The following is a 250493-nucleotide window of genomic DNA, read 5'->3' as shown; positions in this document are numbered from 1 at the left end:
AGACTTAAATCTTATAAATAATGTATTTAATCTTTACTAATTTAATTATCCATTGACCTAACTTTCAAAGTTAGCTTAGGTTAATATGATCACAAATTTTAAACCGTTAAAATAAATAGGGAAGTGGGGTGCAAAGCTATGATGGGCAAAGAGCAAGATGAAAGGGAAAATATTGATCTCGATCATCTTGCGTATTATTTTGAGTGCTAATATTTATCAAACATTAAAAAACAAAATTCACAAGTTATATAAAGATTAAAATAAAAATTAATTAAATGTTTGATCCAATAAAAATATTGTTAGGAACTAATTAAATAACATGCATTCAATTGATATTCACTCGATAAATAAAAATTTGTGAGCTGCTTAAAACATCAACAATAATATATTGAATTACATGTAAATAATGAAAATAAATGTATATTAGTGTAGCTATGGGTCGATCGTGTGGGATATAATTGCATTATAGCATAATTATATTCAATATTATTTTAAAAAATTAAATATTGTTAGATTTTAGAAAATTTATTATATTCAATAGCCTTTTCTACATATAAAATTTCATTGGACATTAAGTTATATATAATGTGAAGTTTTTTTTTTTATAAACTTACGAAATATATTTAATTTTTTTAAATTTAATTCTTATGTTATCGAATTTTTATATGTGTACAAATTTATGAAAATTGTTATGGATGTCAAATCTTTCTTTTGAAGTGGACGAACATGATTGGATGAAGTCGAAATTGTTAAATAGCAAATTTAAAATTAATTAATAATAATAAAAAAATCAAACTTGGATATAAATTTATAAAAAATTAAAATATTTATTAAATATAAAATAATACTATCTTAACACGAATGAAGGGAGGAATGAAAGTTGCAAACGTAACAATAAGACCACAAATTGCAATTAGAGAACATCACATCAGCAGTTATTTGTCGATCACGAGATTCACGACGCTGGAAAATTGGGGGAAATAAACGTACTATTTTGGACAAGGGGGCAGCTGGCCTTGTCACATAAATGGATTGAAATTATTTTAAATGTGTTGATTTGATTTATAAATATTTATATTATTAAATAAATATATTTAATTTAAATTATATTAAATATTAATTATATTTATTTATAATTAATTGAATTCATAGATACTATAAATTTATTAATAATTAAAGTAATAAATAATTAGATTCAATTTATATTTTATTCATAATTATTTAATAATAGATATGAATTTATATTTAAAATTTAAATGACACAAAACATGAAATATATTCATCAACAATTAATCGGGCTTATTAACATTGAACATATTTAGTCATAATTAATTAAATTTATAAATAAATAAAATAAAAAAATATTTTAGGATCTCATGGGTCATCAATACAAAATCTGCCGATGAAAATAGTATTCCCTCATAATCTAATCAATTGCAACTTCAATAATAAGACTTTCGCCTTGGCGGTCCAATATTCCATTGGAAACATCCAAGCAAATTTATCATCCATTATCATGCATTCAAGCATTATGAATTAACATTTTTGGTTAATTATTAGTCGAATTAAGAGTTAATTCATTACCAACGCATGAAAATATCGGCACCGGAAAGAGTGTTTAAGTTTAATTAGATATCTAATCGATGATTTAATTAAAAAAATAAATATTTAAGAATTTAATTTAATAAAAATATATATTTAAAATTTTAATTAATTTAAAATAAAATATTCAAAATTTAATTAATTATAATAAATATAAAAATGTAAATGATAATTAAATTTTTATTTGAGCACCCTTTTACCTTATATATATTATTATGATAGGAAAGAAGGAAAGTGTAGTTAGAAAAATGCCATAATTTGAGAGACAGAAAAAGAGAAAAAATGTTTCTTGGCTAAAGTAAGAATGGCGCAACCAATTAACATTATAAAGATCCTAAAAGAAAATTGCAGGTCCCTTGCTTTTAATTTTGACAAAATTAATGTTATTTTAGTAGTTTAAGTTATAAATGAAGGGTTTTTTTTTTTTTTTTTTTTTTTGCAAGTAATGGCTGGTGTAGTTCACTAACTTGCATTAAGACACTGGGCCTAGCCCGTAATGATTTGAGGGTTTAGTCGAGTCATTCTATATATTATATATAAAAATTATATTTATATTTAGCATCACATTTATGAATAATAAAATTTTAAAATTTTATTATCAGAGTTAATAAAATTAAAAATATATATATTAAGATATAGTAAAAAAATAAAAAAATTACTTATGTTAAATGGAGTTTGATGCTAATTAAAGATCATATATAAGCTAACGACACATTATATGTTACATTACGTGTAAATTTCTTTTAATTATATGTTATTTTGTTAAATTTTTTAATAAACTAAGATTTTTATTGTCCAAAAGAAGTAGGGATAACCTGCTATAAAGGGCATAAATTTTGTTGATTGTTTGTTTGGCTTCATTTATATATATATATATATATATATATATATATATATCTATAAAAAATCATTTGATTATAATTGTAATTTTTATCGGTACACATAATTATACTAAAAACAAAATGAAAGATCGAGACGTGACATTAAAGAATAAGGAATTAATTAATTTTGAAAATTTAATTTTTCAATAAACCAATTTCTAATCAAAGTCGTGTTTGGGTTATTTAGAGATGTTAATAAAAAGGGTATAAACAAAATAGAGCATTTTTCATCATTATTTTCAAAATTTTATATTATATATATCATTATATTCATATCCAATAGGTTTAAATCTATTTTTATCCCTATCCTCATTAATATTTAATGTGTATGAGAATTCTTATAACTTAAAAAAAAAAAAACTAAGAAGTAAATTTTTTTTTAGTTTTTTTTTATCTCGTATATTTAGATAATTTTTTTATAAATATATATTAATATATATTTTCAATAAAAATATATTAATTTTAATTAATTTAAAATAATAATTTATATTATTTAATATAAAAATATATATACTAAATATATATAAATATATATGCAAGATATGAATATAGATACGAGTATGGGACGAGTGCTATGTTATCTTTTTTCATCTCCGTAGCCATTGAAATTTAAAATTATACTTATTTTCATCTTCATACTTTTAATTGTAATATTTATTCACATTCTTATTTAGATAAAAAATTAAATTTCTCATTTAATATGAGTAAAATTGTCATCGCTAGGGTTATTTGATTTCTTGAAAAAGATAAAAAAAATTTTTTGAAATATTTGTTAACCAAAATATGAGTCGGTTGAGATCATTAGTGCATTTTAGACTTTTAGTAGTATTCTTCTCGAACAAACTGATAAAAGAAAAAACCAAAACAAAAGAGTACATACACTATATTCTGAATAGCATATGCATCTATATCTAATCTTGGTGGCTGTTGGCTGTTGGCTGTTGCTCGTTGCCGTCGTTTAATAAGGTTAGGTGGAAATGTACTGAAACTGAATCTGGATGATATATATAGCATGTGATAAGAAGACTGACTTAATTTATCGGATTAAGTAATTTAAAATATGATATAATGATATGAGATAAATATAATAAGATAAAAATATAAAGATGATATATGTTAAAGTTTTAATAATAATTATATATAAATTTAACAAAATAAAAAAATTTTATATTTTTATATCAATACGAATTGTGACATATAATTTTTATATAAAATATAATATGAATATTTAAATTTTAATATTTTACATAATATGAATATATAAATCGTCAAATTTATTCAAAATTTAACTTAATTTGTGTTGATTATAAAAAATACCACTGATATTAATTTATAATTTAGTTCAATTACTTCATTCATGACATTTAGTAAATTTATGATTCAAATCTCGCATATTTAATTTTTTTTTTATTCTTAAGTTGCATTCTTTTATAAAAAGTGCCATGAACTTGAAACAAGCATAATTTAAAATGATCAAAATTAAAGTTAATAAAGTGTAAATTTGAAAAACTTATTCAATCTAATCAAAACCCAATGTACATGGTCTGTCTCCAATTGAACATATCAATGGTTAAAACTTGAAGTTTAAATATTAAGTTGGAATTTTAAAATAAAGAAAATGAAATTTATGGAATATAAAATGAATACCTATTAATTGTTGACTTACAATAGTTGCATATTTTCTTTACTTGGGCAGATGAAATTGAAAGTGATAAGGACATTAATTTTGTTGGTCTAAACTCAAAAGTAAGAGATTACCAATATATTCCACCATTTCCACTCTTTGCTTGATCTAAACTGTAAAGTAACATATCATATATATTTAATTTGTATTTAAAAAAAGATATAAGATTATAAAAAAATTAATTATCTTCTAAGTATAGGATATTTTAATATTTTCAAAGTAAAAAAAAATTATTTTAATTCACCATATTGAATTTATATATTCTATTTTATTTTTAAAAAATATATTAATAATTTAAATTATATAAACTTAAAAAAAATATAATTTTGATCAATAAATAAATTAATTTATCATAATTTTTACACATATCAAATATAAAATAAAATGATATTATTTAATCTAATTTTATTTTTAATATTATATCATCTTATTATAATTTTATATACTAAATGCATTCTTAATAATATTCTTAACAACTGAGAAAAGAAAAAACAAAACAAAAGAGTACACATGACTAGCTATAGCATATGCATGCATATATATATATATATATATATATAATCTTGGTGGCTGTTGGCTGTTGCTCGTTGCCGCCGTTTAATAAGGTTAGGTGGAAATGTCTTGAAACTGGACCTGGATGGTGTATAGCATTTGAATTAACAGATGATAAAAAGACTGACTTAATTCGTACAATTCATCAAAAATATATTTGATAATTTAAAATATATAATATGAAGATATAATATAATTATGATATGACAAAAAATATAAAAGCGATATGCATTAAAATTTTAATAATATTAAGAAAATTAAAAATATATATTTTATATTTTTAAATTAATACGAATTATAACACGTAACTTTTATATAAAATATGATAAAAATAAATAAATTTTAATATTTTATATAATATGAATATATGAATCATTAAGTCTATTCATAATTCAACCCAACTTACATTAATTATTAAAAATATCATTGGTATCAAATCATAACTTAGTTTAGCTATTGCATTTATGTAATTATTCTTAAAAGATAATATTTAATAGATTTATAATTCAAATTTCTTATTTTTAATTTTTTATCCTAAAGTTACAATTTTTTTTATAAAAAAATGCCATTAATATAAACTTGAACAAGCACAATTTAGAATGATCAAAATCAAAGTTAAAAAAGTGTAAATTTGAAAAACTTATTCAATCTAATCAAAACACAATGTACATGGTCTGTCTCCAATTGAACATTTCAATGGTTAAAACTTGAAATTTTAATATTAAGTTGGAATTAAAAAAAAAAATGAAATTTATGGAATATAAAATAAACTATGACTTATAATAGTTGGCTTATTTTCTTTACTTGGGCAGCTGAAATTGAAAGTGATAAGGACATTAATTTTATTGGTCTGAACTCTAAAGTAAAAGATTACCAATATATTCCACCATTTCCACTCAATTTATTCAGTAGTTGCCCCTCTTTTGGTTTAAGTCTTGGCCCTCACTGCTGACCAGTGGAAAACAATGTGGAGCTTCAGCGGTTGCGTATATAACTGTTTAAAATTTTTAATTTACTTTTAAAAATAAATTACACATAAACTTTGTTCAATTCATAATTTTTAAGTATTAATTTCAATAATATAATATATTAATTGATCCAAAAGATAGTAGTTGCGTATATAACATTTCTTAGCTTAATTTAGAAACTGAAGAAACAATATAATATATATAAACAAATAAATTGCAGCACACGTCATTCTTTGTTTCTTTAATGCTTTATAATAAACCAGAAAATCAATGTTTAAATTATTTAAACAAAACAAGAAAGAGTTTGGTGAAGACAGACTAAACAAGATGAAAAAAAACAAATCAGGTAAACTCTTTGCTTTAATTCGTCATGAATTTTTTTAAAGTGTAAGAAAACTTTAAGAATGAATGAAATCACACTGTGATGGTCGTGAAAAAAATTTGATCAAGTTGATTAATTAATAAAAATTATTTTTTTAATTAAAAAATTTTAGATTTGAGTACAGTTGATGATTTTTTATTAAAATTATTTTAAATGTATGATTTATAGTTATTATTTTCAAATTATTGAGTATAATATATTTTATTTTGATATGAAGGATTTAATAATTTATTTATCTCAATTTTTTTTTTAAATTTGACTTTAACAAAAATATTAATATGAAACTTAAGATAATTTGTAAAATATTGCAATATATAGGTTTTAAGTCAGGGGTTGACTCTGAATCCAGCACAGCCAGCCGAATAATTTAATTATCCCAAATTTTTCTTAAAAAAAAATTGACTTGAACAGAATTCTTAATATGAAACTTACGATAATTTGTTGGTCAATACAATATGTGGGGGTTAAGTCAGGAGTTGACTTGACTCCAACACAGCCAGCCCAACCTTGTGAATGTTTGGCGTCGAGCACTATCATGATCTGAATCAACAGAATTCGACTTTTGGCGAAATGAATAATAGAGTGTTTAAGATTAAATTTGTTACTATATTATTCGTCAATATTAAAATTTGATATTATATTATTGGTTAATATTTCTATTGCTATGGCTTAGTATTAAATTTGACAATTCATATATTATAAAATATTAAAATTTTTGTATTTTATTTTATTTTATATGATAATTATGTATTATAAATTATATCAATATAAAATATAAAATATATATTTTTTGATTTTATTAAATTAATATATAATAATAATTATTAAAATTTTAAATTATATTTTATTAATATTTTATATTATATTTTAAATTATTAAATTTAATTCAAACCTACTATATACCAATATAGTAAAATTTTTGTTTCTGGATCTTTTAGATTTTGTGACTCTGGCTGGCTGAAACTTAAAACGTAATCTTTAACAGCACAGGAAAGATGATTGCCCTACACTTGTTCAATTATTGTTTTTGGTTTTGATCACGTATATGCAATGGTTCACATAGCCATACATGCACGGGCCTAGCCCAATACTATCTATTCTTCATTGATAGTCCATTTGAGAGTCCGATGAAAACGTCAACTACAAACAACATGTGACTATGCGCCTAAACGGCAATGGGTCTCTCTTGGGACGCTAAAGTCAATCTTTTCTGGGAAACCAGTAAGTCCATGTGACTAAGTGAGAGATATTTTCCGGAGGATTATCACAAATGCTAAATAAGAGTGATTAATATGCTGAAGATACTTGGAAACTTTCTTAACGTGGGTAAAAAAAAATATATCTTTAAGTTTATTTAGATGGATGAAAAGATTAGTTTTTGTGAAATTAAAAATAATGATAAAAATAAAATTAATTATTATAATAATAAAATTAAAATTAATAATGAAAAAATATATTTAAATGTAAATATAAAAATAACGATGAGATAAAAAAATAATCATTAAAGATATTAAATTTAAATGTAAATTTAGTAAAAATTTTAAATTATTTAACATTTATAAAATTTATTATTCATTTAACTTTTATAAAATTTAATAAATGTGAATTTATTAGCTGTTATATAATAATAAAATTTATTATTTATTAATTTATTCTATAATAGATATTATATTAAATAAAATAATAATAAAATTGTTTTACAATTTTTAAATACTAAAATCAAAACAAAGAAATGAAAAAAAACAAAGTTCTCAACTCAGTTTTTTAGGCCAAATAGAAAGGAGCTGAGATTTTTTTTTTCCAGATTTTGATGTAAATTGCTTTGGATCCAAGGGTAAAAGAGGAAGCCATTGGAGGGTTCTCCTTTCGATGAGCAATTAGTGCTTCGGATGACAAAATTGTTCATACCGCACCGAAATAAGGTAACCAAACGGAAGATCAGTCCAGTTAATTTTTCATTTAAAGGTTAAATCTCATCGCACCACAATGATATCCAAATGCACCCTTAATAAGTTTGCTTCACAATTCCCATAGGTTTGATGATTTTCATTTTCCTCCTTCATTTCTGAAAGTTAACTGTTTTGCAAGAAAAGTTCTTTGAGAAGGTTAAATTCATAATTAAGATAATTTTTATTCGTGAAATACATATTAAATTACATTTAGGGAAAAAATTATTACTATTTGGAGCTAATTTAAGGAAAGAAAAATCCAGGAAAAAGGAAAAAAAAAAAAAAAAAACAGCAGGAGCTTCGTTGAACTCCTTTTTCAGCTTCTCTTCCAAGTTCTAACCCTAAACTTGAATTTACCTTGACAACTTAAAACGACAGCAAGGGCAGCGTTTCTTCTTGTTCAGCCAATTCACAAGGCAAAGTTCATGAAAAACATGCGAGCAAGGCGTGCATGCCGCTTCACAACCCACCACCAACTCTTCCAAACATATTGGACAATCCTTTCCCGACCCTTCAACCACCACCTTCCCCACTTTCTCCACCACCTCTTCCACCGTCGTCACCGTTCCTTCATCATCATCATCCGTGTCATCATCATTCCCAAAGTCTGGCACGTTATCGACAATCGCCTCAATCTTCACCTGCATTCTCAAAACCTTGCTATCTTTATCTCTAACAGCAGCCGCCAAGCAAACCGCGGTGGCCGCTATTTCTTCCACCATGGGCGGTTGAACCGGGACGCGCATGGAGTTGAGCATGTCCAAAATGGCACCTTTGCCATCATTAATCAAATCTTCCAAAGGGAACTCGTGGATCACCTGTGACATAATCCTCCCCGCCTCCATTAACATTTCATTTCCAATGCCAGCATTTCTCTTGACAATGATAAACGTTGCGTTAACCTCAATTTCGAACATAGAAGAGGACAATGATGTGTTTTGTTGATCTTCCATGTCCGTGTTCGAAACATGAGAGAAACAACTGTTCTCGCCTGCCTTTATATATTGAGAAGAGAGTAACAAAGAAGATAATTTGTTACAAAGAGAGGGAAGGAAAAACTAGATTTGATAACAGAAAAATGACGCGAAGAGAACACTGAGAAACTTGGGAAGATGGAAATTTGGAAGTGAAAGAAGATGACTGGTGAGTCGGTTTTAAATGAGCGACTGGTTTGATTTTCTTTACGCGGTTTCTTTGCTCCTTGTTGTCGGCCATTTGGACGGCAAAGCCCATTCACATTGCATTTAGGCTCAACTAGCCTAACCCAGGTAGTTAGTAAAATGTAAACTAACCCAGAGGAGCATGGGTGGCCTGCTCCATCTAACGGGCTTTCTCAACGAGTTGGTGTTCTTTCACACAATTTTTGTAAGTAATAAATGAATGATTATAATTTTATACCATTTAACATTTCACAAGTAAGAGTTAAATGATAGTCATATCTAAGGGTGAAAACGTTTTTAGATTTGATTTGATTTTTTTGAATAATGTATAAAATTATAAATTTTTAAAATTTTAATCAAATTTTTATATAATTCGATTTAATCTAATTTAAATAAAAATTTTTTATATGGTTTATCGATTTTTTAATTTAAAATTTTTATATATTATTTTAATATAATTTTTAATATATTTAAATAGATTTAGTTACAAAATAATTATTTTTGTTTTATAAAAAATTGAAAAATATATAAAAACTAATAAATATATATAATTTATTTTATTTTTTTTTATTTTTTAATTTAAAATTTGATCCTAATTTAATATATACATTTTATATTTAAATTTAATTCAAATCAAATAAAAAAAATTAATTCTTACATAATTGAATATTAAGATTTTAAATCGGTTTCGATTTTATCAAAAATTTTTTCTCACCCCTAGTTATATCTCCACTTAACAATTAATCAAGTTTCATAATTACTCTGTTAGAGCATCCATAACACATTTGCTACTTGGCTTCTAGATTTTTTTTTCTTTTACCTCCAGCTAGAGTGTAAACAAGGGAGGCTTAGAATCATAGTTACCTTAAAGCTAGCACCACATATAAGCTTGACCCAGTTACACTGTTGGAGAGATTGGTGTGGGGAACATGATTTTGAAGGAATCCCAATTGATTTGACAATGTTTTTCACGAGATCTTTTGCTTCCAAATGTCAAATTCACTACAGCAAGAGAGAACAGACTATATATGGAAGTGAGAAACCACAGAAAAAGAAACAAAGGAGTTTCTCTTCCAACTGTAAAAAGAAAGGGCAAAAGAGAAGAGAAGAGAAGAGAAGAAAAGAACAGACCCTGATGTTGAGGAGGAATTGGAGAATTGCAGGAGAAGCAGCTCAAAACCATGGCTGCGGAGCGACCAACGGTTAGATGGATAACTTTTTTAACAAAATTCAGCGGTAGGGGGCTACATGATTTTTTTAGTTTTTGGGTCAATTGGCCTAATCCTTAGCTCATTAGGCAAACTCAAAACTCTGAAACTAGGCAATATTCAGGTCCATTTCACCACACAAATATCATTTCCAGCAGAAAAATAACAACCCGTTTTCGGGTCTTCAGGCAATATTTCAATGATCCAAATCTGTACAAAAAAAATGACTAAAGAAAAAGTTCAGAACATGGCAATTGGCAAGAGGGTGGGTTTTTTTTTTCTTTTTTGTTGGTACATCTCAACAGGGCTTAACAGTTACAAATTTAATGGTAGAATAAAGATTTTTTACATAGAAAAAGTAAAAAATAAACATTTTATTTAGTAATGCTTGACAGTTACATTAAGCTTGATAACACCTTAACAAATCATATGTCAGATGGTAAAAAAAAAAAAAGAGTAAAAAACCAACTTTTAAAGTCAAGTAAATGAAAATTACTGCAAATAATACCAATTGCTTAAAACTGTATAATTGAATATACATTCATTGCGCATTACCATTACAGTTAACTATAATGTAGCCACTAGCCGGTAGCCCTGCCCTATATGAAGAAGGAAAAGAAAATGCACTTTGAATGTGGTAGAGTTCAAATTGTGTTTATCAGCATTCATTCAACACTATTACAAGTATTATCATAGACACAAACATTTATATTATTAACTTTCATGCAAGAAAGGGTATACTATTAGCATTAGAATAGTTTTTTACCTATCGTGATTGATAGAATGTTAAATTTTTAATTTTAATGATTAAGATTTAAAATATTTGGCATTCTCGAATTGTTATGAAAAAGTTATATGAAAAAATCAAAATCGATTAATGTAAAAGCTAGGCAGTTTTAGACATGGTAAAGATTTGGAAATTCAAAGCCTAAGCTCAAGAAAAGCCAACTGCCCATCTATAAAAACGCATTCAAGCATGAAGTGCAAATTTGCCGTTTCTCTATTTACGTTATACTCTAATCACCACTCCTGTTTTAACGTCCCCTAGATCCTTGAAACGCAAATAACAGTAAGAAATTGCTCCTTCTTCTTCACTTCCTTGATTCCAACCTGAAAATTGCAACTAAATTCATGAAATACTACTAAGTTCTTTTTTATTGAATCCTCCACGTTCATTTTTGATAATTGTACAGGAAAATCTCTCATTTCTTTGCTCCCTTGTTTTCTTGTACTGTGTTTTTTGTTCTGTATATTCCTTTATCTCTATCATTTCTTGCACTTTCTCTAAAATAATTCACAATCCAAACATGAAATCCACAATCCAAATCGTATTTTTTGTTCTTTACTTTTCTTTTACTATGAACTCAATTCATGTTCTTAGTGGAAGCTCTAAATCAAAATCTTTCTCCTATATCCTTTCTTGTGGTGCATCAGGAAGTGATGGTACAGATGCAGATGGGCGAAAATGGAGCCCTGACATAAAGTTTCTAGCCTCTTCTGGTAATTCAGAAACAGCTACAGCTCAATTCCAGGACCCTTCCTTGCCATCTACAGTGCCATACATGAATGCAAGAATTTTCACATCAACATCATCATACAAGTTCTCTGTTTCTCCTAAGACCCGCCTTTGGCTCAGGCTCCATTTTTACCCGTCTAATTATAACAATCTTGATCCATCCATGGCTTACTTTTCCGTTATCGCGAATGGCTTCACTCTTCTGAAAAATTTCAGTGCCTCCATAACAGCAAAAGCTCTTACACTGGCCTATATTGCTAGAGAATTCTCTCTAACACCTGTCGAATCCGGTGATCTCAATGTTACTATCACTCCTTCTACTGAACAAAGTGGATCATACGCTTTTATCAATGGCATTGAAGTGATTCCTATGCCTGATATATTCAAACAGCCTGCTGTTTTGGTTGGATATAGTGATCAATTTGTTGATGTTCAAAGCTCTTCTTTGCAAACAATGTTTAGGATAAATATAGGTGGACAGTCCATTGCTCCAAACAATGACTCTGGGCTTACACGAACATGGTACGATGATTCACCATATCTGTTTGGTGCTGCAATTGGTGTCACCTCCGAGGTTGGTAAAAATGTTAGAATTGAATATTCAAAAGATGTAACAGAAGATATTGCACCTTTGAATGTGTACAGTACTGCACGAACAATGGGGCCAGATCCAAAAGTTAACAAAAATTATAATCTCACTTGGGTATTTCAGGTTGATGCAAATTTCACATATGTTGTTAGGTTACATTTTTGTGAGTATCAGGTTACCAAAATTAACCAAAGAGTGTTTGATGTTTTTGTTAACAATCAAACAGCGGAGAGCGGGGCCGATGTCATTGGCTGGGCAGGATCTCAAGGAATACCAGTTTATAAGGATTACGCAACCTATGTTACCGATCAATCCGTAGATGATGAGATATGGGTGGCATTGCATCCTACTGTATCGATGAAGCCTGAATACTATGATGCAATTCTTAATGGACTGGAGGTTTTCAAAGCGAATGACACAGATGCAACTTTGGCTGGCCCTAATCCTGTGCCATCAGAAATGCTTGTTAATGCAGAAGCAGCAGAAAAAGAATTCTCTCCATCAGCGTCTAGAGTTGGCCCTTTGCTTGGTGGAGTTGCTGGAGGGCTTACTGGCTGTGTTTTAGTGGTTGCTGTATTCGTTTTTGTTAATAAGAAGAACAATGTTGGTAAGGACTGTAAAATGGGCAATTGGTTGCCGCTTTATGGCAATTCCCACACATCAACAAGCAAATCAACAATATCGGGAAAAAGCAATACCGATAGCCATCTTTCAAGTCTTGCAGCTGGTCTCTGCAGGCATTTCTCCTTATGGGAGATTAAACATGGCACCAAAAACTTTGATGAATCTCAGGTTATTGGTCTTGGAGGATTTGGCAAGGTTTATAGGGGTACTATAGATGGAGGAACAAACGTTGCTATTAAACGATCAAACCCTTCCTCAGAACAAGGAGTTTATGATTTCAGACTGAAATCGAGATGCTCTCAAAGCTGAGACACCGGCATTTGGTCTCCTTGATAGGGTTTTGTGAAGAAGATGGAGAGATGATTCTGGTATATGATTACATGGCTAATGGGACTTTAAGGGAGCACCTTTATAAGAGCAATAAACATCCCTTGTCATGGAAGCAAAGATTGGAAATATGCATTGGAGCTGCAAGAGGACTTCACTATCTTCACACCGGCGCCAGGTACACAATCATTCATAGAGATGTTAAAACTACAAACATTTTATTGGACGAGAATTGGGTGGCAAAAGTTTCAGATTTTGGACTGTCAAAAACAGGTCCAAACCTTAACCAAGGTCATGTTAGTACAATGGTGAAAGGTAGTTTTGGTTACTTGGACCCTGAATACTTCCGTAGGCAACAATTGACTGAAAAATCCGATGCTTACTCTTTTGGGGTAGTCCTTTTTGAAGTGTTGTGTGCAAGACCGGCATTGAATGCAAACTTGCCAAAGGAACAAGCTAGTTTGGCTGATTGGGCTGGACACTGCCAAAAGAAGGGAACTCTCCATGAAATCATTGATCCACATCTTAGAGGAAAGATTAATCCTGAGTGCCTTAAGAAATTCGCAGACACAGCTGAAAAGTGTGTATCCAATCATGGGATTGATCGCCCTTCAATGGGTGATGTGCTGTGGAATCTTGAGTTTTCCCTTCAATTGGAGGAAAATGCAGGCATGGTGGTGGTAGCTGAAAATAAGGCCAATAAGGCTTAAGTTACACATACAGCAATGCTTAGCAGTGATGAGGAGATAGCAAACAAAGAAGTTACGACTTGAACCCAAGTGTTGTTTTCTCACAGTCAGTGAATCAGAAAGGAAGATAATACATAATAATAGTTTTGATTCTTCTTTCTTGTGCTTTTTCTAATTTCTTCTCTCCTCTGGAGCTGCTGCAGACTAGTTATTTGAACCTCCAAAGTTTCTCAGATTCTTGTATAAAAAAATCCATTGATATAACTCTGCCATCCATTGATATAACTCTGCCGGGCTCTCAGATTCAGTTATTGAATTTTCCCCTTAGACAAGAATGTTCCCTTTCACACGGAAATTGAGGAGTAGAAGAACCAAACCAGAATATACTTTTTGTTCTGTCCTAGTTGTCTTCTACTCAATCTTCCTGAATCCTGATGGACTTTTTTAATTGCTAGTTTGAATCTGACGTCTTCTGATGTTTCACAATCTAAACTAAACTTCTATCTGAGACATGAAGCATTTATTAAGCAATACAAAGACCTGCAAAGTTCATTGCATATTTTTCTAGTTAATGATGTTTTATTCCAGGGCTGTCCAGGAACAAATGGAAAATGATCATTGATGTGATTATTTTTCATATTATAATTTTTTTTTCCTTTTTCCTGCTAGTCCGAATCCAAATGTAACCAAATCAGTATTTGAATGTAACTGAAGAAAGATTTGCAAGTGCAACAAATGCATCGTATAGGGCTTTAACCCCATTATCAGCATTTTGTCCTAAGATTTTGACTTCACATACAACTCATATACGAACATTAGCCATGTTTTTTTTCGTTGTTCTTGTCAACACATGTATTTGAACATGATTGAAAATCCATTTATATTTTGTTTATCCTACCATTTCTCACAATTTTTATTATGGTTGGGGGCATTTAAACGTCAAAAGGGTATAGTGTTTTTTTTTTTTATGTTAGAAGCATTCAGTAGATAACCAGAGGTAATTTCGACATTTATGCCAACCTGATATATTAGGTTAGTTTAACATATTCAAACTCAATGCCACATTAGCTCGGCATTGTCCATATTGTCTTCAAATGATTCTCTATTGCTTATCTATAAATATGAAGGTCTAGGGACTATTAAGGCAAGTTACTTCTACTGCTAATTTTCCTTATCACTCTCATTATGACCTCACCTATTTTGACTTGTGCATCGGAGTATAAACGTAAGGAACACTCCCTGTCTTTGACTCTAACCGTCTTTCTCTTTTGTCTTTCTAGGAGTATTCTGAGATCGGAGTTCGGCACAAACATTTGACACGCTAGGTAAAGGCCTCCTTTTCCACTCACTAGTTGAGTACAAAATAATGTCATCAAGTAAGAGAACTTTAGAAGAAGGGGAGATTGCCATCCTGGCTGGAATAGAAACGCATAGTAGTAAATACTTAGAACAACCTTCCCCACCACAGATTGGCCCAACCATGAAACAATTCTAGGCCTTAACCGAGCAGATTCAGGCCCCTAAATAGATGTTGCAAACCATAATCCCATCGCAAGTTTTGAAAGTGTCTAACCTAATTATTGTTGGCCAAGGAGCCGCAATAAGATAGCCAAGTTACAAAGAAATGGAAACCTCCTCGGTCTCCAGAGAAGAGGATTATAAAACACTCGTTTGCCATTACCTCAGCCACAATTCAACACACGTCACAACCTAAAAATTCAAACAAGCAAATCCTGAATCCCAACCAAACAAGGACTTGGAAGCTTGGATGCAAGCCATGGAGAAAGAGTTGAAAACAAAAAGAGTGGCATTCGAAGATGAGTTTAAGTTCCTGGAGAGCTCGCCCTTCACTGATGAAATTGGTAGAGCCATGCTTCCCAAAAGGTTTTGTAGACACCAAATTTTATTCGGGTCTACTAGATTAATTTTTGTTTTCAAGTTTTGTTTATTAATATTTTTGGTATTATTATAGAAATATAATAATTAAAATAATTAAAAAAATAAAAACAGCAAAAAAATAGAAATAGCAAAAAATAGAAGACTGGGGTGGTAGTGGTGCCTTGCATGGCACCGTTGGCTACCCATCCCACTGGCCACCCACCTCACTGCCAACATCATACCTTTGTCCCAACCATACCCTGAACTGCCAGAACTCTCACTAACGACCATCTACTCCATCCATCTCCTAGTCACCCTGCCCTTTTAAACCTCAGCACTCTCCCCAACACCAGATCTCTACCACTAGTCAGCTTGCCCAAAGTTCCTTGCATACCCCCAACCCTCAATCCCCCGAAGCTTCTGCGTTCTACCCCCTAGCACCGATCACCCTCTTCCTTTCATTCGTACAAAAAAAAAAAAAAAACAACTTCGATTACCCAGAAACCCAACTCTTAAACCTCCTTAAAACCCCAAATCTCTCATACCCCAAAAAATCACAACCTTAGCCTCTTCATCTTTCCTCTATCAGAAAACCAAAAAACCTAAAACAAATCCATAAAAAAAAAACATAATCCTCCCTGTAGGGAGGAACCTAGCGCCAAGCCACCTACAAAAAAAAAAAAAAATTTTGTCAGTTTTGTTTTTTTTTAAAAAAGAAGATCGAAAGCTTCAAGCTTCGATCTACGTCGATCGAGGCTGTTTCTGGCAAAACGGACATAAGATCTGAAAAGATCACGTCGAGGTAAACGTTTGAAAGTTTTTTATGTTTTTTGACCGCCGCCGACTGTCCATTGGTGACGGTAGGTGCGACGACCGGTGCCATGGCACCGATGTCGACGACCGAATGTCGGCAGAGCCCTCAGAGCTCTTCTGGAGCTTTGACTCTTTTTTTTTTTTGGCTAAAGGGTGAGAATGAAATAAAAAAATGATTTTATATAGAAGAGTAAAACCCAAAACGATGTCATTTTGGACTAAGGGGATCCGCGCGTCAACCCGGATCTGACCAAGGATTCATGTAACCCGACCCCTGACCTATTTTAGTCAGCCTTGAATTGGTCCAGATGAACTGCCAGTGAACCGATCGAACTAGTTTGAACCACTGGATCGCTCGAACCGCTGAACCGGTCAGATCGATCCACACCAATGCTGATCGAATGTTGATCGGTTAGGTTCAAGTATTTTTTATTATTTTATTATATTTTTTTTTAATTTTAAAATTTTTTTATGTTATTATTTTTATATTTTGAGTTTTATTTTTAATATTTATGTATGATAATTTTTTAAATTTATTAGAATAATTATTTGATTATTTTTATTGATAATAAAATAAAATAAAATAGGATAATAACTAAAAAAAATAAAAATGCCAAAACAATAATAATAATAAAAATTAACAATAATAATAATAAAATTTCATAAACGAAATGTATATGATTTTTTTTAATTAATGTTTAAAAATTATGAAAATCGAACTTACTCTGAAATCTACCTAGATATTGAAGATTTTTAGAGATGTTCGCGTTTTCTTTAAACCAGAAAATCAAACCCTAAATTTCAAAACCCAAACCTCTAAACTCTAAAATTAAAACCCTAAATCTCCAAACCCTGAAATGAAACCCTAAACCCTCAAAACCCTAAAATCAAAACCTTAAATCTACAAAGTTTAAAATTAAGCCATAAATCCTAAAATCAAAATCCTAAACCTTCCAAACCTTAAAATTAAACCCCAAACCTTCAAACCTCAAAATGAAACCCTAAGCCCTCTAAGCCCTAAAATTGAAACATTAAACCTTCTAAGCGTTAAAACTAAAATCTTAAATCCTTCAAATCCTAAAATTGAAAACCTTAAAGTTTTCAAATCTTAAAATCAAATTTAAACCCTCCAAATCCCAAAATTGAAACCTTAAATCTTTCAAACTTTGAAATAAAAACCCCAAACTTCAAACCCTAAATAAAAAACCTAAACCCTAAAATCTGAAACTCAAAACCCTATTCCCAAAATCCAAAATCCTAAACCTTAAAATCCAAAACCTTAAAATCTAAAATTCTAAAAACTAAAATTTGGTACGCATTCTCGAATCATCATCCGAAAGTCACCAAATCTTTAAAACCTCGACCTAAACCTATACTCAAAATCATTTCAAAACTTTAAGGATATATGCGAAAATCTCAAGTATAGTAATTTATTCTTGAATGTCGCCTAGATGATGGGGTATTTAAAGAAGTCTTATTCCATTAAGTTTTTCTCATGAGTCCTTAATTCGCTTTAACAATGAGGTTAATAACTGATTAATAAAAAATACTAATAATAAAATAGGATCTTAAATATGAATAGTCGCACCTAAGCTCTGCCTAAATGTTGGAGAGTCAAGGTGATCTCATTATATTTAAGAATCCAATTTTAAATTTGTATTTCATTATACATAACACCTATTAGCTTAAATGCGTTTATTGTTATTGTTTGCACTCATTTCGTATAGTTGTTTGCTACTTGATAATATCATCATTTACTTTTTTTTGCATAAAATATTTTTTACTTACTTTTAAAATTGTGATATTGTAAAATAAAATAAAAATAATATTCTGAAAAAAATAATTCTTGGTACTCTGCCTAGATGTTGGAGAGTCACCAACAATTATCATCTACAAAGAGTGTTATTTTTATTTTAAAGAGTATTCTATTAAATCTTAAGCGAAAAAAGTTATCTTAAATTCTGCCTAAATGTTAAAAAATTTTAAGATAATTCTTTAATTTAAAGATTTTCTCAATATTTCTAAATAAAAAATTTTAGCAAAAAAAATATTTTTTTAAACGAAAAGAATTAGTATTAAATTTTAAGTCAAAACCATTTTATCTAACACTGAAAATTGCACATGATTAAATGGTACCAATTTATGAGTGTTATAAGGGTGCTAATTCTTCCTCACACGCAATCGACTCCTGAACTCAACCTGATTTTCATAGACTAAAATTTATCTTTTTGATAAACTTTAAACCCGCTTTTAGAGTTTTATTAAAAAGATAAACTTTTGGGTGATCAATCACACCCTAAAAAGATTAGCGACGACTTTTTTTTTTATTTTAAAATATTTTTTGTCTAGCGATCCCAAAACCTTTACAAGATGTTTAAATGCTGACTTTAGAAACATACAACAGTATGTTTGCCCTTTCGATCATTTGAAACTTTATAGGACTAACATGATGATATAGGGTATAGACAAAGCTCTGATGTTTAAGGGCCTTGCTACCACTCTAAATGTCGTAGCTCGATCGTGGTACAGTTGCTTGGAATCGAGGTCAATTACGACATTTAAAGAGTTCAACCATTTTTTCCTATCTTAATTTGTAAGTAGTAAAAAAACTAAACGGACAACTTTAAGTCTGATATTAATCCACCAAGGTCACAATGAATCATTGAAGAGCTATGTCACATGTTTAATGTGTAAGCTTTACAGGTTAAAGACTTGGGGCAAAGACCAAATGATCACTATAATTATCTTGACAAGTGGACTCAATAACAAAGAGTACCACCTGAAGTTAACTTTATCGCTAAAATCACCTAAAACTCTGGCTGATATCCTACTGATAGTTAAAAAATATATAAATGATGAAGCTACAATGAGAAACAACAAATGTGAGAAAAGCTCATTCCTTCTTTTTAATCGTAAGAAAGACAAAGATTTTTACAATTCTTCTTTAAGAAAGAGATAACATAAGGCTAGAAATTTCAACAGAAAAAGGAACTACACTACACTAAATACTTGTCAAAAAAAGATTCTGATGTAAATTAAAAAAAATCCTGACCTCAGAGGGCCAAAGCCACTGAGACAAAATATAAGGAGAAATCCAACCAAAAAATGTGTCTTTCATAGAGAATAAGCCATAATATTGAAGATTGCATTGACCTAAAAAAATGAGATCGAGGCTTTGATATAAAAAAGTCAGTTGAAGAGGTTTATAGAATAGCAAAAACAAGGCCAACCCAGAATGGACTATAAATAAAACCAAAAAATGCCCACCTAAGATGGAAAAGAAAGACTAAAAAATAAAAGGAGAGAGGTCTCAGAAGATGAGTCAAGGTAAGAAAAAGTCTAAATTGATAACAACAGACTGATCGTTAGGGTGATTAATGTGATCACTGAAGATAGCTTAATCTCAGTCAAAAGAAAGTTTAACCCAGGCATGATCATGGCTATGGGTATTTTGATAAAAAAAAGACTAGAAAAATAAACTAATCTCTTTCAACCAGAAAGACTTTGGAAGCAATCCAACACTTACATGATGATACTATAGTGATCACAACCATAATATATAATTATATAATCAAGAGAATCCTATTTGATAATGGGAGCTCGACCAACATTATGTATTATGACACTATAAAAAAAATGAAAATTGGTGATGATTAGTTGTAGTTGATCACTATAACACTAGTGAGATTTGGGAATGAATAGGTATTGATGAAAAGAACCATCAAGCTATTGATTTTTTTAAAGACAAAACTTAAGATTATCATCTTGGTCATAGAATTTATGGTTGTGAACGTCCTATCAGCCTATAATATGATATTGGACCAACTTAGCCAATCTATTATGTGGTTTATAAGTTCAACTCCCTATCTGAAAGTAAAATTCCTAACACCTAATAGGATTTGAGAGGTTAGAGGAGACTAGCCCATGATATAACAATGTTATATCATAATAATGTAAGGGAAGAATGGGAAGCAGATTGACAATTCGATTGAAATAGAAAGAACTAAGGAATGGCAAACCTCGAAAATAAAAAAGAAGTAGAAAACCATGGGCAAAAACATATAACATAAGATCCACTTGACAAAAGCATACTCTTAAGCCACTTTGAGCTCTTAAGCTCAAATAAAAAAATTTATTCTATTTATTTAATTTTTTAAAGTAACTCTAAAGACGATCGAGCTCTTAAATCTATGTAAATAATTACATGTCATTTGGACTAAGCTAATATGCCAACTAAAATATAACTTGAAATGAAAAATACATACCAAATTTACTATATACATATTCAGCAAGTTATAAATAACATATTGATTATCATGTCGAGATCTGTTTTCACAGAAAATGAACTTCACTTAACCGAACAAAAAGAGATAATTGACCAAAAATCAAACTCGAATGAAAATTGACTTGAACTGATTAAGGATATCGTAACCATACCATTTTGGAATGGTGTTTCTAAAAAACACATGCAAATCAAAACTAAACTTCAGCACAAGGATCAATTGATTCAACTATTGAGAAATAATGTTAAGTTGTTTGCCTAGACACCATCTAATATGCCTGAAATTGATATTGAGGTGATGGTTCATAGGTTGCACACTAAACCCGAGGTAAAACTAGTCTAACAAAAGAAAAGAACCTTTACCCCAGAAATACAAAAGGCTATTGAAGAAAAGATTGACAAATGACTGTAATTAGGCTTATTAGGGAGGTCTATTACCTTGAATGGATAGCTAATGTGATCATGATAAAAAAGCATAGCAAGAAATGGAAGATGTGTGTTGACTTCATTGACTTGAACAAAGCATGCACAAAAGATAGTTTTTCTTTCCCTAGCATAGATCGACTGATGGATGATAGTGTCGAGTATGACATTCTCAGCTTTATGAATGGTTATAATCAAATAAAAATGCTAAAGGACTATGAGGAAAAGATGACTTTTATTGCTAAGAAAAACATTTATTGTTACAAGGTAATGCATTTTATATTAAAAAAATGTAGAAGTAACCTACTAAAGGCTGGTAAATAAAGTGTTTAAAAAACAAATCGATTACAACATGAAAGTATATATGGATGACATGATAGTCAAAAGCAAAAGCTTGACTGAGCATCTAAAAGACCTCAAAGAGACCTTAAACACCATGAAAAAAATATGAGACTTAACCCGAACAAATATACCTTCAGAGTCACATCGAGTAAGTTTTTCAGTTACATGATTAATAAAAAAAGGGATAAAAGTGAACCTGAAAATAGTTTGGGCAATCCTAAACATGAAAGTACCGACCTCGATAAGAAAAGTACAAAGGTTAATTGAAAGAATAGCCTTCTTAATTTGATTACTGTCCAGGTCAATATAATGATATCTATTATTTTTCAAAATTTTTAAAAATATTTTTGATTTCAGGTGGATCCCTCAGTGTTAAAAAGCTTTTGAAAAGCTCAAAGAGTTCTCATCTTCTCTATCTATTTTGTCTAAGCCAAGACCCAATAAAATCTTATACTTATACATAGCCACCATAAACCAGGCCAATAGCTTGGTTTTGGTTAGAGAATAAGAGAAGAAGCAAAGGTCGATCTATTTTGTGAGTAAAGTATTGACAGGGCTAGAAATTAACTACAACAGTATAGAAAAATTAGCTTATACAATTGTCACTTTGGTTAGAAAACTTAGGCTTTATTTTCAAGCTTATATGATCCACATAATGATTAATCAACTACTGAGACAAGTCTTATGGAAGCTAAAAATGTTAGGGAGGTTAATTAAATGGGTAATGGCTAAGCAAGTTCAACCTGCACATACTACCTAGGTTGGCTTTGAAATCTTAAATGTTAGCGAACTTCATTGTTGAGCTCACCTTGGTACATATTGAAAGACAACTTGAGGAAAAAAAAGAAATCTCGAACAAAGAAAGTTGAAAATTTTTTGTTGATGGATTAGCCACAAACCATAGCAGAAGAGCCAACCTTATTCTAATCAGCTTGAAAGACTGTAATATCTTTATACCTTGAGATTTAAGTTCAAGGCATCTAATAATAAAGTGAAATATAAAGCATTGATAGTTGGTTTAAGGTTAGAAACTAAGCTGAATGTTAAATATATAATCGTGTATAGTGACTCTTTATTAGTGGTTGGCCAAATTAGTGAAGAGTTCAGAGCTTAAGAAGAAAAAATTTAAAAATATCTAAATAAAATGCTAGCCTTGGTGGTCAGTTTCAAAAAAGTCGAGGTAAAAAAAATATCAAGGTAAAAAAACTCACTAATGAATTCCTTATCTAAGCTGGCTTCAGGAGTAATAAGAGAAAATTTAAACTAAGTCTTGGTAGAAAAATTGGCACACAAAAATACCAAAAAAAGCTTGTAGCATAGATAAAAAAAGAAACTGAATGATACCGATCAAAACATATATGACCACGAAAACTCTTTTGAAGATAAGATTTGAGTTAAAACATTTATGAGTAAGGCTCTTCAGTACATGATGATTAAGGAAAAATTATATAAAAGATCATTTAGCCTACCTTATCTAAGATACATTGACAAGAAAGAAGTAGACTACGTCATATGAGAAATCTATAAAAAAAATTGTGAAAACCACCTCGGACTTTGGCCATTAGCCTAAAAGTGTTCAGGCAGGGCTATTATTGGTCTACCATTGGAAAGGATATGATTGAACTAGTCAAGATATGCGATAAATGTTTAAGGTTTATTCACATGTAGCATTTTTCTTCGACTGAGCTTACTCCATCATCAGCCTGTGACCCATTTATGTAGTGGAAAATAAATGTCCTCGGACCATTTACCTTGACCACGGGTCAGAAAAAATTTATCTTAGTAGTGGTAGACTATTTCATGAAATAGCTCAAAGCTGAGGCCTTGGCCACTACGACAAAGGCCCAAATAGAGAAATTTATTTGGAAGAATATAGTTTACATATTCAGTCTACCTCAGTCCATAATAACGAATAATGGCAAATAATTTACAAACCAAAAGTTTAGGGAATGGTGTTTAAACTTTTACATTGACCTAAGATTTTCGTCGATCACTCACCTTCAGTCCAATGGATAGGACGAAGCGGCGAACAAGACCATACTAGAAGCCCTGAAGAAGAGATTGGATGCAGTGAAGGGGAAATGGGCCAACGAATTACCAAAAGTGCTATAGGCCCTGAAGACGACTACTAAGGTGCCAATAGGCGAAACCTCGTTCCATCTAGCATTTGGAACAAAGGTTGTAGTACTTGTTGAGATCGACTTTCCAAGTTTAAAGGGCAAATTAGGGTTAGAGAAAAAAATGAAAAAGTACTTAGGGTCGATCTAGACCTTGTCAAATAACAGAAAAACATAGCCCTAACATGGATAGTGTTTTATTAGCAAAAAAGTGTCAAGCTATTATAACAAAAGGGTCGACGTAAGCACATCGAAAAAAGTGACCTGGTGCTTAAAAAAGTTAAAGCCTTAAGAGTATATGATGAAGGTGACAAATTAACTTTAACCTGAAAAAAGCCATATATAGTTAAAAAGATCGTCCATGACACAACTTATAAATTACAATATATGAATGGCAACATCATCCTAAGGATGTGAAATGCGAATAACTTAAAGGTTTATTATTAATAGCTTGAACTAAACTAAGGTCACACTTGTATTTTGTACTTGAGTATATAAATCTAATTATACTCATCCAATGACACATAGGCTCACACTAAGATCATACCTTAACCTATATAACAAAATCTAACTTAGCTCTTAGATAGATTCTAAAGTTGACTTAATTCAAGTGATTAGGCAAACTTTTAGCCGACTTAACCGGGCTTGATCGAATTAACCTTTGTTAAATCAAACACCGAGCTTAGACTTGTGCAAATAAAAAAAATCATCATGATTGTTGTTATTAACCGATCTTAAACTTGTGCGAATAAACAAAAAACTATAATAGAAGAACTGAACTAAAGTTTAAATTGAACTAAACAAAAATTTATATATAATTTTCTATCGGTACACAAGTTGTTAGTAAATGATTCGTCAATAGATCATTCCTATCCAAGTATAGGATGATTTAATATTTTCAAAATAAAAAAAAAATTATTTTAATCCACAAAATGAACTTATATATTCTATTATATGTTTAAAAATTATATTAATAATTTAAATTATATAAACTTTAAATATAGATAATTTTGATCAATAAATAAATTAATTTATTATAATTTTTCACATATCAAATACAAAATAAAATGACATTATTTAATCTAATTTTATTCATAATATTATATCATCTTATCATAATTTTGTATACTAAATATATTCTTAATAATATTCTTCTTAAACAAGTGAGAAAAGAAAAAACAAAACAAAAGAGCACACACACTCTATTCTGACTAGTTATAGCATATGCATATATATCTAATCTTGGTGGCTGTTGGCTGTTGCTCGTTGCCGCCGTTTAATAAGGTTGGGTGGAAATGTCATGAAACTGGACCTCGATGGTATATAGCATTTGAATTAACAGGTGATAAAAAGACTGACTTAATTCATACAATTCATCCAAAAATAGATTTGATAATTTAAAATATATAATATGAAAACATAATATAAATATGATATAAAAAAATATATAAAAGTGATATGCATTAAAATTTTAATAATATTAATAAAATTAAAAATATATATTTTATATTTTCATATCAATACGAATTATAATACATAATTTTTACATAAAATATTATAAAAATAAATAAATTTTAATATTTTTATAATATAAATATATGAATCATTAAGTTTATTTATAATTCAACCCGACTTGCATTAATTATTAAAAATACCATCGGTATCAAATCATAACTAAGTTTAGTTATTGCATTTATGCAATTATTTTTAATAAATGATATTTAATAGATTTATAATTCAAATATTTTATTTTTAATTTTTTTTATCCTAAAGTTACAACTTTTTTATAAAAAAATGCCATTAATATAGACTTGAACAAGCACAATTTAAAATGATCAAAATCAAAGTTAATAAAGTGTAAATTTGAAAAACTTATTCAATCTAATAAAACACAATGTACATGGTCTGTCTTCAATTGAACATTTCAATGGTTAAAACTTGAAATTTTAATATTAAATAAAATGAAATTTATGGAATATAAAATAAACTATGACTTATAATAGTTGGCTTATTTTCTTTACTTGGGCAGCTGAAATTGAAAGTGATAAGGACATTAATTTTATTGGTCTGAACTCTAAAGTAAGAGATTACCAATATATTCCACCATTTCCACTCAATTTATTCAGTCATTGCCCCTCTTTTGGTTTAAGTCTTAGCCCCCACTGTTGACCAGTGGAAAACAATGTGGAGCTTCAGCGGTTGCGTATATAATTTTTAAAAATTTTTAATTTACTTTTAAAAATAAATTACACATAAACTTTTTTTAATTCATAATTTTTAAGTATAATTTCAATAATATAATATATTAATTGATCCAAAAGATAGTAGTTGCGTATATAACATTTCTTAGCTTAATTTAGAAACTGAAGAAACAATATAATATATATAAACAAATAAATTGCAGCACACGTCATTCTTTGTTTCTTTAATGCTTTATAATAAACCAGAAAATCAATGTTTAAATTATTTAAACAAAGCAAGAAAGAGTTTGGTGAAGACAGACTGAACAAGATGAAAAAAAACAATCAGGTAAACTCTTTGCTTTAATTCGTCATGAATTTTTTTAAAGTGTAAGAAAACTTTAAGAATGAATGAAATCACACTGTGATGGTCGTGAAAAAAATTTTAATATTAAGTTGGAATTAAAAAAAAAAATGAAATTTATGGAATATAAAATAAACTATGACTTATAATAGTTGGCTTATTTTCTTTACTTGGGCAGCTGAAATTGAAAGTGATAAGGACATTAATTTTATTGGTCTGAACTCTAAAGTAAAAGATTACCAATATATTCCACCATTTCCACTCAATTTATTCAGTAGTTGCCCCTCTTTTGGTTTAAGTCTTGGCCCTCACTGCTGACCAGTGGAAAACAATGTGGAGCTTCAGCGGTTGCGTATATAACTGTTTAAAATTTTTAATTTACTTTTAAAAATAAATTACACATAAACTTTGTTCAATTCATAATTTTTAAGTATTAATTTCAATAATATAATATATTAATTGATCCAAAAGATAGTAGTTGCGTATATAACATTTCTTAGCTTAATTTAGAAACTGAAGAAACAATATAATATATATAAACAAATAAATTGCAGCACACGTCATTCTTTGTTTCTTTAATGCTTTATAATAAACCAGAAAATCAATGTTTAAATTATTTAAACAAAACAAGAAAGAGTTTGGTGAAGACAGACTAAACAAGATGAAAAAAAACAAATCAGGTAAACTCTTTGCTTTAATTCGTCATGAATTTTTTTAAAGTGTAAGAAAACTTTAAGAATGAATGAAATCACACTGTGATGGTCGTGAAAAAAATTTGATCAAGTTGATTAATTAATAAAAATTATTTTTTTAATTAAAAAATTTTAGATTTGAGTACAGTTGATGATTTTTTATTAAAATTATTTTAAATGTATGATTTATAGTTATTATTTTCAAATTATTGAGTATAATATATTTTATTTTGATATGAAGGATTTAATAATTTATTTATCTCAATTTTTTTTTTAAATTTGACTTTAACAAAAATATTAATATGAAACTTAAGATAATTTGTAAAATATTGCAATATATAGGTTTTAAGTCAGGGGTTGACTCTGAATCCAGCACAGCCAGCCGAATAATTTAATTATCCCAAATTTTTCTTAAAAAAAAATTGACTTGAACAGAATTCTTAATATGAAACTTACGATAATTTGTTGGTCAATACAATATGTGGGGGTTAAGTCAGGAGTTGACTTGACTCCAACACAGCCAGCCCAACCTTGTGAATGTTTGGCGTCGAGCACTATCATGATCTGAATCAACAGAATTCGACTTTTGGCGAAATGAATAATAGAGTGTTTAAGATTAAATTTGTTACTATATTATTCGTCAATATTAAAATTTGATATTATATTATTGGTTAATATTTCTATTGCTATGGCTTAGTATTAAATTTGACAATTCATATATTATAAAATATTAAAATTTTTGTATTTTATTTTATTTTATATGATAATTATGTATTATAAATTATATCAATATAAAATATAAAATATATATTTTTTGATTTTATTAAATTAATATATAATAATAATTATTAAAATTTTAAATTATATTTTATTAATATTTTATATTATATTTTAAATTATTAAATTTAATTCAAACCTACTATATACCAATATAGTAAAATTTTTGTTTCTGGATCTTTTAGATTTTGTGACTCTGGCTGGCTGAAACTTAAAACGTAATCTTTAACAGCACAGGAAAGATGATTGCCCTACACTTGTTCAATTATTGTTTTTGGTTTTGATCACGTATATGCAATGGTTCACATAGCCATACATGCACGGGCCTAGCCCAATACTATCTATTCTTCATTGATAGTCCATTTGAGAGTCCGATGAAAACGTCAACTACAAACAACATGTGACTATGCGCCTAAACGGCAATGGGTCTCTCTTGGGACGCTAAAGTCAATCTTTTCTGGGAAACCAGTAAGTCCATGTGACTAAGTGAGAGATATTTTCCGGAGGATTATCACAAATGCTAAATAAGAGTGATTAATATGCTGAAGATACTTGGAAACTTTCTTAACGTGGGTAAAAAAAAATATATCTTTAAGTTTATTTAGATGGATGAAAAGATTAGTTTTTGTGAAATTAAAAATAATGATAAAAATAAAATTAATTATTATAATAATAAAATTAAAATTAATAATGAAAAAATATATTTAAATGTAAATATAAAAATAACGATGAGATAAAAAAATAATCATTAAAGATATTAAATTTAAATGTAAATTTAGTAAAAATTTTAAATTATTTAACATTTATAAAATTTATTATTCATTTAACTTTTATAAAATTTAATAAATGTGAATTTATTAGCTGTTATATAATAATAAAATTTATTATTTATTAATTTATTCTATAATAGATATTATATTAAATAAAATAATAATAAAATTGTTTTACAATTTTTAAATACTAAAATCAAAACAAAGAAATGAAAAAAAACAAAGTTCTCAACTCAGTTTTTTAGGCCAAATAGAAAGGAGCTGAGATTTTTTTTTTCCAGATTTTGATGTAAATTGCTTTGGATCCAAGGGTAAAAGAGGAAGCCATTGGAGGGTTCTCCTTTCGATGAGCAATTAGTGCTTCGGATGACAAAATTGTTCATACCGCACCGAAATAAGGTAACCAAACGGAAGATCAGTCCAGTTAATTTTTCATTTAAAGGTTAAATCTCATCGCACCACAATGATATCCAAATGCACCCTTAATAAGTTTGCTTCACAATTCCCATAGGTTTGATGATTTTCATTTTCCTCCTTCATTTCTGAAAGTTAACTGTTTTGCAAGAAAAGTTCTTTGAGAAGGTTAAATTCATAATTAAGATAATTTTTATTCGTGAAATACATATTAAATTACATTTAGGGAAAAAATTATTACTATTTGGAGCTAATTTAAGGAAAGAAAAATCCAGGAAAAAGGAAAAAAAAAAAAAAAAAACAGCAGGAGCTTCGTTGAACTCCTTTTTCAGCTTCTCTTCCAAGTTCTAACCCTAAACTTGAATTTACCTTGACAACTTAAAACGACAGCAAGGGCAGCGTTTCTTCTTGTTCAGCCAATTCACAAGGCAAAGTTCATGAAAAACATGCGAGCAAGGCGTGCATGCCGCTTCACAACCCACCACCAACTCTTCCAAACATATTGGACAATCCTTTCCCGACCCTTCAACCACCACCTTCCCCACTTTCTCCACCACCTCTTCCACCGTCGTCACCGTTCCTTCATCATCATCATCCGTGTCATCATCATTCCCAAAGTCTGGCACGTTATCGACAATCGCCTCAATCTTCACCTGCATTCTCAAAACCTTGCTATCTTTATCTCTAACAGCAGCCGCCAAGCAAACCGCGGTGGCCGCTATTTCTTCCACCATGGGCGGTTGAACCGGGACGCGCATGGAGTTGAGCATGTCCAAAATGGCACCTTTGCCATCATTAATCAAATCTTCCAAAGGGAACTCGTGGATCACCTGTGACATAATCCTCCCCGCCTCCATTAACATTTCATTTCCAATGCCAGCATTTCTCTTGACAATGATAAACGTTGCGTTAACCTCAATTTCGAACATAGAAGAGGACAATGATGTGTTTTGTTGATCTTCCATGTCCGTGTTCGAAACATGAGAGAAACAACCGTTCTCGCCTGCCTTTATATATTGAGAAGAGAGTAACAAAGAAGATAATTTGTTACAAAGAAAGGGAAGGAAAAACTAGATTTGATAACAGAAAAATGACGCGAAGAGAACACTGAGAAACTTGGGAAGATGGAAATTTGGAAGTGAAAGAAGATGACTGGTGAGTCGGTTTTAAATGAGCGACTGGTTTGATTTTCTTTACGCGGTTTCTTTGCTCCTTGTTGTCGGCCATTTGGACGGCAAAGCCCATTCAGATTGCATTTAGGCTCAACTAGGCTAACCCAGGTAGTTAGTAAAATGTAAACTAACCCAGAGGAGCATGGGTCAGACCACTCGGCCCATTTCTGGCCTGCTCGATCTAACGGGCTTTCTCAACGAGTTGGTGTTCTTTCACACAATTTTTGTAAGTAATAAATGAATGATTATAATTTTATACCATTTAACATTTCACAAGTAAGAGTTAAATGATAGTCATATCTAAGGGTGAAAACGTTTTTAGATTTGATTTGATTTTTTTGAATAATGTATAAAATTATAAATTTTTAAAATTTTAATCAAATTTTTATATAATTCGATTTAATCTAATTTAAATAAAAAATTTTTATTTGGTTTATCGATTTTTTAATTTAAAATTTTTATATATTATTTTAATATAATTTTTAATATATTTAAATAGATTTAGTTACAAAATAATTATTTTTGTTTTATAAAAAATTGAAAAATATATAAAAACTAATAAATATATATAATTTAATTTAAAATTTGATCCTAATTTAATATATACATTTTATATTTAAATTTAATTCAAATCAAATAAAAAAAATTAATTCTTACATAATTGAATATTAAGATTTTAAATCGGTTTCGATTTTATCAAAAATTTTTTCTCACCCCTAGTTATATCTCCACTTAACAATTAATCAAGTTTCATAATTACTCTGTTAGAGCATCCATAACACATTTGCTACTTGGCTTCTAGATTTTTTTTTCTTTTACCTCCAGCTAGAGTGTAAACAAGGGAGGCTTAGAATCATAGTTACCTTAAAGCTAGCACCACATATAAGCTTGACCCAGTTACACTGTTGGAGAGATTGGTGTGGGGAACATGATTTTGAAGGAATCCCAATTGATTTGACAATGTTTTTCACGAGATCTTTTGCTTCCAAATGTCAAATTCACTACAGCAAGAGAGAACAGACTATATATGGAAGTGAGAAACCACAGAAAAAGAAACAAAGGAGTTTCTCTTCCAACTGTAAAAAGAAAGGGCAAAAGAGAAGAGAAGAGAAGAGAAGAAAAGAACAGACCCTGATGTTGAGGAGGAATTGGAGAATTGCAGGAGAAGCAGCTCAAAACCATGGCTGCGGAGCGACCAACGGTTAGATGGATAACTTTTTTAACAAAATTCAGCGGTAGGGGGCTACATGATTTTTTTTAGTTTTTGGGTCAATTGGCCTAATCCTTAGCTCATTAGGCAAACTCAAAACTCTGAAACTAGGCAATATTCAGGTCCATTTCACCACACAAATATCATTTCCAGCAGAAAAATAACAGCCCGTTTTCGGGTCTTCAGGCAATATTTCAATGATCCAAATCTGTACAAAAAAAATGACTAAAGAAAAAGGTCAGAACATGGCAATTGGCAAGAGGGTGGGTTTTTTTTTTTTTGTTGGTACATTTCAACAAGGCTTAACAGTTACAAATTTAATGGTAGAATAAAGATTTTTTACATAGAAAAAGTAAAAAATAAACATTTTATTTAGTAATGCTTGACAGTTACATTAAGCTTGATAACACCTTAACAAATCATATGTCAGATGGTAAAAAAAAAAAAAAAGTAAAAAACCAACTTTTAAAGTCAAGTAAATGAAAATTACCGCTAATAATACCAATTGCTTAAAACTGTATAATTGAATATACATTCATTGCGCATTACCATTACAGTTAACTATAATGTAGCCACTAGCCGGTAGCCCTGCCCTATATGAAGAAGGAAAAGAAAATGCACTTTGAATGTGGTAGAGTTCAAATTGTGTCTATCAGCATTCATTCAACACTTTTACAAGTATTATCATACAGAATTATCATAGACACGAACGAACGTTTATATTATTAACTTTCATGCAAGGAAGGGTACACTATTAGCATTAGAATAAGTTTTTTTCTATCGTGATTAATAAAATGTTAAAATTTTAATTTTAATGATTAAGATTCAAAATGTTTGGCATTTTCGAATTGTTATGAGAAAGATATATGAAACAATCAAAATGGATTGATGTAAAAGCTAGGCAGTTTTAGACATGGTAAAGATTTGGAAATTCAAAGCCTAAGCTCAAGAAAAGCCAACTGCCCATCTATAAGAACGCATTCAAGCATGAAGTGTAAATTTGCCGTTTCTCTATTTCCGTTATACTCTAATCACCACTCCTGTTTTAACGTCCCCTAGATCCTTGAAACGCAAATAACAGTAAGAAATTGCTCCTTCGTCTTCACCTCCTTGATTCCAACCTGAAAATTGCAACTAAATTTATGAAATACTAACAAGTTCTTTTTTATTGAATCCTCCACGTTCATTTTTGATAATTGTAAAGGAAAATCTCTCATTTCTTTGCTCCCTTGTTTTCTTGTACTGTGTTTTTTGTTCTGTATATTCCTTTATCTCTATCATTTCTCGCACTTTCTCTAAAATAATTCACAATCCAAACATGAAATCCACAATCCAAATCGTATTTTTTGTTCTTTACTTTTCTTTTACTATGAACTCAATTCATGTTCTTAGTGGAAGCTCTAAATCAAAATCTTTCTCCTATATCCTTTCTTGTGGTGCATCAGGAAGTGATGGTACAGATGCAGATGGGCGAAAATGGAGCCCTGACATAAAGTTTCTAGCCTCTTCTGGTAATTCAGAAACAGCTACAGCTCAATTCCAGGACCCTTCCTTGCCATCTACAGTGCCATACATGAATGTAAGAATTTTCAGATCAACATCATCATACAAGTTCTCTGTTTCTCCTAAGACCCGCCTTTGGCTCAGGCTCCATTTTTACCCGTCTAATTATAACAATCTTGATCCATCCATGGCTTACTTTTCCGTTATCGCGAATGGCTTCACTCTTCTGAAAAATTTCAGTGCCTCCATCACAGCAAAAGCTCTTACACTGGCCTATATTGCTAGAGAATTCTCTCTAACACCTGTCGAATCCGGTGATCTCAATGTTACTATCACTCCTTCTACTGAACAAAGTGGATCATACGCTTTTATCAATGGCATTGAAGTGATTCCTATGCCTGATATATTCAAAAAGCCTGCTGTTTTGGTTGAATATAGTGATCAATTTGTTGATGTTCAAAGCTCTTCTTTGCAAACAATGTTTAGGATAAATATAGGTGGACAGTCCATTGCTCCAAACAATGACTCTGGGCTTACACGAACATGGTACGATGATTCACCATATCTGTTTGGTGCTGCAATTGGTGTCACCTCCGAGGTAGGTAAAAATGTTAGAATTCAATATTCAAAAGATGTAACAGAAGATATTGCACCTTTGAATGTGTACAGTACTGCACGAACAATGGGGCCAGATCCAAAAGTTAACAAAAATTATAATCTCACTTGGGTATTTCAGGTTGATGCAAATTTCACATATGTTGTTAGGTTACATTTTTGTGAGTATCAGGTTACCAAAATTAACCAAAGAGTGTTTGATGTTTTTGTTAACAATCAAACAGCGGAGAGCGGGGCCGATGTCATTGGCTGGGCAGGATCTCAGGGAATACCAGTTTATAAGGATTACGCAGCCTATGTTACCGATCAATCCGGAGATGATGAGATATGGGTGGCATTGCATCCTACTGTATCGATGAAGCCTGAATACTATGATGCAATTCTTAATGGACTGGAGGTTTTCAAAGTGAATGACACAGATGCAAATTTGGCTGGCCCTAATCCTGTGCCATCAGAAATGCTTGTTAATGCAGAAGCAGCAGAAAAAGAATTCTCTCCATCAGCGTCTAGAGTTGGCCCTTTGCTTGGTGGAGTTGCTGGAGGGCTTACTGGCTGTGTTTTAGTGGTTGCTGTATTTGTTTTTGTTAATAAAAAGAACAATGTTGGTAAGGACTGTAAAATGGGCAATTGGTTGCCGCTTTATGGCAATTCCCACACATCAACAAGCAAATCAACAATATCGGGAAAAAGCAATACCGATAGCCATCTTTCAAGTCTTGCAGCTGGTCTCTGCAGGCATTTCTCCTTATGGGAGATTAAACATGGCACCAAAAACTTTGATGAATCTCAGGTTATTGGTCTTGGAGGATTTGGCAAGGTTTATAGGGGTACTATAGATGGAGGAACAAACGTTGCTATTAAACGATCAAACCCTTCCTCAGAACAAGGAGTTTATGAATTTCAGACTGAAATCGAGATGCTCTCAAAGCTGAGACACCGGCATTTGGTCTCCTTGATAGGGTTTTGTGAAGAAGATGGAGAGATGATTCTGGTATATTATTACATGGCTAATGGGACTTTAAGGGAGCACCTTTATAAGAGCAATAAACATCCCTTGTCATGGAAGCAAAGATTGGAAATATGCATTGGAGCTGCAAGAGGACTTCACTATCTTCACACTGGTGCCAGGTACACAATCATTCATAGAGATGTTAAAACTACAAACATTTTATTGGACGAGAATTGGGTGGCAAAAGTTTCAGATTTTGGACTGTCAAAAACAGGTCCAAATCTTAACCAAGGTCATGTTAGTACAATGGTGAAAGGTAGTTTTGGTTACTTGGACCCTGAATACTTCCGTAGGCAACAATTGACTGAAAAATCCGATGTTTACTCTTTTGGGGTAGTCCTTTTTGAAGTGTTGTGTGCAAGACCGGCATTGAATGCAAACTTGCCAAAGGAACAAGCTAGTTTGGCTGATTGGGCTGGACACTGCCAAAGGAAGGGAACTCTCCATGAAATCATTGATCCACATCTTAGGGGAAAGATTAATCCTGAGAACCTTAAGAATTTCGCAGACACAGCTGAAAAGTGTGTATCCAATCATGGGATTGATCGCCCTTCAATGGGTGATGTGCTGTGGAATCTTGAGTTTTCCCTTCAATTGGAGAAAAATCCAGGCATGGTGGTGGCAGCTGAAAAAAAGGCCAATAAGGCTTAAGCTACACATACAGAAATGCTTAACATTGATGAGGAGTGAGCAAACAAAGAAGTTATGACTTAAACCCAAGTGTTGTTTTCTCACAGTCAGTGAATCAGAAAGGAAGATAATACATAATAATAGTTTTGATTCTTCTTTCTTGTGCTTTTTCTAATTTCTTCTCTCCTCTGGAGCTGCTGCAGACTAGTTATTTGAACCTCCAAAGTTTCTCAGATTCTTGTATAAAAAAATCCATTGATATAACTCTGCCATCCATTGATATAACTCTGCCGGGCTCTCAGATTCAGTTATTGAATTTTCCCCTTAGGCAAGCATGTTCCCTTTCACACGGAAATTGAAGAGTAAAAGAACCAAACCAGAATATACTTTTTGTTCTATCCTAGTTGTCTTCTACTCAATCTTCCTGAATCCTGATGGACTTTTTTAATTGCTATTATGAATCTGACGTCTTCTGATGTTTCACAATCTAAACTAAACTTCTATCTTAGACATGAAGCATTTATTAAGCAGTACAAAGACCTGCAAAGTTCATTGCATATTTTTCTAGTTAATGATGTTCATTCCAGGGCTGTCCAGGAACAAATGGAAAATGATCATTTGATGTGATTATTTTTCATATTATAATTTTTTTTCCTTTTTCCTGCTAGTCCGAATCCAAATGTAACCAAATCAGTATCTGAATGTAACTGAATAAAGATTTGCAAGTGCAACAGATGCATCGTCTAGGGCTTTAACCCCATTATCAGCATTTTGTCCTAAGATTTCGACTTCATAAACAACTTATGTACGAACATTATCCATGTTTTTTTTTTCCTTGTTCTTGTCAACGCATGTATTTGAACATGATTGAAAATCCATTTATATTTTGTTTGTCCTACCATTTCTCACAATTTTTATTATGATGTAATTGTTGGGGGTATTTAACCGTAAGAAAAATATAGTGATCTTTTTTCATGTTAGAAGCATTCAATAGATAACCAAAGATAATTTCGACATTTGTGCCAACCTGATATGTCAGGTTTGTTTAACATACTCAAACTCAATGCCACATTAGCTCGACATTGTCCTTATTATCCTCAAATGATCCTTTGTCACTTATCTTTAAATATGAAAGTCCAAGCACTATTAAGGTAAGTTACTTCTACTCCTAATTCTCCTTATCACTCTCATTCCTACCTCACCTATTTTGACTTACGCATCTGAGTATAAACGTAAGGAACACTCCCTATCTTTAACTCTAACCGTCTTTTTCTTTTGTCTTTCTAGGAGTATTTTGAGATCGGAGTTCGGCACAAATATTTGACACACTAGGTAGGGGCCTCCTTTTCCACTCACTAGTTGAGTACAAAATAATGCCATCAAGTAAGAGAACTTTAGAAAAATGAGAGATGGCCATCCTGGCAGGAATAGAAATGCATAATAGTCAATACTTAGAACAACCTCCCCCACCACATACTGGCCCAACCATGAAACAATTTTAGGCCTTGATCAAGCAAATTTAGGCCCCTAAACAAATGTTGTAGATCATAACCCCGCCGCAAGTTTTGAAAGTGTCTAACCTAATTATCGCTGGCTGAGGAGCCATAGTAAGATAGCTAAGTTACAAAGAAATGGAAATCTCCTCGGCCTCCAGAGAAAAGGATTATAACACATTCGTTTGCCATTACCTCAGCCATAACTCGACACACGTCACAACCCAAAAATTCAAACAAGCAAATCCTGAACCCCAACCAAACAAGAACTTGAAAGCTCAGATGCAAGCCATGAAGAAAGAGTTGAAAACAAAAATAGTGGCATTTGAAGATGAGTTTAAGTTCTTGGAAAGCTCGCCCTTCACTGATGAAATTGACAGAGCCATGCCTCTCAAAAGGTTTAAAATGTCGACCTTAGAAACATACAACGGTACGTCTGACCCTTTCGATCATTTGAAACTTTATAGGACTAACATGATGATGTAGGGTGTAGACGAAACTCTGATGTTTAAGGGCCTTGCTACCACTTTAAAGGTCGTAGCTCGATCGTGGTATAGTCGCTTGGAAAAGGTCAATTACGACTGTAGACACCCTATTTAGTCCGGACCTAAGCCCATAGGGCCTGGTCCAATAAGATTTAGGTCTAAGCCTATTGGACTCGGTTTAGGATCCAATTAGTTGGCCCCAATAGACTTTTATTTTTATTTTTATTATTTAATATATATTTTTCTATCCATTAATATTTTTATTATTTATCTATTTCTTTTATTTATCTAATTATTTTTTTTTGTTATTATCTATTAATATATTTATCTTTTTATTTTGATTAATTTTCGGTTAAGATTAAGATAAAAATTTAAAATGAATTTGGCTATGATTTGGGAATTGACAGAGTTGGGATTGGATTCAAAGATTGAATCCAAATCTCAGAAAGAGTTGAGATTGATCAGAAACTCTTTTTATCAATCCCTATAAATAGGTGCTGGTAGAACAGAAGTAAACACACAGAAAAAGACAGACATAAAGAAGAAAGGGAAGCTAAAAAAAGGTTTTTGTGGGTTAGAATAGTACTAGGAATCGGTGAAAATTTTTTGAAGAATTTTTTACGAATTTTTTTTTTTGAAAATTTTTGAAAATTTTTCAAATTTTGGTTGAATTTTTCGGTGACTTTTTCGGCTAAGTTTGAACTTTTCGGCCAACTACCTAGTTTTCGACAAGAATTTTCAGAAATCGATCAACTTTTCGACGAACTTCCAGCGAAAAACTCAGATTTCGACGAAAATTTTCAGAATAGCTGTTCCCATGTTTTTTTTTTTCGTTTATTTATTTATTTATTTATTTATTTATTTATTATTATTATTATTATTATTATTATTATTAGATTAGAATTGTTTAATATTCTTTTATTTTTATTTTTATTTTACTTTTCCTTATTTTTATTTTATTTTATTTTATTATTTTACTTTCTTTAAATAAAATTCAAAAAAAATATTTTTTGAGGAAAAGTTGAAAATATCAATTTTTTTCGAAATTCAAGTTTCCAAAAAATATTTTTGGAAAAAAGTTGAAAGTATCAATTTTTCTTAAAAATAAATTAAAAAAAATTTTTTTTTTGAGAAAAAGTTGAAAGTATCAATTTTCCTCCAAATTAAAGTTTCCAAAAAATATATATTTTTGGGAAAAAATTGAAAGTATCAATTTTTCTTAAAAATAAATTTTCAAAAAAAGTTTTTTTGAAGAAAAGTTGAAAGTATCAATTTTTCTCGAAATTAAAGTTTTCAAAAAATATTTTTGAGAAAAAGTTGAAAGTATCAATTTTCCTTAAAAATAAGTTTTCAGAAAATGGATGTTTGAGAAAAAGTTGAAAGTATTAATTTTCCTTGAAATTAAAGTTTCTAAAAAATATTTTGGGGAGAAGTTGAAAGTATCAATTTTTTCTGCACAAAAGCAATCATTTTTTCTTTTCTTTTTATTTTCTTGAATTTTTTTTAATGTTAAATAATCCGACGATGAAGCCTCTGCAAGTGAAACAATAATTTTCTTGCATACTCTTGAGGTGAGGGAATTTTTTCAATTTTTTGCTAAAAGTATTAGAGTCAATTGAGAATAATTTTTAATAATTAATTATTTGGTAAATTTTTAAGGCTTATTGGATAACATAAAATTAAGCTGGTATCATCTTTCGATGAGCGTTGTGAGGGTGCTATAATCTTTCTCACACTTAACCGAACTCCCGAACCCTGTTCTGGTTAGTAGACCTGAACCTATTCTTTTAGGGACCCTTAAACTTAAGTGTTTCCTGAAAGGATAAATTCCTTAGGTGGCTAATCACACATAGATAAAAAAGATTACTAACGACTCCTTTAAGTCAATATCTAACGATAGATCCCCGAATCTAGACGTTATGACAACGACATTTAAAAAGCTCAACCATTTTTTCTATCTTAATTTGTAAGTAGTCAAAAAAGTAAAAAGACAACTTTAAGTCTGATGTTAATCCACTAAGGTCACAATGAATCACTGGAGAGCTATGTCACGTGTTTTAATGTGTAAGTTTTGCAGGTTAAAGACTTGGGGCAAAGAGAAAATGATCACTGTAACTGCCTTGACAAGTGGACTCAATCATAAAGAATACCACCTGAAGTTAACCTTGTAGCTAAAACCACCTAAAACTTTGGCTGATGTCCTACTGATAGCTAAAAAATATATAAATGCTAAAGTTACAATGAGAAACAACCAAGGTGAGAAAAGCTCATTCCTTCTCTTTGATTATAAAAAAGGTAAAGATTTCTACAATTCTTTTCTAAAAATGAGATAACATAAGGCTAAAAGCCCCAGCAGAGAAAGGAACTACACTGCACCGAATACTTGTTGAAAGAGGATTCTGATGTAAATTGAAAAAAATCCTGACCTCAGATGGTCGAAGCCACTGAGACAGAATATAAAGAGAAATCCAACCAAAAGATGTGTCTTTTACAGAGACATAAGCCATAATATTAAAGATTACATCAACCTAAAAAATAACATCGAGCCTTTGATATAGAAAGGTTAGTTGAGAAGGTTTATAGAATAGCGAAGACAAAGCCAACCCAAAATAGACTAAAAACAAAACAAAAAAAAACCCATCTGAGATGGAGAAGAAAAACCAAAAAATAGAATGAGAGAGGTCTGAGAAGATGAGTTAAGGTAAGAAGAGTCTGAATTGATAACAATAGATTGATTGTTAGGGTAATTAATGTGATCACTGAAGGTAGCTCAATCTCAGTCAAAAGAAAGTTTAACCCAGGCTTGATCATGGTCGTGGGCACTTCGATAAAAAGAATACTAGAAAAATAAATCGATCTCTTTTAACTAGGAAGACTTTGGAAGCAATCCAACACATACATGATGATACTATAGTGATCACAGCCATAATGTATAATTATGTAATCAAAAGAATCATGTTTGATAATGGGAGCTTGACCAACATTATGTACTATGACATTATGAAGAAAATGAAAGTTAGGGATGATCAATTGTAGTTGATCACTGTAACACTAGTGGGATTTGGGAATGAACAGGTACCGATGAAAAGAACCATCAAGCTATTGATTTCTTTAAAGATAGAACCCAAAATTATCATCTTGGTCATATAATTTATGGTTGTGAACGTCTCATCAGCCTATAATATGATATTGGATCGATCTAGCCAATCTGTTATATGGTTCATATGCTCAGCTTCCTATTTAAAAGTAAAATTTCTAACACCTAACAGGATTTGAGAGGTTAGGGGAGACCAGCCCATGACATAACAATGTTATATCACAACAATAAAAAGGAAAAATGGGAAGCAGATTGACAATTCGATTGAAACGAAAAGAACTAAGGAAAGGCAAACTTCAAAAATAGCAAAGAAGTAGAAAACCATGAGCAAAAACATGTAACGTAAGATCTACTTGACAAAAGCATACTTTTAAGCCATTTTGAGCTTTTAAGCTCGAACAAAAAAAATTTATTCTATTTTTTTAATTTTTTAAAGTAACTCTAAAGATGATCGAGCTTTTAAATCTATGTAAATAATTACATGTCATTTGGACTGAGCTAATATGCCAGCTAAAATATAACTTGAAATTAAAAATACATACCAATTTTACAATACATATATTCAGCAAGTTATAAATAACATACTGATTATCATGTCGGGATCTGTTTTCATAGAAAATGAACTTGACTTAATCAAACAAAAAGAGATAATTGACAAAAAATTAGACTCAAACAAAAATTGACTTGAACTGATTTAGGATCTCGTAGCCATACCACTTTGGAATGGTATCCCTAAAAAACACATACAGATCGAAACTAAACTTCAGCACAATGATTAGTTGATTCAACTATTGATAAATAATGTTGAGTTGTTTGCCTAGACACCATCTGATATGCTTGAAATTGATATCGAGGTGATGATCCATAGGCTGCACACTACACCCGAGGTAAAACTAGTCTAACAAAAGAAAAAAACTTTTACCCTAAAAAGACAAAGGGCTATCAGGGAGGTCTATTACCCTAAATGGATAGCTAATGTGATCATGGTTAAAAAGCACAGCAAAAAATGAAAGATGTATGTTAACTTCACTGACTTGAACAAAGCATGCACAAAAGATAGATTTTTTCTCTCTTGCATAGATCGACTAATGGATGATAGTATTGTCACGCCCCGAGACCAAGACGCAACACGGCCATATTACCTTGAAAAAAATCTCAAAGTAATACGAAGCCTTCTTTCTCAAACATTCTAAAATTCTTTAATAAAATAATCTATCAAGTAAAATCCATATGTTTAATCCATATGATAATACATCTTTATATATCCAAATACAAATCATATAAAATACAAAACTATCTCTTAAGATCTCATTGGCCAACATATTCTTCGACGACTAAGTGATCTTTTCCATTTCATCTTCTAGCTTCACACAAGACTAACCAAACTTATCACTTAGTCATCTGTAAAGAAAAAGTAAAAGAGAAATGAGCAAACCACAGCTCAGTAAGTATAGGCTCACACACCTTATCAGATCAAGCATCGTTTTCTTACACATCATATAGATCATTCAAAACATTCATCAAATCATAATATCAAAACATTTCAAGATCATCGTTTTGTCAAATATTTTATAAATTCATAAATCAATGTCAAAATATGTCACTTCATAAATCATTGTAAAATATGCTATCATTCAAATATCATAATCAAACCAAATCATGGATCAATCATTAAAAATCATCATAAATCATTATTATCATTCAAATCGTTAGCTATGATCACTGCTATAATTTGTGACATTGGTCATATCGATAATTTTATTCTCATGATCATTGCTAACTATTGTAACCCATTAGCCAGGATTTACGCTAACTACTATTACCCATTAGCCAGGGTCGTATGAGCATGTCTTTGCTAACTACTATTACCCATTAGCCAGGGTCATAGATCTAGTTCTGGTGTCGATGATCCCACTTTCCAGGGATATAAAAACGTAGCTATCATAAAATTATTCTTTAAATATAAATCATTTTCTCATTTCATTTATAAGCATGATCCATCGTTTATATAAAAAAACACAAAATAATCATATGCTTGATCCTATTTTCATACATCGAAAATAAAGAAATAAAATATTCATTCATTTAGAAACATATATATATATACATAGATTCGAAAACAAGCAAAGTGTGTGAGATTCTACTTACCTCCATTCGATTCCACCACTTAGTTTTTCCCTCAAAATAATTAATGGCCTATCCAAGATCATTTCAACAGATCAAAATTTAATCAACCCTTTTTGAGACCATTTATACAAAAATCAACTAAGTTACACAAAGGGTTAACTTAACTAATTAATACTGATAGCCTGACCTCTTTTCATTAAAACAGTCATATCTCAATATATCCAAATCAGAATTATGATCTCTTTAATGCGTTAGAAACTAGACTTAATAAGCTTTCTAGCCATATATGGCACACCTCGTAATTCCTTGTAGATTAATTATAACAATTTTTGAAATCCACGTCATATACTGCTGCCAAATAGCCTGTATACCTTCTAATAAAAACTATATATTTATTCACAGGAAACTCCAAATTCAATTCCGCTTGTTTCATTGGAAAGTAGACTCAATAAGCTTTTCAAACATATATGGCTTAATCTGCAAATCCTTGTATACAAATTAAGAAGAATTTCGTAATTTAACCCTGATGATGTTGTCTTACAGCCTGCATATCCTTAAGTTAAAATTAGACAACTCTTCATAGGAAACTCGGATTTAACTTTCGTTTGTTTTATTAGAAACTAGATTCAACATGCTTTCCAATGATATATAATAATCACAGCAATAATCTATCCATTAATGCAAAATTTTATTTTAATTTATTATTACAGATCACAACATCTCATCCAAAAATAGAATTTCTCCTTCAATTTTTAAAAAATTCAAATCCTTACTTTCAGCCTTCAAACTCCATTCAATAATCATCAATAAATCTTAAAAACATGAAATAAAAAAAATCCCGTAATTTACCCAAATAGAACATCAAGATTAATGAAGGATTTCATGATTTTTCTCTCACAACTTCAACTCCAAATAATAGCAATCAACTTGATATTTCTTTCAAATAAAAAGAGGGCATGTACTCACCTTTAAGGGATTAACTGATTGTAGCCTCTGATTGTGAATCTCCAACTTGATTTTTCATATTCTCTAACCCTAAAGAAGAAGAAGAAAAAGAAGAAGAACTCTATTTCTTTTCTGTTTCACGATAGGTAGTTTTCTTTCATCTAATACTTCGTCCCTTTTTTTTTTTACTAAATAATGTCTTAATAAACTCATGGTCTTTAGTATTAGTCTAGCCCAATTATTATTTGGGCTGGGGTATTACAAGTATTGAGTATGACCTTCTCAGCTTTATGAATGTCTATTCTGGTTATAATCAAATAGAAATGCTAAAGGACTATGAGGAAAAAATGACTTTTATTGCTAAGAAAGACATTACTGTTACAAGGTAATACATTTTAGATTAAAAAAATATAGAAGTGACCTACTAAAAGTTGGTAAACAAAGTGTTTAAAAACCAAATCGATTGCAACATGAAAGTATATATGGACGACATAATAGTCAAAAGCAAGAGCTTGACTGAGCATCTAAAAGACCTTAAAAAGACCTTAAACACCATGAAAAAAATATGAGACTTAACCCGAGCAAATATACCTTCAGGGTCACATCGAGTAAGTTTCTTGGTTACATGATTAATAAAAAGGGGATAGAGGTGAACCTAAAAATAGTTTGGGTAATCTTAAACATGAAGTACCAACCTCAATAAAAGAAGTACAAAGGTTAACTAAAAGAATGGCTTTCTTAAACCAATTACTGTTCAGGTCAACAGAATGATGTCTATCATTTTTAAAAATTTTTAAAAATATTTTTGACTTCGGGTGGATCCCTCAGTGTCAAAAAGCTTTTGAGGAGCTTAAAGAGTTCTCATCCTCTCTATCTATCATATCTAAGCCAAGACCCGATAAAATTTTATACTTATACATAACCACCACAAATCAGGCAATAGCTTGGTTTTAGTTCAAGAATAAGAGGAAAAGTAAAGGTTGATTTATTTTATGAGTAAAATATTGACATGGCTAAAAATTAACTATAGCGGTATAGAAAAATTAGTTTATACGGTTGTCACTTTAGTTAGAAAACTTAGGCTTTATTTTCAAGCTTATATGATCCACGTATTGATCAATCAACTACTGAGACAAGTCTTATGAAAGCTAAAAATGTTAGGGAGGTTAATTAAATGGGTAATGGAGCGAGTAAGTTCAACCTACACATACTACCCAGGTTGGCCTTAAAATCTCAGTTACTAGCGAGCTTCATTGTTGAGCTCACCTTGGTATATATTGAAAGACAACTTGAGGAAAAAAATATCTCAAACAAGGAAAGTTGAAAGTTTTTTGCTGATAGATCAGCCACGAACCACAGCAGAAGAGCCAACCTTATTCTAATTAGCTTGAAAGATTGTAATATCTTTATAACTTAAGATTTAAGTTTAAGGCATCTAGCAATGAGGTGAAATATGAAGCATTGATAGTTGGTTTAAGGTTAAAAACTGAGCTGAATGTTAAATATATAATCGTGTATAGTGACTCTCAATCAATGGTCGGCCAAATTAGTAAGGAGTTCAGAGCTCAGGAAGAAGAAATTTGAAAACATATAGATAAAACAATAGCCTTCATGGTCAGTTTCAAGAAAGTCAAGGTAAAAAAAATACCAAGGTAAAAAAACTCATTGATGAATTCCTTATCTAAGCTGTTTCAAAAGTAATAATAGAAATTTTAGACCAAGTCTTAGTAGAAAAATTGGCACACAAAAATACCAAAAAAAAACTAGTAAAATAGATCATAAATAAAAAAATTGAATGACACCAATCAAAACATATCTGACCATAAAAACTCTATTTGAAGATAAGATTTGAGATAAAGCATTGATGAGTAAGGCTCTTTAGTACATGATGATTAAGAGAAAATTATATAAAAGATCATTTAGCCTGCCTTATCTAAGATACGTTGACAAGAAAAAAGTAGATTATGTCTATGAGAAATTCATAAAAAAATATGTGAAAACCACTTCGAACCTTAGCCATTAGCCTAAAAGTGCTCAGACAGGGCTATTATTGACCTACCATTAGAAAATATATGATTGAACTAGTTAAGAGATACGATAAGTGTTTAAGGTTTGCTCACATGCAGCATCTTTCTTCGACTAAACTCACTCCATCATCAGCCTGTAACCCTTTTATGTAGTGAGAAATGAATGTCCTCAGACTATTTACCTTGGCCACGGGTCATAGAAAATTTATCTTAGTAATGGTAGACTATTTCACGAAATAGCTCAAAGCTGAAACGTTGGCCACTACAACAAATGCCCAAATAGAGAAATTTATTTGGAAAAATATAGTTTATATATTCAGTCTACCTCAATCTATAGTAACGAATAATGGCAAACAATTTAAAAATCAAAAGTTTAGGGAATGGTGTTTAAACTTTTACATTGACTTAAGATTTTTGTCAATCACCCATCTTCGGTCCAATAGATAGGCCGAAGTGACAAACAAGACTATACTAGAAACCCTGAAGAAGAGATTAGATGCAGTGAATGGGAAGTGGGCCAATGAATTACCAAAGGTGCTATGGGCCCTGAAGACGACTACTAAAATGCCAACAGGCAAAACCTTGTTCCACTTAGCATTTGAAACAAAGGTTGTGGTACCTGTTGGGATCGACTTTTCAAGTTTAAATGTCAAATTAGGGTAAAAAAAAGGAAATGAAGAAGCACTTAAGGTCGATCTAGACCTTATCAAATAACAGAAAGACATAGCCTTAACATGGATGGTGGTTTATTAGCAAAAAAATGTCAAGCTATTATAACAAAAGGGTCGACGTAAACACATTGAAAAAAGTGACCTGGTGTTTAAAAAAGTTAAAGCCTCAAGAGTAGATGATAAAGGTGACAAATTAACTCTAACCTGAAAAAGACCATATATGGTTAAAGAGATCGTCCATCACGTAACTTATAAATTACAATATATGAATGGCAACATCATCTTAAAGATGTGAAATGCGAATAACTTAAAGGTTTATTATTAATAGCTTGAACTAAACTAAGCTCACACTTGTACTTTGTACTTGAATATCTAAATCAAATTATACTTATCCAATGACACTTAGGCTCACACCAAGTTCATACCCTAACCTATGTAACAAAATCTGACTTAACTCTTAGATAGATTCTAAAGTTAACTTAATTCAAATGATTAGGCAAACTTTTAGCCCACTCAGGCTTGATCGAATTAACCTTTACTAAATCAAACACCGAGCTTAGACTTGTGCAAATAAAAAAAAATCATCATGATTATTGTTATTAATCGATCTTAAACTTAGGCAAATAAATAAAAAATTATAATAGAAGAACTGAACTAAAGCTTAAATTAAACTAAACAAAAATTTATATCTAGTTTTCTATTGGTACACAAGTTGTTAGTAAATGATTTGTTAATAGATCATTCCTATCCAAGGTCATCATAAAAACTAACCTTATACATCAATAATTCTAAAATAAAAAATTTATAAAAGTTAAAAAAAAAATTGTGTCAGCAATAGTGGCAGTAGTAACATCTTCATCAGCAGGAGCAATAACAACAATTTCAGCCTCTCCAACCTCATCCAGCTCATGCTCAGACCCTAAAACTGCCTTAAGCTCGATGTTCATTGCCTCATCATATCATCATCCTTATCTTTTTTTTTCTTTTTGAGCTAATTTGGAAGAAGCCTCGATATGATATAATTGATATCAATATCAGAGAGATCAAGGTTAAAGTAAAAAAAATTTAAACTTCACCTCATCTTTGGCCAGATTAAAGGCACCGAGCATGTTGACTTAGGAGAACTTCACTTTTAGCAGAAGGAATTCACTAGAAGTCCTGAAAGTTCTCAACAACTATTTTTTTAGATCTTCTTTTTCTCTTTTTTTAGCTTTTAACTTAGACCTTATCCTTATTATCTCATTTTAAGCATCATTAAGTATGAGTTTAACCTCTTTCATAGAGTCAATTGAGGTTTTCTCAATCATGACGGCCTTCAACTCTGTTGTTAGCTCATCATTTTTCTTTTTTTGCTTAGCCTCTTTCTTATGGGACGTGTTGAGGTTGTACCTAAAATTGCCCAATGCGTCTAAACTATTCTTATACTTCTCAATTAGGTAACCACATCCTTCTTGACCTTGAGCAAGTAGGCTATAGCGAGGTAGGTATGATGAAGGGACTAGCTGATATTTTTGAAGGTTGAGGTCAGAGCTTTTGTTAAACTGCATGGGATGAACTCAGACTTTAAGAAAAATGAAAATAATACAAAAATTAAGCTAAAATCAAATAGCACTTACTAAGAGAATGGACCGCGACCTTGTAAAACCTTCTTGCCATATCGAGGTTCTCAATAGGCTTATCGGTGGGAGTATAATCCAACCTAGTGAAAATCTTTTTCGAGTTAGGCCTTAACACCCTCGCTTTAGGATTTTTTAAGGTGAAAGTGGAGACCTCAACCCTTGGTTTTTTGGCAGAAGGTGCTGAGAGAGCTTTTGACAAGCTAAAGACTTTTGTCTTTTGAACTACTAGGGAACGTTAGACTGAGGGGTTCGTAACCTTGTTCCCTTATAAGATAGGTTTTTGAGCTAAATCATCTTTTGGGCTTACGGGCATGCTAGTACAGAAAAAAGTCAAAGCTTTTATCGGTAGATATTTTTGCAAAATTGAGCTAACAGTTAGATAAAAATCAAGTTAAAATAAAATTTTACGAGGTTACCTCACTCCTACCCTAGTACTTCATCTCATTTATAACTTCAGAGGGGGTCAGCTATAGGCTTCAATGATGAGCTCTCCCTACGGGTATACTTTATTATTTTGTTTTGATCTGTTAGATCTATGACGAAAAAAGCTATTGGTGCATCTACAAAAACGTTGAGACCATTTGTTATCTCCTATGCCTCAACCTCGGTGACCTCGATCTCACTTTGTTTATTTATTTTTTATTTTTAAAAGGTAAAAAAAGAGCAACTTTTAATTCTTTATTAAGCTCGAGCAATCGACAAACAATTTTTTATTGGGCTGAGCTGTTACATAATACCACTTCTCATCATTATGATACTTTTTAATGGAAAAAAATTTCCTAAATAGAGGGAGAGTGGGAAGAATGTGCAAATGTTGACAAAGAATAATAAAGCATACTATGTATCGCATAATAAGAATTAAAAATTGAAATAAACAAAAAATGATATGAAAACCTTAGACCGGCCATGAATGAATCCTAATATACATATAGCCAATGTGGTTGCAGTCTATCAATGACTCGATTTGAGGAGTTCGACATTAATATGCTATACCTCTCTTTGAGAAATAGAAAGGTTATCTCTAAAGCACGAACATAATGAACTGAACATATGTTAGATAGTTTTTAGGATTAACCTTACCCTTTAGTTCCCTTATTACGTACTTAGGGATCATACTGAAGTTATAAAAAATATATATAAGAACCCAGTCAATTTATCATGCTCTATAAGATCCGTTTCCTCACCTTTACTTTTTTCAGCTATAGTGCTTCCTTCCCCTTGTTCCTAATTAAAACCCTTATAATCATCAAACTCTTTACCACAAAAAACTCTAACTCTTGAGTAGGAGTAAGATTTTGAGGTTGAACTGTGGCTAAAAGCAATACGACTTCAGGGAAAGAAAGATGAGGTAGAGACATTTTAGAAAAAAAAGTAATCACAACAAGAATTGATCAATGTGGAATAGAAATGATAACAAGAGTATCAATTGGTAGAAGAGTAAAAGTAAAAGAAAATTGATGAGATCAAAGATAAAAGGGGGAATAGCTGAAGATGAATAAATGTTAGCCATAAAAAATGGACTGACATGAGAGATAAGGAAAAAAGGTAGATTTTGTAGGTCAAAATCTATCTTAGCACATAGTTTCTTTATGCTCAAGACCCGTTCTCCTCTTGTTCGTGCATTATCCTTGTTTTGCTACTATCTTTTTTTAGACATCAGGTTGAACCAAAAGGCTATCTTTTGACAATCATGACATTCAATGACTGGTAGAATCAGGTTATCGTCGTCTTGTTTGAGTTGACCTCCTCTAAGTTCTACCCTGAAACTTTTTACCATCGTAGAACTTAAACTAGAAAACATAGTTGAAAGTACATAAAAAAAAAAAACAAAGAAAAATAGGCGATCAAAAGAATAACTTTAATGTCAAAAAGCTTTTAAGATCAAAAAATTCAAATCGAACTGAGAGCAAAAAAAACAAAAAAGTGAAAAACAAAAGCCCTACCAACCTTTTATATAGTTGTACTGTAGATCAGATAAATGACACAGATCACGTCATATGTTAGAGTGAAGATAGGAAGATAGCTTTTCGTCTTTCTTCTTTAAATTTTTTTACTCAAAATACCTCTCTCCTCATTTAATACAGTCAAACCGATCAAAATGGAAGAATCGTAAGTTAGATTAGCCAGATCAAACAATTTTTTGGGACATACTAGATGCCCGATCCATCATCGGAGTTCAAAATAAAGACTCAAATCCTCCCTCAAGTAATAAAACACAATTCCCACATCGATCAAATGAACTTCAGCACTAATCCTGGATCATCTCGAGCAATTAACACATCAGTAATCTTCAAGTTAGCTATGCGCCCAACCTAAGACATATGCGCAAGATCAGACTCCCATCAAGTTAGACCACCACTTAATGCTACTTGTCTCTCGATGCCGATCTTCTATGACGTTGGCTACGAGGAATCTAATTTCACGTCATTTATTTTTACCTATCTGCCTTACATGGCATGTGTCGATCGCATAATCAATAGTCTGATACTTAGACTGCTTGATGGGGAGACAAAATGTTGTGAGCATTTAGTGGTAAAAAAAGTATAGTGATCTTTTTTCATGTTAGAAGTCTTTAGCAGATAACTAGAGATAATTATGACATTTGTATCAACTTGATATATCAGGTTGATTTAACATACTCAGTGCCACATCAACTCGACACTATCCTTATTATCCCTTAATGGTCCCCTATCGTTTATCTATAAATATGAAGATACAGGCACCATTAAAGTAAATTCATTCTACTCCTAATTCTCTTTATTACTCTCTTTCTGACCTCACCTATTCTGACTTACACGTCAAAGTGTAAACATAGTTCCCTGCCTTTGTCTCTAAACGTTCTTCTCTTCTATCTTTCCAAAATTACTCTAAAATCAGAGCTCAACACAATCAGTAATCAAATCAAACAAAACCAAACCTAAACATAACTTGCAACATACTTTGATGAAGTTGCTAGTAAGCCACTTAGGTGTTCCTCTTATTACAAAAATGCTCTATGATAAGGAATGTACTCCTCTTCTTGAGAAAATCACGCAGAGAATCAATAGTTGGACAGCCAAGCACCTTTCATATGCGGGAAGAGTGGAACTAATTCAATCTGTACTATTTAGCATGCAAAATTTCTGGTGCAGCCATTTTATTCTTACACATAAGGTGATAAAAAGAGTGGCACTGCTTTGTGCATCCTTTTTTTGGAAAGGAACAGATTGCTCAGCTCAACGAGCTAGTGTTCATTGGAATTTTATCTGTTATCCAAAGTCTGAAGAAGGTCTTGGCTTGAAAGGCTTGAAAGTTGAAGGAATGGAATCAAGCTTGTATTCTTAAGCACATCTGGCAGACTTAAAAAATTCCATCCAGGAGCTATTTGGCAGGCTATAAGGGACAAGCAGATAAAAAATTGATTGGCAAGAACTTATTTGGTTCCCTTCTCACATACCTCGGCACTCTATCATCTCTTGGTGGCTATCCTTGATAGACTTCCTGCCACGAATAGGTTGCAAAGCTGGGGTATTTAAGTGACAAATAGAGCTTGTTTGTTATGTAATGCAGATGTGGAGTCGAGGAATAATCTTCTTTTTACTTGTACCTTTTCTAAAAAGGTCTGGCAAAGAATTCTTCAAAAATCTGGTATAGGCAGGCAGGTGGGTGACTGGTTTTCAGAGTTTCTGTGGGCAAAAAAGCAGTGCCACTCCTTTTATCTCCTTAATGTAAGAATAAAATGGCTGCACCAGAAATTTTGCAAGATGAACGAATGCAACTATCTATTATACTTGGAGAGAGAGAAGACCAAGTCAATGTTGAGCTTTGTCATAACTGGCTCATTCCTCAGAATATCTTTTCCATTTTTTAACTTGTAATTACCTGCAATTTCTTTTGTAATTCTTTCATTTGTTTCTGTTCTTAAAACAGAAAGCACTGTACATCTTGTAGCAGTATTCCTGCTTCTTTGCATAAATGAAAGGTTTGAATCGGGTCGAGTTTCTTGTAAAGTGGAAAAATATAGGCTTGAGTTTAGCTTATGACAAACAAATTCGAAGCATGCACTAATATGTGGCTGCACTAGGCAAGCGATTCAATTGATTTATATGTGATTTGCCAAAGTTCAGGATTCAAAGTCAAGCTTACGATATTTCTTGATTTTTCTATTTCTTTTGTCTTGTACAAACTACAGCAACTAAGAAAACAAGATTGGAATTGTACTAATCCATCTATGGTCCATCGAGGGTTGATCGGTTCGCATTCAAACAAGCAGGAAAAGAGGATCACTACTCACTACTCAGTAGTTTCTTCGCATAGTCAATTGGAAAATGAATGGTAATATGTTAACAAAAGTGACAAGGCTCACTGCTCGAGAATAGGAAATTGTAGCTGTTGAAATCACGAGTCACAAGGAGGGAGTGAAAAGCCATCTTAACAGCTTTTGCTTCTTTTCTCAGTTGAAACTTTCACTAACTCTCTGTGTATGGTTCCCATCGATCTTCAAAAGGAGACCCGACAACTGCAGCTCTAGTCTAGATATGAAAAAGTGAACAATAAATCCAAAACTTCGTCTCCTAGTGAAAGAATGCAAAAAGAAGCACTGAGTTCTAGACACTTTCTTTGCCCCCTGCAACCAGAGAGAAACCGTAGCTTTTGACTCGAAGTATTTTGATTCCAGAACAATGAAATTCACAACTTTTTGGGGATGATGAAACATTACTCAGTACATTGTCCACAGCTACAAAAGTTTAAAGTAAAGTAGGAACTCTTGATAGAGAACTGTATGTTCAATGGGCTAATATTAAACTGTAGAAAAAATGAGCCCGTGCTTTTCTTCGTCCTAGCTTTTCCTGGATATGGCTCCGGGTCTAGTTGGTATCTCAGTCTACAATTCTACATAACTTCTTTGTAGAGAATTTCTTCACGGTAGAGCTGAACAAAACTTAGCAGACTTAAATGCAAGAGGGTACATGAAGGAGTTGGAGTAAGTGAATCTTATAGCTTGGCTGGTCATCAAAGCTTTCCCTCCATTAACCAAGCAATCATCATAGGAGACCCTTTTGAAGGTTGTTGGGTTTACTATTCTTGCAGAGGCAAACCAACCACAGTGGAGATGGATGTCTGAAGGAGGACAACCAGAAACACAGGTGTTGATAATCTGCACTATGAATTGTGGGATCCCAGACGTGGAATCCTTGCTTTGTGATATGCTTATGTCTCTGTTTGTGCAATTACCTGTTGAAGAAAGGTAAGCAAAGCAAAAAAAAAGATTGGCATTGTACCATCAGAGGAGCATGAAATAGAGAAATAGAATATTTACCATGTACCAAAAGCTTTCTATGACTTGAATGTGCCTGCTGTGTTGTCATATTAACTCTTGTTAACTGGCAGTTATCACCACAAGTTGAATGCAGAAGTTTCTTGGATGATTCTGCCAGAAATGGTAATAAGAACTCCAAGATTTTGATAACACAGATAAAATAACAAAGTTCAACACCAAAATAGAAGAATCAAAGATTAAGAGTGGAAAATTTAATACTACCTGCATGCATTTCAAGATCACAGAATATAATTATGAGCATCAGCAAGTGGAAAATCCAGTAAATATGAGTAGAGCTCATGATTTTTTTTTTTTTTTTGGTGAGATGCAAATCAAGATGAAATGAAACAGTTCAGCAGTTGGCCTGCGTCTATGCCTCGTGGTTAAATGTGACAATTGTGAGAGAGAATGAGAGATTTGTGGAGTTTATAAGGCCTTTGAGCATTGAATGGTGACCCTTAGCTACTTGACCGGTGTAATTGGGTACTTTACAAGTGAAGTACGGTTTATTATATCAAGGAGACAAGAGAGGACCACCCATCCCATCACTTTCTTTCTAACAGCCATTTGGAATACGGGCCCAATGCCATTTTAAAAAGTTCCCTTAATAAGGATTCAATTCAATAGCAAAGGTGATTTCCTATTAGCATAACATGATACACCATGTATATTAGGCTTCATTTTTTGTTATGGCAACAAGAGGTTGATACAAGAAATGAAACATCATATAACCCATTGTAGTGATGTACCGTCCTGTTGATCTTTTGCTAACATTTGTTGGTCAAAAAGCAAATTTCCTCTTTCTATTACACCTTAGCAGGTGCCACCTGTGTAATTTCAAATTCCACTCCCCACTCTCTCTCTCTAAGCTGTTTCTACTTTCTTGTTTCGTTTCTGCAATATTACAGGCAGAGGAAGAAGCAGCAGCTTCAGTAAAGACAAAAGTTGAGTCCTGACTCAGGCTCCTGAGCTCTTCAAGAAAGTTGCAGGGTGGAATTGGACAACCTGCTTAATTAAAAGAAGAACTTGTAAGAATAGCTAGCCACATATGATCCCATCTGAAACGAATCTGTAAAGAATAAATATATTATTTTATTTCATTTAAAGTTATATTATGTATATTTATATTATGAGAGATTATAAGTATATTTATACGTAACTAAATGTACAATTATTGATAACATATTTCAATATAACCTTTAAGTGATTAGAGAGAACTGTACAAGAGCTTGTTATTAAATTAATGAAAATTTGAGAACTTGAAGAAAGTGCTTGCAAACAAGGTCTCAAACAAAGTGATAAGAGGTCTTTATATGTTTTCTACGAGCATGAAAGATTAGATTGGCAGCAAGTTAAGTAACATTCATATTGTTAGAATATACAAACAAGGTAGTGCAAGAGAATATATAACTTCGTTTAATATATAAGAAATCCAAATTATCTCGAGAAGCTATAAAAAAAGCCATATACTTTGCTTTAGTATTAGATTGAGCAATAGAAACTTGCTTTTTAATACACCAAGAAATGAGATTAGAACCTAAGAAAACATAGTAACCCATTATAGAACGTCTAGTGTTTGGATAACTAGCTCTATTAGCATCAACATAGTATACCAGATTCGGTATAGTGCAAGAAAGTAATCGAATATCACAATTGGTAGTTCCTTTAAGATATTTCAAGATTCGTTTCATAGCTTGAAAGTGAATATCACGAGGCACATGCATAAATTGACAAACTTGTTGCACAACATAGGTAATGTCAAATCTAGTAAAGTTAAAATATTGCAAAGCTCCAACAATGGTGTGATATTGTGATAGGTCTGCAAAAAAAATCCCATCATATAGAGAAAGCTTCTTACCAGCAGTTACTAGAATAGAAGTAAGTTTGTAGTTTTCCATACCCAAACACAAAAATAGAGACAACATATATTTGGTTTGTGTAAACAACAAATGTTTTGTTGTACAATATGCTTCTATTCCAAGAAAATAATGAAAATTATTGGGATATTTCATTGAAAATTATGAAGAAAGCTACGAAATGAATGAATGACTAACACTTAATGAAAAGCCAATGAGAATAATATTATCCACATAAAGTAAAAGCAACATCATGTCAGATGAGGAATGCCATATGAACATTAAAGGATCTGCTTGACTGCTTTTGAAACCAAAGGCATGAAGAGCAGAACTAAATCTTTGAAACTAAGCTCATGGAGCTTGGCAAAGATCATAAAGAGAGTGATGTAATTTACAAACATGATGAGGATGATTAGGGTCTACAAACCTTGGTGGTTGTGCCATATAAACTTTTTCATGCAACTTGTCGTGTAAAAATGCAATTTTGACATCTAATTGCCTAATGGACCATCTTCTACTAACAACAATAGAGAGAACAATTCGAATAGTGATGCCTTAACAAAAAAGCTAAAGGTGGAATCAAAGTCAATACCTTCTAGTTGTGTGAAACCTTTAGCCATTAATCTTGCTTTATACCTCTCAATAGCACCTTCAGCTTGCTCTTTGATTTTATAGATCCTACGACAACTAACAACATTCATGGATGAATTACGAAGCACTAAAAACCAAGTATTATTTTACATCAAATCAAAATATTCATCATTTATAATTGAAATCCATTTTTCATCTTGACATGCTTCGTTGAAGAATTTTGGCTCAAAAGATGGATAATTTATAACACATAAAGAGTATGGTACTTTGGGCCTTCAAGTACCATCTCGACTTTGTGTAACCATGGATGTATAGTTTTAGAACTAGAAGAAGTGGAGAGCTTAGATGATGGTTGAGCAAAGGGTGCAACATAGTTGTATCAAGTTTAGAAATAGTTGTATTTAGGATTGAAACACTTGGTAATGGTTCTAACATAATTGTAGTAAGAGGTATGGGAAAAGATACCTCAGAACTAACCTCAAGAGATGTAGAAAAGTCAATAGGATGAGAAAGAATCCTAGGAGCTGTAGAACCAAAATGTTTTGCAAAAAAAAAAGTAATTTTCATCAAAGACAAAATGTCGTGAGATATAAACCCGACCATTAGAGGGGTCTAAACAACGATATCCTTAATGGACTGAACTATACCCCAAAAAGACATAACAAGTGGATTTTGGGAAAAGCTTATCTTTTCGATAAGAAACTAAATGAGGATAACAAGCATATCCAAAAACTTTCAAATGATTGTAATATGGTACAGAGTTAAATAACACCTCAAAAGAAAAATGATTACCCAAAACTGATGTAAGAAGTCGATTGATAAGATAAACAACTGTTAAAAATGCCTCAAGCCAAAGAGATCATGGTAAGGAAACTTGAAACAATAGAGTCAGGCCCATTTCCTCAATATGTTTATTTTTTTCATTCTACTAAACCATTTTGTTCATGAATATGTAAACAAGAAATTTGAAGAGAAATACCATGGTGATCAATAAGATTTTTAAAATCACCCTTAATAAGCTTATTAGCTCCATCACATTGAAAAAATTCGATCTTGTTGCCAAATTGATTTCCAGCAATAGTCTTAAAAATTTTAAAACAAGTAATACTATTAGAATGACGTTTTAATGGATAAAACGAAGTATAATGACTGAAATCATCCACAAAAATAATATAATAGCGAAAACCAATAACAGTAGTAGTAGGTGATTGCCCCCAAAGATCACGATGAATTAATTCAAGAACATTAGAAATTATCCTAGTAGATAAACCAAAAGGCAAAAACGTCAACTTTTTTTTGCTTGACAAGCTGCATAAGTTAAGTTACAAAGGGAAGAATCCTTAGGATAGATAAACTTATTAGATTTTAACTATGCTATAATTTTGCTAATTAGATGTCCAAGTTGTTGATGCCAAATTATTCCAGAAACTGAAGAAAAACTGTCATTAAACAAAGCTTGTTGGTCGCATTACCTCACACCAACAAATCATTCCACATCTCTTATAGGAATCCTATAAAGGTTGCCTTTAACTAGTCCATCTAAAAGTACCTTTCCCATGCAAAGATCCTTAATAAAAAAACCTCAAGTAAGACAATATAAATCACAGTTATTGTCTTTGGTTAGCTTAGCAATAGATAATAAATTTTCCTTTAATGTTGAACAAATAGAATATTTTTCAATGCTAATTTTGTAGAACAAAGACATATAGAAGAATCACTAATTCAAGTGATGTTTAGAGAATTACCATCACCAATAAAAATACATTCATTGCCAGCATAAAGAATGGACTAATGTACCAATGATGGATTGAAAGTCATGTGACTAGTAACACCTGGATTTACCAACTAGTAGGCATCATTGTCATTGTCTATTGGAGTATTAAATGGAGTATCATTTGAAATAACAGTAGAAAGATAAAGACCAACAAAAAAATTGCTTAGACTATAATTAGATTTATTATAGCGATATTGATATGTTACAGTAGTATAGTTGAATTAGTGACAAATTTGGCACTTTATGACACAAGTTGCATGTTGAGAACGTGGAAAGTTCCTGTTATCTTGGTTATTTGTTTGAAAGTCTCGTTGATATATATGATTTGTGCAAGGAAAAGACAGAGAATCACAATGATCATACATTTGATTAATCTGTCCAGTGCACCTAAAATCACGATGAGGATTATTGAAGTGCTGACCTCGACTAGTTGAGTGAGTTACTATAGCGGTTTTATGAGAACTAACAATGGAATTCATAGGTTGTGATAACAATATCTAAATTTTTTTAAGCGCTGCTCATAAACTAATAACTGTACTTTTAAATCATTAAAGGAAATGAGATTCTCTCTATTTTCAATAGCAAAGATAACCGGTTGATATTCAATTGTATTTGGCAGTCCATTCAATGTATGAGTGACCAATTCTGAATTAGAGATAGGATGATTTATGGCTACTAAATTATCAAAAATAGATTTTATCTTGGCAAGATATTCTTTAATAGACAATTCTTTTACTCAAACTCAACAACTCATCACAAAACAGATCTAACTTTGTTTGACATTATTGATGAAAAATAGTTTCTAAAGTTATCCAAATCTAGTGAGAAGATGACAAACCCAGGACTTGTGCTTGTGCACTTTACGACAATGTTGTCTTCAGATAAGAAAAAACAAATTGATCCTTCTTCACCCACTCTGTATATGCAGAATTGGATGTAGTTTCATTATCTTTGGTTATTGTTTTAGGAGGAGGTGGAATGATGCCATCAACATGTTCCATTAAATCGCTGCATAATAAAAAATATGTTATCTGATCACGCCAAAGTAAATAATTTTTTGAGTTCAATTTAATAGAGATAACGCTAGAAATAGTGGAGAAGGAAAAAGATGATATGAAAGAGGATTGGTTGTTGAAAGCCATTAAAAAGTTTAAAAAATAATATATTATAAAAAAATTGTTAGAGTAGAATAATAGAAAGTAATTATTTTTAGATTTGAGAAAAAAATAAAATATTTGGATCATAATTGAAGATAAAAAAAGAGGGAAGGCCACCACTCTAACACCATGAAGCGAATCTATAAAAAATAAATGTTATGACTTATTCCTTAAAGTTATAGCATAATATTTATATCATGAGAGAATATAAATATATTTATACCTAACTAAATATACTATTTACAACATATTCTAATACAGTCCCATCAAAACAGTAAAACTTTTCCATTTTTTTCCAAGCCTATGCCAGGACTTATACCAAATTCATAATTTTTTCTTATTGTAAAAACAAAACAACATAAAGGAATGAATCATTCATCATGAACACAGAAAGCAAACTTCTTAGCTACACCATTTGCACGTGCATCTCCATACCTATCATCAAACATGGCAACAGTCCAATCTTAGATGTGCATTCCTTGTCCTCTCGCAGAGTTTGAGTGCTATGGGTATTTTTGTTCTCAATAGTTAACATTACGATGGAGCCCGAACGCTGAGAAGGCCAATGTGAAGACACCTCGATCTCCTCTGGTTTTAAGCCAAATGTAAAATGTGAAAGGAAAACTACCTTCAAGTTTCACCGAGATGGTGTGAAACTGTGAAGAATCAGAATCTTATAAACAGTGAAAGCTGCTCAAAGTTCATTTTTTTCCTCTTAAAACAAATATAGTAAATAAAATGATGTTTCCCTAATCTGACATTTCTCTTAAATGCAAAATTTCAGCAGACTCTCAGACCGCACCAAAGGGTAGGTTCACATTCTGTTTGGTATATTCTCAGTTTCTTATTTTGTGTTAAAATTGAAACAACATTTATATTAAAGTCAACCAGGGATTGAAGATAAATGGAGAGATTATCTGTTCTTTTTCCTTCAGCTGTTTATGGAGCCATGTGAGAAGGCCGTTTAAGTTCTGCAGATACTTAAAAGTCATGGCTGCTGAACAAGAAAGATGACTAAACCTACCCAAGCTTAATTACAAAGATAGAGCATTGACTGGTAAGAATACTTCTAACAGGGAGAATTGTATCAGGTTTTCTTTATTAGTAATTTGCTAGTTATCAAGGTCACGTGAATTGCTTCAGGTTTAAGTCAGATTCAGGCTTAAAATACATGCATTCTGTCTATATCCTGAACCTAAGCCGCCCTAAACTCGATGCTACTTCTTAGATATTCTCCCATCAAATACTATCAAGATAGCCAAAAAAAAACAGTACCCAAAAAATGGCAACCATAGAGTAGAAACCACTGTAATTGTGACAATTTTTTGTGGTCGAAACAGTAAGTGTGATTGTTGATCATTGAAGTTTTTTTTAAAACCAAACCTTCATTGTTGATTGTCCACTCCAGCAACTGTGGAGAAAAATCCTGTCTCCCTTTTGGACCTCCATGCCATGTCACGTGTTGGAGCTGCAGTATGCGCAGCCTAGTCCAGTTTCTATGCGTATGCAGCAAATACAGGTGCTAAGGCCATTACCAACCATTGAACCAAACACAAGCCTGCTTTCATGGTACGACATACCGACCACTAACGCGCGTTTGACATGACAATAATGTGTCCATATAGACACAAGATTTCAATGTCTGGCTTTGCTCGAAAATTGATGGTTGACTAATAGAAATTCAAGGAAAACATATGAGGATGCACGGTTTTCCTTGGACATGTCAAGTCGATGGAACAACTCAAGGTTGGTTTGTTTCACAAGGAGTTTCGCTGGTTCTTGAACCAAAATTGGAAACGAGAGATGGCAGTGTGGGGGCTTACTCGTCCTTGTCCTTGGTTTGTGGAAATTGGGCTCGCAAAGAGCCGACAAAACTGCCTAACTGGGATAGTTTGTACGGTCCATTCTTCTTCTCAGCTAGTCTTCAATTACTTTTTCACTTAGGCTTATTTCATATATGGATTATTATTTCATGGTTCTTGAAATTTTTAAATTTTATGCACAAAGAGGTAGACACGAGTGATTAAGATTTAAAATTTAAAAATAAAGTATTTAAATTTGAATTTTCATTATATTTGTTGATAGATGATTTATAAGTTTAATAAATTTTAAAAGATTTATAAATTTTTTAAGTGTAAACGATTTATCATAACTTTGGAAATGAGATAACCCTCTTGTTTTTAACTTTGATTCTATCAAAAAAAAGAAAATTTTAAATTTTATAAATGAAATCAAAACATTATCATAAGCTTTTTATTATATATTATTTTTTAACTTTTAATAATAATAGTGAATTATTTCTTTGTCTATCGATCTATTGCATTTTTCATTTTTCTTTCTGGTTTCAAAATCTTGTTTTATTTTCCGTCTCTGGTTATTACCATTGCTGTAGATTTGGAAAATTTTGTTAGTAAATGAAATGTGTGTAATTTCATTGACTGTTAGTAACTTAAAAAGCCAGGGATAAGAGTTTTAAATCTTGAGCTATAAATTAATTCTAAGTTTGTTTACGCTGATATATCAATAATTAATAGCCAATATACTTTTTTTTTAAAGAAAAATTATTGTTGATTGATATTTTAATTATTTCATTATCATGTAGTACTTATATATTGTATCTTCCTACTGACTTCATTGACATCAATTTTGGACCATCTTCATATTTTAAGAACCTTACCAAATACAAAATATAATATGATACAGGAATCAATAGAAGAAATTGGACCTCCCAGCCGATGCTCAACTGCCATTGACAGCATTTTCCTGCAAATTCATGGCTTCTCCAGGCAGCTTCCTCTTCTCTCTTCACTTGATTAGCCTTTTTCATACATTTATCAATGCCAATTCTTTGCAAAAATCAAATACCTTATGCCTTTCATTTGACTGTGGCAATGGCTTCACTATTGGCTACCCCTTTTGGCATCAAAACCAGCAGTCGTCGATGCAATATTGTGGATATCCAGGCTTTAATGTTTCCTGCATTGATCAAAACCCAATGCTCTATCTCTCTAACAATATCTACAGCATTAGAACAATAAATTACTCCAACAATTCTCTCGTTGTTGATCATTTTGGATCAAAAGATGTAGCATGTCCTAGGTTGTATCAAGATTTTATGTTGCCTACTTTGTCTTTGTTTAACTATAGTATTTTACACAACAGGATGTTACGTTTCTTTTATAATTGTACGTTGTTTCCTCCTTCACTTCCTTCTATAGCATGCCTGCAATACAATGCCAAGAACTCATATGTGTTCACTGAGGGAGCAATCCCAGAGTTCGATTGGAATACCTATTGCGAATCAACAGTCACTTTCCCGGTGATTGAAAAGGCAGTCAATGGAGTTTTAAGCAATGGTTTGGCAGGAGCTTTGAAAGAAGGATTCGAGTTAAAGTGGGAGCAGACAGATGTTGCTTGTCAATCATGTGAAGCTACTGGAGGCTTTTGTGGATACAGTAATGATCAGCTGCAAAAGAATTTCTTCTGCCATTGCCCTGATGGAAAGCATTCAATCAGTTGTTTTCACAATGGTATATATGCTGTAGCTTTCCTTAATTTGCTAAATAAATATCATAATTGGCAATCATCCATTAGAACAAAGATTAGTTTTCACTTTCCAGCTTCTTATATTTCACCTAGTTTATGTTGTGTTAATCACAGGTGAAAGTTTAATCAAGTTTGGACCAAATTACCCAGCTATAGGTGAGCATTTCTCATTGCAAATGCTATGACCAATCAAGTTTTGAAGTATTTTTCATATTTGGAGGGTTCCACCCATAATATTCATATCTTCGGAATATGTGTTTAGCACAAATATTTTAAGAAAAATGAAGAGTGAAAGCAATATATATAGGCTATAACCCAACGACTCCAATGGCTAACAACGTTACTAATCTTATTGATTCCCTTTGGCAGGTGCACTGGGTTTTGGCAGTTTGATTATGGCAGCAACAGTGTTCTATTTCATTCAGAAGAAGAGAGTTGCTTTGTACAAACCAGTTTCTCAATAGAATATCAGACAGAGGAAACAAAAAACTGCTTTTATTCATAGAATTGCAACTTTTTATTGCTGCGTGTATCCAAAGGACTATTCAATTGGTAATTATTTTTTTCAGGCACCCATCTCTTCACCAGATGCCATTTGAGGCTTTGAGCCACAGCTCAATTAGTAAAATTTTAAGTTCATTTTTAGCTCAAAAATTGACCAACAACCTTCATAATTCAATCCAACTCTTCAATTTTTGTTTTTCAATTTGGCAGTGGAAAATGATTCTCTACAAGATTTTCTTGGGTCTCTCCTTTTAGCAATCAACGATGTATATTCCCAAGCTGATTGGGCCGAAGAACGGGCAAAAAGTAAGCCATTGAAAAATCCAAACAGGTTAACAATGGCAGTTTAAAAAGGGCCAAAAGTAGCCCAAATTGATGCCAGGGCCACCGATTAACACTGATTGACGAAATTGGCCCATAGTAGAGTCACCAACAGTCTCTAGAGTTGCCTTAAGGCCCAAATTCAATACCTTTTAAATCCTGGTAATGGCTTCTGTAGCGTTTTATATCCTAAAAGAGTTTTTCAGCTTCTTTATATTGCATTTACCTGCATTTTTTGCTTGTCCCATTCTCAGAAATGAGTCTAACGTAAAAAAGAGAGAAAAAAAAAAAGGATTCCATGGATGATGATTTTGGTGATTTATACAACGAAGTTGAAGTCCAAGCTAGCTCAGCTATGGGCGCATTGTACATTGAACCAGAAGACAACAGACCCAGCAATGGCTCCAAAAGCACCAAAGCTGACGAGAAATTCGTCACCGGTTCAGTTATGGAAGATAGTGACAGCAAGGACGATTTGAACATTGTCTTTTGTCCATTACATTATATATTTTTGAATTAGACTGCAATAATGCAATGAACTCTCAAGACCAAGAATGGAGCATTACATTATGCCAATGACTCTATCAAGCTTTTCAATTTAGGCTCTGCTCTCTGAAGCTTTACGATCAAGTAGTGTGAGCTCGATGTCCTTAAAGCCATTGTGTTCAATTACGTTTGTTTAATCATAGGTCATCAATGTAAAAGTGATACAGCTTGATAAGATAAAGCTTGTTGAGTCATAACGTACAATCAATCATTTAAACAAGTAAAAATGAAATATGGTAAGATTTGAATCCATACTCTCAATGATCGACCAAATGGAACGAGTCACACATGAAAGAGAGAATCAGTTAGCCAAAAAAATATTGTATATACCAATCCACCATATTAAAGAAGCTTAGAACTCTCAAACAATATCAGCATTAATTAGTTTGAGAAATCAATACCATGGCTATGATTAAAAAAAAAAAATTACATTAAGAAGATTGCATTAACCCAATAACCATGTTGGCCTGTATGACTAATGCAAGGTACCATCATATTAACTTGATAAGAAATAAAATCTAAAGATAAACTCTTCAGAAAATGTCTTTTATTGAACCATTCATTTTGCAGGCCATGACCCTAAATATTTTGAAGTCTCAGATCCAAGTGGCAGTGCGGCACCTCTGACTCTATCTTCGGTAGAAGTTGGCAGATTACTGGTGGGATTAACATAAATTCCAATGGCGCTGAGAGATACTGTACCATCATTCCTTCTTAAAAAGTGTCCATAAAATCCACCAAACAAACGTAAATTACCAAGTCGAAAGTCAAATCCAGCAACTTTCGTTTGGCTGCCGAAGGGTCCATATGTTGTTATATTCGTAGTAATTGTAAGTGCACTGATGATATAGGAATTAACATTGCCTGCTATCCCAGTAATATACTCTGATGGATGGTTGAGATGTACCTGTTTTGTAGTACAAACATAAGATATAAAGGATTTAAAAAGAAAAAAAAACTATAGCCTTTTTGAAGGAAAAAGCTTAAAGAGACTTACAACATTGAAGAATCGACCCCCAGACTCTCCGTGTTGCTCGGACAACACTAGGGTTCTATTTTCAACATACTGAAATTGTAAAGAATTAATAGTATCATCCCCATGGGAAATATATATTTCAGTGATTTCAGAAAGACCCATCTCATCCCATGGTTCTCCTGCACGAGATCCAGCAGGCCCTACTTTGATCATTTCTGACTCTGAGGGATTCATTTCTTGACTCAACCCGAAACAGAAGGGATGCATAGTCTGCCCTAGCTAGCTACTCTCTCAAATCCAATGGGATTGCAATTTTAAGGTTGGTATATATATATATATATATATATATATATATATATATATATATATATATATATATATATATATATATATATATATATATGAATTTCCAAGTGTTTGTTATTCCTAACGTAAAAAGTTTTTTGAGGAACGAATGTTGTCCTTTGCTTATGGAGAGGATTGTTGCAATAAATCAACAAGCATCGATTCTCTAGTTGCTTGCAGGCTCTGCAATCCACTGAAATGAGAATAAATCAAAAGGCTAGCTGGTTGAAAATTAATTCTTCCATGGCTAATTATATCACATTTTTACAAATGCAATAGTACGGATCTCTTCTTAATTTCTTTTTCTAAGAGGGTCTTCCAAACAAGCCAGCACAGCCCTACTGAGCCAACCGGTGTTTGTTTGTTCTCATCCACATCCTGCTCTCATTTTAGTGCCAAAATAATAATAATAATATTAATAATATGCAGTTGGATTGCGATGGTTAATTTAATTCAAATATTTCAATCACATCTAATATATCTAATTTAATATATACATATATATATATATTATATTATAACATATAAAGGTAAATATTAAAAATTATTTATGTAGACTTTTAGGTGGATGATTTCTTTTTTTGACAAGTAAAAAAATTCTTAAAATTTTATTATAATAATATGTAAGATATTTCTTAATTTTAAGTTATTTATCATTATCATAACGTCTAGATCTGGGGATCTATCGCTAGACATTGACTTAAGGGAGTCGCCACCAATTTTTTTGATCTAGGTGCGATTGGCCACCTAAAGAATCTGTCCTTTCAGGGAACACCTAAGGTTAAGGGTCCTTAAAAGAATAGGTTCAGGTCTACTAATCAGAACAAAGTTCGAGAGTTCGATTACGTATGAGGAAGGTTATAGCACCCTCACAATGCCCATCAAAAGATGGTATCAACTTAAATTTGTGTTATCTAATGAGCATTAAAATTTTATCAAGTAATTAATTATTGAAAATTATTCTCAATTGACTTTAATACTTTTAGCAAAAAATTGAAAAAATTTTCTCACCTCAGGAGTATGCAAGAAAACTTCTGTTTCACTTACAGAGGCTCCATCGTCGGATTATTTAACATTAAAAAAAATAAAAGAAAAAAATGATTGTTTTTGTGCAGGAAAAATTTATACTTTCAACTTTTTTAAAAAAAATATTTTTTTGAAACTTTAATTTCGAGAAAAATTGATACTTTTAACTTTTTCTCAAAAATTTATTTTTTGAAAATTTATTTTTAAGAAAAATTGATACTTTCAATTTTTTTCCAAAAATATTTTTTTGAAAACTTTTATTTTCAAGAAAAATTGATACTCTCAACTTTTCCTCAAAAACCTTTTTTTTTTAAATTTATTTTTAAGGAAAATTGATACTTTCAACTTTTCCCCAAAAATATTCTTTAGAAACTTTGATTTTCAAGAAAAATTGATACTTTCAACTTTTCCCAAAAAAATTTTTTTATTTTTATTTAAAGAAAATAGAATAATAAAACAAAATAAAAGTGAAAATAAATAAAAATAAAATAAAAAAATAAAAAAAAGTAAAACAAAAATAAAAATAAAATAAAGATAAAAAGAATATTAAATAAACCTAATCTAATAAATAAAAAAAATAAATAAACAAATAAATAAATAAATTCAAAAAAAAAAAACCTGGAGCGGCTCGGAGTATAGCTCGGCTCAAGGAAGAGAAACGGCTCGGAGAAGCAGCTTGGGACCTCGGCTAGGCTCGACTATCGGCTCGAAGGGGGGAAGACACGTGCCGGTCAGGAAGCGGGTCGACACTCGAGTCGGGTTGGATCTCGGCAAAACGCGCGGATCCTCTAGGTCACTTAAGGCAAAAACGACGTCGTTTTGGGAGGGTATATAAGGCTCTTCCCTCTATTTTTCGATAGAAACCTTCTCCCCTCTCTCTCTCTTCCTTTTTTTTCTCTCGCTTCTCTCTAAAACGGTCGAAGAACTTCGGTTGAATGTTCACCAGATTATGAAAAATTTCATCGGAATCTGAGTTTTTCGTCGGAAGTTCACCAAAAAGTTGGTCGATTTCTGGGATCCTTCGTCGGAAACTGGGCAGCTCGTCGAAAACTTCAAAGTTGGCCGGAATCTTCGCCAAAAAATGTAACTTTTATCGAAAAATTTCAATCGAAATATGGAATTTTTTAGAAATTCTCAAAAAAAAATCTCCAAAAAATTTCTGCTAATTCTCAGAACACTTCTAAATCTTTTCTTAGCCTTTAAAAATTTTTTACACGCCCCTTTTCTCTCAAATTAGTAGCTTTTGCTTACTGTTTTTTCTCTCTTTTGCTTCTGTGTTCTACACCTATTTATAGGGATTGATCAGAAGAGTTTCTGATCAATCCCTACTCCTTTTTGGATAAGGATTCAATCTTTGAATCAAATCTAGACTCTAATTGAATCCCCATTCTCGGTAGGATTCTTCAACAGAATTCAATCTCAGCCCCAAAAAAAAGAAAAAAAAATCTGATAAACGAAAAAAAATCAGATAAACGAAAAAAAATAGATAATTAAAAATAATAATAAGATAAATAAAAAATACTACAAGATAAGTAAAAAAAATAATAAATAAATTATAATAATAAATATATAACTAGATAAATAAAATACATATATAGATATTAACAGAAAAGAAAAATAAATAAATAAAGATATATATATATATTAATATATAGTAATAATAAATAAATAATACATAAAATACAAAAGAAAAAAAATAAAAATAAAAATAAAAATACAAAATAAAAACCAAATTGGGCTTACCCATTTAGACCAGGCCCAACTGATCCGGACCTGGACCAAATTGGGTGTCTACAGCTGCCCCTCTTTGCACATTTTCTGTGAAACAAAAATTACGCAAAGACGTAGACACCCAATCAGAACTCAACTCGACCTTTTTACTTTTTTTGTTTTTTTGTTTTTGATCAAAGCTCCTCTAGGCAGAGGCTCAATGACTTTGAGAAACATAAATGGCTCCTCTAATCAGAGGCTCAACAACTTTAAAAAAATAAATTGCTCCTCTAAACAGAGGCACCACGATTTTTGGAAAGTAAATTGCTCCTCTAAACAGAGGCACCACGACTTTGGAAAGTAAATTGCTCCTCTAAACAGAGGTACTAAACAGAGGCACCACGACTTTGGAAATTAAATTGCTCCTCTAAACAGAGGCACCACGACTTTGAAAAGTAAATTGCTTTTCTAAACAGAGGCACCATGACTTTGAGAAAGTAAATTGGTAAATTGCTCCTTTAAACAGAGGCACCACGACTTTGAAAAATAAATTGCTCCTCTAAACAGAGGCACCACGACTTTGGAAAATAAAATGCTCCTTGACAATCATGTCCAAAGGAGTTGAAGATCATGATTGAAGAAATTTTGTAATGGGAACTCAAAGATTCACAACTTGAATTCAATATTCATAGGTTCAGATTCATAAGAACCTTCCAACTTCGTAAGAATTTACTGAAATTTGATTCTCAAGATTTCAGTTTCGTTCAAATTTGCAAGATCTCAAGATTTGCATTTGCAACTTGTAAGACTCGCATCAAAGATCCTCATTGGAATTTTGGAGACTCACATCCAAAAGTTCAAGGCTTTTCAAAGGTTCTCATTTGGCAAACTAGGAATTCATATCCAAAAATCTAAAGCTTTTCATTTGAATTTTGGAGATTCACATCCAAAAATTCAAAGCTTCTCATTTGAGTTCAAAGGCTCACATGCAATAAACTTAGAATTTCACATCTAAGTTCAAAGGTTCTCATTTAAAACATTAGAAATTCATATCCAAAAGGTTGAAGCTTTGTATTTTGGAGATTCACATCTAAAAGTTTAAAACTTTTCATTTGTTCGAAGATTCACATTCGATGAACTTTAGGGTTTCACTCCTCAAAGATTTTTATTTTGAAACTCAAATATTCTCATTTGAGTTCTCAAAAATTCTCATCAAAATATTCGCAATTTCTTTTTCAAGTGACTTAACAATTTGTATGAATGAATGTTATGACCAAAGATGTAAATACCTTCTTAATGATGCAAATGCGGTAACTTATATCCTCATAGTGTCATGCATGTCCAAACAAAGTTTAATTCATCAAATTATGTGCATGTACTATTCAAGCAATGATGCCACCATGATGCATGTAATGCCAATGTTAATAATGTCATGAAATCCTAAATAATTATGGAATATAATCCTCAAGACCCTACCATCTCACATTCTCCCTTGTTCAGTTTCTCAATACTTTGGAATAAGTTTCATCAATCGATCATCACTTGACCATCATTCAATGGACTTCTCAGCATTAACAAATATCAAAACAAGTTTCATCCACCATCACTAGTCATTACTCATAGGTGTCTCAGCATTAACCATTTCAAAATAAACTTTATCCACTGATTGTTTTCAATCATTCAATCAAAACTTGCAAGCCATATCGATCAATTCATCCTTGTACTCATCACTTGGTTATACCACTTTTCAAGATTTACCCCATCATATTCTCCATTTGATCACATCATATATCTTTTCAAATCATCTCTTTTAGGTTTCTACCATTTCTTCATTTTGTTACCACCATCATCTTAGATTTCTTTTCAAATGAATGCAAGACTCTTTTAAGCACATATTCATTCATTTATTATCATTTCAATTCTTGACAAATACAATGCAATCAAGCATTTTCTCAATTTATTCTAGGAGTGAAACAATAAGAGAACACAAGGTGAATTATGGTAAAGATAATCAATGAAGATCTGTTTTGGTACAAAGTAAATGGGAAAGAAAATAAATTGGATACATGTCATTGGGATGGATGGTATGTCCAAATGATGAATATTCAAACAATTCTCAACATTAATCTAGGATTCTTTTTCAAAAACTCATTCCATTTACTGTTGAAGTCATCTTGAGCTTGGCGAACTTTACCCCAGTCTTTGAGGGATCTTCATATGTCTTTGATCTTCCATTCATGTGAGCCATTTGACCTAGATCTTTTTTTTTTTACCAAAATCACCCTTTCAAGTTTTCAATTTGAATCTCTTTTTTTCATTTTCTCATTTTTTCCTTTTTTTTTCTTTTTTTTTCATCATCTTTTTTTTTTGCTCATTTTTCATCCATTATTGATATCTTCCATACATCCAACTTTAGAGCAGTGTAGCATGATTTCATTATTTCATCATGAGCATACATTCGTTCAACATATGATCATTCAAGTTAAGCATTTACACTTGATCCAAATGAACTTTTTAAGGTTGTAATGTAGGTCAAGGTGAGGGGTCATAAAAGAAATGGATATAATAGGCTCAAAACATATATTAAAAAGGTTCAAGACCGGAAGATCATTTGATGCAGCTTGGCATTTTGCCCCCACATCATTTCACTATTTTTTTCTTTTCTCACACAAAATATTCTCATTACTTTGCCCCAAGTCATGTGTGGTATTTATTTTTCTTTTTTTTTCTTTTTTTTTCATTTTTGAGACCTTTTGTGAAATTTTTTTAAAAATTACCCCCCAATGTAGATGGTGATCATTGGTTAGGGTTCTTCAGAAAACGAAATCATAATAGGCTCAAAGGGGTAACAATAAATGGTTTTTCGAATGGCAAAAAAAATATGGTCATTTTTCATCTCAATTGTGAATGCCTTTCTTGAACATCATCTATCGAACAAAACTCATGAACCTGTATAAAAGATTACACATCTTCAAGATATATCTATTTCACCTCTAGTAACTGCTTACTTTTTTGCTCAAATGATATCATCATATTAATATGGATGAATTCTCAAAATTAAATCTCAAAATTATTGTTATCATTGTCTAAATATTCATCATCTGAAATTTGAGAATGAGAATATAAAGTTATGAAAAGTAACAGGCCATGGAATAATGGTCGAGTGAAAGAAAAAATGTAATGAAATGCATTAACTTGCCCTTATTAAAATGATAACAAGTGAAATCATATTGCAGAAAAGAAATCCTAACATTACTTTAAAAGAACTCTTAGAATGATAAGTAGCATTCAACCAGTTTTAACATCCTCTTTAGAATCATGCCCCTAGGCAATCAGGTGAAAGATTTTTATCTCGCCCCATTGATTCATTACGACTCTTCATGTTTTTGATCCTCAAATAAAATGATTGGGCTTTTCCTGCCGAGTTCTAAAGATACAAGCTTGACCATTTGAGTGGCTGCTTTCATTATCATGTTCCCTATTGTAGTGCTTCTGGTAAAGGCAATCTTGTCAACATTGAGATGAGATGCCAAAAAAATTATAACTTTCAGGCTCGATCCAGTTAAAATGTTCAAGACACCTTGAGGAAAATCAACCGTCCTACACACATCAGCCAGCTCCAAATAGGTGACAGATACCAACTCGAAAGGTTTCAGTATTATAGCATAATCTATAGCCAAAGCAAGAGCTAATTTTCAGGCGGCCATCAACAGTGGATAATTTCATAGAGTAATCAATCCAACAACCCCAAGTGGTTCCCTAAGCACATAACTCTTAAATGTCTTAATAGAAAGAGAGATAACAACTTTTTGCTCTGCATCTAAATCTTCAGCAAGGTACGTATAGTACTTAAAACATCCAGTAACATCATCAATGTCTCAAATTGCTTCATCAAGTAGTTTCTCGTAATCAATTGCTCAAGCTTTGCTAATTCAAATTTTTTCTCTATTATCTTGGAAATGATGGCCCGTAAATACTTGGCACGAACAGTGTCAGAAGCTAAAGCTCATTCCATCATTGATTAAATGTTGCACCTCATGCTTTAGAGTAGAGTAATTTTAAGTGCAATGGCCAACAATTTTATAGTGGTAGTCATAATGAGCTGTAAGATCATACCACTTAGGATGAGATGGTTTAAGTGGGTCCACATGGCTTGGGGGTAATCAGGTGTCTATTATAGAGCTCTCAGTATAACTTCATATAAGTCATGAGGATTGGATCAAATACAAGTTTCTCGAATAGTCCATTGCTCTCGTGAACCACTTTTCAGGCTAATAGGATGAATTTAGGGTTTTACAGGAGTTTGACTGTTAAAGTTATATATGGGAACTTGAGGGATAAAAATGGGCTAGTATATGGATGAATTAGGTGGTTGTGGGGGCCAGTTAGTATGGATAAGATGAAGCATTATTCACAGTAGGATAGTATAAAGAGTAATCTGAGGGTAGATAAGGTTGATATCCCCTGAATTATCTGTCAAAACCTACAGCTTGAGCTTAATCTCTTTCTTCTTGGGTATCTTTTTGGTTTATTCTCCTTTCAGCTTGCCATTCTCAATGATTTTACCTGAGATCACCATGTCAGCGAAATTCTTTATGGCATTTACTATCATCTCTTCATAATAAAGAGATTTTAAAATACTGACAAATAATATGATGGTCTCTTTTTCAGTCAAAAGAGGTTGTACTTGAGAAGCAATATCCCTCCACCATTGGGCATATTTTTTGAATGATTCAGTTACTTTCTTATTTATTTTCTATAAAGAAAGATGATCAAAGGCCAAGTCTATTATATGCTGGTATCGACTAATGAAAGTATAAGCCATATCGCTCCAAGAACCAATACGATTCCTGTCTAATTAGACATACCACCTAAAAGTAGAGCCAGTGAGGCTGTCTTAGAATGCATGCATTAAGAGCTTTCATTATTGGAATAGGTAGTCATATTTCGACAATACATAGTAATGTGAATTTTTGGACACTTTGTACCATCGTATTTCTCGAACTTCAGCACCTTGAATTTTGGAAGAATAATCATATCAAGAACTAAACATGGCCCAGTAGCATCAACTGAGTTATAAAAACTAACTCCCTCCACTGCTCGTAGCATTTTCTCTAACATGTTCATCTTCTATTCAGCTTTTGAGGCTTCTAAAGTCTCATTCTCCTTAGGTCTCAATTTTTCTTCTAAATCATCCAAATTAGAGACTGATATTGGTTCTACTATCTTTTCAGTAAAGATAAGAATTGTCATTGATTTAAAGCTGATGGCATTCTGAGACATGTGTACCCTACAGGATAGGTGAACCGCTATGGTAGTAAACCTTGTGCAGATTAGGCTTGATGTGGCTCGAAACCAGAAGGGCACAATGGGTCATCCTCTTCTTATTGGCTAGCATTCTCCTCTATTGCCTTCCTATTGGTTAGCTTGTTCAAAGCTTCTAATATCTTATTCAACTCTTCTTCTAACTTCTCTTGAGCTTTCTCTAATCTCTCAAAATGATTAGAATTTTCTTGTTTCATTTACCTGGCTCGAACTCTTGTGTTGTATTGGTGAGTGGAGTTGCTTGGTGGAGCTATCCTTGCACCTCTAGCACCATAAATATGATTAAAAATGCTATGCTATGCTTTATGTATGATACGTTGATGCATGAATGAAATGTATATTTTCTTGAATGAAATCTAATATGAAATGGATGCAAATGATTATGTTAAAATATGATCATGAAAATAATGCAGATGCATACAATTAGACAAACAACATAGTTAGTTCTATGGATGAAATAAAAATGATGCTGATGCATAATGTTACATATGATAATGAAAATGATGCACAAAGTTAAACAATCAAAATGACTAGATAAACTCTCTTTTTATGTCTTAATTTTAGGGTATATCTATCATTGGGTAGAAAGGGCTTTATCTTAGGGTTAGGCACTTCTAAGGTTCACTATATGTGGTTCAAGGTCAAAGTCTAAAGGTCCTCAAATTGCTCCTTACATCCTTGTCCATCACAGACTAGTAAGGCACCCTAATCTTCACCCATTATAGGCTACAAGCGAAAAAGGTTCAATTTGAGTGGGAGTATTTCGCTAGCCACTGCGGATGCATTAAACCTCACGAAAGTAATAGGTACTTTACTTCCTCTTAGAGGGACGGAGTTCGGGTATAGAGCTCATGTTATGCACATGCACATGAATGACATAATTAACAAAGTAAATAAACATGAATGAATAATAACACATATATACAAACAGGTTCAATTTTATTAGGCTTTTGGATAACACAAATTATTTGCTGGCTTAACTCTTAAATTCTCCAGCGGAGTCACCAAGCTATCATAATGTCTAGATCCGGGGATCTATCGCTAGACATTGACTTAAGGGAGTCGCCATCAATCTTTTTTATCTAAGTGCGATTGGTCACCTAAAGAATCTGTCCTTTCAGGGAACACCTAAGTTTAAGGGTCCCTAAAAGAATAGGTTCAGGTCTACTAACCAGAACAGAGTTCGGGAGTTCGGTTACGTGTGAGAAAGGTTGTAGCACCCTCACAACGTCCTTCAAAAGATGGTACCACCTTAAATTTGTGTTATCCAATGAGCCTTAAAATTTTACCAAGTAATTAATTATTAAAAATTATTCTTAATTGACTCTAATACTTTTAGCAAAAAATTGAGAAAATTCCCTCACCTCAGGAGTATGCAAGAAAACTATTGTTTCACTTACAGAGGCTCCATCGTCGGATTATTTAACATTAAAAAAAATAAAAGAAAAATATGATTGTTTTTGTGCAGGAAAAATTGATACTTTCAATTTTTCCAAAAAAAAAAAATTCTTTTGAAACTTTAATTTCGAGGAAAATTGATACTTTCAACTTTTCCTCAAAAATTTATTTTTTGAAAATTTATTTTTAAGAAATATTGATACTTTCAACTTTTCCCCAAAAATATTTTTTTAGAAACTTTTATTTTCAAGAAAAATTGATACTTTCAACTTTTCCTCAAAAATATTTTTTTTGAAATTTTATTTTTAAGAAAAATTGATACTTTCAACTTTTCCTCAAAAACGCTTTTTTTAAAAATTTATTTTTAAGGAAAATTGATACTTTCAACTTTTCTCCAAAAATATTCTTTGGAAACTTTGATTTTCAAGGAAAATTGTTACTTTCAACTTTTCTCAAAAAATATTTTTTTTTATTTTTATTTAAAGAAAATAGAATAATAAAACAAAATAAAAGTGAAAATAAATAAAATTAAAATTAAAAAAATAAAGAAAAGTAAAACAAAAATAAAATAAAGATAAAAAAATATTAAATAAACCTAATCTAATAAATAAAAATAAATAAATAAATTCAAAAAAAAAAACCTAGAGCGGCTCAGAGTATGGTTCGGCTCGGCTTAAGGAAGAGAAACGGCTCGAAAAAATGGCTTGGGACCTCGGCTCGGCTTGACTATCGGCTCGGAGGGGGGAAGACACGCTCGGGTTAGGAAGCGGGTCGACGCTCGGGTCGGGTCGAATCTCGACAAAACGCGCGAATCCTCTGGGTTACTTAAGGCAAAAACAACGTCATTTTGGGATGGTATATAAGGCTCTTCCCTCTGTTTTTTGACAGAAACCTTCTCCCCTCTCTCTCTTCCTCTTTTTTCTCTCGCTTCTCTCTAAAACGGTCGAAGAACTCCGATTGAATGTTCACCAGATTCTGAAAAATTTCACCGGAATCTGGGTTTTTCGTCGGAAGTTCATTGAAAAGTTGGTCGGTTTCTGGGATCCTTCGTCGAAAACTGGACAGCTCTCCGAAAACTTCAAAGTTGGCCGGAATCGTCGTCGAAAAATGCAACTTTTGTCAGAAAATTCAACCGAAATATGAAATTTTCGAAAAATTTCCAGAAAAAAAATCTTCAAAAAATTTTTGCTAATTTTCAGAACACTTCTAAACATTTTCTTAGCCTTCAAAAATTTTCTACACGCCCATTTTCTCTCAAATCAGTAGCTTTTGCTTACTATTTTTTTCTCTCTCTTTTGCTTCTGTGTTCTGCATCTATTTATAGGGATTGATCAGAAGAGTTTCTGATCAATCCCTACTCTTTTTTGGATGGGGATTCAATCTTTGAATCTAATCTGGACTCTAATTGAATCCCCATTCTCGGTAGGATTCTTCAACAGAATTCAATCTCAGCCCAAAAAAAGAAAAAAAGAAATCTGATAAATGAAAAAAAAAATCAGATAAACGAAAAAAGAAAAAGAAAAAAAAATATAACAGATAATTAAAAATAATAATAAGATAAATAAAAAATACTACAAGATAAGTAAAAAAAATAATAAATAAATTATAATAATAAATATATAACTAGATAAATAAAATACATATATAGATATTAACAGAAAAGAAAAATAAATAAATAAAGATATACATATATTAATATATAGTAATAATAAATAAATAATAAATACATAAAATACAAAGAAAAAAAATAAAAATAAAAATAAAATTACAAAATAAAAACCAAATTGGGCTTACCCATTCGGACCAGGCCCAATTGATCCGGGCCTGGACCAAATTGGGTGTCTACAATCATAAATATATATTTAAAATTTTATTTAATTATCCAAAACTTTCAAATTTTAAATAAATGACCACTTCTTATATTTTTTTAATTGTTAGTGACAAAATCTAATTTAGATATATTATTTTTTAGGATTTTCTAATAATCTAAATATATTTATATCTTTTTAAATTTAAAAATCTCATAGATATATTATCTTCTAAAATTTATTTATAAAATAATTACATTTAATAAATTATTTAAATTTAGATCGAAAATCTATGAAAATTTGAAAATTTTGTACAAATTTTGAATTCAAAAATATCAAACTTAGAATTTATCTTTCTTTTTTAAATTTAGCCAAATTTTAAGAATATATATAAATATATATATATATATATGTGTGTATCATAAATTTTAAATACACATCTCCATTAAAATTGATTAGATTTATCTTTTATTATTCTGAATTTGAAAGACAAATTTTATTTTTTTTAATTTCCTTATCATTAAATTATTTTAAAAATTCAATCCCAGTCACAATTATCCATCATTTTATCGTTATCATTTCTTACTTTGCATTTGAAATAGCAATAGATGCCATCAATGAAATAAATATATTTGTATACTTTCCATTGAAATATTATATAATACTAACATTTTTTGTTATATAGAAAAAATAAATTTATGCATAATTAATGAATCTTTCATCTATTTTTTTATCTTATGATAATTTTCTATTGGTACTTCAATTGTTTGTTTGTAATTGTATGTTCTACCAAGCTTAATTTTTTTATTAAAAAATTTTTATTATACATAAGTTTTTATTGTATAAAAAATATTAAAAGACAATTTTAAAAATTAAAATAAAATAAATTTCTAACCTTGATAGTTGTCACATTTTCTTTTTAAGAAAATTTCATTTCTTATAATAACAAACTTGTTATATATCATCTATACATTTATAATGATTTCGTTTTCAGTATTATCAATATAAATTTTTTTGAATTAATTAAAAATTGGTTCAAATGAATTTTGTCACGCCTTAAAAGAATTCAACAAAAATAATTAATCTTACTTCATTTAATATTTCTTAATTTAGAATAATTCACGTTATATTATCCAATCACCTAGATGACCTAAAAAAGTTAATAATTTAATATAATTGAAAATATTAAATCATTTTAATATAGATATTAAAGAAAATATACAATTCTTATGACAATTTGGTCCTGATCTACTGTTAACTCTACCACTCCTAAATCATCTAATTCTATGTTAGCATGTCCAATTGAAGTATTCAAGGTGTTTAATAAACTACATAATGCTAATTGTTGGTGAAGAATGTGCAATTTATTGACATTTGATTTTATATTATTTTTTTTCATAAAAATAATAATTATAAAATTTTAGAAAAAAATATAAAAGAAAAATTAATTATAGAGGTAGATTAAACTATAAAAATAATATATATTAAAAAATAATTTTAAGGAATTAAAACAAGTTAATTATGCTATCAATGTTCAAGTCATAAATATACGAATAATAAAATCATTAACGTACATATATCGTTAGCAAATCAATTAAAACAAAAAATTAAAAGACAAAAAAAAAAACCATAGACATAAAATAAAAAATATTTATTTATTGTACACAATTAAAAGCATATAAAAAAATAATTAACACTCAAACTCTCACACAATATCACTATTTATAATCATACTAACTTTAGACGAACTCTTGAGAAAAATATCTTTTATTGAACCATTCATTTTCCAGGCAATGACCCTAATATTTTTTTGTTTTACAACCACAGGTCTGCCATTATCTTCGGTGTAAGTTGGCAGATTTTTGGTGGGCTTAACATTAATGCCAAGGGCGCTGAGACATACTGTACCATTATTCCTTTTTAAAAAGTGTCCATAAAATCCACCAAACAAACGTGAATTACCAAGTCGAAAGTGAAATCCATTAGCCTTCGTTTGGCAACCGAAGGGTCCATATGTTGTTATATTCGTAACAATGGCAAGTGAACTGATATACGAATTAGCATTGCCTGCTATCCCAGTAATATACTCTGATGGATAGTTGAGATGTGCTTGTTTTGTAGAGTACACAACATTTTCGACGTTAAAACTTAGTACAAACAGAAAACACAAAGAATTTTAAAGAAAAAACTATACATATAGGGAGTGCGAGGGCGAGCCTTTTTGTAGGAAAATGCTTAAAGACTTACAACATGGAAGAATCGACCCCCAGGCTCTCCATGTAGCTCGGAAAAAATACTGAAATTGTATAGAATTAATAGTGACATATATATTTCATTGATTTCAGAATGACCCTTCTCATCCCATGGTTCTCCTGTACGAGATCCAGCAGGCCCTACTTTTATCATATCTGACTCTGAGGGATTCATTTCTTGACCCAACCAGAATCAGAAGGGATCGTACTCTTCCCTAGCTACTCTCTCAAGTCCAATGGGATTGCAATTTTAAGGCCGGTATATATATTTGAAGGAAACCAGATAGAGAATCAAGTTGCAGATCCTATCTCATCTGAAGATCAAATCTAGTTAATCTGGATAAGGTTTATGTTCAAAATTCAAATATATGTATTTTTCCTTTGTATTTTGTAACCTGGTATGTATTTTAAAACTTGTATACTAATCACTAGAAAATATATCAGTTCAATAGAATTAGGCTGTGAGCATTGCATTTCCAAAATCTTTGTGTTCTCATTTTCTTTAGGTATGTTCATTGATAACTTTGTTGATATACGAGGCAGTAGGGTTACCAACTCAGGAATCAAATTTTGACTGACTTTTGAGCTCTAGAAATTAATTTGGTACTTGAAAATTTCATTAAGCATACAAATGAGAAAGCAATTGGAGAAAGCAATTGGAGTCTTAAATATTGATATAACAAGGTAAAAATACAAAAGCTTTTAAGTTTTTTTTTTTTCTTTTCCAGGTAACCCCATAAGAAACATCAGTTTACATTTAGTGAAGAACTCTAGAAATCTCTCGGATCAACAACCACATTTCCAAGTTCTCCCGTCATTCCTAGGTCGTCCTCATCATTGATGGATCCGTTCACTTTCTTCAAGTACCAGAGATCATCGATTCGTGACATAGATGACTCATGGGGAACATGTTCCATGAGAGGATCAGAGACACCTAACTCAGTTATGATCACCTTGCAGTCCTTTACATTTTCTGCCAATCTTGATGCAAAGCTCCATGCAGATTTCATGAGCTCCCCAAGCCTCTCTCCCTCTCCATGAAGTCCATAAAGAAATAGGAAACCAAATGGTTTTTCAACTGAATCACATATTGGAATCTTAAGGCAAGGGAAGATCTTGTCTCTTGCGTGGCTTAAAGTTTCAAGAAAAAACTTCAATGGATGAGACTTTTTGATATGAATCTTGTAAGCTTCACAAGAATTCCATATGCTAAACATGGCCCAAGAGCCTGGACTTGTACTAATAATATCTTCATTATTCTTCTCTTTACTGTGCAAACCTATCCATTCATCTTGTTTGAAATAAGATACCCATGTGCCAAGACTCAGCTCTTCCTTCAGGATTGCGTCAATGTCAGTCAGATATATATCTTTGCCTCTGAGCTTGTTATCATACAAAGAAATTGCTTGGTCTATAGTCAACTTCTCTACTTTAATATCTTGAGAGAGGCCACCCTTCATTGCAAAACTGATTGGTTGAACAAATATGACTAATGAGCTTAAATTTCTGTAATTGCATTTGGCAGTGAAGAGGTTTGTAGAGGCAACATTGTTCCTTTCTGTTGCTAGGAAAGTGTAGTGTGCTCCATTATTTATCAACCATTCTTCCATTGCTCTCACAAGTTTTAATCCGATCCCCATTCGCCTACATTTGTTTATAATGGAAATTATATACATTATGTTACTTGCCAAAAGAATACATAATTAGTTATCAATATGATTAATTTTAGGATACATTTAAGGGGAAAATGAACACATCCAAGCAGCTTGCAATCAACTCAATGGTAGTTAGGTGTGAAAGCAAAATGTCGTACTTTATAGCATAATCATTATATATCATCCTAAATGCTATACTATTAATTTACTCCTAAATGTTTAATTCCTCAAGAATAGCATTAACTGGAAGTACTGGAACAAATTTCTCTATGATTAAAATTGATAATCTACACTTCCAAAGTTTGTATTTGATGTCAAAATCTGTTCAAACATATTCAAAAAAAGAAAGGAATAAGAAGAAAAAGGAACTTTTTTATGCATTAAGCAGAAGATTATTTGGAAGATCATGCTGTTTTAATTATCTTCACGTGATCTTGTCATACTCACCATTAATAAAATCCATTGATTTGTACTATTCATAAATGTAAATAGTGTTGTGCTCTAGACATGTGATTGTAAAAAGATAACAGTGACTTCACATTGACGTTGTGCAGGAAGAGAGGCTGAGAGAGAATATACCGATGTCTAGGAGATACTCTAAGGCCTAGAATGCAACCCAACTTCACATGTGCTCCTCCAAATTTAGTCCCCACATACTTGATGCAGCCTCTAATTACTCCGACAAGCTCCCCATTTTGACGCAGCTCAGCTACCTGTAGGCCATTTTGAAGCACACCAGCCGTCATACGCCATTCATCAGTTATATCTACATCAACAATGATCTCAATGGGGACAATGGGTTTCCTTAAAGAAAGTAAACCATGTATTATAAGGAAACATTGACAAATCATTAGAAATGTTTATTCCATATGAGAGATAAAGTGTAAGAAACTGTAAAAAAAAATGATATCTAGGTTCTATGTTTGAAGTTGACATCACTCACCAGCATAAGATGAAGTGGATAGAACCTAATTCTACACAAAGGGTCACCCATCATATTTGTAAAAATGGAGGTCCCCTTATTATTAGACCCTATCTCACACTTTTTCTCAAGCTTCCCCACCATTTCAATATCTCTGCCATCATCAAATTCCCTAACCAGAACCTTATCTCCTATGCTGTCAACCATTTCTCTTGGCTTAAAAGAAACAAGTTGGGTTTCAGCCTAAGTTGGGAAATAAAAGTTTTCAATCACTGAATCTTTCTTGAATAGGCTAACTGCCACAATCAACTCACTTTCAATCTTATATATACCAGAGAAATTGTTTTAGATTTTATTACCCCTTTATCCTTCGAGTTCTATGAGCTCCATCTCATCAAGTTGCACGAAAAATTGATGCCTCTTTTGTGGATACAACCTCTTGTTTTTTCTGTGAGCAAATTTGCAAGGTAGTTTTAAAATTTACTGATGCGTGAAAGAAAAGCAGCAGCTGGCAGTGTTTCAGAGAGAGTCGTTTTCTTATTTAACAAGGACGATAAGTGGTAAACGCTCTACATGGCCTGCACCACAAAAATGGAACAACGGTGTCATCAAGTGATTCGCTGAATCATTGTAATCATTCACATGTTTTTGTATATGTTTCCATGTCAGTTCCCTTAATTTCTTCTGTTCAAACCTTGAAGGACAGCTCAATAAATAGTTATGTACATACGCCAATTGTCACTATATCATCTAGAGAGATAGAGAAGCTTATTAATTACTTTATCGTCTTGATACATATTCTGGCCTCGGTTGACCTATATATATCATCGTTCAAACCCTGCTGCAATCCATTGATTATGTTAGTTTTTGGTTCAGAAATAGTAAATGGTGTCTTTCTGGCCAGCAGCTAGCCGAACATACTTTAGGCTAACATAAAGAGGAGTTTAGAACACTTATTTGCAATCTGATACAGAACATGCTAAGTTATATATGCAAATTAATGTTATCTAGACTCTTCCTAAGTTTGGCTCTCAATCAGATAAGGTTCAAGGTGAAAGAATTGCCAAAACTTATCACCCCTCCAATCTGCCACGCATTAAAGGTGACTGCATAAATCAACTAAGCTAAACTTCAGTTATTACATATGTATTGATGTATGAATTCAAGACATAAGGTGATATTGCAACTTTCTACATATATATATATATACACACATACATATACATACATATCTTCCAAGTCTACATCAATGTACAATATAAGCAATTACAGGCTAAGCTATGTATAGGATTATGATATATCTTTCTCTGCTGCAGGCTGCAACAGCTTTTTCTTAACAGAAAATGAAATGTTAAATCTTTTTTTTTTTTCTGCCCTTATCTGTTCTTGAAGGTTCCAAGAGAGATTGATGGCTAAGCTTGGTGCCACAGTGCTAAAATCCGAGTCATTCAAATGTTGTTATTCAGTTTGTTGTTTCTGCAGTTAATATATTCTCTGTTATATATACCGCTATTTGAAATGGCAATGGCAGAAGTCTATATGAGTATCCCATGTGAAAAGGGTTGGCCAGGCTAGCTAGGAAAATGTCTATATGAATCATCATCATCATCATCAATCATTCTGTGTGTTTCTTTTTTGTGATTTGCCAGTTTCAATTCAAATCACATCCCAAAGCTGTTCGTCAAAAGTAGTCTTGGAGTTTATAATTGCCCCTTTTTTGTCCATTACAAAATCCCAACATTTTGCAGCAGCTTTTGATGTGGTAGAATCTCCATCGACAAAACATGGATTTTCCATGCAACATGGAAGGAAATAATAACATCATAGTATCACATATTTTTGAAAACTCAGCTTTTCTTTTATATATATATATATATATGTGAACTGCCCTTCAAAACTAAAACTTTTCTTTTGTGATTCAATTCTAACTAAACCAGAGCAAGCAACAGTGATCATTTCATGATAAAATTGAACCTGGTAATGAGTAGAGTGACAATTTTTTCAACGGATCTGGCAGTTTTTCCACAATCTCAAAACAGAAATTTTTTATACAAGCCAGTCGCCACAGTTCAAAGACCTAACAAAACAGCAAGTTAAAAGGGAAAATAAATGAAACTAGTTACAAGTGATATGTCTTACTTTTCTGTGAAGATGATGTCAACAAGTAATTATGGATTTGAAGGACTAAATCCAATGACAAATTCCGTACATTAATCATGTGATCTATAGATAAAATGTTGACGTTTTAATTTTAATAATCAAGATTCAGAATTGAATCCTCATCTACCGTAATTACCAAAAAGGAAAAGTTCAGGCATTAATCAATGTTCAAGGATATTTGACTATATATATATATGTATAAATACCAATTATTCAACATTGTTGTCCTCAAGTTGTTCAGCAACAACCTTTCATTGGCATTGCTTCTTCAATTTCTTTTGTAGTTCTGAAACTTTTATTGCTCATCAGCTAGGTAGGCAGTTTCAATTGTAACATAATCATCTTCATTTTTATTTATAGCACAATATCAGCCCCTTTGCAAGATATACATTTACTTGCCTTCTAGCCTTCCAATTTTTTTTTTACTACTCAAATTAATTAAAAAGAATCAATCAAATTCTTCATGCCAAAATACCCTTTGCAAATTATATCTCCTAACAATTTATAACATGTGAGAAGCATGGTTAAATTTCTTTTTACTAACAACAAAATATACTAATTGTTCAAAATCATTAACAATTTTAATATGTACGAAATCACGAAATCTTGTATAAATAATTCTCACATATTGTCGATAAGATCTTAATCTAGTAATAAGAGGAAGCAGGAAAATCCTAAAATTTTAGGTTCAAATCCTATTAGTTTGATTCAACTTTATATTAAATTTGTTTAATTATGTTTTAATTTATTAATCATTTAATTCATTTGATTATTAGTATTTTTTATATATAAATGCAATGTTTAACTGTAATTATAATTCATAATTTCATAAAAATAGTTACATGATAAGCCTATCATTAAAATTTTATATTCTACTTGTTAATTTTAATTTATATTTGATAGTGAATTTTTTTACCATTAAGCAAAGGAAAATTTATGCCACTACTTATGTAGTTAATTCGTTGAGTAAAAAGTATAAGTATGAGTAAAAATTGTGAAAAATTAACCTCCCATAAAGTGAAAAAACAAATGATGATTACAATCAGCATCAGGTACAGTCTTCCAAAAAAGCCAAAAACGATCCGTCTAATGACAACTAGACACGTGGATTAAACCATCCAGTCAAAACTGCCAACTGTACGTATCAACGTACAACGAAGATGACTCGGGCTGAATCAGACCATCATCGTGATCACGTGCCACGCCGGACTCAACGCCGTTCACAACCCCAACGGTATCGTTATGTTGTTCAACGTCGCCACGATACGCGGCGCTCATCCTCTTCCTCCTCCCCGATCTCTGCCTTTTACGGGTGATGGTGAACGATGATATGGCGCTGCCTCTACAGACGCCATCAGAGCCGTTATATATAGGTGGATTATCTTTCACTGTAGGAGCATGAACGACTTGGATTGATTGTACGGGACACTCCGCCACAGCAGAGTTTCAAGGTCTTGCTTGACTTTTTCTAGCGTGAGTGCAGAACCATCATCGTACGGTGGAAAATCGTCCTTGAGCCTTGAGTGCTGTGGCTTCATCAGATCAATGGTGCTCAACGCTTCGTACAGGTCAGCCTGAGAGAAAAAAAAAAAGTTAAACGAAAACAGATTTATCGCGAAAATTTACCCTGCTGCGCTTGTGAATCTTTTTGAATCCGTGCATATAGATGATCTTTTGTTATGGAACCAAACAGAAAATGGAAGAGGAAAGAATAATTAGAGATTTGTTTGTCAGTCTTATGGTTTTCTTTTGCTGGCAACCAAACAGACGAGAAAACAAAAAGAAAAGAAAATTGGAAATGAAAGAGAATAGAAACCTGATTAAGCTGCTGGTAACTCAAAGCTATATCGTACGGATTCTCAAGGAAATGCGCATAATCTTCGAGCTTGATCTCTGTTTTCGTCACTCTCTCTTTCATTTTTCCCTATCTTTTCCTTCTCCTTCCCTGTCTATAACCCCTCTGATACCGAATGATATTTTAGTGTGCCTTTTTCTTTCTTTTTTTTTCTATACCGTTTATTGAAATCATTTCAAATGCTTAAGTTTCGGTCACCATCTTACACACTAGATACGATAATTTTTACCTTAGAGATTGAAAATTTTATTTACTTTAATTTTACAAAAAGAAAAGTACGTGAGATTATAAAATAGTTACAAGAATAAAAAAAAAAAATGTTACATGTGAAGCTCAAATTCTAAAAAATCTATATGAGATTATGAGCCTTGTGCTTAGAGCAGAAAACATGTGAAGTTTTTACCTTACATAAAAATATAAAAAATTTTGACGCGATCATATTTATAAAATCTTAACTTATAATAAATAGGTAAATTTTATATTAAGTATTTTAATTTAATGATTAAATTACATCCAAATTTTGTAATAATTTATTCGAAACTAAGTTCATGAGACCAATTTAACAATACGAACATTTCAAATTTATGAGAATATTTTAATTTAAATTCAATTTCATATGTTGTGTAATTACTAAGCTTATAATAATAATAATACAATTCTAATCTGTTCCCAAACAAAGCTGATATTTATTAATAGAGTATTTGATTCTTAATATATTTTAATAATTGATATTCAAATCTTGCCACCTCAAATATAAAAAATAAATCTAAATTAGTAACTACTATTATTATCCTTTGAATATAAAAACAAAATTCAACTAAGAGCGTAAATAAATAAAATTTTTGATAAACTGCTCGTAAATATATTTAAATTTTATTTATTTATTAAATTTAACAAATAATTTTAAATAATATTTTTATGTTTATTAATTTATTAAATAAATTGAACATAAACAAAAGTCTATTTGATTCAATTTATGTTCTTAAACAATCTTATTTAAAATTTATTTAAAATTCGTTTATTTATTATTCATTTGTTATTCGTTTATAATAATAATAATAAAATTATATTTTTATCATTTATCTTTTATCTTAATCCTATTTTAATGTTCATTTATATTTGTGTTGGTTCATTTATATTTGTTTATAATTTATTTATTTAAATTTGTTTGATTATAATTTATTTATTATTTATGAATATACTTATTTATATATGTTCGTAAACACATTTATTTAATATTAAAAAATTGGCTCGTTTAACTTCATTAAATGAATACGAATCGAACACTAATAATTTATTATTTCAACGAATGAATAGAGTAATTTTCTTAACCAATATAAACATCTATAAAAATAAATAAATAAACTACAAACATACATTCGTTTATTTGTATTCGGTTTATTTATAAATTTAAATTCAATATTCAAATTCTTGTTTCCACTAATCTTATCTAATCCTACCCAAAACATAAATACAAAATGTAATATATTCATATCTATACAAATTAAATTATATAATTAATTTATATTAGTGATTAAAAAAGCTTAAAAAGATATGTAAAGTAAAAGTTCGAACTCCATCATTTTCATTTTTCATTTTATAATATTAAATATATATTATGTTACTAATAATGTTAGAAAAAATTGTTGCGAAAAGCCCAAATTTCTATAGTAATTATAACATTTTAAAGAGTATATTAGACAAAATTTTGAATTTGCAACCTCATTCCTTTGAAAATATAATAAATTTATTGGAACACTATAAATTATTTAATTATTCTATCACAAAGGATGCACGTCATTTTTCTATTTTGTCAGACTCACAAAAATTAAAGGTATAAATAAGAAAAACTATTCCATGTTACTCAAAATTCGCTCAATAAATATTGGAATTCAACTTATTTATTATATTGAGTTGGGTTTAAATCAATTTTATTAATTTTATTTCAATATTGATGGTATCGATTGGTATATTTTAATTATATAAATAGAGGTATACTTAAAAATGATATTTTGTATTGGATTTGGAATTGAGTAAAACTGATTATTTTTTGTATATTAATTTGTTTCAGATACGTAAATATGAAATATATTTTATAATTTATAATTTATTTTTTTGTTATTTAATTATTTTCAATATAATAAAAATAAAACTAATAAACAAAATAATACTTAAAAGTTAAGTTTATATATTTTTTTACTGTAATTTGTTTTCTTTAACACTTTATTTCTTCAAATCAAAATTTATAAGTATTTCAGTCACTTTTAAAAAAAAATATTTATACTCTCTATTTAAAGTTTAACACTCTTGAAACCAAAATTTTTTTTTGTTCATATTTTTGTTTTTATCTTAATAAATTTTTACATAAAAAAATACGTGTTTAAAATCATATAATTAAATTAATTGTTTAAAAATATAATGATAAGTTGATAATATTATTTCTTATACTTTTAAATTTATTTATTTAGTTTTTAAATATATTATTTTATATTTATTTTGTAAATTATTAATAATATTATTACATATAAGTTCATTTATATTTATAAATATATTTATATTAAATCAAAAATTAAAATAACATATAAAAATAATTAGTACCAACATATATTATTTTTTTAAAATAATCAAAACGTTATTAACCATCATTCAACTTTTAAACTCTAATAACAATTATATTAAAATTGAGTAATGTTTTTTTATTTTAAACTATAATATATTTACAAATTATTTAATGTACTAATAATTTATAAAATTGATTTAAAAATAAACTGAAAATAAATAAGAAATAATAAAATTAATTAAACCAAAACTAAATAAGTACGAATAAATCTAATATCTACAATCTTATCCAATGCTTAATGCAGTGCAAGTACTTGGATTTGGTCCCACGAAAAATCAAGAAACTGCAACCGTTCGATCAATCTCATAACCGACCATAAGGAATCATCGTCCAGCGAAGCAAGGTTCAAATTCTTCCGAAACGCGTTTTGCACAAATTCAGAACAAGGAGAGAGAGAGAGAGAGAGAGAGAGAGAGAGAGAGATCCAACGTGTAAAGCAGGGAACAACAGGCAAAGTCCGGTTGTCCATCACCTCCAACATCAGCCCTCCTGATGCGATCACAACCGTCGCCTTAGACACGCATATCCACATCCGGAACCACTCTACGGTGGTGGCCCACCAACTCCAGACCCGAAAAAAATCCAGCCCATCACCTAATCTCAGATTAAAAACGATCAAAAGCAAACCTCCAACAACTCTGTCGAATCACTCCTTCGAATTTCAAAGGTAACTTTTCAACTTTTTCATTCAACGGATCGAATTATATCAAAATTTTTTATTTCTTTTAATCAGTTTATTCGAAATTTCCAAGCCGGAGTTTGAACTGTGAAGTTAGTTTTCAAGAAATAGTAATGGATCTGCTCTGCTGTGATTATATTTAAAATTATTATTGAAATTTCACAGTTGAAGCTAAGCTTAGATGGCAAGGATAAAGCCTCAGGCACTGTTAATTCAAAGCAAAAAGAAGAAAGGGCCAACTCGGATCAATGTTACTACAATTCTCTTCTGCAATTTAATTGTTCTATTGATTTTATTGTCTTTAATTGCTACTTACAGGCATTGGTTTCAAAGGTTTGGTATCCCAATCTTATCCACGGTTGCTTCTTTCTTTTTCATCTTTATTTATTCATCTGAAAATTAATTTGCTTGTAAATTGGTTTCCATTGTTAATTGCAGCAGGTCAAGGGAACAAACAGGAATTGGGTTGTCAAAATTTGAGGTATTTTTTCCCTTCCCCTTGTTTTTCTTCCTTCCTACAAAACATGGTGTTAGATGGTATTTTGTTGAAGCCCTAAATAATTTTAGGGCTGTAAACAAATCAAACATGAACGAATGAATGTACCTGGTTTCTTCATTTATTTTTAGAGGTGTTTAGGTTCGGTTTGTATTTAGTAATAAAATTACTCTGTTCGTTTGAGCTCGGTCCGTTTAAATGGTAGGATGTTCGCTTTCGATTTGTGTTTGAATCAATTAAGTTAAACAAACATGTTCACAAACATCTATAAACGAACATGTTTATGAATAATAAGCAAACCATAACCAAATCAATTTAAACAAATAAACCCTAAATAGCATAAATGAATCAAAACAAACATAAACAAACTTTAAAATCAGATTAGGATAAAGGATAAAAATTTAATTTTGTTAGTATTATTATAAAGAAACATCAAACGAACAATAAATGAACGAATTTTAAATGAACTTTAAATGAGCTTGTTCACAAACATGAATAAACCAAACAGACCTCTATTTGTGTTCAGTTCATTTAATAAATGAATATAAAAATGTTGTTTAAAATTGTTTGTTATGTTTAATAAACAAACATAAATGAATAGAAATAAAATATTTTCACGAATGGTTCGTCGAAAGCTCTGTTCATTGACTCCCTTAAATATTTTTGTTTTTTGATTCAGCATGTTGATGAAATTGTGGATTCAAAGAAGTATGATCTTCCTGGATATGCTGTAAGTTTCTCCAATGGAGTAATTGCATAAATACTGTTTATTTGATTTCCCTGTACCTTTTTTATTTAGTTAAACCATTTCCTTTTTGTAGGTTCTAAATACATCAAAAGGGTATATAACTATAGAACTCTTCAAAGATGGTTCTCCTGAGACTGTAGACAAATTTCTTGACTTGTGGTAAGTTTACCAAGTATATTTATACATTTTTTTATTACTATTGATTAGCGTAAATATGATTTATATTGTTTAACAGTCTAGAGTAAGAAAAGGCTGTATGAATCGAATGCCTTGTCTGATGACCAAATAATTTTATGTTTTCAATGCTTTAATTGTACATTTCTTATCTTTCTATTGCCCCATTTCACCACTTTTAGAGAGATAATTAGAGTTTCCTTTAATTTGTCCTTCATTGCTCAAAGAACTTACATTTGTGGCCATATGTCTTCATTTGAGAATTGTTACAGTAGCAAACATTTTTATATGGTTATCTAAATAAGAGGTAAATGTACATAGGCATACTTACTTCTATTTAATAGCATGATATATTTTTTTCTTCTTTGGTTAGTATGCAAGCATTGCACCAAAAATATTACTTATTTTAATCCCGGTTACTTTAATTTATACAGATTACCAACAGTAAAGCTGTTGGTAATAGCATGATATTTTTTTTTCTTCTTTGGTTAGTATGCAAGTATTACACCAAAGATGTTACTTATTTTAATCCTGGTTACTTTAATTTATTCAGATTACCAACAGTAAAGCTGCTGTTGTTCTAATACGGGTCTTAGAATTTTCCTTGTTGATTATCTGATGCATATGACCCGAAAATGAAAATATGGGATATAGATGTAATTATTCACCACTTTCTGGAAAAAATTCCTCTAACTTGAACATTCTGATCTCATGATTATTGTGACAATTAAGATTACTGTGGTGGGAAAGAAGAGACTTAAATGCTTCTTGATGCACTGGTTAATATAAATCAATATTTGTTATACTCTTCAAAGATCCTAAGACTGACCGATTTTGCAGTCAAAAGGGGCATTTCAAGGGGATGCCTTTCCACCATGTGATAAAAAACTATGTCATTCTGGGAGGACATTCACAAGGTCTTGGAGGCATTGAAGACTGGACATCAAAAGGGAAGCTTCGCGGTAGACTGACCACAAGGTCATCTGGAATGTACTTTTTCTTTGCGTATAGAGTGTCCTTTGTTTTTTTTTTTTTTTTTTGTCAGTTAGAAAACTTAAATCTTTTCTCGTAACTAACCAGTCCAAAACATGAAGCTTTTATGCTTGGAACTACAAAAGTTAAAGAAGATAGCAAGGCATTTCAGCTATTTATCACAACTGCGCCAATACCAGATTTAAATGATAAACTATTTGTATTTGGACGTGTCATCAAGGGTGAAGATGTGGTTCAGGTAACAACATTTTCTTTTGTAGGTAATCTGGATTTGTGTTGTTAGATTGTGTATTATTTGGCTAATGCTAACATTGAACTCTTTATATCCCAACGTCGCATTTAGGAAATTGAAGAGGTTGATACCGACGAACATTATCAGCCCAAATCTCCCGTGTTGATCATCGATGTGATGCTGCAACAGGAAATTTGAAGTTTTTCTTTTCATTACTGTAAAGGTTTGTCTACATTATTATTGCCCTCGAAGAGATGTTATTGAGATTTCCTTCACTAACCCTGTAATGAGACTGCATGTTTTTTGCACTTAATTTTGGTTTCACTTAGCCTGTGCATGTTCTTCTTATATCGCCATTCTGTTTATATACTTCGATGTATTTTGAGATGACATTTTGTATACTTTTCTCTTTGGTTGGTTACAGAGGTTTGATAGCATTGGCCTTTTGATTTAGTATTAATGCAAGTTTTGTAATTTAGATGGTCAAATTGAGTTTTCTTCAAGCATTATTTATGACAATTAGATGGTTGGTAAGGTGATGTTTCTCCTTACGTAATACCAACCGAAAGTTATAGTATGGTTCTCGTAGGCACAATATTTTAATCTTATCTTAATTGTTAAGATTTCATTTGGTTGATGTTTTTATTATTTGTTTTCAAGTATTTGATTTTTTTTCTCTTTATTTTTACTAGCTTTTTAATTCTTAAAAAAATGGCAAAAAAATCTAGCGAACAAAGTCTAAGACGATATTAGGGGTGTTCAAAATTTAATTTTAAAAGAATTAATCGATTAAATTGATTTAATTTGATTAATCAGTTTATTATTGAATTAATTTTATTCAAATATCAAAAGTAATTTTAAAAAATTTTTAATTTTTGTTAATTTGATTCAAAAATTGAATTAATTGAAATATAATAACTTTTATATATAATTAAAATTTTTAATTGAATATTTTGGTATTTGAATTTTTTTTAAATTTTTTTATTTAATTTGTTGTAAATATAAAAATTAAAAATATAATATAATTTAATATATTTTATTATTCAATGAATCGAGAAAATTAAATGAATTAATAGAGTTAATTTTAGTCGATTAATTTTTAAAATAAAAAAATTCAGTTTAATTAATAAAAATAAAATTATTTAATTTAAAATTAATCGAATTGATCAATATAATACTCGAAATGTTACCGATGAAATTTTTAAATTTCAAAAGACTACCAAATATCACAAACAAAACAGCAAGAGTGTTAGCAAGCCTAGCCAGTTAATTATAAAAAGCCTTTAACTATCATAGGGCTTCATGTCATCCAAGCCCATTTCGTGTTTTTCGTCGCTCACGAAACGCAACGTATGATTGAGTTTGCCTAATAATTTCTCGACCTGTTTAGGCTGGCTACTCCCTACTCATTAAACCGCGCCAAAATACAATTTCCTTTCTCAAAATTCCCTCCCAAAACAAATATAACAAAATCCACCGCCGTGTAGACTCTAGCTTCTGAAGAAATTCTCCGACGACTCTCTCAGAGGGAGCATCGGTAATGGAAATTGATGACGATCAAAAGCGAGAAGAAGACGATCCGTTTCTCGCATTTATCGAGTACGCTAGGTCCTTCATGTCTCCTGACCAAGACGACGATCCGAACGGAAATGAAGCGGGTAATAGTGGGCCCGGGTGGAGCTGGGTCGCATCTCGGATCCTTAAAACGTGTATTTCTTACTCAAGTGGAGTCACTGCTGCTATTTTGCTCTCCGATCTCTCTCAGGTACTGTACTCACTGTACGGTTTTTCTCGGTTTTGCTAATTTGCTCCGTTATAACGAAGTAACGATTTTGTAGTCTCGTTCTCTTTTGCTTCATTTTGAGTTTTCTTGTACCCAATTGGGTGTCTACATTATCGATTTACTTTGAGCAATTTTTACTCATTTTAGTTTATTATTACATTAACAGAAGGAATCGAAATTCATAGAAGTTTAAATTTGTGATCGCGGTTTCTTATCGTAGCTTAATATAGCTATTGGTCAAATATTCGTTTGATTTATTTGAATTTTCTGTTTTTTTTTTTTTATAATTAAATCTTTGATCTGTTAATTGTTTCCAAGGCGTGGAGTGAGCAAAATAGGATAGGTGCTCCAAAGAAAAGGCCGGAGATTATAAATCAGATGAAAAGGAAACATAGGAGAACGAAGCTTCCGAACACAGTTACAATTGATACTATATATGAGAAGAATTTCTTGTCCTTAAGTAGCGTTTTGGAAGTTGTGATTGTGGATGCTTTTGTTCTTCCAGGTAGCTACACAATTAAGGTTTCATGTTCATCGATTCCAATCACAATCCATGCCTTTTTTTTTTTTTTTTTTGTTTTACAAAAGTGTCAAAAAAGCCCGTGAATTAAAATTCAATAATCGTCCAACCCCTTGTTTTTTTGCAATCAATTAAACCCTCAAACAACTTTTTTTTATCAATTAAGCCCTTATTAGAGAAAAAATGATTAACTGTTTCCATCCAATTGAGGGCTTAATTGAGTGAAAATAGATGTTTAAGGGTTCAATTGATCTGAAGTAAAAGATTCAGGACTTGATTGATTGCAATAAAATGTCAAGGGGCTTAAATGATTATTGAATTTTTATTTGAAGCCTTTTTACCCTTATGCCTTTAGTTTAATGGCTAACTATATCTTTTGTTTTAGGTACGAATATCTACATGCTTACGTTGGGGGATTATTGGAGTTCCAATACCATTAATCTTTATCTTCACCGAAGGTAAATGTATAAAGTTGCTCGTGTCCATATGCATCCTTACCCATGTAAAGCTGTTTTATTGCCCATGCTGGATGCCATATATCAGTTTAGAGTGATGGAAAGTCTGTAGTTGTTTTCTGTTTGTGCTGCCAATAAGTTTGTGAGATTATCTCTTTGTAGATACTATGACTTGGTGGATCCTCCCAATGGGATTTTGAAGAAAGCGAGGGAGGTTTTCCTTACAGGGTGCTATCTTCGAACTGCCAAAGAAGGATCCGGTAGCCCACGGTTATTGCCAACGGAATATCTTGTAATATTATTGGATGAGGTGACTTGCTAAGTTTAATCTATGATTTTCAATGCAAATATAAGGTCAAAGCAAGCCAAATTCCTCAATGATTCGTTATTTTGAGGGAAACCTTGCTTTCAACATTTCTTTTTCTCCATTTGCAAGAGGGTAAGAAGTTTATTTTCCTTTTTTTTGTTTGTTTTGCAGGATCTGGATGATGATGCGATCCTGATAGGAGCACAATTTTGCTCAGATTCTTTCTCTTCCATTTCTCTTGATGCAGTGAAGAATGGTGTTTCGTATTCATTGTATTCTAGGTTGAATATGAAAATTTTTATTTTTCTTTTATCTCATTAAACTTTTATTCAAATGTGTCTTAGGTTTAGTTTTATAAATAGGTTTGACCTAATTCCCATCTGATTTCAGTTTTTGTTTTTTTGTTTTTTAAAAGCAATCTGTAACAAATGAAGTGTGATTGCATCATGCTCATTGCTCTAATATTTCATGACTGGATTTTAAGTTATAGCTATTGTTTCTGTGGTTTATCCATCACATTATCTTCTTCTTGACAGGATTGAGTCTATTGGATCACTGGAAATTCTGGGACAATGTGGTAGTTTACAGAGGAAGCAAATCACTCTTGTTGATAATGATGGTGTAAAACTAAGATTTCTCTTGTGGAATGAGCAAGTAATCCTATCCAATCTTTTCAGGTAATTTTTGCACTGGAAATTACATTGATATTGTTTTTTTTTCTTGCATTTAAGTCTACGACACAATTCCTTGCAGTGTTGGAAGCATGCTCGCATTGGATAGACCATATATTGCTAGTTCTGCAGAGAGTTCCATTGAAACAAGTGATGAGTTTTGTCTAGAATATGGAACTGCAACACAATTATACTTGGTACCTTTTGTTCAACATGAGGAACAAGTGAGTTATCTATTATCATGTGAACGGTTTAATTGCCATTTAGAATAGAGAGTTAACTTCTGTTTCCCTTAGGTCTGTCTGTCATCAACGCAAAATCGCTTTCAAGGATCAAGGCTGCATGCTGCAGTTGATCCTACTCAAGGTCTCAGAGTTTCTCAAGTGATCTTGCCCTGTGATTCCCAAGGCTCCATTGACTTCAGAAATTATCCTTTTCAGGTGAGTTCATTTATAATCCTAATTCATTCTAGTTCTGTTTCAGAAACCTCAAAAGCTGGCCTTATTATTACTCAATCATTTGAACTCCTTTTCCTACAACTTCTCAAATCATGATATATTTAGTTATGTGCTGGTTTTGCAGTTAATTAATTTAATATTAGTTTCTCACATTTTTTTCAAAGTTTTGTAGTCATTTGTAGTTGACCTCCGTGACAAGATGACTGGCATCAGCCTTTATGGCATGGTTACGGACATATATCGAGAAAGAAATACTGCAGAAGTTATTTTCTTGTTGAAAATTGAGGATGTGACTGGATCAATTTGGGCAAAGCTACATTTCTCTCAATCTTGGTACCGTAAGTTTGCTTAAATTTATGGAATTGTAGCAGTCATTCTATTCCCTGCCCTTCTTATTTTTGCTTGATAATACATTTCTCAGGTCATTGGGAAGAGTAAGCCTTGGTCACATGGCATATATTTCTGGTTTGAAGTGCTCTAAGACAAAACAAAATGGGTAAGCATACATGAGAATTCATAAATATATCTTAATAGTTTCTATTCAGTTAAGACTAGCTTGACATTTGTACATGTATGGTTCTCTTTCACCTGATCTGAGGTTTATGGTAAATTTACCACTTGCACGAAGTTTAGGAGCATTTTGTGAACATCTGATGACGTGGCTGCTTGTTTTGCTTCACAGCTTTCAACTGTCATGGTTTGAGAAGGATGTTGGAGCTTCTCTCATCAACCTCAGTTGCTTGCCAGCATTATTAAACTCATCTTGCCTTCACAAGCTATCACGCCTTTCTGATCTCTCAAGCAGGAGTAGCTCTATGCATGTAAGGATCGCTGATGATGTTGGTTTCTTGTTCATGAATTCCGTTTCAACTTTCAAATGCTTCCTAAGCAATTGCCTACCAATGCTGATCTACCAAACTTTTTGCTTCTATCATGACAAAATGGAATTGATCCATTTCAATCATGAGCACATCTCATATGTGCATGAATTAATTGTCAAACCCTAACTTTTCATTTGCTAATTCTTTTTCTTTTCCTGTCTCAAACATATTCAGATATGTCGAGTATGGCTTGACCAAGTTGATCATGTTACTACAAGATTTTCACATGCTCCTTGTGGCCATTTTGTCAAAGAGATGCCAAGTGGTGCAGTTGAATGCAGTTTCTGTCACAGTGTTTGTGATGGTGAAGTTGTGCGTGCTTTCTACCTGAAACTCACCCTTGCAGACGAGAACACCAAAACTTTTGCATGGTGTACTGGTCAAACTGCTACAGAGTTGCTGCAGATATCACCAGATGAATTCTATGAGTTGCCTGAGGTAATGCCATGAATCACTAATGTAACCACATCTTCTCAAGTGTAAATTAAATACTTCTCATTTTGCGGATATAAACGAGATTAGCATCAAACTTCTAATTTGATAAAGGAGTTCATTTAATGACATAAAAGAATAGGGAATTCATGGAAGCAAGGGGAGGGATATACTTTAAATTGTCTAATACTTCATATTCATAGGTACCGAAATATCTTGCTATTGTGAATTAATTATACTCGCTAACCTATTATTTTATTAGAGAAATTGTCACTGATAATGAAATTTTGAGACTCCACAAATGATATTAGCAGAGTGACACATACCCGGTATATTAAAAAAAAGTGTTATATTTGTTCGTCTCTTAATCTCTTTCGTGAAGTTAAAAAATTTCGCTGATAATGTATCAAATAAATTTCCAAGTTATTATTGCTATAGGTTTTGGTTTTACATATATTATTTTTGCTTTCAAAGACAGGTTTGTGTTAAAGGATGAATGTCAGTGCATTTACCATCTTAGGACAAGGATTTTGTATTCTTGTTTTCAAATTGCCTCTCACGGTTTTAAATTTATAATTTGGGATCAATTAATTCCAGGATGAGCAAGTTATGTATCCTTCCTCACTAGAGAATGAAAGGTTCATGGTTGCATTGGTGAATTGCAAGCGGCAACCAGAGGCCGATGCAGTTTCATGGGAGATCACTCGTGCGCTCAAGCGTGAATAGGGCATTGTATCAGGTTTCTATAAAAGTAGGCGGATTGGAAGGTGAGGTTCTTCTTTTGATTCCTACATGCCTCGATAAACATGCAGTGTGATATATCTGCAATTTTGATGATAACTACATTGACGGAGGCTTGTTCTTACCCACAGTTTCTTTCTAGGAATCTTTGTTCAATATTACGGGAAGGTCAGGCTTTGCTTTATGCATGCAAGGACTCTGTTTTTGCTTCATAGTTAAAATTAAAATTAAAATAAAAAGCATTTTTGTTAATAAAATAAATCTTTGGTTGAGTCTGGGCTTGAAAAATTGTCTACTTGAGCAAGACACCTAACTCGTGGACATGTCTAATTGCTTTAACTTTCTTCGTTAAGAGAAAAAAAAAAGTTGAATTTATGGAATTTTGAGAATCATTACAATCCTCAATATAATGATTAAAAATACTGTCTCATTTTTTTTTGTCACCCTTTTTTTAAGATGTCTCAAAATTGTCTTTTTTCTTTTTTTAATCATCTAAAGCTCCTTTTTTATATTTTAAAATTATTTTTATGATTTTTTTAAGACATTAAAAATAAAAAAAATTATTTTTATAAAAAAATTTATTTTTAATATTAAAATATTAAAATTAAATTTTTTTTTTAATTCCGTAAAAGTCAGGCCAACCATTTTAGGACAGAGGGAGTAAAATATAATGCTAACAACTCAGTCACTTCTCTTGCTATTGGCAACAGAATTTTGCTCGGAAATGATCTTTAGAACATTGACCAGTGCTCGTAGACGGTCCCAAATGTTCAAGCCATAAAGTGCCTCCACAAGTGATTCTTGAAACTCAAACCCATCTTCAGCAACAGGATACTATAGTTGGCAGAGCAAAAAAGCAAAAAAAAAAAAAATCAGTCAGCATATAAAAGAATAATCAAATCAAGTATTTTACCGATGCAAGGCGGACCTGAATAGGCTTTGGTATCTTGGTCTTGATATAAGGCCACCATCTATCCTCAACAACCGACTTTACCAGACAGCAAGCTCTCAATCCTTCAACACCGGCGAATCGCCCGAATCCGCTGTCTTTTACACCACCAAATGGCAGGGACTGGAATACAAATAGGCATCTTTAGTTCAGCAGGGTTAAACACAGATAATATGAGTTGACAAAGGAATCCTTCCACAGACGGTTTTAATAGGGATTAAACTCAAGCTGAGGGCGAAAAAGGCCATCCCATATACAGAACTAGGAGGAAAAGAGAAGTACCTGACACATATAAGTTGAGGCAAAATCATTAACTGCAGCAACTCCACACTGTATTTGGGAAGCTATATCCTTGGCACGCCGTTGACTGCCAGAAAAAACAGCACAGCCAAGCCCATATCTTGAGTCATTTGCAAGCTTGATAACCTCTTCATCTGTGCTAAATTTCATTATTGGCATGATCGGTCCAAAAGTCTGCATGGCACTCGAATTTTATATCAAATTAGCAAAATAAAAATATGGCACTGAAAGATCAAATAAGCTGAAATGATTTCTTTCCTAGTGATTGGCTACAAATGCAGCATGCTATGCATGCTTCAATGGACGGTCAAAATGAAACAAATGTCAAATGCTATGTTTAACAGAATAGTACAAGTTTTCTTACCTCTTCTTGCATCAACTTCATTGTATGGTTCACATTCACGAGCACGGTAGGGGGGAAAAATTGATCAACTGCACCTTCAGCTAAATGGCCAAAACTTCCACGAGCAACAATTTCTGCTCCTTTGTCTATCTACAAGGCTTTGAAGCTTGTCAGAATGCTCCAGCAAGCATATGGCGCCCATATCATATCTTCCAGCCAGTGGTGGGCCCTATAAAAAATAACCAAACATCAGAGATCTAATTTCACTCCAGGGAATGCTGATTTAGTTCGTAAGTAATTGCAGCCCTGACAATTCAAAAAATCGCTACTACAATTACATTCCAAAGTACGCACACAAGTTATAGACCAGATCAAAAGCAAAGCTGCAACGGCTTGTTATAGCCTATCAGTCACATAATGACACAATATTAATTTAACATTGTTGAGAAGGGACATCTTACAGCGGAAACAGACTTCACAATCTTAGTCACTTGATTGGCAAATGAAGTATAAATATCCCTGTGAACATAAAATCTCTCAGCCCCAGCACAATTCTGCCCACTTGATTGAAGAGCAGCCCTGACAGCAACTTGAGCAACCTATATAATGGAAAACAGTCTCACAAATGGCACTCACCAATGCAACTTCAGATCCCAATGAATATACAAATCACCAGATTATGTCCAATCATGTTAGTTATCACATACATGAGGAATATCAACATCTTCACACACAATAAATGCATCTTTCCCACCAAGCTCAAGAGTAATTGGCATAAGGATCTCAGCAGCATTTCTCATTATCTGCAATGAAAGCAAACATGTCAATACAATTGCAATTAAAACAAGAAAAGAAGTCTCATCAAGACACTCATTTATTACGGAATTCAAAACTAACATAGGAATTAGGGGGAAATAAAAATGAAAAATGAAAGGTGGTGTATTTTCTTTTATTGATAGTTAAGAACAGTACTTAATATATGCTTCATGAAACATCATGACATACTTAAAGACTGTGCAATCAATTACAATAAAATCAGAACCGAATAATAGGCAGGTGAATTCAGTATACTGGAAAACAACTAAATGGTACAGCACAGCCATTCATGAGATCATACCATCTTTCCCACACCTGGTGATCCAACAAATATGGTTTTATCAACAGAAGACACCAGTGCTTCTCCTGTTTCAGCAAAGCTATGACAGAGAAGTCTAATTAATATAAGCTGCATAAAAACAAAGAGCTTAGTACGTCCAAATAGTTGGAATAAATACATACCCTGTAATTACCTCAACCAGATTTAGAGGAGCTCCAACAGCAGCAAGAGCTTCTTGGATTATCCGAAAGTAGAAACACCCAGACCAGCTTGCATTTTCAGAAACCTACACTTACAATCAAATAGTTTTCTGTCAACTTGGTGACAAATATCAAAATACATCCCTGTAAATGCAACTTGTTTACAGGGACAAGGATGTTGGGCATTAGGTTACAGCCTCTGAGATTAGACACAAAATTACAACTAAGAAGCATTCTGAAACTGATAAAGACAAAGAATAACAGGATAAAACGGACTAAAAAATTACTATGATCCATCATTAAGTACCTTAATCACCACACTATTTCCTGAAAAGACTGCTGCAAGCATTGGATTAAAAATATTATGAAATGGGTAATTCCATGAAACAATAGCCCCAATTACACCAAGCGGGTGAAATTCCACTTTGGATATCTTGTGAAGCATTGATCTTCCAGAAGATCTGCACAAGTTGAAATGACTATTTATATATAAATTAAGACTTTACTGATATCAAAGACTGGTAATTGATTCCAAAATACTAGTAAGCCACCTAAAAGCCAAAAATTTTCAGAAGAATTGATATGATGCTGCTGTAGACTATTGAAAGGCATTCATCTTCAATGATTCCAACACAAAGCTTGCAGACAAAATGTTGATGATGAAGCAAAGTTAATACATCAAACACCAATTGCATGGTTTGCCATGAGCAAATAAAGGTCAGCAGAGTGCAACCACAAACTCAGTGATAAAATGTAAGATGCATGCAGTGATGGATGATCTCTCTCCCAGAACAGCCAAGAGTATCTAAAAGGACAAATAATATTCAAAAGCTGGAAGGCAGTACCGGTATTCAGGCTTGAGCCACCTTTCGCCCTCTGAAAGAAGCCAAGTGATCTTCTCACATGTAGTCATTATTTCTCCTAAAGAGGCATCAACCATTGTTTTCCCCGTATCACGTGAAGAGACTCTTAAGTAAGACAATGAAACAATAGGTCACACAAAGGTATTCAATTAATGTTGATATCATGAAATCAGAAGAAATGCAACTTTTAACTTTTCTGATACACAGAAATAAAAAAGAGAGGAAATATAAAGGAACTTCAGAAAGTCTTAAATGTGAGGAAAAGGAAAAAAAAAGAATGATATAAAAAGTAAAACACTCTCTATCTATAGAAGAACAGAATCGTTACTCGCATATAAGCTCTTGGTGTTCAAGAATATATTTTAAAAGAATCCGCAAAAACTGTCGCCTTTGCTTGAAACTACTTTTTGCCCAAATTTTCTGTGCTTTTCTTGCCTGTGATACACGCTCCTCAACCTATGCATACGCATTGAGACAGTTGGAATGATGAGCAGTAGAAACATGATACATCCATACAAAAAAACATGCAAGCCCACAAAGTGTTCTATAGTCTATAAATACGTACATGTGCTCATAAGGTTCGGCAAATATACCAGCAATGAACATATAAATACTCTTTAACTGGTGAATTCTAGTAAACGTAATCCTGAACATCGCTAACCTCAGCAGGTGTCAATGCTGGGAAATGGCCCAAGTATTTCATGGTAGCAGGCTCATAGCATTGAACTTTTCTATCTGACTGTTGTGTCATTCCCCTCGGCGGTACCTGCACAGCATTTCCACATTAGATTCAAATAACCAAGAACTAGACTCTATTACTTGTCAGCTTCTTTCCCAAGAATAAAAAAGCAAGCAGTTAAAATAACAAAATCAAAACATAATCTTAGATTCATAAAGCTCAACTGCAAGATTAGCAAATAACAAAACAAACTCCATTAATGAATCAGCTTCAATTGGATTTACCTTAGATTCATTCCAATAAAAATAATTATTTTTTTTAACAAAAAATTCAGATTTAATATTTAACCGAATAAAAAAATTGAATCTGAATTACAATATAATAATTCATTAAACTATTCCTATAAAGCAGTAATTTCATTTAAATAAAAAGAAAAACAATTCGAATAATAATTAAAAAAATCAAATAAGCAACTGAGAAGCACACTCACGTAAATGAAGCCGTTTTCTTGAGTTTGGTTCCCCAACACTGTGTTAAGAAAATTCAAAGAAAAAAATTATCAGCTTCGGTAAGTATAGAAATACGTATAAGCAAAGTACAGTTTTTTATACGTATTTTCCGTATCCGTATACGTACCATCGGAGGCGTCGACGTCAATGGAAGGAACATTTGGAGGAATGAGCATCAGTAAGAAACGACAGATCGCATAGGCAAAGGCCAGAACGATAATCGGCCACCAAAACGCCATCGTTTTGGAATCTCCAGAGAGAGAGAGAGAGAGAGAGAGAGAGAAGGGGAGAGGCCCTTTGATCTTGAAGAAGACAGAGTTCTCTCACATGAGAGTGAGCATTTTTATTTTTTTGGTTTTTATGATTTTTGTTTTGTTTGGGATTTGGAATTTTAAAAAGGACGGTTATTTACTTATTTATTAAAGAAATAGGAAAAAATATTTTAAAATATAAATATAAAAAAAAGAGAGGAAATTCTACTTTGGAAATCGCCTACCTTATTCAGTGTTTGGAATCGCTACGATGAAATTTGTCGTAATTTAAGCTTATGTGATGGTATAAGTGTCATGAGTCAAGAAAATTGCTAGTGTGAATCAAGAAAGCGAACAGGGATTTGATCCCTTACAAAAATGCCGGGCCAACGAAGGAGAGAAGGAGCCGGAATAGAAGTGCGATGCCAAATCTTAATAATGGAATGAACCGCAAGGTAGAAAACAAAGCCAAAAATGGTAAAGTCCGAAGGCTAAACAAATTTGAAGGAAAAGTTCGAAATCCCTACTCAACACATGTTCTCATTTCTTCTCCTTATATTTTAAGGACCACTTGCCAAGTTGCCATGTCCAGAGCATCAATTTATGGGAGTCGGTGACCAAAAGAGGAGAGGAATCACTGCATGTTGCCAACAGAGTAGCGATAAAGATGCTGTGCCCATTTTGTTTTAGTTAACACTATTGTTTCAAGTACTGTCCTGTCTCCTAAAGGCCTACGGCTCTACGTTTAATTCTTCAACCAAACATAAAAAGTAGAAAATTTCATCTCTCAAATTCTAAAATGGAATGGCTGCAGCCAAGTGGCTATGAGGGCGACTAAACCATGCAAAAGAAGGCACTTCCTTTAGCAATTGGGAGTGTAGATTGGTTATTTTTTTGGCCGAAAAATTTAAAAAATAGATAAATTACTCAAATTTTAAATTAAAATAAAATATATCGTATATGATAATTTAAAAATAATAATCATAAATTATACATAAAAAATTACCATAATAAAAAATTATTGATTAAATTCAAATTCAAAATTTAGAGATTAAAATGATTATTATCAATTAAATCAATTTTTAATTACAATAAATAATTATATTACAAATTTTATATTAAAAATGATATCAATAAAAAATCATTAATTATATTCGAATTTAAAATTTATAAATCAAAATAATTATTGTCAATTAGATCAATTTTTTATAAATGTTTATTATAGATAAGTATTATAGGGTATCAATTTGATACAGAAGAAGCTTTCTATATTCTAATTTTTAATCTATAATTATTCTGAGTTTCTTTTTCTTGATTATTCTATCAATACCATGTGCTCTCCTCTTATAAAAATCCATAAGAATTCATATGCACCAGACCGTAGCTTTTATCCCAGTTTGCAAAGATTCATAAGACATAAAATATCTACCTGGGGCCACGAGCAGACAGAAAGAAAAAATCCAACAGTTCTCAACCAACCTCTAACCTGCACAATCACCGTTTGATCTTCACTGAAATTCTTTAAATTTCTATCAAACGGCTCAAGAACGTGAAAAATCATACAACCCTACTTACAACTTTTCTGGTCCTGTCCTGTCGCTTTCTCTATAATTGCGGTCTTTTTCGTTTTGGATTGGCTCTTTTCATATAAACACATTTCAGATTTCTACAGAAGAACACAGATCAATCCAGAAACCAAAGAAAAACAAAGGGTTTAAAGGGCTTAACGTATATATAAGTATAAGCATACCTATATCTACGGTGAACAGAGAGAAAAAGAGAGGGATATGGAGGGTGATAGGAGAGTTGGGGTGGCTGTGGATTTCTCTCCAAGCAGCAAGAATGCGTTGAAATGGGCTGTGGATAACGTTATCCGGAAAGGGGATCATCTTATCCTTGTTAATGTACGACCTGAAGGATATTATGAGGAGGGCGAGATGCAACTTTGGGAAGTCACCGGTTCACGTATATACTATTCCTTTTTTTTTTTTCTCTTTTTTTACTTTTGCTTTCTGTTTGCTTCTCGAGAAAAACCAGACCAGACATATTATAATTACAGACATATGGGTCAAAGAAATGCCTGCTTTCTTTAGGAGGTAAAATTAAAGGAATATATATAATGGAAGCGTCTGCTTAATTCAAGTATCATCCCCTTAAATGTTTCAAGCTTAATAAATAGGAACTTAGCTGATTAGTATCAGAGGAAAATTTTCTTCCCATGAAAGTTTCTTTGCCTTAAATATGTTTTTGTTCATTTAATATTTTGTAGCTTTTATCCCTTTAAGTGAGTTCTCTGATCCTGTTGTCATGAAGAAGTATGGGGTAAAGCCTGACCCTGAAACTTTGGACATTGTCAGCACTGTTGCTAGGCAAAAAGAAGTAATTTCTTCTCCAAATCCATGAAATTGAATTTAATTTAATTTAATTTCAGTTGTAGCAATTCTTAGTTAATTGATATTGTGTCTGTACACTCAGGTTGAGGTGCTCATGAAGATTTTCTGGGGTGATCCACGTGAGCAGTTATGTGAGGCCATTGATCATATCCCTCTGAGCTGCATAATTGTAGGAAATCGAGGGCTTGGCAAGCTTAAGAGGTGAAATTTCATCAATAAATCTCTTGTTTCAAAGTGTTGAATCATTACTGATGGCTTTGATGAGTTTGGGATATTCTTTCTTTCTTTCTTTCTTTCTTTTTTCCCTTAAAAGTACTGTTTGTTCACATGGGAATCATACATTTGTTACCAGATTAGACTCTTTTTGGTCTTACAGTAGTTATTTATTTCATATTTCTAGTTTCTAATTATTGCGTGAAGAAAAAGGTTTTTAATACATTGGATCAAATCAAAGTATTCTTTAACATTACATTCAAGCAAGTACACTAAATGCAGTACCAAGTGCTGCATTATGACTAAAAGCCTGAAATAGATAAATGATTGAGTTCCTTACTGGTTGATCATTATCATGTTTCAGAATTTTATTTGTGTTTGATGTTCTTTAATTTTCTTTATTCTTTTTTTCTTCAGGGCTATAATGGGCAGTGTAAGCAACCATGTGGTGAATAATGGTTCCTGCCCTGTTACTGTGGTGAAGCACCATGACTAAGTGCTACGCTTGCTCTATGCCTTATTTCACTGGCGTCTGGCCTGGCTTATGTTTTGCATGGGATGTTGAATTATTTTGTATGAAATAAACCTGTAGATTTAAACCTGTTGCTGTATATTTGTGTATGAAATAAATTGTGTCTGCAGTTCTAGGAACTTTTGCTTAGCGTTTGTATTGCACAATTGAACTAAATTGCCTTTCTGGTTTTAAGATTTTGGATGCAACAATTTAAGCAGCATCTGCTTTTGAAAGTAAAAGTGAACTTATTGGAAACTTATAGCTGACTTACTGATATCCAAAGATAATTACAGTCTAACCTTCCTCGTCACGCCAGCAGATGACAGATTTTTCAACTGGCTTTATGTTTATTGCTGCATTTTCTGCTGTAGTTGGTGTTTCCCTTACTGCCTCATCTTGCAACTGAGGTTCAGAGGGGATTGTTGGAATTGCTATGGGGTTTGATATGTTAAGTTAGTGAGAACTGAGAAGTCAGGGAGCCACTTGATCGGTCCTAACCTCTGATTTACAATTGTATTTTGTAGCATTGCTCTCTCCAACAGGAAATTTGGTGCTCCAACAGTCAGAGTCTGTGTCAAGTAAATTTTTTTTTCATAATTCAACCAGGCATTCAAGCAATATGAGAGGATTTGAATCGAAAACTTTGCCTTAGAACAAGAATAATTTTACTTTTACATAACAAAATGGAGATTCTGATGTTACTGATGTATGAAATAGCCTTCCTAAAATGGATTTACAATTGGACCAGTACATTATTCTGCAATAAATTTATTACAGCACCAGAGCTATTTCTTAATTTTGAAGGGTCAAGAAACCTTTTAATCAACAAATAAATGCTATTTCTTGATTAGGATTAATCATATCAAGGAAGGTCAAATGGAAAATTTTCTCTCAGGTTCCCTCAATGCTCAACTATTGTTGCTGAAAACTTCATTCATCTAATTTTAGACAAGCTAAAGCTACTAGCTTGACTTGAATTGCCCAGATTAGAAAATGTTACTCCCTGTGTTTATAGTCATGATTGGCAAGAATTTCTGAACAGGACAAATCTTCCTTTTTTAGTAGGCCTGTTGCACTGTTAAAATAAATTTATAGGACAGGAAGAGCCTGGAAGGCGTGGCCTGACAAAGAAATTAAGGCCTTACCCCACTCCGGAAAACAATGCCAAAACAGTAAATGTTCATGTTGACTACTTTTTTCCAATGGTCATCCTATTTTTCCTGGATAACTACCTATGAATGAAGTAACCACCCAAAAAATCCTCACAATTTATATGTTCATCTTTCAATCGACCATTTTTCTTTGTTCTTTTCACCTTCAATCTCTGCAAAAAAAAACCAAGAAAACATGGAACCTAAAAGCAACAAAACACTGCTTGTATTCCTGGTATGGTGCATCATTCTCTTCAACCCTGCGCAAGCCATTTGCGTGCCCCGCAATCGAAGTGACGCAGTGCCTTCATCTTTTGCCTCGTCCCTTAAATTACAGCCACCACCTTCTCATGTCTACACTCCTATATCACAACCACCGCCTTCTCCTCCTGCTCCAAGGACTACCTCAGCCCCAGTTCCCCCTACTCCACCTAAATCACAGTCGTCGGCTTCTTCTCCTCGTGCAAGTAAGGCCTCAACCTCGCTTCCTTCTACAAGTAGTGCCTCAGCCCCGGTTCCCCCCATGCCACCACAGGAAACCCCTGATTCATCTCCAGATCTATCATCTCTAAAGTCAAAACTTCCCACAATTCAAATTTCGCTACCAATAGTTTCCTTAAACAGTGGAGCAGGCTCAAAAATAGTATCTGACCCTGAGATCAAAAGCCTATGTGGCAAAACTGATCAACCTGCTCTTTGCTTAGCCACCATTTCACCTTTCTTCAATGGAAAAACAGACCTCGCATCCGTAATTGGAATGTTGATCAAGGCTGGCATTGAGCAAACAAAACAGGCTATTGCCACTGCTGCAAAAATGGCTACTGACCCTAAATACTCCAACCCGAAGACATTGTCAAAACTTAACGACTGCAAGGAAATTTATGATGATGCCTTGGACAATATGCAAGAAGCCATTGAAGCAATTCCACTTAAAGATGTTGGTACCATTGAAACCATGATTAGTGCAGCCATTTCAGATTATGGAACATGTGATGATGGTTTTACAGGGCAGCCAAATCCGATTCCTGAGGGAGTTTCTCCAATGGCTAAAATTAATGAGAATCTTATGAATATTGCTGGAGTTATTCTTGCCCTTACTAAAATGATGCCCTGAACTCGCTAAAGGACGTCCTTTAAACCTTGGCGACAAGAGCTTGCTTCATCAATTCACTTTTATTTTTATTCGTTGTCTTAAGTTTTTTTTTTTTTTTTTTGGTTCATTACTTGGAATTTAATCCCTTAATTCTTTAATAATAATAATAGAAAAGAAAACTATATTTGGACCAAGGCCTAATATGAATCGTGCTGCCAATGGGCTTGGTCTTTTGACTGTCTCTTTCTCAAGATCCTGCTCAATTTCATATGTAGGAAAAATTGAATAATAAAGAAATATGGTGCTTAATGGTTAGTTTAGGAGCCAAAAGAAATTGAAAAGAATGGAGCAGATAAAAAAAAGTTCCATTCACAGTACCCTTTACCAAAGCCATTCCTGGAAGGCCAAAACACTCCAGTCTTTCTCAACCCAAATTTTATTCAAAACAAGGCAGAAGAAAATTTCACAAAACCCTTTCTCAGTAAAGGGTCAAGCTTTGTTTTTCAGTTGTATTTGGGTAAATATTTGATATTGTTCTTGATTTCTTTTCTTATTTTGTTGTTGGGTTTTGTCCTTTGTTTAAAAGGAAAATGTTGTAGTAAGGCTTTGATTTTTTTTGAACGTTGAAATGTATAGACTTATTAGCTAGTTGTTGGGGGATGATATATTTTGTTAAGTTCCAAGGTGTAGTTTTTAGGGTGAAAAATGCAGCCCTGTCTATGAATCTTTTTAGGTTGCTTCAGCTTTGGGAATTTTATGCTTCAAGCTGATTATTCTTTTTTAGTTTTTGTCTTTAATACTTTCTCTTAATAGATAACCAGGAAATGAAAAACACCCAGGAAGTTTTTTACCTGGGTTTGGTTGGTTTGAAAATTTTGCTACTTAAAGGGACCAAAGTTGACTAAATAAGTGTGAGATTCAAAATCTGCTAATTTTTTGTTCTTTTTCTTTATGGGGATTTCTTTCCAGTCAATTGGAGGACATTCTTCTTCATTTATTGCACATATGATTGTTCAATTTCCTTTGTGGTTTTTTTGCTTTCTTAGCTTTTACTTGTCTATTTTGAGCTTACTCTTGTCATTTGCTGTCAAAGAGTTGGATTCCCTGGGACCCTGGCCATTATGGAAAGCTTTGGCGGCTCAGAGTTAGCTGTCATTGGCTATGCCATGAAGAAGAAGAGGAGTAGTGTATCGCGCCGTCCACGCGTTACTCAACAGACATTTACACAGAATTACATTTTAATGTCATCACCAACACCAGCCATAGGTAACAGTAGCAATGAAGAAAATTTTAAGAATGGTTCTAATGGATTTGGAAGTGAGAATAAGCTGAAACTTAAGCTCAAGCTTGGTGGGTTTACCTCTACAATCCATCCTAAGTCCGCTTCAGATGATGCCTTTGGTGGTGTGCCTGTTCCTAGCTTAACTAAGTCTTCTCAATTTTCTGATGCCCCTCAAACTCGAGAGAAGTCCTTTTTCCTGGTATTTTCATCTAATTCTCACAAAGCACTGGATTGCTAATGGGTATCAGCTTATTCTGTTTGTAAAGAATTGTTTGTTGTGACCAAAAATCTGATGTCAAGTTTTATCTTTCTTTTCTCTGAGATATGTCTTCTATTTATCATTGCAATGCGAAGAGGTTCTTCAGATGGCATTTCTCCTCTGACATTTTTTTTTGTAGGTTTACTGCCTCTAAGTTTTGGAAAAGCAAGTGTTGATCGGGTCTCATTGTCATTTTTAACTTATATTTTTGCCATAAATTAGTTTACTTAACCATGTGTCATTCGTTCTTATAATATTCTGTTACAATCCATTAATTTGTTTCCAACCTGATAGTTTTTGCATGAACAATCACTGCAATTGGCCAAAAAAAAAAAATCACTGCAGGACACCAAAGGCTCCTATCTTTCCAATAAGGGAAAAGGCTATGGAGTTCAATTGAAGGATTTCTCCAGAAGTGGCTCTGGTTTTGAGAAGGGGTATTATTCTAGGGGAAAGGCTCCTGGAGTAAGTTTAGCTGTGAATGAAACTGGTAGGAATGGGCCAACTCGTAAGAGCAAGCAGGTTCCTAAAAGATGTGTCTTGGATGTGGGTATAAATAATGATGATGAGGATGAAGATGAGGAAATCCGTTATCTAGGGAGACTGAATGCTTCAAATGGTCTCTCAAATTACAAAGATGGAGAGGATGAGAGAAATGGGAGAGATAGTGCTATTTTTGAGGATAGAGATTATGTGGAAGAAGACGAACCTATATCAGATGATGAGCCTGGATCTAAAAGGAAGAAGCTGGGGAGGGGATCAGTTGATTTGTTTGTGGAAGGAAGAATTGAATCAACTCCCACTACACGTAATCGAGCTCTTCAGTCTGGGAAAGATCTGTTATCTGGTCTTGGTGCCAGTCCTGTTGAGTTCCCTGATGGTTTACCTGGTGCCCCACCTAAAAGTTAGCAATTCCCTCACATACTACTTCATTTACTTCCCTTTTTCTTCCCTTAGTATGATCCTATCACTTTACTCCTTTTAATAACTTGAATCGGTAATAATGATACAGCTGCAATGGGTTTTAAGTATCTTTGAGCTTTCAATGCTAAACGCTGAAAATTGTTTTATTTTAATATTGGTTGGTGATGATAGAACAAAAGGATAAACTTTCTGAAGTTGAGCAACAGTTGAAGAAGGCTGAGGCTGCACAGAGACGTAGAATGCAGTCAGAGAAAGCAGCCAGGGAAGCTGAGGTTTTACCCGTTATTTCTTTTGCGCTTTTGATTAATTTTATTATTGCTCCATAATCATTTGAGAAACAGTCTTAGTAGCGTCTTTGATTTGTCTCAGGCTGAGGCAATCCGAAAAATACTAGGTCAAGATTCTGGAAGAAAGAAGAGGGAGGAAAAAATGAAGAAGCAGCGGGATGAATTGGCTCTGGTCCTTGACTCTCCTTTCATCATGCATTCTTCTTTGTGCTTTCTAGCACTATTCTCATGCATTTTGATCTTATAACTAATGCAGGGAAAGGCTGCTAAATCCGAAATTCTTGCATCAAACACGGTGAGATGGTTTATAGGTCCTGCTGGAACAACACTTATATTTTCTGAAGATATTGGTCTACCACAGCTATTCAATTCAGTGCCATGCAGGTATGCAGGTACCTTTACAAATCTATCTGTCTTGTGCTTTTCATGACTTATATGCTTTTCTGGTAGTTTCTTAGTGGGATATATGGATTTCTTTTCCCTCTAGTTACCCCCCACCCCGAGAAAAATGTGCTGGTCCAAATTGTACAAATACATACAAGTATCAAGATTCGAAGTCAAAGCTTCCCCTGTGCAGTCTTGATTGCTGCAAGGCAATTCAAGCAAAGGCTCAACATTTGATTGCATGCTGAGATGAAGTTCCTTGATTTCCCAGGTGGATATAAAAAATTCGTTTTGGTATATTTTTGTGAGATGATAATTGAGGTTGACCATAGATGTCATTTTGCTTCTGATGTTGGAGCTCCTCTATAGAGACCTAAGCTCACTCTTGCTTTTGTACTCCTTGATGGCTTCTTAATCGTGCATGGACAATGATTTCATGCACCTAACCACTGTAAAGAAAACTCTACCATCTTTCTTTTCCATCCTGTATGCGGCTATGCTAACGAGAGAAATGCAGTGTACTTTTTCCTTGGTAAATAGACAATGCCAAAAGCTCATAAATTCAGTGTTCATTGCCGTCTTCTTATGAACTTCAAGAACACTATTTAATGCTTTTAACTCCAGTGAAGACAGTTTCTGCAAACTACTGAAATCATTGTGTTTACTTTAGATAGCTGGAACAGAACATCTAAAGAGTTTCACCATGCAATGAATTATCAAACTTACAAGTGTATTAATCATGCCTGCATATGATAAGTGATAGCTGACATCTACCATAATTACACTAGCTGGAATTTATCAAGAGGGTATTTTATAAATTACAGATTGATCCACTCTAGATGTTAATAAATATCTTGATAGGTTTCTTGTTGAACTAAATTTGTCAAAACGAGTACAGGTCATCGTAGATCCTCGCTGGAACTATGAACCATCCATGAAAACAGCTCCATGTCCGCTAGATTTCATAAACTTCTTGAACAAAAGAACCAAAATTGCAATGGTAAGTCCAACAGCCGCCCATGTAAACAAGCGGTCATCAGCAGATCTTTGAACCCTCATTTCTGGTCTTTGCAGTGGCTGAATACTTGGTCCGCAGGCAGGAATCTCTCTCACAAGCCTCATGTCAACAGGAACGGGGTTAGCATTGGCAGGAGCCACAGGCTCCTCTTCAACAACCCTTTCATCTACTGTTTGATTTGGGAGCCCATTACCAGCAATCACGGTAGCAGGATCTTGCTGATTGGCCTGTGCTTCTCCATCCTTGTCAGTAGGTTGATCTTCCGAGGCCTGTGATGGACTGAGTTGAGGAACAGCAGGTGCCTTGCTTAACATATATTCATGAATCTGAACCACCAAAAACTTGATTAACAGAGGACCAAAATCACATTATTAGGGTGTAATCTAAGCAAAACATACCTCATCAATAAGTTTTTGGCGTTCAGGATTCCCAAATTTAGGCGGTGCTTCACGAGATTTAATGGCAAGTCCATGTCGCTCTTCCTTCTTATAATCTAGAGAACCCAAGGCACCATTTGGGCTGGTGGGCATGAAAGCTATCAGTGCCACCAGAGCAGTCCTCACTATCAACACCAACAGCCAGATTAGCCATGTTTTATCTAGATTTCTCCCAACTTCAAATTTCACTAATTAAAGTTTCTAATTCAACCATGTATCGGCTCTTAAAACAAAAACCAATAACAAAACCTTTTCACTTCAATCCAAAGCACAGGTGGATGAAATGAGAAAAGCCAGATTAAGTACATGCCAGAATGAATGCTTACTAATGTTAGTATATCAATTCACTAATTGCAACTATCATTTTTGTGAATGCTTTTCTCATCAAATAGAAGGTGGAATCGACATTACAACATACAAACAGTTCTTCATCACACTCAATATCCCGATTTGGGATACAATTTACATCAAAATTCGCATTGCATTTGCAATCAAGAGAAATGACACCCACCACTCCAAGATGGCTGCCAGTGCTCCGGGTGGTGATTCGATATACTTAAGCAAATCTTGGTCTGGGTTTCGAAACGCCCATTTGGCTGAAAAATGGACAAAACAAACAAACTTCTCTTCACATCAAGCTAGATAATTACCAAAAAAATGAAAAAAAAAAAAAAAAAGGCAAGTCCTTACAGTCAGCAACATAAATGAAGGGGGCTTAAATGGATACTCGGCAGGCAATTGGATCCTTCCATGATAAATCCCTCCTTCAAATTCCGAATCCCTTGGACCCCTAATTGCAAATTGCCATTCAAATATATTCTCCTAAAAAACCCCAGTTTTATTATGAGAGTCCTCAATATAATCCCTAAACAAAATCAGTAAACAATTTGCCTCTTAATTGCACAACAAATCAAACATTTCTTAAAATTTTCAAATTAGTCCCTGTTCCATCCAGAACCCTAAAGCCTTAAGATTTTGAGATTTGGGACAGACCTCGAGAGGGAGGCTCATGAAATCATCAGAAGGATTGGATTGCATCTCCTTAACCTCTTGTAAGATCCTCTTCACCGCTGGATTCTTGAGGTTGTACTTGTCTTCAGCCATTGGATCACGATCTGATCGAATCTCGAACCACCACTACCTCCGTCCCACCAGCTGAGGAAACCAGCCCGTATATAAATACGTATTTTCGAGCTTATACGAAATTGATAAGAAATGAACAAGGGAGAGAGATTATTTATTTATTTAACGACAAGACAGAGAAAGAAAGGAAACAAGAAAAGAAGGTTCAGTTGTTCACTTGACACGTCATATGCTGCAGATTTGATTACGTGGCGATGTTTTATTGGATGAAGGAAAAATCTTTGTGTTCCTACCAACTGCTTTGGTGACTCCTATTTTCAACAATTTTAAAATAAAAAATTTTGAATTCATATTTAAGTTGGACCGAAAGGGACTGTCGAGGCCCATTAATATCTTCAGTTGGGCTAAGAAGACCTTAATTTGGGCTTAAGTGATCTCAAAAGAATGGCTGAAGAGCAAAAGAATCTTAAATTAAAATTAAATAATTATATGAATTTTTTCAGTTTTATTGTAATTAATTAAAATTTTAAATATTTATCTCCATTCAATTACATATTTATTGGATGAAAATTGATTAATAGTCATCATCGATTTTCATCAAATCGATAATTTAATTGAGTGAAAATAAATATTTAAAAATTTAATTGAATGAAATTAAAGTCATAAGAATCGAATTAATTATAATAAAATCATACAGAGTTTGGATGATTATTTAATTTTCGTTCATGGGTCTTTTTTTATATTTAAGTCTAAAAGTTTTTCTTAAATGGATTTGTTGATGGAATTGGGTTGGATCAAAATAATTAAAATTATCTTTTAAATTGCATTTTGATTCTTGGGAATTGAAAATAGAGCCATTATTAGAGAAAGCAAATAAAAAGATGCTTTCTATTCCTTGATGGTTTTCACTCTCAAGAAATACAAGTTTTAGGAAACATAAATAAGTTGTCTTTTAACGAGTGTCTTTTTAATGGTAGCACTCGAACATTTGGCTTAGTGATTAATGTATGATTCTTGCTCAAAGAACAAATTTTGTCCATACAGGTTATAAGTTTAGATTGTGTCAAATTTTCATTCACCAATATATATATATTTTTCACTTTTATGACATCAAACTATTACATTTAAAATGTCAAACAGTGCCAAAAACAAGATTTTTAAGATCTTTGTAATTGTAAAATTTGATGAATTTAAAACAGGTTATGACCAGGCCAACATTATTGAAGAAAACCAAGTTTGATGACTCAGCTGATAAGTTGATTTTGCTCCAATAATATACAGACGAAAAGGGAATGGAAATAGATACCAAGGACAAAACGTATGTCAATTACTTGGCTGTCAATCTCAAAGCTCTCTAGGATTTTCAGTCGTTGCTGCAGGCTGCATTGTAAGATTTCCTTTTCACGTCTCAATCAAGGTTTAATTTTCTGATTATTATATGTTCTTTTTGTTGTCAGTTATATAATGTTTGTTTCTTGTGTACTCACCTTTCTATGTTCTTTTAGTATTTGTAACCGTGCTTGGCTGATCGATTAATTCCTCAACAATGACATCAGCTTGATTGTGGCATCTGAATGCATTGTTCCTGTTTCCAACCGTTGTTTGAGTCACAAAATCTATTAAAAATTTGTATAAAAATTGGTTTTGTCTATTTTTTCCAATTGGCATTCATGTAAACATGGTTGAGTTCCAGCCCTGGTGAAGGCCACCTTGGAAATATCAATATTATATGAGGTTGCCATACTATATGCCAGATTGTTTCAAAGTACAATACTATAATATTCCTTGTTACCGAGAAAAAGAAAAAATTTCTTGTTAAAAGCATGGAAATTGCGAATATTTAATCTGTTAGTTTCCTTGCTGTCTACCATGGCGAATGCTGTATTCTCTTTAGATGATCTGAATATTCATGAAGTTTCAGATATGCTTAGTTCTTCTAACAAAGATTTTCAGAGTTTTGAGTTATGTAATAGAGGGAAGCAAAGTAATTTTTATAGAGAAGAGTACTGGGGAGAGACTGGAGGCATTGATTCCTTGTCTTCTGATTATGGATCCTACCGAGATGACTTACTGCAGGAAGAAGGATTCAGTTTCTCCAAGTATCGGCCACAAGAGCAGCAAAAACAACCATTTACAATGACAGATTATGGTCTTTTAGATGGAGTAAGTTTCAATGCTGCATCTCCACCACTTCAGACATGTCTGGAGGAAATTGCAAAGCTTGGTCAGATGCCTTCTGGAATTCAAAATGTTGCTGAGACAAAGGAGGAAAAGCAGTACCCTTTTTCCTTATCCTCACTTGGGCTGCTGAACAACTATGGTAGTGGATTCAAACGATTGAATGGGGAAAGAAGAATTGAGGAAGTCGATGACATAACTGTGTTTACAAAGAAGGAAGACAGAAAATTGTCAACTGAAGAAGTTATGAGGATTGCTGGAGAAATGTTTATCCTGTCCTCTTGCCAAACTATTGATAGTATCTCCATGCTTGACCATCCTTCTAATCTTTCTTTCTCGGGACTTTCTGATCAGGAGACAAGAGATGTGGAGCTTGCTGGGCTACTTCTAGCTGCTGCAGAGAAAATAGGCCATCAACAATATGACCGTGCTAGCAGATTGCTGAAACAATGTGACTACATGTCATCCAAAACTGGAAATACAGTTCAGCGAGTGGTCTATTATTTCTCTGAAGCTCTTCGAGAGAAGATTGAAAGAGAGACAGGAAGACCTTCACCTAAGGGTTTGAGAAGGAAACCGCTGTTTAATTTTGATGAGGCAATGATGAAGCCAAACCCCACTACAATGGCATGTCATGGAGAATTGCCTTTTTCGCAGATTACACAATTTTCTGGGATACAGGCCATTGTGGAAAATGTTTCTGAGGCAAAGAGGATTCACATAATTGATTTTGCAATCAGAAATGGGGTGCAATGGACAGTCTTAATGCAAGCTCTTGCATCTCGACATGAGTGCCCTCTCGAGCTCCTGAAAATAACTGCTGTTGCAACTAATGCAAACGATATAATCGAGGGCACTGGTAAGTGGCTGTCAAGTTTTGCCCAGAGCGTAGGCTTACCTTTTGCTTATAAGATTGTTATGGTCCCAGACATGTTAGATCTCAAAGAAGATCACTTTGAACTTGATGCTGAAGAAACGATTGCTGTCTATGCTGCGTTTGCCTTTAGGAGCATGCTTGCAATGCCAAACCGGCTTGAAAATATAATGAGAGTTCTCAGAGTCATGAATCCTCGTTTAATGGTGGTAGTTGAAATTGAAGCCAACCATAACTCACCAACCTTTGTGAACCGTTTCATTGAAGTTCTTTTCTTCTTCAGCGCATACTTCGATTGTGTTGCAACTTGCATGAAACAGAATTGTAAAAATAGAGAGATCATAGAATCAGTGTTCTTTGCTGATGGAATTAGAAACATGGTAGCTGCTGAAGGTGAGGAAAGGAAGGTACGACATGTGAAGTTTGACGTTTGGAGGGCATTCTTTGCTCGGTATGGAATGGGGGAGGCTGAATTAAGCATGTCATCCCTGTATCAAGCAGACCTTGTTCTCAATACTTTTGCTTGTGGGAATTCGTGTACACTTGATATGAATGGGAAATGCCTACTTGTTGGATGGAAGGGAACACCGATGCATTCTCTTTCTGTTTGGAAGTTTCTTTAAATTGTGGCTTTAATCCCTTAACATTGCCACGCTCTAGGCTTGGTGGCTTCCATTCAACTGTTCAATGGCGGAAGTCCATGGGGATGATCACAGCAGTGAATGTGATGGTAGTTTTTTTCCTGGTCAATTGTGGCTTTTTCTTTTTTTTCTTCTTGTGAAAATAAAGATTATAGATTGCTTTGAGTTGTGATTTGTTTTTGTATGAAAGTTTGCAGTATTTTACATAGGTGTAAACACAAGCTCTATGCTTGTGCTGTTTCAAATTTCACAGTGGTTATAGTAATAGCAATCATTGTCCATCTGAGCACAGTCATCAAATTAATGGAGTGTAAATGCATATCAGGTCTTGAAATGAACAGCAATTGCCAATCCTATGGCAACAGGCTTTTATGCGTTAACCCATAAAGGTTAAATCTGAGATATAAGCCAGGGGGTACGTTTCTTTGACAATATATGAGCCTATATGGGGAATGATTTGACTTAGGTGAAACGTATCCTATTGCTATTTGCTATAGAAAGAGAACTGTAGTCCTATGAACATCACCATTGAAAGCTTTAATTTGGAAGCCATGTCTATTCATATCATTTCCGGCCTTGCCTAATTGCTGAGGTTCTGTTTCTTCTTGGGAAACTTTCTTTTTCGGTGTTTCTTAAGATCCACCTCTGCTTAGTATGATAAAAGCTTCCTGAAACCTCCATCCCTGTCTGATGATGGTCTCTGAAGCACTCTCTTTCGATAGTGCTCTATTTTTATTGAATCAGTATGTAATATAAAAGCATGATCAGAGATAACAAAACAATATAAATTCTGAATTTCTCTTATAATTGCTCTAAAAAAAAAATTGATGATAAACCCTAAACTAAAATAAAATAATCATATGAATTTTTATTTTTTATTGTAATTAATTGAATGTTTAAATATTTATTTTCATCCAATTAATTTTTATTGGACGAAAATTAGTTAGCATCCATCACCAGTTTTCACCAAAATCATGTTTAATAAAGTGAAAATAAATATTTAAAATTCAATTGAATGAAATTAAATGTTTATTAGTTTGATTAATTAAAAAAAATACAGGTTTACATGATTATTTAATTTTGATTTATGGATTTTTTATATGCAAGCCTAAAGTTTTTTATTAAATGAACTTATTGATGGAATTGGGTTGGGTCAAAATAATTAAAATTATCTTTTAAATTAGATTTTGATTCATGGAAACTGAAAACAGTGCCTTGATTAGAGAAAGCAAATAAAAAGATACTTTCTATTTCTTGATGGTTTTCACTTTCCAGGCATAGAAGTTTTAGAAAAAAATCATAAATAAGTTGGTTCTTAATGGTAGCACAAGTTTATATTGTGTCAATTTTTCATCCACCAATATATTTTTTTTTCACTTTTAAGACCTCAAACCATTACATTTAAAAATGTTAAACACTGCCAAAAACAAGACTTTTAAGAGCTTTGTAATTGTAAAATTTGATGAACTTAAAACAGGTTAGGACCTAGCCAACATCATTGAAGAAACCCAGGTTGATGCCTCAGCTGACAAGTTGATTTTGCCCCAATAAAGGACAACATGTATGTCAATTACTTGGCTGTCAATCTCAAAGCTGTCTATAGGGCAGAGATCAGTTCTCTTAATTTGGTTGTAAAAATTGAATAACTGATTTAGTCTATTACAAAACTGAACTGATCAATGTAAAGAAAAACCAAAAAAAATGGAACTAAATTAAGCTCTTCAGCTTCGGCCGATTTTCTTGAGTTAGTTGATTCTTGCAAAGAGTTTCAACTGAATGTTTTGAGCATTCATATTGTTTCATAGTGGCACCTTTGAGAGTATCCACTAATTGCCTTACTAAAACTGGTATGCGCAGCTAAATGGGATTTTTTTTAAAGAAAAAAACTAAATATAAAGGCAAATTGTGATAAAACAATTGCAGCCAACTCTAGGGTAGACACAACTATAATATGAAAATGCATTTATCCACAGACACGGAGATATGTTTTCAATTCCAACTGGTTCTTTTATCCTTTGGAGATGAATTTTCATAATCTAAGCAGGGTTGAATTCCACCGCAATTATATAATGTTTAATTTTCTTTTCATTGTAAGATTTCTTTTCATGTAAGATTTCTTTTCATGTCTTAACCAAGGTTTAATTTTCTGATTATTATATGTACTTTTCCTTGTCAGTTATATCATGTTTGTTTCTTGTGTTCTCACTTTTCTATGTTCTTTTAGTATTTGTAACCATGCTTGGCTGATTGATATCAGCTTGATTCTGGCATCTGAATGCATTGTTTCTGTTTCCAACTGTTGTTTGAGTTGCAAAGTTCAGTAAAAATCTGTATAAAAATTGGTTTTATCCACAATTTTATCCAATTGGCATTCATGTAAACATGGTTCAGTTCCAGGCTCCAGCCTGCTGCAGGCCACCTTGGAAATATCAATATATATAAGGTTGCCATACTTTATGCAAGACTGTTTCAAAGTAAAATACTAAAATATTCCTTGTTACCAAGAAAAAGAAAAATCTTCTTGTCCACATCATAGAAATTGCTGAAAATTGGTTAATCACTGTTTTAGTTTCCTTGAGGAAGCATATATTGATCTGTTAGTTTCCTTGCTGTCTACCATGACGACTTTAGATGACCTGAACATTGATGAAGTTCCAGAAATGCTTAGTTCTTCTAATAAAGGTTTTGAGAGTTTTGAGGGAGGTAATAGAGGGAAGCAAAGTAGTTTTTATGGAGCAGAGTATTGGGGAGAGACTGGACTCTGGAGGCATTGATTCCTTGTCTTCTGATTATGGATCATACCGAGATGACTTACTGCAGGAAGAAGGATTCAGTTTCTCCAAGTATCGGCCACAAGAGCAGCAAAAACAACCATTTACAATTACAGATTATGGTCTTTTAGATGGAGTAAGTTTCAATGCTGCATCCCCACCACTTCAAACATGTCTGGGGGAAATTGCAAAGCTTGGTCAGATGCCTACTGGAATTCAAGATGTTGCTGAGACAAAGAAGGAAAAGCAGTACACTTTTTCTTTATCCTCACTTGGGCTGCTAAACAACTATGGTAGCGGATTCAAACGATTGAATGGGGAAAGAAAAAATGAGGAAGTGAATGACATAACTGTGTTTGCAAAGAAGGAAGACAGAAAATTGTCAACTGCAGAAGTCATGAGGATTGCTGGAGAGATGTTTATCCAGTCCTCTTGCCAAACTATTGATAGTATTTCCATGCTTGACCATCCTTTTAATCTTTCTTTTTCTGGGCTTTCTGATCAGAAGACAAGCGATGTGGAGGTTACTTTGCTACTTCTAGCTGCCGCAGAGAAAGAAGGCTATCAACAATATGACCGTGCTAGCAGATTGCTGAAATAATGTGACTACATGTCATCCAAAACTGGAAGTCCTGTTCACTGAGTGGTCTATTATTTCTCTGAAGCTCTTCGAGAGAAGATTGAAAGAGAGAAAGGAAGGCCTGCACCTAAGGGTTTGAGAAGGAAACCATTGTTTAATTTTGATGAGGCAACCATGAGGCTGAACCCCACTACAATGGCATGTCAAGGAGAATTGCCTTTTTCTCAGATTACACAATTTTCTGGCATGCAGGCCGTTGTGGAAAATGTTTCTGAGGCAAAGAGGATTCACATAATTGATTTTACAATCAGAAATGGGGTGCAATGGACAGCCCTCATGCAATCTCTTGCACCTCGACATGAATGCTCTCTTGAGCTCCTGAAAATGACTGCTGTTGCAACTGATGCAAAGGATATAATTGAGGGCACAGGTAAGAGGCTGTCAAGTTTTGCCCAGAGCTTCGCCTTACCCTTTGCTTATAAGATTGCTTTGGTCTCAGTAAATTGTGGCTTTAGAGATCATAGAATCAGTGTTCTTTGGTGATAGTATTATAGGAAATAAAACTACCATTAGCAGAATCAGTGTTATGGTAGTTTTATTTCCTAGTCAATTGTTGCTTTTTTCTTTTTTCTTCTTGTGAAAATAAGGATTATAGGTTCTCTGAGTTGTGATTTGTTTTTGTTTGAAAGTTTGCAGTATTTTACATAGGTGGAAACACAAGCTCTATGCTTATGCTCTTTCAAATTTCATAGTGCTTATAGTAATAGCAATCACTGTCCATCTGAACATAGTCATCAAATTAATGGAGTATAAATATATATCAGGTCTTGAAGTGAACAGCAATTGCCAATCCTATGGCAGCAAGCTTTTATCTGTTAATATGAATGCCCCTCGAATTCCTAGGATGAGTTTCGATGAGGAATTTTAAGAAGAGATTTCATTTGTAAAGAGACTTCTAAAATTTTAAAATGAAATTAACTTGTTTGGCAAAATATATACCTTTGAGTTAAATGATGGTGAAGCCATCGTCTTTGAGTTTGGCAAAATATAAAGCCTGAATCAGCTACCGGATTCAGCTGAGACATACTTTAACACAACCTGATTGCTAGTAATCTATACTAAGAGTGCTTAAGAACCTCAATCCATGCATTGTAGTCATCACAGAGTTTGAGGCAAATCACACAACCACGATTTTCGTGGAATGCTTTTCTGAAGCATTATCTTTCTACACTGCAATTTTTGATTGCCTTGAATATTGTATGGATAGTGTAACCAAAACAGGGGGATTTTGGCAGCTGCATGCTTGGACCAAGAGATCTGAAATATTGTTGCAGCATAGGATGAGGATAGGATTTTCCAGGATATGAAGACTGAAGCTTGAAGAAGCAGTTTTACAAACTTTGTGCTGGCTGGTGGAAGCTTTGTATCAAGCAGATTTGGTGGCCAAACAGTTTGATCCTGGAAATTCGTGCACATGTTATAGGAATGGAAAATTCCTAGTCGTCAACTGGAAAGGAACACCAATTCTATCAATCTCTTTCTACTTGGGAAATAATGTGAAAAAAAGAAAACAAAGTAGGAATTGCAATGTAAGCTCTAAGTAAGCCCCGCCCCGTAACAAAATCTCCAAATGTTTTGATGTTGTCTTGACACAAAACCATATGTCTACTACAATCCTGTCTTGATTCACAGTTCCCTCTTCCTTTAAAACTTTCATTGCTTTTGGTATGATATAATTTATTGATCAAAAACAAAAGAAGTGAGATATTTCCTTCTAGGAAGGAATTGTGTTTTTTCGGAGTTCACTGCTTTGCTTGTTATACAAGTAAGTTAGTATAAAAGTAAGCTTCCATTTTCCTCCTAGAAGGCCATAACTAGGAGGATAATATGTGCATTCATTAGTTGACAATAATCAGATATCATAAATTTTCAACCAAAAAGAACAAACAGAGATTATATTTTCCTTGGCTATGGCCATGGGGAACAATTGATTAGGACATCACAAAGGACAAACATTTTATTGTGAAAGTATTCAATTTGGAATCATTGAGGATAAAAATGAAAAAAAAGGAGAGTTCGAGGAACCCATTTTCACGTAGGTTTTGTTGAAGAGCATGGACAGGAAGACGGTTCACAACAGTTGCTCATCAATGGTTAACTCTTCCATTATGTTTCCATGGTTTATAGGATTGAAGCATTGAATTTCAGAGCATTTGCTAGGTAAGGTGGTAGAGTCCAATTCTTGATTCCATGAAAGAATAGGATTCAGTTGTTTGCGAGCAATGATTACTGAATTTATGACCTCATCAGTTGGATGAAACACTGAAAGAACTTCAAAGCCTTGAAGGTCATAACAAGGATCAATGACAGGATATAAGAATGCTCGAGCTCCATGGGCACTCCTTAGCAACAGAAAAGCGCCAGGAGCCATGTGCTCAGCCAAGTGGCGTATTACTCGAATCTTCTCCTCCTTGTCCATGCCTACTAGAGCCGCCAAGAAAATGACTTCATACTCCTTTAAGCCACTTGACACATTCATAATATCTGCAGTGTGGAAAAACATTCGTTTCGATAAGTCAGGGTCCGAGGAAACCAACTGAAAGGCTTTGACATTTGCATATGGGTCAATATCATAGTTATAGAAGGAGGTAGTCATCAAATATTTAGTAGCCAAAATGATGGAAGTGAGAGGGAGGGGACCAGAGCCTATGAAAGCCACTCGATTAGGAAGTATGGTGCAATGTTTTTTCAGCATGGAGAATTCCAGATGAGTCAGTTTGAGGTAATTGGAATAGTAAGGGAAGATACTGGTATGGTCAAGTGGATTTGCATGAGATCCTATGAGATTAGAGAAATGTCCCTCTAAGATTCCCTCAGCTTCCCCACAAAGTTTAATCAGCCTGCATCTCATTTCTAGAACTCTTTCACTCAACCTAGTGACATCAATGTCAGTTGGTGACAGACATGTAAGTACAAGTTTGGTGAAGAGGGTATTGACATGATTGGAGGGACTGAGGTCTTCTAGCCTTGAAATTTTCTCATAGAGATCAGTGATATGAGCTACCAATAGCTCCTGATGAGATTCCATAATCTCACTATAAGATTTTAGAGAGTATCCAAGAAGAAGCAATACACTCCTGCTAAGCCAATGATCAATCTCCTTCGAGGACTTATATATGCGCATGGGAGGCTGTATCCTCTCCCATTAGGTGATTTATCTCCACTGCATTACTGGCCAATCATAAGGCTGCACATTCTGATGATAAAAAAACCAGTACTCATACAAGACTGTAGCATAAGGGGAATCACAATGGCTGCCACTAAAATGACACAAGAATGATAAAAGAAACCAGATTCTGTCGCAGAAAAGTTGGATTTAAAATATGCTTGGAACTTAAAATACTTTATAGAGGTTATCAGTGAAAGTTTTTTGTTTTTTAGCTAGGATACCAGAAGCAAGATTTGTTCAAGAGTGCAGCAGAGGACACGATAGCAAGTTTTTTCATCAAGAGGAGCTGAGTAGAAATCCAAAGTCATTGTAAAGTGATGATTACTGTCATCAGTCACTATGAGAATTGAGGCATGACTCTAAATTCATTTTTTTGGGGGTTTGAATCTGACTCCTCTTACCACTAATTACAATGTACCTGTCAATCATAGATTAATAGAAATCCTACCATTTAGCCATTTCTGCACTAAAGTTTTAAACATTCCATATAATACCTGTTATAGCCATGTCCTCATCTATTTGATAATTAGTTACAGTATAGAACTTCTGCAGAACAGATTACCGATGCGAAATAGCGAGTAAATTTCAAGCTGACAATGCAGCAGCAGCTAAACGATAAGGCAATCATACCGATAATCTGATAATAGCATTACTTTTCCACTAATCAACATAAAAAGGCCACCGAATCTGTCAACCTTATGAGTACATAATGTCGACATTCCATGTTGTCACAGAAACTAGACCTCTCAATTTGCTATCCATGTGTTCTTAATGTTGTTTCTGCTTTTCCTTATAATTTTATATTCTAATTTGGATGGATGCAAATCTATTCATAGTTGTATTGAGTTGTCTGCTCCTCGTATGATGCTTTTCTCTTCCATTTGGCTTTACCTATCATTAGAATATATATACTGGAATAGTTTTCTGAGCGCCTGGTGGCATAGTAACATATTTTCATTAGGCTCAAAGACTATGTATAGGCTCAACAATAATTTATAGTCTCTGCTTGCTCAAAACACATGAATCCTTGAATCTGATGTTGACAAAACCAACGTATAATAGCTCCACATCAATTTAGATAAAGAGTTGAAACTTGAAAAAATTTACTCTGACAACAACTTGAATCTGTTAAGAAACTAAATGTTTCTAGCTACCGAAATTGTAGAAAGATAAAAGTATGAATTCAATTCCTTATTGATTTGAAAATCAACACATCAAAGAACTCCCATTTTTCTGAAATACGTGGACGATTGAGTCCGTATTCTACATTTTGTTTTGTCAAACTCAACTCTATGAACCGGCTGAATTTAACCCAAATCATTAGCCACACCAACCCCCTCATCCATCTACGAATTTTTCCTAAGTTAAGGGCCTGGCTATAGAGCCCAATAAACTAGGCTTTGCCTGGACAGGTCATCGAATCACCAAAAGCACATGTGTGTGCAATCCACAGGACCGCAACCCCAGGAGGCCAGCACGGCCCAGACTGGATCCAGGATGTTTACACGTGCAGATCAGGGTTGACATATGCACAGCCTTTGACTTGCATGTTTGACACTTGTGGGAACAGATAAGCGAGCGACAGTGAAAGACAGTTCAAGGAGAAACATCATTTTAGTACTGAGAAACTGGAAACTAATTTCCGGAACTCCAAAGTCTCAAAGAGAAGTTTGAGTGGCAAAAAATGGAGGAGAAGATCACCATGACTGAGAGATGGCTGAGAAAGCACAGTTTGTTGTATGTTGGAGCTACTAGACACCCTTTTATCCGCAGCATTCGAGATGGGAACATTGATCTTTCCTCTTTTAAAACATGGCTGGTATTTTCTGATTCTTAATTCTTGCTATTTCCATCTTCAAATATGATCTTTTTGGACCAATATCTTACCACTTAGGTGTAAATTAGATGCTAGCTGTGGAAAAGATTGCTTTTTTAGATGAAAATTTGATTGCTTTTAATTCAAATTTTGTTGCTTGATGTTATGAACTGACATGGTGTCAAAAGTCAAAAACTTTCTGAAGAAAAATTTATATAATTGTAATTCAGGGGCAGGATTACATATTTGTTAGAGCTTTTGTGCCGTTTGTATCAAGTGTGTTGACTAACGCTTGGAAAGGATCAGATGATAGTAGTAATGATATGGAAGTGATATTAGGAGGTATGGCTGCTTTAAATGATGAGATTGCATGGTTCAAGAAAGAAGCCTCCAAGTGGGATGTTCACCTCTCAAATATTGTTTCTCAGAAAGCAAATCAAGAATATTGCCGGTAACCTCTCTAGTTATGCTATTTACTAAGAGTTTTTGCTTTTGATTATTCTTGTTGTTTTGATTGCTTTGAACCTCTTTTTTTTTTTTTTTTTTTTAATTTTAGTGCCTGTAGAGCCCATGGAAATATGTATATGTGACGATCTTATGCCTTTCTTTGAGATGCTAAAGTAAAAATTCCAATGGATACGAGGTCTAAATTACAATTTAGCCTGGGTTTAATGGCATTTTTTCATGAATATCGGTGATTAGGAGACCTCATTGTTAGGTCTCAACTTCTTATCCTTTATAGCCTTGTATAGACTCCTAGGGATCATCAATCAAATGGACATCTTTTTTTATTGTTCATCTTTGGTGTCGTGCCTAGGTAGAAATGGTTTCTTGATTGAACCCAATACTTTTTTCCTACCTCAAACTGATGGTCACCATTACAGAACTATCTATTCAGAACTTTGAAGATACATTCAGGTTTAATATGATTGATTTGGAGGATTTATGCCATGAAAATTATCTTTGGCAGAAGTTAATTTTTGTGGAAAAATTAAGAAATAAAACTGTGTGAAAAACTAAGAGTAAAATTGAATGTATATTGCAAAAACTGTTTATAAAAGAAATAAAATTGTGTGAAAAACTAAGAGTAAAACTGAATGTATATTGAAAAAACTACTCATAAAGAATTATACAAGCACCTTAGGTTTATATATAACTAACTAATGGGTAAACTAGAAAATTAAATCTTTCTAAAACTGACCCTATAATTGAGGGATTGTCTATCTTAATTTTCTGTTCTTAATTCTAGAGATACAGATATAAACATACAGATTACAATATTACAATCGACTATAAAAAAGTGTTTTCCTACACTCCTCTTCAAGCTAGTGAATAGGTGTTTTTCATTCCCAGCTTGAAAATAATTTCTTGAAATGTTGCACTATTGAGACCTTTAGTCAACACATCTACAAGTTGATCCTTGGTTAATACATACGGTGTACAAATCAACCTACTATCTAGTTTCTCCTTTATGAAATGCCGATCTACTTCAATGTGTTTTGTTCTGTCATGTTGCACAGGATTGTGTGTAATGTTTATTGTAGATTTGTTATCACAGTAGAGTCTTATTGGTTCATTCCACTTGATCTTCAAGTCTTTTAGGATAATCTTTAACTTTAGTAGTTTATTTCTTGAGTCATTGCTCTAAACTCTGCTTTAGCACTTGATCTTGCCACCACATTCTGCATTTTACTCCACCAAGTCACAAGATTACCACCTAAGAAAGTGCAATAGCTTGAGGTGAATCTTCTATCAGTTTCTGAACCTACATAATTCACATCTGTGTATGCCTCTAAAACCAACCCTGAATTTCTTTTAAACAAAATACCTCTCCCAGGATTGGCCTTCAAATAGTGCAATAAATGGTAGACATCTTATAGGTGCACTTCTTTAGGACTATGCATAAATTAACTTATCACCCTCATAGTATATCCTATATCAGGTCTAGTATGTGATAGATAAATGAGTCTTCCAACTAATCTTTGGTATATCTTTCTGTCTACAGCAACATCTTCATTAGTTTCTCTAAGTTTATGATTAGGATTTATAGGGATATTTGTAGGTTTACATGCAAGCTTCTCAGTTTCCTTCAAAAGATCCATCACATGTTTTTGTTGTGAGATGAAAATACCATACCGTGAGTGAGCTACTTCAATTCCTAGGAAGTATTTCAATCTCCCTAGCTCTTTTATCTCAAATTCTCTAGCCAAATACTGTTTTAGAGATTCTCTCTTTTTCATCATCTCTGGTTACAATTATATCATCAATAAACACTAATAGAACTATGACTCTACCTGAATCAGAGTGCTTGATAAACAATGTGTGATCTCCTTGACTCTGCTTATATCACATTGCTAGCATTACTTTGGCAAATATCTCGAACCAAGCCCTAGGAGACTATTTAAGGCCATATAAAGCCTTTTTCAGCTTGCATACTTTGTTTGCTTCTAGATGACCTTCAAATCTCAGTGGAACCTTCATATATATTTCTTCTTCCAAATCACCATGTAGAAAAGCATTCTTTACATCAAATTGTTGAAGTTGCCAATTGTAATTTGCAGCGAATGATAACTAAATCCTAACTGTATTCATCTTAGTAACTAGAGCAAAAGTTTCATGATAATCCACTCCATAAGTTTGAGTGTAGCCCTTAGCCACCAATCTGGCTTTGTACCTTTCAACAGTACCATCCGTCTTGTATTTTACAATGAAAACCCATTTACACCTAAAATTGGATTTTTTTCTTTAAGCAACTCTACCAATTCCCATGTCTTATTTTTCTCTAAGGCCTCCATTTCTATTTTCATGGCTTGTTTCCATTTCTCATTGGATAATGCCTCGAATAATGTAGTTGGAATAAAAATAGTGTTTAGGCTCACAAGGAAATTTTTGTGGGATAGTGAAAATTTTTCAAATGACACAAAGTTAGAGATTGGGTATAGTGGATGCTCAGTAAATTCTTTAGTTCCTTTCTTAAATAGTTACCTCATTTCCAGAGTTAGAATTAGGTTCTTAGACTTGCATTGGTTCAGGATCTAGAACTTTCCTTCTTGACTACACCCGTAATTCCTTCATAGAATCAAGAAAAATATTATCCTTTGTCACATCTTTTGTGTTTGGAATGGGTTCAGGCTCAAATTCAGTGTTTGACTTGGACTCAAAAGAAACAAGTTTAGACTAAGAAGAATTAATGGGTGAAAATGTTGAAGAGGAGGACAAATCAAGTAAAAAGAAGTCTTTATCCTTATTTTTCATGAATGAAGTCTCCCTTGAAGATAAGGTTGAGTAGAAAATGGTTTACTTTCTTCAAAAGTGACATCTACAGACACATAGAATTTTTTAGTAAGAGTATGATAGCACTTATACCCTTTCTGAGTTAATAAATACCCCACAAAAAAGCTATTAATTGCTCTAGGATCCAACTTTCTCCTATTATGATTGTGAACATGAACAAATGATGTACAACCAAATATCCTAGGTGTGAGGTTGTTTGTGGTATTAAAGTTGGGATAGAATTGTGAGAGTAGTTTCATAGAAGTTTTAAATCCCAAAACCCTTGAAGGTAACCTATTTATAATATGTGTGACAGTGAGAACAGCTTTACCCCAGTAGGATTTGGGTACATTTGCTTGAAAAAGTTAAGCTCAGGTTGTGGCTAATAAATGACTATTTTTTCTCTCTACCACTCCATTCTGCTATGGTGTATTAACACAAGATATCTCATGGATAATCCCTTCCTTTTGGAAATAGGTAGATAAATTTTGATTGAAAGTTTCTTGCATTATCATACCTAAATCTCTTGATTTTCACTCCAAATTGATTTTGGATTATGTTTTGAAAGCTTAAAAACATACTATTCACATCTAATTTGGATTTAAGTAAAAATATCCGAGAGACATCATTTATGAAAGAAACAAACCACCTTGCATTAGAAATATTAGGAATTGTAGAGGGACGTTATATGTCACTATGAATCAAGTAAAAAGGAGTAGAACTTCTTTTATTGCTAACTGAAAAAGAAACGTCTATGTTTTGCAAGTTCACAACAATGAAAATTTTCAACATTTAATCCTTTGAACAAAGAAGGAAACATGTTTTTCAAAGTTCCAAAAGAAGGATGTCCAAGACGAAAATGATAAAGCCAAATTTTGTTTTTATTGGGAGATTTTTCAGAAAGATATGAAAAAGGTAGACTATTCTTGATATTACTTGTGTTGTTTAATATCTTAAGATAGTATGTTCCATCTTTCTCCTTAGCAAGTCCAATTTTCTTCCCCGAACTTTGGTCATGAAATTCAGAATAGGAGGGATAAAAGGTCACTTTGCAATTCAAGTCTCTGGTGAGTTTTTGTATAGATATCAAATTAGTAGACAATTCAGGAACATGAAGAACATTTTTAAGAGCAAATGAGGGATTAATTTGAATATTTCCTAATCCTGCCACTATAGTCAGTGGACTTTCTGCAACAACAATTTTTTTATTACTAGAACATAGGGTATATGTATTAAACTTCTATGAGGAATGTGTCATATGGTTTTTGGCTCTTATGTCAATGACCCAAGAACTTGTAATAGGCTTAACCGAGATATTTAATCCATGAGAACCAGAAGCTTTACTTGAACTAGAGACCTTACCCATAGAACATACTTCAGTAGGCTTTTCAAGAGTTTCAATAGGTTTCTTAATTTCTCAATCTCTTCTTTATCCAACTTTCTTTGTTTTCGAGACTTCTGTAATACTCTAGTAGTTTTACCAGTTGTCACTTCCTCAAATCAGGTAATAATGGCAGATTCTGCAGTCTCTAGCATGGTTATCTTTCTCAGAACTGAAACGAATCGTATAGTAAAAGTTTAATCAGAGATGATTTTAGGCAATGAAGGCCAAAGAAGGAAAAAATAAAAATGAAAGATTTAACAAAATTTGACTATAAAGGCCTGAAATAGAATTAGGCAATGAAGGTTGAAAAAAAAAAATTTCCCAAGAAGAGCCTAAAGCTTTGATATCATGTGAAAAAATTAAGAAATAAAACTGTATGGAAAACTAAGAGTAAAATTGAATGTATATTGAAAAAACTGCTCATAAAGAATTATACAAGCACCTTAGGTTTATATACAACTAACTAGTGGATAAACTAAGAAACTAAATCTTTCTAAAACTAATCCTATAATTGAGAGATTGTCTATCCTAATTTTCTGTCCTTAATTCTAAGGATACAGATACTTAATTCTAGAGATATAAATATAAATATACAGATTACAATATTACAACTAGGTGTAAATTAATGTTTTCTCACACTTTTAGTCCCTTGAAAGCATTCAGATACATAATTTTGAGTTACATATTTAAGCTTTAAAACTACTTAGATTCAAAACTTATTTTATGGGAAATTTTCTTATAGTATTCTTCTTAATTTCCAACTGCTTATTCAACTAGTTTCAAAGTCAACAAGAAGTTGACACTTGGTAATAAGGTATCCTAATCTCCAACATAAGCCTGTAGTAAGTCTAGCTCAGCCAAACTCCGTTTTTTGAGCTTGGCTTGATTAATCTGAAAGAAGGGTTGAACTTCACATGAGACTGATTCAAGCTTGGTTGATGTATCCTAAAGAAGCTTGAGCTTTATATTGACATGAGCTTGACATACTAGTCAGGCCTGATAAAATTCAAACTCAAGCTCAAACGAGCATTCATTGAATATGTCAAGTTTGTGTAACTCAAATCTGTCAAGTCAGTGTCATTTTAAGCTCAAGTTCGGATCGATAGAATATGTGTCTAGGTGTAGCTTGATTATGGAACATTCCTCACTATAAGCTAGGCTTGTTTGGTTATCAAAAATGCTCAGGCCAAGCCTTGTATTATAGCTCTACTCTTATATTTACAAAATAGTAACTCAAAGCCTACCAGACATTAGATTTGAACTTAGTGAATCAAGAACTCAACATTTCTAAATGAGGCATCTCACATTGTCACACTTTAGATGTTATACTAAATAAGGGGTTGTCACAGCAGTTGTTTTGAGACATACTGGATTAAGTTCTGGTAATTTTATTAGTTCTGTCTGTGTCTGAAACTGAAACACAATTCGAAGTTGGGAGGAGAGAACCTCATCTTCTTTAGTGATTTAATCGCTGTTATTTAGCCCATGTTAAAGTTGTAGGTGTCCATTGAGCTCTGCATATATGTTCATTCTGTTTAGGTCTTAGCTTTAATTGGGGTGCTGAATGTTTCTGGTTCATTTAGACCAATCAGATAGAATTATTATAGGGTTTGAAAAAAGAATGATTTAGTTAAAGTTCCAATCTAAATTTTTTGTTTCTTCCTTTTCATGCATGAGGACATCTTGAATAGGCTCTTGGAAATTATCTTCTTGATCATTACACATGGTCCCATTGCCTTGAGCCTAAATATGTTCATGATTAAATTCTTAAAGCAAAAATGTTATTTACATGCTATTTCAGATTTCTGGAGAGCTTGATGAACCCAGAAGTCAAATATACTGTTGCAATCGTAGCTTTTTGGGCAATTGGAGCTGTATATCAGGAGAGTTTTGCACACTGCTTGGAAGATGGTTGTAAAACCCCAGCGGAGCTTCAGGAAACTTGCCAAAGATGGGGCAATGAAGGTTCTGGTCTATACTGTAATTCTCTCAGAAAAATTGCTGATCGACAGCTACAGAAGGCTTCTGATGATGTGAAAACAAAAGCTGAAGTGGCATTCTTGCGTGTTCTTGAACATGAAGTTGATTTCTGGAATATGAGCTATGGAGGAACCTGAACTCTGAAAAACCTGATAAGAGTTGAGTAGGTAGCTCTCCTTCCTCATCTAAATTGAAGCTGCCAATTATTACTTGAGGAGTGTTGAATAGAAAAGAATATCTGTAAGAGTTGGCTGCATGCTTGCACAATATCATAAGCATTATAGCATTGGTCAAGGTCTGAATAGTTTTATGCTATATCTACAATCTGTTGATCAATCTATAGTTTGCTATATATGTATATCATGGTTTCAAGATTCTGATCATGGGTGAGAAATCTTTCTCACCTTGAACAGCATCATACTTTTGACTTGACATCCAAGAGTTTTCCATTAAAAAAGATTATTCTGAAAAACAGCAAAAGCTTGTCTGATTTTAATGGTTGTGGACTTGTCGAAGCTGAAGATTTCAGATATGTCTGCAAGTTTTACAAATCCAACTTTCCTTCATTGGCAAGAAAGGGAGAATCTCTCAACTAGACTTTTTGAAGTTGAATAATTGTTTCTTTGATTGACCCTGCACAAATGTTAAGCTTGCAGCTTGATGTACTATATATATACCAGCAACATTTTTTTGATGCCATTGAAGCTATCAAGCGAAAATCTGACTTATGTTTTGGAGATGAGACCCTGGTCACACTTGAGTCAGGGAGACCATTCCTAGCAGAGGAAACTACAAAGAATCCTGTTTGATTTTGAATTGGAACATTTCAATGATTGAAGAGCGCCTCCCAGAATCAGGCTTGCTTCAGGACTAGTACATGGTGAATATTGGATTTCCCCAATGGTAAATATAATCCAAACATTTCAAGGAAATTTAAACACTAACCAATTATTTATTACATGTATTTACAAAAGAGAACCAATTTCAATCTATTCATTTTGTGCAATGACAAATCTAAATCTTGGAACAAAATTTAATAGTTGAACATTCCAGCAGAAGCCATGATGGCAGGTTGCGTTGAACCATGGCATTGCCAAGACCCGACATGGGGTTCCTTGATGTCAAGGATTTGATCAGCAAAGCCACCAGGCTGCATCAAGTTCATTTGCAATAGTTCCATTTGATTTTGCATCAGTTCCAGATTCCTTAAATATTGAGCCAATTCCATCTGTTCAGCCTTCAAAAGACTGTTATCTGACTCTAAAATAAGAGTCTTTTGCATCAAAACTTCATATTCGTTGGTGTTATTCCGAATTTCTACCTTCAAAGAAGCAACCTCACTAACCAAATCCTCCAAAAGCTTTTGCTTCTTCATTCGTGATCGTCTCGCAGATTCTCGGTTGGATAGCATCCTCTTTCTCTTCTTTTCATCCATGATCATGACTCGACCATCTACCTCGGACCCTGAGATCATCTGTGGCTGAGTATTCGACATTTTCTCGGATAGGAGCCTTAGAATTTGGGTTTAAAACTCAGTAAAATCTAATAAGAACAAGGTCAGGACAACCTAAATTTGCTTGATAATGAAAAAATCTCTTAAGAAAAGAAAATCAACCCAAGATCAATGAGAAGACATAAAACCAATGAAGAATGACAACTGACACTGAATGAAAGAAAAGAACTAGTGAGAATGATGAAAGGCAGTTCATATCATAAACCTGATGAAGAAATTTTTATTGCTAATAAGAAGGCAGAATCATAGTTCAAACAGGAACAGAAATCTTGGCGGAGAAACAAAGAAAACAAAGAGAAGAAAGCTGCTGAAGAGTTGGAAAGTGGAGAGCTTGGGGATTGGCATAGGGGCATATATAAACAAAACAAAGGCTTATCTTGAAAAAAAAAAAAATCAAAAGAAAAAAAGGATGGTTTATCCTTTATCAATCTATTCAAGGATTAGTAAAATGAGAGCAATCTATTGAAGGTTCGGTGAGTGGTTGGGAAACGTGTGTGAACCCTATCGCAGTTGTTGGTTTTGGTCAAATGAAATGTTTGCCGCAAACTGTTTGTCACAGCTGGTTCTGACTGTCCTTTTTTTCCTTGATTTAGGAGATTAATTTTTCTACATTAAGGATATCAGTTGGAGGTAAGAAGTTGTAGCGCAAGAAAAAAATAACTGATGTCATCTCATGCTTTCCCTGCTTTCTGGGATGACAACAATTCTTAATGCCTACATGATACACGAAATGGTACTCGTACCAAGATAGGAGTTCCATCTCATCTTAGTGGGCGTTTGGATGCAATTACATTTGAAAGTGCAATTAAGTTTAAATCATCATCAATTAAATTTAAATATCAATTTTAATAACATTCATTCAACATAAATTTTTATTAAATTTTTTTAATCATAATTATAATAATAATTATTATTATTATTATTTTAATATCATCAAAATCAAGTTTTTAACTATTCAAATGTACCCTTATCATCTAATGAACTCTTATAAATCACGAATTTAACATTAGTTTAGGCAGAATCACGTTTAGAGCTTCTTTTAGGCCTAAAATTACCCTTGTTTTACTGACTTTATTGGTTAGAAGAGCTAAAAGCAGGAAAAGTGCATGATTAATCAGATAGCATGTTCATCTACAGATACATGTTTTCAATGAAAAATGTTTCTCTTCCAAATATATACTGCTGATTTTAGTTATGGTGTACAAAGTGAAGTTTTCCCTTTCATTTCCATTAAAACTGTATAGAGTTTGCAATTTAATTCGAGTTTCAATCCGATTAGGTCATATAAAATCAATTATTTTTTTAAATCAAATTTTGGGTAAAAATATTTTTTAAAAAAATTGCAATCAGGTTTTATGTAAAAGCATTTTGATCTAACCTAATATATATTATTTTTATTATTTATATAATTTTATATTTATATTTAAAAAATTAGTATTTAATTAGTTTTATATCTATAAATTTAAATATATATAAATCAAAATAAATTTAAATATAAAAATAATATTTTAATATCAAATCAAATGATTCCAATATTAAATTTATAAAATTGAATTAAATTTGAAATGAGTAAAAATTTACCTCCATCCAATCTATTAGCATCCGTAAAACTGTTTTCCAAACAAGGGAAATGAACAATGATACATCTGTCCCTCCCAATGCCGCTCCTTACTGCGAAAAGAAAAACACTAAAACAAGGAATACCAAAAAAAATTAAATAAAATAACCCCAGCAATCTCAATACAACATCAACTTTATTTTGGGGGCACTCATAGGAATTATCATTACTTTTTTTGTTTTTTAAAGTTTCTTTATCATTATCCACTCAATTTCTAGTATTTTCTTTCCCTTGTCTTTATTTCTGACCTAATTAGCAGCTTTTGTAGACAAAGGCAAAGCTTGTGTGGCCCATTTTCAGCTAAGCTTGTCTGAAAACTTCACTGAAAATAGAATTACTTTTAAATTTGATCATTTAAAATGTAATACAATATAAATATAATATAAATAAAAAATATAAAAATAATAATATTTAAAATTTTAGATATAATTATATATAAATTCAATAAAATTAAAAATTATATTTTATATTTTTTTATCGATATAAATTTAATATATAATTTTTATAAATAATATAATATAAATATATAAATTTAATATTTTTATATAATATAAATATAAGAATGACCAAATTAAATTATTTTAACATAAAGGTCACTTCTTTTGCAGATATTATTAAAAAGTTTATCTTCATGGCCCAACATGTTTTATGAAAGATAATTTATGGGTTTACGTCTCTGCTTTTGGCTGCGTCATCCGAACACCTTGAAGCTTCTTTTTCGTCCCACTTTTTATTACATATATTTATACTAATCTTATCTTAAATGAATTAATTAAATTAAATTTAAAATTTATTATTTAATATATTTTTTTTTTTAAAAATTTAAAGTAAATAAATTATTTAATTTTTTTAAATTAAAATAAAATATATCATATCTGATAATTTAAAATAAAAAATTATAAATTATACATTTAAAATAATTTCAATAAGTGACTATTAATAAGATTCAAATTTTAAATTTTTTTATCGAAACAAATAAATTTTAATCAATTGAATCAATCATTTATCGATATTATATAATATTTTTATGATATTTATGATATGATGTTTTATTATGATCAATACGGTTTCAATTCTTTCTCCCACGTATCTTCGAATAATTCCAACTTAAGTTGTGAAGTAGAGTGTAAAATAAGTATTATGGTATTTGAAATCATTAAAAACTTTATGAATTGATATATAATTGGCCTTTTGTTTAACAAGGAAAACAAAAATAGAAAGCTCTGTTATAAATATAATCTGGGTATTTGTTTCCATTTTAGCTAGAGCTTACAGTTCTTCTGATACCTCAATTTTATATAAAAAATTTTTAAAAATATATTACGATATATAAAATAAAAATTTAAATTCAAAATTTTTAAAATATTTTTTATAAAATTAAAATTATTAAAATTTTAAATTAAAATAAATAATATTTTATAAATTAAATGTGAATCTTTACAATTCTCTTACTCACATAAATTAGATGAAATATGCAGTTGGTGGGCGGTTTTTGCATTAAATTTCTCATCTTGCTGTTGATGATGTAATTTAGCATGTACTCCTCCAAAAAAGTCAGCTGTTAATATAATAGCTATAGCTGTATATGTTTGGTCAGATAATCTCAAAGGGAAATTTTATCCAACAGTTCTGATTGATAAGCCAGATATCTTTTAGAGCTACGACACAGTGAACTCCGAGAAAAGAGGCGTAAAACCACAATTCAGTGATGCTTGCTCGCTAAAATTTGTCCATTGCGTATGCGGTAATGCCTCGATCTCGCATCAGATAATTTGAAGCTATATTATGACATATATATATATATATAAATTTATATTTATATTTGTGAAATATTTTTTAGGAAATAAAATTATAAGATTTTTAGATCAAAATAAATAATATTTTATAAATTTAATGTATTTTTTTATAAAGAGAATCAGAACAGATAGTAATCAAACAAAAATTAAGTATTATGTAGTGAGAATTAATTTTAAAATTTTACGAAAATTAAATATTACACGATGAGACTCATTTTTAGAGTCTCAACGTCTGGTGTGATCTTATTATTTATATGTATTTTGTATTAGATTTATATAATATTTGATGTTATTCGATAAATTTATGTGCATTTTATGAGATTTACTTAATATTTGATGTTATTTGATAAATTTGTATGTTTTATGTTAGATTTAATAAAAATATCAAGTTTTAATTAAAGAAATTTGTAACATTTCAATCTCATATCAAAATAATTTGAAGTTTTATTATGATATATATATAAATTTAAACTCAAACTAATAAAATATTTTTTATTAAATAAAATTATAAAATTTTTAAATTAAAATAAATAATATTTTACGGGTTAAGTGAAAGATCAAACACCACCGAAGTTGCAAATTCTAACAGCATAAGATTCTTAGTTTTCATGATCACGTTTCAATATCTACTAACTTCAAATATATATAAAAGAAAAAAAGATGAAAATTTTGAATACATCGTTATGCGGGCCAGTATCATTAATGTCCATATTCTTAACATTTTACATCTTTTGGTTACCAAGTGACCATTTTGTACAGTGACAGGGAGAGGGGAACCCAGGAATTGGATGTCCTGGATAGTTCTGAGACTGCAGCAGTAGATCAGGTGGAGAGGCAGCTGCCAGCTACATAATCGGTGGAATTCGATGGGGTGCTGGTGCATCAGTTAATAGCACGGTGTCTTTCACTACTTGAGCCAACTGAGCACCACTGGAGCAACTCCATTTACAGCACCATTAAAAGCAGCAATAATGAATGTATCTGCTTCAATGCGCATAGCTTCTGTGTTAATACGCAGTGGGGATAGGGATATTCCTTCATTATGTCCGCTGTCAGCATCTTTTTTGTCACGTGCTAGCTTTCCATACAAATTAACAATAGATAAGGATTTCTGCAAAGGGAATGCACTAGTATTGAATGCACTTTTTTATATCCTTTTCTCATTGCAAAACATGAATTCTACTTTGGCAGATTCTTGCAATATATGTTATATGTTACTCTGAAACCTGCGTAAATGAGAAGCATGCAGCAGAATTTATACCCATTAAAGAGGATAAGATTTGAGTCTTTGATGCTAATTTTGCTGTCTTTTGATTTGATGGGAGAAAATTCTGTTTATTTTGAGTTGCTAAAAGCTTCCACACTATGGAAAATGTAAGATAAAAGCAGCATCCATAAGATGAACAATTTGCCTCGGGTGGCTGCCGAGATTCGGCACCCTGGTCCATTCCAGTGCATCAGTTTACTCTGGCTAATTGCTGATGTAAAACACCTGACGAAATATTGTCAAATTCCCCAATTTGTTGTAATTAACAGAAAGACTTGTCGTTTAAGCAGACTCGCATGATTTCATCTTTCTATATCTATATAAAGCCATGCCATCTTCACCATGTGTATCAGGCAGGTGGACAGGCCCCCAAAGAAAAAAAAAAAGAGCTGGTTGTAGCCTTTTTTGGCTTCTCATTGCAACTATGAGTAAACGTAGCAATACTGGTGGCAAGAATGAGGTGAGAGGCAACATTGTTGGAGAGGGTATCAGGGGATTTACACGAGGAGTTCTCGACTGGTGCACTGATAGAGATCCTGGAGACCGAGATAAGGAAAAGTGCCCGCCGTGCCCGCCGTGCCCGCCTTGCCCTGTTGAACGCTCGCCGCCACCTGCACCAAATCCCGGTTCTGGCCGTCACCCTCCACCCCCATAGGCACAGCCCTATCCACATGTATACAATTATTGCTATCCTCCTCCTCCTCCTCCTCCTCCTCCTCCTCCTCCACCACCACCACCACCACCACCACCACCACCATCATGATCATGTCTACCTATACCATATCCTTATAATTATTGCCGCCCTGGGCAATACTGATAACCAAAAGATTCGGATGTTAAAGATTCGGACCGTAAATAAGACCAACCACAGTAATGGCACAATTAAAGTTAGTAACTTTGGTAGTACATGGACATCAGCTTAGTATCTGAAAATCAAAGTATTGAAACCAGAGGTCAAGGATTGATCTCCGCTTATGTAAGAAAATAATATATATCAATGGCTTTTAGTAAGAGGTGATGGTTTGAACTTCCAATAAATTTGTTTTACAATATTATCAAGTCCAACATCCAACTGGTTCGAGTTACTTTTGAGATATTATTTGGACAATCTCAGTAGTAAAACGATTATCTGTCCAACAACGAAGTAGAAACAAAGAAAAGTTCAATTGATTAATCCCTTACTAATCTTTGACAGAAGAGAAACAAAAACACAAACATGCCACTGCTAAAGAATTTTCCCCTAACTAATCTTTGAAACTTTATATCGCTGAAGTACCAAAAGAATTAAATGCAAATTCTTTTTGAAAAGAAAAATAAATCGGTTTCCAATTGAACTTTCAAATCTAGGCCAAGCCAGATTTTATCTAATCATTAATGAAAGATTTTTTACACCATCAAGGCTTCAAGCAGAAGATCAAAGAAATGTAGTAGGGAATTTAGCAAATGGTAGCCCTTAATTTACTGACAAAGTTAGATGATGATGAATGATGATGTAGTCAGGATTCCGGAATAATTACTCTACACCGTTTGTAAGTTCCTGATAAGTGATATGGAATATATAGCTTTGATTTCAATCACAAACTTTATTCCTCTTCCTCTATTTATTTAATTGTGAAGAACGTTAAGTTCCTCTTTACAAGTGTGAAGGTCGTGGACAAGCCTCCAAAAGCAAAGAGAAAGAAGAAACAACGAGGCCATGAAGAGGAATCAAGTCAGGGATCATGTGAGTGACTCTGTAGAATATGGATTTGATAAGCTTCACCGGGCAGCTGATCGTTACATGGTCTATCCTTTGGCTGTCGTCGAAGGTGCTATCCAGGGAGTTGCTCGAGGGGTTCACAACATGGTCACACATAAACATCATCATTTAGACCAAGCCACAACCGACCCTGGCAGGTGCAAGTGCAGGAGAAAGCCTCCTGGCTCTGCATATGGACAGCCTGTTGGACCATATCTGTGTTACGGTTGTCCTCCCACTCCCACTCCCACCCCTCCTCCATCTCTACCGCCACCCACACCTCCACCACCAGCACAATTTCAGTACCATCCGGCATTTCCAATTCCTTGCCGTCCTCCTTGTTAGTCTAAGAGCAACTTTGCAGTCAAGTATAAGAACAATAAGACAGAAGAAAATCCTACATCATCACCTTTGTCGATTGAGTACTCTCACTCAACATCTTATTATCTGTATCAACTTGAACTACAAATTTTATAGGAAATAATTTAATCTTATAAATTGTTGTTGTACTTTATTGTAGCTTTACCAATCAACACATTGCATGAATTACTACTAGTCAGAAGCTTCTCTTCTTGCAATTGTCATCGCATTTTATTTTAGTTTATTTGATAAAAATAAAATTGAAAACTGATTATGTTAATAAGTTGAATATATATATATATATATATATATGAGATATCCTTTCCTCTTTGGAAAATGGTACAGTACCTGTACTACAGTGTTTTCTGACCCAGAGGCCACAGTTTGACCCCTAGTGTTGGATATCACTTCTCCCACTGCAAGTCATTCTTTAGAAAAGACAAGTCCATGGCAGCCCATATCTGTGAAGCAAAGGCAGCAAAACTTGCCGCAATCAGGTAGTGAAAGATCAGATTGGAACCATGAACCTGCACCTCAACATGACGCAACAAGATAGCGAGAAAGTGTTGCGTGGTTCGCATTAGTAGCAACAATTAATATTTGATAATGTTCCCCGATTGTCATGACGTGGCTGTAGTTTAGTGGTAAGAATTCCACGTTGTGGCCGTGGAGACCTGGGCTGGAATCCCAGTTACTGTCTTTTTTCAATTGCGCCAGAAAACTCAAGCTCATTCAACTTCTAGCGATGTTGATAGGACCGGCTACCCCATATTAAGCCCAGTCAATGGAGGCTAGGCCTACTCTTGTCAAAATCCAACCCATAAATTAACGAGTAGCAACGGTAAAGAGTAAAGAAAAAAAGCCCTAGGTGCTTTAAACCCCTCTAACCAAAGTGTCATCGATTGCTGCTTTCCCTGCAACTGAACTGAAGCTCTTTCAATCATCTTCCCCTTTTTATTTGGTTTCTTGAAGCTAAACAAATCTCCTGGCTGGTGTCTGCTCAAACACTCAGGTGACTAATTCTCTACATTATTGATTTTTCTTGAATATCCGGTTATCTTCTTTCAGTTTGTTTCTTTTGCACTGTATGATTTTATCTATGGGACTGAAATTGGAACCTGTTTCTTTTCATTTATACTATGATTTTAGTATAATCTTTTGAAGTTTTAAAATTATAACTTCACTTTCATACCCGTTCTTTTCAAAATAAAATCTGATCGTTGCTTTTCTAAATTTGGTGAGGTCCAGGATTCTTTGCATATATGTTTCTGGGTGCAGCTTTTACCATTATTTTGTTGGATTAGTAACTTAATATGGTATAAAGAAGTATTTTTTATCACCAACTAAGAGTAAATGGAGGTTGGTCTGAAGGAGAAAAGGGAAAAAGGCTATCTTTTTGACATGATTAATCAATTTTGTCTTGCATTATCTCCAGGATATACAGAGAAATTTGACATTAGTGAAAAAGAATTGAATTTACCGTTTTTGAGCTCTTGTTATATTTTCGGCATTGTGGATTGTAAAGTTTGTTGAATATTTTGTATATGTACAGAGTGGGAGGTAAAAGGATGTTGTATATATTATTTTTTACTATTTATATAAATTTATATTTATGTTTATATATATAATTTTATATTTATATTTAAAAAATAATATTTTATATTTAATTAATTTTAGATTTACAAATTTAAATATATATAAATTAAAATGAATTTAAATATAAAAATAATATTTTAATATCAAATTCAAATATTAAATTTATAAAATTGAATTAAATTTGAAATGAGTAAAAATTTACCTCCATCCAATCTATTAGCATCCGTAAAACTGTTTTCTAAACAAGGGAAATGAACAATGATACATCTCTCCCTCCCTCCCAATGCCGCTCCTTACTGCGAAAAGAAAAACACTAAAACAAGTGATACCAAAACAAATTAAATAAAATAACCCCAGCAATCTCAGTACAACATCAACTTTATTTTGGGGGCACTCATAGGGATTATCATTACTTTATTTGTTTTTTTACCTAAAGTTTCTTTATCATTATCCACTCAATTTCTAGTATTTTCTTTCCCTTGTCTTTATTTCTGACCTAATTAGCTGCTGTTGCAGACCAAAGGCAAAGCTTGTGTGGCCCATTTTCAGCTAAGCTTGTCTGAAAACTTTACTCCAATCGCAATCTGAAAATAAAATTACTTGTAAATTTGATCATTTAAAATATAATACAATATAAATATAATATAAATAAAAAATATTAAATATTACACGATGAGACTCATTTTTAGAGTCTCAACGTCTGGTGTGATCTTATTATTTATATGTATTTTGTATTAGATTTATATAATGTTTGATGTGATTCGATAGATTTATGTGCATTTTATGAGATTTACTTAATATTTGATGTTATTTGATAAATTTGTGTGTTTTATGTTAGACTTAATAAGGATATCAAGTTTTAATTGAAGAAATTTGTAACGTTTTAATTTCATATCAAAATAATATGAAGTTTTATTATGATATATATAAAGATTTAAACTTAAATTAATAAAATATTTTTTGTGAGATAAAATTATAAGATTTTTAAATTAAAATGAATAATATTTTACGGGTCGAGTGAAAGATCAAACACCACCGAAGTTGCAAATTCTAGCAGCATAAGATTCTTAATTTTCTTGATCACGTTTCAATATCTACTAACTTCAAATATATATAAAAGAAAAAAAGATGAAAATTTTGAATACATCGTTATGCGGGCCAGTATCATTAATGTCCATATTCTTAACATTTTACATCTTTTGGTTACCAAGTGACCATTTTGTACAGTGACAGGGAGAGGGGAACCCAGGAATTGGATGTCCTGGATAGTTCTGAGACTGCAGCAGTAGATCAGGTGGAGAGGCAGCTGCCAGCTACATAATCGGTGGAATTCGATGGGGTGCTGGTGCATCAGTTAATAGCACGGTGTCTTTCACTACTTGAGCCAACTGAGCACCACTGGAGCAACTCCATTTACAGCACCATTAAAAGCAGCAATAATGAATGTATCTGCTTCAATGCGCATAGCTTCTGTGTTAATACGCAGTGGGGATAGGGATATTCCTTCATTATGTCCGCTGTCAGCATCTTTTTTGTCACGTGCTAGCTTTCCATACAAATTAACAATAGATAAGGATTTCTGCAAAGGGAATGCACTAGTATTGAATGCACTTTTTTATATCCTTTTCTCATTGCAAAACATGAATTCTACTTTGGCAGATTCTTGCAATATATGTTATATGTTACTCTGAAACCTGCGTAAATGAGAAGCATGCAGCAGAATTTATACCCATTAAAGAGGATAAGATTTGAGTCTTTGATGCTAATTTTGCTGTCTTTTGATTTGATGGGAGAAAATTCTGTTTATTTTGAGTTGCTAAAAGCTTCCACACTATGGAAAATGTAAGATAAAAGCAGCATCCATAAGATGAACAATTTGCCTCGGGTGGCTGCCGAGATTCGGCACCCTGGTCCATTCCAGTGCATCAGTTTACTCTGGCTAATTGCTGATGTAAAACACCTGACGAAATATTGTCAAATTCCCCAATTTGTTGTAATTAACAGAAAGACTTGTCGTTTAAGCAGACTCGCATGATTTCATCTTTCTATATCTATATAAAGCCATGCCATCTTCACCATGTGTATCAGGCAGGTGGACAGGCCCCCAAAGAAAAAAAAAAAGAGCTGGTTGTAGCCTTTTTTGGCTTCTCATTGCAACTATGAGTAAACGTAGCAATACTGGTGGCAAGAATGAGGTGAGAGGCAACATTGTTGGAGAGGGTATCAGGGGATTTACACGAGGAGTTCTCGACTGGTGCACTGATAGAGATCCTGGAGACCGAGATAAGGAAAAGTGCCCGCCGTGCCCGCCGTGCCCGCCTTGCCCTGTTGAACGCTCGCCGCCACCTGCACCAAATCCCGGTTCTGGCCGTCACCCTCCACCCCCATAGGCACAGCCCTATCCACATGTATACAATTATTGCTATCCTCCTCCTCCTCCTCCTCCTCCTCCTCCTCCTCCACCACCACCACCACCACCACCACCACCACCATCATGATCATGTCTACCTATACCATATCCTTATAATTATTGCCGCCCTGGGCAATACTGATAACCAAAAGATTCGGATGTTAAAGATTCGGACCGTAAATAAGACCAACCACAGTAATGGCACAATTAAAGTTAGTAACTTTGGTAGTACATGGACATCAGCTTAGTATCTGAAAATCAAAGTATTGAAACCAGAGGTCAAGGATTGATCTCCGCTTATGTAAGAAAATAATATATATCAATGGCTTTTAGTAAGAGGTGATGGTTTGAACTTCCAATAAATTTGTTTTACAATATTATCAAGTCCAACATCCAACTGGTTCGAGTTACTTTTGAGATATTATTTGGACAATCTCAGTAGTAAAACGATTATCTGTCCAACAACGAAGTAGAAACAAAGAAAAGTTCAATTGATTAATCCCTTACTAATCTTTGACAGAAGAGAAACAAAAACACAAACATGCCACTGCTAAAGAATTTTCCCCTAACTAATCTTTGAAACTTTATATCGCTGAAGTACCAAAAGAATTAAATGCAAATTCTTTTTGAAAAGAAAAATAAATCGGTTTCCAATTGAACTTTCAAATCTAGGCCAAGCCAGATTTTATCTAATCATTAATGAAAGATTTTTTACACCATCAAGGCTTCAAGCAGAAGATCAAAGAAATGTAGTAGGGAATTTAGCAAATGGTAGCCCTTAATTTACTGACAAAGTTAGATGATGATGAATGATGATGTAGTCAGGATTCCGGAATAATTACTCTACACCGTTTGTAAGTTCCTGATAAGTGATATGGAATATATAGCTTTGATTTCAATCACAAACTTTATTCCTCTTCCTCTATTTTTTTAATTGTGAAGAACGTTAAGTTCCTCTTTACAAGTGTGAAGGTCGTGGACAAGCCTCCAAAAGCAAAGAGAAAGAAGAAACAACGAGGCCATGAAGAGGAATCAAGTCAGGGATCATGTGAGTGACTCTGTAGAATATGGATTTGATAAGCTTCACCGGGCAGCTGATCGTTACATGGTCTATCCTTTGGCTGTCGTCGAAGGTGCTATCCAGGGAGTTGCTCGAGGGGTTCACAACATGGTCACACATAAACATCATCATTTAGACCAAGCCACAACCGACCCTGGCAGGTGCAAGTGCAGGAGAAAGCCTCCTGGCTCTGCATATGGACAGCCTGTTGGACCATATCTGTGTTACGGTTGTCCTCCCACTCCCACTCCCACCCCTCCTCCATCTCTACCGCCACCCACACCTCCACCACCAGCACAATTTCAGTACCATCCGGCATTTCCAATTCCTTGCCGTCCTCCTTGTTAGTCTAAGAGCAACTTTGCAGTCAAGTATAAGAACAATAAGACAGAAGAAAATCCTACATCATCACCTTTGTCGATTGAGTACTCTCACTCAACATCTTATTATCTGTATCAACTTGAACTACAAATTTTATAGGAAATAATTTAATCTTATAAATTGTTGTTGTACTTTATTGTAGCTTTACCAATCAACACATTGCATGAATTACTACTAGTCAGAAGCTTCTCTTCTTGCAATTGTCATCGCATTTTATTTTAGTTTATTTGATAAAAATAAAATTGAAAACTGATTATGTTAATAAGTTGAATATATATATATATATATATATGAGATATCCTTTCCTCTTTGGAAAATGGTACAGTACCTGTACTACAGTGTTTTCTGACCCAGAGGCCACAGTTTGACCCCTAGTGTTGGATATCACTTCTCCCACTGCAAGTCATTCTTTAGAAAAGACAAGTCCATGGCAGCCCATATCTGTGAAGCAAAGGCAGCAAAACTTGCCGCAATCAGGTAGTGAAAGATCAGATTGGAACCATGAACCTGCACCTCAACATGACGCAACAAGATAGCGAGAAAGTGTTGCGTGGTTCGCATTAGTAGCAACAATTAATATTTGATAATGTTCCCCGATTGTCATGACGTGGCTGTAGTTTAGTGGTAAGAATTCCACGTTGTGGCCGTGGAGACCTGGGCTGGAATCCCAGTTACTGTCTTTTTTCAATTGCGCCAGAAAACTCAAGCTCATTCAACTTCTAGCGATGTTGATAGGACCGGCTACCCCATATTAAGCCCAGTCAATGGAGGCTAGGCCTACTCTTGTCAAAATCCAACCCATAAATTAACGAGTAGCAACGGTAAAGAGTAAAGAAAAAAAGCCCTAGGTGCTTTAAACCCCTCTAACCAAAGTGTCATCGATTGCTGCTTTCCCTGCAACTGAACTGAAGCTCTTTCAATCATCTTCCCCTTTTTATTTGGTTTCTTGAAGCTAAACAAATCTCCTGGCTGGTGTCTGCTCAAACACTCAGGTGACTAATTCTCTACATTATTGATTTTTCTTGAATATCCGGTTATCTTCTTTCAGTTTGTTTCTTTTGCACTGTATGATTTTATCTATGGGACTGAAATTGGAACCTGTTTCTTTTCATTTATACTATGATTTTAGTATAATCTTTTGAAGTTTTAAAATTATAACTTCACTTTCATACCCGTTCTTTTCAAAATAAAATCTGATCGTTGCTTTTCTAAATTTGGTGAGGTCCAGGATTCTTTGCATATATGTTTCTGGGTGCAGCTTTTACCATTATTTTGTTGGATTAGTAACTTAATATGGTATAAAGAAGTATTTTTTATCACCAACTAAGAGTAAATGGAGGTTGGTCTGAAGGAGAAAAGGGAAAAAGGCTATCTTTTTGACATGATTAATCAATTTTGTCTTGCATTATCTCCAGGATATACAGAGAAATTTGACATTAGTGAAAAAGAATTGAATTTACCGTTTTTGAGCTCTTGTTATATTTTCGGCATTGTGGATTGTAAAGTTTGTTGAATATTTTGTATATGTACAGAGTGGGAGGTAAAAGGATGTTGTATATATTATTTTTTACTATTTATATAAATTTATATTTATGTTTATATATATAATTTTATATTTATATTTAAAAAATAATATTTTATATTTAATTAATTTTAGATTTACAAATTTAAATATATATAAATTAAAATGAATTTAAATATAAAAATAATATTTTAATATCAAATTCAAATATTAAATTTATAAAATTGAATTAAATTTGAAATGAGTAAAAATTTACCTCCATCCAATCTATTAGCATCCGTAAAACTGTTTTCTAAACAAGGGAAATGAACAATGATACATCTCTCCCTCCCTCCCAATGCCGCTCCTTACTGCGAAAAGAAAAACACTAAAACAAGTGATACCAAAACAAATTAAATAAAATAACCCCAGCAATCTCAGTACAACATCAACTTTATTTTGGGGGCACTCATAGGGATTATCATTACTTTATTTGTTTTTTTACCTAAAGTTTCTTTATCATTATCCACTCAATTTCTAGTATTTTCTTTCCCTTGTCTTTATTTCTGACCTAATTAGCTGCTGTTGCAGACCAAAGGCAAAGCTTGTGTGGCCCATTTTCAGCTAAGCTTGTCTGAAAACTTTACTCCAATCGCAATCTGAAAATAAAATTACTTGTAAATTTGATCATTTAAAATATAATACAATATAAATATAATATAAATAAAAAATATTAAATATTACACGATGAGACTCATTTTTAGAGTCTCAACGTCTGGTGTGATCTTATTATTTATATGTATTTTGTATTAGATTTATATAATGTTTGATGTGATTCGATAGATTTATGTGCATTTTATGAGATTTACTTAATATTTGATGTTATTTGATAAATTTGTGTGTTTTATGTTAGACTTAATAAGGATATCAAGTTTTAATTGAAGAAATTTGTAACGTTTTAATTTCATATCAAAATAATATGAAGTTTTATTATGATATATATAAAGATTTAAACTTAAATTAATAAAATATTTTTTGTGAGATAAAATTATAAGATTTTTAAATTAAAATGAATAATATTTTACGGGTCGAGTGAAAGATCAAACACCACCGAAGTTGCAAATTCTAGCAGCATAAGATTCTTAATTTTCTTGATCACGTTTCAATATCTACTAACTTCAAATATATATAAAAGAAAAAAAGATGAAAATTTTGAATACATCGTTATGCGGGCCAGTATCATTAATGTCCATATTCTTAACATTTTACATCTTTTGGTTACCAAGTGACCATTTTGTACAGTGACAGGGAGAGGGGAACCCAGGAATTGGATGTCCTGGATAGTTCTGAGACTGCAGCAGTAGATCAGGTGGAGAGGCAGCTGCCAGCTACATAATCGGTGGAATTCGATGGGGTGCTGGTGCATCAGTTAATAGCACGGTGTCTTTCACTACTTGAGCCAACTGAGCACCACTGGAGCAACTCCATTTACAGCACCATTAAAAGCAGCAATAATGAATGTATCTGCTTCAATGCGCATAGCTTCTGTGTTAATACGCAGTGGGGATAGGGATATTCCTTCATTATGTCCGCTGTCAGCATCTTTTTTGTCACGTGCTAGCTTTCCATACAAATTAACAATAGATAAGGATTTCTGCAAAGGGAATGCACTAGTATTGAATGCACTTTTTTATATCCTTTTCTCATTGCAAAACATGAATTCTACTTTGGCAGATTCTTGCAATATATGTTATATGTTACTCTGAAACCTGCGTAAATGAGAAGCATGCAGCAGAATTTATACCCATTAAAGAGGATAAGATTTGAGTCTTTGATGCTAATTTTGCTGTCTTTTGATTTGATGGGAGAAAATTCTGTTTATTTTGAGTTGCTAAAAGCTTCCACACTATGGAAAATGTAAGATAAAAGCAGCATCCATAAGATGAACAATTTGCCTCGGGTGGCTGCCGAGATTCGGCACCCTGGTCCATTCCAGTGCATCAGTTTACTCTGGCTAATTGCTGATGTAAAACACCTGACGAAATATTGTCAAATTCCCCAATTTGTTGTAATTAACAGAAAGACTTGTCGTTTAAGCAGACTCGCATGATTTCATCTTTCTATATCTATATAAAGCCATGCCATCTTCACCATGTGTATCAGGCAGGTGGACAGGCCCCCAAAGAAAAAAAAAAAGAGCTGGTTGTAGCCTTTTTTGGCTTCTCATTGCAACTATGAGTAAACGTAGCAATACTGGTGGCAAGAATGAGGTGAGAGGCAACATTGTTGGAGAGGGTATCAGGGGATTTACACGAGGAGTTCTCGACTGGTGCACTGATAGAGATCCTGGAGACCGAGATAAGGAAAAGTGCCCGCCGTGCCCGCCGTGCCCGCCTTGCCCTGTTGAACGCTCGCCGCCACCTGCACCAAATCCCGGTTCTGGCCGTCACCCTCCACCCCCATAGGCACAGCCCTATCCACATGTATACAATTATTGCTATCCTCCTCCTCCTCCTCCTCCTCCTCCTCCTCCTCCACCACCACCACCACCACCACCACCACCACCATCATGATCATGTCTACCTATACCATATCCTTATAATTATTGCCGCCCTGGGCAATACTGATAACCAAAAGATTCGGATGTTAAAGATTCGGACCGTAAATAAGACCAACCACAGTAATGGCACAATTAAAGTTAGTAACTTTGGTAGTACATGGACATCAGCTTAGTATCTGAAAATCAAAGTATTGAAACCAGAGGTCAAGGATTGATCTCCGCTTATGTAAGAAAATAATATATATCAATGGCTTTTAGTAAGAGGTGATGGTTTGAACTTCCAATAAATTTGTTTTACAATATTATCAAGTCCAACATCCAACTGGTTCGAGTTACTTTTGAGATATTATTTGGACAATCTCAGTAGTAAAACGATTATCTGTCCAACAACGAAGTAGAAACAAAGAAAAGTTCAATTGATTAATCCCTTACTAATCTTTGACAGAAGAGAAACAAAAACACAAACATGCCACTGCTAAAGAATTTTCCCCTAACTAATCTTTGAAACTTTATATCGCTGAAGTACCAAAAGAATTAAATGCAAATTCTTTTTGAAAAGAAAAATAAATCGGTTTCCAATTGAACTTTCAAATCTAGGCCAAGCCAGATTTTATCTAATCATTAATGAAAGATTTTTTACACCATCAAGGCTTCAAGCAGAAGATCAAAGAAATGTAGTAGGGAATTTAGCAAATGGTAGCCCTTAATTTACTGACAAAGTTAGATGATGATGAATGATGATGTAGTCAGGATTCCGGAATAATTACTCTACACCGTTTGTAAGTTCCTGATAAGTGATATGGAATATATAGCTTTGATTTCAATCACAAACTTTATTCCTCTTCCTCTATTTATTTAATTGTGAAGAACGTTAAGTTCCTCTTTACAAGTGTGAAGGTCGTGGACAAGCCTCCAAAAGCAAAGAGAAAGAAGAAACAACGAGGCCATGAAGAGGAATCAAGTCAGGGATCATGTGAGTGACTCTGTAGAATATGGATTTGATAAGCTTCACCGGGCAGCTGATCGTTACATGGTCTATCCTTTGGCTGTCGTCGAAGGTGCTATCCAGGGAGTTGCTCGAGGGGTTCACAACATGGTCACACATAAACATCATCATTTAGACCAAGCCACAACCGACCCTGGCAGGTGCAAGTGCAGGAGAAAGCCTCCTGGCTCTGCATATGGACAGCCTGTTGGACCATATCTGTGTTACGGTTGTCCTCCCACTCCCACTCCCACCCCTCCTCCATCTCTACCGCCACCCACACCTCCACCACCAGCACAATTTCAGTACCATCCGGCATTTCCAATTCCTTGCCGTCCTCCTTGTTAGTCTAAGAGCAACTTTGCAGTCAAGTATAAGAACAATAAGACAGAAGAAAATCCTACATCATCACCTTTGTCGATTGAGTACTCTCACTCAACATCTTATTATCTGTATCAACTTGAACTACAAATTTTATAGGAAATAATTTAATCTTATAAATTGTTGTTGTACTTTATTGTAGCTTTACCAATCAACACATTGCATGAATTACTACTAGTCAGAAGCTTCTCTTCTTGCAATTGTCATCGCATTTTATTTTAGTTTATTTGATAAAAATAAAATTGAAAACTGATTATGTTAATAAGTTGAATATATATATATATATATATATATATGAGATATCCTTTCCTCTTTGGAAAATGGTACAGTACCTGTACTACAGTGTTTTCTGACCCAGAGGCCACAGTTTGACCCCTAGTGTTGGATATCACTTCTCCCACTGCAAGTCATTCTTTAGAAAAGACAAGTCCATGGCAGCCCATATCTGTGAAGCAAAGGCAGCAAAACTTGCCGCAATCAGGTAGTGAAAGATCAGATTGGAACCATGAACCTGCACCTCAACATGACGCAACAAGATAGCGAGAAAGTGTTGCGTGGTTCGCATTAGTAGCAACAATTAATATTTGATAATGTTCCCCGATTGTCATGACGTGGCTGTAGTTTAGTGGTAAGAATTCCACGTTGTGGCCGTGGAGACCTGGGCTGGAATCCCAGTTACTGTCTTTTTTCAATTGCGCCAGAAAACTCAAGCTCATTCAACTTCTAGCGATGTTGATAGGACCGGCTACCCCATATTAAGCCCAGTCAATGGAGGCTAGGCCTACTCTTGTCAAAATCCAACCCATAAATTAACGAGTAGCAACGGTAAAGAGTAAAGAAAAAAAGCCCTAGGTGCTTTAAACCCCTCTAACCAAAGTGTCATCGATTGCTGCTTTCCCTGCAACTGAACTGAAGCTCTTTCAATCATCTTCCCCTTTTTATTTGGTTTCTTGAAGCTAAACAAATCTCCTGGCTGGTGTCTGCTCAAACACTCAGGTGACTAATTCTCTACATTATTGATTTTTCTTGAATATCCGGTTATCTTCTTTCAGTTTGTTTCTTTTGCACTGTATGATTTTATCTATGGGACTGAAATTGGAACCTGTTTCTTTTCATTTATACTATGATTTTAGTATAATCTTTTGAAGTTTTAAAATTATAACTTCACTTTCATACCCGTTCTTTTCAAAATAAAATCTGATCGTTGCTTTTCTAAATTTGGTGAGGTCCAGGATTCTTTGCATATATGTTTCTGGGTGCAGCTTTTACCATTATTTTGTTGGATTAGTAACTTAATATGGTATAAAGAAGTATTTTTTATCACCAACTAAGAGTAAATGGAGGTTGGTCTGAAGGAGAAAAGGGAAAAAGGCTATCTTTTTGACATGATTAATCAATTTTGTCTTGCATTATCTCCAGGATATACAGAGAAATTTGACATTAGTGAAAAAGAATTGAATTTACCGTTTTTGAGCTCTTGTTATATTTTCGGCATTGTGGATTGTAAAGTTTGTTGAATATTTTGTATATGTACAGAGTGGGAGGTAAAAGGATGTTGTATATATTATTTTTTACTATTTATATAAATTTATATTTATGTTTATATATATAATTTTATATTTATATTTAAAAAATAATATTTTATATTTAATTAATTTTAGATTTACAAATTTAAATATATATAAATTAAAATGAATTTAAATATAAAAATAATATTTTAATATCAAATTCAAATATTAAATTTATAAAATTGAATTAAATTTGAAATGAGTAAAAATTTACCTCCATCCAATCTATTAGCATCCGTAAAACTGTTTTCTAAACAAGGGAAATGAACAATGATACATCTCTCCCTCCCTCCCAATGCCGCTCCTTACTGCGAAAAGAAAAACACTAAAACAAGTGATACCAAAACAAATTAAATAAAATAACCCCAGCAATCTCAGTACAACATCAACTTTATTTTGGGGGCACTCATAGGGATTATCATTACTTTATTTGTTTTTTTACCTAAAGTTTCTTTATCATTATCCACTCAATTTCTAGTATTTTCTTTCCCTTGTCTTTATTTCTGACCTAATTAGCTGCTGTTGCAGACCAAAGGCAAAGCTTGTGTGGCCCATTTTCAGCTAAGCTTGTCTGAAAACTTTACTCCAATCGCAATCTGAAAATAAAATTACTTGTAAATTTGATCATTTAAAATATAATACAATATAAATATAATATAAATAAAAAATATTAAATATTACACGATGAGACTCATTTTTAGAGTCTCAACGTCTGGTGTGATCTTATTATTTATATGTATTTTGTATTAGATTTATATAATGTTTGATGTGATTCGATAGATTTATGTGCATTTTATGAGATTTACTTAATATTTGATGTTATTTGATAAATTTGTGTGTTTTATGTTAGACTTAATAAGGATATCAAGTTTTAATTGAAGAAATTTGTAACGTTTTAATTTCATATCAAAATAATATGAAGTTTTATTATGATATATATAAAGATTTAAACTTAAATTAATAAAATATTTTTTGTGAGATAAAATTATAAGATTTTTAAATTAAAATGAATAATATTTTACGGGTCGAGTGAAAGATCAAACACCACCGAAGTTGCAAATTCTAGCAGCATAAGATTCTTAATTTTCTTGATCACGTTTCAATATCTACTAACTTCAAATATATATAAAAGAAAAAAAGATGAAAATTTTGAATACATCGTTATGCGGGCCAGTATCATTAATGTCCATATTCTTAACATTTTACATCTTTTGGTTACCAAGTGACCATTTTGTACAGTGACAGGGAGAGGGGAACCCAGGAATTGGATGTCCTGGATAGTTCTGAGACTGCAGCAGTAGATCAGGTGGAGAGGCAGCTGCCAGCTACATAATCGGTGGAATTCGATGGGGTGCTGGTGCATCAGTTAATAGCACGGTGTCTTTCACTACTTGAGCCAACTGAGCACCACTGGAGCAACTCCATTTACAGCACCATTAAAAGCAGCAATAATGAATGTATCTGCTTCAATGCGCATAGCTTCTGTGTTAATACGCAGTGGGGATAGGGATATTCCTTCATTATGTCCGCTGTCAGCATCTTTTTTGTCACGTGCTAGCTTTCCATACAAATTAACAATAGATAAGGATTTCTGCAAAGGGAATGCACTAGTATTGAATGCACTTTTTTATATCCTTTTCTCATTGCAAAACATGAATTCTACTTTGGCAGATTCTTGCAATATATGTTATATGTTACTCTGAAACCTGCGTAAATGAGAAGCATGCAGCAGAATTTATACCCATTAAAGAGGATAAGATTTGAGTCTTTGATGCTAATTTTGCTGTCTTTTGATTTGATGGGAGAAAATTCTGTTTATTTTGAGTTGCTAAAAGCTTCCACACTATGGAAAATGTAAGATAAAAGCAGCATCCATAAGATGAACAATTTGCCTCGGGTGGCTGCCGAGATTCGGCACCCTGGTCCATTCCAGTGCATCAGTTTACTCTGGCTAATTGCTGATGTAAAACACCTGACGAAATATTGTCAAATTCCCCAATTTGTTGTAATTAACAGAAAGACTTGTCGTTTAAGCAGACTCGCATGATTTCATCTTTCTATATCTATATAAAGCCATGCCATCTTCACCATGTGTATCAGGCAGGTGGACAGGCCCCCAAAGAAAAAAAAAAAGAGCTGGTTGTAGCCTTTTTTGGCTTCTCATTGCAACTATGAGTAAACGTAGCAATACTGGTGGCAAGAATGAGGTGAGAGGCAACATTGTTGGAGAGGGTATCAGGGGATTTACACGAGGAGTTCTCGACTGGTGCACTGATAGAGATCCTGGAGACCGAGATAAGGAAAAGTGCCCGCCGTGCCCGCCGTGCCCGCCTTGCCCTGTTGAACGCTCGCCGCCACCTGCACCAAATCCCGGTTCTGGCCGTCACCCTCCACCCCCATAGGCACAGCCCTATCCACATGTATACAATTATTGCTATCCTCCTCCTCCTCCTCCTCCTCCTCCTCCTCCACCACCACCACCACCACCACCACCACCACCATCATGATCATGTCTACCTATACCATATCCTTATAATTATTGCCGCCCTGGGCAATACTGATAACCAAAAGATTCGGATGTTAAAGATTCGGACCGTAAATAAGACCAACCACAGTAATGGCACAATTAAAGTTAGTAACTTTGGTAGTACATGGACATCAGCTTAGTATCTGAAAATCAAAGTATTGAAACCAGAGGTCAAGGATTGATCTCCGCTTATGTAAGAAAATAATATATATCAATGGCTTTTAGTAAGAGGTGATGGTTTGAACTTCCAATAAATTTGTTTTACAATATTATCAAGTCCAACATCCAACTGGTTCGAGTTACTTTTGAGATATTATTTGGACAATCTCAGTAGTAAAACGATTATCTGTCCAACAACGAAGTAGAAACAAAGAAAAGTTCAATTGATTAATCCCTTACTAATCTTTGACAGAAGAGAAACAAAAACACAAACATGCCACTGCTAAAGAATTTTCCCCTAACTAATCTTTGAAACTTTATATCGCTGAAGTACCAAAAGAATTAAATGCAAATTCTTTTTGAAAAGAAAAATAAATCGGTTTCCAATTGAACTTTCAAATCTAGGCCAAGCCAGATTTTATCTAATCATTAATGAAAGATTTTTTACACCATCAAGGCTTCAAGCAGAAGATCAAAGAAATGTAGTAGGGAATTTAGCAAATGGTAGCCCTTAATTTACTGACAAAGTTAGATGATGATGAATGATGATGTAGTCAGGATTCCGGAATAATTACTCTACACCGTTTGTAAGTTCCTGATAAGTGATATGGAATATATAGCTTTGATTTCAATCACAAACTTTATTCCTCTTCCTCTATTTATTTAATTGTGAAGAACGTTAAGTTCCTCTTTACAAGTGTGAAGGTCGTGGACAAGCCTCCAAAAGCAAAGAGAAAGAAGAAACAACGAGGCCATGAAGAGGAATCAAGTCAGGGATCATGTGAGTGACTCTGTAGAATATGGATTTGATAAGCTTCACCGGGCAGCTGATCGTTACATGGTCTATCCTTTGGCTGTCGTCGAAGGTGCTATCCAGGGAGTTGCTCGAGGGGTTCACAACATGGTCACACATAAACATCATCATTTAGACCAAGCCACAACCGACCCTGGCAGGTGCAAGTGCAGGAGAAAGCCTCCTGGCTCTGCATATGGACAGCCTGTTGGACCATATCTGTGTTACGGTTGTCCTCCCACTCCCACTCCCACCCCTCCTCCATCTCTACCGCCACCCACACCTCCACCACCAGCACAATTTCAGTACCATCCGGCATTTCCAATTCCTTGCCGTCCTCCTTGTTAGTCTAAGAGCAACTTTGCAGTCAAGTATAAGAACAATAAGACAGAAGAAAATCCTACATCATCACCTTTGTCGATTGAGTACTCTCACTCAACATCTTATTATCTGTATCAACTTGAACTACAAATTTTATAGGAAATAATTTAATCTTATAAATTGTTGTTGTACTTTATTGTAGCTTTACCAATCAACACATTGCATGAATTACTACTAGTCAGAAGCTTCTCTTCTTGCAATTGTCATCGCATTTTATTTTAGTTTATTTGATAAAAATAAAATTGAAAACTGATTATGTTAATAAGTTGAATATATATATATATATATATATATATGAGATATCCTTTCCTCTTTGGAAAATGGTACAGTACCTGTACTACAGTGTTTTCTGACCCAGAGGCCACAGTTTGACCCCTAGTGTTGGATATCACTTCTCCCACTGCAAGTCATTCTTTAGAAAAGACAAGTCCATGGCAGCCCATATCTGTGAAGCAAAGGCAGCAAAACTTGCCGCAATCAGGTAGTGAAAGATCAGATTGGAACCATGAACCTGCACCTCAACATGACGCAACAAGATAGCGAGAAAGTGTTGCGTGGTTCGCATTAGTAGCAACAATTAATATTTGATAATGTTCCCCGATTGTCATGACGTGGCTGTAGTTTAGTGGTAAGAATTCCACGTTGTGGCCGTGGAGACCTGGGCTGGAATCCCAGTTACTGTCTTTTTTCAATTGCGCCAGAAAACTCAAGCTCATTCAACTTCTAGCGATGTTGATAGGACCGGCTACCCCATATTAAGCCCAGTCAATGGAGGCTAGGCCTACTCTTGTCAAAATCCAACCCATAAATTAACGAGTAGCAACGGTAAAGAGTAAAGAAAAAAAGCCCTAGGTGCTTTAAACCCCTCTAACCAAAGTGTCATCGATTGCTGCTTTCCCTGCAACTGAACTGAAGCTCTTTCAATCATCTTCCCCTTTTTATTTGGTTTCTTGAAGCTAAACAAATCTCCTGGCTGGTGTCTGCTCAAACACTCAGGTGACTAATTCTCTACATTATTGATTTTTCTTGAATATCCGGTTATCTTCTTTCAGTTTGTTTCTTTTGCACTGTATGATTTTATCTATGGGACTGAAATTGGAACCTGTTTCTTTTCATTTATACTATGATTTTAGTATAATCTTTTGAAGTTTTAAAATTATAACTTCACTTTCATACCCGTTCTTTTCAAAATAAAATCTGATCGTTGCTTTTCTAAATTTGGTGAGGTCCAGGATTCTTTGCATATATGTTTCTGGGTGCAGCTTTTACCATTATTTTGTTGGATTAGTAACTTAATATGGTATAAAGAAGTATTTTTTATCACCAACTAAGAGTAAATGGAGGTTGGTCTGAAGGAGAAAAGGGAAAAAGGCTATCTTTTTGACATGATTAATCAATTTTGTCTTGCATTATCTCCAGGATATACAGAGAAATTTGACATTAGTGAAAAAGAATTGAATTTACCGTTTTTGAGCTCTTGTTATATTTTCGGCATTGTGGATTGTAAAGTTTGTTGAATATTTTGTATATGTACAGAGTGGGAGGTAAAAGGATGTTGTATATATTATTTTTTACTATTTATATAAATTTATATTTATGTTTATATATATAATTTTATATTTATATTTAAAAAATAATATTTTATATTTAATTAATTTTAGATTTACAAATTTAAATATATATAAATTAAAATGAATTTAAATATAAAAATAATATTTTAATATCAAATTCAAATATTAAATTTATAAAATTGAATTAAATTTGAAATGAGTAAAAATTTACCTCCATCCAATCTATTAGCATCCGTAAAACTGTTTTCTAAACAAGGGAAATGAACAATGATACATCTCTCCCTCCCTCCCAATGCCGCTCCTTACTGCGAAAAGAAAAACACTAAAACAAGTGATACCAAAACAAATTAAATAAAATAACCCCAGCAATCTCAGTACAACATCAACTTTATTTTGGGGGCACTCATAGGGATTATCATTACTTTATTTGTTTTTTTACCTAAAGTTTCTTTATCATTATCCACTCAATTTCTAGTATTTTCTTTCCCTTGTCTTTATTTCTGACCTAATTAGCTGCTGTTGCAGACCAAAGGCAAAGCTTGTGTGGCCCATTTTCAGCTAAGCTTGTCTGAAAACTTTACTCCAATCGCAATCTGAAAATAAAATTACTTGTAAATTTGATCATTTAAAATATAATACAATATAAATATAATATAAATAAAAAATATTAAATATTACACGATGAGACTCATTTTTAGAGTCTCAACGTCTGGTGTGATCTTATTATTTATATGTATTTTGTATTAGATTTATATAATGTTTGATGTGATTCGATAGATTTATGTGCATTTTATGAGATTTACTTAATATTTGATGTTATTTGATAAATTTGTGTGTTTTATGTTAGACTTAATAAGGATATCAAGTTTTAATTGAAGAAATTTGTAACGTTTTAATTTCATATCAAAATAATATGAAGTTTTATTATGATATATATAAAGATTTAAACTTAAATTAATAAAATATTTTTTGTGAGATAAAATTATAAGATTTTTAAATTAAAATGAATAATATTTTACGGGTCGAGTGAAAGATCAAACACCACCGAAGTTGCAAATTCTAGCAGCATAAGATTCTTAATTTTCTTGATCACGTTTCAATATCTACTAACTTCAAATATATATAAAAGAAAAAAAGATGAAAATTTTGAATACATCGTTATGCGGGCCAGTATCATTAATGTCCATATTCTTAACATTTTACATCTTTTGGTTACCAAGTGACCATTTTGTACAGTGACAGGGAGAGGGGAACCCAGGAATTGGATGTCCTGGATAGTTCTGAGACTGCAGCAGTAGATCAGGTGGAGAGGCAGCTGCCAGCTACATAATCGGTGGAATTCGATGGGGTGCTGGTGCATCAGTTAATAGCACGGTGTCTTTCACTACTTGAGCCAACTGAGCACCACTGGAGCAACTCCATTTACAGCACCATTAAAAGCAGCAATAATGAATGTATCTGCTTCAATGCGCATAGCTTCTGTGTTAATACGCAGTGGGGATAGGGATATTCCTTCATTATGTCCGCTGTCAGCATCTTTTTTGTCACGTGCTAGCTTTCCATACAAATTAACAATAGATAAGGATTTCTGCAAAGGGAATGCACTAGTATTGAATGCACTTTTTTATATCCTTTTCTCATTGCAAAACATGAATTCTACTTTGGCAGATTCTTGCAATATATGTTATATGTTACTCTGAAACCTGCGTAAATGAGAAGCATGCAGCAGAATTTATACCCATTAAAGAGGATAAGATTTGAGTCTTTGATGCTAATTTTGCTGTCTTTTGATTTGATGGGAGAAAATTCTGTTTATTTTGAGTTGCTAAAAGCTTCCACACTATGGAAAATGTAAGATAAAAGCAGCATCCATAAGATGAACAATTTGCCTCGGGTGGCTGCCGAGATTCGGCACCCTGGTCCATTCCAGTGCATCAGTTTACTCTGGCTAATTGCTGATGTAAAACACCTGACGAAATATTGTCAAATTCCCCAATTTGTTGTAATTAACAGAAAGACTTGTCGTTTAAGCAGACTCGCATGATTTCATCTTTCTATATCTATATAAAGCCATGCCATCTTCACCATGTGTATCAGGCAGGTGGACAGGCCCCCAAAGAAAAAAAAAAAGAGCTGGTTGTAGCCTTTTTTGGCTTCTCATTGCAACTATGAGTAAACGTAGCAATACTGGTGGCAAGAATGAGGTGAGAGGCAACATTGTTGGAGAGGGTATCAGGGGATTTACACGAGGAGTTCTCGACTGGTGCACTGATAGAGATCCTGGAGACCGAGATAAGGAAAAGTGCCCGCCGTGCCCGCCGTGCCCGCCTTGCCCTGTTGAACGCTCGCCGCCACCTGCACCAAATCCCGGTTCTGGCCGTCACCCTCCACCCCCATAGGCACAGCCCTATCCACATGTATACAATTATTGCTATCCTCCTCCTCCTCCTCCTCCTCCTCCTCCTCCTCCACCACCACCACCACCACCACCACCACCACCATCATGATCATGTCTACCTATACCATATCCTTATAATTATTGCCGCCCTGGGCAATACTGATAACCAAAAGATTCGGATGTTAAAGATTCGGACCGTAAATAAGACCAACCACAGTAATGGCACAATTAAAGTTAGTAACTTTGGTAGTACATGGACATCAGCTTAGTATCTGAAAATCAAAGTATTGAAACCAGAGGTCAAGGATTGATCTCCGCTTATGTAAGAAAATAATATATATCAATGGCTTTTAGTAAGAGGTGATGGTTTGAACTTCCAATAAATTTGTTTTACAATATTATCAAGTCCAACATCCAACTGGTTCGAGTTACTTTTGAGATATTATTTGGACAATCTCAGTAGTAAAACGATTATCTGTCCAACAACGAAGTAGAAACAAAGAAAAGTTCAATTGATTAATCCCTTACTAATCTTTGACAGAAGAGAAACAAAAACACAAACATGCCACTGCTAAAGAATTTTCCCCTAACTAATCTTTGAAACTTTATATCGCTGAAGTACCAAAAGAATTAAATGCAAATTCTTTTTGAAAAGAAAAATAAATCGGTTTCCAATTGAACTTTCAAATCTAGGCCAAGCCAGATTTTATCTAATCATTAATGAAAGATTTTTTACACCATCAAGGCTTCAAGCAGAAGATCAAAGAAATGTAGTAGGGAATTTAGCAAATGGTAGCCCTTAATTTACTGACAAAGTTAGATGATGATGAATGATGATGTAGTCAGGATTCCGGAATAATTACTCTACACCGTTTGTAAGTTCCTGATAAGTGATATGGAATATATAGCTTTGATTTCAATCACAAACTTTATTCCTCTTCCTCTATTTATTTAATTGTGAAGAACGTTAAGTTCCTCTTTACAAGTGTGAAGGTCGTGGACAAGCCTCCAAAAGCAAAGAGAAAGAAGAAACAACGAGGCCATGAAGAGGAATCAAGTCAGGGATCATGTGAGTGACTCTGTAGAATATGGATTTGATAAGCTTCACCGGGCAGCTGATCGTTACATGGTCTATCCTTTGGCTGTCGTCGAAGGTGCTATCCAGGGAGTTGCTCGAGGGGTTCACAACATGGTCACACATAAACATCATCATTTAGACCAAGCCACAACCGACCCTGGCAGGTGCAAGTGCAGGAGAAAGCCTCCTGGCTCTGCATATGGACAGCCTGTTGGACCATATCTGTGTTACGGTTGTCCTCCCACTCCCACTCCCACCCCTCCTCCATCTCTACCGCCACCCACACCTCCACCACCAGCACAATTTCAGTACCATCCGGCATTTCCAATTCCTTGCCGTCCTCCTTGTTAGTCTAAGAGCAACTTTGCAGTCAAGTATAAGAACAATAAGACAGAAGAAAATCCTACATCATCACCTTTGTCGATTGAGTACTCTCACTCAACATCTTATTATCTGTATCAACTTGAACTACAAATTTTATAGGAAATAATTTAATCTTATAAATTGTTGTTGTACTTTATTGTAGCTTTACCAATCAACACATTGCATGAATTACTACTAGTCAGAAGCTTCTCTTCTTGCAATTGTCATCGCATTTTATTTTAGTTTATTTGATAAAAATAAAATTGAAAACTGATTATGTTAATAAGTTGAATATATATATATATATATATATGAGATATCCTTTCCTCTTTGGAAAATGGTACAGTACCTGTACTACAGTGTTTTCTGACCCAGAGGCCACAGTTTGACCCCTAGTGTTGGATATCACTTCTCCCACTGCAAGTCATTCTTTAGAAAAGACAAGTCCATGGCAGCCCATATCTGTGAAGCAAAGGCAGCAAAACTTGCCGCAATCAGGTAGTGAAAGATCAGATTGGAACCATGAACCTGCACCTCAACATGACGCAACAAGATAGCGAGAAAGTGTTGCGTGGTTCGCATTAGTAGCAACAATTAATATTTGATAATGTTCCCCGATTGTCATGACGTGGCTGTAGTTTAGTGGTAAGAATTCCACGTTGTGGCCGTGGAGACCTGGGCTGGAATCCCAGTTACTGTCTTTTTTCAATTGCGCCAGAAAACTCAAGCTCATTCAACTTCTAGCGATGTTGATAGGACCGGCTACCCCATATTAAGCCCAGTCAATGGAGGCTAGGCCTACTCTTGTCAAAATCCAACCCATAAATTAACGAGTAGCAACGGTAAAGAGTAAAGAAAAAAAGCCCTAGGTGCTTTAAACCCCTCTAACCAAAGTGTCATCGATTGCTGCTTTCCCTGCAACTGAACTGAAGCTCTTTCAATCATCTTCCCCTTTTTATTTGGTTTCTTGAAGCTAAACAAATCTCCTGGCTGGTGTCTGCTCAAACACTCAGGTGACTAATTCTCTACATTATTGATTTTTCTTGAATATCCGGTTATCTTCTTTCAGTTTGTTTCTTTTGCACTGTATGATTTTATCTATGGGACTGAAATTGGAACCTGTTTCTTTTCATTTATACTATGATTTTAGTATAATCTTTTGAAGTTTTAAAATTATAACTTCACTTTCATACCCGTTCTTTTCAAAATAAAATCTGATCGTTGCTTTTCTAAATTTGGTGAGGTCCAGGATTCTTTGCATATATGTTTCTGGGTGCAGCTTTTACCATTATTTTGTTGGATTAGTAACTTAATATGGTATAAAGAAGTATTTTTTATCACCAACTAAGAGTAAATGGAGGTTGGTCTGAAGGAGAAAAGGGAAAAAGGCTATCTTTTTGACATGATTAATCAATTTTGTCTTGCATTATCTCCAGGATATACAGAGAAATTTGACATTAGTGAAAAAGAATTGAATTTACCGTTTTTGAGCTCTTGTTATATTTTCGGCATTGTGGATTGTAAAGTTTGTTGAATATTTTGTATATGTACAGAGTGGGAGGTAAAAGGATGTTGTATATATTATTTTTTACTATTTATATAAATTTATATTTATGTTTATATATATAATTTTATATTTATATTTAAAAAATAATATTTTATATTTAATTAATTTTAGATTTACAAATTTAAATATATATAAATTAAAATGAATTTAAATATAAAAATAATATTTTAATATCAAATTCAAATATTAAATTTATAAAATTGAATTAAATTTGAAATGAGTAAAAATTTACCTCCATCCAATCTATTAGCATCCGTAAAACTGTTTTCTAAACAAGGGAAATGAACAATGATACATCTCTCCCTCCCTCCCAATGCCGCTCCTTACTGCGAAAAGAAAAACACTAAAACAAGTGATACCAAAACAAATTAAATAAAATAACCCCAGCAATCTCAGTACAACATCAACTTTATTTTGGGGGCACTCATAGGGATTATCATTACTTTATTTGTTTTTTTACCTAAAGTTTCTTTATCATTATCCACTCAATTTCTAGTATTTTCTTTCCCTTGTCTTTATTTCTGACCTAATTAGCTGCTGTTGCAGACCAAAGGCAAAGCTTGTGTGGCCCATTTTCAGCTAAGCTTGTCTGAAAACTTTACTCCAATCGCAATCTGAAAATAAAATTACTTGTAAATTTGATCATTTAAAATATAATACAATATAAATATAATATAAATAAAAAATATTAAATATTACACGATGAGACTCATTTTTAGAGTCTCAACGTCTGGTGTGATCTTATTATTTATATGTATTTTGTATTAGATTTATATAATGTTTGATGTGATTCGATAGATTTATGTGCATTTTATGAGATTTACTTAATATTTGATGTTATTTGATAAATTTGTGTGTTTTATGTTAGACTTAATAAGGATATCAAGTTTTAATTGAAGAAATTTGTAACGTTTTAATTTCATATCAAAATAATATGAAGTTTTATTATGATATATATAAAGATTTAAACTTAAATTAATAAAATATTTTTTGTGAGATAAAATTATAAGATTTTTAAATTAAAATGAATAATATTTTACGGGTCGAGTGAAAGATCAAACACCACCGAAGTTGCAAATTCTAGCAGCATAAGATTCTTAATTTTCTTGATCACGTTTCAATATCTACTAACTTCAAATATATATAAAAGAAAAAAAGATGAAAATTTTGAATACATCGTTATGCGGGCCAGTATCATTAATGTCCATATTCTTAACATTTTACATCTTTTGGTTACCAAGTGACCATTTTGTACAGTGACAGGGAGAGGGGAACCCAGGAATTGGATGTCCTGGATAGTTCTGAGACTGCAGCAGTAGATCAGGTGGAGAGGCAGCTGCCAGCTACATAATCGGTGGAATTCGATGGGGTGCTGGTGCATCAGTTAATAGCACGGTGTCTTTCACTACTTGAGCCAACTGAGCACCACTGGAGCAACTCCATTTACAGCACCATTAAAAGCAGCAATAATGAATGTATCTGCTTCAATGCGCATAGCTTCTGTGTTAATACGCAGTGGGGATAGGGATATTCCTTCATTATGTCCGCTGTCAGCATCTTTTTTGTCACGTGCTAGCTTTCCATACAAATTAACAATAGATAAGGATTTCTGCAAAGGGAATGCACTAGTATTGAATGCACTTTTTTATATCCTTTTCTCATTGCAAAACATGAATTCTACTTTGGCAGATTCTTGCAATATATGTTATATGTTACTCTGAAACCTGCGTAAATGAGAAGCATGCAGCAGAATTTATACCCATTAAAGAGGATAAGATTTGAGTCTTTGATGCTAATTTTGCTGTCTTTTGATTTGATGGGAGAAAATTCTGTTTATTTTGAGTTGCTAAAAGCTTCCACACTATGGAAAATGTAAGATAAAAGCAGCATCCATAAGATGAACAATTTGCCTCGGGTGGCTGCCGAGATTCGGCACCCTGGTCCATTCCAGTGCATCAGTTTACTCTGGCTAATTGCTGATGTAAAACACCTGACGAAATATTGTCAAATTCCCCAATTTGTTGTAATTAACAGAAAGACTTGTCGTTTAAGCAGACTCGCATGATTTCATCTTTCTATATCTATATAAAGCCATGCCATCTTCACCATGTGTATCAGGCAGGTGGACAGGCCCCCAAAGAAAAAAAAAAAGAGCTGGTTGTAGCCTTTTTTGGCTTCTCATTGCAACTATGAGTAAACGTAGCAATACTGGTGGCAAGAATGAGGTGAGAGGCAACATTGTTGGAGAGGGTATCAGGGGATTTACACGAGGAGTTCTCGACTGGTGCACTGATAGAGATCCTGGAGACCGAGATAAGGAAAAGTGCCCGCCGTGCCCGCCGTGCCCGCCTTGCCCTGTTGAACGCTCGCCGCCACCTGCACCAAATCCCGGTTCTGGCCGTCACCCTCCACCCCCATAGGCACAGCCCTATCCACATGTATACAATTATTGCTATCCTCCTCCTCCTCCTCCTCCTCCTCCTCCTCCACCACCACCACCACCACCACCACCACCACCATCATGATCATGTCTACCTATACCATATCCTTATAATTATTGCCGCCCTGGGCAATACTGATAACCAAAAGATTCGGATGTTAAAGATTCGGACCGTAAATAAGACCAACCACAGTAATGGCACAATTAAAGTTAGTAACTTTGGTAGTACATGGACATCAGCTTAGTATCTGAAAATCAAAGTATTGAAACCAGAGGTCAAGGATTGATCTCCGCTTATGTAAGAAAATAATATATATCAATGGCTTTTAGTAAGAGGTGATGGTTTGAACTTCCAATAAATTTGTTTTACAATATTATCAAGTCCAACATCCAACTGGTTCGAGTTACTTTTGAGATATTATTTGGACAATCTCAGTAGTAAAACGATTATCTGTCCAACAACGAAGTAGAAACAAAGAAAAGTTCAATTGATTAATCCCTTACTAATCTTTGACAGAAGAGAAACAAAAACACAAACATGCCACTGCTAAAGAATTTTCCCCTAACTAATCTTTGAAACTTTATATCGCTGAAGTACCAAAAGAATTAAATGCAAATTCTTTTTGAAAAGAAAAATAAATCGGTTTCCAATTGAACTTTCAAATCTAGGCCAAGCCAGATTTTATCTAATCATTAATGAAAGATTTTTTACACCATCAAGGCTTCAAGCAGAAGATCAAAGAAATGTAGTAGGGAATTTAGCAAATGGTAGCCCTTAATTTACTGACAAAGTTAGATGATGATGAATGATGATGTAGTCAGGATTCCGGAATAATTACTCTACACCGTTTGTAAGTTCCTGATAAGTGATATGGAATATATAGCTTTGATTTCAATCACAAACTTTATTCCTCTTCCTCTATTTATTTAATTGTGAAGAACGTTAAGTTCCTCTTTACAAGTGTGAAGGTCGTGGACAAGCCTCCAAAAGCAAAGAGAAAGAAGAAACAACGAGGCCATGAAGAGGAATCAAGTCAGGGATCATGTGAGTGACTCTGTAGAATATGGATTTGATAAGCTTCACCGGGCAGCTGATCGTTACATGGTCTATCCTTTGGCTGTCGTCGAAGGTGCTATCCAGGGAGTTGCTCGAGGGGTTCACAACATGGTCACACATAAACATCATCATTTAGACCAAGCCACAACCGACCCTGGCAGGTGCAAGTGCAGGAGAAAGCCTCCTGGCTCTGCATATGGACAGCCTGTTGGACCATATCTGTGTTACGGTTGTCCTCCCACTCCCACTCCCACCCCTCCTCCATCTCTACCGCCACCCACACCTCCACCACCAGCACAATTTCAGTACCATCCGGCATTTCCAATTCCTTGCCGTCCTCCTTGTTAGTCTAAGAGCAACTTTGCAGTCAAGTATAAGAACAATAAGACAGAAGAAAATCCTACATCATCACCTTTGTCGATTGAGTACTCTCACTCAACATCTTATTATCTGTATCAACTTGAACTACAAATTTTATAGGAAATAATTTAATCTTATAAATTGTTGTTGTACTTTATTGTAGCTTTACCAATCAACACATTGCATGAATTACTACTAGTCAGAAGCTTCTCTTCTTGCAATTGTCATCGCATTTTATTTTAGTTTATTTGATAAAAATAAAATTGAAAACTGATTATGTTAATAAGTTGAATATATATATATATATATATATGAGATATCCTTTCCTCTTTGGAAAATGGTACAGTACCTGTACTACAGTGTTTTCTGACCCAGAGGCCACAGTTTGACCCCTAGTGTTGGATATCACTTCTCCCACTGCAAGTCATTCTTTAGAAAAGACAAGTCCATGGCAGCCCATATCTGTGAAGCAAAGGCAGCAAAACTTGCCGCAATCAGGTAGTGAAAGATCAGATTGGAACCATGAACCTGCACCTCAACATGACGCAACAAGATAGCGAGAAAGTGTTGCGTGGTTCGCATTAGTAGCAACAATTAATATTTGATAATGTTCCCCGATTGTCATGACGTGGCTGTAGTTTAGTGGTAAGAATTCCACGTTGTGGCCGTGGAGACCTGGGCTGGAATCCCAGTTACTGTCTTTTTTCAATTGCGCCAGAAAACTCAAGCTCATTCAACTTCTAGCGATGTTGATAGGACCGGCTACCCCATATTAAGCCCAGTCAATGGAGGCTAGGCCTACTCTTGTCAAAATCCAACCCATAAATTAACGAGTAGCAACGGTAAAGAGTAAAGAAAAAAAGCCCTAGGTGCTTTAAACCCCTCTAACCAAAGTGTCATCGATTGCTGCTTTCCCTGCAACTGAACTGAAGCTCTTTCAATCATCTTCCCCTTTTTATTTGGTTTCTTGAAGCTAAACAAATCTCCTGGCTGGTGTCTGCTCAAACACTCAGGTGACTAATTCTCTACATTATTGATTTTTCTTGAATATCCGGTTATCTTCTTTCAGTTTGTTTCTTTTGCACTGTATGATTTTATCTATGGGACTGAAATTGGAACCTGTTTCTTTTCATTTATACTATGATTTTAGTATAATCTTTTGAAGTTTTAAAATTATAACTTCACTTTCATACCCGTTCTTTTCAAAATAAAATCTGATCGTTGCTTTTCTAAATTTGGTGAGGTCCAGGATTCTTTGCATATATGTTTCTGGGTGCAGCTTTTACCATTATTTTGTTGGATTAGTAACTTAATATGGTATAAAGAAGTATTTTTTATCACCAACTAAGAGTAAATGGAGGTTGGTCTGAAGGAGAAAAGGGAAAAAGGCTATCTTTTTGACATGATTAATCAATTTTGTCTTGCATTATCTCCAGGATATACAGAGAAATTTGACATTAGTGAAAAAGAATTGAATTTACCGTTTTTGAGCTCTTGTTATATTTTCGGCATTGTGGATTGTAAAGTTTGTTGAATATTTTGTATATGTACAGAGTGGGAGGTAAAAGGATGTTGTATATATTATTTTTTACTATTTATATAAATTTATATTTATGTTTATATATATAATTTTATATTTATATTTAAAAAATAATATTTTATATTTAATTAATTTTAGATTTACAAATTTAAATATATATAAATTAAAATGAATTTAAATATAAAAATAATATTTTAATATCAAATTCAAATATTAAATTTATAAAATTGAATTAAATTTGAAATGAGTAAAAATTTACCTCCATCCAATCTATTAGCATCCGTAAAACTGTTTTCTAAACAAGGGAAATGAACAATGATACATCTCTCCCTCCCTCCCAATGCCGCTCCTTACTGCGAAAAGAAAAACACTAAAACAAGTGATACCAAAACAAATTAAATAAAATAACCCCAGCAATCTCAGTACAACATCAACTTTATTTTGGGGGCACTCATAGGGATTATCATTACTTTATTTGTTTTTTTACCTAAAGTTTCTTTATCATTATCCACTCAATTTCTAGTATTTTCTTTCCCTTGTCTTTATTTCTGACCTAATTAGCTGCTGTTGCAGACCAAAGGCAAAGCTTGTGTGGCCCATTTTCAGCTAAGCTTGTCTGAAAACTTTACTCCAATCGCAATCTGAAAATAAAATTACTTGTAAATTTGATCATTTAAAATATAATACAATATAAATATAATATAAATAAAAAATATTAAATATTACACGATGAGACTCATTTTTAGAGTCTCAACGTCTGGTGTGATCTTATTATTTATATGTATTTTGTATTAGATTTATATAATGTTTGATGTGATTCGATAGATTTATGTGCATTTTATGAGATTTACTTAATATTTGATGTTATTTGATAAATTTGTGTGTTTTATGTTAGACTTAATAAGGATATCAAGTTTTAATTGAAGAAATTTGTAACGTTTTAATTTCATATCAAAATAATATGAAGTTTTATTATGATATATATAAAGATTTAAACTTAAATTAATAAAATATTTTTTGTGAGATAAAATTATAAGATTTTTAAATTAAAATGAATAATATTTTACGGGTCGAGTGAAAGATCAAACACCACCGAAGTTGCAAATTCTAGCAGCATAAGATTCTTAATTTTCTTGATCACGTTTCAATATCTACTAACTTCAAATATATATAAAAGAAAAAAAGATGAAAATTTTGAATACATCGTTATGCGGGCCAGTATCATTAATGTCCATATTCTTAACATTTTACATCTTTTGGTTACCAAGTGACCATTTTGTACAGTGACAGGGAGAGGGGAACCCAGGAATTGGATGTCCTGGATAGTTCTGAGACTGCAGCAGTAGATCAGGTGGAGAGGCAGCTGCCAGCTACATAATCGGTGGAATTCGATGGGGTGCTGGTGCATCAGTTAATAGCACGGTGTCTTTCACTACTTGAGCCAACTGAGCACCACTGGAGCAACTCCATTTACAGCACCATTAAAAGCAGCAATAATGAATGTATCTGCTTCAATGCGCATAGCTTCTGTGTTAATACGCAGTGGGGATAGGGATATTCCTTCATTATGTCCGCTGTCAGCATCTTTTTTGTCACGTGCTAGCTTTCCATACAAATTAACAATAGATAAGGATTTCTGCAAAGGGAATGCACTAGTATTGAATGCACTTTTTTATATCCTTTTCTCATTGCAAAACATGAATTCTACTTTGGCAGATTCTTGCAATATATGTTATATGTTACTCTGAAACCTGCGTAAATGAGAAGCATGCAGCAGAATTTATACCCATTAAAGAGGATAAGATTTGAGTCTTTGATGCTAATTTTGCTGTCTTTTGATTTGATGGGAGAAAATTCTGTTTATTTTGAGTTGCTAAAAGCTTCCACACTATGGAAAATGTAAGATAAAAGCAGCATCCATAAGATGAACAATTTGCCTCGGGTGGCTGCCGAGATTCGGCACCCTGGTCCATTCCAGTGCATCAGTTTACTCTGGCTAATTGCTGATGTAAAACACCTGACGAAATATTGTCAAATTCCCCAATTTGTTGTAATTAACAGAAAGACTTGTCGTTTAAGCAGACTCGCATGATTTCATCTTTCTATATCTATATAAAGCCATGCCATCTTCACCATGTGTATCAGGCAGGTGGACAGGCCCCCAAAGAAAAAAAAAAAGAGCTGGTTGTAGCCTTTTTTGGCTTCTCATTGCAACTATGAGTAAACGTAGCAATACTGGTGGCAAGAATGAGGTGAGAGGCAACATTGTTGGAGAGGGTATCAGGGGATTTACACGAGGAGTTCTCGACTGGTGCACTGATAGAGATCCTGGAGACCGAGATAAGGAAAAGTGCCCGCCGTGCCCGCCGTGCCCGCCTTGCCCTGTTGAACGCTCGCCGCCACCTGCACCAAATCCCGGTTATTGTCCACCTGGCCGTCACCCTCCACCCCCATAGGCACAGCCCTATCCACATGTATACAATTATTGCTATCCTCCTCCTCCTCCTCCCCCTCCACCACCACCACCACCATCATGATCATGTCTAACTAAACCATATCCTTATAATTATTGCCGCCCTGGGCAATACTGATAACCGATGTTAAAGATTCGGACCGTAAATAAGACCAACCACAGTAGTGGCACAATTAAAGTTAGTAACTTCGGTAGTACATGGACATCAGCTTAGTATCTGAAAATCAAAGTATTGAAACCAGAGGTCAAGGATTGATCTCTGCTTATGTAATAAAATAATATATGTCCATGGCTTTTAGTAAGAGGTGATGGTTTGAACTTCCAATAAATTTTTTTTACAATATTATCAAGTCCAACATCCAACTGGTTCGAGTTACTTTTGAGATATTATTTGGGCAATGTCAGTAGTAAAACGATTATCTGTCCAATAACGAAGTACAAACAAAGAAAAGTTCAATTGATTAATCCCTTACTAATCTTTGACAGAAGAGAAACAAAAACACTAAACATGCCACTGCTAAAGAATTTTCCCCTAACTAATCTTTGAAACTTTATATCGCTGAAGTACCAAAAGAATTAAATACAAATTCTTTTTGAAAAGAAAAATAAATTGGTTTCCAATTGAACTTTCAAATCTAGGCCAAGCCAGATTTTATCTAATCATTAATGAAAGATTTTTTACACCATCAAGGCTTCAAGCAGAAGATCAAAGAAATGTGGTAGGGAATTTAGCAAATGGTAGCCCTTAATTTACTGACAATGTTAGATGATGATGAATGATGATGTAGTCAGGATTCCGGAATAATTACTCTACACCGTTTGTAAGTTCCTGATAAGTGATATGGAATATATAGCTTTGATTTCAAGCACAAACTTTATTCCTCTTCCTCTATTTATTTAATTGTGAAGAACGTTAAGTTCTTCTTTACAAGTGTGAAGGTCGTGGACAAGCCTCCAAAAGCAAAGAGAAAGAAGAAACAACGAGGCCATGAAGAGGAATCAAGTCAGGGATCATGTGAGTGACTCTGTAGAATATGGATTTGATAAGCTTCACCGGGCAGCTGATCGTTACATGGTCTATCCTTTGGCTGTCGTCGAAGGTGCTATCCAGGAGTTGCTCGAGGGGTTCACAACATGGTCACACATAAACATCATCATTTAGACCAAGCCACAACCGACCCTGGCAGGTGCAAGTGCAGGAGAAAGCCTCCTGGCTCTGCATATGGACAGCCTGTTGGACCATATCTGTGTTACGGTTGTCCTCCCACTCCCACTCCCACTCCTCCTCCATCTCTACCGCCACCTACACCTCCACCACCAGCACAATTTCAGTACCATCCGGCATTTCCAATTCCTTGCCGTCCTCCTTATTAGTCTAAGAGCAACTTTGCAGTCAAGTATAAGAACAATAAGACAGAAGAAAATCCTACATCATCACCTTTGTCGATTGAGTACTCTCACTCAACATCTTATTATCTGTATCAACTTGAACTACAAATTTTATAGGAAATAATTTAATCTTATAAATTGTTGTTGTACTTTATTGTAGCTTTACCAATCAACACATTGCATGAATTACTACTAGTCAGAAGCTTCTCTTCTTGCAATTGTCATCACATTTTATTTTAGTTTATTTGATAAAAATAAAATTGAAAACTGATTATGTTAATAAGTTGAATATATATATATATATATATATATATATGAGATATCCTTTCCTTTTTGGAAAATGGTACAGTACCTGTACTACAGTGTTTTCTGATCCAGAGGCTACAGTTTGACCCCTAGTGTTGGATATCACTTCTCCCACTGCAAGTCATTCTTTAGAAAAGACAAGTCCATGGCAGCCCATATCTGTGAAGCAAAGGCAGCAAAACTTGCAGCAATCAGGTAGTGAAAGATCAGATTGGAACCATGAACCTGCACCTCAACATGACACAACAAGATAAAGAGAGAGTGTTGCGTGGTTCGCATTAGTAACAAGAATTAATAGTTGATAATGTTCCCCGATTGTCATGACGTGGCTGTAGTTTAGTGGTAAGAATTCCACGTTGTGGCCGTCGAGACCTGGGCTGGAATCCCAGCGGCCACAGTTACTGCCTTTTTACAATTGCGCCGGAAAACTCAAGTTCATTCAACTGCCATATTAAGCCCAGTCAATGAAGGCTAGGCCTACTCTTTGTCAAAATCCAACCCATAAATTAATGAGTAGCAACGGTAAAGAGTAAAGAAAAAAAGCCCTAGGTGCTTTAAAGCCTCTAACCAAAGTGTCATTGATTGCTGCTTTCCCCGCAACTGAACTGAAGCTCTTTCAATCATCTTCCCCTTTTTATTTGGTTTCTTGAAGCTAAACAAATCTCCTGGCTGGTGTCTGCTCAAACACTCAGGTGACTAATTCTCTACATTATTGATTTTTCTTGAATATCTGGTTATCTTCTTTCAGTTTGTTTCTTTTGCACTGTATGATTTTATCTATGGGACTGAAATTGGAACCTGTTTCTTTTCATTTATACTATGATTTTAGTATAATCTTTTGAAGTTTTAAAATTATAACTTCACTTTCATACCCATTCTTTTCAAAATAAAATCTGATCGTTGCTTTTCTAAATTTGGTGAGTCCAGGATTCTTTGCATATATGTTTCTGGGTGCAGCTTTTACCATTATTTTGTTGGATTAATAACTTAATATGATATAAAGAAGTATTTTTTATCACCAACTAAGAGTAAATGGAGGTTGGTCTGAAGGAGAAAAGGGAAAAAGGCTATCGTTTTGACATGATTAATCAATTTTGTCTTGCATTATCTCCAGGATATACAGAGGAATTTGACATTAGTGAAAAAGAATTGAATTTACCGTTTTTGAGCTCTTGTTATATTTTCAGCATTGTGGATTGTAAAGTTTGTTGAATATTTTGTATATGTACAGAGTGGGAAGTAAAAGGATGTTGTCAGATGGTTCAGAATCCTTATTAAGGTTAGCGGAGATGGAAGGAAGGGGAAGGGCTCTTGTGGCCTCGCAACCTTTGAGGGCAGGACAAATTGTTCTCAAGGATTCTCCCATCCTTGTCTACTCTTCTCTTCCTCTGATTAAACCTGGATCTTCTGCCTCTGCCTCCTATTGTGACAATTGCTTTAGAACGCTCTTGCCATCAGCAAATGTAATGCCGTGTCCATCGTGTTCTCATCATCATCTCTTTTGCAGTCCTAATTGCCTAACCATGGCAACAGCTGCTTCTCATTCTCCTTGGGTTTGCCAGGCTCTCAGTCGCCTTTGTGACTCCCCTCTTATTTCTCAACCTCTTGAACGCCAAGTACAAGCCCGTTTCCTTATTGCTGCCTATAATCTTGTGCTTATTTCCCCCTCCTGTTTCCAGGTTTTGCTTTCTCTTCAAGGCCAGGGTTCTCCTTCTGATGCTTCTGCTGTCCAATTCTTGCATTTTATTGTTTCATCCCTCTGCCCTCCTCCTTCATTATCTCTCTCCATCGAACTCACCGCAGCTCTGTTGGCCAAAGATAAGCTCAACGCCTTTGGCTTGATGGAACCCATCTCTCTACAACAAGATGGTCGGAGGTCTGTTCGTGCTTACGGCATCTATCCCAAGGCGTCTTTCTTCAACCATGATTGTCTTCCTAATGCCTGCAGATTTGATTACCTTGATGCGGCTCCTGACCAGAATACTGACATCATTGTTAGGATGATTCATGATGTACCCCAAGGTAGGGAGATTTGCTTGAGTTATTTCCCTGTCAATCTTAACTTCTCCACCAGACAGAAGAGATTGGCTGAGGACTATGGTTTTAACTGTGATTGTGACCGATGCAAGGTGGAGGCCAATTGGTCGGATAATGAAGCCGATTTTATTGATGATAATGGGAATGTGGAGGCGGAGGAGGAGGAGGAGTTCATGGATGAGGACAGCGATGAACAAATGATAGCCTCTGACTCAGAACATGGGGTTGAAGCAGGCAACACTAATTTTCCTCATGCCTATTTCTTTTTTAGATACATGTGTAGTCGTGAAAACTGTTGGGGCACACTTGCCCCGTTGCCCCCATCTGATGGTGCTCCTTCTAAAGTATTGGAATGTAATGTCTGTGGCAACCTCAAGAATGATGAATATGTTCGTTGACTTGGGACAATGTACTTTTTCCATGGAAGACTGCTTTAAGTGCAACAATGTCAACTTTCCCCCATAGGAGACTCTGATCTGTTTATGTTTATATGTGCTTGTTTTCACCAGGGCTTCACATTTTTGTTCTCTTAATCTCTAATTGTCATTATTCAATATCTGCTTGCATTGTTTCATTACTGGACTAGTTATAACCATCCTAAAGAAATGTCTAACGAGCAAGTTAGATGTGCACGCAACCCTTCTTCACCTGCCGGGGAAGCAGATTTTACCAACAAAGGTATTGGTGGTGGTCAAATCAGTGATGGCCAATCTCAAACTGACACAGAAGCTCAAACCGTTAAGGGGAGGCAAACAACACCAGCCAAAAAACTGGTTTTGGGCTCAAATCACAATTGGCTAATCGGTCAAGTTCAAATCCACCATGCATGCATGCAAGGGAACAATAGCGATGTCAATAATCTCTGCCTAAATAAATAAATAAGCATCCTTAGATGTTGGGGTGGGGTGTTGTTCATTATGCTCGAAGTCGTTTTGGGTGTAGTTTATTGTGTTTGTAGCCATGTATGGTTTGCTACATGTAAGTATCAAAGCCTATATTTACGTTTACAACTCTTTTGAGTGTTAAGGTAATTCACATACTTTTCACGCGTTAAAATGTAAATTTTGTTTACTTTTAAAGTTCTTTGAACATAGGAAGGTCATATTAAACACGCTTAAGGTTGCATTGATCCCAGATATACCAAGAAATTACTTGATTGCTGGCAGATTTCTCACTTATTTAAGACGAAAATACATTGGGAGAAATAGAATAAAATCCAAATTCTCATGATTTTCAGCCTTACATGTCACTTTTAAGAGAAATAGTTGCATTATATTCGGCTGAAACATCCCAGATTCTTCCTGCACCAAAATTGAGGGGATATTTTGCCTGTTTGTTTGGGTAGAACAACCCAAAATGTTTCTCTAGCTCAGGTTCCTTCCGGTTCTCATCAAACAAGGCAAACAGATAAGTCTCTATAGCTGTTCCAGGCCTCTTTGGGGTTCCTCCTTGGACATGCTTGATCAAATTTGTGAGGTAAGTGCGTGCATTATCAACCGTTGTCCCGAACCCTCCTGCTGATGGCCATCCACTTTCTGAGACAACAACCTGCAGGCCCCCTTGCCCAGCTCTCTCAAGAGCTGAATATAATGAATCCAACATTGCATCAAAAAGGTTTTGGTATCCACGTCCTTGATCCCATACAACAGGTGAAGGGGAAGTAAATATAGCATAGGGAAGAGAGATGTCCCTTGGATTGCCTGAATAACTGAAGTAAGTGTAAATATTGGCAAGTAAAGGTGTCCTGGCCCATGCTAAGTGGCCAATGATCGGGTCCAAATACGACCTAACATCCCCACGAAAGGCACCTGCTGATGGAGGGTAGGAGTTTCCAATCAAGGTCATGTCAATTGCAGTTGAGACCCTGACTTGGTCCTGCAAACCAGCTGATCGAACTGCATTGAATACATTCACCAAGGCAGGCAAAACAAATTGAGCAAACCAAGCAGTGCCACCGTTAACAGGACTAACTTCATTTCCAACCGCAATATACCGGAACCTGACACTTGGCCAGTAGGTTAGTACATTTCTTTGCACCCAGGACTGTGCATTAGAAGGGTTAGCAAGGCTTTGAAGATCAGAATTTGGGACACCTAGCATTACTTCGATGTTTGAGCCTCTCAGAGCTTGCAGAGCTGCTTGGTTTGGATCATAAAGTCTCATTCGCCTGATGTTTTGTGATTTGTACAGCTGGATGACTTCCCATGCATTTGGAAGATTGTTGCCTAGCATTCCATAACAAACACCAACAGGCTCCGCACCTGCATTTCAGAACTCTTATTAATTAAAGCTCGATTGGAATTTCGGAAAGATAACATAAAATTCAAAACCATGAAAGCAATAAACCCGAAGGCTGCTGCTAGGAATAACAAAATTTTCTTTTCTTGCTATTAACATGAATAATCTAACTAAAAAATTGTAGGAGTTTCCAGGCAAGCATGCCATTGGATCATTTTCTTTTTTTTTTTTAGTTAAGACTGTCAGAAATTAAACTTAATCATTGAAAAGAGTCTAACACTCTACCACATGTATTTTAAAACTCTATTTCCATTTAATGAATAAGAAAAAGCTAATGCAAGGAATAAGGATACGCAGAAACTGTAATTACACCATTACTTCGTCCATTAATCCAACCAAAATGGAAATTAACAACAGATTCTTGGAATATTATATAGAACCTAGCTTCACTGTTTTGAAACTTTGTACTTGCATCCGAAGCAAATGATCAGGACAATGGTAAGGACCTAACTAATGCAGAAAGACTCAAATAGGGCAGACAGACAGACAGACGGGAGATAGAAAGAAACCTGTTTGATCCAAGTTTGCTGCGAAGATCCCTAGAAGGACTATTGCAGCCATGAAGGAACTATTACTTGAAGAGAAGGTAGCCATTGAGAATAGATCAAGTCGCTTGGACTGTATGTTTCTGACCTTCCCATACAATTCAGCTCTTTATATACAAATTGCGTGGATATTTACCTAGATGTATAATATGCCATATGAAATAAAGAATTAATTTCAGGGCGGTTTTCCTTAACTTATTCAATTCATGATAATCTTCCTATATGATGTCCTTTTCATTTCTTTTGATCTTTCTCTTTCTTTTTTTCTTTTCAAAATTGTAGGTATACATGAATTATCTCTTTTTTAGGTTTTTGAGACTCTTTTTTCGACTTTTCCAAACCTTACAGACTGTAAAGAATGAGCTAAAACAATCAAATGCAAGCACATTCCTAAACCATGCGTTGAAAATGGTTGTGTGGAAATATGTCTTGAATTAGGTTCACTTTTAAGTTACAGAGAAATTACATTAAATGTCCAAAATCTCAACGTCATATAGGGACATTCAAACATGTCTTCGTAGTAGAAAAATAATATACTATTAGTATATAGATATACTGTCAGTGAATTGAATGATTTTATCTTATTAATGAAGTGAATCAGATTATGTCATTTTATTAACAAGTTTTTTAAAAAATATTAATTTTTATATATTTTATTTTAAAGATTGATATTTACTCATTAATGAAGTAATATTATCTGATTCATTGATAGTGTGTAGAATTTATACATTGATAATATATCAAATATAAACTCTAAAATTTATACCACTTTAATATTCAATAATCACCTTACATTGATGATTGACAAAATTAATGAATTTAAAATATTATAAAAAAGGTCGTGAATCTAAATTTTAGAATTTAAAAATTAATGATTAAAATAAAATACTACATAAAAATCAAGATTGCTTGATGAATTTTATTATATATTAAATGTTAATAGTTTAGAATATGGTACATCTCACATCAAATAAAAAGAGTTAATTATTGTGAATAAACTTAATTTTTGTATTAATTTTATTTATATTTTGAGTAATTATATTTAAATAGAAACAATTATTATGTGATAAATAATTATAATTATTTGAATATAAATAGATGATTGCTTATATAAATCATGATTATACAAATGGTAATAATCATTAAAATAAAAATTTATGTCTATTCATTTATTAGAAATTAATATTTTAATATAATCATTTTTTATTACTTCTAATGAAATAATTATCTTTTAAAAGTATTTTTCTCATATGCTAAATTTCTTTTTCATTATTTCTATTCTCGTATTTATTTTTTCCAACATCAAATCCTATACCTGTTATCGCATTGTTCTATTCCATTCAACAAAATTAATTAAATAAATATAAGAAAATTGTAAAAAGTTTTTTCTTGACCAAAAGAACTGTTAATCATTCAACAACTTGCTGGTGTGATTACGAAATCCATGACCTTGTCTGGTCCATTTAAAACACTAGTGGCTGTGTTTTCTTTTGCTTGACTAGTTGGCTATCAAATGGAAATCTCCCAAACTATTAAAACCCCACCATTACCATTCATAAATCAACCCAACCTTTTGGCCTAGCCGCCTTTGACCTGTCCTTCCATGGTGTTTAACATCTTACAACAATTTGATTAATAAAAAAAAAATCTGCAAAATCAACCTATGAACACATTAGGATGCCTAACTCTTGATTATGTAATTCATATATTGGATTTAATTTAAGATAAGTTAAGTAGCTAGGTTTGATGAACATGCCATTGTCATATGACTCAGCTAACTACTTGTGGAAGATATCTACATATTAATTTGACTAAGACCAAACGTTACGTGGCAAAACATCTATTTTCTTGTAACGACTTTCGTGAGTGCTGTTGTCTTTTTGTTAATAAGTACTGCAGCCGGCGGCTTTACTGTACCAAAGCATAATATATATGATTAATTGAATTGCGGACGTCGAAATCAATTTGTTAATGAGTTGTTAATGCAGTGATATTACAGTTGGTTTTAGAATTAAAGGTTTTGGGTTTAAATCTCAATCGTAATTTAAAAAACAAAAAAAAAAAATTGCTCAAGTTGAAACTAGCTAGAAAAGTCTGAGAGCTGAGAAAGATTAGCACAAAGGAAGAACAATATTGAACGTGATCCCTGCATTCAATATATAATAAATTATTTTTCATATAATTCCCTATTTATCAAAAATTAACTCATGGTTTTATGTGATACGAGTTTAAGCTACGCTACATGAATTCGGGATAAAGTATATGTATCAAATATGGGTATATTAGTTATAAGTGTCTAACACGAATATAATCTATAATTATATTTACATTAATATCTGTAGAGTTTTTGAGATAAATAATATGTATTAGATATAAGTATGTCGTATGTTTTTAATACGAATTATTTATTTTAATATCTATAAAGTTTAAACTATGTTGTATGGACTCGAGATAGGAGATCACTTGTATTAGATATAAAGTATGTCGTTTATATCTAACACGAACACATTCTATTGTTGTATTTATGTTGATATCTATAGAGTTTGGGCTATGCTAAATGGAGTCAAGATAGAATATCACCTGTATCAAATATGAATATATCATATGTGCCTGACACGAATAAGTTACATATATATTTTTATAATTCTTTATTTCAATATTGAGGATCAAAATATCATATACCCATACGAAATTATGAATAATAGTGTTCAGAAAGTATCCATACGAATACATTAAAGTAAGATGAAAAGTTCATATAATATAAGTTCTGATTATATATACTTTAAAAGCACAACAAGACAATACGACTGCATTGTTGTATTGCAATTTGCAGTGTTTTAAAATCAGCCCCCTCCAGCAGATGATAAACAGACTTTTCACGTTAAAAACCCAATAATAGTGTTTTATAACTTGGATCAAAAACAATAATTTGGACTTATTTTAAGCCCATAAGATGATTTCAAACGAAACACCCTCGGACCCAACTAGTATTTCTAGTCCTCAACCATGAGCTGTATCTCTTCCATGAAGCACTATGGATCCATACAGAAGTGTTAATAAAATTACTTTAAGGATTGTGGCCCAAAACATGTATATACTTTTTTTGAAAAAAAATTACGTTAACGATTCGTGTATTCATATCATATAAAATATTTAAATTTATGTATTTTATTATATTTTATTTTAAAATTATGTATCATAATTCGTGTGATACGAAAACATGAAATTTTTTTTTATTTTACTAAATCTATATATAGTTATTGCCAAAATAATAAAATGAATTACCTTCGTTTTTTTTATTCGTAACGTATTCACGTTGTGTTATAATGTCGTATTTTATATTATCAGATTTGTTTTATAATCTTTTCACCTAAAAATTATCATTTACATGTGAATAAAAAAAAGTTGAACTCAAATTTAAATAAGGTAATTCATTCAATTACTCTTAAAAATGATATTTAACAAAATTAAAATTCAAATATTAACATATATCATATTTTTACTTATTTTCAAATTACATCTTCTTTTGTATTAAAAAAAAAATCACTTTTACTTACCAAAACAAGAAAATTTTGATAAAAATTATTTTAGAAGAAAAATATGGAGAAATGCATGAGAAATGGAAAGTGAATGAGACAACTGAATCTGGGTCATTTTTCAAAGGAAAAACCATATATGGAAAAAAATGGAATGTTAGGTGGGGGTATTTGTAAAAATCACAATTACACACTCTTGAAGGAAAAAATCTCCCTTACCTTTATCCACCAAATTTTTTTTCCTTCAAAAAAACAAAAATCCTTATTTGACAACACAAAAATGTCATGTATTTATTACTTCAAGATTCCAAAGATTGATTCAATTCAATCAACAATTCTAAATTTGCCCTAGTTTTGGACCAAAATATTCCCAAAAATTATCAAGCCAAAGTTTAAACTTTGTAGTTTATTTTTTTTATACAGCCATTGAGCAAAAGTTGCAATCATGAAAATGACAAACAAGCGAATATTTTCTTTGTGGATATTAACAAAGTTAAATAGGTGAAGAAAATGCTATTGCCACTGAAATTGACCATCTCCTAATTTATTTATTTTTTATGCTTTAACTGCCTTTTAGACTGTGTTAAGCCTAATAAACTTTTTGTTTTTAATTCCTAATCTACCTCTCATGTCTCTCCTACTCTTATTTATATTCATCGAGTTAAAATATACGTTACATATATAAAATTTTTTTAATTCATAATAACCTTCGAGCATAAATTTTATTATTATATTATTAAAGATCAATTTATTAAATTAAATAAATTTTAGTCTATAAAAAAAGTAAACTCAAATATTTATATTTTTTTAAGTTTCGTTTGATTGATATTTTTATATTTTTATTATTTATTTTTATTAAAAATAATAAAAATAATAATCAAACGAAATCTTAATATTTCTATTTCATATTTAAATTATGTTCTTTAGCTTATATAGCATTAGTATTTTGCATACTTTAAAAACTAATTTCAACAATTAGCTCTATATTTTTTAATAAAAATACTTAAGGAATTAACTCTCAAGTAATATTGGTAAAAAAATTATATGAAATTTTTTAGATTTTATAAAGTATGTACTTATGAAATAATTTTTTAAAAAATTAAGGCTTTTGAGAGGGTTTTAATTTTATTTTAAAATAATTAAAATAAATATGTAATTGAATCAAATGGAAATAAGATATTAAAACATTTTTCAATTTATTAAAAAGGAAAGAAAAAAAAATTTTATAAAAAAAAATTGCAGTTAAGACAAAAACCAAAGCCAACGAGGGCCCACCGGTGGGCTTGTCTCGCCGTGCGTTAAATCCTCTGATGTAAGTACAAACAAACGTACCATAACGAACCAGGAAACTCCAACCAGAGCGGTGCGCCCAGCGCCCCAGCGGGGATCAAACGGCGTCGTTTTGCACTGCATTTATTTAGCACGCAACGTTTAACGCGCGTGGAAATTCTCCTCATCGATAATCCTATTTTCTTCTGTTTATGTGACAGTGTGAGCGTAAAGAAATAAAACGCTGCGTTGAATCCTCCGTTTCTCATCTTCTTTCTCCTCTTCTTTGTCTCTCGTTTAAGAATCCCATCGTTCTCTCTCTAAACCCCAACAGAAAACACACACAGAACTCCCTACAAGAATCAAATCCCTCATCTCGCGCGTGCTCTTCACACGCTATCCCCTTCCGATTTCTCCCTTTATTTATTTAAAATTAAAAATCCAGCGATTATTTTCTCCACTCGATCCCCATTCCCACTTCAAATCCTCTAAAGTTGAAGAGGATCACACTGAAACCTCCAAAACGCATCGCTTTACTCTAACAACAACCTTCTCTTCTCCATTGAAGGTATCGACCTAGATAAGGCTTCTTGTTTTTCTTTTTTTTTTTTTCAAAATTGGTTTTATTTTAGTTCTTTTCGCTGCGGAGTGGTTTGTGCATTTATCGGACTAAATGTGGAATTAGGTAATTTTTTTGTTAGTTTTTTGAGTTAAGCATTCATGGTTCTTGATTGTTAGCAGTGAAAACTATTTGAATTTAGGGTTTTTCATTTGTTCTTGTTGTTGCAGGCGTTTGCATTGTGGATTTTTCAAATGTGTAGAAGAGAGTTTCGAGTTTCCGGTGACTGCCCTTCTGGTTAATCCACGAGGTACATTGTGAAGGTAGTTTTGCTATTTTTTCAATGCTTATGCTTTGATATTGAATTTCTTGAATTTGCAGTTGAAATTAAACTGAATTCCTTAAATTGAAGTTTTGATTGAGACTTTGAGAGAAGTCAGTTGTTCAACTTTGATTTTAATGCGTTCTGAGATCACTTTTTTGGTTGAATTTGGTATATGTTCGATTTGAGGTTAGGGTTTTTGTGCTTGTGCTGAGATCTTAGGTTCTTTCTCTTGTTGGTTTTTCATGGTAGTTTTGCATTGGACCTAAAGGATATTTTGGTTATACATGTCATTGTGCTCTTGTTTTTATGTGTTGTCACCGTATGCAAATCAGTTGGAGCTTGTCGTGTGTAAATGTGTTGATTGTATTGTTCTAAACTGCAGGTTATATGGCTCTCCAGAAATATGTTCCCTCCAGTGATTCTCCTTCTGTTAAAATGAAGCCTTTGCATTTTTCCACTAAGGTGCAAGAGAATGTTCAATTTGCAAATCCAAAAATGCGTGATCCTGAGAAGCATGATGTAGATGTCAACCTATGGGAGGTTTACTTTTTGATTATGCATTTCCTTTCAACCGGCCCCTGTAAAAGAACATGTGGACAGTTTTGGAATGAACTGCTTGAAAATCAACTTCTACCCAGAAGGTATCATGCTTGGTATTCAAGGAAAGGGGCACATAGTGGACATGAAAATGATGATGGCATGTCATTCCCATTAAGTTATGCTCAGTTGGTGGAAAGGTATGTGATTAGCATCTAGTTTGTTTAAGGTGATGGTTTGATGTCTATCAAATAGCAGTAAATGTGTTATTGGTTTATGGTCCTTCATATGTAACTTATCTTAGAACTAAGCAGGTAATAGACATTTTGTGAGTTTCATGCAACATTCTTTTTCTTAAAAAAGTTTGACTTATTTCTTGTGCCATTTATGCTTGTGTAGGAATCCTCACATTGAAAAAGATCACTTGATAAAGCTTTTGAAGCAGTTGTTATTAAATGCATCCTCCCCTTTGGAAGGCATAAGTACGAGACACACTCCAAATGCAGCTGATGTCCCCACTCTTTTGGGAACAGGGCGCTTTTCTCTTTTGAGCCGTAGGTGGCTTTATTTCATCCATGTAACATGATTCCTTTGCATTTTAAATTTGGAAACCATATTAGAGCAAAAATATGAGATGAAGTACTTTTTTTTTTTTAGAATATTATTTCTTCATTGGATTGTCAAAGAACTTCTATTGTTCATTCTTCCTCTTTTTATTCAGGAAATTCCTTCTGCCACTAATTTCCCTCTATGGGATTGCCCTGTTCTGACAAAGTTTAATTTTGGTTTTCTTCACCTTTCAGATGATAGCAATAAAGGAAAAAGTGAAGTCAAACGTCCTCCTGTTCATATGCGGTGGCCTCATATGCATGCAGATCAGGTTCGTGGGCTGGGTTTAAGGGAAATTGGGGGTGGTTTCGCAAGACATCATCGTGCACCATCTATTCGTGCAGCATGTTATGCCATTGCAAAACCATCAACTATGGTGCAGAAGATGCAAAATATCAAGAGGTTACGAGGGCATCGAAATGCTGTCTATTGTGGTATAGTTTTTGTGTTTTCATATTTGCAGTTTGAGCTTTGGGTATGTATTTAGAATAATCATATCGGTGAGTAAACATGCTACAATGTGCTTCAGATTTGGGGTTAATTAGGCCTATTTGTTTGTCGTAAATTAAGCATTCATGCTTATCAACCATCCCTTCCCTCCCCCTTACCTCCCCCCAAAGTAAATAAAAAAATAATAAAAATCCAAATAAAACAGGAGAGAGAGAGAGAGAGAGAGAGAGAGAGAGAGAGAGAGAGAGAGAGAGGTAGGTCAACAGACAGGAGGGGTCACAGAGAAGAGCTTATGTTGATGGACTTGTGAGCTCATTAAAGATGTCTTGCCTGCTTTTGAGGGATTCTGGATTTTCTGTGGCCTCTACTGTCACAACTGACCTATTGTTGTCTTTTTGTATTTGAACATTTTTTTTAGCGTTAGCCTGCTTGCACTCAAAAGCTCCAACTTGTCAAGGTTTTTCTTGACATCATGAATTTGAGATTGACTTCTTTTGACTTTATATAAATTCTGCAGCAATATTTGATCGATCTGGGAGGTATGTTATTACTGGTTCTGATGATCGTCTTGTGAAAATTTGGTCTATGGAGACAGCGCATTGCTTGGCCAGCTGCCGTGGACATGAAGTGAGTTTGATGAGCTATAATGGACATATCTTGCAATTATTTCTTTTTATCTTTGATTTCTTCTAGTTACATGTTACATTATTTTATATTTGGATGAAAGGGTGACATAACTGACCTGGCTGTCAGTTCCAATAATTTTATGGTGGCATCCTCCTCAAATGACTGTATTATTCGTGTTGTAAGCATCCCCTGCATCTTTTTAATTCTTTCTTCTCTTCCTGCTTAAGAAAATTGTATTTTACTTAGTTGATAGTGATTTTGTTTCCTGCTCGTTGACAGTGGCACTTGCCAGATGGACAGCCAATTTCGGTTCTGCGTGGACATACTGGAGCTGTTACTGCCATTGCTTTTAGTCCTAGGCCAGGCTCTGTATATCAGCTTCTATCGTAAGACCGATTCCAAATGTCCTTTGCTTTTGTGTGTATTAGTCATCAAAACTGTCAAATTCTGTCATAGTATCTCCCTCACCCAGAACATAAATAAATAAAACTTGGCCCTACAATGTCATATAATACAAGGTTAAAGTGCCCAACTATGAGGCATACAGAAGATGCACTTTCTAATATTTCAGTTTTCACAGGTATTACCAGAATTTTGGTTTGTTTCTCCTTTCTGATTTTGCTGATTATATTATTGTTTTTTGGTACTTTGATTTGCTTAATTTCCACAATTGATTTTCATGTAAATCTTTTTGTTAAATCCTCCTCTTTGTGGTTGATATAATGATTATCTTAGCTTTTGGTACATGATTGCCATTTGCATTGAAATTTAATGTAGTGTTTCCTGACTCTATGCAGGTCATCTGATGATGGAACATGTAGGATATGGGATGCTAGGAATGCTGAAATCCGTCCACGGATATATGTTCCGAGGCCTTCAGACTCTATAGCAGGTTTTTTACCTTTTTATTAATTATTTTGATGCCTCTCAGTTAACAGATTTTACATAGCAATGCTAAAATGGTTGCAGGGAAGAACACTGGTTCATCTTCAACTCCTGTTCAACAGAGCCATCAAATTTTTTGTTGTGCATTCAATGCTAATGGAACTGTCTTTGTCACTGGTAGCTCAGACACTTTAGCTAGGGTACACTTTATGCATGTTTGCTATAAGTTGTTCTTATTCTTCCAAGATTTTGTCCTGCTTTACCTTCTCTTTTGTAATTGTGCAAGTTTAGGTGTAGAATTTCATTTTTGTTGATCATTTGCAGGTGTGGATTGCTTGTAAACCCAACACAGATGATTCAGACCAACCAAATCATGAGATTGATGTGTTATCTGGACACGAGAATGATGTCAATTATGTGCAGTTCAGGTCCGTTTATCATACTCTATTGCTCAGATATTTTAGTAATAGAATTTCATTTCCATTTATGCTACTGCCTTATATTGCAGTGGTTGTTCTGTTTCATCAAGATTTTCTGTGGCAGACAGCTTGAAGGAAGAGAGTGTTCCAAAATTTAGAAACTCCTGGTGGGTATTTTCTTCAAGTCTTGTATTTTTTTTTTCGTCATGTGGATCTTTCTCTCCCTTCTTGAGAATCCTCTTGGCGAATAGGTGCTGAAGGGGATTTCTTAGCTTCCAAGTTTTAGTAGGACTTTACCTTTTGAAGAAGAATACAAAAGCCTATTTTGTTGTCTGATATGGTCAATGATATGTTCCAGGTTTTCCCAAGACAACATTGTTACCTGTTCCCGTGATGGCAGTGCAATTATTTGGATTCCAAGATCTCGTAGATCACATGTAAATTATTATTGGCTATAAACAGTTTCACTCTTCATCAGTTTTCCATCTTTTGCCATGCCTTCATCATTTATCTGTCTATTAAGTTCATGATTTCAACCACACCTTCCCCTCTCCTAATGTATGTTTGATATAGGAGCTTATTTTTATATGTTTTGGTTCAGGGTAAAGTGGGTCGCTGGTCTAAACATTATCATCTCAAAGTTCCACCCCCACCATTGCCTCCACAACCACCACGAGGGGGTCCACGCCAGAGAATTCTTCCAACTCCTCGTGGTGTAAATATGATAATCTGGAGCCTAGATAACCGCTTTGTCCTTGCTGCTATCATGGGTATTTATTTTTCACCTGATCTTTTAATGGAAACATTTGGTTGCTAATTTCATGCATTGAAAATTAAATTGCAATGACTTGATTTTTACCATAGAATTTTTTTTTTCTCAGTTTTATCAAATAGCACTTTATTCCCTTAAAAAGCTGATGTAACATCTATCTCCCCTCCCTAAAAGAATAGAAAAAGGTTAAAGGGTGGAACTCTTACATGTAGCTGGAGTTAAAACCTCTCATGATCACCCTGATTATATGTCAAAGCATAACTTGACTTTGGTGCTTCATGTATTTCATGCTGTTGCTCATTTCATTTCTTATGCATCTATAAAGACCCTTGTAGTTGAGTGGTTGATTCAGACCTTCCTTTCTCCCCTCCCCCACTCCTTTGATGTCTATCTGTTGAATGGTATTAGCAGTATTTAGCTTATTAAAACTATCTTCATGGAGTTTGGGCTATATTTTCCGTTAATCTAGTGTATGGTTCGGTACTTAAGTCATCAGGAAGGTTTATTAGTTCAATTAACTTTAACAAAAGTTTAAGAACTCAACTTGGGTGCTTTTATAGCATTTAATAGAGTAAAACTTTAAGCTCAGTTTAGGCTGTATTCACTGTTAAGCTACACTAAATATTTAGTGTTGTCAACTTGTAATGTGTAATGTATTCTTTTGAAAAGCTAGTTCTAGGCTTACTTGGGCACTTTTAAAGGTTCTCTGGACTAGGATTGAGCACTATTTTACTCTTTTCTTGGAATTCTGCAGGGGCATAAATAGCTGTAATTTTTGGCTGAATAACATATTCTCTTGATGCAGACTGTAGAATATGTGTATGGAATGCTGCTGATGGTAGCTTAGTTCATTCTTTGACTGGTCATACTGATTCTGTAAGTTGTTCACATATCCAAGGCTGAATTATTTTTATGGTTTATATATTATTTCTTGTGTTTAGAGTAGAAACTGGCTATTACATTCTATTTATGTAATTAGGTGGTCTGGATGATTTATTGGCTACATTTACTGCCCCTCTCTGTATGAAAGTCACATTTCATACCTTGTACTGTTCATTTAAGCTCTTGACATCAGTTTTGTTGCATGTTTCTTATATTTTCATGGAGTACCCTTATTGACATTTTCCCCCTTATTTTCTGACCTGTGATGGTTTTGTTTGCTTTCCTGCTCTTGGCCTTTTGTTCTTTTTGCAAAGAAGTGGGAAATAAGTTATTGTCATTTTTAACTTGGTGATCAATTAGAAGTCATGCACCCTTGGCGATCCAATCTGCATATTATTGTATAATGGTGTTATTACATGTAGACTTTGCATGGAAGGTAGTATGGAAAGGGGGGAAGGATGGAATTTTGCAATTTAATAGCCAAGTTTTATAGCTAGCTTATTTTCCTTATTGCGTAACCATCAGATTAAAAACTTTTCCATCAACTCTTACAAAGTCTGGAAAATACTAACCTGTTGTACTAGGATTTTTTTATTTTAAATCATTAGACTTAGGGATAAGACTCAACTTGTATAAACTAAAGGCAATATAAGAGCCCTAATAACTAATTAAACCCAAAATGAGACCTACTTGATCACAACCATGGAAAATCCCCGGAAAAGAGCAAAAAACCAAATGCTCCCTTGACATAAAAACTTTATTACTGATATATTATTGTAGTAAGAATCTAAGCCCTGGAGCAAAGGAATTCTTTCTTGATAAAGGAGCCATGATCTCTTTGGCTTACAAACAGGATAAAGTTTATTGGTGCGCCATCATCCAGTCATCTATAATCTGAGTTTGACTAGCTTTTGCTCTGCTTTGACTGCTTGCCTATTTACCTTCTAATTTGCAATGTGAATGCTTGTGAATTTGAGGGTGCCTATAGTTGGATTCACTGTTGTTTCATAGTTATATCTGACAATTTTACTCATTTTTTTAAGACATATGTCCTGGATGTTCATCCTTTCAACCCACGGATAGCTATGAGTGCTGGCTATGATGGAAGAACCATTGTTTGGGATGTGAGTTTCAAGCTCCTTCATGCCGGACGATGTATTTTTTGGTCTTCTCTGTTTATTGATGTGTTTTCATATTCTTTTGGCTGTAGATATGGGAAGGTACACCAATTCGGATATATGAAATTGCTCGTTTCAAATTAGTAGATGGGAAGTTTTCATCGTAAGTCCACTACCAGAAAGCTTGATTGAGAACCCTTTTATTGTATAAATTCCTGTATAATTCAAAAGTATATAGCATTGTATTCACCTGATCAAACTTGCTTTTTACTTCATGTTAATTTGTTTGACAGGATATACATAATATGCCTAAATGAATATGTTGCTTAATTTCCTTCCCTTTCCACTAACCAAACAAGGTCATGACCCTTCTTTTCTTTTTAAAACAATCCAGACAAGGGGAGCCTTACCCTTTGCTCCCCTTCTCCCCTGTAGTTCCCATTTCCCAATCAAAGGCTTAAAGTTTTTTTGATGTTTCTAATCTTCTATTGGATTCATAAATAGCGCTAAGTATTATTATTTAGCTGGATTGCACTACAAAGGATTTATCTTTTCCTCTCATCTAAACATACCATTGGAATCTTTAGGGAAAGTCTGTCTCCCTGTTTTTATATTGCAATATTAAAGTTACTATCATGTTACAATTCACTGTATCTGTAAAATAGGGATGGGACATCCATTATACTTTCAGATGATGTTGGTCAATTATACATACTAAATACTGGCCAAGGGGAATCTCAGAAGGATGCCAAATATGATCAGGTATCTGGTATCACAATGAGCTTGTTACATTTTCATCAGTTTTTATTTGCAGTCAAAAACTAGGTTCTAAGCTTTTAATGATACTTACTCCACTCACTTCTCCCACAGTTCTTTCTCGGTGATTATCGACCACTTATTCACGACACTTCCGGGAATTCAATAGACCTGGTTGGTTGACCATCTTTGAGCTTTTATTATGGCAACTTTTCCTTTATATGGTCTACTTGCATTTGAAAGACGGAAAAATATATGTAATGGTTCTTTATTAGTGTCGTCATCTTAAAACTTAAAATGGATGCTGTCTTCTACTTGGTACAGTTTTCTTATGCCATTTTTACTGGGAATAATGTATTCTTCTTATCTCTTCACCTTGAATGACTTTGTTTTTCTTGCTCCAGCTTGTCAAGTGCATGGGTCATACATGCACATTTGTGTTTATGAGTGTTTAGAAAGAGAAGAGGGAGGAGCATATCAAAGTTGATTGTTAAGAATGCATCATAGCAGAAATGCTATCCAATGATTTATTACTCCATTCCTAGACATTTGGGTCTAGCGGATTAGCAACTTTGCACCCTGGTGAAGTATATATTGTCATTGCCTTGAGTAAATCATCCCTAGTTATGTGTAGTTGCTCATATCCCATCCGTAATATTTTGCATATCATAGCTGATCACTGAGTTTTTAGATGATTAAAACACTCTTTACATTTTCATCATTGAAATTCTGATGATTTCAAGCATATGTGATATTTGTAATTCAGGAAACTCAGCTTAGTACATATAGACGGAATATGCAAGATCTTCTTTGTGACTCAGGTTTAAATCTACTCATACTTGCCCCAAATGACTGGGGTCTTTTTATTCCATTACCCTCACTCTCCGTTAATTTTGTTTTCATAACTGCTCATTGTGTTGGAAACTTTTAGGGATGATACCATACACAGAACCCTATCAGACCATGTACCAGCAAAGACGATTAGGTGCTTTGGGTTTTGAGTGGAATCCTCATGCTTTGAACCTTTCTGTGGGGCCAGATTTCAGTCTAGACCAGGATTACCAAATCCCGCCGTTGGCAGACTTAGATGCAATTGCTGCTCCACTGCCAGCATTCTTAGATGCCATGGATTGGGAACCTGAAAATGAAGTGCAAAGTGATGATAATGATTCAGAGTATAATTTCACAGAGGAGTACTCTACCGGAGGGGAGCAAGGAAGTTTAGGTTCTCTCTCTGGTGATCCCGAGTGCAGTTCAGAAGATAGTGAGATTGATGATACTCACAAAGATGCCCTTCGTCGATCAAAAAGGAAAAAACCAAAGGCTGAAGTAAGTTTAATATCCTTTTCATTGCTATATTTCAACGTATTTGGAGGCATTTGGTTGACTTGAATTTTCATCCACTTCAGATTGAGATCATGACATCTTCTGGTAGGCGTGTTAAAAGAAGGAATTTGGATGAATGCGATGGCATCTCATTTGGTAATGACCGGATTAGGAAATCAAAAAATGGACGAAAAGCTTTATGGAGAAAGCCTTCTACATCAAAATCATCGAGACCTCGAAGAGCTGCTGCACGCAATGCTTTGCACTTCTTTTCTAAAATAACTGGAACATCAACTGATGCTGAAGATGAAGATGACTCTGAAGGTGATTCATCAGAGAGTGAATCTATGGTACGAGATTCATATGTTGACAGTGATGAATCTGGTAGGGCTTTGCCAAATGAACAAATCAAACATTCAAAAGGAAAAGAAGTCTTCTTTGGTGAGTCTGAGGATGTTGCTAATATTAATGCACTTACTGAATCTCATAATCCTGGGAATCGGAGAAGATTGGTCCTTAAATTGCCTGGCCGGGGTCTAAATAAGCTTGTGCCACCAAAAAGCACAATGGAAAGAAAAGTTGACAGACAGGAAAATTCAGCAGGCTTGTCATGCAAAGCTTCTGAAGAAGCCACTGAAGGAGGTGTAAAGCATATAAGCTCATTGGACCTGGGGTGTTCTTCTGGTGAAGCAAACTATAGCATGATCGGTAGAGGAATAAGAGGGCAACCACACAAGATTGAAGATAATTTAGACCTGACCGAAGGATACAAGGATGGGGCAATGAAGTGGGGAGGAGTCAAGGCTCGTACTTCCAAACGTTTGAGATTGGGTGAACCCTTATTATCAGATGCATATACTGGGTCTACGCTATATCTTGACAACGTCAAAGAAAATGATGTCAATGGATATGTTGAACCAGAAAAGGCTTGTGCTATTGCATCCCTGGCTACAGATATCCAAACTTGTAAAGTGGATATGAATGGTGAAGTGATAGTAATTGAGAAGAATCCAGGGAATGACAGGGAAGTTTTGGATGGTCTAGCTAATGGTGAAGAATACTCAGGTCCCAGTGAGCATATAAATTATCCCGAATCATCAAAATGGATTAACAGGTCTGCTGAGGATGTACTTGCCCCAACTTTTAATCAGAATGGAACTGATCAGCCTTCTGAGGTAAAAGAGGGCCATATGGCTATTTCAACTAAGTTAAGGTTTTTCTCAGAAAGGACCACGATTGACAATGAAAGTCCTGGGCTGAAAATGAAACCTTCAAGAGAAGGTCATATGCATGGTCGGTATGCTGCATTAAATAATGATAGCTCCACTGAGAGGTTAAAGGACTTGGTTTCAGAAGTACCCTTAGTTGATGGATCCAATGAAATTAGTTCAGATAATGAAGTTGATGGGTTGCAAGATTCAGATGCTCAAGTTAATATAATTCCCATGTCGACTTCTCATGACTCTGGGGGGTTAAATCCAGACTCAAAAAAGATGTATAATGTTGTTTATAGAAGGTCAAAGACACAAAGAGATAGGTCCAAGTCAGAGGGCAGTGGTGCCATGGTAGAAAGCACTACAAATGATTGCGACCATAATAAGAGTATGGTAGCAGACCTCCTTGAAGGCACAATGAATGGGCCTCATAACAAACGGTCCGGTAGGTTGAAGGCAGGTCATGCACTTCAGTCAGAAGACTTACATAGAAGCACCCGGGATGTTTCTACAAATGGGTCTCAACTTCCTAGCGAGGAATGGGTATCAAGTTCAAGGATGGCAGTTGGATCAAGGTCTGCTAGAAATAGGAGAAGTAATTACTATTTCCATGACACTAGTCCAGTACGGAGACCCCATCAATCAGCCCGTAAAGGATCGTGGTTGATGTTGACAACACATGAGGAGGGGTCCCGCTATATTCCCCAACTAGCTGATGAAATTGTATATTTGAGACAGGTAAGATTAAAATACAAATTTTTTTATCCATTCCTGTTATTTAAGTTCTGTACGTTTATTTTGATAGTTACAAAATGATTTACATTTGGTAGCTTCTGTGCTTTCAGGGGCATCAAGAATATATAGATCATATTAGCTTGAGGGAAGCAGGACCTTGGACTTCACTGAAGGGGGGAAACATGTTAAGGGCAGTGGAATTTTGTAGAGTTGAAGGGCTAGACTATTCCACATCTCCAGGGTCTGGGGAAAGTTGCTGTAAACTGACTCTCAAATTTACAGACCCTTCTTCCAGCATGTTCGATAGATCATTTAAATTGACTCTGCCTGACTTGACTGGTTTCCCTGACTTCATTGTAGAAAGAACTCGCTTTGATGCTGCCATCCATAGAAATTGGAGTTGCAGGGATAAGTGCAGGGTCTGGTGGAAAGATGAGAGTGGAGATGATGGAAGTTGGTGGGATGGCCGGGTTGTGGCCGTGAAACCCAAATCTTATAAATTTCCCGATAGTCCATGGGAAAGGTACTCTGTTCAGTACAGGAGTGAGCCCAAGGAACCGCAACTTCACAGTCCTTGGGAGCTCTTTGAAGCGGATACTCAGTGGGAGCAGCCTCATATTGATAGTAAGATCAGAGACCAGCTACTTTCTGTCTTTGCCAAATTGGAGAAATCTTCCCACAAAGCTCAGGTAATGAAACTTATGACATCTAACAACCCCTTATCACTCAAGCTAAGCTCAAGTAGCACTGTGGCATTAGATCGAACTTATTGGAAGCTATAGCATGAAATTCTTCTTAATTTTTTTTGCTTTAAATGTTGCAGGATCAATATGCAGTCAATAAATTGAAGCAAGTTTCGCAGAAGTCTAATTTTACAAACAGGTAAATCATGTCTAGCAGTCATGGTTTATACATTTCTGTGGATGTTCAGTCTCAAAGTTGTTAATAGGTCTCAGCACACGCATATACATCCTGATTAATAATTTTAATGAAAACTCTCCGGCTTTTGGGTGGAAGATGTGACTGAATGTTTGGAATAATGGTATTTTGGCAGGTACCCCGTACCATTATCTCTTGATATCATCCACTCTAGGTTGGAGAACAACTACTATCGATGTTTAGAAGCAGTAAAGCATGATATTCAGGTCATGCTGTCGAACGCAGAATCTTACTTTGGGAGAAATGCAGAGCTCTCATCTAAACTGAGACGCCAATCTGACTTGTTTATGCCGACATTGTCATCTTCGCAGCCCTCATAGATACCCACAGTGAGACCATCTTTGTAGATAATTAAAAGTTTTTGCCTCATTTCATTCTTTTTTTTCTTCACTGTTCCCTTAGATCCAATTTTGGTAATTGATTAATACTTCAGATTCTTTCTAGAGGAAAGGTCTCAAGGGAAAATTAGCCAGTAATGGTTGTGGAAAATTATCCACCAAAAAGGATCATTGTTGTATAGACATCAGACAGTCGCATCATTTATAACGAGAAAAAAAAAAATTGTCGACATGTTAATTTGTGAAGGTCTCCCTACCAATCCCCAAAGAAAGGAAAACAGAAAATCTTCAGGTAACTTTGTTTTATTTGAAGCATGCTTTGATTTCGATGCATTTATGAGTAACAGTTATTTCAGTCCAATTTTGATCCAACATGCTTTTCATCTACAACAGCTCTTTTCCTTAAAACATAGCTTAAAGACAAACAGAAGACTAGAAACACAAAGAAAATAACGCTCACTCTCTCACAAACACAAATAGAAATGTAAACCTTCTTATTCTGATCTGTTAGACTTTTCATCTCTTCTGATCTCTCAGCCTTGTCGTTTGCGCAATTCACGAAAATAGCCTTTAGGATCTTTTTCGAAGTCGGACCTGAAAATCCGATGTTTCCTTCCAGGAGCTTTCATGGTTTTCCTGCAACAAGATAGCAGAGCAGCTACAAAGCATACAAGAAGTAGCCCTGCCACTACTAAACCTCCAGCCGCTGCCATCCCAGAGGCTTGCAAGAGCTTTTCCGTCTGTCCAAATGAGATCCTTAAAACAATTTTTTTATTCTTTCGAGTATCTAATTTTGCTTTCCATCGCACTCTATTGTGTTTATTGACTTTAAATTTTTCTTAGTCTCTTAGGATCCGATTCCTGTGAAGAACTGAAGAGGTGGGTCCACTGCCAAATGTAGACACGTGGTATAGATGATATCTAGTTTGAAAAAAAATCGTGACTAGAGCCCGGCTTCAGCTCCAAAATTTAAAAAAAAAAAAAAATCTCTCTCCAGCTTGAGCCTAAACTAGCCCACACCTGTGAAAAGAAACCTGTAAATTACTTGCTTAGTTTTAACCTAACAAAGCAGCACTGGGAAAAAGTTGCAGAAAAGCTGGAAGTAGTTTGTGAAAACAAACATTACATTCACCAGATGTGAGCATCAAGTTATGAGAGCGACTAGACCTCAATCTCTCCACCAATGTCCACAGTTTGGATTAAATCAGACAAAACACATAAATTGGAAATATTTTATTCAGTTGATTGATGCATGATCACCTTTTTTTGAAATTAAAATAAAAATATTATTCAACTTGTTCAAACAATAATAAACCTTGTTGAAATTTGGAGGTATATCTTCTAGTCTTTGAGTCTTTGTTCATTTAGCTTTTAAATTCATCTTTTTCAACTTGAATCCAGCATTGCCTATCACATAAGGATGTATTCGTTTAGTTAATGAACCTGCCAATGATAACATTGAAATTGTTAGTAGCATCTAAAATGTCGTGAAGAAAGAAGAATAGAATATGTTGAACACGACCAAGACCAACCATGCAAGACACTGTACAGCGAGAATGCGTGCACTAATATATGTACACGAAAGGAAGCCTAACCTTTCGGGGCTAAATTTTATAGACGCTCATGTCGGAAAGATGCTTTACCTACAGTCTTTCCTCTGAATTTTGAGAGCTGTTTCGCTTGTTCTTTTAGCTATGTCTGTTTCTCAGAACACTTGCTTTAGACCAATGAATAAGCTCACTAGTCAAGCCTAAGTCGCAGAGGTTTCAATACTTTTTTTTGGCATTTTGATGAGATCAACAGAGAAAGTCGATAGGAGATTTAACTGAGCCTCCACAAATATATCAAGATTCAAGATACACAGAAGTCAGGAACACAAGAATTCTTCTGGCATAGACGAAGTCTAATACTTACAAAGAGGATTTTCATGCTACAATCATCATTTCATAAAAGGAATCCGAAAACAAGTCTGGTAATGCACAACTACTGGGAACTATTGTCAAATTGTCATAACAAAACCTCCCAAAGGAAAAAGGAAAAGGAATGAAAACATCTAGCTAACTTATTTCAGAGTGCTTGATCTCCAGCATGTGTAAGACCATAAAGTTCAGAGTTACAACAGGAAAGACAACAACAAAGAAGTACTAGGGTAGAATTCTCTGGAATTAATGCAGGCAAGTCAAACATCAAACAGGCAATATGTATACCGCTTTTTCTCTTTCAGTGCCTTCTGCTGTGCCTCCGGCTCTTCCTTCGGCTGCTCCTGTCCTCAGAATCTGAAGCTGAGTCTGAATCAGAAGACTCAGAAGATGAACTGTACCTTCTACGCCTCCCCTTCTTCTGCTTCTTCTTCCTTCTCCGCCTCCTCCTCTCTTCCTCTGACTCAGATGAGGAACTGTAATCTGTGCTACTCTCTGCTGAAGAAGAACCTGAGCCGGTAACAGATGAGGCACCGCTATCAGTCTCAAAAACAGAAGCCTCACTGTCACTACCAGAATCAGAATCTGACCGATACTTCCTCTTGCTTTTCTTAGACCTATTGTCATCTTTGTCATCTTTGACATCTGGGTTGTCCAAATCATAAGAGATTGAAAGCTTCATCCTTAATTTGGGGTTCTTAAGCTGCTGAGTACGCGAGGGTCGTGACATATAGACCCGTTCATTCTTGCATTCATATGTCCAATGCCCTGCCTGAAAACACCTTTGGCACTGTGATGCACCCATTGCAGACATTGTCATCTTATCTTTCCTTTCACCTAATCTCACTGCCTTCTCGGTACTCATTAAATACATCTGCCTCTTTGCTTCCCTTTTCTCCTGCCATCTGCTAGGTCCCTCTTCCTTTTGCCCATAAGCATTAACATTGCGGGCTGCAGCAGCTGCTGCCCTTTCAGCCTGTGCACGACTGAGACCTTTCGCTGCACTCAATGCTGCAGCCTTGATTTTTTCAGCTGCAGCCTGAGTTTTCTCTTCTTTCTTACTCGACATCTTTTATATGCCAACAAATAAACCAGGTTATGCAGATATATAGATTACCCAATCTCAAACAAAACGATTCAATTCAACCCAAATCCTCCAGCACTCTGCACTCAAATATTCAATAACATCATTTCATTTGCCTAATAGGATAAAGACATAATTTTCTTCCTTCGAAAACAAACAGTACCAAATAAATTAACCAACGGACTATGCAATGTGAAAAAAATATATATTTTTTACAATAAAATCGCAATATTTACCTGTGAATTTAAATAAAAAATGTAAAATTTCTCTTAACAAAGAAATTAAAAGATCAGGAAAGATAATTGGGTCAAAAAGAAGATGCGATTTTACAGAAAGTACCAATTAGCAACCAAGAAATCGTAGTTAAAGATGCAAAATTTCTTCAAAACAACGAAACATAAACAACAAAAAGAGGAAAGAACTCGAATTTGAAAACAATCGCAAAACCCTAATTTCGAAACAAAAAGGTTCAATCAATTCTTGGCTTTTCTTCCTATTAAACCCCAAAGTACCAATTAACAACCAATAAATCGTAGGTAAAGATGCAAAATTTCTTCAAAACAACGAAACATAAACAACAAAAAAGAAAAAAAAATCGAATTTGAAGACAATCGCAAAACCCGGATTTCGAAACAAAAAGGTTCAATCAATTCTGGGCTTTCCTTCCTATCAAACCCTAAATTTAAAATTCCTTTTGGGAAAATTAAAGAACCTAATCCACCAAGGAAAAGAAAACCCTATATATTAGGGTTGGGTAGGGTTTGAAATGTGAAAAATCAATCAAAGCGGAGAAAAGAAATAGTGCGTACCAGGACTTGTTCGCGTCGGGGAAGATCAAGGCAAAGAGGAAGACATACAGTAACATTATTTTTTATTTATAGGAGAGCGGGGCTTGCTCTTTTCGTCTCTATAGATATATTTTTTAAGGTAATTCGATTTAAACTTAAGGCGGTGGATTTTTTTTTTTATGTATTTTTATTTTGATAAATAATGGAGTAGTAAATAAAACCTACGTGAAAAAAGGGAAGTTATAAAATTATATATTGATTTGTTGATTTGTATTATTATTAATTTTTTGTTAAATAATATTTGATTATGGTTATGATTTTAATTATCAATATTTTTATAATTTTAATCTAAATTTCAAATATTTATTACAAATGTAATTTTTTTATCTAAAATCTCAATATCCAATAATTATTTTAGGTCTTAATTAATTTGAAATCGAATTAAATTGAATCTCGTAAGAGAATAAATTCTTTTAATATATTTTTTTTATTCATAAAATTTAAAACGAAAATTTTATTTTAAAAAAATCAAACTTAATCACTTGAACTAACAAATGTTGATATTATAAATGTAATATTTATTATCATAAAAGTATGTAAATTAAAATTTAATAAAATTAATATTATTTTAATTATATTTTTAAATTATTAAGTTTATAATATTTCTTTTTATTATTTTTATAGAGCTTATATTTATGAATATATAATTTTGTTAAAGTAAAAAAATAATTATTAAAATTTTAATATATCAATATAAAACAAAAATTTCAATCAAAGAATTTTATGTTACTTATATCATCATTATATCATCATCTAAGTAAATTATAATATTTCTTATTTTTAAAAAATTTGACTTCAGCAAATTTCATATTAGTGATTTATTTGACATTGAGAAACATTGTTTGTATTAGCATTTTGTAAATTCTCCTTATGGAGAATAACTGTAACTATACATTTTTTACAGTATATATTGTTTGTATTAAACAAAGATTTAAAAAATTCTTGATAAATCCATGAAAAAATTTACCATTAACTTTTGAATTCTCAAATTTTTTTCAAAAATATTTTTTTTAAATGAAACTGGTGATATTCGAGTCATGAAAATAATCTCTGCAAAAAATAAACGAGTTGCACACCGAGCCTTCCTTTTTTCTTTTTTTTTTATTAACAGTCCAAAGTGTCTATATTCCAACTATGATTTTGAAATGAACCACATTTTACAAATCCATTGGCTTTTAGTTAAGTTGAAGATTAAAGAAACTGAATTTCACATCAAACACACTTTTTTTTTTTTGTTGCCATTGAAATTAGCTGCTTCCCCATACAATTATTAAATGGAAAATTAGAAAAAAAATAAAATGCCTCCACCTTCAAAATAAAGCTGCTGCTATGGCCAAATCCTTTGTACTTATCTTATGAAAGAGACATCATAGAAAAGAAGATTCTTGTAATTGAAGTACCAACATGCTACAAATCGGTCTTAGGCAGAAAGGGAACTTCATATACTGAAGCAGCATAACTCCAGTTCTGTCTTAACAACTTCAGAATATTCCTGTCAGAAGATTTGCAGCAGTGGAAAGAGCAGCTCCGGTAATGGCACATTGCACAACCTGCTCGTGGGAAGTTTCCTCACATGTGAGTGCTAACGCCATTCCTGTAATTGCCCCGGCCACCGCACTGTTTTTCTGCACAATATCAGGCCAACAATCATCACGTTTTTCATCAGATGCCACTCATGATTCCATGATTAAGTGGAGATTGAAGTACTTCTTTACCCCATGAAACTAAAAGACAGATAAGTTGTTCATCTTACCCAATCATGAGCTCCACGAGCCTCTTTTAGCCCATATGTAAGACCTGAGTATAATCCTGCAGCCAGCCCTGCAGTGTACAATTCAATTCAATTCATGGACCATGATCAATACTCTTTGATAAGTCAATGAACCAGTGCAGATCAACCATTTGTACTTCGATTTCAATTTTGACTATTCATTCAAGAGAAACTAAATCGGGTCCAAGCACTCTACTTACCCCATTGTACAGATTCTTTTCCAGTGCTCTTCACCTGTAAAACATTGCAAAATGTAAGTTGGGAAAAAAAACAAAAACAAATTGTGTTTCTATTGCTACAATAAGCCCATGATTGAGATGCTGCAAGCTCAAAAAATGGAATCATTAGTAGAATAAAATCAGGCAATTGCAGGCACCTGGCATTAGCATACACCTAAATTGATGACTCCAAAAAGCCTTGTCTTCGGGCATACAGCATATGAAAACCCTTACTAAAAAAATTTACAGGCTTTTACAATATCAATTTTGGTTACTTAAGTGCAAAAGGTATCACGACTGGCTCATTTTAATCAGTGTAGAATGTGATCATAACCTTCAAGTCCCACTTTAAAAGTTTATAGTTGGGAAAGGACTCACCATTGCTTCAAGAGATTTTCGATTGGTTTCTCCTGCAAACAACATGATAAAGCAATTTCAACTTTCGCTTGATTTGCCAACTTAGCAAAGGAATAATATATGAAACTCCCAATCTCCCAACAAGTAAGAGAAGTTAAACTTTGCATTGAGTAAATTCTCATAAACCAAATAGCGGATGAAACTTTTGGTAGGGATTCAGATGAAACGGCAAAGAGAATTCGAAGAGACGATTTGACTTGGGCTTACGACATGGTTGTTTTCCCTTGGATGGCTATGTCTTTCGTCCACGGTAGGGCTCTAGGGGCGAATGAATCCTAATAAGCTTAGCAGTTCTACTAGTATTTTAAGGCTCAAGCATCAGAAATTTGTATGAAGATCTAGAAACCAAAAAGTAAAAGCAACTTTTTCAGATTCAGTGTCAACAAATTTTAGCCTACCGGGTGGCCATGGGATCTTGCAAGTATCAGCCACTGGTATACATAGAAGTTTTGCATGAGACAGTGAAGTTTGTGTCAGACTAGAAACACGTGTCACCATGAAAGAAAAAGATTATTAAGGATCAGCAGGCATTGATACATACCTCTGAGGTCAGGGAAGCGCTGCTTCTTGTTCTTGGTAGTTGTGATATCAGGCGAATTACTTGATTCAGATCCTGCAACAAAACAACGACCCCACCTCCCAATATCGGTCACCCTATAAATCACACTTGAAAATGAAACTAGACAACAACAACAACAACAAAAAACGATAAATATGAACTTTAAAAGAAAGTGCATACCTTCAATAGCTATTAAACAAGCCTCCCTCGCAGCAGCCTGAATTGCTCCAATCTACAAAAAAAAAAGAAAAAAAGGGACATATATAAATATTATAGAAATGAATACTAGACAGAGAATGAGGTCAAGAAGAGATTACGTACGCCACCAGCTTTGACAAAGCTCTCAGCAATGCGGTTGAGGAGAGGGTGTCCAAGGTCGAAGAAGCCTCCCTTGTCGAAGCAACGCCATTCATCCAACAAAGACCTCGTCTCCAAGTCACTGCTCATTGTTACCTATAGGTTTCTGATACGATGCGGCTCGTTTTGGCTTGGAAATGTTTTCAAGTTCAACTTCTTCAGAGATACAATGGTAGTTATGGCAGATCAATCAGAAGACAAAAACTATAAGTAGGAGTTGAAAACTGAGAAGTGGAGAAAGTCAAGAGTGAGGACACGTGTTTCTGAGACCTTACGTACGTGTCCCATGCATGGAACCTGATTTGCGGTCTTAGTGGCGATTCTCTTGATCTTTATTTTCGCCATGTATCTTTCCACTCGGTAGCCGTGGCCAAGCCCAATGTTCTCTGATTTGTTTGATCGGAACCCATTCATATTTAAGTATTGTCGAGGCCCAATCCATTAATTATCTTCCCAAAGGAAGATTGAAGAAAGCAAGGAAGAGAAAGAAGATAAAAGAGGAATTACACAGCAAGAACAAAGTAAAAGGAAGTTGAAAATTGCGAATATAGCCATGAAATTTGGAATAAATTTTGGGTTTTGCTGACTTAATGAAGAAAACCCCTTCAAAAGTGAAGTTGCCTAATTTCAAGTTCTAATTTACAAGTGGGTCCATAAATGAGGTTTGAGCTACAATTAAGAAAATTTGGCCTTCTAACCATCATCCTAAACCCTCTCTCTCTCTCTCTCTCTCTCTCTCTCTCTCTCTGTAACAGCCACAACCACCACAAAACTGAACAGCAAAAGGACACTATTACTATGCAGGGCAAATATTACTGCCCATTCTCGGTTCACAAAGCTGAATAAGACAAGAATAGATTACGGAAAAATTAAAAAGAACAGACAAACAGTGGGTAAAAAATTAGTCAAAAAGGTAATGTTTTACAGAAGCAACAGTTGGCGCAGCTCAAAGCATCAGAAAGGCCTCGGTAGACTGATTGGACTGCATAATTGAGTACATTTCTTCCAGCCCTTTGTTGTCCTATACACAACCATCCCTTCCGATAAACAATTCAGAATTTCCTGATCATCCACTTTCTGAATTTCTCCACATTTTTCTTTGGTAACCCAAGAGTGTTTAGTCACCGAGCACATCCTTGAGTCGAAGAAAACAAACAGGAAAACAAGTTGCCACTTAAGATCCATTTACAGCCATTTCAGGTGAGGATTTTGGAGGTATCAACGGACAGTCCTCTCCACTTAACTGTCTATTGTCTGAAGGGCTATCGTGCAAGCAATCTGAACAGTTTCCAGAAGGTTCCTTCTCTATATGATTGTCCTCTACTGAACTGCTGTTATCAGAACTTCTGGGACTGCCAGATTCGTTCTCTTTATGATTTTCCTCACCCAAACCTTTGTTCCCCTCAGCTGATCGAGTAGATAAAGGGATGGCGTTTGTAGTTTTCTTACTAGGCAGCACTGCCTGGCTGAGGGTTGAACACAAAGCCGCAAATACACTATCTCTTGATTTAGAAGAGCTTTTACCCAAACGCTGCTTCTTAGCTAGCTCATGCTCCTTTTCCTTAGGAGTCAACTTACGCTTGAACCTAAGGGACTCCATGGTTCCTTCATCCTCCTCGGAGGTTTCAGTCTGCTTCTTGGGAGGCGGTCTGTAGTCTTCATCCTCATCATCATCATCATAGTCAACGAGTCCGCCAGATCTTGGGCTACAAAATTAAATGAATTATATAAATTATGAACCCAAACACACCGTAAAGCATTGTCAGTAATCAATCATCTAGGATGAGGCCACTAAAATACCTTAATGAAGGGAAACTCGTAGCAACTCCATTGGATAAAACAGGCTGAGATTGTACTTTCTGAGTATGAGATGCAGATGCTGTATCGTCTTCATCACTGCTTATGGATCCATATTCAATCACCATAGAGCAAATGGCTTAGAGGAAAAGTGTAACTCATCTGCTGATGAAAGCATACCTGTCCTCGTTGAAATAGTCTTCCTCCTCTTTCTCCAGAGCACGCTCATCAATTCGTTTTCGTGGGTCCAAAGCATTAAGATTCGTTTTCGTTCCACAATTTTCCAAGCACTGCAAATAGAGAAGTCATATCAAAGAAGTTCTGGATCTAAAAGTATCAGTTGTAAAATTGGTCAGGAACTGGAATACCTGCTCATATTTAACTTTCAAAGAGTGAACAGAAGTCAAATACTCAAACTTAACTAACTGGCTCCAAAATGAATCAACTATATATTTAACCAATAATTTCAGGTTTTCCTGCATGAAACAAGGGTATTAGCAGATAGAATCTTCCAGATATGTCTAATATCGTAATTTAGAGCACAAGAAATACTCCACCTTGCGGATATACTCAAAAAGTTCCAAGACTGCAGAGTTCAGCAGATTGTAACGATTTCCATTAGCAACAAAAGCATCTACAACTGGTTTGAGAAGGTCGTTCTTAACAAAATGACTTATCAGATGTTCATCCTAAAAGATTACAGATTAAATTTAACTAGTTAAAACATGTAACAGCCTTAATCAACTGTCAAATATATTTACCAGCCAGAAAATTGCTAATTTGCAAGAAGTTGAAAGAATAAAAAGAAGAATAACATTATAAATATGAGAACACCATACTCCTAGAAATTGCAACTTGCAAGCGCACAAAATGAAAAAAAAATAAAAACAATACAAAAAATCACAGGCACAGCAGGCCCAGTGAGTGGAAAAGAAAGTTTAAAAAGGAGAGAGAAAATATGTCTACCCTGTCCCTGTATAATTTTATACCCTTCACAGTTGGGTAGCAATTATGCAAACAAACATAATAACTCAATACTTAACAAGTGAACCATCTGAAATGACGACGGTAGAAACACCAGTGGCAGTAGATCTCTACCAACAATCAGCAAACCATATTATATGTTATTCCCGGTACCTATCGTTGCTCAGGTTTGAAAGTAAGTGTCAGACATGGTATGCGCCCATTATATCTGGAGTTTCTAGGCCCCAAGCCCATGTCCACTTTGATAAAGGAGTCAAATAAGTGTCCAAATTGGATACTTGAAGAAAAATGAATAGTCAGAGCAACATATCAGTACTCTCCATATATCAAAAGATAAGCATGTACATATCTGGATATTCAAACTGAGAAACTAGTTCCCATGTCCTCCATATGCAACAACCAACAGTCAAAAGCAAATTTCATAAAAAAAAAATTCAAAAGCAAATCAGATATCATTCCACCTCCAATTTCATTTATATCTTCATCGTAATTTCTGATTCTAAAATAGCATTAAGGGTAAGTGTGAACTATTCAATGCTGAAGGCATATGAATTTATTCTAAAGCTTAAACTGAATTCACTAACATGACGAGAGAGAATAGCGCGAACAAATCGAACAGCAGCAACTACTAGGTATTTTTCCCTTCTTCTTGTAAGTAACAAAACTTTGTCTATGACATTGTTAAGGAGAAAATTACACCTGCAAACAATTAAGAAAATCCAATTAAAATCTTAGATTAATAAGCCAAAATTTTCTAGATGAATACACAAGAGGTATCCAAAAGATTACTTTATTCTATAAGGATGGTGAACAACACAAAAACACAGCAATTCACATATGTTTGATAGAATTTCAGGCTTTGTGCTATTTTGACTTTCAACTCTTCCAGCATTGCTTGCCAATTTACTGGTTGACAGGCCAGCCTCATCAGAGGGACATGATGATATTATGACATCAATTAGCTGGCCCAAATGCTTCTCATAAAAAATATCAATAATTGTATCTCTCTGCAGCAAAAACAACATAAGGTCAAGCGCTTATATGAAAGAATTGGAATTAGAAAATTAAACATACTAGCAATCAAACCAGCATGGAAAAAAAGAAATTAAATCTTACATGAGAGTACAAGTGACAAAATTTTCCAACAATCAGCAGATACATATAATAAAACACAAATCAACATCCAAAACATTGACACCTGCATAAATAAACTCAAAAATGTTGTGGACTCTAAATGTAAAAATAACACAAATATGAGATATGAAAATCACGTGATAAACTTTCGTCTACTATGATCACTCAGTAAGTTACATAGTAACAACCTCTGAGTGATCTGTAGAACACAGAGGACCAAACATAAGCCTGCTGATGTTTGATTGGGCTAGATAGACATAAAGGGAAGCTTAGACACAAGCCAATTTTTATCAATATTCAGCTTATTCAATAACTCTATAACTCTAAGCATGAGGAGCCAATTGCCACATGTTTGCAAGTTTCGCATCTTGCAACCAGCCTGGAATCTAATTTGATACAAGTTTGTGCTTCTCTAAGAACTAAGAAGTGCAATAAAGAACGGCACCACATCCTCTTGCAGTAAAGCAACGTAAGACGAGTAAAGGTTGGAAAAGCGGTCAAGCTAGACCCGAAAGTCATGTCACCTTAAACTATGAAGAATAGAAGAAAAGCATTCATGTAACTCTAACCCGATTATTTTGGAATTTAGGTTAATTGTGAGTCTATACAATTTCCCATCTACCAAAATATAACACTTGCACTTAGAAATAAAGTATCAAGGTAGGCACCTGAGCTCCTGACAATGTGAATGAATCCAGTAAACTACGAAGAATTTCAAGAAACTGGCAGTGCATTTCCTCCCCAAAATCTGTTATCATCCCTTTAACCTGAGTAAACAACTATATCAGTTCTTCTGATTCTATCTCCATATATATACAAACATAAAAAACACAGTGAGGCAGATCTCTTAAGTTCACCTAATTCTTGTGTTTCCACACAATGTATACACCATATCACCAACAAACTCGTATAAAACACGTACCAAAAGTCCTAAAAGTGGAATTCCTTCCTGGCGAACAACATAAGGGCGCAGAAGGTTTGGGTCCTGATTCAAGAACATTATGAGGATGTCTGTCCTGCATCCATTATATAGACCTACTGTTAGGACTTGATAATTAGGAAACTAAAAGTTTACACACAAAGCAAGAAGGAAAGAAATATATTAAAGAGATGCACTAAAAATGCCGCCATTACCCAGTTAGTACAAGCTTTTTATCTTGACTCTGCAGAGCATCAGTGATAATGTCAAAGATACCTTCATTCATAAGATCCCTAAAATGATTGACAAAATGGGCACTTCAGCCATAAGATATAAAAAATTTAATTGTTTAAAAGATAATTCTGGAGAAGCGGAAGCTTTTAGTACCAATATAGCAACATGAAAACAATTTCAATACCAGCTGTCTAACTTGTAGAAAAGCATACCTAAATAGTCGAAGCTGCTGCACCATCTGCAGGCTCTTGCTTAAACTACAAAATTCGTGCAAGAAATATACCTATTGAAAAAATAAGCTGACAGGATTAATGCAGACATAAGTAAAATGGAATAAACCATAGAGCTTAAACCCATGTAAAGAGCTACAGATAACAAATATTCCAGAAAGACACGGGACACAACAAAGGCATTCAGAATGAACACAAACCCAGGAAAGAAGAAAATACAAAAATCAATCAACTTAGACAAATTACAAGCAAAGGAAGGCTAAGAGAACTCAAAGTCAACAAAGTTTGATCTATCTCCAAAGATCTGCTGCTCACAACGTTTAGCTTCACAGTAAAGGAAAAAGCATTCATAACCAAATGAAAAATAACTCAGTAAAACTTCACTTTAATGTCAACAATTACCAGATTTTTCTTTGATTCAGAAGATGTGGTGGGTGATCTCAAACTTGCAAACAATTCCTGAATAAAGGTGCTGTCATCCTTCAACAAAGAAATAACCTACAACATGAGACCGCAGTTAGTGCAAAACAAACAAAAAGCCAAATATATTAACAACAAACACTAAAAATCTTACAGTAGCATTATTTGAATGAATTATAGAATTGAGACTGGCAACTGTGGCCTCATCCAACACCCTTGACAAAACAACATCCTGAAAAAAGCAATCAAAAGCAAAAATTACACAACTAAAGACATGAGTAGAACTAATTAGTCAAGCTTTTAAGATGCATACCTTCAAATAACCAACTCGGTAAGTCTGGTGTATCTTTGACAGGACCATCGGGTTTTTAATCACAATGGCCTGTAAAAAACAAAAAATAGGAAATTAATTCTTTTTTACAGGTTAAGCACCTTGATTTTCTTTATCCTGATCTAAACTCCCTCTACTCCCCAGTCTACACCACCATTCTAAGAAGTATGACCCATTTAAGAAAAAATTACCTCCTTAAAAACAATATGTTCTTTCAGAAAATTCCGATAGTGTTGCACCTGAGAAACATCGGGATCATCTGCAAACCAAAGAAGAAGAAACTGTCTTTAACAAAACATGATATAAACTATCAAGCAAATAGTCTATTATGGGGTATGCATACAGGAATATCATACGAGGAATAAGTAGAAAATCCAGAATTGAATAGAGTAAAGCGCATCTGATACTAAATGGCAACCCAACATGTTGCTCAGAAAAATAATCAATTGTAAAGAAAAAAAACAGGAAACTAGAACAAGCATCAAACAACTTCAACCCAATGAACAATGCAAGATAATTGTTTCACCTAAAAATTTCATGTAAAGAATTGCTTCTCGTATAACCAATCACTTGCAAAAACAGACATTTATTCTTCAATAATGACATAAAATTACACATCATAACTACTTGCAATAAAAGTTAAGAGTATCATGGCAATTCTGTGCAACTTTTAAAATATGAAGTTATCATGCAGAAGCTAAGACTCAAGTTTTGGATTAATAGGTCCCAGTTTAGAAGTTATATAAGTAAATTTGCAAACTAAGCATTCAAGTCAATCCAGCAATAGTCACAGATAATAAATCTGATAACAAACAGTGGTAGGACTTACATTCAAGGGAACCAATGATATCCATGATTAATTCATCCCCAAAAATTTTCTCAAAAATTTGAGGACTGTTGAGCAAAACTGTAAAACAACCAATAACAAAAGCCACAGATCCATGAATCACCTATGAAATACAAGCATGTCTTAACTAAGAAATAAGAGCAATCAAGTGAGAAAGAGAATTAACTTATCCCCTTGATTATTTTAAATATCATGTGAAGACCATCTATATTTTCCAAGTCTTCACAGATTCTGAATAGCTCCATAAGCTTCTGGAAGAAATCTTGCTGCATTAAAATCAAACTCAATTCAGAAGGTCTAAAATATTTAGAAACTAACATATATGGAAAGTCAAGACAAGGATATTAGACTATAAAGTTGAAACTGAAACAATAAAAACCAGGAAATCAAACGATAGAGACACAACATCCATAGGGAAAATATAAACAGAACCAAGAATGAAGTTCATAGTTACATGAAGGAGAAAGATGTTTTAATCTCTCTCCATATAACATAGAAGATCACTGAGATTACACAATCTTAGAAAGTCAAGAAACTAGAGGAATACCAAATCATTCAGTTCATAACACAGCCACAACTGATAACTTAATATGACAGAAACATCAAGATTAACAATAGATAAATGTGTGGCAGTTAATTACACTATACTAAATTACACAACATCTGCATATAGAAGAAATTAACAAAAAGAAAATGTACACTTGAGCAGAGTTTTAAAAGAAGCATACATCATTTAATATAAGTTCTGTCAGCCGCATCTGATCAGCAAGGCCACTCTCGGTCACAGTCTACAGAACAAAATTGATCAACTTAATCAACAATTATATAAACAGGCATGCCTGTGCAGACTAAATTTGAAGAAGCTTTCCAAGCAAAATCAGGGTGCACAGAAAATTTAAGGATTCTAAAAGACATTACCCAGAAGGAGAAGAAAATAGTCTACTTACTCTATATTGCAAGTAATTATAATATAAGCTCAAATACAAATGTTCAAGAGACATGAGAGGCATAAAAAACCATTAACTTCATAAAACAAAAAAAGGAATAAATGAGGAAGAAGAGCATTATGAGTAAACATAACAAATGTTTTCGAAAGCAACAAAAATATATCTAAATAGAATGCAATCAACAGGATTGAATCATTCAGTAGAACCTTAAGGATTATGGGGAGAGTGGAAAGCTCCACAGCTGGCAGCTCCCTTAACTCACTATTCATTGTGTGAAATGTCTCATCTGCAGTAATAATGTATGAGACAGTTGTTATTCATGATGGTATTTCAAAATTGCACAATGCTAAATATGATACAAAGTCTAATATAAATACATTGCACGCATGTCTGAAGAAAATAATCTTTTGTGCATCAAGGTGGAAGATGATAGAACCTCAACAAACAAAGCCCATTTAATTAAGATCTTCCTACCTCTAAGGCAGAAGACAAATGTATTATTTGATTAACCAACTTTTACAAATTTCAAGTTTTCTGGAACTCTAGTCTTTGTTAGGACAAGGGTAACCAAGAGAGATAACCATCTACAAGGATCCGATGTTTGATTAACTTGAGGGGTAAGAATTTATAACTTCAAAAGGATTTCAAAAACACTTACTGTTAAGAGAACTGAAATGCATACTTCTTTGAACATTACAGATGTTGTCCCTGCAATAGAGAAGAAGGATAAATGGAGGGGGCAGAAAAGGAAATAGAAAGGTTGAGGTCATAAACTTCCAACATAAGGAACAGTGAGAAAAGGGAATATAGAAATTGAGATTGAAAACATTCAACAAGGAATAACCAAAAAAACATGAAACAATTTATAAACATTACTTACCATATGTAAGAGCATCCTGTGTTCTCTTGAAAACTAAGTGCTAATTCTGTAGAATACTCCGAGTCTCTCCAGGATATGATTGTATCTAAAGATAAATGAAAATATCATTCAATCAAACTAATATTTTCACAAACAACAAACATCCAGTTAAAAAAATCATATTTGCTATTATTAAAGGCAGAAGAATACCTTCTTGCTTTCTGTAAATGTCATCGGGGCTGATGCGGTGTAAAAGCAATGTCTCATTGTCTTCTTCATCAAAAACAAACAAAGCCATCTCTTCTGATCTCTGAATTATAACATATGCATTCATTTAAAAGGAAGAACACATTTCCATCTAAATAATTTATTTTAAAAAATTCCGGTATATCAAACTGAAAAAATTCAAAAATAGAATCAGAAAAAAGATTTGAACAGGCCTCCAAATAATCAACAGCGACATGCCCAGTTCCTTGATCATCCCATTTACCATCCTCATTCAAACGATAGACCTTTACTCGCTGAATTTAAAAAGGAGAGAAGAGTTAAATAGCATTTCAAAAAATGCATGCAAAATTCACAGAAATAGACAACATAGACTGAAAATTATGTTAGTCTGGTGCACTAATGATTATATCATTATAATAATGCATGGTCCCATCAACATGAAGTTAGACCTCGAGCTGCTATGTGGGCCATCCTACTCATAACAAGCAATTATTTGACCAAAAATAGAGGAGAGAAGATTTAAATAGCATTCCCAAAACTCATGCAGAATTCAACACAGACTGAAATGGTGTAAGTTTGGTGCACTAGACAATGATATCATTGCGTAGTCCCACTAACACTGAGTTAGACTTCAAGCGCTATTTGGGCCATCCAACTGACAACAAGAAAAACTTTTATGACCCCCCTCCTTCATGGTAATTGAATAATCAGCAGGTAAGATGAACAAGTAAATACAAGCTTACTCAAATTTCCCAGATAATTAGATTTCAATCTAGATCCATAACCTGCTGATATCTTATCATCACATTTAACTATCCTTTCCCAAACACAAGATGTTTCTATCCATGATGCTACTGTTTTTGCATCCTAGATTTGATGTCACCCACGGAACAACATGCTTACCATAATTCAGAAATTTCTAGTAAATGCTAGCAACATCATACTTCCAAGGCCTGTTTGGGAAAAATGTACATGGCACATAAAGAAAAGATATTTGAAGAACAATGAAAAGATAAACTTAAGAATATAAATTGCAAGTTACTAATGATGAATGCTTGAAAATAATTACTTAAATAGGGTTCATGAGCATGCATTGTAGTCATTTGAGCACCATATGCCAGAAAATCAATGTGGGCTTATTAAATTTACGATCTATGACATTTCAAAATAACAGAATATTCAAATCCGACACTAAATTTAGTCTATTCCACAGAGGAAATATTTTCCCAAACAAAAAAAGAACTATCTAATCTACAATGTACTAATATTGCAAAACAGGCTAGAATCCCAGTTAACTAGTACCTTAAACAAAATAAGCATGATATCAGATGTAATGAATAACTACTCAGTCAAAACTTAACAGTTCATACAGTCTAGTCGTATGTTTCTTTTGACATCAACTACAGTACTCATACTCAGAACGAATCATAACTAAACAAGAACTTACAATAACTAATAACAATATGGAAAAGGGAAAAGAAGAATCGCACCTTTACCTACAAAGCCAAAAATGAATTTAAAATAATCGAAAGATAAGAACTTTACTTACTATGTAAATTTCCATCACTCAACAATAAATAAAAAAATAAATAAAATCAAAATTAATACCTAACTCATCCTAGAAGTGAACTTAACAAAAATAAGATAGTTTCTAGGGCCCAACGAGGCTTCTATAAAACAGCAAGAGATGAACTTACCTGCATCGAATTGGCGTTGCCTTGAGACTTCTCGTGAGCGCCCATCGCAGCTTCTCGCTCTCCTATTTCAAAATTTTCGAATCCCAAATAACCACGAGGAATCGAAACCCGAAGTTAAATTGAGAGATTGGGGAACCTCGAATTAGGGTTTTTGGGAAACGAGAAGAGAGAGAAAGCGCGGGCTCTTGAGATATTAGGCGGGAGAGATTAAGGACCCTTTAAGAGGGGATCAATAGAAAACCCTAACCGCCATTAGCAAAGCAGAATAAACCTTCGTGTTTCTCTGTCTTTTCTTTTCCTCTCTCTCTCTCGCTGTCTCTCTTTCCTTTTATTTTTTCTATTTTCTGCGCAAGCGCCCGTCCCTCCCTCGACCTTCGATAAGTGAAAGAAAGGAAAAAAATTTTGATAAAAAACAATTAAAAATAATAAATTACTACAATAAATGCAAGAAGGAAAAGCAATTTTATTAATGGGCTTGATGTTCTTTTTAATTACGGTTTCGCCATTTCAGCATCGAGTCTCTTCTCATGACCACGCGCTTTCTTTCCGCCATCCAATCAAAAACGCCCCAGATTCCCTTAACAATTTTTTTCCGTACCCAATCCTGATTTGACACGTAGTATCTGAGCACAAAAGATGCACAACATCTGGTCGGTAATTGCAGTAACGTGCTGCTTCAATCAGACTTGCCAGGTGGATCTGTGTGATTGGTGGAGTTTAAGTACGGTTACTCTGGTAGACAGGAATGAAGGAGGATCTTTGGAGTTCCGGAAATGCTTTGTCGCCTTTCATTGGACTCGTGTATTGTACAGAAATGGATTAATGGTACAGTAGGGAGGGAGTTAGGATGGGCGGGACAAATGACAAATCATCATCATATTCTCATGATTGTTTGCAATTAAATTTTTTGGCTCGCGTGGGTTTGCTTTAATTAAGTAAAGCTCCTGCAAATTGCTAAAATATGAAATAAGCCCCTAAAGTTTTCCACAACATCTAATTAAGCTCCTGTCCTTTTATTACTATTTTTCATTATTCAAACCCCATTAACTTAATAACATGTTGATAAATTTTAAGACATATAAAAAAAATAAGTTTATAAGCACATGATTTTTTTACAGTGACTCGATTTTTTTTTCAATTTCTCTTTAATAAAGTTTTAGTCAACAAAGAAAAAGTAATTTTCAATGTAATTAGTCAACAAAGAAAAAGCAAATTCATTGCTAGTTGCCATGTGTTTATTCATGTTGTTTCTTGCATTTTCTTGGTGCTGTGTTGAATGAGAAGTACATAGTGTAGAAAGCAAATTCATTGATAGTTGCCATGTGTTTATTCATGTTGTTTCTTGCATTTTCTTGGTGGTGTGTTGAATGAGAAGTACATAGTGTAGTTTTTTCCTCTATTTTTTTTAAGTCAATTATATTTTCTAATTTGCTTTATTTATATATGTCATTTTTATGATATCTAAATTAAATCTAATGATTAGTGTATTTGTATCATATAAAATATTGAAATTCATATATTCGTATCATATTTTATACGAAAATTATGTATTATAAGTCAATTGAAAATATAAAATATATTTTTTATTTTGTTAAATTTTATATAGTTATTGTTAAATTTATATATAATTATTATTAAAGTTTTAAACAATATCACATTTGTATCATATTTTCGTATCATATTTGTGTCTCATTACTGTATTATATTTTAAATTATTAGATCTAATGTAAACCTCATTGAGAATACTACGAGAACAAAGAGAGGCAATGGCGTCCAATAAGGAAATAAAAATGCAATTGTTCCCTTTGTGGGAACACAAGGAAGAGACTGGACTTTCAAATTATGGAACTTGAACATTGAAACATATTTTAATATTTTGACTTATGGCATTTTTTAGAACAATTGTTGTGTTCCTAGAGGCTTTATTTGAACAATTGATAAGCTGCATTTTTGTTTAAAAAGGGCTTTGATTGAACAATTTTTTTGTATTTATTTTTCATTGATTTAATTAAGAATATAGTTTAATGCGTCAAATTGTAATACTCTTCCTGTCTCAAATTGTTCGGATGGTATTAATTTTTACAAATTTTAAGAAAAAAATTATGATTTTAATGTATTTAATATTAAAAATAAATTTGTTTTTATAAAATTAAAGTTCCATAACTTTTCATGTCCAAAAGTAAAAAAAGAAAAAATCATAAAAAATAATTTTACAATGTAAAAGATTAAAATTTTAAATTTTCAAAAAAGAAAAAATAATATAATTTTAGGACCTCCTAAAAAACAAATATAGATAAAGAAAATGGGATAGAGAAAGTAATAGAGGGGTTGGATAATGAAAAATAATAATTCAATAATTTATTTAAATGCAATAAAAAGATGGGAGTTTTAGTTAGGGATTTATTTTTTATTTTAGGCTTTGCAAATAGTAACCATTTTCAGGTTCTTTTAATTTTTATTTTTTCAAAAGAGAATGAAATTTAATGATGTAATAATGACCAATTTTTCTATAATTTATCCTTTTTCTCAATTGGTGCATTGTTTATTAACATGATGATTATTTTCTTATTTTAAGACTACTTGTATTTTTTTCTTTGTTTTATGAAATTACATCTATAGATATAAATTTGTATGGTGGGACATGAATATGGAATTTAAAAATTTTCAAGTCTTTTCTTTATTATTGAGACAATATCTCATTAGTCAGATAATAGTTTTTTTTTTTTTTTAAGGCAGGGTAATTTTTGTTAGATTTACATAAATTTTAATTACAGATACATTTAGACAGGTAAAAAAAAATATAATTTAACCTCTCAAAGATTAAATATAAAATTTTCATGCTTCAAACTGAAAATTCAAAGTTTGTTACTGAAGCACAACAAATAATAGTTGAGATTATGATGTTTTGGAACACTTAGTATAATAGTTACATATTAATTAGTTAATGCTATATTTACAAGTGATGATGATTATTACTTTGATGATATTTGAAATAATTATAGTTTAGTTGGAAAGCATTTTTTTTATATTTGAATTTATTAAACACCAATTTTGGATCATTTAAATTATTTTATTAATAAATCATGTAATTGTTAAGTTGAAAATCATAAATTAACTCGTGCTTCAAATAGTAATCGATGATTTATTAGATTAATTGAGATTTTATGGCAATTATTTGAAGTTAGAACAAAGTAGTTTTTTTTTAGGGATTTTATTGATTAAAAAAAAATTAACATCTTTATCATACTACCAATTTACATTTTATTCTTAACTTTGTGGCATGTTGATCATTCCATTTTAAACAAATTAAAATATGTTGACGAGGTGAATTCTTGAACTTTTATAATTTCAGTTAGTACCAATATATTTTCGTAAGTGTCTTATAATTTAATTTTTTATATAAAAAAGTATAATTTAATTATTCGTATATTTATATTATAATAAATATTAAAATTTATATATTTATATTATATTTTATACTAAACTTATATATAATAATTTATATGAATATAGAAATATAAAATATATTTTTTAATTTTATATCATATTTATAGCATATTGTTATATATTTTTTATATTAATTAATCTATATAAAAGAGCAAGGCGAAGGAAGGCAGAGAAAAATTAGGACAACTAACAAAACCAGAATTAAAAAATCGACAGAAAAAAAAAAAAGGTGGTTTATCGGTCCTGACTTTGATAACTCCGCCTCTTGCTAACCCCTCCCTCATTCATCTCCCAACGGACTTATCAAAGCAAAGCACGCCTTTTTTTCCTCTCAATCTCGTCTCTGTCCTTTCTCTCACACAAACAAAAAACCACTCACCCTCTTTCTCTCTATTTCTCTCCCATTTCCTTCTTTGCCAAACAGAGAAAATGCATTCCACTTTATCTTTCTCTCAAGCTACGACAGTTCCTAGATCAAATTACGCCTTCGATTCTCATTCTCCTGCCTTCGCTCTCTCCAAGCCTATCAATCTCCGCTTCTGTGGACTCAGAAGGGAAGCCTTCGGGTTCTCCTATTTGACTCAGTCGTGTTCTAGCCGAGTTCGCTTCTCGAGTCGTGGACATTCCAAGAAAATCTCGGCTTCTACCGGAACCAACGGAACTCCTCCAAAATCGTTCGATTATGATTTGATTATCATCGGCGCTGGCGTCGGTGGCCACGGAGCTGCGTTGCACGCTGTCGAGAAAGTACTTTCATTTAGCTTTATTTTTTTTTAGCTAAATCTACGAGTGTAAATGATACAACGATTTGGATAAAACTAAATAATACTCGAATTTAACTAGATCATTTTCGAGTTCAAATTGTATTATAATACCCATTTGGACTAGCTTGCCGCTTAATCAAACTTTTATATTTTAATAAAAAATTATTTTATATATATATATATATATATATATATATATATATATATACGTATCGATGAATTTGAGTTTGCGTTTAAGTTTCAATACAAATAATAAAGTTGGAAGTCCAGCATAGGAATGGAGTTCTTTTATATATATATATATATATATATATATTATAAATGAGTCTAATCCATCAAATTTACTAGTTCGATTTTTATTTTGAATCGAGATCGAATTTAAAAATTAAAACTTGATCAAGTTTTAATTGAGTTTCGAAAAATAAATTTTGAGTAGAGTTTCAGCTTTTTACTGTATAAACTCAATTTGGTTCGATTACACTTCTAGCTATAACTTACTAATTTCCTTTCTCTCGGTTTTTTTTCGTCTGTTTATTGGAACTTATAAAGAAATGTAATTATTTTACGGTTAATTTTAACTTCAGAATATAAAGAAACCTCGGTGATTTTTAGTTATTAATCTTTGTTTTACCCGCTTTAAGAGAAGATCGATGGTGCAATGGTTGTGGATTTATTGTTTTTCGTGATTTATCATTCAATTAATATTTATAATTGGATTCGTTTTTAGTGTAATTATCATATAGTAAAATATGGTTTGTGATCAATGTGTGAAATAGGTTTTTTAATTTGCTTGTTCTGCTTTGCTATTTGCAGGGCTTGAAAACTGCTATTGTCGAAGGTGATGTAGTGGGAGGAACGTGTGTTAACAGAGGTTGTGTTCCTTCGAAAGCTCTCTTGGCTGTGAGTGGTAGGCTGCGTGAACTTCAGAGTGAGCATCACATGAAGGCTTTGGGTTTGCAGGTAATAGGATTCACTTGTTATGGTTGGTCGTTTGAGACTTAGGCTAGGGCATGCAATGTTAGTTCCAAACAAGTAAGTATTTGCATTAGTATGTATTTATGCTGCTAAGCTGCAAGCTTGCATGTATATCTGGTAATATAAAACACCATATAGACATGACAGAAAATGATACGAAAAAAAGACTCGAAGGTGACACGGGTTAAATTTTAGCAAAAACCATATATGGGTTTAATACTCAAAAATATATATTTCATGTTTTCGTGTTGACATAAATTTTGATACGCAATTTTTATGTAAAATACAACACAAATATACGAATTATCAACCAAAGCAAAGGCAGGAAATTGGTAAAAGAGGGGCCAAACAATAATTTCAAAGGGAAAGAGTGCATCCCTCTAGCTCCACCCCTAATTGTCAGTATTTTACACAACACGAGTACATAAATTGTCAGGTCTACTTGCATGTTCATAAAGTCTGTTAAATTATAATGTGATGAACTGTGGTCTGTATGTTTCATTGTTTGAGTTAACTCTGCCATTCTCATTGTCTGTACCCCCCTGATCATTTCCTTTTGTGCTGTTCTACATGTTACACATGGTAGGTTTCTGCTGCTGGATATGACAGACAAGGAGTTGCTGACCATGCTAATAATCTTGCTTCAAAAATTCGAAGCAATTTGACTAACTCAATGAAGGCGCTTGGAGTAGACATATTGACTGGTTTTGGTACTATTTGGGTAAGTGTAATATATATCATGTAACAAAATGCGTGTTCTGTGGTTTTCTAAATTCTGAAGTATCCTTACTTTTTTTTATGTGTATCCAGGGTCCTCAAAAGGTGAAATATGGGAAGGTTGGTTTTCCTGACAACATTGTAACTGCAAAAGATATAATCATTGCTACTGGTTCCATCCCTTTCGTTCCCAAGGGCATTGAAGTAGATGGTATGAATTATTTTCATTTCCTTTTTGTCTAATCTGTCTTTGTGGTCTTACTCTTTCATTAAAGATTTTATCAAAAGTAATCTAGGTGTTGAGGACTGCATAGGCATTTTGTAGCATTACTACCCATGGTACTTACCCCCTTTATCAGCTGCCATCATCCTTCTTTACCTTTTTCTCCCCAGCTGGGGCAACTTGCATCAGATTTATGGATGGTCATATGTTATGTGTGGGCATATGCATCAGTTCAACCAAGTGAAATGTGGATATAAAGCTTGGATAATAATTTCCTAGTTATTCAAGTACAGTTGAACCCAATGGAAAATTTGCATCTGCTACATATAGAAAATGTGGTTTGAAAACTGGAAATCTTAAAGTTTTCTATAGATTTTATGGAATTTATCACATGGTTAGATTTTATTAAACGAATAACTGGAATTTTTCAATCAGCAACCTGACAGAAATTTGCCTGAAGAGAATAACTTTTGGAGTTTACCATTTATAAGAGGATGCATGTGTCACTTGGCTATAATCTTCTGTGTTGTTATCGTTCTAGGATTTTTTCTAATCATTAAGTAATAACCTGCAGGGAAGACTGTTATTACTAGTGACCATGCCCTGAAATTGGAGTATGTTCCTGATTGGATTGCCATCGTAGGAAGTGGTTATATTGGTCTTGAATTCAGTGATGTGTACACTGCACTTGGCAGTGAGGTGACAACTTGTTCCTTTCTTTTCTTTTTTTTTTTTTAATCTGTTATGTTTCTTTTATGAAATGAATGTAGGAATCTTGCTTTGAGGATTAAAAGACTGTAAATTTAACTTATGCTTCACATTATAAGTTCCTACTTCATCTGTTTCACCTGAAATATATAAGTTCTTGAGATCAAGGTTATATTGAAATTATGCTTCTCAGCTGTAGGATTAATATATGCTGTCATTAAAGCTCCAAAGGTGGAAGGATATCTGCTCTTTAGGTGACTGCTGTTGTAGACAAAATAACTGCAAACTAGCTTAGACCATAGAAAGCATGCCCATATATGAATATAGATATATTCTTTTCCATCCATTCATGCATGAATAAATTGCAACAAGGATGTAAGTCAGTAACTTGATTCTCTATCTGCCAATTATACTACTTACTGGCCTTTTTTATGTTTTATCCTAATTTGGAAGTTATAGCATAATTTAGATGTCTTTAATTGTTTATTCCAAGTCAACAAAGTTTATATAAGGTTTATGCAGGTCACTTTTATTGAAGCTCTAGATCAACTTATGCCTGGGTTTGATCCTGAGATTGGGAAGTTGGCCCAAAGGGTGCTGATCAACCCTAGGAAAATTGACTATCATACCGGAGTGTTTGCAACCAAGGTAATCTCTTTTGTTTAGATCTCTGATTCTGGATACTGTTCGATAAATGGTTATTGAGTTTCCTTGGTGTTGTTTATAGATCACACCTGCGAGAGATGGGAAACCAGTAATTATTGAGCTTACTGATGCCAAGACTAAGGAACCCAAAGACACCTTGGAGGTATGTGCATTATGTTATTTTTTATGGAAATTCTCGGAATCTGCCTATTCTGTTTTAGTAGTTATTGACAATGTCATCATGTACTAAAATTGCTGCCTTATGACGCTTTTCCTAATGATAAATCTAGATCCTTTCTTCTCTTCTATATACTTCCCTGTTTGTAAGTTGCAGCTCTGCTTGGTCCTGGTCAATGGTATCTGTTAAAGTAACTTTCTTTTGTATTTTTGTTTTTCTTTTGCTCCAGGTAGATGCAGCCTTAATTGCAACTGGAAGGGCTCCATTCACTAATGGTCTTGGCTTGGACAATGTATGTATTCTTGATGAATACTGTAGTAGGATTATATGGAATTGTCCACTGAGATGAAATCGATTTAAACTTACATATTCCTTTTTTTCAGATTAATGTAGTAACACAAAGGGGCTTTGTTCCTGTTGATGAGAGAATGCGAGTAATTGATGCCAATGGCAATCTGGTTAGTTGTAAACTTTGTTCTGACTATATATTTTCCTGTATGACTTTCAACAACCACTAATCTTAAGGTTGAATGCTAGGTTCCTCACTTGTACTGCATTGGTGATGCAAATGGTAAAATGATGCTTGCTCATGCAGCAAGTGCACAAGGAATTTCAGGCAAGTGCCTGCTGACTTATTCTTTGCTAATTAATAATTGATATTCATACAGCTCCATTCATCTTTTGCTTAAATATCTTTGTGCAGTGGTTGAACAAGTCACTGGAAGAGATCACGTGCTTAGTCACCTTAGCATCCCTGCAGCCTGCTTCACTCACCCTGAGATAAGTATGGTTGGGCTGACAGAGGTGAATATTGACATACAAACACCTTCAATTTTTTTAATTTATTTTAAGTTTAAATTGGTAGATAATTTTTTCCATGTAGCCTTACATTCTTGCCATTTTTTTCTTCTTTCATCGCTTTCTTTTTTTACTTAAGAAGATCTTCTTATGGTGTTAAATATCGGAAAATTTGACAATGCTCTAACTTCGCAGCCTCAAGCAAGGGAGAAAGGTGAGAAGGAAGGATTTGAAGTAAGTGTTGCTAAAACAAGTTTCAAGGCTAACACAAAGGCACTGGCAGAAAATGAAGGGGAGGGACTTGCTAAGGTTATTTCTTTTGACATTTGTCTCATGCAGTAACTAATTCAATAAACATGATAAAGTATCACAAAAACAGAAATGAATTGTTTTCTTTTATTCCATGTGGTTCTCCATTATAGAAAAGTTGTTTCTCGATTTTCACAAAATGCTTGACACAAATATTTATCAAATTCTAAAAGGATAACTAATTGAAACTTATACGATCTCTTATGAAGTGTTGATCTCATATGATACAGCAGAAACCAACATTGAAGGACTATGGTTTCTCCTTATTCTTTTGCTTGCTTTTATTGTTCTCCTTTAAACATCTTCCTTGTCTGCTGGTACAGTTGCTAAGTTTTATCTATGTTATTTCCATGCAGTTGTTATACAGATCTGACAACGGAGAAATTCTTGGAGTTCATATATTTGGCTTGCATGCAGCAGACCTCATCCACGAAGCATCAAATGCCATAGCTTTAGGGACACGTATCCAGGTGTCTTTATGTGAAAACCAAAATATTTTTGGTTCACTTCTTTTCCAGAAAACTCTGAAGCATTTAACTGGATATGTTGTAAATTGTAAATACAAGTGTTTCTATGCATCATGCAGGACATCAAATTTGCAGTTCACGCACATCCAACTTTGTCTGAAGTTCTTGATGAACTATTCAAATCAGCAAAGGTGAGTTTCTCATCTTTCTTACAATGCTCTCTGGAGTTACTGATCTTCAGCTCTGCCATTTTAAAATCATGCACTGCAAAGGCAAAAATGCTTGCCTAACTCTGAATGGGAAGCACAACAAATCTCTCTCTACACGCTATTTGATTGTTTATCATGTGTCAAGCTCATGTCAAGATCCTTTGTCACCTCCAATCTTTTTTTCTTAACCAGGTTAAAGCCCCTGCTTCAAGTAGTCCAGTAAGTGAACCAGTTGCAGTCTAAGCTTCTCGACACTCGAAAAAGAAAGTATAAATTTTTTGAAGAACTTTGCTTGTGTTAGGTAGCATCAAGGAACCTCGTTTCTCTCGGTGATATAAGTCGACACAACAGTCATCCAAAGAGAAGAAACATCCTGGAGGAATTTACTCATACGTTGATGATGGTTGTACTTGAAATCTTTTACAGCTTCGTGTTCTGGTTTATGTCAAGTTGTTGTCATATGTAATGCAGAGATACCTATGCTGATAATTTATGTCCATTTTGAAATTTTGTATTCCTTGACATTCTGGAAATAATAAGATGCCTTAAATTTTGTTTCCACTAAAACTACTTCGTTGGAAATAGTCTTTACCACGAGATTAACTGCACAAATATGATTCTCAGAGTGGCTAAATGAGTAACTAAACCTGCTTTGGGAAATTGAATCATGGGATGGACAGAGTCAGAAGAATTTAGAAACGTACCTAGACGCAAATTCTCTATACATATTTCATTCAATACCATGAGGCAAAACTAAGGCTGACAGTCCAATTCATACCCATCAAGTCCCGACCTGAGTTGCAAGATCAGTTTTTCTTTTAAATCAAATTTCTCATTGAGTCAGATTAAATTTTATATAAACCCGTCCTGATATATATTATTTATTTAATTTTATATTTATATATATATATTCATATTTTTTTATTTATTTAATTTTATATTTATATTTAAATAATAATATTTATATTAAAAATTAATATTTTATTAATTTCGAATTGACTGTGATTCTAAACATATACCTCAAGTCAGATTTGAATATAAAAAATTATATTTTAATATCAAGTCAAGTTCAAATATTAAGCTTATAAAGTTTGATAGCGTTTGGAGCAAAAAAAAAAAGCCCGGATCGCCCGACCCGTTGCCATCTCAAAACCATGACCAACCCCTACCCAAATTCTCCTCCAAGGAGTTGCCTGAATCAGAAGAAAACTCTGGTCTCAGGCCATAGAACACGGTCAGAACTCAGAACAAGCACCGAAACACAAGACTGCAAGGCAAAACCGTAACAAAACCCAAATTCTGCCCAAGGAAGAATCATAAGAAAACTCTTGCATTCAAGAATATCATAAACAAATGAGATTCACAATTCTAACAAATGGTGCTAAACTACAAGTTCTGACCACTCTCAAGAGAAATTGTATAATCCATGACCATTCTTAGAAGGGACTGTCTCCCACCAGCCTTAATAGCAACTGTTGTGATTCATGGCATAAGCCAAACTCGGAAAAGCCGGTACTAAGCCAGTAATCAACAACAATTCAATGCTTCATTTCTGGATTTTCTACTGTATCATGATGCTAAACAAGAAATAACAGAAAGCATCCAACAGCAAATCCCTCCAATTTAGAAATCAAAATCATAAAATCCATCCAATGCTAACAAATAACGCAACATTTCCAATCCAAATCATTTAATTAATGCTTAAGCATAACAATAAAAAGGAGAAGCAAAAAAACTCAAAACATGTTCTTGATATTAATAAGCTCACAGTCACAGCTTCAAATCTTTTCTAACAAAGATAATCAGCAATCCCAAAATAAACAATGCAAGTAATCAAGCTGAGTAGACAGTAAATAAACACAAAATTCCATCGTTAAAAATTTAAAATAGCCCCAATTAGAAACCCTAATCAAGGCTAGAATTAGAAACCCCAATTTACTCTTCTTCAGTGGCAGACTCTCCACTCTTCTTGTTGTGCTTCCTTGCATACCTCTGGTTCCTCAAGAACTTTGGATCCATCTACATACATATCCACAAGAAAAAAAAATCAATTTTTTTATTAAAAAAAGATTAAAAAATAAAAATTTACTCAAAATTCGATTAAAAAAATACCCCTTTGGTGGAAGTGTGGCGGTGCCTCTTCGGTTTCTTGATGCCATTCTTGTGAGCCTTGTAAGATTGGTTGTGAGCTGTGTGGTTCTTTGACTTTGCCATCTCTGCTCAGCAGAAAAATCAAACCAAAAAAAAAAAAAAAAACTTGTTTGTTTGATTTTGTAAAGAAATGACTGCTTTTTTCACAGAAAGATTGATCGAGTTTAGAAGCTAACCTTAGGTCAACGAGAAGCCCCGGCTCTGACTAGGGTGTTTGGACGGAGGAGCAACAAAAGAAAGAAAAACTTGGGCTTTATATTTGGGGAAAGCTCGAAACCCTAATTCTTAATGTTTGATGACCAAAACACCCCAACGTTTTATATGGGTTGAGATTTGGGCTGTTTGGGGAAGTCAGCTCATATTCATTTTCTAAATATAAATAAGGCTGTAAATTAACTAGATATGAACGAATGAATGTTTTTGTTTATTTATTTATTTTTAAAAATATTTATGTTTAATTTATATTCATTAAAAAAATTATTTTTAATGAATAGTCGTTTGCTTAAATAATAAACTATTATTACTCAGTTCATATTTATTTAATTAAATTAAATGAGTTTATTTATGAACATTAAACGAATATGTTCATGAACATATATAAATGAACACATTTATAAATAATAAATAAATTATAATCAAACAAATTTAAATAAACAAACTTTAAACTAACATAAATGAACTCAAACAAATATAAACAACCTTTATATTATGATTAAAGCAAATGATAAAAATATAATTTTATTAGTATTACTATTAACATATAGCAATCGAACAATAAACGAATCAATTTTAAACGAATGAGTTTTAAACAAATTCGTTTGTGAACATAAATAAATAAACATATAACTATTTATGCTCGATTCATTTAATAAACAAATGTATAAATAATATTCAATATCATTTATTAAGCTTAATAAACAAACAAAAATTAAATGTGTTCATGAACAATTTGTCAAAAAATTTGTTCGCTTAAACCCCTAAATATAATAACTTAAAAGAGAAAATAAAATTTTCTTTTTTTTTGGAAAATAAAAATTTTATTGAACGTAAAATATAAAAAAATTTTAAATTTAAATTCAAATTTTAACTTAATAATTTATATAATAATTTTTTAAAATTTTTTTAATAAATTTAAAATTTATATCTCAATATTACAATTTATTCTTTCATACTTAAATTACAATTTTTTTATAAAAAAAATACAAAACATAAAACTTGAAATTCAACCTAACTTTTCCAACAATTGCTTAAAATCCTTATTAAGTTTTTGATCAAATCTAAGTAGGGTCTTGGCTCTTAAATCTTGGTTTTGAGTAGTCAATTTTGTTCTTAGGCTTAATATTTTTTTAATTATAAAAAAACCTATTTCACTTTTTACATATTATTACATGTGAAAAACTTTTGAACCATAAATAAGACATATTCTTTTTTGATTTTACAAAATCTATCTCCACCCCTCAAATATAAAATATTTCAATCATTTAATTAATTTAACCCTTATTTATGATTTGAAATTTGATTCTTTTACTCATAAAAAATAATAAAAAAATATTAATATTTAACACATTATAAAAATAATTTAATAATTTAAAATAAGATACGATAATATAATATAAAAATAATATAAATAAAAAATATAAGTATATGATTTAAAAATTTAATAAAAATTATAAATAAATTTATAAAAATAAAAAATATATTTCATATTTTCAAGTGAAAATGAATCATGATACAATTCTTTATTTAATTTAAACCTTATTTATGAGTTGAAATTTGATTCTTTTTACTCATAAAAGATAGTAAAAAAAAAATCTACTGATATTTAGCACAGGTAAAAAATCCATAGCGATATTAATCAATACAAAATAAAAATATTAAAAAAAAGAAGAAAACAGGCAAAACCACTAACATTAGAGCTGTAATGGTAAGTTATGTAACTCAACCTAACTTTTCACATTCATTTCAATTCAAGCTTGGGTATAACAGATCCCAAATGTTGGATCTGCCATTTTAATCAAGGGAAAAACAGATCTGGTCTTGCCTTCTTCTGTTCCTCTAGATTCATTCTCAAGTCCCATACTAGTACTAAACAAACCATGTTTTTATTGGATTGGTTTTATGGGGTTTTTGCATCTTTGGGTTTATGGCAAAAAGAGGCAAAGATTTTGTTTTTAGGACTTGACAATGCTGGCAAAACCACCCTTCTTCACATGTTGAAAGATGAGGTAAAATTTCTTCAAAGATTTCCACTTTTTGTTCTGTATTTTTAGTTTCATTTCCATGTTTTTGTTTCTGGGTTTTTGGACAGATTGATGATTGGAAATTGTATTTTGTAGAGATTGGTTCAACATCAACCTACTCAGCACCCTACATCTGAGGAACTGAGTATAGGAAAAATCAAGTTCAAAGCTTTTGATTTGGGTGGTCACCAGATCGCTCGCCGTGTCTGGAAAGATTACTATGCTAAGGTTTTTTTCCTTGATTACCTTTACTTTGTTAACCATTCATGATAATGGTGTTCAATTTTATGAGATCTTCTCCATGATTTATATATTTTTATGGGATTGAATCTGTTCATTGATGCCTAATGGTGGCTAATGGTAGCTGTAAATGTCAGTATCTCTAGTTTGTATTCATTCTTGTTCAATGCAAATGCATGCCATTAGATGTTTTGCATTAGTTATCAAACATGTGTAATATCTTCTCTAAACTGATATTTTGTCTGTTAATTGTATTTGACTGGTATGAACAATGCTTTCGCTTCAAAGCTCATCAATGACAGATTTAGATTTGCTTCTTTTCTTTTTCTCACTTTTTGCTCATCCTTGAGTTGTGGTGGATATGTGGAGTACTCTCTATTACTTTTTATTGCAGAAATTTTGGTGTCAATGCCTGCAATTGATAGAGTTGTTTTCGTGTTACCAAGCAAAACTTTGTTTTCTTATCTACTTTTGTCTGCTTGAATCTTTATCCAAGTAATTTACTCAGATATATTTGGTGCTAATTCTGCCTGCATGATCCCAGATGAACCTTCCCTGTGTTTATCTGATTCACGGTAGGCAGATATCAACAATGGAAGTATCGCTGATAGCACCTTTTCTTTTATTTACTGGGAGGTGTTCTACTAGTAGCTTTCCATGCATCAATCTCAGCTTACCAAAGTAGTTTAGAAGAAGATTCGTCTTAAAAACATACTCCTTAATAGTGAGTGTTGATGAAATTTATTATGGAGTTGGACATGGCAATTTCAAGATTTCATGTTTTCATATTGTAGTCTGGCTTTTCTCTCCGTTCAAAAACAAATTCATTATCAGCTTAGCAGAAACTATTTTGCATTAACATGCATTACCTTGGATGTGAGTTTTCCGAAGGAAAGAAACGATACTTGGTTTTACTCATTTGTTTTTTTTATCGTTCTCCAATTTGAAGTTAGTTATTGGACCTAGTACTTCATAAATCCTAATAATAATGTCACGACCGAGCTTCTGATCATTTTTTTTTTTTTGCAAGCTCCTTATATATGGCTTCATTTCTTAATACTGATTTTGGACTCCTGACAATGGTGCAAACTCTTTATTATCTGGTGAGCAGGTTGATGCAGTGGTTTACTTGGTGGATGCCTATGACAAGGAGAGGTTTGCAGAGTCAAAGAGGGAGTTAGATGCCCTCCTTTCAGATGAAGCGCTAGCCAATGTTCCGTTCCTCATTCTCGGCAACAAGATCGATATTCCCTATGCAGCGTCAGAAGATGAGCTCCGTTATCATCTTGGGCTGACAAATTTCACAACGGGCAAGGGTAAGGTGACTCTTACAGACTCCAACGTTCGACCCCTTGAGGTTTTCATGTGCAGCATTGTCCGCAAAATGGGATATGGTGACGGCTTCAAGTGGCTCTCTCAATATATCAAGTAGAGAACCGAAGGATTTAGGAAAATTCCTTTTGTCATGTTTCTGATTGGTACTTACTTCAAACTCACTTCTCTAGATCTTTTGATTAGTTACACAACACAAATTGGTATCTTGAACAAGTTTGCGTGAAATTTTTGTTGTCATATGTTCTGATTCTTGTTGGTTGTTATTGTCATTTGTCTGGAAGAATCTGAATAAATTTTGTCAATTTGTGTCATCTTGATGTAACCCAAACTTTGATACATGACAATAAAGAGAAGCAATCAGCCCATATGATTCTTTCCTTGATGCTTTCTGCTTGCAGTTGCCACCATTATAGTCTCTGTACTTTGCACCAGCTATAGCTTTAGTTTTGAACTTTCATATGTGAGTGCCCAGCCATATTTCTGTCTTAAAGCTTGGATGGTTAAGCTATATATATATATGCTTGGGAGTAAATTTGACAATTTGGATATTCGTTTTTTTTTTTTTTAATATATATAAAATATAAAAATTATTGCATTATAATTCATGTTAACATATCAAATAAAAATATATTTTTTTATTTTTATTACGTGTAATATATGAATTTTACTAAAATTTTGAGGAACGGGATAAGTTGTACAATTGGAATCGTGAAAGCATGATCACCGTCCGATCCGATAAAGATCTTTTCCATCCGATACCACACAGCCGTATCAGATATTTTCCTTCCTCATGCCACGTAACAAGTTATCATGAAACCATCATCACCGTTACCAGCGGTTTCTAAAATCAACGGCCACAGTACCCTTATGACGCGTACCAACCAATCAACGTCCTCCACCGGCGCAAACTTTTTAAGTAACCGGTAATTCTCAATCACTTCTCTGTTTCCCTCTTTCCTTACCACCGTCCACGTCAGCACCGTCACCGGCCAAACCAGTCCCTCGTTGCCAGCTCATTACTTTATAAAATCCAAAATCCCGGAAAATCTTTCCAAAACCACCAAAGCCAAGCTTAGAAAAAACATCTTTTTGCTCGGATTTTTTTTTTCTTTCATCAATTTTCTTTCTGTCCAAACAGAATTCAGGAAAGTAAAGAAAATGTTTCTTATAGACTGGTTTTATGGGATTCTAGCTTCTCTTGGATTGTATCAAAAGGAAGCAAAGATCTTGTTTTTGGGGCTTGATAATGCTGGGAAAACAACTCTGCTTTACATGCTCAAAGATGAGGTATTTTACTTATTTTTAATAATTTTTGGCAATAATCAGATATAAAAAGTACCCTTTTTTAGCTATTGCTTAGAGCAGTCTTATTGCTTTTCTTCTATGTGTGAAGCCTCAACCATACAATTCTGCTTGGTTGCTGAGAAGCTTAAGGAAAATATCAAAGTAACCTGTTTTTTTTTTTTTACCCCTTAGCTGTAAAAATAAGGAAGTTTTAGCTTAGAGTAAAAAATGTTGTTTATGAATTTTGGTTCAATTGAAAGAGTTTTGGTGTATGACATTTGGAAGTTTGAAAAATGCAGAGACTTGTTCAGCATCAGCCAACACAGTACCCAACATCGGAGGAACTAAGCATAGGGAAGATCAAATTCAAGGCCTTTGATTTGGGTGGCCATCAGATTGCTCGTAGAGTCTGGAAGGACTATTACGCCAAGGTATTCGTGTTTATATGCATACATCTTTTAGGCTCTTCTTGGTTTTTGGTGTTATTTGAAGTCATGTGTTAGTGAACTATTATCATTATGTCACTAGGAACATGTTGTTAATGGATGATTGATGGTGGAAAGATAGCAAATTTCGAATAATTCCGATGTGACATGGATCCGGATAATGAGTATTTGTGATGTTGTTTATGTTGTAATTGTATGGACAGTCAGTTTTATTAACTTTTAGATAGCTTTGATCTTGATTTTTGAATGTTGTGAATAGCATTTAAGGATTTTCTTTTAACTGGTGTGGATAAATTGGTAAGGTTTTATATGTGGTTGCATCATTTTGGTTTGATTCTTTTAGGCTCAGCTTCATTGGTGTTTTCAGTGCTTTTAGTCCTTTTTTCCCCCCTTGAGGAAACCGTTTAGGCCTTCTTAGCCTGGTTTACCATTCCAAATGGACCTTCATTAGTGTTCTATAACCACTTTTGAATGGATTAACTATAGTTGATTTATGATGTGATTTTTCTTTGTAGAGGATTGTGGCAATTACTCTTAGGAATCCCTACTCTGATATTCATGCTTTATTATCGCTTAGCATGGTTTAGTTTTCAGTCTTTCTTGGTACATTATTACACTGTTATGTCTATTCACTGTTCGATTGAGATCATTGATATCTTTATCTTCCATGTGAGTAATTTTCAATTATGGGAACTTTTGCCTAGATTCTTGATGTGTTTTTTAATATTTAATGATGATTGCTTGATTCTTCAATTTGGTTATTTTTGCTTTCTGCTGATGTGAAAGATATGCCATATCAATTGGTAGGTTGATGCAGTGGTTTACCTGGTTGATGCTTATGACAAGGAGAGATTTGCAGAGTCGAAAAAGGAGCTCGATGCCCTTCTTTCTGATGAGTCACTAGCAAATGTCCCATTCCTAATTCTGGGGAACAAGATCGACCTACCATACGCTGCCTCAGAGGATGAATTACGTTATCACATGGGCTTGACTAACTTTACCACAGGCAAGGGGAACGTTAATTTGGATGGCACGAATGTCCGCCCACTCGAAGTTTTCATGTGCAGCATTGTGCGTAAGATGGGATATGGGGATGGCTTCAGGTGGCTCTCTCAGTACATTAAGTAGGCAAACCAAGAAAAATGACCTATCTACTTGGCTAGCAATTTTCCTGCAAGTACTACTGAGTGAGAGCTTGTGAATTATGATGGATTGGGGAGGTGGGGAGGGGATGCAATCAGGCCACTATGTAAATTGAAATATGTGTAGTCTTTGTTCAGAAGTTGTTTTTAATCAAATATTAGTTTGGAAACCCTGTTTATTTTGGTATCTTCTTGTAGAGATAGGTTGGTAAGTTACCTTGGTTGCTAGTTTGGTGAGCAATTACTCCACAGATTTTGGACTTACCCTCACAGATGCTATTGTTTGTTTGTAGCGGTTAACGTTTGGTTTTGGGCTGAATCCTGAAACCTCAAGCCACACTAGTCATAAGGCCCAACGTCGATATGCTTATAGTATCTAAAGGGTAGACCTGTTCATAATCATATGATCCATCAAACCCATGGGCCTGCCTTATTCCGGCCCTAACCCACGAGTTTTATGGGTCAGGTGGCTAACCAAACGTTCGGGATTTGAATCGAATAATAGAATTGTTCATGGATTAGATGACCTATCAAACTTGTGGGCCTAGCCCAACTTATCTAACACAGGGGCTTGAATCAAGCCGGAGTCGTTTCAGTCCTAACTTTTGATAAGATTTTTAAAGTTGAGGTTTCCCCCGACCCAACTAGGAATGTTATTTTGTTGAAAGTTCAATTAACGGGTTCTTGCAGGCATTGATTAAGAGCTATTTAAATACCATTTAAAGAAAAAAAAATTTGTATCTAATCTATTATTTTCACTCAATCAAAAAGCAAATAATGTATTAATTAAATATTTTTTTCTTAAACCCCTAACCAATGCTACTAAACACCGGTTACCATTCCCGTTTTATAAATAATAAAAAATTATTTAATCTTAATATTTTTAATAAACAGGCTCCGTTTTTTTTATTTTTGGAATTTTTTAGATATATATATTGCTTGATTTTCTAATTTAAAAAGGCCCATATCAAAGGCACATTAAACTTGTTCATTAGCAAAGAACAGCCAGCCCTGCACCAAGAAGAATGCTAACATCAAGGTATAAACATCCTCCAGACATGAGAAATCTAGTACCCTAATCTACAGCTAAATGATAATGCAATGCATACATACAACAAGAGGGACATTGGCTTATATCTTGTATCCAAGTTTCACCTAGGTCTTAACACTCAAAACCCAAAACGACAAGACTAAGGATCCGCAATAACTTACCACCCCTTTAAAATCTGAAAAAATTTAAAAGAGGACCAGAAGAAATCAGTTGCATTTACAAATATACAGCTCCCTAGGGTTACTCACTCTTATACCTAGGTGTGATCATTCTAATCTTCAATATCTTCCAGTATCCATATTCGAAGGAGGGTCGAGAAGGCTTTCATATTCCAACTGCAAAAAACAAAATTTTGTTGGTAAATTGATCTACAAAATACAGACAACTTATTTCAAATTTCAGAGAGTTCACCTACCGCTGCTACATCACGAGCCAACTTCATTCTCCGGTATTCCTGCTGTGCTTTCTTTGAGCGGAACATAGTCTGAACACGTACAACAGCTTTCTCAACACGTTCTTCAGCTTGTTTTCGGCTGGTTCTGTAGAAGTCCTCTTCTGCGTCACTTTCCTGACTTTGCGCTGGAACTGCTTCTACTATTTTAACTTTTAGCCCTCGTAAACCTTTTCTCTTTAATCGCCATCGCAGAATTGCTTTCTCAACCACACCAACTGACCAGAGAATCTTACGGTACTGCTTCCTTACTAGGAGGCCTCGGAAAGCTGCCTGTATTAGATTTTCATGCAATGTCAATTGTCAAAGAATCTTTTCTGTTCTAAGCAATCCTCACTTCCTCAGACAGAAAGAACCAGAGAAAATAATCTGTACTCTAGCATAATATTTTGAACTGAGTGTAGTCATACGAATGCTGTGTATGAAAAATCAGGCATCCAGATGAAAGACGAATTTTCATTCAAAAAGAAGGGATTCAAAAATGAATTTTTAACTTGCCAATGTGGGGTACTTTGAAATTTGTCAGAATCAGTTCAATCGGACCAATTAAAAAAAGAAATCATGACTGTTTACAGTCACCAAAAATTAAAAATTGGATTTTGATATAATATAGAATACAATACACACACAAACACTAAATCAGTAAGAAGAAAAGGGTCAGAATTTACTTGGATTTTGATAGCCTGGCGGCGCATATTAAGAAAATCTTTACGCATTTTCCAAGTACGAAACCTATATTGGATATGGGCAGCAGCAGCCATCTTTTTTTTAGTCTCATAGTTGCGAAAGGCATGTTGAATCTTCAGAGCTGCAACTATACTTCGTGCTTCATCCTCTGTATTGGATGACTCAACTGCTTTGGTTCGTACTTTTAAGGAGTGCTCCCTGAATGCAGTCTGTATGCGTGCAGCCGCATCAGCAGCTGTCCTATAAGCTGCTAAAGTTTGCTTCAAATATAGTTCATCTTCGTTAAGGTTAATGAGGCTCGTTGCCTCTGTTTTACTGGTTTGCAGAAAGCCACTAGTATTTCCAGCTACAGCCATATCATTGAAGTGTGCTACTAGAGCCTCTTCTGAAAGATAAGCAGCTAGCCCATCATAACCCTTCAAAGATGCAAGATCAGCAGCAGTGCAACCACCTGGATTTTGGGTTGTGGGGTCTGTCACCAAATTCGGCTTTGCCCCTGCAGATAAAAGAACAGCAACCATTTTTTCCCTGCAGTGGAAGGCTTTTGGAATCAAATAAACAATTCAAAGCTGCTTGAAAATTGACAGTTACATTAAAAAACCAAGTAGAAATTCTGAATAAGAGCATATCTCGGCAAATAAATTACAGACAGAAATAAGATAATGTGGCATCAAAACTATTACTATATTCAAATCTTTCAAATTTCATCACACTCACAAAAAAGGAACAAAGAAACACATGATCCACTAAGATGAGAACTTAAAAATCCTTGACAGAGAAGCAATAGACAGCCTCACTGCCATGGCTTAGTGTGATAACATACTTAAAAGGTTCCAGTTAAAAAAAAAAAAATCAACTCAAAAAAATGAAGCAAGCTTTACAAATTATACGGTAAATTTAAAATTTTAAATATAGTAAAAACAAATATTAGCAATCGCAAAAACACATACCGCCCATAATACGCTGCCCAATGAAGAGCCGTCCATCCATGTTTATCACGAAAATCCAGTGACAAGCTAGACCATGAAAATAGATAAATAGCCCAAGTATAACCAAGAATGGCACACAAATGAAGCACTCCTTGACCTTGAGCATCATATTCAGTTGTTTTACAGCCTTCAATTATTCTTTCCAACAGCCAGTCCTTTAGCCTGTTCTTTAAAGCAATTTCAAATAAACTATCTTTTGCTTGTGTAAGTGAAGCTCGGTTTTGTTCAATTGACTTAATCAAATATGTCCAGCTATTGGATATGTTAGTAGTCTTTTGAGCAAATGTCTTAGCCTCCTTCAGGGAATTTGCTGACACTTTACCTGATAGAATGTTAAGGCTCTTGGAAGTAGAGAAGAGCAAATAAGCGAGCCTGATCTGCAATTGGAACTCCTCCCACCTAGACTCATCTTCTGGAGGAACTATCAGGTCATGCACTAAAGGCGCACGATACTCAAAACCAAGAACTTGGCTGATGGGTTTATGTCCATCACGACTCATATACAGATTTACTAGTCCTGGGGAATGTTGTGATAAAAAACATCGGTAAACCCCAACCTGAATAATTTCTGCAGGGTTACTTACGTCACCACACACACAAAACAAATTGGACTTAGCAAGATGTTGGTAAGCTCGATGAAAGACTCCAGTGACTAAAATCTGCAAATTAATAGATAAACAAAGGTCAAAACACATTTAACACAACCAAAATTCATGAGTGTTGTTTAAATGAATAGTTTTCTAGCATCAAATCCATGAAAAGATTAATCATTACAGCAGCAGCAGCAATGGCTAACAGCCCAAAGAGAGAAAGAGAGAGAGAGAGAACTATTTCAGAAAAAACCTTTGTCTTTTCAGTACAATAAGCCCATGCAGGTGAGACTTCAGTTATGCTAAATATTTGCTCTGGAGAGGTGGAGTCTTGACCAGATGAAATTGATGATTCTAGCAAAGGATCACCCACTGAACCTGGGGATTCAGTCACAATATAGTCCAACCACCTTCCAAAACTGTCCTGACTTTGTAAACCATCATTCAACAAAAAGTCCAACGATTCACCAGGCCCTATGGGACTAGAGTCCTTCCTCTGCACATTAGAATTTCCTTGGCCGCCTGATACCAGATGACAAACACCTTCTGGGGTGTTGAGATAAGCATTACCACTCTGAGCAACTGGCTCAACTAAATTACCAAGCAATGAAAATTCTGTTGATAAATTATAGGCTGAGATAGGGGCACCCTGCAAAAGTGAAGCAACTTGAGTGGTTATCATTTATCAAGCACTAACAGAGTAACAAAAAAAGAAAAAGGAGAATATTCAAATGATCTTCACAATAAAGAGAAATGATGGCTTAAATGTCAAACTAAAAAGAAGATAAACAAACAAAAATAAGGGATGAATATGAAGACACTCAAGCAGATGCTTCCACACATGCAAAACTTATATCTGCAAGTAAGAAAGTAGATATATGTCTAGAGAAGTGTAGCATAAATCATAAATGTTAAGGAGATCTAAAAATTAGTTCACAAGTCTATCTGTTCACTTTCCAGCTTCTGCACAACATGCATGATATTTTTTGGGTATTACAGGCATGCAGAGAAATTATTTACTATGATAAGACGAGAAACAATAAACCCTATTTGCCTACATAGACAATCCAAACAATTTGCCATGTATGCCAAAAAAAGAAGACAAACAAAAATAAACGAAAAAAAAAAAGATCTTTTCTTAAAGAGGGACATAGAAATATAAGAACTTAAGAGCTATCTTACATAATTTGGGAAGCCATTTACTGTTATTTGGTTCTGTTGGTCAAAGCAAGAATTCTTGTCTGCCATCACATCAAAATAGGTTAATAATTCGGTGATTAAACTAGTGGTACTGCTTAAACTAGAAAATAGTCCGTTACCTCTTTTAGATACAGTTGAGCCATTACTATCATTTGTCACCAGAAGTTCATCCCATTCAAGCGTATTAATCTCATGAAGTGTCATTTCGTGATTTCTGGCCTTAACACTATCACTGGGTTCTGTTCACTTTCCAGAACAATACTCAATGAGAACATGACGTATTATGTATAGCAAAAAACATGATAACAAAGTCATGCTGTTAGTGAGGTTTTTTCTTTGTCAAATAACAAATTCCCATATTTATTTACATAATTTAATTTCTAGAAAATTCAATATCACCTAAAGGTCCTCTCTCACCTTCATAAAATGCATTACCAGTTCCAGAATCAAACTCTTCTGTAGGAAGCAAAGAAGTAGACTGATCAGTTATTGAACTAGAATTTGAATTCCCAGGTGTGGCTGGAGAACCCTGCAACTGTAACAAAAATCAACAAAGGTCAGGCACTAACAGATTATGAGGCATAAAGAAACATAAAGACAGCTATTCTTTGGAGAAAGTGCCCCCAAGTTTTCAGTTTTTAGTATTTTACACCAACCTCCTGTGTTTCGCGATAGTGAACAAGAACTATGTGTTCCAGAGTCCTGAAGCAAAAGAAAAATAATAGAAGATCAGGCTAATCATGATCAGACATTAACACACACTGCAACTTGAGATAGAGAGAGAAAGAGAGAGAGTTTCCTGATTTTTATTTCAAATCAAATAATGTGGAGACTACATAGGTGAGGTTAACTTATATATGTAAATTACATACTTATCCAGCAGCCAGTAACACCTGCGAACAAAGGTTGGGTTATCTTGTCCATGTGCATAATATACATGAATCCTTTCTTCATTACCAACCTGAAACATTAAATAAAATGAAATTTCAACAAATTATGCTTTCTCAAAATAATTACATTTAGGCCATTAAAAGAACAAATAACATACATTCCCAAGTCAGGGGAGATAAAATGGAAGTAACTTCAATACATTTAAGGGGAGGAGATTAAATTGAAGTTTAAAAAGAAAAGGAAGAAGCAAACACATAGATGCAGCAACCAGAAGGTTCTATACAAGTGAAACTTAACACTTAGAACAGTTTAACACATAGGATAATCTTAATGCACAAAGAGAAAACAGCATATATAATGCATTGTACAAAAATAGTGGAATCTTACAATCTTTGCCACAACATGTCAGGCATATCTACAAACATAAGATACAAACAAGTGATGGAAGTAAAAATAGGACAGTTACAGAAGCCAATAATTTGAGTCTCAATATACCAGAAAAAAGCCACTATTCACTTAGCAGGTTGTGCCATTTATAAGACCTTATAAAGCAAGCAGCATCAATAACAAGTTGTGCCATTTATAAGACTATAAAACAATAAAATCTCACTTTTAAGTGTTCATGAGCTTCTTTAACAGTCTTCCCATCCTTTTTCTTTTTCCAGTTATGGCCATCTTTTCGGAAGTTTCTGAGCATCTTTCGGTCAAACAATACAATGGCACCACCTACAACATAAACAATAAAATAAGTCATTCTAGAAGTTACACAAGATCGCATACTGATCATTTGAAAGTAAAGTTATAATTTCCTAATGCCATAAGTAATGCAACTTGGCATTCTCTTGCAAGATGGTGACCTTTGGCAATCCGAATGGAAATATTGCATCCAATTGCACAAATAAGCTTCCATTTGTTGAAACTTTTTATTTGCTATGTGCCTTTTTGCAACCAAAAAAAAAAAAAATAGAAAACAGAGCCTAAATTTTAAATCAAACAGCAAGTTTATTATTAATTTTTCTTATGAACTTACAGAACTTAAAGTGGGGTACAGCTTAGGCATTTACATCTTTTAAGCAGACTTTTCAGTGACTAAAAGTGGAATAGATTCTTGCTTTATGAAAATCCAGGAAAACATAAATATGAGGTGAAAAAATGGAACTAATTATTTTCGGTAGTTACTTTTGGGCAAGTTCACTGGCTTCACATTGATGGTGAAATAATTGTGGTTGTAAAGCATAGCATGAATTTCATTTGGACGTAGCCATCTTGACTTGGCTTCTTCCATCATATTTTGAACATCCAAATCTGTCCATCAAACAGAAAATTTTAAAAAAATATAGAAACTAAAATCAGCAAAAGAGAGATATACACTTAACTATGATACGAAGCATGATATTAACAAATAATTAGAACAAAATTAACACTCCATGAAGCTTAAACTAACTTCACTTAATAGTTTATGCAATATTTTCTTTAAAAAAATCAACTACTTCTCTAGCTTTCAAAGAGCTAAAAACCCCTAATAAACTTCAATTCTTCAATATTTTGAGCCAAAATTAAAACCAAAAATTAAGAAATTACTTCCAAAAAGCTAACAAGTAATAACTCCCTGAAATTGACGAGTGATCAAATCAATCAAGTTTAGCACCTCAAGTTCTAACACAGAACAATTCTTCGACTGAGAAATGAAAATTAATAAAACAAATTGTATAAGATAAAGAGAGGATCAATTCCTCCGTACGGTACCTTCCAATGTATGGAATCCATGAATCTCGGTGCCGACGAGTCGGCCGGAACCGCCACCGTCCATCGCCGAAATCGGTCTCCGAGTTTAAGCAACTCTCCACACCAAAAAAAAAACGAAGTTAATTCCATAAAATTAAACGTATAAAAACGAAATGATTACTAAAAGAAATTATAATTAAAACGGTCATGAAATTAAAAACTGCTTAGCCTTAATCCTGACCTTGTTTCGAAGCGAAGGTTGGCTTTCAAGCTTGGAAAATGGAAGTCTAAAGCAAAAGTTGAGGAAAATTAAGAGAGCTGAGGAGGGTAAGAGCTGATTATAAAAATATTATAAAAAGAAGGAATAACTTTTGTTATTTTATTATTTGCTGTGTAGAAATATTTACTCCTTAAAAAAGAAAATAAAAATGAAGGAGTTTCAATTCTGTGGATGACGGTCTATGGTTGCTTTTGGATCGTACGCCTTTTATTTCAACGTTGGGCCATCCTGAAAAACTTTTTTTATATGATGTGAACGAACAGAATTTTTGATAAATTATTTACAAATATGTTTTATTTTTATTTATTTATATTTATATATTAAAATTAATAAATAATATTAAATAATATTTTTATATTTAATTATTAAACGAATTAAATATAAATAAAAATTTATTTAATTCATTAATATTCATGAATAAATTTATTTAAAATTTACTTATTTATTATTTATTAATTATTTATTTATAATAATATTAATAAAATATTTTTTTATTTTTTATTTCGATCTTATTTGAATATTCATTTATATTTGTTTAAATTTTATTTTGTCATATTTTATTTATTATTTATGAATATATTTATTTATACATATATATTTGTAAACTTATTTATTTAATATTTATAAATAAATTTATTTAATTTAATTGAACTTAACATAAATTAAATATAAAAATTTTATTATTTAAATGAATCGAACTTAAATAAATAGAATAATTTTTTTATTGCACGAGTACGAAGCCTGAACGCTTTTAAAAATAAATGAATGAATTACAAATAACCTTTCTATTGAGAATGTACTTGATTGTCTGTGGGCGAATAAGCATCAAATTTTCTCCATCCAAATATTTTGTTATTTTTTCATTTTTTTAATTCATATTATTAAATAATATTTTTTATGCCTATTAATGTAGGGATTTGGATTCATAACCTTATGTATTATTTTTGTGACATAAATTTTTAGTAAAATTAAGTTAATAAGTTCAATCTAATATTACTTGATAAATTCTAACTCGATTTGACTAAATCATTAAAATATTCAAATTGAATTCAATTATCATCAAATAAAAATCAAAATTAACTTTTTGAGTTAAAGTTTTGAATAATTGCCTTTTGTGTATATGTATATCTATGTATAATATATAAACGTTTGAAAATTTTAATTAAATTTTTATTAAATTTAAGTTGACGATTTTAAAATATTTAAAACTAAGGTTAGAGTAAAATGTACCAATGATCTATCATCTTTATACAATACGAGAAATATTTATCGCTCTTCATTGCAGGATTAAAAAATGTTATTTAATTATTTTTAATTTTTAAAAATATTTATTTTTTTTCTCATAATTAAATTTCTCAAAAAAAATTATTTCAATAAAATGAAATTTAAGGTAGAATATGAAATAAGTACTTAAACATTTTATTTAAAGAATTTTCCACCATTTGAGTAATATTTTAAAATATTTTCTTATTTGAAAATTTCATCAAAAATCAATAGTTCATGATTTTAAAAATTTTAAATCTAAATTTTATTTTATTATTTTTATAAATTTCTCACTTTATTATTGTTTAAAAATAAATATCAATTATTATTTATTAAAATTTTATCTAAAATGTTCATCATTTGAGTCAAATTTATAAAAAAAAATTTTGCCTTGAAATCTTTTAGAAAATCAATCATTTGTGATTTCTAATAATTTTATTTTTAGAATAATTTTCATTTGTTTTAAAAATATCAAATTGAAAAAAAAAATCTCACCTGAAAATTTTTTGGAAAATTTCATTTATTTTCAAAATTTTATTACATTGTTATTAAAATTTTAAAAATATTATTTATTTTAACTAATCAAAATCTACCCTAATTTATAATTTAAATAATAAAATAAAACAAACGAATAAACCAAAATAATAAAAAACAAACAACAAAAAAAACCTTACAAATGAATCCATTTGTTCAATTCCTTTGTAAAAAAAAAAACATTTAAAAAAAAAAACCTGGAACAAAAGGGGAAAAAAAGAAGAAAGGACAATACTATTTGTTTGCTCGTTTTCTTTTTTTTGCTTTTTAGCCATGCAACGACAAGACCCACCTACCAAAGGCGAATTTGAGTATTTGACAGGCCCAGTCTTTAATATTACACAGGAAAAAGAAGTACCACTATGACTATCACCTCCTTCTCACGTTCCTTTTCCACAGACTCCCCTTTTCCACAGACTCTGTTCCTAGTTCCCACCTCCCACATCATTCATTTCCCCTCTCCTCAAAATTTACGAAAATTTTCTAAAACCCTTCAAAATTTACGTGTACCCTTTCCTCTGTCGTTTAACCCTAAATGGAATCTCTCTTTTACTCTTCTTTCGTTTTCGTCTGCCATCCCTTCATTGCTGAGGACCCAAAAAAAAAAAAAAAATTTGTTCTTCATCCCCTTCTCTTTCCACTCCGACCTTCATCGCACGCTGATATTACCGCACGAAGTTCATTTATTTACCCATGGATTCATTGTAACATTTATATTATGAAGGAGTAAAAAAGTTATTTTGTAATGTTAAAGCTGTCAACTTGTAGGAATAAAAATGTCATTTTATTATGCTAGACAGTTGTCGCCTTTTAAAGCTTTTCGGGTTACTTTTAGTAAACAAAAATTGGATGAATTTAAAGTATTTTTAAAAATATGAACTAAAATTTGAATTTTTTTCATAAAAAAATTTAAGTTTTAAATTTCGTTAATAAAAAAATATATTACACAAAAATCATTAGTGTATGTGTAATTTACTTCGTATGTTTATTAAATTCAAACTTCTGACTTGATAGCAAACGAGGGAATCTAGGTATTTGTTTTGGAAAAAAGATGAATGCATTTTGTTTATTTTGCATCCTAGCATATATCACATGGCTATTATACTTGAAATTAAATTTGAATTTATTTTAGATCATATTTGGTATAAATAAATTTAATAATTTAAAATATGACATGATAATACGATATGAATATGATATAAAAATAAAATATGAAATTTATATAATTTAAAATTATAATAATAATTATATATAGATTTAATAAAATAAAAAATTTATATTTTATATTTCGTGTCGATACGAATTATGACACGTAATTTTCGTATAAAATATAATATAAATATATAAATTTTAATATTTTATACAATACAAATATACGAATCATCAAATCTAAATATAAATTTATAATGATTTGAGAAAGTGCAAGCAAACGAGCATGAGACATGAGATTAAAGTAGGGCATAGTTAAATTAGACCCATAATTAAACTAATCTATCAATATCTTTTTTTGGGCTATTGGATAATATATAGTACGAAAAAATGAAAGTATTGCAATGCTTTAAGAGATTAAATTAAGACTCTTTCACTTGAGAAGAAAAATTAAGACTCTTTTTATTATCAAAACCAACTTTGAAATAAAAAAGCTCTCATTATTTGCTTTTATTTTAGTAAATTTTCATTAAGCTTGTTTAAGTTCAACCAGTACATATCATATTGGATAGCAGCCTTTAAATATTTTTTTCACTCTCCCCATTCGGGGTTTTTTTAAGGAAAAAAATAAATCTATCAAATATTAAGAGAATTTTTAAGTTTAGGTAATACTTGAAATTTAATTAAATAATTTAAAATACAATACGATAATATAATATAAATAAAAAATATGAAGATATTATGATTTAAATTTTAAAATAAAAGCATAAATATATTTAATAAAATTAATAATTATATTTTATATCTTCAAATCAATATTAATTATAATATTTAATTTTCATATAAAATATAATATAATTATAATATTTTATATGATACGATGATATAATTTATTAAATTTATCTAAAAATTTATAAACATAAAATAATTTTGTTGTGGGTTGATTTAGAGATACGTGAATAGTATTTTTCATCTAAACTTGCACGGCCACTAGGCCATAGACCGACACCGGTGGGCATTAGGCGGCTGGCTCTAGGAAAAGCACGAGTCATGAAACATGCACATTAGTATGCACGGCTTTCGCTTTCATCCTCCGAACGGCCGAAGTCTTTTTCGAACCATTTAAATCTTGGATTGGACCACGTTTTAATTGGCATAGAAATTAAAATAGCCAAAGAAAAAATAAATAAGGATTCTTGATGGAAACGGATTCTCAGTTCTGATGGAATAAGCCGACCAGTCAGTCAAGTCCTTTCATTGGTTCTTGCTTCTTTCTCATTTCAGCTTAATCAATTTTTTTGTTTTTTTTCTTTTTCAGTACTTAATCATATTTCACGCTTTGTAGCATTAGGACAAAAAGATATTCTATCTATCTTAAAATATTTATCATATATTAATTTTTATGAAATTTAAAAAATAAATTTTAATTTTAATATATTTAATATTAAAATTTAATTTTTTTTATAAATTTAAAGTTTTATGAATTTTAATATCAAAAAGTAGAAAAAATTTTAAGATATAATTTTAAAATATAAAACAATAAAAATTTTAAATATTAAAAAAATATAATTTTGAGATATCTTAAAAAATAAAAATGAACAAAAGAAAACGAAATAAATAGAGTATTATACAAATTAAAGTTTAAATTTATTAAAATTTATTTTTTAAAAGTAATTACATAAATCAGTTAAAATAAATTATAAATTTATCAATATTCTTTAATCGTTAATTAATTGAATTATGTTTGTTATTTAAACTTGAATGACAAAGGTAAGATCAAATTTAAATAAAAATTTGAACCTTAATATCTCTTTTGCAAACATATTATCTGATTTTTAATGTTGATTTTTTAAAATTTAATCACGATTATCTGATTTTTAACGTTGGTTTTAAACTTAATCTGGGTTCGTGAGTCGTGACTTTTGCTTTCATATTGGTTTGACGTGCATGTGTATGGCAAACAAAAGATCAACCCAAATAAGCCTTAAAGTAAGCAATGTCGGCAGCTGTCACGTTCAAAGGTCACCGTTTGCCCCTGCCTGCAATGCAAAGAAAACTAGTTTGGCGGACATTTTGGTCCATTTTGTTTGAGTCTTTTAATGTTTGGTCCGGCATTTAACTATTGCATTTGATGTTTTTGTTATTTGTCTTTTGTTTTTAATTTATTTTTATTATAAAAATAAAAAATAAAAGCACCAATTAAATTTTAATTGGATCAGATGCTTTTGCCTTGCAAAAGATATAGATGTGATATTAACAATGTTTTTTGAATAAAAAATAATTTATTAATTATTGAGTTAAATATTTAAGTCCAAATTAAAAATCTCTTTTTTTTTTAATATTTAAAACTGTTATCTTGATACATAAGGAATCAAGTGAGTTTGACATGATGCAGAGAATAAAAAATTAATAATAATTGTCATCTTAATTTTAGATTTGACACGATTATTTTCGTTATTATTGTCTTACCCTGTATCATTCTTGTACTTTTCCCTATTCGTTAGCCATTTTCTTTGAAAATTTTTAGCCAGCTTTTCTAAACCTTTTTCAAATTACTTCATTTTGCCACAGAAAACCAGTTCAAGGTTTGCATCGATACTATTCATTCGATGAGTTCAATTATTTTCAAGTTGAATTATTTAAAATTAAATTAACTAATTAAATTATTTTATTTTTATTAATCGAATTAAATTTTTTTAATTTTAAAAATTAATTAATCAAAATTAATTATTTCAGTTTGATTAATTTTTTTAGTTAATTAAATAATATATTATATTATATTTTAAATTCTTATTTTCTCATACATGAAACAAATTAATTAATAAAATCATTTAATAAAAATATTTAAATATCAAAATATTAAGTTAAAAACTCTAATAACTTGAAATAAAATGAAAAAATTTATATATTTTTAGTTTTATACATAGATTTTATAATTTTTTTGTTAAAATTTTAGTTAATTCAATTTTTGAACCAAATTAACCAAAAACTGAAATTTTTTTAAAATTAATTTTAATAATCAATCAATTAACCGAATTAAATCTGTTTAATTAATTAATTCGATTAAAATTTAATTATGAACATCCTTAGTTTGTACAAATTTTTTTCCACGATAGTAGAACTTGGCCCAAAAACTAATATTTCAGTACAATATTCCATCCCAGCCCAGCTGTTTGAGGTCCAAGCCAGTCCATGCATTCAGGAAACAGTAAATATTTCTTCAAGCTTTCCCTTGCTTGCACTTTAAGAAGCATAAAATGCAAGCAAAATCAGACATTAGTAGCCATCATTCATCAACCATGAAAATTCTCCCTCTCCTAATGAGTTAGAAATTCACTTTCTATTCCTTTCACTCCAATAAAACATCCCCAAGGGCCAAGACTTCCCCATTTTTTTTTTATAAATCACAGTGTTTGTTTCTCCGATCCATCAACCAAACCAAGAAAAAAAGTGTTCTCTCAATCACCAAATCAACAATGGAGGCTAAATGGCTGGTTCTTTTGACAATGGCAATAATGCTTGCACTGGCAAACGGTCAGGAGTCAGTAAAGCCATTGGTGAAGATTGTTAAGGGCAAGAAATTGTGTGACAAAGGGTGGGAATGTAAAGGGTGGTCACAGTATTGTTGCAACAAAACCATTTCTGATTACTTCCAAACTTACCAATTTGAGAACCTTTTCGCAAAACGTAACACACCTGTGGCTCATGCAGTTGGGTTCTGGGATTACCATTCTTTCATTACTGCTGCTGCTCAGTATCAACCTCATGGTTTTGGTACCACAGGTGGAAAGCTGCAGAGTATGAAGGAAGTTGCTGCTTTTCTTGGACATGTTGGCAGCAAAACTTCATGTGAGTACACAAAGCTTGTTTCTGCATTTTTCTGCTTCTGTTTCTCTTTAGTCTCCGTTGAAAATCACGAACCTGTCAGAAAAAAGAAATAATGGCGTCGCCCAGACTCGAACTGGAGACCTTCAGTGTGTTAGACTGACGTGATAACCAACTACACCACGACACCTTTGGTTTTCAGCTGGTGTGTTGGCTTATTTTTTCCATTAATGTTCTAGGCTTAATTAATGATCAAGATTCAAGAGAGAATTGGTTAGAATCTCAATACCTGACAAGTGACAACATAGATTCAATATTTTATTAGTGGTCATCTGTTCTTTTTATCAAATCAATCTGGAACTGAGAGTACATGTTACATTTGTGCTGTATATTCTAAGTGAATAATGGCACTGGTTTTAATAATTTTCAGGTGGTTATGGAGTGGCTACCGGAGGACCATTGGCCTGGGGTTTATGCTACAACAAGGAAATGAGCCCTAGCAAGTTGTATTGTGATGATTACTACAAATACAACTATCCTTGCACTCCAGGAGTTTCATACCATGGCCGTGGTGCCTTACCTATCTACTGGTATGTGGGCTAGAACCTAGAATTCTTGAGAATGAGTTGCTTTTCTATCTGCAATAATCCGTTCTTCGAATATAATCTATTTCAATCAGATCAAGTCTCAAATATTTGCTTTTTTTTTTTTTCACAGGAACTACAACTATGGAGAAACTGGGGAGGCTTTGAAGGTGGACTTGTTGAACCACCCAGAATACATAGAAAACAATGCAACCTTGGCATTCCAGGCTGCAATCTGGAGGTGGATGACCCCAGTGAAGAAGCACCAGCCATCAGCCCACGATGTTTTCGTTGGTAACTGGAAACCAACCAAGAACGACACATTGGCCAAGAGGGTTCCAGGGTTTGGCAGCACCATGAATGTTCTGTATGGAGATCAAGTTTGTGGCCAGGGTGATAGCGAGTCCATGAACAACATCATCTCCCATTATCTGCATTACCTTGACCTGATGGGTGTTGGCAGAGAGGAAGCAGGACCCCATGATGTGCTCACCTGTGAAGAACAGGAACCTTTCAGCGTATCTCCTTCCTCTGTAACATCATCCTGATCATCATCAGCTTAATTTGGTTGATATGGTGATTGAATTCTTAGCTTGATCTCCATCAGCAATGGAATTGGGCAACTATAATATTGTTTTGGAAACATAAACTTGATATGATTACTGCAAGATGCCCAATTATTTGAAAATTCGGTCTTTGTGTGAATCCCACGTTTGAGATTCGTTTTTAATTTGAATCATATATCATATCTCATATATAATATTATATTATAATATACATTGAAATCTAATAAGATTTACTTACATAGACGCTAAGGTGAATAGCATTTTTTTTCTACATATAGAAAAATCTCTAAAATTTCCCTTTATAATGATATGTAAAATATTTCTTAATTTTAAACTATTTATCAAAAAATATATTTTTAAATATTATTTAATTATCCAAAATTTTTAAATTTAACTGGAAGACCCATTCAATTATTTGTAAATTGCTAACAACATAATCTAATTTAAATATATTATTTTTAAAAAATATATTTTCAAATAATCTAAATATATATCTTTTTCAATTTAAAATTTCAAATATAGTGATATATTATCTTTTAAAATAAGTTTTCTAATAATATAAATATATATTTTTAAATTTAAAAACTCAAATGTAGTGATATCATAAAATATATATTTTTAATAATTTAAAAATATCATTTTAAATTTGAAATTTTAAAGTATAACTTTTATTTTTAAAGATTTCATAATAATCCTTCATTATTTGGTTATTTTTAAATTAAAAAAAAAAAAAACAAAAGATTACAATAATTTATTCTTTAATGATATTCTCAATGTTAATTTTATTTTTCTATTTTTTTCAACCTTTATGCTTGAAAAGAAATGGTTTTTAATATGTGAGATACACAAAACTTTTTATAATTTTTTTAATATATGAATGCACAATTTTTTTACTATATTTTTTATGATATGTGCATCCACATGTTAAAAGTTAAAATTTGTGCTTTTTATTTTTGAAATTTTTATGAAAATTTTGTTTATTTTAAGGTGTATGTACGGTTTTCATAAAAAAATTTTTTTAACAATTCATGGATATTGGAGCGGAGTAAGAAGATCAGTCTAACACAATAATAACTCTTCTCAAGTATTTTAACAATTGAATATAAAAAATATTGATTTAATTGTTTAAGTATTGTTTGTTGGTTTTATTTATTTATTTAAAAAATATTGTATATGCTTACTTTAATTGTTGATATTGTTGCGCTTTTTCTTTTATTTGTTTTTCTTAATTTATAAATAAAGGCAAATGATCAAGATACAGTACTAATTCTAACATAATTATTTACTATAAAAGTAAAATCATGTTTTATTTATTTGAAATTAATTTTTATAATTTAATTCTTTTATAGTATTATTAGTTTTTTTTAAAAGCAAAATGTAAATTTTTTTAACCTTTGAAATTGATTATAAAATCCTTTGAAAATTTTTCTCCCTTATTGTAGGTGTCCCTTTGAAAACAAAATAATAATAATAATAATAATAATAATAATAATAAAGATTTGTTAGGTATTCGTATAATTTAGTCATTTAAATAATTGGTATCCAACTAATGGCCAAAAAAATTAATACAACGATGGGCATGAACCATTGACCTTGTTGTTTAATCACTAATATATAATTGGTGTCCAATTAATGGCCAAAAAATTTTATATAACGATGGGCATGAACCATTGACCTTGTTGTTTGATTTATTCATTTAAATAATTGGTATCCAAGTAATGGCCAAAAATAACGATGGGCATGAACCATTGACTTTGTTGTTTAATCACTAATATATAATGATATTTTATTTTATTTTTATAATATGAGTATATATATATATATATATTCAGATTTTCTTTAAGTTTAATTTAAATTTTTTTGTTGAATGATTTTAAAAAAGTAAAAAAATGCAAAAATACTTTAAAAAAATTAAATAATCATTCGATTATAATTAATTAAAATTTTAAATATTTATTTCATCAATTGAGTTTTTATTATACGAAAATTGGTTTATCATCAACATTAATTTTTATCTAGTTAATAGCTCAATTGAGATAAAAATAGATATTTAAGAATTTAATTGGATGAAAATAGATATTAACAAATTTAATTGATTAAAAATAAAAAAATTCAAGATTTTATTAACTATAATAAAATATCAAGATTTAATCGATCATTGAATTTTTATTTAAAAACTTTTTTTTATGCTTTTACCTTTTAAAAATGTATCTTCTCACATTGATCTGAAAAATATTTATAATTTTACTTTCAAAGTGCTCTTCAAAAGGATTAAGCCTCATAATTAACAAAAATAAAGAATATTTTTTCTTTACCAATTGTGCTAACTCGTGCGCGCATTAATATTTTAATTTGATTTTTTTTTTTAGTTTTGGATTGAATTTGATTCTTCATTTTTTTAATAAAAAAATATAAATACTTAAATTTTAAAAAAATTATCAAATACACTAACAATGAAATTTTTTTAACTTCATAAGTGAAATTAAGATGATGATACATGTCTTTTATATATTTAAAAATTTTAATTTAAAAATAAAGTGATATATGTGTTATTACTTTTAACCTCGCTTGTGGAATTAAAAATTTAGATAAAAGTTAAATAAAATTTTATAAGTGGAGTTCGTAAAATTATTTATAACAATTGAGTAAATAAAAATTTAAATAAAAAATTTATATCGATAAATTGATAGAGTTTAATGTGAATATCAATAACATATAGAAAATTATTTAAAATATTATTTATAATTCAAATTTAACAGATATTTATTCAATAGTAAAAATTAAATCAATATTTTTATTAAAAATATCTATTTAATAAATATATAAATTTTTTTAAAAATTTTACACACTTAATTTATGCAATAAAATTTTTTAATCTATTAATTTTGATTTTTAATTTTAATTTTAATTTATTCATTTCTAATAAAAAATTTTACAAATTTCACTTATTAAATTTTATGTAAATTTTTTCTTAAAAAATTTTATTGTCAATATATCAAATAATTTTCTTAAATTTACATATCAAATTTATTAAAATTATCTCTTATAAATTATTATATAAATTAATTAAATTAAGCATCAAGCTGACTTTGAATCATATTTGATAACTATGTTTTTTTTTTTTTTTTGGCTTATCTCTATATTTGAGGTAAAGTGATGCAAGTTGAAAACAAAAGGCGTTAAAGGTCAAATTTGGTAACTGAATGATGTCTAAAAATTTCTCAAATAAAATTATGATAAAGCGCATTTTTCAATCTACTTGTCCTTGCTAAAATCTTGTAACTTTGCCCTGTTTAACCAATTAGATGGTTTTTTACGCAAAAATGAGAGAAACTCGTTATCAATTTGGCTTCTTTTGCACG

At 33.1% G+C, this 250493-nt stretch overlaps 29 protein-coding genes, 1 long non-coding RNA gene, 2 other non-coding genes and 4 pseudogenes across 72 annotated transcripts; 19 read left to right on the top strand and 17 right to left on the bottom strand.

Annotated features, from left to right (window-relative positions):
• Positions 1–8180: 8180 nt before the first annotated feature.
• LOC111307177 (uncharacterized) lies at positions 8181–9129 on the bottom strand. The gene has a single exon (XM_022905192.2). It carries the CDS (start codon positions 8969–8971, stop codon positions 8372–8374), a length of 600 nt encoding a protein of 199 aa, XP_022760927.2. The 5' UTR covers positions 8972–9129; the 3' UTR covers positions 8181–8371.
• Positions 9130–11490: 2361 nt separating this feature from the next.
• On the top strand, positions 11491–14262 carry LOC111307524 (receptor-like protein kinase ANXUR2 pseudogene; annotated as a pseudogene).
• A 15095-nt stretch (positions 14263–29357) lies between these two features.
• On the bottom strand, positions 29358–30235 carry LOC111307175 (uncharacterized). Its single transcript, XM_022905191.2, has one exon. The coding sequence runs from the start codon at positions 30146–30148 to the stop codon at positions 29549–29551; it is 600 nt and encodes a 199-aa protein (XP_022760926.2). The 5' UTR covers positions 30149–30235; the 3' UTR covers positions 29358–29548.
• Positions 30236–32883: 2648 nt separating this feature from the next.
• On the top strand, positions 32884–35799 carry LOC111307522 (receptor-like protein kinase ANXUR2 pseudogene; annotated as a pseudogene).
• Positions 35800–52219: 16420 nt separating this feature from the next.
• On the bottom strand, positions 52220–55642 carry LOC111307174 (protein TAPETUM DETERMINANT 1-like). The gene is made up of 4 exons (XM_089751491.1): positions 55534–55642; positions 53965–54090; positions 53086–53196; positions 52220–53000 (listed from the first exon to the last, which is right to left on the bottom strand). The coding sequence occupies exons 1-4, from the start codon at positions 55640–55642 to the stop codon at positions 52687–52689; spliced, it is 660 nt and encodes a 219-aa protein (XP_089607617.1). The 3' UTR covers positions 52220–52686.
• A 5762-nt stretch (positions 55643–61404) lies between these two features.
• On the top strand, positions 61405–62473 carry LOC149512716 (LEAF RUST 10 DISEASE-RESISTANCE LOCUS RECEPTOR-LIKE PROTEIN KINASE-like 1.2). Its single transcript, XM_089751490.1, has 3 exons — positions 61405–61993; positions 62124–62165; positions 62379–62473. The coding sequence occupies exons 1-3, from the start codon at positions 61405–61407 to the stop codon at positions 62471–62473; spliced, it is 726 nt and encodes a 241-aa protein (XP_089607616.1).
• A 1212-nt stretch (positions 62474–63685) lies between these two features.
• On the bottom strand, positions 63686–64647 carry LOC111307521 (inactive protein RESTRICTED TEV MOVEMENT 1-like). The gene is made up of 2 exons (XM_022905539.2): positions 64378–64647; positions 63686–64287 (listed from the first exon to the last, which is right to left on the bottom strand). The coding sequence occupies exons 1-2, from the start codon at positions 64621–64623 to the stop codon at positions 63940–63942; spliced, it is 594 nt and encodes a 197-aa protein (XP_022761274.2). The 5' UTR covers positions 64624–64647; the 3' UTR covers positions 63686–63939.
• A 14317-nt stretch (positions 64648–78964) lies between these two features.
• Positions 78965–81280, bottom strand: LOC111307520 (putative N-acetyltransferase HLS1). The gene is made up of 3 exons (XM_022905538.2): positions 80819–81280; positions 80455–80588; positions 78965–79864 (listed from the first exon to the last, which is right to left on the bottom strand). Exons 1-3 carry the CDS (start codon positions 81002–81004, stop codon positions 78991–78993), a joined length of 1194 nt encoding a protein of 397 aa, XP_022761273.1. The 5' UTR covers positions 81005–81280; the 3' UTR covers positions 78965–78990.
• Positions 81281–83949: 2669 nt separating this feature from the next.
• Positions 83950–85005, bottom strand: LOC149512715 (uncharacterized). Its single transcript, XR_016332095.1, has 2 exons — positions 84774–85005; positions 83950–84531 (listed from the first exon to the last, which is right to left on the bottom strand). It is a non-coding gene; the product is annotated as an uncharacterized LOC149512715 (long non-coding RNA).
• A 2774-nt stretch (positions 85006–87779) lies between these two features.
• LOC111306931 (peptidyl-prolyl cis-trans isomerase CYP21-4-like) lies at positions 87780–91207 on the top strand. 4 transcript variants are annotated; one of them, XM_022904966.2, is made up of 8 exons: positions 87780–88099; positions 88277–88444; positions 88553–88592; positions 89287–89337; positions 89429–89514; positions 90370–90507; positions 90610–90760; positions 90866–91207. In XM_022904966.2, exons 2-8 carry the CDS (start codon positions 88293–88295, stop codon positions 90950–90952), a joined length of 705 nt encoding a protein of 234 aa, XP_022760701.1. In that variant the 5' UTR covers positions 87780–88099; positions 88277–88292; the 3' UTR covers positions 90953–91207. The 4 variants fall into 4 exon arrangements, with proteins under 4 accessions (XP_022760701.1, XP_022760700.1, XP_022760699.1 ...); XM_022904965.2 differs by having other exon boundaries at positions 88550–88592; XM_022904964.2 differs by having other exon boundaries at positions 87812–88099; positions 90370–90519.
• A 663-nt stretch (positions 91208–91870) lies between these two features.
• On the top strand, positions 91871–97263 carry LOC111306929 (Nucleic acid-binding proteins superfamily). 4 transcript variants are annotated; one of them, XM_022904961.2, is made up of 14 exons: positions 91871–92519; positions 92856–93042; positions 93443–93515; positions 93675–93822; positions 93991–94100; positions 94356–94496; positions 94573–94714; positions 94787–94930; positions 95121–95281; positions 95370–95444; positions 95631–95769; positions 96004–96267; positions 96859–97028; positions 97145–97263. In XM_022904961.2, the coding sequence occupies exons 1-13, from the start codon at positions 92295–92297 to the stop codon at positions 96985–96987; spliced, it is 1938 nt and encodes a 645-aa protein (XP_022760696.2). In that variant the 5' UTR covers positions 91871–92294; the 3' UTR covers positions 96988–97028; positions 97145–97263. The 4 variants fall into 4 exon arrangements, with proteins under 4 accessions (XP_022760696.2, XP_022760695.2, XP_022760694.2 ...); XM_022904960.2 differs by having other exon boundaries at positions 97134–97263; XM_022904959.2 differs by having other exon boundaries at positions 91872–92519; positions 96859–97263.
• Positions 97264–97602: 339 nt separating this feature from the next.
• On the bottom strand, positions 97603–102943 carry LOC111306928 (aldehyde dehydrogenase 22A1-like; annotated as a pseudogene). The gene is made up of 14 exons (XR_016331883.1): positions 102069–102943; positions 101923–101960; positions 101415–101519; positions 101082–101209; positions 100736–100858; positions 100198–100351; positions 99873–99976; positions 99712–99790; positions 99302–99397; positions 99056–99193; positions 98616–98823; positions 98234–98425; positions 97931–98074; positions 97603–97836 (listed from the first exon to the last, which is right to left on the bottom strand). The product of XR_016331883.1 is annotated as an aldehyde dehydrogenase 22A1-like (transcript).
• Positions 102944–103490: 547 nt separating this feature from the next.
• Positions 103491–105551, top strand: LOC111307519 (universal stress protein PHOS34-like). Its single transcript, XM_022905536.2, has 4 exons — positions 103491–104157; positions 104462–104571; positions 104668–104786; positions 105216–105551. Exons 1-4 carry the CDS (start codon positions 103980–103982, stop codon positions 105292–105294), a joined length of 486 nt encoding a protein of 161 aa, XP_022761271.1. The 5' UTR covers positions 103491–103979; the 3' UTR covers positions 105295–105551.
• A 980-nt stretch (positions 105552–106531) lies between these two features.
• LOC111307518 (Plant invertase/pectin methylesterase inhibitor superfamily protein) lies at positions 106532–107717 on the top strand. Its single transcript, XM_022905535.2, has one exon. It carries the CDS (start codon positions 106660–106662, stop codon positions 107575–107577), a length of 918 nt encoding a protein of 305 aa, XP_022761270.1. The 5' UTR covers positions 106532–106659; the 3' UTR covers positions 107578–107717.
• A 184-nt stretch (positions 107718–107901) lies between these two features.
• On the top strand, positions 107902–111263 carry LOC111307173 (uncharacterized). Of its 2 annotated transcripts, none has more exons than XM_089751407.1 (7): positions 107902–108073; positions 108650–109037; positions 109443–110001; positions 110193–110293; positions 110391–110480; positions 110565–110700; positions 110796–111263. In XM_089751407.1, the coding sequence occupies exons 2-7, from the start codon at positions 108678–108680 to the stop codon at positions 110927–110929; spliced, it is 1380 nt and encodes a 459-aa protein (XP_089607533.1). In that variant the 5' UTR covers positions 107902–108073; positions 108650–108677; the 3' UTR covers positions 110930–111263. The 2 variants fall into 2 exon arrangements, with proteins under 2 accessions (XP_089607533.1, XP_022760924.2); XM_022905189.2 differs by having other exon boundaries at positions 107944–108073; positions 110565–110692; positions 110796–111226.
• Positions 111264–111401: 138 nt separating this feature from the next.
• On the bottom strand, positions 111402–113400 carry LOC111306926 (ubiquitin-conjugating enzyme E2 32-like). The gene is made up of 5 exons (XM_022904957.2): positions 113141–113400; positions 112838–112969; positions 112659–112743; positions 112109–112272; positions 111402–112036 (listed from the first exon to the last, which is right to left on the bottom strand). Exons 1-5 carry the CDS (start codon positions 113249–113251, stop codon positions 111614–111616), a joined length of 915 nt encoding a protein of 304 aa, XP_022760692.1. The 5' UTR covers positions 113252–113400; the 3' UTR covers positions 111402–111613.
• A 1699-nt stretch (positions 113401–115099) lies between these two features.
• Positions 115100–117242, top strand: LOC111307517 (DELLA protein RGL1-like). Its single transcript, XM_022905534.2, has one exon. The coding sequence runs from the start codon at positions 115100–115102 to the stop codon at positions 116903–116905; it is 1806 nt and encodes a 601-aa protein (XP_022761269.1). The 3' UTR covers positions 116906–117242.
• Positions 117243–119541: 2299 nt separating this feature from the next.
• On the top strand, positions 119542–121883 carry LOC111307515 (uncharacterized; annotated as a pseudogene).
• A 290-nt stretch (positions 121884–122173) lies between these two features.
• On the bottom strand, positions 122174–123839 carry LOC111307514 (nicotianamine synthase-like). Its single transcript, XM_022905533.2, has one exon. It carries the CDS (start codon positions 123456–123458, stop codon positions 122406–122408), a length of 1053 nt encoding a protein of 350 aa, XP_022761268.2. The 5' UTR covers positions 123459–123839; the 3' UTR covers positions 122174–122405.
• Positions 123840–125057: 1218 nt separating this feature from the next.
• LOC111306923 (putative bifunctional TENA-E protein) lies at positions 125058–132436 on the top strand. The gene is made up of 3 exons (XM_022904955.2): positions 125058–125322; positions 125550–125770; positions 131778–132436. Exons 1-3 carry the CDS (start codon positions 125188–125190, stop codon positions 132091–132093), a joined length of 672 nt encoding a protein of 223 aa, XP_022760690.2. The 5' UTR covers positions 125058–125187; the 3' UTR covers positions 132094–132436.
• A 441-nt stretch (positions 132437–132877) lies between these two features.
• On the bottom strand, positions 132878–134104 carry LOC111306924 (bZIP transcription factor 53-like). The gene has a single exon (XM_022904956.2). The coding sequence runs from the start codon at positions 133449–133451 to the stop codon at positions 132990–132992; it is 462 nt and encodes a 153-aa protein (XP_022760691.1). The 5' UTR covers positions 133452–134104; the 3' UTR covers positions 132878–132989.
• A 4157-nt stretch (positions 134105–138261) lies between these two features.
• On the top strand, positions 138262–171740 carry LOC149512714 (uncharacterized). Of its 14 annotated transcripts, none has more exons than XM_089751346.1 (7): positions 138262–141260; positions 143072–146687; positions 147788–152118; positions 153219–157546; positions 158647–162973; positions 164074–168397; positions 169498–171740. In XM_089751346.1, the coding sequence occupies exon 1, from the start codon at positions 139847–139849 to the stop codon at positions 140231–140233; it is 387 nt and encodes a 128-aa protein (XP_089607472.1). In that variant the 5' UTR covers positions 138262–139846; the 3' UTR covers positions 140234–141260; positions 143072–146687; positions 147788–152118; positions 153219–157546; positions 158647–162973; positions 164074–168397; positions 169498–171740. The 14 variants fall into 14 exon arrangements, with proteins under 14 accessions (XP_089607472.1, XP_089607466.1, XP_089607471.1 ...); XM_089751340.1 differs by having other exon boundaries at positions 143056–146687; XM_089751345.1 differs by having other exon boundaries at positions 142361–146687; positions 148499–152118.
• A 1904-nt stretch (positions 171741–173644) lies between these two features.
• Positions 173645–175685, top strand: ASHR2 (ASH1-related protein 2). Its single transcript, XM_022904953.2, has 2 exons — positions 173645–173784; positions 174324–175685. The coding sequence occupies exon 2, from the start codon at positions 174340–174342 to the stop codon at positions 175525–175527; it is 1188 nt and encodes a 395-aa protein (XP_022760688.1). The 5' UTR covers positions 173645–173784; positions 174324–174339; the 3' UTR covers positions 175528–175685.
• A 582-nt stretch (positions 175686–176267) lies between these two features.
• On the bottom strand, positions 176268–178183 carry LOC111306922 (Glycosyl hydrolase superfamily protein). The gene is made up of 2 exons (XM_022904954.2): positions 177937–178183; positions 176268–177390 (listed from the first exon to the last, which is right to left on the bottom strand). Exons 1-2 carry the CDS (start codon positions 178019–178021, stop codon positions 176369–176371), a joined length of 1107 nt encoding a protein of 368 aa, XP_022760689.1. The 5' UTR covers positions 178022–178183; the 3' UTR covers positions 176268–176368.
• Positions 178184–182843: 4660 nt separating this feature from the next.
• LOC111306918 (uncharacterized) lies at positions 182844–195500 on the top strand. Of its 6 annotated transcripts, none has more exons than XM_022904941.2 (25): positions 182844–183462; positions 183567–183646; positions 184044–184398; positions 184598–184752; positions 185002–185241; positions 185775–185884; positions 185985–186062; positions 186164–186270; positions 186682–186776; positions 186854–186969; positions 187094–187197; positions 187278–187355; positions 187547–187625; positions 187790–187958; positions 188766–188836; positions 189886–189966; positions 190053–190123; positions 190626–190722; positions 190831–190890; positions 191483–191537; positions 191648–192045; positions 192126–193994; positions 194102–194680; positions 194815–194873; positions 195046–195500. In XM_022904941.2, exons 3-25 carry the CDS (start codon positions 184049–184051, stop codon positions 195248–195250), a joined length of 5226 nt encoding a protein of 1741 aa, XP_022760676.2. In that variant the 5' UTR covers positions 182844–183462; positions 183567–183646; positions 184044–184048; the 3' UTR covers positions 195251–195500. The 6 variants fall into 6 exon arrangements, with proteins under 6 accessions (XP_022760676.2, XP_022760677.2, XP_022760674.2 ...); XM_022904942.2 differs by having other exon boundaries at positions 182879–183345; XM_022904939.2 differs by having other exon boundaries at positions 182879–183345; positions 183567–183659.
• Positions 195501–196467: 967 nt separating this feature from the next.
• On the bottom strand, positions 196468–199118 carry LOC111306920 (uncharacterized). Of its 2 annotated transcripts, XM_022904949.2 has the most exons (3): positions 199081–199118; positions 197476–198351; positions 196468–196711 (listed from the first exon to the last, which is right to left on the bottom strand). In XM_022904949.2, the coding sequence occupies exon 2, from the start codon at positions 198254–198256 to the stop codon at positions 197489–197491; it is 768 nt and encodes a 255-aa protein (XP_022760684.1). In that variant the 5' UTR covers positions 198257–198351; positions 199081–199118; the 3' UTR covers positions 196468–196711; positions 197476–197488. The 2 variants fall into 2 exon arrangements, with proteins under 2 accessions (XP_022760684.1, XP_022760683.1); XM_022904948.2 differs by lacking the exon at positions 196468–196711 and having other exon boundaries at positions 197136–198351.
• Positions 199119–200409: 1291 nt separating this feature from the next.
• ATOEP16-2 (Mitochondrial import inner membrane translocase subunit Tim17/Tim22/Tim23 family protein) lies at positions 200410–203072 on the bottom strand. 3 transcript variants are annotated; one of them, XM_022904936.2, is made up of 8 exons: positions 202712–203072; positions 202406–202597; positions 202265–202316; positions 202067–202138; positions 201487–201518; positions 201091–201124; positions 200873–200940; positions 200410–200744 (listed from the first exon to the last, which is right to left on the bottom strand). In XM_022904936.2, the coding sequence occupies exons 2-8, from the start codon at positions 202529–202531 to the stop codon at positions 200601–200603; spliced, it is 528 nt and encodes a 175-aa protein (XP_022760671.1). In that variant the 5' UTR covers positions 202532–202597; positions 202712–203072; the 3' UTR covers positions 200410–200600. The 3 variants fall into 3 exon arrangements, with proteins under 3 accessions (XP_022760671.1, XP_022760673.1, XP_089607406.1); XM_022904938.2 differs by having other exon boundaries at positions 202717–203072; XM_089751280.1 differs by having other exon boundaries at positions 202721–203072.
• Positions 203073–203214: 142 nt separating this feature from the next.
• Positions 203215–213447, bottom strand: LOC111306915 (uncharacterized). 10 transcript variants are annotated; one of them, XM_089751274.1, is made up of 25 exons: positions 213069–213447; positions 212275–212324; positions 211584–211664; positions 211354–211453; positions 211165–211249; positions 210943–210992; positions 210491–210570; positions 210066–210125; positions 209504–209603; positions 209320–209397; positions 208682–208749; positions 208473–208541; positions 208314–208391; positions 208142–208237; positions 207722–207792; positions 207491–207568; positions 207279–207372; positions 207025–207123; positions 206012–206229; positions 205807–205921; positions 204796–204927; positions 204607–204714; positions 204419–204528; positions 204242–204337; positions 203215–204147 (listed from the first exon to the last, which is right to left on the bottom strand). In XM_089751274.1, exons 2-25 carry the CDS (start codon positions 212275–212277, stop codon positions 203616–203618), a joined length of 2601 nt encoding a protein of 866 aa, XP_089607400.1. In that variant the 5' UTR covers positions 212278–212324; positions 213069–213447; the 3' UTR covers positions 203215–203615. The 10 variants fall into 10 exon arrangements, with proteins under 10 accessions (XP_089607400.1, XP_022760656.1, XP_022760658.1 ...); XM_022904921.2 differs by lacking the exon at positions 212275–212324; XM_022904923.2 differs by lacking the exons at positions 209320–209397; positions 212275–212324.
• A 3252-nt stretch (positions 213448–216699) lies between these two features.
• On the top strand, positions 216700–223075 carry LOC111306914 (dihydrolipoyl dehydrogenase 2, chloroplastic-like). Of its 2 annotated transcripts, XM_022904919.2 has the most exons (16): positions 216700–217262; positions 218093–218239; positions 218841–218975; positions 219065–219182; positions 219769–219893; positions 220425–220550; positions 220630–220710; positions 220955–221017; positions 221109–221183; positions 221263–221341; positions 221429–221529; positions 221719–221832; positions 222189–222302; positions 222419–222490; positions 222701–222727; positions 222810–223075. In XM_022904919.2, exons 1-16 carry the CDS (start codon positions 216945–216947, stop codon positions 222972–222974), a joined length of 1860 nt encoding a protein of 619 aa, XP_022760654.1. In that variant the 5' UTR covers positions 216700–216944; the 3' UTR covers positions 222975–223075. The 2 variants fall into 2 exon arrangements, with proteins under 2 accessions (XP_022760654.1, XP_022760655.1); XM_022904920.2 differs by having other exon boundaries at positions 216701–217262; positions 222701–222957.
• Positions 223076–224239: 1164 nt separating this feature from the next.
• LOC111307513 (large ribosomal subunit protein eL29z) lies at positions 224240–224973 on the bottom strand. Its single transcript, XM_022905532.2, has 3 exons — positions 224836–224973; positions 224621–224724; positions 224240–224527 (listed from the first exon to the last, which is right to left on the bottom strand). Exons 2-3 carry the CDS (start codon positions 224720–224722, stop codon positions 224444–224446), a joined length of 186 nt encoding a protein of 61 aa, XP_022761267.1. The 5' UTR covers positions 224723–224724; positions 224836–224973; the 3' UTR covers positions 224240–224443.
• Positions 224974–226600: 1627 nt separating this feature from the next.
• On the top strand, positions 226601–228858 carry LOC111306913 (small COPII coat GTPase SAR1A-like). Its single transcript, XM_022904918.2, has 3 exons — positions 226601–226884; positions 226996–227127; positions 228251–228858. Exons 1-3 carry the CDS (start codon positions 226756–226758, stop codon positions 228569–228571), a joined length of 582 nt encoding a protein of 193 aa, XP_022760653.1. The 5' UTR covers positions 226601–226755; the 3' UTR covers positions 228572–228858.
• On the top strand, positions 227677–227804 carry LOC149512713 (small nucleolar RNA snoR83). The gene has a single exon (XR_016332263.1). It is a non-coding gene; the product is annotated as a small nucleolar RNA snoR83 (small nucleolar RNA).
• Positions 228859–229513: 655 nt separating the features above from the next.
• On the top strand, positions 229514–231533 carry LOC111306912 (small COPII coat GTPase SAR1A-like). Its single transcript, XM_022904917.2, has 3 exons — positions 229514–229761; positions 230058–230189; positions 231012–231533. Exons 1-3 carry the CDS (start codon positions 229633–229635, stop codon positions 231330–231332), a joined length of 582 nt encoding a protein of 193 aa, XP_022760652.1. The 5' UTR covers positions 229514–229632; the 3' UTR covers positions 231333–231533.
• A 764-nt stretch (positions 231534–232297) lies between these two features.
• LOC111306911 (calmodulin-binding transcription activator) lies at positions 232298–239250 on the bottom strand. Of its 2 annotated transcripts, XM_022904915.2 has the most exons (14): positions 239172–239250; positions 238952–239046; positions 238385–238510; positions 237816–237931; positions 237187–237275; positions 236971–237016; positions 236732–236849; positions 236434–236553; positions 236297–236355; positions 235368–235763; positions 234486–235183; positions 233517–234063; positions 232813–233121; positions 232298–232732 (listed from the first exon to the last, which is right to left on the bottom strand). In XM_022904915.2, the coding sequence occupies exons 2-14, from the start codon at positions 239013–239015 to the stop codon at positions 232676–232678; spliced, it is 2745 nt and encodes a 914-aa protein (XP_022760650.2). In that variant the 5' UTR covers positions 239016–239046; positions 239172–239250; the 3' UTR covers positions 232298–232675. The 2 variants fall into 2 exon arrangements, with proteins under 2 accessions (XP_022760650.2, XP_022760651.2); XM_022904916.2 differs by lacking the exon at positions 238385–238510.
• A 6319-nt stretch (positions 239251–245569) lies between these two features.
• CTL2 (chitinase-like protein) lies at positions 245570–247342 on the top strand. The gene is made up of 3 exons (XM_022905531.2): positions 245570–246005; positions 246412–246571; positions 246699–247342. Exons 1-3 carry the CDS (start codon positions 245633–245635, stop codon positions 247111–247113), a joined length of 948 nt encoding a protein of 315 aa, XP_022761266.1. The 5' UTR covers positions 245570–245632; the 3' UTR covers positions 247114–247342.
• Positions 246098–246171, bottom strand: TRNAV-AAC (transfer RNA valine (anticodon AAC)). Its single transcript has one exon. It is a non-coding gene; the product is annotated as a tRNA-Val (tRNA).
• Positions 247343–250493: the final 3151 nt, after the last annotated feature.

The sequence above is a fragment of the Durio zibethinus genome, chromosome 22 (assembly GCF_047325235.1).
Source record: "Durio zibethinus cultivar Kanyao isolate XHJ-2024 chromosome 22, ASM4732523v1, whole genome shotgun sequence".
Classification (NCBI taxonomy): Eukaryota; Viridiplantae; Streptophyta; class Magnoliopsida; order Malvales; family Malvaceae; genus Durio; species Durio zibethinus.
The sequence above is the reverse complement of the archived record's forward strand: the minus strand, read 5'-3'. Positions and strand labels throughout refer to the sequence as shown.

Coding starts and splice junctions, on each gene's coding strand:
- LOC111307519 (XM_022905536.2), top strand. CDS start 103,980: ATGGAGGGTGATAGGAGAGTTGGGGTGGCTGTGGATTTCTCTCCAAGC. Junction 104,572..104,667: donor CTGTTGCTAGGCAAAAAGAA/GTAATTTCTTCT, acceptor CTGTACACTCAG/GTTGAGGTGCTCATGAAGAT. Junction 104,787..105,215: donor GGGCTTGGCAAGCTTAAGAG/GTGAAATTTCAT, acceptor TTTTTTCTTCAG/GGCTATAATGGGCAGTGTAA.
- LOC111306931 (XM_022904963.2), top strand. CDS start 88,293: ATGGCAAGGATAAAGCCTCAGGCACTGTTAATTCAAAGCAAAAAGAAG. Junction 89,338..89,428: donor ATGATCTTCCTGGATATGCT/GTAAGTTTCTCC, acceptor TCCTTTTTGTAG/GTTCTAAATACATCAAAAGG. Junction 90,520..90,609: donor ACCACAAGGTCATCTGGAAT/GTACTTTTTCTT, acceptor GTAACTAACCAG/TCCAAAACATGAAGCTTTTA.
- LOC111306915 (XM_022904921.2), bottom strand. CDS start 213,113: ATGGGCGCTCACGAGAAGTCTCAAGGCAACGCCAATTCGATGCAG. Junction 211,250..211,353: donor CATTTACAGAAAGCAAGAAG/GTATTCTTCTGC, acceptor ATTTATCTTTAG/ATACAATCATATCCTGGAGA. Junction 210,993..211,164: donor ACAGGATGCTCTTACATATG/GTAAGTAATGTT, acceptor TCTCTATTGCAG/GGACAACATCTGTAATGTTC.
- LOC111306922 (XM_022904954.2), bottom strand. CDS start 178,021: ATGGCTACCTTCTCTTCAAGTAATAGTTCCTTCATGGCTGCAATAGTC. Junction 177,391..177,936: donor AGCAAACTTGGATCAAACAG/GTTTCTTTCTAT, acceptor TCTGAAATGCAG/GTGCGGAGCCTGTTGGTGTT.
- LOC149512716 (XM_089751490.1), top strand. CDS start 61,405: ATGCAATATTGTGGATATCCAGGCTTTAATGTTTCCTGCATTGATCAA. Junction 61,994..62,123: donor AATCAGTTGTTTTCACAATG/GTATATATGCTG, acceptor TGTTAATCACAG/GTGAAAGTTTAATCAAGTTT. Junction 62,166..62,378: donor ACCAAATTACCCAGCTATAG/GTGAGCATTTCT, acceptor TCCCTTTGGCAG/GTGCACTGGGTTTTGGCAGT.
- LOC111307174 (XM_089751491.1), bottom strand. CDS start 55,642: ATGAATGTTGTTAGTTGTCGTAGGATCTATAAAATCAAAGAGCAAGCT. Junction 54,091..55,533: donor AGGTTTCACACAACTAGAAG/GTATTGACTTTG, acceptor TTAATTAAGCAG/GTTGTCCAATTCCACCCTGC. Junction 53,197..53,964: donor TGCAGAAACGAAACAAGAAA/GTAGAAACAGCT, acceptor CATTTCTGGCAG/AATCATCCAAGAAACTTCTG.
- LOC111307175 (XM_022905191.2), bottom strand. CDS start 30,148: ATGGAAGATCAACAAAACACATCATTGTCCTCTTCTATGTTCGAAATT.
- LOC111307518 (XM_022905535.2), top strand. CDS start 106,660: ATGGAACCTAAAAGCAACAAAACACTGCTTGTATTCCTGGTATGGTGC.
- LOC111307177 (XM_022905192.2), bottom strand. CDS start 8,971: ATGGAAGATCAACAAAACACATCATTGTCCTCTTCTATGTTCGAAATT.
- LOC111306924 (XM_022904956.2), bottom strand. CDS start 133,451: ATGTCGAATACTCAGCCACAGATGATCTCAGGGTCCGAGGTAGATGGT.
- ASHR2 (XM_022904953.2), top strand. CDS start 174,340: ATGTTGTCAGATGGTTCAGAATCCTTATTAAGGTTAGCGGAGATGGAA.
- LOC111306914 (XM_022904919.2), top strand. CDS start 216,945: ATGCATTCCACTTTATCTTTCTCTCAAGCTACGACAGTTCCTAGATCA. Junction 218,976..219,064: donor CTGGTTTTGGTACTATTTGG/GTAAGTGTAATA, acceptor ATGTGTATCCAG/GGTCCTCAAAAGGTGAAATA. Junction 222,728..222,809: donor CCCCTGCTTCAAGTAGTCCA/GTAAGTGAACCA, acceptor TGCTTGTGTTAG/GTAGCATCAAGGAACCTCGT.
- LOC149512714 (XM_089751346.1), top strand. CDS start 139,847: ATGAAGAGGAATCAAGTCAGGGATCATGTGAGTGACTCTGTAGAATAT.
- LOC111307514 (XM_022905533.2), bottom strand. CDS start 123,458: ATGCGCATATATAAGTCCTCGAAGGAGATTGATCATTGGCTTAGCAGG.
- LOC111306911 (XM_022904915.2), bottom strand. CDS start 239,015: ATGGACGGTGGCGGTTCCGGCCGACTCGTCGGCACCGAGATTCATGGA. Junction 236,850..236,970: donor ACTATCGCGAAACACAGGAG/GTTGGTGTAAAA, acceptor TTTTTGTTACAG/TTGCAGGGTTCTCCAGCCAC. Junction 236,554..236,731: donor TGGTAATGCATTTTATGAAG/GTGAGAGAGGAC, acceptor GAAAGTGAACAG/AACCCAGTGATAGTGTTAAG.
- LOC111306926 (XM_022904957.2), bottom strand. CDS start 113,251: ATGGCTGAAGACAAGTACAACCTCAAGAATCCAGCGGTGAAGAGGATC. Junction 112,970..113,140: donor TCATGAGCCTCCCTCTCGAG/GTCTGTCCCAAA, acceptor GGGGTTTTTTAG/GAGAATATATTTGAATGGCA. Junction 112,744..112,837: donor CTTCATTTATGTTGCTGACT/GTAAGGACTTGC, acceptor TCCATTTTTCAG/CCAAATGGGCGTTTCGAAAC.
- LOC111307521 (XM_022905539.2), bottom strand. CDS start 64,623: ATGCATCCCTTCTGTTTCGGGTTGAGTCAAGAAATGAATCCCTCAGAG. Junction 64,288..64,377: donor GGGGTCGATTCTTCAATGTT/GTAAGTCTCTTT, acceptor ACTACAAAACAG/GTACATCTCAACCATCCATC.
- LOC111307173 (XM_022905189.2), top strand. CDS start 108,678: ATGGAAAGCTTTGGCGGCTCAGAGTTAGCTGTCATTGGCTATGCCATG. Junction 110,481..110,564: donor AGCGGGATGAATTGGCTCTG/GTCCTTGACTCT, acceptor TAACTAATGCAG/GGAAAGGCTGCTAAATCCGA. Junction 110,693..110,795: donor TTCAATTCAGTGCCATGCAG/GTATGCAGGTAC, acceptor TTTTCCCTCTAG/TTACCCCCCACCCCGAGAAA.
- LOC111307513 (XM_022905532.2), bottom strand. CDS start 224,722: ATGGCAAAGTCAAAGAACCACACAGCTCACAACCAATCTTACAAGGCT. Junction 224,528..224,620: donor GCCACACTTCCACCAAAGGG/GTATTTTTTTAA, acceptor ATATGTATGTAG/ATGGATCCAAAGTTCTTGAG.
- LOC111306918 (XM_022904941.2), top strand. CDS start 184,049: ATGGCTCTCCAGAAATATGTTCCCTCCAGTGATTCTCCTTCTGTTAAA. Junction 190,723..190,830: donor AGGATGCCAAATATGATCAG/GTATCTGGTATC, acceptor CTTCTCCCACAG/TTCTTTCTCGGTGATTATCG. Junction 194,681..194,814: donor AATCTTCCCACAAAGCTCAG/GTAATGAAACTT, acceptor TAAATGTTGCAG/GATCAATATGCAGTCAATAA.
- LOC111306912 (XM_022904917.2), top strand. CDS start 229,633: ATGTTTCTTATAGACTGGTTTTATGGGATTCTAGCTTCTCTTGGATTG. Junction 229,762..230,057: donor TTTACATGCTCAAAGATGAG/GTATTTTACTTA, acceptor TGAAAAATGCAG/AGACTTGTTCAGCATCAGCC. Junction 230,190..231,011: donor GGAAGGACTATTACGCCAAG/GTATTCGTGTTT, acceptor ATCAATTGGTAG/GTTGATGCAGTGGTTTACCT.
- CTL2 (XM_022905531.2), top strand. CDS start 245,633: ATGGAGGCTAAATGGCTGGTTCTTTTGACAATGGCAATAATGCTTGCA. Junction 246,006..246,411: donor TGTTGGCAGCAAAACTTCAT/GTGAGTACACAA, acceptor AATAATTTTCAG/GTGGTTATGGAGTGGCTACC. Junction 246,572..246,698: donor GGTGCCTTACCTATCTACTG/GTATGTGGGCTA, acceptor TTTTTTTCACAG/GAACTACAACTATGGAGAAA.
- LOC111306929 (XM_022904961.2), top strand. CDS start 92,295: ATGGAAATTGATGACGATCAAAAGCGAGAAGAAGACGATCCGTTTCTC. Junction 92,520..92,855: donor TGCTCTCCGATCTCTCTCAG/GTACTGTACTCA, acceptor ATTGTTTCCAAG/GCGTGGAGTGAGCAAAATAG. Junction 95,445..95,630: donor TCTAAGACAAAACAAAATGG/GTAAGCATACAT, acceptor TTTGCTTCACAG/CTTTCAACTGTCATGGTTTG.
- ATOEP16-2 (XM_022904936.2), bottom strand. CDS start 202,531: ATGAGCAGTGACTTGGAGACGAGGTCTTTGTTGGATGAATGGCGTTGC. Junction 201,519..202,066: donor GCGCTTCCCTGACCTCAGAG/GTATGTATCAAT, acceptor TGTTGTTTGCAG/GAGAAACCAATCGAAAATCT. Junction 201,125..201,486: donor GAAAATCTCTTGAAGCAATG/GTGAGTCCTTTC, acceptor AATGTTTTACAG/GTGAAGAGCACTGGAAAAGA.
- LOC111306920 (XM_022904949.2), bottom strand. CDS start 198,256: ATGTCGAGTAAGAAAGAAGAGAAAACTCAGGCTGCAGCTGAAAAAATC.
- LOC111307517 (XM_022905534.2), top strand. CDS start 115,100: ATGGCGAATGCTGTATTCTCTTTAGATGATCTGAATATTCATGAAGTT.
- LOC111306913 (XM_022904918.2), top strand. CDS start 226,756: ATGTTTTTATTGGATTGGTTTTATGGGGTTTTTGCATCTTTGGGTTTA. Junction 226,885..226,995: donor TTCACATGTTGAAAGATGAG/GTAAAATTTCTT, acceptor TGTATTTTGTAG/AGATTGGTTCAACATCAACC. Junction 227,128..228,250: donor GGAAAGATTACTATGCTAAG/GTTTTTTTCCTT, acceptor TCTGGTGAGCAG/GTTGATGCAGTGGTTTACTT.
- LOC111307520 (XM_022905538.2), bottom strand. CDS start 81,004: ATGGTTGACAGCATAGGAGATAAGGTTCTGGTTAGGGAATTTGATGAT. Junction 80,589..80,818: donor ATCCACTTCATCTTATGCTG/GTGAGTGATGTC, acceptor AATGGCCTACAG/GTAGCTGAGCTGCGTCAAAA. Junction 79,865..80,454: donor AGAGTATCTCCTAGACATCG/GTATATTCTCTC, acceptor AAACAAATGTAG/GCGAATGGGGATCGGATTAA.
- LOC111306923 (XM_022904955.2), top strand. CDS start 125,188: ATGGAGGAGAAGATCACCATGACTGAGAGATGGCTGAGAAAGCACAGT. Junction 125,323..125,549: donor CCTCTTTTAAAACATGGCTG/GTATTTTCTGAT, acceptor ATTGTAATTCAG/GGGCAGGATTACATATTTGT. Junction 125,771..131,777: donor GCAAATCAAGAATATTGCCG/GTAACCTCTCTA, acceptor ATGCTATTTCAG/ATTTCTGGAGAGCTTGATGA.